We start from the raw sequence: 261,984 nt of genomic DNA, 5'->3' as shown, positions 1-261,984 counted from the left end.
TGATACTTTTTAGTCTGATATTTGTTTTGAATATAATCAATCCATCTTCTCCATTCCGATATATATCTTTCTTGTGAGTGATCTTTCAAATATGCTGAAATCTTCGCCATTTCTGCCAAATTCACTACTTTTAATGTCCATTCTTCAATAGTAGGCAAATCTTCCTTCTTCCAATATTGCGCCACTAAAAGTCAAGCTGCATTTATTACATTTAAAATCAATTTAGTCTCTATAACCGTACAATCTGTAATTATACCCAACAAAAACAATTGTGGAGTAAACTTTATCTTCTTTTTAAGAATATTTTGGATAATCCACCATATTTTAATCCAAAATGCTTTAACTTTTTTACAATGTATCCGAGAGGAGCGTCTGTCAGCGCCTGCGGTGCTGATTTGCGTTGTCTTGGCGGTTTTAACAAAATCGTGGGGCTGACGGTCCGAGAGGAGCGTCTGTCAGCGCATGTGGAAGTCCTTATCCAGTCTCTTCTTAAAAACGTCCAGTGATGAAACACCCACAATGTCTGGAGGAAAGCTGTTCCACTGGTTAATTGTCCTCACTGTAAGGAAGATTGTTAATTCCAGATTGCTTCTCTCCTCGATTAGTTCATATGCATTATTTTTTGTCCTGCCCTATGGTGCTTTGGGAAATAAATTTACCTCCTCCTCTTTGTACCTCCTCTCAAGTACTGGAATACTGCCATCACTCCTAATCTTCCTTTTCTCTTGTCTAGCCAAACCCAAATCCTGCAACAGTTCTTGTTTTAGTCTTCAGGCCTTTAATCATTTTAGCTGCTCTTCTTTGCAAAGTCTCAGCATCTTTTTTGTAACGTAATGACCAAATCTGGATGCAGTATTCTAAGTGTGGTCTGTTTATACAAACCAAGAATTGTATTAGATTTTTTGGCTGCTGCTACACACAAGTGACTCATGTTTAAATGACCATTCCTTCAGACTCCCAAGGTCCCTCTCAGTTACTGTTTTTGAACTAGGTTTCATGTAATCTGTTTCCCACCCAGGTGTAAAATCTTACTTTTCTCCACATTAAACTTCACTTTATTTTATTTATTTATTTATTTATTTATTTTTCATATTTGTATACCGCCCTACTCCCGAAGGACTCAGGGCGGTGAACAGCCATAATAAATACAAATACATATAGAAGTTAAAAACTATTAAGAAACAGATTAAGTAATTTAGGCTCAAAGATTAAAAACATCCAAATTTATCTAAAGAGGTTTAAAACCCAATTTAAAAGCCAGTTTAAAAGCCAATTAAAAAGGGAGAGTTAGGCCAGACCAGCTTGTTGGAATAGAAATGTTTTCAGGGCACAGCGGAATATGCGTAAGTCTTGGATGTTTTGTAACTCCGGGGGAAGCCCATTCCAGATGGTAGGTGCCCCCACAGAATAGGCTCTCCCCCTGGGGGCCGTCAGTCGACACTGTTTGGCCGACGGCACCCTGAGGAGTCCCTCTCTATGGGAGCGAACTGGTCGGTGAGAGGCTATTGGTGGCAGGAGGCGGTCTCGTAAGTACCCTGGTCCTGAGCCATAGAGCGCTCTAAAGATAGTAACCAAAACCTTGAAGCGCACCCGGAAGACCACTGGGAGCCAGTGCAGCTCGCGCAGGAGGGGGGTTACATGAGAGCGCCACATTGCTCCCATTACCACCCGCGCGGCCGCATTCTGGACCAGTTGGAGCCTTCGGGTGCTTCTCAAGGGGAGCCCCATGTAGAGAGCATTACAATAATCCAGGCGTGAGGTGACAAGGGCGTGAGTGACCGTGCATAACGAGTCCCGATCCAGAAAGGGATGCAACTGGCGAATCAGGCGAACCTGATAAAAAGTCCTCCTGGCTACGGCCGTCATATGCTCTTCAAAAGACAGCCGTGAGTCCAGGAGGATGCCCAAGTTGCGAACCCCATCTGTGGGGGCCAACGACTCGCCCCCAATAGTCAGAGATGGCGCCAACTGACTATATCGGGACGACGGAAACCACAACCACTCGGTCTTGGATGGGTTGAGTCTGAGTTTGTTCCTCCCCATCCAGATCCGTACGGCCTCCAGGCACCGGGACATCACCTCGAGGGCATCATTGGGGTGGTCTGGGGTGGAGATGTACAGCTGGGTGTCATCAGCGTACTGATGGTAATTCACCCCAAAACCACGGATGATCTCACCCAGCGGCTTCACATAAATGTTGAATAGAAGGGGCGAGAGGACCGATCCTTGTGGCACCCCACATATAAGGGGCCTCGGGGTCGACCTCTGCCCCCGTCAACACAGACTGCGACCGGTCAGAGAGAAAGGAGGAGAACCACTGTAGAACAGTGCCCCCCACCCCCAACCCTTCCAACCGGTGCAGCATGATATCATGATCGATGGTATCAAAAGCCGCTGAGAGGTCTAGTAGGACCAGGACAGAGGAGCAACCCCTGTCCCGAGCCCTCCAGAGATCATCAACCAATGCGACCAATGCTGTCTCTGTGCTGTACCCGGGCCTGAATCCCGACTGGAACGGATCTAGATAATTCGATTCATCCAGGTACTGAGGCAGTTGTTGTGCAACCACACTCTCAACAACCTTTGCAACAAAGCGAAGGTTGGAGACAGGACGATAATTTGCTAATACAGCTGGATCCAGGGAGGGCTTCTTGAGGAGGGGCCTCACCACCGCCTCTTTCAAGACGGTGGGAAAGACAACCTCACTCAAAGAGGCATTTATAATCTCCTGGAGCCAGCCTCGCGTCACCTCCCGGGAGGCCAGTACCAACCAGGATGGACACGGGTCCAATAAACATGTGGTCGCATTTAGTCTGTTCAGTATCCTGTCCACGCTTTCGGGAGTCACAGGATCAAACTCTTCCGAAATAATATTCTCAGGACCTGCCCCTGTCATCTCCTCTGGATCAATCCAGTCAGTCTAGCTGTTCACGAATCTGAGCAATTTTGTCATACAGATATTGTACAAAATCCTCAACTCTACCCTCCAAGGGGTCTTCCCGCGTCTCTTGATGGAGCAGAGAGCGGGTCACCCTAAACAGGGCGGCTGGGCAATTATCTGATGACGCAATAAGAGTAGAAAAGTAGTTACTCTTCTCTACTCTTATCGCCACTAGGTAATTCTTAATGTGGGATCTTACCAGTGTTCGGTCGGATTCAGAACGACTAGCCCTCCAACTGCTCTCTAGGCATCTTTTCCAGTGCTTCATCTCCCTCAGCTCCTCAGTATACCAAGGAGCCAGGTGAGACCGGCACCGGGTCAGAGGCCGCAAAGGCACGACTCGGTCTAAAGCATCAGACGCCGCCCTATCCCAGGCGGCCACTAAGTCCTCAGCCGAGTCGTGTGCTAGAACCTCAGGAAATGGCCCAAGCTCCATCTGGAATCTCTCAGGATCCATCAGGCGCCTGGGGCGGAACCACCTGGTCGGTTCTGCCTCCCTGCGGCGGGGTGTGGCGGTTCGAAGGTCCAGGCGAAGGAGGGAGTGATCTGACCATGACAAGGGTTCAATCACTATATCCCCTATCTCGAGATCACTCAACCACTGTCCAGAGACAAAAACAAGGTCCAGTGTGTGTCCCCCCATGTGAGTAGAGCCATAAATTAACTGGGTCAGGTCCATAGCCGTCATGGAAGCCATGAACTCCCGAGCCACCTCAGATGTCTCGCCAACTGATGACAGGTTAAAATCCCCCATGACCATAAGCCTGGGGGTGTCAACAGCCACCGCGGCTATAACATCAAGCAGCTCAGGCAGGGCTGCTGCCACATGGCAGGGAGCCAGGTACGTGACTAGCAAGCCCAACTGCACCCTATGACCCCACTTCACAAGAAGGGACTCACATCCAGCCGTCTGAGGAACAGTGGCCTCCCTTGGTCCAAGACCTTCGTTAATAACAACCGCCCCCCCCTCCGCCCCCCTCCCCGAGACCTTGGCTGATGGAAAGCACGGAAACCTGGTGGGCACATATCAACAAGGGGGGCTCCCCCTTCCTGGCCCAACCAGGTCTCCGTAATACCTGCCAGGTCCGCACCCCCCTCCTGAATAAGATCACAAATGAGGGGGGCTTTATTTACCACGGACCTGGCGTTGCACAGCATCAGCCGAAGGCCTGGGGCCCGAGGTTCCGTACAACCTGGGGAACGAGAAGAGCTTTGAGGGTCGGAGCACGCCACCGCTTGTAAACAGCGAGGACGCACTCCCGTAGGATGATGTGGCCCCCTGCTCCCGCCATATCTGCCCCTCCCACCTACAGTATCAATGTTATGGGCATCTGTATCGTAAGATCTAATCATCTCCTTGACCCCAGAGTTCACACCTCCCATGCCACGCCCTACGGCTGGCCCAGATACCCAGATACTTTGTTGGATTGAATCTGGAATCATTTGGATCAGAAAGGCACAATATCCGTACACATAAAAATCTATAGACATGGTGGATCAGAGGTTAGAATGCACTACTACAAGTTAATTGCCCACAGCCAGGAGTTTGGTCCTGACTGGCTCACTGTTGATTCAGTCTTTAATCTTTGTCAGGTCAGTAAAATGAGGACCCAGCTTCCTACGGACAATATGCTGACTTTGTAAACTGCTCAAAGACTGCTATAAAGCTTTGTGGAGTGGTAGAGAAGTCTAAAGTGGAATTGCTATTGCTATATACTTTACCCTTAGCGTGGATCGTTTTATGAGAAGTAAGATTACTATTCTGAGCAAAGGTCTTTCCACACTCCATGCATTTAAATGGTTTCTCTTCTGAGTGGATCTTTTTATGGGAAGCAAGGTAACTGCGTTGAGCAAAGGTCTTTCCACACTCCATGCATTTAAATGGTTTTTCCCCTGTGTGGATCATCTTATGGGAAGCAAGGTACCTGCGTCGAGCAAAGGTCTTTCCACAGTCCATGCATTTAAATGGCTTTGTCCCTGTGTGGATCATCTTATGGGAAATAAGATTACTTCTATGAGCAAAGGTCTTTCCACACTCCATGCATTTATATGGTTTCTCTCCTGTGTGGATTCTGTTATGAGAAGTAAGTTCATTGCTCTGACCAAAGGTCTTTCCACAGTCCATGCATTTATATGGTTTCTCTCTTGTGTGGATCATTTTGTGGCATCTAAGTCCATTGTTACAAATAAAGGTATTTCCACACTCTGTGCATTTATATGGTTTCTTCCCTGTGTTGATCATCTTATGGGAAATAAGATTACTTCTATGAGCAAACGTCTTTCCACACTCCATGCATTTAAATGGCTTTTCCCCTGTGTGGACAATCTTATGGTAAATAAGATTACTTCTATGAGCAAAGGTCTTTCCACACTCCATGCATTTATAGGGTTTCTCCCCTGTGTGGATCATCTTATGGGAAGCAAGATACCTGCGTTGAGCAAAGGTCTTTCCACACTCCAGGCATTTATAGGGTTTCTCTCCTGCTGCTTGGAGGGACTGGGCTACAGGGGATTCTGAACACAGTTTCTCCCCAGTGTGAATCCTTTCGTGGGAAGTAAATTGCCAGCTTGTTCTAAAATGTTTTCCAGATTCCAAATATTTATAAGGCTCCTTTTTTGTGTGAATCACTTTTTCAGATGTAAAGAAGTTATTTCCAAGAGAATAAATGAATGTCCCATTGTAATTTTCTCCATTGTATCCTATAGCATCTTTTCCTTTGTTTTGGGTTAAATAGTCTTCATTTACACTTTTCCCAATATATTTTTTCCTTATTTTGTCTTGTTGGGCAAGAAAGTCTTGCATTGGAGCATCAGTGGAATATGAGTTATCCTGATTCCAATTATTTGACTGGCTTCTCTCATGGCTTTCGAATTCCATTCGAAATCCAAACTTCTCTGTTTCATCTTTAGCATTGGTCACTTGGAACAGTTCACAGGAATCTTGATCCTCCTGCCCATTATTACCTTCAAAGGAAAAGAGAAATGAAAATGATAACACGGTTAGAGAAAAAGATCAAACTGTAGGAAGTCAGCGAATATTCTTCTGAATGTTTCCAAAATTCCATTATGTTGTATTTTGCATGCTTATAGTGGTGTGATATAGACATGATGATTTCTATATTCATGAGTCATGAAAGCTTTGAAAATATCTAGAAAATACCTTTCTTTACAATTATCTATATACAGGTGAAACTCAAAAAATTAGAATATCGTGCAAAAGTACATTTATTTCAGTAATGCAACTTAAAAGGTGAAACTAATATATGAGATAGACTCATTACATGCAAAGAGATAGTTCAAGCCTTGATTTGTCATAATTTTGATGATTATGGCTTATAGCTCATGAAAACCCCAAATTCACAATCTCAGAAAATTAGAATATTACGTGAAATCAATAAAACAAGGATTGTACATAGAACGATATCGGACCTCTGAAAAGTATAAGCATGCATATGTACTCAGTACTTGGTTTGGGCCCCTTTTGCATCAATTACTGCCTCAATGCAGTGTGGCATGGATGCTATCAGCCTGTGACACTGCTGAGGTGTTATGGAAGACCAGGATGCTTCACTAGCGGCCTTCAGCTCTTCTGCATTGTTCGATCTCATGTCTCTCATCTTTCTCTTGGCAATGCCCCATAGATTCTCTATGGGGTTCAGGTCAGGCGAGTTTGCTGGCCAATCAAGCACAGTAATCCCATGGTCATTGAACCAGGTTTTGGTACTTTTGGCAGTGTGGGCAGGTGCCAAGTCCTGCTGGAAAATGAAGTCAGCATCCCCATAAAGCTCATCTGTGGTAGGAAGCATGAAGTGCTCCAAAATCTCCTGGTAGACGTCTGCATTGACTCTGGACTTAATGAAGCAGTGGACCAACACCAGATGATGACATGGCTCCCCAAATCAACAGAGACTGTGGAAACTTCACATTGGACTTCAAGCATCTCTCCATTCTTCCTCCAGACTCTGGTCCTTGGTTTCCAAATGAGATGCAAAAGTTGCTCTCATCAGAAAAGAGGACTTTGGACCACTGAGCAACAGACCAGTTTTTTTTTTTCTTTAGCTCAGGTAAGACGCTTCTGACGTTGTTTGTTGTTCAGGAGTGGCTTGATGAAGAATACGACATTTGAAGCCCATGTCCAGGATCCGTCTGTGTGTGGTGGCTCTTGATGCACTGACTCCAGCCTCTGTCCATTCCTTGTGAAAGTCCCCAACATTTTTGAATGGCCTTTTCCTGACAATCCTCTCCAGGCTGCGGTCATTCCTGCTGCTTGTGCACCTTTTTCTTCCACACTTTTCCCTTCCACATAACTTTCTATTAATGTGCTTTGATACAGCACTTTGGGAACATCCAACTTCTTTTGCAATTATCTTTTGAGGCTTTCCCTCCTTATGGAGGGTGTCAATGATGGTTTTCTGCACAACTGTCAGGTCAGCAGTCTTTCCCATGATTGTGATTCCTACTGAACCAGACTGAGACCATTTAAAGGCTCAGGAACCCTTTGCAGGTGTTATGGCTTAATTAGCTGATTAGAGTGGGACACTTTGAGCCTAGAATATTGAACCTTTTCACAATATTCTAATTTTCTGAGATTGTGAATTTGAGGTTTTCATGAGCTGTAAGCCATAATCATCAAAAGTATGACAAATCAACGCTTGAACTATCTCGCTTTGCATGTAATGAGTTTATCTCATATATTGATTTCACCTTTTAAATTGCATTACTGAAATAAATAAACTTTTGCACAATATTCTAATTTTTTGAGTTTCACCTGTATATATATATATATATGCAAATCCCACTCAAAGTCAGTTTTGAGTTAAGAAATAATCTTGGCTTGTAAACGCTCTTCGCGCTGAGACTGGAAAGGTTGGGAGGCTCAAGAAAGGCTATTTCACTGCTCAAAAGTCTCATTGGCTTGCAAGGGTTCTTTGCGAAAGAAAGTTCGGTGGCAGTGAGCTCCAGGCAGAGGGTGAAAGGTGAGTGAGGATTCCCCCTCAGAACATTTTCCCACCACTGGAAAAAGTGCTGAGAGCTCACCCTGCCACAGCCTGCCACTTGGAGCTCCAAGTGGGGGAGGGGGGCCAGACGGCTTCGGGAAATGCTAGCCCAGTGGGGAGGGGGGGACAGCCCGGCAAGCTTCGCAGCAAAATGAAGCACCACCAGCAGGTGCGGAAAGGCCTTCCGGGACGCCCCGCCATCCCCGAGACTGCCTGGCCACAAAGCCACTCTGTGCCCAGAAGAGGAAGAGGCTTTCTGCCCCAGCCGCCTCCTCGGAAGCAGCCCCAGCACTCTGCGCTCCCCTGCTGAGGCCCATGGGAGTCGTGGTCGGCCTGGCGGCCCCATTCCCTGCCAACCCTCCCCGGTGGACACCGCTCACCTGGGTCAGCTGCTCCTATCAACAGATGGACTGAAAAGCTTGCCAGCCCCCCCCACACCTGGGCTAGAGTCTCCCGAAGCTGTCAGAGTTGCGCAGGTGAGGCGGGCCGAGAGTCGGCCGGGGTGAGCAACCAGCGACAGGGGGACCGGTTCAGGGGCGTGGCCAGTCGGCCATCGCTACCAGTATTCTGACCTCCAGGAAATGGCCACCACCGGTTCTGGCAAACCGGTGCAAACTGGCTGAATACTACCTCTGATTAAGAGTACTGGGCCTAAAACAGAGACTTGGGCTATCCCATTGCATACTTCCCTCCATGTAAATGAAGTTCCATTGACAACTACACATTGAGTGTGGTTGGTTTGTCAGTTACGAATCCATGTGGTGGTGATCGGGGGGGAAAAGTCTTTGAAAATGAAGAGGCCTTCCCTCTGTTTGCAAAGCCTTTTGCCCCGGATCTTGTGCAGGCCTCAGTTAGCAGAGAACAGAGGCCTAATGTACTATAGTACGAGATCACACAAGATCAGTAGTGCAAGGTTTCTCACCACTTTAGCCCTATATTTTTTGCAAATGTACCAAAGCAGGCAAAGGAACCGATGGCTCACTACATTGTCGCAGGCTAAGTCTTGGCAGGGTGGGGTGGGGGAATAAGTAGGGCGAATGTTGCAGCACCTCTATTGTCATTCGTAACTATGGACAGCTGTAGTGGTGCAACATTCGTAATTTCAGGACTGGGTCTAAAGTACTGAGAGGGGTAAATCATAATGTCCGCTAAGTAAACTGTGGTAACTCAGGGATTCCCTATACCCTAGGATACACTGAGTCACTGTGGTAACTCAGGGATTCCCTATACCCTAGGATACACTGAGTCACATTGCATGAGGCCTTCATTCTTGAATTGAGAGAATCCCTCTCACATGACCTCCAGAGGACACATAAGGGCACACCTCATTCAAAGAAAGAATTTAAACAAAGAGACATTGACTTCTTTCCTTTCTTGGAGTACGAGACGACCAGTTTGTTTCCTTTTCCCTCCAAGGAAATAATATTGGATTAGTGATTTTTTAAAATAAAAAAACTAAATATAATCTGTCTTCTTGAGTTCTCTGATTGGGGACTAGAGAACTCTTACCCAGAGAGACCACGTTCCTATGGTTTTCAAGCATGACTTCCGAATGCAGGGCTTTTTGGTCAGGATCCAGCTGAGACCACTCCTCCTCAGAGAAATACACAGCCACCTCCTCGAAGGACACAAGACTCTCCTGAAGACGGAAAAAAGAACAGAACAGGAGGATTTGCAGTATCTGATCATCTTAATCAATGATTTAGACAAGAGAATAGAAGGGGAAGTCCTCAAATTTGAAGACAAGACTAAATTGACAGGAATAACAATACTCCAGAAGATAAGCTCGAAATATAGAAGTATCGACAGATTGGGCCTCATCTAACAAAATGAAAATCAACGGTGTATAATGCTTTGGTAAGACAGCACTTGGCATCCAGTATTGGTTACCACGATGTAAAAAAGATCTTGAGACTCTAGAAAGAGCAACCAAAATGATTAGGGTCCTGGAGGCTAAAACATATAAAAAACGGTTGCTGGAATTGGGTATATCTAGTTCAATGAAAAGAAGAACGAGGAGTGAGATGGTAGCAGTGTGGCAATATCTAAGGGGCTGCCACAAAGAAGAGGAGGCCAATTTATTCTCCAAAGTACTTGAGAGCAGGACAAGAAGCAAAGGGCTTCCTGTCTGAGAAGGGGTTTGGACTAGGAGATCTCCAAGATCTCTACCAATTCTGCTCCATTGTTCCCAAACTCCCAAAGCAAAGATTTGCACCAAGTTAAATGGCTGTGAGTCACACAAGTCTTGAGCCTTGGTAGTACAGTGATCTAAAGCACCCTGTTATTAACACCAACTGCCTGCAATTACTCCAGGTTCAAATCTCACCAGGCTCAAGGTTGACTCAGCCTTCCATCCTTTCTAAGGTAGGTAAATTGAGGACCCAGTTGTGGGGGCAATAAGCTGACTTTGTATAAATATACAAAAGTACGAGGGCTGTTGCTTAGCGCATTGTAAGCCGCCCTGAGTCTCCGGAGAAGGGTGGCATATAAATCAAATTAAAAAAAAAAACAAAAAACCGAAACTTAATATGGACAATTCTCAAAATTTGTTTGACTGAAGAAATATTTGGGGCAACTTTTATCAAGCTGATTGATTCTGCAGACCTTTCAATGCCTTTCAGTAAAATAATCCCATTTCTGGATCAACTTATATATCATTTATTGATCTAGTAGTCTGAGCTATTAGTTGAATGGGAAAACCAAAGAAGAGAAAATTCTCTGCGAAGGCCATTTCTAAACCTTTGCAAAGTGGGAATGTTTGATCTCCTAATCCAGGCACAAATCAGAGGATTGGAAATTATTTTGTAGCCCAAAGTACTGTGATTACATGCTCTATGTGGCCATTCTCTTTGGATTTTAAAATTCTGCTTTATTTTTTAATATGATTTGCTTATTTTTTTGAATGACTGGTCATAAATAAGGCTTTTTAAAAATGGTAAAGTGGCAATATGAGTAATTAGTTATTTTTCATTAGCCTTGCACAACTCCAAGTCAAACAATTGCAAAAAGAATGGGTCTCTAGCAGTTACTACCACTGTGATACGTTTATTTCTACCTCTTGAACCACTTTTAAAAAATTACTTCTTGTAAACTCATAGTCTACAGAGGAAGCTATGTTGGTTGAAAGTAACTTGAACCTGCTATTATGGTGTCCATGTTGCACAGGAACATAAAAAGAATCCAGTCCAAACAAGGAAGGGAAATAGAAGGAGAGCGAACTCTGCATACCCGCTTCACTTCCTGAAGGAAAGGAGAATAGAAATCTAATAACTTTTCCCTTTCTTACTTGATTTGGAGGTTCAATCACAGTTTGAGCTGCATCGTAAAAACCCGAAAACTTCATGCTTTGTTTCTCTGTAAGGAATAAATAATTTCAAAATGCATATTTAACAAAATAAGAGGAGGTATACTACAGAAGAGAAGAAGGTAAGACAGATGGGATCTCTCTGGGAAATCAGAGGATCTTCGATTACCTCCTGAAGTGTCCTGACTTTGATCGTCCCAAGGGATCCCCCTGAAAAATAGCTTCTGAGGGGGATTTGATGGATTCTTCTTTCCCTCAGGATCTCTGATCTCCATAGTGCAGCACTTCAAATAGGAGGAAGGAAAAAAGAAGCAGAATTAATGTACATCACATGACATGAAGTGCATTCTTATATTCGGAATGCAACCTCAAAGTCCCCAATATCCATCAGTGACACTGAGGGAGAAAACAGTGGAACAATATACTATAAGAATTGGTGGGACATATTATGAATGTCAGAGAAGCTTGGGAGGGAGGGGTGAAGTATTCAAACACATTCTTTATTTCCTTTTGAGCTCCCTAAAGTGTCTCACCTGCAACTCGACCTGCTCCTTCTGCTCCTCCACCTGGCTCAGGAGGAAGCCTTCAGCCAGGGCCACCGCCTGGGAGCTGGTCTCTGCTCCACATTCCCGCACCCAGCCCTCCATCTCTGGGGGCAGAAGAAACAGGAGGTGCTCCAGAACCACCAGGTCCAGCATCTGGGCTTTGGTGTGCTTTTCTGGTTTCAGCCATCGCCTACAAAAGTCATGGAGTTGGCTGCAAATTCCTCGGGGACCCTCAGCCTCCTGGTATTGGATGAAGTTCCAGGGCTGAACTTCTGAAGGGAAGATGGTTTCCTCCTCCAGGATCTTCTGCCCAGTTCTTGTCCAGGTCTCCACACAACTCCCAGGCTGACCAGCTGAAGGGCCTTTTCTGGTTCCCTCCTTTCCAAAAGGTTGTGTCTCCATCCTTTCTCTGTCCTGCAGAGCAACTGCAAATGGCTCCAAGGACTCTGGTGGGTCTCCAGATGCCTTTTCCTTCACGGGACCATTTCTGGGGCTGCAGGACTGATCCCCCCAAGGGATTCCGCTCTTTTTTTTTCCCAGCAAGAGAAAATTTTGGTTAGCAAGGATTTCATAAGGTTTCGACTTTGTGTATCTGAGAGGGAAAGAAAAATAAATACCAAGAATTAGAAATTGAATTCAGCCACTGAACAACATTTACACAACCGCCCCGGAGCCCCAAGAGACTCAGCCCAGCGCAGGGCCTGGAAGGAGGCAGCTGGAGAGGCCGCCCCGCCTCTCTCCCCCTCCGGAGACAGGGAGCCTGGTGCGAATCCTGCCTCCTCGCCAGGCTTCTCTCCTCTCCTGCTGGGCCTCCGCAAGGCCGACCCTCCCCTCCCCCCACTCGGGCTCTCCCTGAACACGGGGAGGCTGGGGAGCATGGGACCCGGAGTTGAAGCCGGAGGAGGGCCGGGCGAGGGTCTCTCCCTCCTCCGCCTCCCTTTGCCCGGTAGGAGCCCCCAATTTACCCAGGGGAACGTCTGGATCTCCCCCCGCCAGACTCTCCCACAGGTCCTCCGCCTCCTGCGGAGCCCCAGGAATGAAGGAAAGCAAGCGCGGCCTCCTAGAGCAGCAAGGTTGTGTGACGTCATTTCCTTCCAAGCCTCCTCTACAAAGGCAGCCGTGTCTTTCGCCCTCCAGTGGCCCAATGGAGAAATGCCTGGTATTCCCTTCTCTTGGCAGAAGGCGCCCCCTAGTGGATTTTCTGTAAATTTACAGGATTCCCTGAAAAGGGCGGGAAAGAGGAGCGCATCTGAGGGAAGGGCAGGGATGATGGGCATGGGAGTAGGAGAAAAGGCCCCTTTCAATGCCTCCCTGCCCAAGAAAAGCTTTTTGGTCTCTAGAGGCAGCAATTCTGCCATCTTCCTCTCCTTCCTGTCCAGGAACCATCTGTGGAGGCCTCAAAACGGTCCAAATCCTGTCAGAAGAGAAGAACCAGGAGGCTCTCTGGGAAACACAGCTTGGGTCTTGCTAGCCTGAAGCGGAGAAAGATGGGACACAGGAAGGGAAGCCACAATGAGGAAAATTATTGTTTTCTATTTCTTTAATTCAATACATACAGATGCCCTTCCCAAATTATTTCCTCAGCCTCACAGCAAATTGGGGAAGCAGAAAAGGCAGAGACCCCTCCAGCTTCTTCTGATGAACACCCCGGGTGACCCCGTCTTTTGTGCTCGCGGAAAGACTGTGAAGGAAAACAAAAAAGAAAAAAAGTTCCAAAATGGAGGGAAAGCTGAAATCCATGGATATTCCAGAAATTTTACCTCATGATGAGGCCCGGCCGCTTGAGGTGGCTCTTCCCACTCGTGCGCATGCTCCCAGCCCCACCACAGCCAGCCAGGGTGTTGCGAGAGGAGGTGGAGGAGGATGCAAGTTGCCAAGAAGAACAAAAAGGAGTAGCGAAGAGCCCCAAGGAGAACTTGCTGGGTGCGCACGTGCTCGCAGACACAGATATACACACACACAGACAGACAGAAGGACATAGAGAGACAGATACAGAGAGAGGGAGAGGGAGGGAAAGATAGGGAGAGGGGGAGATAGAGAGACAGACACAGATAGAGGGGGAGAGAGATACAGAGAGGGGAGATAGAGAGGAGAGGAGGAGAGAGACATAGATACTGAGAGGGGAGAGGGCGTGAGAGATACAGAGGAAGAAGGGCGGAGAGAAACAAAGAGGGGGGAGATGGGGGAGAGAGACATAGAGAGGGGAGAGATGGATGGAGAGAGAGAAAGACAGATACAGAGGGGGGAGAGAGATACAGAGAGGGAAGATGGGGGGAGAGAGAGATACAGCGTGAGAGAGGGAGGGAGAGAGGTACAGGGTGGGGGGAGAGAGAGAGATACAGAGGGGGAGGAGAATGGGGAAGATAAAGGGAGGGGGCAGGGGGATTTGTTGTTCCCGGGGGTTGTTTATTAATAACTGGTTGTCTGCCCTAATGACCTGCTGGGTAGGCATGGCTAAAGGGTCATGAGATTGGGGGGAATGAGTGACATGGAGTTGGCCACGCCCACCCAGGTTTTGTGGCACCCAGTGGTTTTTTTCCTGTGGGAAACAGATCCAAATGGCTCTTTGGGTGTTTAAGGTTGCAGACCCCTGGTTTAGTGTGTTAGTAATTTTTAATGCAACAAAAAGAATTGCAGCAGAGTAGATGCGCAGGACAGTGCTCAGCAGCCTGAATGCAGTGGCAGGGGAAGTGGCATGGTTACACTGGCAGCCGCTGAGGAAGGGGCCCTGGCAGGCCGGTGGCAGAGGAGTGCTCCATAGATCTCGGCCTCCCCCCTCCCCTGTCAAGCAGGAGCAGCCCAGCAGGGCAGCCGAAGCAGTGCTGTCAGGAGGATGAAGAGCCCCCATAAGTCGCTCGTGCCAGTTGCGAGTGGTGAGTGTGTCAAAAGTGAAAAGCGGGACTCCCCTGTCATTCATATGTTTTGGAAGGGAGATATTAAAAAATCCTGCAGAACTTGCCAACCCCAGCACGGGCAATAGCAGCTGTGCCTTCCCCCTTCTAAAACATGCCAGGATGTGATCTAAATAAGACCTGGCTTGAACTGCTATTGAAACACCTCCTGACTCTTTCCCACAGGGACGGTGGCTGTTCTCTACATTTTGCCGCCTTCCGCAGTGCAAGGGGCAGCAGGTGAGTCCCACTTTTTGCTTTCAACTGCTGCAGGCGGCACTGGCAGCAGGCAGAGGCATGGGACAAGACACTCCGTATCCAGCAGCCGTTGCAAGCATTTTTCAGGCAGCTGCTGCAATAACACTTTGAGAAAGAGCTGGAAAGTGTTTCAATAGCAGGTCAAGCCATGTCTTATTCAGATCACATCCCGATGTGTTTAGGGAGAAGGCACAGCTGCTATTGTCCATGATGTGATCTGAATAATTGAAACACTTCCCTAAAAGAGGGCACCAAAGAAAAAGGGCACACGGACTTGCGATGCTTTTTGATTCAGGCGCCGCTGCTGCCTTGGAAGAAGCTTTTACATTTGCACAATGTGTGTCCCGAAAGGTCTCGTGGAGAGGCAGGTGAGCCCCTTGTCCTTAGCTTTTCACCTCGCTCTTTCTCCTCTGCTTCAGCCCAGCCTAGCCCTCCATCCAGCAGTTAAGGATAAGGGACTCACCTGTCTCTTCCCGAACAATCTCAGGAAACACAGCATGCAAATGAAAACATAGCGTCTTTCAACTTTCAATGCATTTATACAGCTTCAACCCTGTGTGGATCATCTTATGGGAAATAAGACTACCATTTTGAGTAAAGGGCTTCCCACACTCCATGCGTTAAAATGGCTTTTCCCCCGTATGGATCGTTTTGTGGATAGTAAGTTCATTGCTACAAGTAAATATTTACTTAGTGGATCCTTTTATGGGAAATAAGATTACTGTATCTTCTGAACCTGTTACCAGACTCTGCATTTGTATACCTTCTCCCCAGTGTGAATCCTTTCATGGGAAGTAAATTGTCTGCTTGTTCTAAAACATGCCCCACATTCCAAACATTTATAAGGCTTCTCTTTTGTGTCAATCACTTTTTGAGATGTAAGGAACTTATTATTTCCATGAGAAGGAATGAATATCCCATTGTAATTTTTTCCGTTGTATCTTCTTATAGCACCTTCTCCTTTGCTTTGGGTTACATAGTGTTCATTTACATAAAATTAGTTTCACACTTTTCCCAATACATTTTTTCTTTATTTTCTCTTGTTGGGCAAGAAATTCCATTATGTTCTATGTACCACATGCCTACAGTGGTGTGATATAGACATGATGATCTCATGAGAACTGAAACAATTTTGAAACAAGTTCATTCCCCGGTGTACCTTGGAACAGCTGCTCCACGACGTCGGTTTGGCAGGCAGGACTCCCGCTCAGCCCGTTCTTCGATCCCAGTGATGAGATTTGGGGGCGAAATTCTTTGCTTGAAGCCTCCCCTTGGCTTGTAAACACACTTCGCGTTGACATTGGAAAGGTTGGGAGGCTCAAGAAAGGCTATTTCACTGCCCCAAAGTCTCATCGGCCTGCAAGGGCAGAAAACAGAGGCCTAATGTACTATAGTGCGAGATCACATGAGATCAGTAGTGCGAGATTTGCTTACGGGGAATAGGTAGGGCGAATGTTGCAGGGCCCCTGCTGTCATTCGTAAGTATGGATGGCCGTAGTGCTGCAAAATTCATAATTTTGAGACTTCGTCTAAAGTATGGGGGGAGGGGGAATCATAACTTTGAATGGTCACTAAGTGAAGTGTCATAACTTGGGGATTACCTATACCATAGGATACTCTCAGTCACATTGCATTAGGCCTTCGTTCTTCAATTGGTTTGGGAGAATGTTCTTCCATGGTCTGTTCATGAAAGATCTGTTCTCACACAATTCTGGGAGGTTTCAGAGGACAAATGAGAACACGTTCCTCTCACATGACCTCCAGGGGACACATAAAAGCACACCTCATTCTTTTCAGCCTCCACAGATAAGTTCAAATAGAAATAAATTAGTGGACCAGAGGAATACTGTTCAGATAATTTTCTTGGCCTACAGTAAGGCATTGGATAAAGTAGACCATAACCTACTACTAGATAAAGTAGAAAAATGTGGGTTAGACAGCATCACCACCAGATGGATACGTAAGTGGCTGACCAACCGCACTCAACGTGTAGTCCTCAATGGAACTGTAGCTACATGGAGGAAAGTATGCAGTGGGGTAGCCCAAGGCTCTGTTTTAGGCCCAGGACTCTTCAACATCTTCATCAATGACTTGGACGAGGGGATAGATGGGGAAATCATCAAATTTGCAGATGACACCAAATTGGCAGGAATAGCCAACACTTCAGAAGATAAGCTTAAGATACAGAAGGATCTTGACAGACTTGAACATTGGGTGCTATCTAACAAAATGAAATTCAATGCTGAAAAAAGTAAGGCTCTATATTTAGGCAAGAAAAACAAAATGCACAGGTACAGTATATGTGGTACCTTTCTTAATAGTAACTGTGAGAGGGATCTTGGAGTCCTACATGACATGATAGCAGTGTTCCAATATCTCAGGCATTGTCACAAAGAGGGAGTGAAACTATTCTTCAAAGCACCTGAGGGTAAAATAAGAAGCAATGGGGGAAAACTAATCAAGAAGAGAAGCAACTTAGAACTAAGGAGAAATTTCCTCACAGTTAGAACAATCAGGGGAACAACTTGCCTCCAGAAGCTCTGAATGCTCCAACACTGGAAGTTTTTAAGAAGATGTTAGATAACCATTTATTTGAGGTGGTGTAGGATTGGACTAGAAGACTTCCAAGGTCCCTTCCAACTCTGTTATTCTATTCTATTCTAAATGGAAAAATACAGATAAGAAATGGCACAGAAAGGATCCAAGCAAAGAGACATTGACCTTTTTCCTTCCTTGGAGTACAAGAAGGCCTGATCCTTTCCTTCTCACTTTTTTAATTTAAAAAAAACTATAATCTGTCTTCTTGAACTCTCAGATTCAGGATAAGAAAACACTCTTACCCAGAGAGACCCACATTCCTATAGTTTTCAAGCATGACTTCTGAATGCAGCGCTTTTTCGTCAGGATCCAGCTTAGAGCATTCCTCCTCAGAGAAATACACAGCCACCTCCTCGAAGGACCACAGCTGTGATATAAGGATATCTGCAAGAGGGACCTAAAGGCCCTGGGAATGGACATTAACAACTGGGAAACCTTGACCTCCAACTGTTCAGCTTGGAGGCTAAAGACGCAGCATGGCCTTCTCCAATTAGAAGAGACACTTGTTCAGTAGGCTGAGGCAAAGAAACAGTCCCGGAACCAGTGAAATCTGCGGGCTGGGCGCAGGGGACAGAATGTATCTGCCCTCAGTGTGGAAAGAATTGCCACTCTTGAGTTGGCCTTTTTAGTCACACTAGATGCTGTTTTAGGACCTCTTTCCGGAGGTCCTAAATACCATAGTCTTTTGAGACTGAAAGATACCAATGTCATGTCAATGTCCTAGAAGGACACAATTATTTATTTATTATTTAAATTTTTATACCGCCCTTCTCCCGAGGGACTCAGGGCAGTGCACAGCCACAATAAAACATTCTCCTCATCCAGATCCGCATGGCCTCCAGGCACCGGGACATCGCATCAAGGGCATCATTGGGGTGGTCCGGGGTGGAAATGTACAGCTGAGTATCATCAGCGTACTGATGGAACTTCGTCCCAAAACCACAGATGATCTCACCCAGCGGTTTCACATAAGTGTTAAACAGGAGGGGTGAGAGGACTGACCCTTGCAGTGCCCCACAAACAGGGCGCCTCGAGGTCGACCTCTGTCCCCCTGCCAACACAGACTGTGTACAGTCAGAGAGGAAGGAGAACCACCTCAACACGGTGCCCCCCACTCCTAACCCCTCCAACTGACACAGCACGATACCATGGTCGATGGTATCAAAAGCCGCTGAGAGATCTAATAGGACCAGGACAGAGGAACAACCCCTGTCCCGAGCCCTCCAGAGATCATCAACCAATGCAACTAATGCCGTTTCCGTGCTGTAACCCGGCCTGAAGCCCGACTGGTACGGATCTAGATAGACAGCTTCATCTATGTACTGGGGAAGTTGTCACACCACCACACTCTCAACAACCTTTGCCACAAAGCGAAGATTGGAGACTAGATGGTAGTTCGCTAATACAGCCGGGTCCAGGGAAGGCTTCTTGAGGAGGGGCCTCACCACGCCTCTTTCAAGGCGGAGGGGAAGAAACCCTCACTCAAAGAAGTATTAATAATCTCGTGGAGCCAGCCTCGTTTGACAGCCCGCGAGGCCAGCACCAACCAAGAGGGACACGGATCCAATAAACATGTGGCAGCGCTAAGGCTACCCAGAACCCTGTCCATGTCCTCGGGAGTCACATGGTCAAACTCCTTCCAGATAACACACTCAGGACCCACCTCCATCACCCCATCTGAACCTACCCAATCGGAGTCCAAGCCTTCCCAAATGTGAGCGATTTTATCATGCAGGTATTGCACAAAAGCATCAGCCCTACCCTGTAAGGGGTCTTCCCGCGCTCCCAAATGAAATAGGGAGTGGGTCACCCTAAACAGGGCGGCTGGGTGGTTATCTGCAGACGCAACAAGAGTGGAAAAATAATTAGATTTTGCTGCTCTTATCGCCACTAGGTAGATCTTAATATGAGACCTCACCAGTGTCCGGTCAGATTTGGAACAGCTGGCCCTCCAATCGCTCTCCAGGCATCTTTTCCGGTGCTTAATCTCTCAGCTCCTTGGAAAACCAGGGAGCCAATTGGGATCGGCACCGGGTCAGAGGCTGCAAAGGCATGACGTGGTCTAAAACTCCAGCGGCCGCCCTATCCGAGGCGGCCACCAGTTCTTCAGTTGAGTCGTGAGCCAGAGCCTCAGGGAATGGCCCAAGCTCCGTCAGGAACCTATCCAGATGCATCAGGCACCTGGGACGGAACCAGCTAGTCGGTTCCATCTGCCTGCGGCGGAGGGTAGCGGCTCAAAAGTCTACCCTGAGCCCTCGGCTGATGGAATGCGCAGAAGCCTGGTGGGCACATTTCAACGAGGGGAACTGTTGAACATGGAAAAAAGAAGAGAACAGGAGGATTCGCAAGATCTGTTCAACTTCATCAATGATTTAGGCAAGGGAATAAAACAGGAACTCATTAAATTTGCAGACAAGACCAAACTGACAAGAATACCAACACTCCAGAAGATAGGCTCAAGATACAGAAGGATCAACAGATTGGACCCCATCTAAGAAAATGAAAAACAATATTTGAGAAATGTAAGGTTCTTTATTTAGGAAAGAAAAACTAAATACATAGGCATAAAATAGGTGATATCTGGCTCAACAGTAGAAAGTGCAACGGGGATCTTGGAGTCCTAGTGGACAATCATTAAACACAAGTCAGCAGTTGCCAAAAAACCCAACTCAATCATAGGCTGCATTAAGAGGGATAGAATCAAGACCATATTTATTTATTTATTTATTTATTTATTTATTTATTTATTGAATTTATATACCACACTTCTCCCCGAAGGGACTCAGGGCGGTGAACAGCCGAAAACTAAGATAACATACAATATAAAAGTTAAGATAACTAAAAATAAATTAAATTAATCGGCCTCCCAATTTAAAACCCCAAGCTATTCAATTAAAAACTAACCCATAAAACCTATTCAGGCCAGGCCGGCTTGCTGAAATAAAAACGTCTTCAGGGTCTTACGGAAAATATGGAGATCTGGAATCAGTCATATTACGGGAGGTAGCTCGTTCCAGAGGGCGGGTGCTCCCACACTCCCACATGAAGTGTTAGTACAGCTTTACAATGCCTTGTAAGACCGCACTTGGAATATTGTCAAAGTTGGCTCCTTATAGGTCTTCCGGCCGCTCCCGATCTGGTGTGAATGCCCCAGGCTGCCCAAGTTCAGCTTGTTGAATTTCTCAGGCAGCCGCTCCAAGATCTGGCTGCGGAGCACGCTCTGGTATTTCCACTCCACAGACTCGCTCAGGTCTATGGCTTCCATCTTTCCACACTCCATGCATTTATACAGCTTCTCGTGTGGATCATTTCATGGGAAGCAAGATAGCGGCGTTGAGCAAAACTCTTTCCACACTGCATGCATTTAAATGGCTTTTCCCCGCTGTGGATCTTTCTGTGGTTAGTCAGTCCACTGCTCTGAGCAAACGTGTTTCCACACTCCATGCATTTAAATGGCTTCTCCCCTGTGTGGATCATCTTATGAGAAGTAAGAGTACTACTCTTAGTAAACATCTTTCCACACTCCATGCATTTAAATGGTTTCTCTTCTGAGTGGATCTTTTTATGGGAAGTAAGATAACTGCGTTGACCAAAGGTCTTTCCACAGTCCATGCATTTATATGGCTTCTCCCCTGTGTGGATCATCTTATGGGAAATAAGATTACCTCTTCGAGGAAAGGTCTTTCCACACTCCATGCATTTGTATGGCTTCTCCCCTGTGTGGATAATCTTATGGGAATTAAGTTTACTTCTATGAGCAAAGGTCTTTCCACACTCCATGCATTTAAATGGTTTCTCTTCTGAGTGGATCATCTTATGGGAATTAAGATAACTGCGTTGACCAAAGGTCTTTCCACAGTCCATGCATTTATACGGCTTCTCCCCTGTGTGGATTATCTTATGAGAAGTAAGAGCCCTACTATCAGTAAACGTCTTTCCACACTCCATGCATTTAAATGGTTTCTCTTCTAAGTGGATATTTTTATGGGAAGCAAGATAACTGCGTTGAGCAAAGGTCTTTCCACACTCCATGCATTTGTATGGTTTCTCCCCCGTGTGGATCATCTTATGAGAAGTAAGAGCCCTACTATCAGTAAATGTCTTTCCACACTCCATACATTTAAATGGTTTCTCTTCTAAGTGGATATTTTTATGGGAAGCAAGATAACTGCGTTGAGCAAAGGTCTTTCCACACTCCATGCATTTGTATGGTTTCTCCCCCGTGTGGATCATCTTATGAGAAGTAAGAGCCCTACTATCAGTAAATGTCTTTCCACACTCCATGCATTTAAATGGTTTCTCTTCTAAGTGGATATTTTTATGGGAAGCAAGATAACTGCGTTGAGCAAAGGTCTTTCCACACTCCATGCATTTGTATGGTTTCTCCCCCGTGTGGATAATCTTATGAGAAGTAAGAGCACTGCGCTTAGTATACATCTTTCCACACTCCATGCATTTAAATGGTTTCTCTTCCAAGTGGATCTTTTTATGGGAAGCAAGATAACTGCGTTGAGCAAAGGTCTTTCCACACTCCATGCATTTAAATGGCTTTTCCCCTGTGTGGATCATCTTATGGGAAATAAGATGACCTCTTTGAGTAAAGGTCTTTCCACACTCCATGCATTTGTATGGCTTCTCCCCTGTGTGGATCATCTTATGGGAATTAAGTTTACTTCTATGAGCAAAGGTCTTTCCACACTCCATGCATTTATATGGTTTCTTCCCTGTGTGGATCATCTTATGAGAAATAAGATGACCTCTTTGAGTAAAGGTCTTTCCACACTCCATGCATTTAAATGGCTTCTCCCCTGTGTGGATCATCTTATGGGAAATAAGATGACCTCTTTGAGTAAAGGTCTTTCCACACTCCATGCATTTATATGGTTTCTTCCCTGTGTGGATCATCTTATGGGAAATAAGATTACGTCTTTGAGCAAAGGTCTTTCCACACTCCATGCATTTAAATGGTTTTTCCCCTGTGTGGATAATCTTATGGGAAGCAAGATACCTGCGTTGAGCAAAGGTCTTTCCACACTCCATGCATTTATAGGGTTTCTCTCCTGCTGCTTGGAGGGACTGGGCTACAGGGGATTCTGAACACAGTTTCTCCCCAGTGTGAATCCTTTCATGGAAAGTAAGTTGCCAGCATATTCCAAAATGTTTTCCAGATTCCAAACATTCATAAGGCTCCTTTTTTGTGTGAATCACTTTTTCAGATGTAAAGAAGTTATTTCCAAGAGAATCAATGAATATCCCATTGTAATTTTGTCCATGGTATCTTAAAGCATCTTTTCCTTTGTTTTGGGTTAAATAGTCTTCATTTACACTTTTCCCAATATATTTCTTCTCTTGTTGGGCAAGAAAGTCTTGCATTGGAGCATCAGTGGAATATGAGCTATCCTGATTCCAATTATTTGACTGGCTTCTCTCATGGCTTTCGAATTCCATTCGAAATCCAAACTTCTCTGTTTCATCTTTAGCATTGGTCATTTGGAACAGTTCACAGGAATCTTGATTCTCCTGACCATTATTACCTTCAAAGGAAAAGAGAAATGAAAATGATAACACAGTTAGAGAAAAAGATCAAACTGTAGGAAGTCAACGAATATTCTTCTGAATGTTTCCAAAATTCCATTATGTTGTATTTTGCATGCTTACAGTGGTGTGATATAGACATGATGATTTCTATATTCATGAGTCATGAAAGCTTTGAAAATATCTAGAAAATATCTTTCTTTACAATTATCTATCTATATATATATGCAAATCCCACTCAAAGTCAGTTTTGAGTTAAGGAATAATCTTGGCTCTTCGCGCCAAGACTGGAAAGGTTGGGAGGCTCAAGAAAGGTTATTTCACTGCTCAAAAGTCTCATTGGCTTGCAAGGGTTCTTTGGCCAGATGTGATCCTGGTGGGGCCTGCCAGTGGCAAGTGGAGCTGGCAACAGATTCGTACAGTGAAGAGGTTGGGGAGGAACATAGACCAGTCCTGGATTCTGGGGAGGGCTCTGCGTCGGAGGCAGAGAGGGGGCCAGGGCTGGATGCCAGTTATTAGCTGCCTTCAGAGTCAGACATCATTTAGGCAGACAAACAGCTGGAGCCTGTTCCCAATGTGCGCATGTGCAGAGTTGCCAGACAAAGAGAACAGCTAAAGAACAAGGGTCGACTTGGGAGTAAGGCCACAGGTGGACAATGAATAGCCCCTTCTAGAGGGAATAAAAGAGGAGCGAAAGGGGAGTGGAGTTTGCAGGAGACAGTTACCGTATTTTTCGGAGTATAAGATGCTCCGTACTATAAGACACACCTACCTTCTTTGGGGAGGAAAACAAGAAAATAATAATAATAATAATAATAATAATAATAATAATAATAATAATAATAATAATTTTATTTATATACTGCCCTTAAATAGTTTTGGGCGAATTTTAAAACCAAAAGTTAAAACCCAATTTAAAATCATTCAATTAGACAGCCCCGCCTGTCGGAACAGTAGGGTCTTGAGGGCACAGTGAAAGACCCGGAGATCAGAGATGTTACGAATATCCGGGGGCAATTCATTCCAAAGGGCAGGAGCTCCGACAGAGAAGGCTCTCCTCCTGGGTGTCGCCAGCCGGCACCACTTGGCCATCGGCACCCTGAGGAGTCTCTCTCTGTGGGAGCGAACTGGTCAGTGGGAGGGTGTTGGTGGCAGAAGGCGGTCCCGTAGATATCCTGGTCCTATGCCATGGAACGCTTTAAAGTTGATAACCAACACATTGAATTACACTCGGAAGACCACTGGGAGCCCGTGCAGCTTGCGCAGGAGAGGTGTTACATGGACGTAACGAGGTGCGCCCATAACCACCCGCACGGCCGCATTCTGGACCAGTTGGAGCCTCCGAGTGCATTTCAAGGGGAGCCCCATGTAGAGAGCATTACAATAGTCCAGACAGGAGGTGACGAGGGCGTGAGTGACTGTACGCAAGGCATCCCAGTCCAGAAAGGGACGCAACTGGCGGATCAGACGAACCTGATAAAACCCCCTCCTGGCTATGGCCGTCATGTACTCTTCTAAAGACAGCCGTGAGTCCAGAAGGACGCCCAGATTGCGAGCCCTCTCTGTGGGGGGCAGAGATTTACCCCCAATAGTCAGTGATGGCACCAGCTGACTATACCGGGACGCCGGAAGCCACAGCCACTCACTCTTGGAAGGGTTGAGTTTGAGCCTATTTCTCCCCATTCAGACCCGCACGGCCTCCAGACAGCGGGACATCACATCAAGGGCATCATTGGGGTGATTTGGGGTGGAGATGTACAAATCTACCTCTGCCTCCCAGCAATTTGTCTCTTTGCAGCAAACAGCCTGTTTCATTTTCATTTTGCAATGCTGCAATGCCCTCTATATGGGGCTCCCCTTGAGGAACACCCGGAGGCTCCAGCTGGTCCAGAATGCAGCTGCATGGGTGGTTATGGGAGCGACGTGGCGCTCCCATGTGACCCCCCTCCTGCGCGAGCTGCACTGGCTCCCAGTGGTCTTCCCTGTGTGCTTCAAGGTTTTGGTTACCACCTTTAGAGTGCTCCATGGCTTAGGACCGGGGTGTCTACGAGACCGCCTTCTGCCATCAGTAGCCTCTCACCAACCAGTACGCTCCCATAGAGAGGGGCTTCTTAGGGTGCCGTCCGTCAAACAGTGTCGACTGGCGGCCCCCAGGGGGAGAGCCTTCTCTGTGTGGGCACCCGCCATCTGGAACAAGCTCCCCCCGGAAATTCGGAGGAATCTGTGCGATTTCCGCCGTGCCTTCAAAACATTCCTATTCCAGCAGGCTGGCCTGGCCTATCCTCTCTTTTAAACTGTTTTTAAATTTTTTAAATTTTAAATTTGTCTTGTAAATGTGGGGTGTTTTAAATTTTGTTCTCTGGGCCAATTTATTTAATTGTATTTTAATGGTTTTTTAACATTTGTATTATATGTATTTTATCTTTTGGCTGTTCACCACTCTAAGTCCTTCGGGAGTAGGGCGGTATATAAATTCAATAAATAATAATAATAATAATAATAATAATAATAATAATAATAATAATAATAATAATAATAATAATAATAATAATAATAATAATAATAATTTTCATCACAGCCTGATTAGCACAAGCAACTGATTGTCAGTTGGATCGGCCTCACCTGTTTCAGGCTGCAGGGATTGCCATAGCCTATTGCTGCCTCCGTGCACCCCATTTTCTGGGGGGGGGGCGGTGGGTGGGCGGGGCTACATTCGGTGTATAAGACGCACCCAAATTTTCATCCTCTTTTAGGGGAGAAAAAAGTGAGTCTTATACTCCGAAAAATACGGTAGTTCCCCTAATTGGTTTGTGACTCTCGGAGACTCCTTGCCCAGTTTTGAAGATATCGGCCTGACAGCTCTCCAAGTCAGATAAGGTCTGTGACTGTAAATTCTCCCTTGAAAGACTTTGCTGAGTGTGAATGAGAGAAATTCACAGTAACTTAATAAAAGGGGATTTTTGTTGGGATAAGGAGTCTGCTTCGTGGTTTGGGAACACCTAGGCCAGAAAAGATACAGGCCTCAGTTAGCAGAGAACAGAGTAGTACGAGATCACACAAGATCAGTAGTGCAAGATTTCTCATCACTTTAGCCCTATGTTTTTTGAAAATGTACCAAAGCAGGCAAAGGAACCGATGGCTCGCTACATCGTCGCAGGGTGGGGTGGGAGAATAAGTAGGGCGAATGTTGCAGTGCCTCTATTGTCATTCGTAACTGTGGACATCCGTAGTGGTGCAACATTCGTAATTTTAGGACTGGGTCTAAAGTATTGAGGGGGGTAAATCATAACTTCAAATGGTCGCTAAGTGAACTGTCGTAACTCAAGGATTACCTATATCCTAGGATACTCTGAGTCACATTGCATGAGGCCTTCGTTCTTGAATTGGGAGAATGTACTTCCATGGCCTGACCATGGAAGTTCTGTTCTCATACAATTTTGGGAGGTTTCAGAGGACAAATGACAACACATTCCTCTCACATGACCTCCAGAGGACACATAAGGGCACACCTCATTCAAAGAAAGAGTTTAAACAAAGAGACATTGACCTCCTTCCTTCCTTGGAGTACGAGAAGGCCAGATCGTTTCCTTCTCCCTCCAAGGAAATAATATTGGATTAATGATTTTTTAAAACAAAAAAAACTAACTATAATCTGTCTTCTTGAGTTCTCTGATTGGGGACTAAAAACTCTTACCGAGAGAGACCACGTTCCTATGGTTTTCAAGCATGACTTCAGAATGCAGCGCTTTTTGGTCAGGATCCAGCTGAGACCATTCCTCTTCAGAGAAATACACAGCCACCTCCTCGAAGGACACAAGACTCTCCTGAACACGGAAAAAAGAACAGAACAGGAGGATTTGCAGTATCTGATCATCTTAATCAATGATTTAGACAAGAGGATAGAAGGGGAAGTCCTCAAATTTGAAGACAAGACTAAATTGACAGGAATAACAATACTCCAGAAGATGAGCTCGAAATATAGAAGTTTCGACAGATTGGGCCCCATCTAACAAAATGAAAATCAATGGTGTATAGTGCTTTGGTAAGACAGCACTTGGCATCCAGGTTTGGTTACCACGATGTAAAAAAGATCTTGAGACTCTAGAAAGAGCAACCAAAATTATTAGGGTCCTGGAGGCTAAAACATATAAAAAACAGTGCTGGAATTGGGTATATCTAGTTCAATGAAAAGAAGAACTAGGGGTGAGATGGTAGAAGTGTTGCAATATCTAAGGGGCTGCCACAAAGAAGAGGAGGCCAACTTATTCTCCAAAGCACCTGAGGGTGGGACAAGAAGCAATGGATTGAAACTAATCAAGGAGAGAACTAATGTGCAACTAAAGAGAAATTCACTGACAGTGAGAACAATTAATCACTGGAATGACTTGCTTCCAGAAGGTGTGGATGCTGCCATACTGGAGGACTTTAAGAAGAAATTGGACAGCCATTATAGGGCTTCCTCTCTGAGAAGGGGGTTGGACTAGGAGATCTCCAAGATCCCTACCAATTCTGTTAATCTGCTCCACTGTCCCCAAAGCAAAGATTTGCACCAAGTTAAATGGCTGTGAGTCACACAAGTCCTAAATTTATTTATTGATTGATTGATTGAATTTGTATACCGCCCTACTCCCGAAGGACTCAGGGCGGTGAACAGCCAAATAAAATACATATAATACAAATGTTAAAAAAGCATTAAAATACAATTAAATAATTGGCCCGGAAAACGAAATTTAAAACACCCCAAATTCATAAGACAAATTTAAAATTGAAGAATTTTAAAATTTTAAAAAGTTTAAAAGAGAGGTTAGGCCAGGCCGGCCTGCTGGAAAAGAAATATTTTGATGGCATGGGGAAAAGCACGCAGGTCCGGGATCCTCCGTATCTCCAGGGGGAGCTTGTTCCAGATGGCAGGTGCCCCCACAGAGAAGGCTCTCCCCCTGGGGGCCGCCAGTTGACATTGTTTGGCCGACGGCACCCTGAGGAGTCCCTCTCTATGGGAGCGTACTGGTCGGTGAGAGGCTACTGGTGGCAGAAGGCAGTCTCGTAAATACCCCGGTCCTAAGCCATGGAGCGCTCTAAAGGTGGTAACCAAAACCTTGAAGCCCACCTGGAAGACCACTGGGAGCCAGTGCAGCTCGAGGAGGGGGGTTCACATGGGAGCGCCCCGTCGCTCCCATAACCACCCGCGCAGCCGCATTCTGGACCAGCTGGAGCCTCCGGGTGCTCCTCAAGGGGAGCCCCATGTAGAGAGCATTGCAGTAGTCCAGGCAGGAAGTGACAAGGGCATGAGTGACCGTATTTAACGAGTCCCGATCCAGAAAGGGACGCAACTGTCGAATCAGGCGAACCTGATAAAACGCCCTCCCAGCCACAGCCGTCAAGTGCTCTTCTAAAGACAGCTGTGAGTCCAGGAGGACTCCCAAGTTGCGAGCCCTCTCCGTGGGGGCCAATGACTCGTCCCCAATAGTCAGTGATGGCACCAACTGACTATATAGGGATGTCGGAAACCACAACCACTTGGTCTTGGATGGGTTGAGCCTGAGTCTGTTCCTCCCCATCCAGATCCTTACAGCCTCCAGGCACCAGGACATCACTTCAAGGGCATCATTGGGGTGGTCCAGGTTGGAGATGTACAGCTGGGTGTCATCAGCGTACTGGTGGTACTTCACCCCGAAACCACGGATGATCTCACCCAGCGGCTTCACATAAATGTTGAACAGAAGGGGCGAGAGGACCAAACCTTGTGGCACCCCACATACAAGGGGCCTTGGGGTCGACCTCTGCCCCCCTGCCAACACTGACTGCGACCGGTCGGAGAGGAAGGAGGAGAACCACCGCAACACGGTGCCTCCCACCCCTAGCTCTTCCAGCCGGTGCAGCATGATACCATGGTCGATGGTATCAAAAGCCGCTGAGAGGTCTAATAGGACCAGGACAGAGGAGCAACCCCTGTCCCGAGCCCTCCAGAGATCATCAACCAATGCAACCAATGCCGTATCCGTGCTGTACCCAGGCCTGAAGCCCGACTGGAACGGATCCAGATAAGCCGATTCATCCAGGTACTGTGGGAGCTGTCGTGCTACCACACTCTCAACAACCTTCGCAACAAAGCGAAGGTTGGAGACTGGACAGTAATTCGCCAATATTGCCGGGTCCAGGGAAGGCTTCTTGAGGAGAGGTCTCACCACCGCCTCTTTCAAGGTGGCAGGAAAGACACCCTCACTCAGAGAAGCATTTATAATCCCCTGGAGCCAGCCTCATGTAACCTCCCAAGACGCCAGCACCAACCAGGAGGGACATGGGTCCAATAAACATGTGGCAGCATTCAGTCTACTCAGTATCCTGTCCACGTCTTCGGGAGTCACAGAATCGAACTCTTCCCAGATAATATTCTCAAGACCTGCCTCCATCCTCCCCCCTGAATCTACTCTGCCAGAATCCAGATGTTCCTGAATCTGAGCGATTTTATCATACAGATACTGTACAAGTTCCTCAGCTCTACCCTCCAAGGGGTCCTGCCGCGCTTCCTGAAGGAGCAGGGAGCGGGTCACCCTAAACAGGGCGGCCGGGCGGTTATCTGATGATGCAATAAGAGCGGAAAAATAGTTACATTTTGCCGCTTTTATCGCCATAAGGTAAGTCTTAATATGAGACTTTACCAGTGTTCGGTCAGATTCAGACCGGCTGGCCCTCCAACCGCTCTCCAGGCGTCTTTTCCGGCGCTTCATCTCCCTCAGCTCCTTGGTGAACCAAGGAGCCAAGCGAGATCGGCGCCGGGTCAGAGGCCACAAAGGCACGACCCGATCCAAAGCTCCAGCGGCCAACCTATCCCAGGCGGCCACCAGGTCTTCGGTCGAGCTGTGAGCCAGAGCCTCAGGAAACGGCCCAAGCTCCGTCTGGAACTGATCCAGGTCCATCAGGTGCCTGGGCTGGAACCACCTCATCGGTTCCGCCTCCCTGCAGCGGGGTGTAGCGGTTCGAAGGTCAAGGCGAAGGAGAGAATGATCCGACTAAATCCGACCATTTAGGTGAGAAAATGGACAATTCTCAAAATTTGTTTGACTGAAGAAATATTTGGGGCAACTTTTATCAAGCTGATTGATTCTGCAGAACTTTCAGTGAAGTAATCCCATTTCTGGATCAACTGATTTATCGCCCTATCATTTATTGATCTAGTAGTCTGAGCTATTGGCTGAATGGGAGAACCAAAGAAGAGAAAATTCTCTGCGAAGGCCATTTCTAAACCTTTGCAAAGTGGGAATGTTTGATCTCCTAATCCAGGCACAAATCAGAGGATTGGAAATTATTTTGTAGCCCAAAGTACTGTGATTGCATGCTCTGTGTGGCCATTCTCTTTGGATTTTAAAATTCTGCTTTATTTTTTAATATGATTTGCTTATCTTTTGAATGACTCGTCATAAATAAGGCTTTTTAAAAATGGTAAAGTGGCAATGTGAGTAATTAGTTATTTTTCATTAGCCTTGCACAACTCCAAATCAAATAATTGCAAAAAGAATGGGTCTCTAGCAGTTACTACCACTGTGATACGTTTATTCCTACCTCTTGAAGCACTTTTAAAAAATTACTTCTTGTAAACTCATAGTTGCAGGAGTACCAACCAGAACCAGTTAACTAGTAGTCTTTAAAAAACATTTCCTAACCAGAATCTGAGGACAGAAATGACAAACCATTGTGTCCCGGTAAGAGTCTACAGAGGAAGCTATGCTGGTTGAGAGCAACTTGAACCTGCAATCATGCTGTCCACGTCGCACAGGAACATAAAAAGAATCCAGTCCAAACAAGGGAGGGAAATAGAAAGACAGCCAACTCTGCACACCTGCTTCACTTCCTGAAGGAAAGGAGAATACAAATCTAATAATGTTTCCCTTTCTTACTTGATTTGGAAGTTCAACTAGTGTCTGAGCTCCATCGTAAAAACCCGAAAACTTCATGCTTTGTTTCTCTGTAAGAAATAAATAATTTCAAAATGCATATTTAACAAAATAAGAGGAGGTATACTACAGAAGAGAATAAGGTAAGACAGATGGGATCTCTCTGGGAAATCGAAGGAGCTTGGATTACCTCCTGAAGTGTCCTGATTTTGATCTTCCCAAGGGATCCTCCTGAAAAATAGGTCCTGAGGTGGATTTGATGGATTCTTCTTTCCCTCAGGATCTCTGATCTCCACAGTACAGCCCTTCAAATAGGAGGAAGGATGGAAGAAGCAGAATTAATGTACATCACATGACATGAAGTGCATTCTTATATTCGGAATGCAACCTCAAAGCCCCAATATCCATCAGTGACGTTGAGTAAGAAAACAATGGAACAATATTCTACAATAATTGTTGGGACATAGTCACATATTATGAATGTCAGAGAAGTTTGGGAAGGAGGGGTGAAGCATTCAAACACATTTTTTATTCCCTTCTGGGCACCCTAGTGTCTCACCTGCAACTCCACCTGCTCCTTCTGCTCCTCCACCTGGCTCAGGAGGAAGCCTTCCGCCAGGGCCACCGCCTGGGAGCTGGTCTCTGCTCCACACTCCCGCACCCAGCCCTCCATCTCTGGGGGCAGAAGGAACAGGAGCTGCTCCAGAACCACCAGGTCCAACATCTGGGCTTTGGTGTGCTTTTCTGGTCTCAGCCATCGCCTACTAAAATCATGGAGGCGGCTGCAAAGGCCTCGGGGACCCTCAGCCTCCTGGTATTGGATGAAGTTCCAGGGCTGAACTTGTGAAGGGAGGATGGTTTCCTCCTCCAGGATCTTCTGCCCAGTCCTTGTCCAGAGCTTCCCCCCCTTCCCAGGCCGAGCAGCTGAAGGGCCTTTTCCGCTTCCCTCCTTTCCAAAAGGTTGTGTCTCCATCCTTTCTCTGTCCTGCAGAGCAACTGCAAATGGCTCCAAGGACTCTGGTGGGTCTCCAGATGCCTTTTCCTTCACGGGACCATTTCTGGTGCTCCACGACTGATTCCTCCAAGGGATTCCGCTCTTTTTTCTTCCCCCAAGAGAAAATTTTGGTTTGCAAGGATTTCAAATGCTTTCGACTTTGTGTATCTGAGATGGAAAGAAAAATAAATACCAAGAATTAGAAATTGAATTCAGCCACTGAACTCAACCTGCCCTGAACCCCAAGAGACTCAGCCCAGCGCAGGGCCGAGAAGAAGGGAGCTGGAGAGGCCGCCCCACTTCTTTCCCCCTCCGGAGACAGGGAGCCTGGTGCGAATCCTGCCTCCTCCTCGCCAGACTTCTCTCCTCTCCTGCTGGGCCTCCGCAAGGCCGACCCTCCCCTCCCCCCACTCGGGCTCTCCCTGGACACGGGGCAGCTGGGGAGCATGGGACCCGGAGGTGAGCTGGAGGAGGGCCGGGTAAGGGTCTCTCCCTCCTCCGCCTCCCTTTTCCCACGGAAGAGCCCCCAACTCACCAGGGGCACGTCTGGATCTCCCCCCGCCAGACTCTCCCACAGGTCCTCCGCCTCCTGCGGAGCGCCAGGGGTTAAGGAAAGCAAGCGCGGCCTCCTAGAGCAGCAAGGTTGTGTGACGTCATTTCCTTCCAAGCCTCCTCTACAAAGGCAGCCGTGTCTTTCGCCCTCCAGTGGCCCAATGGGGAAGCGCCTGGTGTTCCCTTCTCTTGGCAGAAGGCGCCCCCTAGTGGATTTTCCCTAAATTTACAGGATTCCCTGAAAAGGGCGGGAAAGAGGAGCGCATCTGAGGGAAGGGCAGGGATGATGGGCATGGGAGTAGGAGAAAAGGCCCCTTTCAATGCCTCCCTGCACAAGAAAAGCTTTTTGGTCTCCAGAGGCAGCAATTCCACCATCTTCCTCTCCTTCCTGTCCAGGAACCGTCTGTGGAGGCTTCAAAAGGGTCCAAATCCTGTCAGAAGAGAAGAACCAGGAGGCTCTCTGGGAAACACAGCTTGGGTCTTGTTAGCCTGAAGTGGAGAAAGATGGGCCATAGGAAGGGAAGCCACAATGAGGAAAATTATTGTTTTCTATTTCTTTAATTCAATACATACAGATGCCCTTCCCAAATTATTCCCTCAGCCTCACAGCGAACGGGGGAAGCAGAAAAGGCAGAGACCCCTCCAGCCTCTTCTGATGAACACCCCGGGTGACCCCATCTCTTGTATCCGTGGAAAGACTGTGAAGGAAAACAAAAAAGAAAAAAAGTTCCAAAATGGAGGGAAAGCTGAAATCCATGGATATTCCAGAAATTTTACTTCATGATGAGGCCCGGCCGCTTGAGGTGGCTCTTCCCACTTGTGCGCATGCTCCCAGCCCCGCCACAGCCAGCCAGGGTGTTGCGAGAGGAAGTGGAGGAGGATGCAAGTTGCCAAGAAGAACAAAAAGGAGTAGCGAAGAGCCCCAAGGAGAACTTGCTGGGTGTGCAAGTGCTCGCACACACAGACATACACACACAGAGACAGACAGAGAGACAGAGAGAATCACATACAGAGAGAGAGGGAGAGGGAGAGGGAGGGAAAGACAGAGAGACAGATACAGATAGAGGGGGAGAGAGATACAGATAGGGGAGATAGAGAGGAGAGGAGGAGAGAGACATAGATACAGAGAGGGGAAAGGGGTCGAGAAATACAGAGGAAGAGAGGTGGAGAGGAGAGATACAAAGAGGGGGAAGATGGGGGAGAGAGACATAGAGTGGGGAGAGATAGATGGAGAGAGAGAGAGAAAGACAGATACAGAGGGGGAGAGAGAGACATAGATACAGAGAGGGGAGAGAGGGAAGATGGGGGGGATGAGAGATACAGAGTGAGGGAGGGAGAGAGAGACAGATACAGAGGGGGAGGAGAGAGGGGAAGGTAAAGGGAGGGGGGTTTGTTGTTCCCGGTGGGTTGTTTATTAATAACTGGTTGTCTGCCCTAATGACCTGCTGGTTAGGCATGGCTAAAGGGTCATGAGACTGGAGGGAATGAGTGACATGGAGTTGGCCACGCCCACCCAGGTTTTGTGGCACCCAGTGTTTTTTTTCCTATGGAAAACGGGTCCAAATGGCTCTTTGGGTGTTTAAGATTGCAGACCCCTGGTTTAGTGTGTTAGTAATTTTTAATGCAATGAAGAGAATTGCAGCAGAGTAGATGCGCAGGACAGTGCTCAGCAGCCTGAATGCAGTGGCGGGGGAAGCGGCGTGGTTACAGTGGCAGCCGCTGAGGAAGGGGCCCTGGCAGGCTGGTGGCAGAGGAGTGCTCCATAGATCTGGGCCTCCCCCCTCCCCTGTCAAGCAGGAGAAGCCCAACAGGGCAGCCGAAGCAGTGCTGTCAGGAGGATGAAGAGCCCCCATAAGTCGCTCATGTCAGTTGATGCGAGTGGTGAGTGTGTCAAAAGCGGGACTCCCCTGTCATCCATATGTTTTGGAAGGGAGATATTAAAAAATCCTGCAGAACTTGCCAACCCCAGCACGGGCAATAGCACCTGTGCCTTCCTCCTTCCAAAACATGCCAGGATGTGATCTAAATAAGACCTGGCTTGAACTGCTATTGAAACGCCTCCTGGCTCTTTCCCAAAGGGACGGTGGCTGTTCTCTACATTTTGCCGCCTTCCGCAGTGTAAGGGGCGGCAGGTGAGTCCCACTTTTTGCTTTCAACTGCTGCAGGTGGCACTGGCAGCAGGCAGAGGCATGGGACAAGACACTCCGTATCCAGCAGCCGTTGCAAGCATTTTTCAGGCAGCTGCTGCAATAACACTTTGAGAAAGAGCTGGAAAGTGTTTCAATAGCAGGTCAAGCCATGTCTTATTCAGTTCACATCCTGGCATGTTTTCGACAGGGGAAGGCACAGCTGCTATTGCCCGTGCTGGGGTTTGCCACTACATTTGCACAATGTGTGTCCCGAAAGGTCTTGGGAGAGGCAGGTGAGCCCCTTGTCCTTAGCTTTTCACCTCGCTTTTTCTCGTCTGCTTCAGCCCAGCCTAGCCCTAGAGCAACAAAGATGATTAGGGGACTGGAGGCTAAAACATACGAACAATGGTTGCAGGAACTGGGTATGTCTAGTTTAATGAAAAGGACTAGGGGGAGACCTGATAGCAGTGTTCCAATATCTCAGGCATTGCCACAAAGAATAGGGAGTGAAACTATTCTTCAAAACACCTGAGAGTAGAACAAGAAGCAATGGGGGGAAACTAATCAAGAAGAGAAGCAACTTAGAACTAAGGAGAAATTTCCTCAGTTAGAACAATCAGTGGAACAACTTGCCTCCAGAAGCTCTGAATGCTCCAACACTGGAAGTTTTTAAGAAGATGTTAGATAACCATTTATTTGAGGTGGTGTAGGATTGGACTAGGAGTCTTCCAAGATCCCTTCCAACTCTTATTCTATTTTTTTTTTTTTTAATTTGATTTATATGCCGCCCTTCTCCGGAGACTCAGGGCGGCTTACAATGCGTTAAGCAATAGCCTTCATACTTTTGTATATTTTATACAAAGTCAGCTTATTGCCCTGGGTCCTCATTTAACCTACCTTAGAAAGGATGGAAGGTTGAGTCAACCTTGAGCCTGGTAAGATTTGAACCTGCAGAAATTGCAGGCAGCTGTGTTATTAACAGGGTGCATTAAACCACTGTACTACCAAGGCTCTTTTTATTTTTATTCTATTTTATTCTATTCTAAATGGAAAAATACCGATAAGAAATGGCACAGAAAGAATCTAAGCAAAGAGACATTGACCTCTTTCCTTCCTTGGAGTACAAGACGGCCTGATCCTTTCTTTCTCCCTCCCAGGAGACGATATCTGATTATTGATTTTTTAATTTAAAAAAAACTATAATCTGTCTTCTTGAACTCTCAGATTCAGGATAAGAAAACACTCTTACCCAGAGAGACCACATTCCTATAGTTTTCAAGCATGACTTCCGAATGCAGCGCTTTTTCGTCAGGATCCAGTTTAGAGAATTCCTCCTCAGAGAAATACACAGCCACCTCCTCAAAGGACCACAGCTGTGATATAAGGATATCTGCAAGAGGGACCTAAAGGCCCTGGGAATGGACATTAACAACTGGGAAACCTTGACCTCCAACTGTTCAGCTTGGAGGCTAAAGACGCAGCATGGCCTTCTCCAATTAGAGGAGACACTTGTTCAGTAGGCTGAGGCAAAGAGACAGTCTCGGAACCAGGAAAATCTGGGGGCTGGGCAGGGGACAGAATGTATCTGTCCTCAGTGTGGAAGGGATTGCCACTCTCGACTTGGCCTTTTTAGTCACACTAGATGCTGTTTTAGGACCTCTTTCCAGAGGTCCTAAATAGCATAGTCTTTTGAGACTGAAGGATGCCAATGTCATGTCAATGTCCTAGAAGGACACAATTATTTATTTATTTATTATTTAAATTTTTATACCGCCCTTCTCCCGAGGGACTCAGGGCGGTGCACAGCCACAATAAAACATTCTCCTCATCCAGATCCGCACGGCCTCCAGGCACCGGGACATCGCATCAAGGGTATCATTGGGGTGGTCCGGGGTGGAAATGTACAGCTGAGTATCATCAGCGTACTGATGGAACTTTGTCCCAAAACCACAGATGATCTCACCCAGCGGTTTCACATAAGTGTTAAACAGGAGGGGTGAGAGGACTGACCCTTGCGGCGCCCACAAACAGGGCGCCTCGAGGTCGACCTCTGTCCCCCTGCCAACACAGACTGTGTACAGTCAGAGAGGAAGGAGAACCACCTCAACACGGTGCCCCCCCACTCCTAACCCCTCCAACTGGCACAGCACGATACCATGGTCGATGGTATCAAAAGCCGCTGAGAGATCTAATAGGACCAGGACAGAGGAACAACCCCTGTCCCGAGCCCTCCAGAGATCATCAACCAATGCAACTAATGCCGTTTCCGTGCTTTAACCCGGCCTGAAGCCCGACTGGTACGGATCTAGATAGACAGCTTCATCTATGTACTGGGGAAGTTGTCACACCACCACACTCTCAACAACCTTTGCCACAAAGCGAAGATTGGAGACTAGATGGTAGTTCGCTAATACAGCCGGGTCCAGGGAAGGCTTCTTGAGGAGGGGCCTCACCATGCCTCTTTCAAGGCGGAGGGGAAGAAACCCTCACTCAAAGAAGTATTAATAATCTCGTGGAGCCAGCCTCGTTTGACAGCCCGCGAGGCCAGCACCAACCAAGAGGGACACGGATCCAATAAACATGTGGCAGCGCTAAGGCTACCCAGAACCCTGTCCATGTCCTCGGGAGTCACATGGTCAAACTCCTTCCAGATAACACACTCAGGACCCACCTCCATCACCCCATCTGAACCTACCCAATCGGAGTCCAAGCCTTCCCGAATGTGAGCGATTTTATCATGCAGGTATTGCACAAAATCATCAGCCCTACCCTGCAAGGGGTCTTCCCGCGCTCCCAAATGAAATAGGGAGTGGGTCACCTTAAACAGGGCGGCTGGGCGGTTATCTGCAGACGCAACAAGAGTGGAAAAATAATTAGATTTTGCTGCTCTTATCGCCACTAGGTAGATCTTAATATGAGACCTCACCAGTGTTCGGTCAGATTCGGAACAGCTGGCCCTCCAATCGCTCTCCAGGCGTCTTTTCCGGCGCTTAATCTCTCAGCTCCTTGGAAAACCAGGGAGCCAATTGGGATCGGCACCGGGTCAGAGGCTGCAAAGGCATGACCTGGTCTAAAGCTCCAGTGGCCGCCCTATCCGAGGCGGCCACCAGTTCTTTAGTTGAGTCGTGAGCCAGAGCCTCAGGGAATGGCCCAAGCTCCATCAGGAACCTATCCAGATGCATCAGGCACCTGGGACGGAACCAGCTAGTTGGTTCCATCTGCCTGCGGCGGAGGGTAGCGGCTCGAAAGTCTACCCTGAGCCCTCGGCTGATGGAATGCGCAGAAGCCTGGTAGGCACATTTCAACGAGGGGAACTGTTGAACATGGAAAAAAGAAGAGAACAGGAGGATTCGCAAGATCTGTTCAACTTCATCAATGATTTAGGCAAGGGAATAAAACAGGAACTCATTAAATTTGCAGACAAGACCAAACTGACAAGAATACCAACACTCCAGAAGATAGGCTCAAGATACAGAAGGATCAACAGATTGGACCCCATCTAAGAAAATGAAAAACAATATTTGAGAAATGTAAGGTTCTTTATTTAGGAAAGAAAAACTAAATACATAGGCATAAAATAGGTGATACCTGGCTCAACAGTAGAAAGTGCAACGGGGATCTTGGAGGCCTAATGGACAATCACTTAAACACGAGTCAGCAGTTGCCAAAAAACCCAACTCAATCATAGCTTGCATTAAGAGGGATAGAATCAAGACCACATGAAGTGTTAATACAGCTTTACAATGCCTTGCAAGACCGCACTTGGAATATTGTCAAAGTTGGCTCCTTATGGGTCTTCCGCCTCTGTGAATGACCCAGGGTGCCCAAGTTCAGCTTGTTGAATTTCTCAGGCAGCCGCTCCAAGATCTGGTTGCGGAGCACGCTCTGGTATTTCCACTCCACAGATTCGCTCAGGTCTATGGCTTCCATCTTTCCACACTCCATGCATTTATACGGCTTCTCTTGTGTGGATCATTTCATGGGAAGCAAGATAGTGGCATTGAGCAAGTCTTTCCACGCTGCATGCATTTAAATGGCTTTTCCCCTGTGTGGATCTTTCTGTGGTTAGCCAGTCCACCGCTCTGAGCAAACCTGTTTCCACACTCCATGCATTTAAATGGTTTCTTCCCTGTGTGGATCATCTTATGAGAAGTAAGAGTACTACTCTGAGTAAACATCTTTCCACACTCCATGCATTTATAGGGCTTCTCCCCTGTGTGGATCATATTATGGGAAATAAGACTACTTCTTCGAGAAAAGGTCTTTCCACACTCCATGCATTTGTATGGCTTCTCCCCTGTGTGGATCATCTTATGGGAATTAAGTGTACTTTTATGAGCAAAGGTCTTTCCACACTCCATGCATTTAAATGGTTTCTCTTCAGAGTGGATCATCTTATGGTAAGAAAGATTACATCTTTTAGCAAAGGTCTTTCCACACTCCATGCATTTAAATGGCTTCTCCCCTGTGTGGATCATCTTATGGGAATTAAGTGTACTTCTATGAGCAAAGGTCTTTCCACACTCCATGCATTTAAATGGTTTCTCTTCTGAGTGGATCATCTTATGGTAAGCAAGATTACCTCTTTGAGCAAAGGTCTTTCCACACTCCATGCATTTAAATGGTTTCTCTTCTGAGTGAATAATCTTATGGGAAGCAAGATACCTGCGTTGAGCAAAGGTCTTTCCACACTCCATGCATTTATAGGGTTTCTCTCCTGCTGCTTGGAGGGACTGGGCTGCATAGGCTACAGGGGATTCTGAACACAGTTTCTCCCCAGTGTGAATCCTTTCTTGGGAAGTAAGTTGCCAGCTTGTTCCAAAATGTTTTCCAGATTCCAAACATTCATAAGGCTCCTTTTTTGTGTGAATCACTTTTTCAGATGTAAAGAAGTTATTTCCAAGAGAATAAATGAATGTCCCATTGTAATTTTGTCCATTGTATCCTATAGCATCTTTTCCTTTGTTTTGGGTTAAATAGTCTTCATTTACACTTTTCCCAATATATTTTTTCCTTATTTTCTCTTGTTGGGCAAGAAAGTCTTGCATTGGAGCATCAGTGGAATATGAGTTATCCTGATTCCAATTATTTGACTGGCTTCTCTCATGGCTTTCGAATTCCATTCGAAATCCAAACTTCTCTGTTTCATCTTTAGCATTGGTCACTTGGAACAGTTCACAGGAATCTTGATTCTCCTGCCCATTATTACCTTCAAAGGAAAAGAGAAATGAAAATGATAACACGGTTAGAGAAAAAGATCAAACTGTAGGAAGTCAGCGAATATTCTTCTGAATGTTTCCAAAATTCCATTATGTTGTATTTTGCATGCTTACAGTGGTGTGATATAGACATGATGATTTCTATATTCATGAGTCATGAAAGCTTTGAAAATATCTAGAAAATACCTTTCTTTACAATTATCTATCTATATATATATGCAAATCCCACTCAAAGTCAGTTTTGAGTTAAGGAATAAGCTTGGCTTGTAAACGCTCTTTGCGCCAAGACTGGAAAGGCTGGGAGGCTCAAGAAAGGCTATTTCACTGCTCAAAAGTCTCATTGGCTTACAAGGATTCTTTGGCCAGATGTGGTCCTGTTGAGGCCCGCCAGTGGCAAGTGGAGCTGACAGCAGATTCGTACAGTGAGGAGGTTGGGGAGGAACATGGACCAGTCCTGGATTCTAGGGAAGGCTCTGATGAAGGCTCTGCGTCGGAGGCAGAGAGGGGGCCAGGGCTGAATGCCAGTTATTAGCTGCCTTCAAAGTCAGACATCAGTTAGCCAGACGAACAGCTGGAGCCTGTTCCCACTGTGCACATGTGCAGAGTTGCCAGACAAAGGGAACAGCTAAAGAACAAGGGTTGACTTCGGAGTAAGGCCACAGGTGGACGATGACTAGCCCCTTCTAGAGGAAATAAAAGAGGAGCGAAAGGGGAGTGGAGTTTGCAGGAGACAGTTACTGTATTTTTCGGAGTATAAGATGCTCCGGACAATAAGACACGCCTACCTTTTTTGGGGAGGAAAACAAGAAAAGAAAAATCTATCTCTTCCTCCCAGCAATTTGCCTCTGCAGGAAACAGCCTGTTTCATTTTCATTTTCATCACAGCCTGATTAGCACAAGCAACTGATTGTCGGTTGGATCGGCCTCACCTGTTTCAAGCTGCAGGGATTGCCATAGCCTATTGCCGCCTCCGTGCACCTCATTTTCTGGGGTGCCGGAAGGTGGGCGGGACTACATTCGGTGTATAAGACGCACCCAAATTTTCATCCTCTTTTAGGGGGGGAAAAGTGAGTCTTATACTCCAAAAAATATGGTAGTTCCCCTAATTGGTTTGTGACTCTCAGAAACTCCTTGCCCGGTTTTGAAGATATCGGCCTGACATCTCTCCAAGCCAGATAAGGTCTGTTACTGTAAATTCTCCCTTGAAAGACTTTGTTGAGTGTGAATGAGAGAAATTCACAGTAACTTAATAAAAAGGGTTTTTTGTTGGGATAAGGAGTCTGCTTCGTGGTTTGGTAACGCCTAGGCCAGAAAAGGTACACGCCTCAGTTAGCAGAGAACAGAGGCCTAAACTACCTTAGTGCCAGATCACGCAGGTTCAGTAGTGCAAGGTCTCATTCTACTGGTCCCACACTATAGAACTTTAGGCCTGAGTTTTCTACGAACTGAGGACTGCACAACATAAAATAGAATAGAATAACAGAGTTAGAAGGGACCTTGGAGGTCTTCTATTCTAACCGCATGCTTAGGCAGGAAACCCTATACCATTTCAGACAAATGGTTATCCAATCTCTTCTTAAAAACTTCAAAAATCCAGAACACACACAGAATCATCCACATCATACACTGAAAGAAAGAGCGCCCAGCCGCAGCATCCATGTGTGCAGCCATCTCTTTGGGCGATTCTTTTCTCCTTGATTAGTTTCTACACATTGCTTCTTGTCCTACCCTCAAGTGCTTTGGAGAATAGCTTGATTCCCTCTTCTTCTTAATGGTAGCCTCTGAAATATTGGAACACTCTGAGTCATGGCGGGAGCAGCGGCAGCGAGCTCCCAGCACTTTTTCCAGTAGCAGAAAAAAGTTCTGAGGGGAAATCCTCGCTCACCTTTCGCCTGACGCTTTGATTCACCACCGCCCCACTGCCTCTTTGAGCTCCAGAGGTTGAAACGTGAGTGAGGATTCCCCCTCACAACGTTTTCCTGCCACTGGAAAAAGTGCTGAGAGCTCACCCCTGCTGCCGCCCGGAGCTCCAAGCGGGGGCGGGGGGGGCTGCAACGCCAGCAGCTTCGGGAGATGCTAGCCCGGTGAGAAGGGGGGGTCAGCTCAGCAAGCTTCGCAGCAGCATGAAGCGCTGCCAGCAGGCGTGGGAAGGCATTCTGGGACGCCCTGCAACCCCTGAGACCGCCTGGCTGCAAAAGCCACTCTGTGCCCAGAGGAGGAAGCCCCCCCCCAGTCGCCTCCTCAGCAACGGCCCCAGCACTCTGCGCTCCCCTGCCAAGGCCGATGGGAATCGTGGTTGGCCTGGCGGCCCCATTCCCTACCACCCCTCCCCGGTGGACACCGCTCACCTGGGTCAGCTGCTCCTCTCAGCAGACGGGCTGAAAAGCTTGCCAGGCTGCCCCCCCCAAGCTAGAGTCTCCCGAAGCCGCCAGAGTTGCGCAGGTGAGGCGGCGCAAGCATCGGGCGGGGTGAGCAACCGGCGACAGGGGGACCGGTACGGGGATGTGGCCAGTCAGCCATCGCTACCAGTTCTCTGACCTCCAGGAAATGGCCACCACCAGTACTAGCGAACAGTGCAAACCGGCTAAATACTACCTCTGATGAAGATGTTGAAGAGTACTGGGCCTAAGAGAGAGACTTGGGCAATCCCACTGCATACTTCCCTCCATGTAGATGCAGTTCCATTGAGAACTACATGTTGAGTGTGATTGGTTTGTCAGTTACAAATCCATGTGATGGTGATCGGGGGTAAAGTCTTTGAAAACGAAGAGGCCTTCCCTCTGTTTGCAAAGCCTTTTGCCCGGGATCTCATGCAGACCTCAGTTAGCAGAGAACAGAGGCCTAATGTACTATAGTACGAGATCACACAAGATCAGTAGTGCAAGATTTCTCATCACTTTAGCCCTATGTTTTTTGAAAATGTACCAAAGCAGGCAAAGGAACCGATGGCTCGCTACATCGTCGCAGGGTGGGGTGGGGGAATAAGTAGGGCGAATGTTGCAGTGCCTCTACTGTCATTCATAACTGTGGATGGCCGTAGTGGTGCAACATTCGTAATTTTAGGACTGGGTCTAAAGTATTGAGGGGAGCTAAATCATAACTTCAAATGGTCGCTAAGTGAACTGTCATAACTCCGGGATTACCTATGTCCTAGGATACACTGAGTCACATTGGCCTGACCATAAAAGTTCTGTTCTCACACAATTTTGGGAGGTTTCAGAGGACAAATGACAACACATTCCTCTCAGTTGACCTCCAGAGGACACATAAGGGCACACCTCATTCAAAGAAAGAATTTAAACAAAGAGACATTGACCTCTTCCCTTCATTGGAGTACGAGAAGGCCAGATCGTTTCCTTCTCCCTCCAAGGAAATAATATTGGATTAGTGATTTTTTAAAATAAAAAAACTAACTATAATCTGTCTTCTTGAGTTCTCTGATTGGGGACTAGAAAACTCTTACCCAGAGAGACCACGTTCCTATGGTTTTCAAGCATGACTTCAGAATGCAGCGCTTTTTGGTCAGGATCCAGCTGAGACCATTCCTCCTCAGAGAAATACACAGCCACCTCCTCGAAGGACACAAGACTCTCCTGAAGACGGAAAAAAGAACAGAACAGGAGGATTTGCAGTATCTGATCATCTTAATCAATGATTTAGACAAGAGAATAGAAGGGGAAGTCCTCAAATTTGAAGATAAGACTAAATTGACAGGAATAACAATACTCCAGAAGATAAGCTCAAAATATAGAAGAATCGACAGATTGGGCCTCATCTAACAAAATGAAAATCAATGGTGTATAATACTTTGGTAAGACAGGACTTGGCATCCAGTATTGGTTACTACGATGTAAAAAACATCTTGAGACTTTAGAAAGAGCAACCAAAATGATTAAGGTCCTGGAGGCTAAAACATAAAAAAAGGTTGCTGGAATTGGGTATATCTAGTTCAATGAAAAGAAGAACGAGGAGTGAGATGGTAGCAGTTTTGCAATATCTAAGGGGCTGCCACAAAGAAGAGGAGTCCAACTTATTCTCCAAGGCACCTGAAGGCCTTGGACAAGAAGCAATGGATTGAAACTAATCAAGGAGAGAACTAATGTGCAACTAAAGAGAAATTCACTGACAGTGAGAACAATTAATCAATGGAATGACTTGCTTCCAGAAGTTGTGGATACTCCCATACTGGAGGAGTTTAAGAAGAAATGGGACAGCCATTTATCTGAAATATTATAGGGCTTCCTGTCTGAGAAGATGGTTGGACTAGATCTCCAAGATCCCTACCAATTCTGTTATTCTGGTCCATCGTTCCCAAATTCCCAAAGCAAAGATTTGCACCAACTTAAATGGCTGTGTGTCACACAAGTCCTAAATTTAGGTGAGAAAATGGACAATTCACCAAATTTGTTTGACTGAAGAAATATTTGGGGCAACTTATATCAAGCTGATTGTTCTGCAGAACTTTCAGTGCCTTTCAGTACAGTAATCCCATCTCTGGTTCAATTTATCTATCACCCTATCATTTATTGATCTAGTAGTCTGAGCTATTGGCTGAATGGGAGAACCAAAGAAGAGAAAATTCTCTGCGAAGTCCATTTCTAAACCTTTGCAAAGTGGGAATGTTTGATCTCCTAATCCAGGCACAAATCAGAGGATTGGAAATTATTTTGTAGCCCAAAGTACTGTGATTGCATGCTCTGTGTGGCCATTCTCTTTGGATTTTAAAATTCTGCTTTATTTTTTAATATGATTTGCTTATCTTTTGAATGACTGGTCATAAATAAGGCTTTTTAAAAATGGTAAAGTGGCAGTGTGAGTAATTAGTTATTTTTCATTAGCCTTGCACAACTCCAAATCAAATAATTGCAAAAAGAATGGGTCTCTAGCAGTTACTACCACTGTGATACGTTTATTCCTACCACTTGAAGCACTTTTAAAAAATTACTTCTTGTAAATTCATAGTTGCAGGAGTACCTACCAGAACCAGTTAACTAGTGGTCTTTGAAAAACATTTCCTAACCAGAATCTGTGGACAGAAATGACAAACCATTGTGTCCCAGTAAGAGTCTACAGAGGAAGCTATGCTGGTTGAGAGCAACTTGAACCTGCAATCATGCTGTCCATGTCGCACAGGAACATAAAAAGAATCCAGTCCAAACAAGGGAGGGAAATAGAAGGAGAGCCAACTCTGCACACCCGCTTCACTTCTTGAAGGAAAGGAGAATGGAAATCTAATAATGTTTCCCTTTCTTACTTGATTTGGAAGTTCAACCAGTGTCTGATCTCCAACGTAAAAACCCGAAAACTTCATGCTTTGTTTCTCTGTAAGAAATAAATGATTTCAAAATGCATATTTAACAAATTAAGAGAAGGTATACTACAGAAGAGAATAAGGTAAGACAGATGGGATCTCTCTGGGAAATCAGAGAATGTTCGATTACCTCCCGAGGTGTCCTGACTTTGATCTTCCCAAGGGGTCCTCCTGAAAAATAGGTCCTGAGGGGAATTTGATGGATTCTTCTTTCTCTCAGGATCTTTGATCTCCACAGTACAGCCCTTCAAATAGGAGGAAGGATGGAAGAAGCAGAAGTAATATACATCACATGACATGAAGTGCATTCTTATATTCGGAATTCAACCTCAAAGCCCCAATATCCATCAGTGACGTTGAGTGAGAAAACAATGGAACAATATCCTACAAGAATTGATGGGATATAGTCACATATTATGAATGTCAGAGAAGTTTGGGAAGGAGGGGTGAAGCATTCGAACACATTTTTTATTCCCTTCTGGGCACCCTAGTGTCTCACCTGCAACTCCACCTGCTCCTTCTGCTCCTCCACCTGGCTCAGGAGGAAGCCTTCAGCCAGGGCCACCGCCTGGGAGCTGGTCTCTGCTCCACACTCCCGCACCCAACCCTCCATCTCTGGGGGTAGAAGGAACAGGAGCTGCTCCAGAACCACCAGATCCAACATCTGGGCTTTGGTGTGCTTTTCTGGTCTCAGCCATCGCCTACTAAAATCATGGAGTCGGCTGCAAAGTCCTCGGGGACCTTCAGCCTCCCAGTATTGGAGGAACTTCCAGGGCTGAACTTGTGAAGGGAGGATGGTTTCCTCCTCCAGGATCTCCTGCCCAGTCCTTGTCCAGAGCTTCCCCCCCTTCCCAGGCTGAGCAGCTGAAGGGCCTTTTCCGCTTCCCTCCTTTCCGAAAGGTTGTGTCTCCATCCTTTCTCTGTCCTGCAGAGCAACTGCAAATGGCTCCAAGGACTCTGGTGGGTCTCCAGATGCCTTTTCCTTCACGGGACCATTTCTGGTGCTCCACGACTGATCCCTCCAAGTTATTCCTCTCTTTTTTTTCCCCAGCAAGAGAAAATTTTGGTTAGCAAGGATTTCATAAGGTTTCGACTTTGTGTATCTGAGATGGAAAGAAAAATAAATACCAAGAATTAGAAATTGAATTCAGCCACTGAACTCAACCTGCCCTGAACCCCAAAAGACTCAGCCCAGCGCAGGGCCGAGAAGAAGGGAGCTGGAGAGGCCGCCCCACTTCTTTCCCCCTCCGGAGACAGGGAGCCTGGTGCGAATCCTGCCTCCTCCTCGCCAGACTTCTCTCCTCTCCTGCTGGGCCTCCGCAAGGCCGACCCTCCCCTCCCCCCACTCGGGCTCTCCCTGGACACGGGGCAGCTGGGGAGCATGGGACCCGGAGGTGAGCTGGAGGAGGGCCGGGTAAGGGTCTCTCCCTCCTCCGCCTCCCTTTTCCCACGGAAGAGCCCCCAACTCACCAGGGGCACGTCTGGATCTCCCCCCGCCAGACTCTCCCACAGGTCCTCCGCCTCCTGCGGAGCGCCAGGGGTTAAGGAAAGCAAGCGCGGCCTCCTAGAGCAGCAAGGTTGTGTGACGTCATTTCCTTCCAAGCCTCCTCTACAAAGGCAGCCGTGTCTTTCGCCCTCCAGTGGCCCAATGGGGAAGCGCCTGGTGTTCCCTTCTCTTGGCAGAAGGCGCCCCCTAGTGGATTTTCCCTAAATTTACAGGATTCCCTGAAAAGGGCGGGAAAGAGGAGCGCATCTGAGGGAAGGGCAGGGATGATGGGCATGGGAGTAGGAGAAAAGGCCCCTTTCAATGCCTCCCTGCACAAGAAAAGCTTTTTGGTCTCCAGAGGCAGCAATTCCGCCATTTCCTCTCCTTCCTGTCCAGGAACCGTCTGTGGAGGCTTCAAAAGGGTCCAAATCCTGTCAGAAGAGAAGAACCAGGAGGCTCTCTGGGAAACACAGCTTGGGTCTTGTTAGCCTGAAGTGGAGAAAGCTGGGACACAGGAAGGGAAGCCACCATAAGGAAAATTATTGTTTTCTATTTCTTTAATTCAATACATACAGATGCCCTTCCCAAATTATTCCCTCAGCCTCACAGCAAACGGGGGAAGCAGAAAAGGCAGAGACCCCTCCAGCCTCTTCGGATGAACACTCCGGGTCACCCCGTCTCTTGTACCCGCGGAAAGACTGTGAAGGAAAACAAAAAAGAAAAAAAGTTCCAAAATGGAGGGAAAGCTGAAATCCATGGATATTCCAGAAATTTTACCTCATGATGAGGCCCGGCCGCTTGAGGTGGCTCTTCCCACTTGTGCGCATGCTCCCAGCCCTGCCACAGCCAGCCAGGGTGTTGCGAGAGAAGGTGGAGGAGGATGCACTCGTTCCTCAGCCAGCTCGGATTATCAAAAACTTGCCAAGAACAACAAAAAGGAGTAGCGAAGAGCCCCAAGAAGAGTTTCCTGGGCGTGCACGTGCTCGCACACACAGACATACACACACAGAGACAGACAGAGAGACATAGAGAATCACATACAGAGAGAGAGGGAGAGGGAGAGGGAGAGGGAGGGAAAGACAGAGAGACAGATACAGATAGAGGGGGAGAGAGATACAGAGAGGGGAGATAGAGAGGAGAGGAGGAGAGAGACATAGATACAGAGAGGGGAAAGGGGTCGAGAGATACAGAGGAAGAGAGAGGCGGAGAGGAGAGATACAAAGAGTGGGGAGATGGGAGAGAGACAGAGAGGGGAGAGATAGATGGAGAGAGAGAAAGACAGATACAGAGCTGGGAGACAGAGACATAGATACAGAGAAGGGAGAGAGGGAAGATGGGGGAGAGAGAGATAAAGAGTGAGAGAGGGAGAGAGAGACAGAGATACAGAGGGGGAGGAGAGAGGAGAAGGTAAAGGGAGTGGGGGTTGTTCCCGGTGGGTTGTTTATTAATGACTGGTTGTCTGCCCTAATGAACTGCTAGGTAGGCATGGCTAAAGGGTCATGAGACTGGGGGGAATGAGTGACATGGAGTTGGCCACGCCCACCCAGGTTTTGTGGCACCCAGTGGTTTTTTTCCTATGGGAAATGGGTCCAAATGGCTCTTTGGGTGTTTAAGGTTGCAGACCCCAGGTTTACTGTGATAGTAATTTTTAGTGCAATGAAGAGAATTGCAGCAGAGTAGATGCGCAGGACAGTGCTCAGCAGCCTGAATGTAGTGGCGGGGGAAGTGGCGTGGTTACAGTGGCAGCCTCTGAGGAAGGAGCCCTGGCAGGCTGGTGGCAGAGGAGTGCTCCATAGATCTGGGCCTCCCCCCTCCCCTGTCAAGCAGGAGCAGACCAGCAGGGCAGCCGAAGCAGTGCTGTCAGGAGGATGAAGAGCCCCCATAAGTCACTCGTGCCAGTTGCTGCGAGTGGTGAGTGTGTCAAAAGCGGGATTCCCCTGTCATCCATATGTTTTGGAAGGGAGATATTTAAAAATCCTGCAGAACTTGCAAAACCCAGCACGGGCAATAGCAGCTGTGCCTTCCCCCTTCCAAAACATGCCAGGATGTGATCTAAATAAGACCTGGCTTGAACTGCTATTGAAACGCCTCCTGGCTCTTTCCCAAAGGGACGGTGGCTGTTCTCTACATTTTGCCGCCTTTCGCAGTGCAAGGGGCGGCAAGTGAGTCCCACTTTTTCCTTTCAACTGCTGCAGGCGGCATTGGCAGCAGGCAGAGGCATGGGACAAGACACTCCGTATCCAGCAGCCGTTGCAAGCATTTTTCAGGCAGCTGCTGCAGTAACACTTTGAGAAAGAGCTGGAAAGAGTTTCAATAGCAGGTCAAGCCAGGTCTTATTTAGATCACATCCTGGCATGTTTTGGAAGGGGGAAGGCACAGCTGCTATTGCTCGTGCTAGGGTTTGCAAGTACATTTGCACAATGTGTGTCCCGAAAGGTCTTGGGAGAGGCAGGTGAGCCCCTTGTCCTTAGCTTTTCACCTCGCTTTTTCTCGTCTGCTTCAGCCCAGCCTAGCCCTCCATCCAGCAGTTAAGGATAAGGGACTCATCTGTCTCTTCACGAACAATCTCAGGAAACACAGCATGCGAATGAAAAGATAGTGTGTTTCAACTTTCAACTTTCCATGCATTTATACAGCTTCACCCGTGTGGATCATCTTATGGGAAATAAGACTACCATTTTGAGTAAAGAGCTTCCCACACTCCATGCGTTAAAATGGCTTTTCCCCCGTACGGATCGTTTTGTGGATAGTAAGTTCATTGCTACGAGTAAATATTTACTTAGTGGATCCTTTTATGGGAAATAAGATTACTGTATCTTCTGAACCTGTTACCAGACTCTGCATTTGTATACCTTCTCTCCAGTGTGAATCCTTTCATGGGAAGTAAATTGTCTGCTTGTTCTAAAACATGCCCCACATTCCAAACATTTAAAAGGCTTCTCTTTGGTGTCAATCACTTTTTGAGATGTAAGGAACTTATTTCCATGAGAAGGAATGAATGTCCCATTGTAATTTTTTCCGTTGTATCTTCTTATAGCACCTTCTCCTTTGTTTTGGGTTACATAGTGTTCATTTACATATAATTAGTTTCACACTTTTCCCAATACATTTTTTCTTTATTTTCTCTTGTTGGGCAAGAAATTCCATTATGTTCTATGTACCACATGCCTACAGTGGTGTGATATAGACATGAGAACTGAAACAATTTTGAAACAAGTTCATTCCCCGGTGTACCTTGGAACAGCTGCTCCATGGCGTCTGTTTGGCAGGCAGGACTACCGCTCAGCCCGTTCTTCGATCCCAGTGATGAGATTTTGGGGTGAAATTCTTTGCTTGAAGCCTCCCCTTGGCTTGTAAACACATTTCGCGTCGACATTGGAAAGGTTGGGAGGCTCAAGAAAGGTTATTTCACTGCCCCAAAGTCTCATCGGCCTGCAAGGATTCTTTGGCCAGATCTAGTACAGGCCTCAGTTAGCAGAAAACAGATGTACTATAGCCTAATGTACTATAGTGCGAGATCACATGAGATCAGTAGTGCGAGATTTGCTTGCGGGGAATAGGTAGGGCAAATGTTGCAGTGCCCCTGCTGTCATTCGTAAGTATGGATGGCCGTAGTGCTGCAACATTCATAATTTCGAGACTTCGTCTAAAGTATGGGGGGAGGGGGAATCATAACTTTGAATGGTCACTAAGTGAACTGTCATAACTTGGGGATTACCTATACCATAGGATAGAGTCACATTGCATTAGGCCTTCGTTCTTCAATTGGTTTGGGAGAATGTTCTTCCATGGTCTGTTCATGAAAGATCTGTTCTCACACAATTCTGGGAGGTTTCAGAGGACAAATGACAACATGTTCCTCTCACATGACCTCTAGGGGACACATAAAAGCACACCTCATTCTTTTCAGCCTCCACAGATAAGTTCAAATAGAAATAAATTAGTGGACCAGAGGAATACTGTTGAGATAATTTTCTTGGCCTACAGTAAGGCATTGGATAAAGTAGACCATAACCTACTACTAGATAAAGTAGAAAAATGTGGGTTAGACAGCATCACCACCAGATGGATACATAAGTGGCTGACCAACCGCACTCAACGTTTAGTCCTCAATGGAACTGCAGCTACATGGAGGAAAGTATGCAGTGGGGTAGCCCAAGGCTGTTTTAGGCCCAGGACTCTTCAACATCTTCATCAATGACTTGGATGAGGGGATAGATGGGGAAATCATCAAATTTGCAGATGACACCAAACTGGCAGGAATAGCCAACACTTCAGAAGATAAGCTTAAGATACAGAAGGATCGTGACAGACTTGAACATTGGGCGCTATCTAACAAAATGAAATTCAATGCTGAAAAAAGTAAGGCTCTATATTTAGGCAAGAAAAACAAAATGCACAGGTACAGTATATGTGGTACCTTTCTCAATAGTAACTGTGAGAGGGATCTTGGATTCCTAGTGGACAACCATTTAAATATGAGCCAGCAGTGTGCAGCAGCTGCCAAAAAAGCCAACACAATTCTAGGCTGCATAAACAGAGGGATAGAATCAATATCACATGAAGTGTTAAGACCACTTTATAATGCCTTGGTTAGGCCACACTTGGAATAGTGCATTCAGTTTTGGTCGTCACGATGTAAAAAAAATGTTGAGACTCTAGAAAGAATGCAGAGAAGAGCAACAAAGATGATTAGGGGACTGGAGGCTAAAACTTATGAACAACGGTATGTATAGTTTAATGAAAAGGACCAGGGGGAGACATGATAGCAGTGTTCCAATATCTCAGGCATTGCCACAAAGAATAGGGAGTGAAACTATTCTTCAAAGCACCTGAGAGAGTAGAACAAGAAGCAATGGGGGAAAACTAATCAAGAAGAGAAGCAACTTAGAACTAAGGAGAAATTTCCTCAGTTAGAACAATCAGTGGAACAACTTGCCTCCAGAAGCTCTGAATGCTCCAACACTGGAAGTTTTTAAAAAGATGTTAGATAACCATTTATTTGAGGTGGTGTAGGATTGGACTAGAAGACTTCCAAGGTCCCTTCCAACTCTTATTCTATTCTATTCTAAATGGAAAAATACAGATAAGAAATGGCACAGAAAGAATCTAAGCAGAGACATTGACCTCTTTCCTTCCTTAGAGTACAAGAAGGCCTGATCCTTTCCTTCTCCCTCCCAGGAGACAATATCTGATTATTGATTTTTTAATTTAAAAAAAAATATAATCTGTCTTCTTGAACTCTTGGATTCAGGATAAGAACACTCTTACCGAGAGAGACCACATTCCTATAGTTTTCAAGCATGACTTCCGAATGCAGCGCTTTTTCGTCAGGATCCAGCTTAGAGAATTCCTCCTCAGAGAAATACACAGCCACCTCCTCAAAGGACCACAGCTGTGATATAAGGATATCTGCAAGAGGGACCTAAAGGCCCTGGGAATGGACATTAACAACTGGGAAACCTTGACCTCCAACTGTTCAGCTTGGAGGCTAAAGACGCAGCATGGCCTTCTCCAATTAGAGGCGACACTTGTTCAGTAGGCTGAGGCAAAGAGACAGTCCCGGAACCAGCAAAATCTGGGGGCTGGGCAGGGGACAGAATGTATCTGCCCTCAGTGTGGAAGGGATTGCCACTCTCGACTTGGTTGAATCTGAGCTTGTCGAGTCGTGAGCCAGAGCCTCAGGGAATGGCCCAAGCTCTGTCCGGAACCTATCCGGATCCATCAGGCACCTGGGACAGAACCACCTAGTCGGTTCCGTCTCCCTTCGGCGGAGGGTAGCGGCTCGAAAGTCTAGTCAAAGGAGTGATCTGACCATGATAAGGGATTGATGGCTATATCCTCTGTTTCTAGATCATTCAGCCACTGACCAGAGACAAAAATCAAGTCCAGAGTGTGTCCCCCGTGTGAGTAGGACCTTGAACTAACTGGGTCAGGTCCATGGCCGTCATGGAAGCCATGAACTCCCGAGCTGCCTCTGACATTTCACTGACAGATGGCAGGTTGAAATCCCCCATGACCATAAGTCTGGGGGTATCCACCGCCACCTCGGCTATTACATTGAGCAGCTCGGGCAGGGCTGCCGCTACGTGGCAGGGAGCCAGGTACGCAATCAGCAAGCCCACAAGGAGGGACTCACATCCGGCTATCTGAGGTACAGTGGCCTCCCTCGGACAAAGACTTTCCTTTATAATAGCCGCCACCCCCCCGCCCCTACCATGAGCCCTCGGCTGATGGAAAGCACGGAAGCCTGTTGGGCACATTTCAAGGAGGGGAACTGTTGAACACAGAAAAAAGAAGAGAACAGGAGGATTCGCAAGATCTATTCAACTTCATCAATGATTTAGGCAAGGGAATAAAACAGGAACTCATTAAATTTGCAGACAAGACCAAATTGACAGGAATACCAACACTCAAGATATTTGGTATTGATAGAAGATAGGCTCAAGATACAGAAGGCACAACAAATTGGACCCCATCTAGGAAAATGAGAAACAATATTTGAGAAATGTAAGGTTCTTTATTTGGGAAAGAAAAACTAAATACATAGGCATAGAATAGGTGATACTGGCTCAACAGTAGAAAGTGCAACCGGGATCTTGGAGTCCTGGTGGACAATCACTTAAACATGAGTCAGCAGTTGCCAAACAACCCAACTCAATCATAGGCTGCATTAAGATAGAATCAAGACCACATGAAGTGTTAGTACAGCTTTACAATGTCTTGTAAGACCGCACTTGGAATATTGTCAGTTGGCTCCTTATGGGTCTTCTAGCCGCTCCCGATCTGGTGTGAATGCCCCAGGCTGCCCAAGTTCAGCTTGTTGAATTTCTCAGGCAGCCGCTCCAAGATCTGGCTGTGGAGCACGCTCTGGTATTTCCACTCCACAGACTCGCTCAGGTCTATGGCTTCCATCTTTCCACACTCCATGCATTTATACGGCTTCTCTTGTGTGGATCATTTCATGGGAAGCAAGATAGCGGCGTTGAGCAAAACTCTTTCCACACTGCATGCATTTAAATGGCTTTTCCCCTGTGTGGATCTTTCTGTGGTTAGCCAGTCCACTGCTCTGAGCAAACCTGTTTCCACACTCCATGCATTTAAATGGTTTCTTCCCTGTGTGGATCATCTTATGAGAAGTAAGAGAACTACTCTTAGTAAACATCTTTCCACACTCCATGCATTTATACGGCGTCTCCCCTGTGTGGATCATCTTATGGGAAATAAGATTAATTCTTCGAGAAAAGGTCTTTCCACACTCCATGCATTTGTATGGCTTCTCCCCTGTGTGGATCATCTTATGGGAATTAAGTTTACTTCTATGAGCAAAGGTCTTTCCACACTCCATGCATGTAAATGGTTTCTCTTCTGAGTGGATCATCTTATGGTAAGCAAGATTACCTCTTTTAGCAAAGGTCTTTCCACACTCCATGCATTTAAATGGCTTTTCCCCTGTGTGGATCATCTTATGAGAAATAAGATTATCTTTTCGAGCAAAGGTCTTTCCACACTCCATACATTTAAATAGCTTTTCCCCTGTGTGGATCATCTTATGGGACGCAAGATAACTGTGCTGAGCAAAGGTCTTTCCGCACTCCATGCATGTATATGGTTTCTCTCCTGTGTGGATCATTTTGTGGTATCTAAGTCCATTGCTATAAATAAAGGTCTTTCCACACTCCATGCATTTATACGGCGTCTCCCCTGTGTGGATCATCTTATGGGAAATAAGATTACTTCTTCGAGAAAAGGTCTTTCCACACTCCATGCATTTGTATGGCTTCTCCCCTGCGTGGATAATCTTATGGGAATTAAGTTTACTTCTATGAGCAAAGGTCTTTCCACACTCCATGCATTTAAATGGTTTCTCTTCTGAGTGGATCATCTTATGGTAAGCAAGATTACCTCTTTGAGCAAAGGTCTTTCCACACTCCATGCATTTAAATGGCTTTTCCCCTGTGTGGATAATCTTATGGGAAGCAAGATACCTGCGCTGAGCAAAGGTCTTTCCACACTCCATGCATTTATAGGGTTTCTCTCCTGCTGCTTGGAGGGACTGGGCTTCAGGGGATTCTGAACACAGTTTCTCTCCAGTGTGAATCCTTTCGTGGGAAGTAAGTTGCCAGCTTGTTCCAAAATGTTTTCCAGATTCCAAACATTCATAAGGTTCCTTTTTTGTGTGAATCACTTTTTCAGATGTAAAGAAGTTATTTCCAAGAGAATAAATGAATGTCCCATTGTAATTTTGTCCATTGTATCCTATAGCATCTTTTCCTTTGTTTTGGGTTAAATAGTCTTCGTTTACACTTTTCCCAATATATTTTTTCCTTATTTTCTCTTGTTGGGCAAGAAAGTCTTGCATTGGAGCATCAGTGGAATATGAGCTATCCTGATTCCAATTATTTGACTGGCTTCTCTCATGGCTTTCGAATTCCATTCGAAATCCAAACTTCTCTGTTTCTTCTTTAGCATTGGTCACTTGGAACAGTTCACAGGAATCTTGATTCTCCTGCCCATTATTACCTTCAAAGGAAAAGAGAAATGAAAATGATAACACGGTTAGAGAAAAAGATCAAACGATAGAAAGTCAACGAATATTCTTCTAAATGTTTCCAAAATTCCATTATGTTGTATTTTGCATGCTTACAGTGGTGTGATATAGACATGATGATTTTTATATTCATGAGACATGAAAGCTTTGAAAATATCTAGAAAATACCTTTCTTTACAATTATCTATCTATCTATATGCAAATCCCACTCAAAGTCAGTTTTGAGTTAAGGAATAAGCTTGGCTTGTAAGCGCTCTTTAGAGGTGTGAAAGGGGAGTGGAGTTTGCAGGAGACAATTACTGTATTTTTTGGAGTATAAAATGCTCCAGACTATAAGACACGCCTACCTTTTTGGGGGAGGAAAACAAGAAAAGAAAAATCTACTTCTGCCTTCCAGCAATTTGCCTCTTTGCAGCAAAAAACCTGTTTCATTTTCATTTTCATCACAGCCTGATTAGCACAAGCAACTGATTGTCGGTTGGATCGGCCTCACCTGTTTCAGGCTGCAGGGATTGCCATAGCCTATTGCTGCCTCCGTGCACCCTGTTTTCTGGGGGGCCGGAGGATGGGCGGGGCTACATTCGGTGTATAAGATGCACCCAAATTTTCATCCTCTTTTAGGGGGGGGAAAGTGAGTCTTATACTCCGAAAAATACGGTACTTCCCCTAATTGGTTTGTGACTCTCGGAGACTCCTTGCCCGGTTTTGAAGATATTGGCTTGACAGCTTTCCAAGCCAGATAAGGTCTGTGACTGTAAATTCTCCCTTGAAAGACTTTGCTGAGTGTGAATGAGAGAAATTCACAGTAACTTAATAAAAAGGGATCTTTGTTGGGATAAGAAGTCTGCTTCGTGGTTTGGGAACAATTAGGCCAGAAAAGGTACAGGCCTCAGTTAGCAGAGAACAGAGGCCTAAACTACCCTAGTGCCAGATCACGCAGGTTCAGGAGTGCAAGCTCTCATTCTACTGGTCCCACACTATAGAACTTTAGGCCTGAGTTTTCTATGAACTGAGGACTGCACGAGATAAAATAGAATAGAATAACAGAGTTAGAAGGGACCTTGGAGGTCTTCTATTCTAACCGCATGCTTAGGCAGGAAACCCTATACCATTTCAGACAAATAGTTATCCAATCTCTTCTTAAAAACTTCAAAAATCCAGAACACACACAGAATCATCCACATCATACACTGAAAGAAAGAGCGCCCAGCCGCAGCATCCATGTGTGCAGCCAGCTCTTTGGGCGATTCTTCTCTCCTTGATTAGTTTCTACACATTGCTTCTTGTCCTACCCTCAAGTGCTTTGGAGAATAGCTTGACTCCCTCTTCTTCTTAACGGTAGCCTCTGAAATATTGGAACACTCTGAGTTATGGCGGGAGCAGCGGCAGTGAAAAAGTGCTGAGAGCTCACTCCTGCTGCTGTCCGCCGCTTGGAGCTCCAAGCGCGGGTGTGTGTGTGTGTGGCTGCAACGCCGGCGGCTTCAGGAGATGCTAGCCTGGTGGGGAGGGGGGGGTCAGCCCAGCAAGCTTCGCAGCAACATGAAGCGCCACCAGCAGGCGCAGGAAGGCATTCCGGGACGCCCTGCTACCCCTGAGACCGCCTGGCTGCAAAAGCCACTCTGTGCCCAGAGGAGGAGGAAGCCTACCACAAGTCGCCTCCTTAGCAACGGCCCCACCACTCTGCGCTCCCCTGCCGAGGCCCATGGGAATCGTGGTCGGCCTGGCGGCCCCATTCCCTTTCACCTTCCCCGGTGGACACCACCCACCTGGGTCAGCTGCTCCTCTCAGCAGATGGTCTGAAAAGCTTGCCAGGCCGCTCCCCCCACCCAGGCTAGAGTCTCCCAAAGCCGCCAGAGTTGCGCAGGTGAGGCGGGGCAAGCATCGGGCGGGGTGAGCAACCAGCGATGGGGGACTGGTTTGGGGACGTGGCCAGTCAGCCATCGCTACCAGTTCTCTGACCTCCAGGAAATGGCCACCACCAGTACTAGCGAACAGTGCAAACCGGCTAAATACTACCTCTGATGAAGATGTTGAAGAGTACTGGGCCTAAAACAGAGACTTGGGCTATCCCACTGCACACTTCACTGCATCTACACTATGTAGATGCAGTTCCATTGAGAACTACACGTTGAGTGTGATTGGTTTGTCAGTTACAAATCCATGTGGTGGTGATCGGGGGGAAAAGTCTTTGAAAATGAAGAGGCCTTCCCTCTGTTTGCAAAGCCTTTTGCCCGGGATCTCATGCAGACCTCAGTTAGCAGAGAACAGAGGCCTAATGTACTATAGTACGAGATCACACAAGATCAGTAGTGCAAGATTTCTCATCACTTTAGCCCTATGTTTTTTGAAAATGTACCAAAGCAGGCAAAGGAACCGATGGCTCGCTACATCGTCACAGGGTGGGGTGGGGGAATAAGTAGGGCGAATGTTGCAGTGCCTCTACTGTCATTCATAACTGTGGATGGCCGTAGTGGTGCAACATTCGTAATTTTAGGACTGGGTCTAAAGTATTGAGGGGGGTAAACCATAACTTCAAATGGTCGCTAAGTGAACTGTCATAACTCCGGGATTACCTATGTCCTAGGATACACTAAGTCACATTGCATGAGGCCTTTGTTCTTGAATTGGGAGAATGTATTCTATAGCCTGACCATGAAAGTTCTGTTCTCACACAATTTTGGGAGGTTTCAGAGGACAAATGACAACACATTCCTCTCACATGACCTCCAGAGGACACATAAGGGCACACCTCATTCAAAGAAAGAGTTTAAACAAAGAGACATTGACCTCCTTCCTTCCTTGGAGTACGAGAAGGCCAGATCGTTTCCTTCTCCCTCCAAGGAAATAATATTGGATTAATGATTTTTTAAAACAAAAAAACTAACTATAATCTGTCTTCTTGAGTTCTCTGATTGGGGACTAAAAACTCTTACCCAGAGAGACCACGTTCCTATGGTTTTCAAGCATGACTTCCGAATGCAGCGCTTTTTGGTCAGGATCCAACTGAGACCATTCCTCCTCAGAGAAATACACAGCCACCTCCTCGAAGGACACAAGACTCTCCTGAAGACGGAAAAAAGAACAGAACAGGAGGATTTGCAGTATCTGATCATCTTAATCAATGATTTAGACAAGAGGATAGAAGGGGAAGTCCTCAAATTTGAAGACAAGACTAAATTGACAGGAATAACAATACTCCAGAAGATAAGCTCGAAATATAGAAGTATCGACAGATTGGGCCTCATCTAACAAAATGAAAATCAACGGTGTATAATGCTTTGGTAAGACAGCACTTGGCATCTAGTATTGGTTACTACAATGTAAAAAAGATCTTGAGACTCTAGAAAGAGCAACCAAAATGATGAGGGTCCTGGAGGCTAAAACATATAAAAAACGGTGCTGGAATTGGGTATATCTAGTTCAATGAAAAGAAGAACTAGGAGTGAGATGGTAGAAGTGTTGCAATATCTAAGGGGCTGCCATAAGAAGAGGAGGCCAACTTATTCTCCAAAGCACCTCGGGGCGGGACAAGAAGCAATGGATGGAAACTAATCAAGGAGAGAACTAATCTGCAACTAAAGAGAAATTTACTGACAGTGAGAACAATTGATCACTGAATGACTTGCTTCCAGAAGTTGTGGATGCTGCAATACTGGAGGAGTTTAAGAAGAAATGGGACAGCCATTTATCTGAAATATTATAGGGCTTCCTGTCTGAGAAGATGGTTGGACTAGGAGATCTCCAAGATCCCTACCAATTCTGTTATTCTGCTCCACTGTCCCCAAAGCAAAGATTTGCACCAAGTTAAATGGCTGTACGTCATACAAGTCCTAAATTTAGGTGAGAAAATGGACAATTCTCCAAATTTGTTTGACTGAAGAAATATTTGGGGCAACTTTTATCAAGCTGATTATTCTGCAGAACTTTCAGTGCCTTTCAGTAAAGTAATCCCACTTCTGGATCAACTTATCTATCGTCCTATCATTTATTGATCTAGTAGTCTGAGCTATTGGCTGAATGGGAGAACCAAAGAAGAGAAAATTCTCTGCGAAGTCCATTTCTAAACCTTTGCAAAGTGGGAATGTTTGATCTCCTAATCCAGGCACAAATCAGAGGATTGGAAATTATTTTGTAGCCCAAAGTACTGTGATTGCATGCTCTGTGTGGCCATTCTCTTTGGATTTTAAAATTCTGCTTTATTTTTTAATATGATTTGCTTATCTTTTGAATGACTGGTCATAAATAAGGCTTTTTAAAAATGGTAAAGTGGCAATGTGAGTAATTAGTTATTTTTCATTAGCCTTGCACAACTCGAAGTCAAATAATTGCAAAAAGAATGGGTCTCTATCAGTTACTACCACTGTGATACGTTTATTCCTACCACTTGAAGCACTTTTAAAAAATTACTTCTTGTAAATTCATAGTTGCAGGAGTACCTACCAGAACCAGTTAACTAGTGGTCTTTAAAAAACATTTCCTAACCAGAATCTGAGGACAGAAATGACAAACCATTGTGTCCCAATAAGCGTCTACAGAGGAAGCTATGCTGGTTGAGAGCAACTTAAACCTGCAATCATGCTGTCCATGGTGCACAGGAACATAAAAAGAATCCAGTCCAAACAAGGGAGGGAAATAGAAGGAGAGCCAACTCTGCACACCCGCTTCACTTCCTGAAGGAAAGGAGAATGGAAATCTAATAATGTTTCCCTTTCTTACTTGATTTGGAAGTTCAACTAGTGTCTGATCTCCATCGTAAAAACCCGAAAACTTCATGCTTTGTTTCTCTGTAAGAAGTAAATAATTTCAAAATGCATATTTAACAAAATAAGAGGAGGTATACTACAGAAGAGAATAAGGTAAGACAGATGGGATCTCTCTGGGAAATCGGAGGAGCTTGGATTACCTCCTGAAGTGTCCTGATTTTGATCTTCCCAAGGGATCCTCCTGAAAAATAGGTCCTGAGGGGGATTTGATGGATTCTTCTTTCCCTCAGGATCTCTGATCTCCACAGTGCAGCACTTCAAATAGGAGGAAGGAAAAAAGAAGCAGAATTAATGTACATCACATGACATGAAGTGCATTCTTATATTCGGAATGCAACCTCAAAGCCCCCAATATCCATCGGTGACGTTGAGTGAGAAAACAATGGAACAATATCCTACAAGAATTGATGGGATATAGTCACATATTATGAATGTCAGAGAAGTTTGGGAAGGAGGGGTGAAGTATTCAAACGCATTTTTTATTTCTTTTTGAGCTCCCTAAAGTGTCTCACCTGCAACTTGACCTGCTCCTTCTGCTCCTCTGCCTGGTTCAGGAGGAAGCCTTCAGCCAAGGCCACCGCCTGGGAGCTGGTCTCTGCTCCACACTCCCGTACCCAACCCTCCATCTCTGGGGGTAGAAGGAACAGGAGCTGCTCCAGAACCACCAGGTCCAATATCTGGGCTTTGGTGTGCTTTTCTGGTCTCAGCCATCGCCTACTAAAATCATGAAGTCGGCTGCAAAGTCCTCGGGGACCCTCAGCCTCCCAGTATTGGAGGAACTTCCAGGGCTGAATTTCTGAAGGGAGGATGGTTTCCTCCTTCAGGATCTCCTGCCCAGTCCTCGTCCAGAGCTTCCCCCGCTTCCCAGGCTGAGCAGCTGAAGGGCCTTTTTCGCTTCCCTCCTTTCCAAAAGGTTGTGTCTCCATCCTTTCTCTGTCCTGCAGAGCAACTGCAAATGGCTCCAAGGACTCTGGTGGGTCTCCAGATGCCTTTTCCTTCACGGGACCATTTCTGGTGCTCCACAACTGATTCCTCCAAGGGATTCCGCTCTTTTTTCTTCCCCCAAGAGAAAATTTTGGTTAGCAAGGATTTCATAAGGTTTCGACTTTGTGTATCTGAGAGGGAAAGAAAAATAAAATACCAAGAATTAGAAATTGAATTCAGCCACTGAACAACATTTACACAACCTCCCCGGAGCCCCAAGAGACTCAGCCCAGCGCAGGGCCTGGAAGGAGGCAGCTGGAGAGGCCGCCCCGCCTCTCTCCCCCTCCGGAGACAGGGAGCCTGGTGCGAATCCTGCCTCCTCGCCAGGCTTCTCTCCTCTCCTGCTGGGACTCCGCAAGGCCGACCCTCCCCTCCCCCCACTCGGGCTCTCCCTGGACACGGGGCGGCTGGGGAGCATGGGACCCGGAGGTGAGCTGGAGGAGGGCCGGGCGAGGGTCTCTCCCTCCTCCGCCTCCCTTTTCCCACGGAAGAGCCCCCAACTCACCAGGGGCACGTCTGGATCTCCCCCCGCCAGACTCTCCCACAGGTCCTCCGCCTCCTGCGGAGCGCCAGGGGTTAAGGAAAGCAAGCGCGGCCTCCTAGAGCGTCAAGGTTGTGTGACGCCATTTCCTTCCAAGCCTCCTCTACAAAGGCAGCCGTGTCTTTCGCCCTCTAGTAGCCCAATGGGGAAGCGCCTGGAGTTCCCTTCTCTTGGCAGAATGCGCCCTCTAGTGGATTTTCCATAAATTTACAGGATTCCCTGAAAAGCGCGGGAAAGAGGAGCGCATCTGAGGGAAGATCAGGGATGATGGTCATGGGAGTAGGAGGAAAGGCCCCACTCAATGCCTCCCTGCCCAACAAAGGCTTCAAAATCTCCACAGGCAGCACTTTCTCCATCTTCCTCTCCTTCCTGTCAAGGAACCATCTGTGGAGATGGAGAATAATCTCTCTGGAGGATTTGAACTCGCTTCCTTCCAGAAGAGTTGCCCGGAAGGCTGGGCAGAGTTTGGAAGAGGCCTCAAAAGGATCCAAGTTCTGTCAGAAACAGACGGGCGGTCAGAAGACAAGGACCAGAGGCTGTCTGGGAAATACAGCTTGTTTTATTTAGTGTATGGCAAATACATGGATTTACTGGAATACCGCATCCAGTTTTGGTCTCTAGGATGTAAAAAAGATCATAAGACTCTAGAAAAAGTGCAGAGAAGAGCAACCAAGATGATTAGGGGACTGGAGGCTAAAACATAAAGAATGATTGCAGGAACTGGGTATGTCTAGTTTAATGAAAAGAAGGACTAGGAGTGACATGATAGCAGTATTTGTATCTCGGGGACTGCCGCAAAGAAGAGGAGCCCAACCTATTCTCCAAAGCACCTGAGGGTAGGACAAGAAGCAATAGGTGGAAACTAATCAAGGAAAGAAGCAACTGAGAAATAAGGATAAATTTCCTGACAGAACAATTAACCAATGGAACAACACGCCTCCAAAAGCTGTAAATGCTCCAACACTGGAAGTTCTAAAGAAGAGATTGGATAACCATTTGTCTGAAATGGCATAGGGTTTCCTGCATAAGCAGGGGGTCGGACTAGACCATCTCCACGGTCCCTTCCAACTGTTATTCTAAATTCTCTCCTGGTCCTTCTCTTCACTAGATTAGCCATGCCCAGTTTCTGCAACTGTTCATCATATGTTTTAGCCTCCAGTCCCCTAATCATCTTGGTTAGTCTTTTCTGCACTCTTTCTAGACATCTTTGGCTGATTGTCCACATTGTAAGGAAGATTCTTGTTAATTCCAGGTTGCTTCTCTCCTTGATTAGTTCACATGCATTTTTTCTTGTCCTGCCCTCTGATGCTTTGGAAAATAAATTGACCCCCTCCTCTTTGTGGAAGCCTCTCAAGTCCTGGAATACTGCTATTACGTCACTCCTAATCCTTCTTTTGTCTAGACTAGCCAAACCCAAATCCTACAACAATTCTTCATATGTTTTAGTGTTCAGGCCTTTAATCATCTTAGCTGCTCTTCTTTACACTTTTTCCAAAGACTAAACATCTTTTTTGTAATGTAATGTCCAAAACTGGACGCAGTATTCCAAGTGTGGTCTTACTAAGGCTTTAAAAAAAGTTCTAATACTTTATGTGATTTTGATTTTATGCCTCTGTTTATAGAACCAAAGATTGTATTAGCTTTTTTGGCTGCTGCTGCTGCACACAGGTGACTCATATTCAAGCGATCATCCATTCGGATTCCCAAGGTCCCTTCACACAGTTAGTTTTTGAGCCAGGTTTCATGTAATCTGTTTTTCCTGCCCAGGTATAAAACCTTACTTTTCTCAACATTAAATTTCACTTTGTTGGATTCAACCTTGTCTCATGTGGATCAGAAAGTCACAATGTGCATACACATAAAAATCTCTAGACATGGTGGGTCAGAGGTTAGAATGCAGTACCAGAAGATAATTGCCCACAGCCAGGAGTTCAATCTGACCGGCTCATGCATGATTGAGTCTTTAACCATTGTCAGGTTGGTAAAATGAGGACCCAGATTTCTGGGGACAATATGCTGACTTAGTAAACTGCTTAAAGACTCCTATAAAGCTTTGTGGAGTGGTAGATAAATTTAATACTTAATATTAAATGCTAAATTAAATATTTAATGCTATATACTTTCTCCTGAGCGTGGATCCTTTTATGAGAAGTTTACCATTCTGAGAAAAGGTTGTTCCACATTCCATGCATTGTTATCGGGTGAAATGCTCCCAGTTCGGATCGGATCACCCAATCCGGTAGCGATGGAGGCGGGTGGTTCGGAGAACCAGTAGCAAAAATCCCTGCCCCCACCCATGCCCAGCTGAGCTGCACAATCATCAAAGGCTTTTTTAAAAAAAATTTAAAAGCATTTCTTCTACAACCCCTTTGGGCAAAAAAATGCTTTTAAAAGTAAAAAAAAAAAGCCTCTAATGATCACACGGCTCAGCTGGGATCGTCAAAGGCTTTTAAAAGCTTTTTTCTACAACCTCTTCTGAGGTTTTGAAGCCTCTGGTGATCCCAGCTGAGTTGCCTGATCGGCAGAGGCTTTTATTCTTTTAAATGCCCCTGATGATCCAAGCTAAATTGCCTGATTGGCAGAGGCTTTTAGAAGAAAAAAAGCCTCTGCTGATCAGGCAACTCAGCTGGGATCATCAGAGCCTTTTGAAAGCATTTTTTTACAACCTCTTCGCCAAAGAGGTTGTGGGAAAAATGGTTTTAAAAGTAAAAAAAAAAAAAAAATTGCCCACTCAGTCACATTACACCCCCCCACACACACACACACAAAGCCATGCCCACAGAACCGGTAGTAACAAATTTTAGATTTCACCACTGATTGTTATGGTTTCTCTCCTGTGTGGATTCTGTTATGAGAAGTAAGAGCACTGCTTTTAGTATACGTCTTTCCACACTCCATGCATTTAAATGGTTTCTCTTCTGAGTGGATCTTTTTATGGCAAGAAAGATAACGGCGTTGAGCAAAGGTCTTTCCACACTCCATGCATTCAAATGGCTTCTCCCTTGTGTGGATCATCTTATGAGAAATAAGATTCCTACTTTGAGCAAAGGTCTTTCCACACTCCATGCATTTATACGGCTTCTCCCCCGTGTGGATCATCTTATGGGAAATAAGATGACAACGTTGAGCAAAGGTCTTTCCACACTCCATGCATTTAAATGGCTTTTCCCCTGTGTGGATCATTTTGTGGATAGTAAGTCTATTGCTCAGAGCAAAGGTCTTTCCACATTCCATGCATTTATACGGCTTCTCTGCAATGTGGATTCTTTTGTGGTTTCTAAGTACACTGCTGAGAGCAAAGGTCTTTCCACACTCCATGCATTTAAATGGCTTTTCCCCTGTATGGACCTTTTTATGCATAGTAAGTTCATAGATACGAGTAAAGGTTTTTCCACACTGCATGCATTTATATGGTTTCTCCCCTGTGTGGATCATCTTATGGGAAATAAGATGACCATGCTGAGCAAAGGTCTTTCCACACTCCATGCATTTATATGGTTTCTCTCCTGTGTGGATCATTTTGTGGATTCTAAGTCCATTGCTATGAATAAAGGTTTTCCCACACTCCATGCATTTATAGGGTTTCTCTCCTGTGTGGATCATATTGTGGATTCTAAGTCCATTGCTACGAGTAAAGGTTTTCCCACACTCCATGCATTTATATGGTTTCTCCCCTGTGTGGATCACCTCATGGGAAATAAGATTACCTCTGAGAGCGAAGGTCTTTCCACAATCCATGCATTTAAATGGCTTCTCCCCTGTGTGGCTCATCTTATGGGAAATAAGATGACCACGTTGAGTAAAGGTTTTCCCACAGTCCATGCATTTAAATGGCTTTTCCCCTGTGTGGATCTTTTTGTGCACAGTAAGTCTTTTGCTCAGAGCAAAGGTCTTTCCACACTCCATGCATTTATATGGTTTCTCTCCTGTGTGGATTGTTTTGTGGTTTCTAAGTCCATTGCTATGAATAAAGGTTTTCCCACACTCCATGCATTTATAGGGTTTCTCTCGTGCTGCCTGGAGGGATTGGGCTGCGTGGGCTACAGGTGCTTCTGAACTCTGTTTCTCCCCAGTGTGAATCCTTTCATGGGAAGTAAATTGCCCGCTCGTTCTAAAATGTTTTCCAGATTCAAAGCATTTATAAGGCTCCTTTTTTGTGTGAATCCCTTTTTGAGACGTAAGGAAGTTATTTTTAAGACAAAGAATGAATGTCCCATTGTAATTTTGTCCATTGTGTCTTATAGCATCTTCTCCTTTGTTTTGGGTTAAATGGTGTTCATTTACATGTAATTTATCTTTGATTAACTTCACACTTTTCCCAATATACTTTTTCCTTATTTTCTCTTGTTGAGCAAGAAAGTCTTGCATCGGAGCATCAGCAGAAAGTGATCTTTCCTGATTCCTATGGTTTGACTGTTTTTTCTCATGGCTTTCTAATTCCATTTGAATTCCAAATTTCTCTGTTCCATCATTACGATTGATCACTTGGAACAGTTCACAGGAATCTTGATTCTCCTGCTCACTATTACCTTCAAAGGAAAAGAGAAATGAAAATGATAAAAAGGTTAGAGAAAAAGATCAAAATGTAGAAAGTTAACATATTTTCTGAATTTTTTCAAAATTCCATTATGTTGTATTTTCCATGCCTACAGTGGTGTAATATAGACATGGTGATTTCTATATTCATGATGCATGAAAGCTTTGAAATTATTTAGAATATATTTGTCAGCCCTGGAAGCCATCTTTTTCTTTGGAGCTTCAGGGCTGCCATATTTAGTGCTTGGGAAAATGGGAGGGGGGATTACAAGGAGTCAGTGGAGAATTAGCCACAACAACAACCCCCTTTCTACAGGGGTCAAGGACACTTGGCCTGCACCTAGATGGGTTGACTGGGGGTTGTCTTCAGTTGGGATGGTGAAATGATTGGGCCATATGATGGACTTGTGGGTGGAGGGGATAGATCTTTGACTTTCTTTTGGGTGGGGGCAAACCAGAACTTTCAGATTCAGGTTTCCCCCAGATGTGCCAATATGACATCTCTAATAAAACGGAACTTTGAGGAATAACTAGCCTTGGAGTCTTCCTTCATTTGGGATATTACTTGAAACGCTGACATTAACCCAAATCTCCTTTAAAAACTTTAACCAGTTCCCCAAACACTGGGGTTCTGTCTGGGGTCCAGAGCCCCAAGCACCGACCTATCACTCAGGCAGTATGAAGACTCAGGGAAGATGCAGGAGATGGGTTCTGGCTCAGCCCACATTCACCTTCTGGAGCTCGCAAGTGTCCGGAATGTGACAACGGCATCTTTCCACTTGGCCCAGGATGAAGTACGATACCGCCTCCCCCAGTGGGCCCAATCCACCAGAGTGGCAGCTCCCACTGGAGCCAAGCTGCCACAGCAACCGGAACCAAGGGGCTTGCTGAGACCAGCCACCCCCACCGCCAGCTGGTCTTCATGCTGCACCAGCAGAACTGATTTCCCCCAGCTGGACTTTCCACCCCAGCCAGGAGTGGGTGCAATGCCAGTGGTTGCTGGTGCCGGCACCACAGCCGGTCCCTGCTCCACTGGCCGCACCCCCTGCAACTCTTGTCACTGGCTCCACCAGCCGCAACCCCTGTGGCACCGCCAAGGTTCAGGGTGACTTTTGAGCGAAATCTGGGGAAATTGGCATACTTCCTCAATCAGATCTAGGTGTCAAGCCTGAATTTGATTAGATTGTGGGTTTGGTTGTATCCTGGGTTATTCATATGAATTCAGTTTGACACACTTGGGAGCTGAAAGGGGGAGAGCTGAGGTGGATAGTTTCAGTTCAACATAGCTGGCCGATGAGTCAGCCACGTTCCAACAGCTGGCTGGCCAGAGGAAGGAGGAACAAAGTTGCCAAGCAACCAGTTCTCAGGCTATTTTGCTAATATGACATATTGTTTTGAAAAATTGAGAAAATCCTATTTATAGTGATGTGGAAATCCAGGGACTTTCAGTACTGGTTTTCCACTAGTTAGTGCCAAGATGGTGTATCTAAATAAATTTATTCTTTGAGGAAACAGAATGCCTCAGAATTTATTTTATGATAGATGTATTACTTGGAACTGGGCTTACATTGACCATTATGGAAACCAGTACCCAACTGACTTAAGACCTGATCTCAATCATCAGTGATGGGATGAACAAAGGGGAGCCTGCAGAATGGATAGCCCATCTAGACTATGAGGGTGCCGCCGAATTGAACGACGCTGATGAATTCATCCAATTGCTCCGGGTCAGATTTGAGGACATGGACCGTAGGTAGGAGACCGAGGCACAAATCAAGATCATGAAGCAGGCAGGCCGCTCCCCTAAAGAGTTCATCTGGAAATTCCAGAGAATAGCTGGAAAACTTAGGCCCTGGCCTGAATCACTCCTCGTTCACTATTTTAAGGAAGTCATGGACCCAGACCCAGCTTGTGGCATCAGGGGGGTACCAGACTGACTGCAGGACTGGTATACTATAGTCGTGGCAATGGATTGAGAAATCAACCCCCATCGGAAGCCCGCTTCAGAGAGACCAGCCTAGAAAGTCCTAGGTCACTGAAACCCAGCAAAGCCAGCAGAGCTGCCACCTTCCAAGCCAGTGGGAACAGTCAAGTGCTTCAGATGCAACCAACTGGGACACAAAGCATCTGAGTGCCTAGCTAGCTCCCACCCCCATTCCTCAGCCCAGCCTCCCTCAGCAACCCGAGGAAGGCGGACTCCCAGGAAGCTGCCGGATGCAGGTAGATTTGCCTGGGAAGCAGTAGAGGTTCCTCCTCCCCCAGATGAAGGCAAGGAACCTCTGGCCAGAGACCCCCTTCCTGGGACCACCAGCGGAAGCAGCAGTGAAGACGACCTGATGGTAAATAAAGCCATCCGTCTCTTTGCTGTCAAAATCAGACTAGTAGTGCCAGAAACCGGGGTACAGGGTGACATGGTGGCAATGATAAACACCAGTTGCACCAGGTGTCTGATCAGTCTACCCATTGTCGAGCAGCTAGGGATAAAGATGAGTCCTCTAGTTCGCCCCATATGCTTCGAGCAAGTAGATGGGACACTGATAGGTGGAGCCCCTGCTACAATAATCACTGAACTCATTAGGCTGGAAATGGGATGTCACCGAGACCTCATCTGATTCGTAGTAGCCCACAAGATGACTGAATTGATCATATTGGAACTCGCTTAGCTAGACCACCAAACGGCTGCCAACAGGCGAAAAGCCCCAGCGGCTCCTACCAGTTGGAAAAAGCGGCAGCCACTGCAGAAGCACCTCCCGGCTGCCCCAGAAATACATCGACGCTAACCTAGCCAGGGGTTTCACCCAACTTGTGAATTCCAAAGTAGCAGCCCCTGTGCTATTTAAAGAGAAGAAAGACAGGGGGATGAGGCTTTGCGTGGATTTTCGCCACATTAATGCTGTGTGCGTGAAGAACACCTACCCTCTCCCCCTTATGAAAGATATGCTGAACCATCTGTCAAAGGGTAGTGTTCACTAAGCTAGACTTGAGAGAAGCTTATTACCAAATACTCATTCAAGAGGGAGACGAATGGAAGACAGCTTTCAACTGCCCACTGGGTAGCTTCCAGTTCAGAGTCATGCCTTTTGGGCTCCAAGGAGCCCCCACGGTCTTCATGCAACTGATTAAAAAGGTGCTGCATGAGCACCTGTACAAGGGAGTCCTAGTCTATTTGGACGCTAGACTGTCAAAAAGTTTTCAAAAAATTGAAGCTGATGCTGCTGAAGCGTATAAAAAGCAAACCGATAAACACAGAAATCCTCAACCCCTTCAGGTGGGAGATCAAGTCTATCTATCAACAAAATACATTAGGCTGAAGTTGCCCAATAAGAAACTAGGACCTAAATTCTTAGGATCTTTCTCCATAGTGAAAGTAATTAACCCGGTAACAGTAGAGCTCAGCCTCCCCTGAATACTAGGTAAAGTGCATTTAGTATTCCACTGCAGTTTACTGAAGCCAGCTGTCAGTTCAAGGTTAAGACTGCAGCAAGTAACGCCTCCCAAACCAATTGTGATACAGGGTGAAACCCATTATGAAGTAAAAAAGATTTTGGATTCTAGACTACATAGTAGATTACAATATCTGATTCATTGGAAAGGATACCCTTTCTCAGAAGCTACATGGGTCAAGAGTTGGGATGCAAACACTGATGTTCTAGTGAAAGAGTTTCATGATATATTTCCCCACAAGCCAAAGGATCCTCCTGGAGTGGGGGGAGGTGGTTAACATGCTAACTGTATTAACCTCCTGATTTCCTCTCGTTCCAGGAAACAATTTTCAGCTAAGGGGGCACAGCCTGTCAGCCTGGAAGCCATCTTTTTCTTTGGAGCTTCAGGGTTGCCACATTTAGTGCCTAGGAAAACAGGAGGCGGAATTACAAGGAGTCAGTGGAGAATTAGCCATAACAACATTCCTTTCTCTGGGAGTCAAGGACACTCAGCCTGCACCTGGATGGAAGTGATTGGGGATTATCTCCAGTTCGGACAGAGAAATGACTGGGGCATGTGATGGACTTGTGGGTGCAGGGGATGAATCTTTGACTTTCTTTGGGTGGGGACAAACCCGGAACTTTCAGATTCGGGTTTACCCCAGATGTGCCAATATGACATCTCTAATAAAATGGAACTTTTGAGTCTTCCTTCATTGGGGGTGTTACTTGGAATGCTGACAATATCTTTCTTTCCTTCCATCCATCCATCTATCTATCTATCATCTATCTATCTATCTATCTATCTATCTATCTATCTATCTATCTATCTATCATCTATCTATCTATCTATCTTTTTTTTTTTTTTTTTTTTTTTTTTTTTAAATTTTTTATTGTAAACAAACATACACATATAGACATAAACATTAAAACAAACTAGACATAAACTAACTATACAATGAAATCAAGTCGCATGACTTGAACTTTGAAAGTAGAGCTACTTCGGTAATTATATATCAATATATCTATATATATTATCTTTCATCTTGTATCAATGTTTATATAACGATATTTCCTGTTATTTACTTATTTTTGTAGTATTGGGTGGTAATCTCTTATTTCGTGTCTTTTTTATCTAACCATTTGTACCATTCTTGCCAAATTAAGTAAAAGTCTGTATCTTCTTTTCCTTGTATTTCTTTGGTCAATTTGTCCATTTCTGCACATTCCATAATTTTTTGTATTATTTTTTCTTCTGGTGGCGTGTTTTCCAATTTCCACATTTGTGCGAAGACAATTCTAGCTGCAGTTAGGATATGTATTATCAAATGTTGTGTCTCTTTTTTATAGTCCTTTGTCAGTATACCTAATAGATAAGTTTCTGGTCTGAGGGGTACTTTTTGGGCGGTAATTTCTTCCAGCTGACTTTGAATTGTTTTCCAAAATTTTTTGACTTTGGGGCATGACCACCACATGTGGTAGTAGGTCCCCTTCTGTATTTTACACTTCCAACAGTTCTGATTAGTATTGGGAAACATCCTTGCCAACCGTGCAGGGGGGAGATGCCACCTATAAAACATCTTGTACGTATTTTCTTTGTAGGGCACGGACATTGTCAGCTTAGTATTTACTTTCCATATTTTTTCCCAATTCTCTAGGTTAATATTATATCCAAAATTTTTGGCCCAAATAATCATATTTTCCTTCACCACTTCTTCTTCCAATTTGTATTTTAATAGATAGTTATATATTTTAGCTATTAATTTGTCATCTGATTGCATTATAATTTTATCTAATTCATTTCTTTCTTTTTGGATTCCAAATTTTTCCATATCACTTTTATATCTTGATTTTATCTGTAAATACGGCCACCAATCAATATCCGTGCCTTGTTGTCTCAGTTCCTCTCTTGTTTTCATATCTCCCTCTGTGTTCAACAATTCGTCATAGGTTTTCATCCTGTCTGTGTCCATTGTGTTCGGGTAGATTTGGGCCTCCATGGTTGATAGCCATCTTGGGATTTTGTCGTAGTGTTTTCTCCTTATTTCAGTCCAAATTTTTGCCAGTGCTCCTCTGATATAATGTCTCCTGAAGTGTTCATGTTGTCTGGGCTTTTCTTCCCATAGAAATGCGTGCCAACCTTTTGACAGGTCAAATCCTTCTAGTGCTAGTGTTCTTTTATCTTTAAGTGTCATCCAATCCTTAATCCAAGTTAAAGCTGTTGCAGTGTAATAGGTTTGCCAATCTGGTAGTCCCAGACCACCCCTTTCTTTAGTGTCCTGCAAGTGTTTCAGTTTAATCCTGGCTCTTTTTCCATGCCATAAATACTTTAATATCATTTTGTCAAGGTCTTTGAAGTATGATTTTCCTGGGTTTATCGGTATTGTTCTAAATAGATATAGTATTTTTGGTAGAATTGTCATTTTAATTGAAGCAATTTTGCCTAGTAGTGATAATTTCAACTTACTCCATACCTCTAAGTCCTTCTGGATTTGTTTGGCCAATTTGATGTAATTGTCTTCTTTGAGGGATGATATCTTATTGGTGAGCCAGATTCCTAGATATTTTATTTTGGTTGTTGTTTGTATTCCTAATGTCTCTTCCAATTCTTTCTCCTGGGTTTTTGTCAAATTTTTGGTTAGTAGTTTAGTTTTTTGCCTATTAATTCTCAATCCTGCCACTTCGCCATATTGATCTATCTTCCTTAGTAAATTCAGTCCTGATTGTTTTGGTCGTTCTAAAATGAATACTACATCGTCTGCGAATGCCTGTAATTTATACTCCTGGTTTTTTGTTCTTAATCCTTTTATTTCATTGTCGTTCCTGATTTCATTCAACAGTGGTTCCAATGCTAATATATATAATATAGGAGAGAGGGGACATCCTTGTCTCACTCCCTTAGATATTTTAAATTGGTCTGTTGTCTCTCCGTTTATCCATATTTTTGCAATTTGGTCTGAGTATATTGTTTTAATCATATTTAAAAATTTGTCACCGGTTCCCATTTTTTCTAATTGTAGTATTAAGAATCCCCAGTTAAGATTGTCGAACGCCTTTTGTGCGTCAAGGAAGAGTAGAGCCATCTTTTCATTCGATTTTTGCTCATAATATTCCAGTATATTTATTATTGTTCTTGTGTTCTTGTTAATTTGCCTGTTTGGAATGAATCCATTTTGATCAGGATGGATGTAATTCACAATAATTTTCTTCATTCTCTGGGCCATGATTGATGTAAATAGTTTATAGTCTACGTTTAGAAGTGATATAGGTCTGTAGTTTTTGGTTTGGGTGAGATCTGAGTCTTCTTTGGGTATCAGAGTGATGATTGTTTCAATCCATGATTTGGGAATTTTGGCTTCTAAGATTGCTTCATTTAGGACTTGTAATAAAATATCATCTATTGGCTGGTATTCAATTTTGTAAAATTCCGTTGGGATGCCGTCTGGACCTGGTGTTTTATTGTTGTTCAGCTTCTTCTTTGCTTCCATTAATTCTGACATCGATATTGGTTTGTTCAAGAGTTCTCTTTGAGTTTCCTTTATTTCTTGAATGTTGGATTTATTTATATATTCTTTCACTTTTTCCAATTGAATTTCTTCCTGTGCATATAGTTCCTGATAAAAATTTCTTACGATTCGCTTTTTTTCTTCGTCCATGTGCTGTAATTGCCCTTGTTCGTCTTGTAGTTGGTGTATTATTTTTTTTTCCTTTTCTTTCTTTAGTTTATAAGCCAACCAACGTCCTGTTTTATTTGCGAATTCAAATTGGTTTTGTTTTGCCATTTTGATTTTCCTAGCTATTTCTGTTGTTGTTATTAAATTTATTTCATGTTTGATGAGATTTATTTTCCCCTTGATCTCTTTCTTGTCAGGTCTGTTCTGTAATTCTGCTTCCTGTTTTCTGAGCTCCATCAATAAATCGTTTCTTCTTTGCTGTTTCTCTCTGTTTTTCTTCGCCTTAAATGAGATTGTTAATCCTCTTATATATGCCTTTGTAGTGTCCCATAGGACTTGCAATGATGTTTGTTCCCTGTTATTTATTTGGAAAAATATCTCCATCTCTTTCTTTATCATCTCTATGTATTCTTTATCTTTAATGATCTCTCTATCCATCATCCATCGTCCCCTTTTTGGTTGGCCTTTCCAGACTATTGTTATAGGACTATGGTCCGCCCATATATTCGGTGTGATTTCAATTTCTTTTATATTTTCTCTTAATTCTGCGGTCATCCAGGCCATGTCTAGTCTGGACCAGGACTGATGGGGATTTGAATAATAAGTATACTGTTTTTTAGTTTTATTCAGTTCTCTCCAGGCATCTTTCAATTGTAACTCTTGAGTCATGTCCTTAAAAGAATCAGGTAGTGTCTTTTTCCTAGAGTTATTTTTTTTATTACTTTGGTAGTCATATTCCATATCAACGATTGCATTATAGTCCCCTATTATACATAGATGTTCGTAGTCTAATTCTTTAATTTTATCGTGTATCTTTTTAAAGTATTCTTTTTGGCTCCCATTCGGGGCATATATTGATATCAATAACATATTTCGGGTCTCCATCTTAATATCTATCATTAGTATCCTGCCATCTTCATCTGTGTAGATTTGTTTTGCCTGGATGTGGCTTTTAATGTATACTGCGATACCTCTTTTTTTTTGATCTGATAGTGAGGTGAATAGTGTTCCAAGTTTTCTGTTTTCTAGTAACTGTTGATGTTGTTTTTTGATATGTACTTCTTGTAGGTTGATAATATCTATGTCTAATTTTTGAAGTTTTCTGAAAGTGTGTGTTCTTTTGGTTGGTAGATTAAGGCCGTTTATATTAATTGAGATTAATTTCAACTCTCGTCCCATTTCCTTTAGTTTTTCTTTATTAGTTTAAGTTTACTTGTGTTTCTTGTTACCATATGCGTTTTCTCCCTAGCCCCTTCTCTCTCCATCTTCTCCCTTTCCCTAGGCTCCTTCTCTTCCTTCCCTTTTTTTGTTTCCCCCGTGGGGTATTCCTGGTTTACATTATCTGAATCACGTCTAGTTTCCTGTTCCTCTTCTATTATAAAGTGAGTATCAAAGAATTCTTGTGCCTTCTCTATCGTATCGATTTTATATTTTTTGTCGTCCCAGGATATTAAGATTCCCTCTGGCACCAGCCAGCGGAACATTATTTTGTGTTGAATCAGTAGGGTTGTCAAAAAGTTGTAGTTTTTTCTGTATTCTCTTATTCTTCTTGGAACTTGTTTTAAGGTTATTATTTCTTTCCCTTGGTAGCAGGGTTTTCCCTCTCTCATGGACGTGTAGATCTCTTCTTTTACAGTTTTACGTGCGAATCTAACATGTATTTCTTTAGGTAGTTTGTTCCTACGAGCATAGTTCGTATGGACTCTATATATTTCGTCAATTTCCCTACTAATTTCGGTTTTTTCCTTTTGGGTAGCCTCTACTAATATATCTGTCATCAGGTCTCTTAGATCTTCTCCTTTTGTTTCTGCAATATTTTGAAATCGTAAGAAGAATGATGCTTTTTCTAATTCTAAATGGGTAATTGACTCTTCGAGTTCTCTAGTTGACTCCATTTGATTTTGTTCGATATTGTCCATCTTTTTCTCCGTTAGAATCATTTTGGCTTCCATGTTTTGGATTCGTTCTTCGTTTTTAACTATGTTTTGTTGTATTCTCTCAATCTTATCGTCCATTTTTTTAATATTATCATTTATTTGTCCTACTTCTGATTTCAATTCCTCATGGTTCTTTTTTGTTTCTTCGTGGTTATTTGCAATTGTTTCTTGGGTTTTGTTCATCCCCTCCTGAATCATAGCTAGTATAGACTGTATATTCTGTATGCTGTGTGCACTAGCAGCTTTTTCTTTGTCTGTCGTTAACATCGTGTCTATAGTTTTTTGTTGTGCGGGTGAAGATTGTGTAGGTATTGGGTTTGTTGTTAATTTTTTCCCTGATTTAGTTATTGTTAGTGAAGATGTTGCCATCGTTGTCTTTTGTATTAATTTTCCCCAAATTTTCATATACTAATTGGTTGGGGGTGGGTGAAATATCGTTATATAAGGATCAGGATAATTAATTCGAAGGGGTTAGGGAGAAAAAACAATATTTTAACAATTCATTCTTCTATTCTTATCCCTAAACAATATAATGCAATTAATACTTAAATACTAAATAATCACAATACTTAAATTCACTTTAAAATTAAACAATCTCTATATAACCTTTCTATAATAGATCAATGGGATTAAAGTTCTCTGTAAATCATCTAAAGTATTCTATTGAGTTGTATCACCGTTACCAATATATGCTACCTATATTAATTATTACAATTATTATTCCTTAATGATATCTATAACAATCTCTATGCAATGTCTATATTAATATCTAACTTTCTAGTCAATATGCAATATAATTCCACTTAATCAATATATTATTTTGCAATCTATATAGTTGTTTCAATAGGGTAGGAAATAGTAAGACAATAAGAGAAAATAATAATAATAATAATAATAATAGTAATGTTAAATCAATTCCTTATTATGTATTATAATAATTTCAAATTGGATATTAATATTCTTTAAGCAAAGTTAAGTAAGTTTTAAAATAGATGAAATTTAGTAGTTTAATATTTAAAGTTCTCAAGTATATCACTCTCAAACCAATTGGGGTTGCTTCCTTCTCCTTTCCTTCTTCCTTCGTTCTTCAGTTCGCCCTCTTTTCACTCAGCTGTCCCAGTTCTGTTTCAATATCCTCTATTAAATCCATAAGTAACTCAAGTAAATCAATTGTTCCAATATTCCTGTGTAGCAGGTTGTATCTCCTTTGGCAACAGCGTCAATGTATCTAATGTCTCACTACACGTCTCGTGTCTGTAGTTGAATTTACTATTGTTGCTGGATACAAAGTGAAAGTTTCCTTCTCCAAATCCTCAGTCCGCCATTCGCTACTGTTCAGTTGGTTTCCTTCCGCTCACAACGATCTTAAAAAAGTCTCAGTTCTTTAGGTTTACTTTCTACAATCTTTCTCTTAAATAATCCTTTTTTCCTCTGTTAAGTCAAATTGTGTTATTTTAAAGTTATAATCCACCGCTTACTTATAATCCTCTTTGTCTGTCACTCGTTCCTTTTGCCTGTCAGATCTGCATTGTCATTGTGTGTATTGAGCTTCGCTCCAATCACTGTCTCTCGCCGCTTGCTTGACGATCTTGCCGCCGCTTTTTGGAGTCCTATTCTCGCCAATGTATTTAGGTCCTTATGATTATACCTTTATATCTCAATCTACTTAGTCTTTACCGATGTTTCTCTTGAATCTTCGCTTCCACACTTATCGGTTGACAGCGCTCCGGCCAGCCAAAGTGGCTGGTTTTTTTCCTGGCTGGAATTAGGAGGGTTTCCTCTGAACCTTCAGGGTGATTGCTGTCGCCCCCGAGGTCCTAGAGAGTCCTCCTTTTTCTGTCGACCTCTCCGTGGTCGATAGTGCCTATCTAGATAGATAGTATCTATCTATCTATCTATCTATCTATCATCCATCTATCCATCTATCTATCTATCTATCTATCTATCTATCTATCTATCTATCTATCATCTATCTATCTATCTATCTATCTATCTATCTATCTATCTATCTCTATATGCAAATCTTATTTAATACCGCCAGTTTTGAGTTAGGGAATAATCAGAGGAAACATCCAAGAAGGAATTAGGAGAAAATTTAAGATTTATTGGGGTGGATTAATTTCAGTAGAGACATGTGAGAACTGAAACAATTTTGAAACAAATTCCTTCTTCCCCAGTGTACCTTGGAGCAGCTTCTCTATGGTGTTTGTCTGGCGGGCGGGACACCCGCTCGGCCTGTTCCTTGATCCCAATGATGAGACTTTGGGGCAAATCCTTTGCTTGAAGCTTCCCATTGGTTTGTAACACTCTTTATGCCGAGACTGGAAAGGTTGGGAGGCTTAAGAATGGCTATTTCACTGCCCCAAAGTCTCATTGGCTTCCAAGGTCTCTTCGGCTAGATCTGGTACAGGCCTCAGTTAGCAGAGAACAGATGGCTAAACTACTTTAGTGCGAGATCATGCAAAATCAGTAGTTCAAGATCTCACACTACTGATCTCACACAATAGTACTATAGGCCTGTGTGTTAATCCTGAAGCCATGCTGGAGTGTCTTCAGGGCTGCCACAGCGAAGCTGGCTAGAGCCTCGCTGTGGGAATGGGAGTGGGGAATACAGATAGCTGGGGATTTGTAACCAAAATAAAATTCTTTCCCCTGTAAATCCACAACGTTCTCACCAGATACTGGGGAGGCATGGATGGAAACCAACTGGACTGGGGACTGTGACCTGACTGGACCATGTGATGGACATGTGGATTGGGGGAAAGAACTTTGGGTTTTAGAATTGAAGAGAATAGATTGTTAAGAGTTGGAAGGGACCTTGAGGTCTTCTAGTCCAACCCCCTGCTTAGGCAGGAAACCCTATACCTGTGATGGCGAACCTATGGCACGTGTGCCACAGGTGGCACGCGGAGCCATATCGGTGGGCACGCAAACTCAGCTCCGGCATGCATGTGCACGCTGGCCAGCTGATTTTCGGGCCCTTTTGGCCCACTGTAAGCCAGGAAAAAGGCTGTTTCCAGCCTCCGGAGGGCCTCCAGGGGAGTGGGGAAGGCCATTTTTGTCTTCCCCAGTCTCCTAGAAAGGCTCTGGAGCCTGGGGAGAGCGAAAAACAGGCCTACCTTGCCATCGCATGCCCAAAGTGGGGAGCGTGAGGGGGGGGTGGCACACACATGTGCGAGGGGCAGGGCGCATAGAATTATAGGTGTGGGCATGCACGTGAGTGACCCCCTGCACTCCCCCCACTTTTGGCACGCAATGGCAAAAATGTTAGCCATCACTGCATACCATTTCAGACAAATTATTATTCAATCTCTTCTTAAAAACTTCCTCATGTTGGAGGATTTACAAATTTTGGAGGCAAGTTGTTCCACTGATTACTTGTTCTGTCAGGAAATTTCTCCTTAGTTCTAAGTTGTTTTCTCTCCTTGATTAGTTTCCACCCATTGCTTCTTATCCTACCCTCAGGTGCTTTAGAGAATAGTTTGACTCCCTCTTCTTTGTGGCAGCCCCTGAGATATTGGAACACTGCTATCATGACACCCCTAATTCTTCTTTTCATCAGACTAGACATAACAACTTCCAGCAACCGTTTTTTATAAGTTTTAGTCTCCAGTACCCTAATCATCTTTGTTGGTCTTTCCTGCGCTCTTTGTAGTCTCAATATCTTTTTTACATCGAGGTGACCAAAACTGGATGCAGTATTCCAAGTGTGGCCTTACCAAGGCATTATAATGTGGTATTAATACTGTTAGGTTCAGCTTGCAGCGTACTCCTAACTTGTTGGTCAGGCAATATCTGTTTCTTTAAGAAACAACTGAGCCATGTAATCAGGGTTTGCTGAACCCTGTAATTAGGCTACAGTGCATAAATAAGCAGCACAGAGAAGCGTTCGTTCTTCCTGGTTCTTCCTGCTTCTTCCGGATTGATACCTGATTGTATCCTGTTGCTTACTGCGTATGGTACTGTATACCAAGAGTTACTAAAGTCTGTTTGCTTTGGTAAGGGAAGATACTTACTGGACTGATATTACTGTTTATGACCTTGGACTGTTTTACTTACACCGAGACTGTTATCTATAAAGTATTTTTCTCACAAGAGCTGGACGTTTATCTCCTTCCCTGTGTGTTTCTGCTCTGCTCGTTGCACAAGCAACAAATACTTTTTACACACACCCTAACATTGGTTATGGGCCCAGAACGTTCCAGGGCTCTTTAATTTGTTTTTGTGGAAGTGAGAAGTGCAGGCAGTGGGTGTAGTAGTCAAGATGATGGTTTTTGAGCAAGGTACAAGTTATTCTACTATAACCCGGTTGGATGGAACAAACTATGTTACCTGGTCCACAAAATGCTGTCTACTTTTGCGAAAAGAAGGACTGTGGGACATGGTTAATAATCCACCGGACATAACTGCACTGAATGCTGATGACGAAGAAGATGCCAAAAAGATAGCGAAGTTTCACAGGGACAACGAGCGTGCTTTATGCATTATTGGCCTGACACTGGGAGACCAGCAACTTGTCCATTTCCGGGGCGAAGAGTCTGCTGCGAGGTGTTGGTCAAAGCTAAAGAAGCTCTACGTTCGTGACTCTGTGGGTGTCCATATCTACCTGACACGGAAATTATTTCGCTTACATCTTCAGAAAGGAGGAGACATGATGGCTCACCTGGACTCCATGACAGGGCTTTTCCAGGAGCTACATGAGAAAGACCTTGTGTTTACTGAACTGCAGCAAGTTTATATTATTCTTTCATCGTTGGATGACAGTTATGACTCTTTTGTTTCATCATTAGAAGTATTGTCTAGAGATGAACTAACATTGGCCAGTATAACTGGTAGGTTACTGGATGAGGCCAAACGTAGGCAAGAACGAGACCAGTTAAGGATGCAACAGCAACCAACAGTGAAAGCTGTATATGAGAATGTCAATATTGTTAAACGCTGTTATGCATGTGGGGCTAAGGGGCACATTGCAAAATATTGTAATAATAAGAAAGTATCTACTAGAAACTCTGCTAAACCCAGGAAAGGGTGTAATTTAGCAACCAGTTCATCTAATAATATAAAAGATGATTGGTGGGTGATTGATAGCGGTGCCTCTCAATCAATAACAAAAAACAGAAAACTGTTTCTAAACATGAAGAAAAGTACTAAAAAGGTCAAATTAGCTAATGGCTGGAATGTGACTGTAGCTGGGGAGGGACTTGTTCAATGTTCTATTAGTAAGCACCCTTTACCCATGCTTTATATCCCTAGTTTGAAATATAACCTTTTATCTGTAAAGTCATTACTACATTCTGGGTTTACAGTAACTTTTAAAAACAACAAATGTTTGCTGGAATGTGAAGGCACTGTAGTTACTGCAGAATTAGAAGACGACTTATTTGTCATTAGGGATAAGTCATTACTGTTAGTTCAGTCAAAAGCTAAATTTGGAAATGTAAAGCCTCATGATGAATGCGTACATTTACTACATAGAAGGCTTGGTCATCTGAATTTCAGGTTGTTGAATTTGACTGTTAAGCAGTCTAAAGGCATAAAATTAAGGGCTTGCAGCAAATACCTGAACTGTAATACTTGTAACCAGCATAAAAGCAAAGTTACACCTGCAAACCGCTGCAATGGGTTTAAAACAACTAAACCTTTGGAGGTAGTCTTTTTAGACTTAATAGGGCCAAAGAAACCCAGTTTAGGGGGAGCATGCTATATTTTGAGTATAGTTGATCACTTTACTAGATATGGTTTTTGCTACCTTATGAAGTCCAAAAGTGATACGTTCCAATGTATCACAAATTGGCTTCGTTTTGTTGAAAGGAAGCAGAGGTTTAAGGTGAAATGCATTGTTACTGACAATGGAACTGAGTTTACTAACCATCAGTTGGCTAAGTTTTTGAAGGATGCTGGGATACAGCATAAACGTTCTGCTCCTTTTCGGCCGGAACATAATGCATATATTGAACGAAGAGGCCAGACCCTACAAGCTATGACTAGGACTATGCTGGCTGATGCTTGTTTACCTGATAAATTGTGGGGAGAAGCAATACTATGTGCCAATCATATTTTAAATAATGTGGTGCACTCCTCTACAGGAAAAATACCTTTTACTTTATGGCACGGGAGGAAGCCTGATTTAAGTTATATACATACTTTTGGTGCACCAGCCTGGGTGCATATACCAGTTAGTCAGAGAAGGAAGGACCAACAGAGAGCAAAGAAAATGATTTTTGTTGGCTATGAGGCTAACCATAGGTCCTATAGGTTCTGGGAAAAAGGAACAACAAAAGTTTTGTGTAGCACTAGTGCTAAATTCCTAGAACATGAAGGCTGGGACAGGTTAGAAAAAGCAGACTATGGTTTTACAGATGTAGATGTTAGGGTAGACCATATTCCTGATGATAGTTCATCTGAGATGGATGATAAACCATCTATTAAGGTGGAAGAACAGGAACAGGAATTAGGGTTAGGGGAGGATGAACCCAATATACCTGATGTTAGTCCTGTTATGCCTAGACGATCTTCCAGGGACCAGCATCCACCAGATCGCTATAAAGCCACAGTGGTTTGCCAAGTAGATATCGAACCATCCAGTTATCATGATATAAAATTATATCCAGAAAAGGAGCAAAAAGCCTGGCAAGAGGCAATGGATAGAGAAATTGATTCTTTGAAGAGGCTTGGTGTCTATGAAGTTGTAAGAATACCACCAAATGAGAAACTTATAGGCTGTAGGTGGGTCTATAAGGTAAAGAAAAGTGTAGATGGGGTAATAACCCATAAAGCTCGGCTTGTTGCACAAGGGTTCTCACAGACAGATAGAGACTATGATGAGGTTTTTGCTCCAAGTTTACGAGCGAGCACTTTGAGAACGATGCTTGTTTGGGCAGCTAGGAATAAATGCTCTATTACTCATTTAGATGTCGAAACAGCTTATTTGAACGCTCCGTTAAGGCATACAATATATATGAAGAAACCTCCTGGTTATGATACACAGGATAGAACTGAGTGTTGGAGGCTACAAAAAAGCCTATATGGTTTAAGGCAATCAGGTTACGAGTGGAACCAATGTATAGTGCAGGAATTGCATAACATTGGGTTCTATGAGGGCGTAGCAGATAAATGTCTGTTTAAAAAAGAACAGGATGGATGTGTTTCATTCTTGTTACTCTTTACAGACGACATTGCCATAATTACCAGAACTGACGCTGAGGCCAGAGAGATTATCGGTCAGTTGCAAACAAAATTTAAACTTAGAAATCTAGGACATATACGGCATTATCTAGGGCTGGATATCCTGAAAACATCTAGAGGATTTAAAATATCACAATCTAATAAGATCTGCAAATTGTTGAAAAAAATATGGGATGGAATTATGTAAACCTGCCAAGACTCCTATGGCACAGGAATTCCAGCAGGATAGTTTGCAGAGTCCACAGTTCAGTAAAGAACTGTATCAATCATTAATAGGCAGTTTGTCGTATTTGAGCAACTGGACACGGCCTGATATAGCTTTTAGTGTTAATCAACTAGCACAATATAGTTCAGAGCCTACTGATAGGCATTGGCAGGCTGCTAAACGTGTTCTTAGGTATCTTAAAAGAACATTGCATTTTGCTATGTATTTAGAACCAAATGCCAATATGATATTAAAGGCATATGCTGATGCCAGTTTTGCCAGAAAATCTACGTCTGGAATAGCAATCATGTTGGATAACTGCCTGATTGGATGGAAATCAATTCGCCAGAAACATATCAGTTTGTCTACCATGGAAGCGGAGTTTTCTTGTCTATCACTTACATGTACTGAACTGATTTATTATAAACAGTTGATGGAAGATATTGGATTCAAAATGGATTATCCTATTACGGTTTATGAGGACAACCAGGCAGCCATTAAAATGGCAACGAATCTTGCTGTAAAGACAAGGACTAAATACACTGATATACGTTATCTGAATGTTCGGCAATGTGTTAAGGATAACATGGTTACATTGGAATATTGTGCATCAGAGGACAATATTGCCGACAATTTTACCAAAGCGCAAGGTGCCATTAAACACACCAATTGTTGTGAAAGATTTGGATTAAGAATCTGAAATGTAACTGATACCACTGTACAATATATGATTTGGATGTGTATTTTTGTTTCTGTATCTATTGTGTATATTGGCCTGCCCAATGGGGAGAATGTTAGGTTCAGCTTGCAGCGTACTCCTAACTTGTTGGTCAGGCAATATCTGTTTCTTTAAGAAACAACTGAGCCATGTAATCAGGGTTTGCTGAACCCTGTAATTAGGCTACAGTGCATAAATAAGCAGCACAGAGAAGCGTTCGTTCTTCCTGGTTCTTCCTGCTTCTTCCGGATTGATACCTGATTGTATCCTGTTGCTTACTGCGTATGGTACTGTATACCAAGAGTTACTAAAGTCTGTTTGCTTTGGTAAGGGAAGATACTTACTGGACTGATATTACTGTTTATGACCTTGGACTGTTTTACTTACACCGAGACTGTTATCTATAAAGTATTTTTCTCACAAGAGCTGGACGTTTATCTCCTTCCCTGTGTGTTTCTGCTCTGCTCGTTGCACAAGCAACAAATACTTTTTACACACACCCTAACAAATACTTCTGGGCCTAAAACAGAGCCTTGGGCTTCCCACTGCATACTTACTGCACTGCATACCTCCATGTAGATGCAGTTCAATTGAGGACTACATGTTGAGTGCAGTTGATCAGCCAGTTACGAATCCATCTGGTGGTGATCCGGGCAAAAGTCTTTGAAAACGAAGAGGCCTTCCCTCTGTTTGCAAAGCATTTTGCCCCAGATCTTGTGCAGGGCTCAGTTAGCAGAGGACAAAGGCCGAACTTAATATAGTGTGAGATCACACGAGACCAGTAATGCGAGATTTCACGCTACTGATCTCATGTGATCTCTCACTACTTTAGCCCTATGTTTTCTGCAAATGCACCAAAGCAGACAAAGGAACTGATGCTTTCTACATTGTCGCAGGGTAAGTCTTGGCAGGGTGGGGTGGGGGAATAGGTAGGGCGAATGTTGTAGCACCTTTGCTGTAATTAGTAAAGTGTGGACGGCCATAGTGCTGCAACATTCATAATTTTGGGATTGGGTCTAAACTAGTGGGGGGGCAATCATAACTTTGAACGGTCGCTAAGTGAACTGTGGTAACTTTGTCATAGCCTATACCCTCAGATGCTCTGAGTCACATTTCATGAGGCCTTTGTTCTTGAATTGGATTGGGAGAATGCTCTTCCATGGCCTCAGAGTGAAAGTTCTGTTCTCACACAATTTTGGGAGGTTTCAGAGGACAAATGACAACACATTCCTCTCACGTGACCTCCAGAGGACACATAAGAACACACCTCATTCTTTTCGGCCTCAACAGATAAGTTCAAAGAGAAATTGAAAAATACACATAGGAAATGGCCCAAAAGCATTTCAGCAAAGAGACACTGACTCTTTCCTTCTTTGGGGTACTAGAAGGCCAGATACTTTCCTTTTCCTTTCCGGGAGATGATATCTGATTAGTGATTTTTTAATAAAAAGAAACTATAAACTGTCTTCTTGAACTCTCTGATTTGGGACAAGAAAACTCTTACCCAGAGAGACCACATTCCTATGGTTTTCAAGCATGACTTCCGAATGCAGGGCTTTTTGGTCAGAATCCAGCTGAGACCATTCCTCCTCAGAGAAAGACACAGCCACCTCCTCGAAGGACACAAGACTCTCCTGAACGCGAAAAAAAGAACAGAAAAGGAGGATTCACAAGATCTGTTCATCATCATTAATGATTTAGACTAGGGGATAAAAGGGGAAGTCATCAAATTTGCAGACAAGACCAACACTCCAGAAGATAAGCTCAAGATATAGAAGGATCCACAGATTGGGCCCCATCTAACAAAATGAAAAACAACGTTGAGAAATGTTAGGTTCTACATTTAGGAAAGAAAAACCAAATGCTTGGGCATAAGTCAGTGATGGTTAGCCTTTTTGGTGCCGAGTGCCTAAAGCATGTGCGCAACCCCCAAATGCAATGCGAGCTCCCCCACACATGCACCCCGCCCCCCATATACCCCTTGCATGCCCCCGACCCCTGTGCATGCCCTCGCCACACTCATGTGCCCCGCCCCTCCTCACCCATTTTTGGCTTCCAGGTTGATGCAGGCGGCTTTCCAGCAGTGGAGGGATTCAAAGTTCTCCACTACTGTTTCTGTGAGCATGGCTTGATGGGTGTGGCCTGGGGTACGGTCATGTGACTGAGTTGGTATGGCCAACTGATGTCACTCACGCCCACGCCCACTCAGTCACATGACACCCCCCACCAAGCCATGCCCATAGAACCCGATAGGAAAAAAAAAAATCTTTTTACCCATTTTCCCCTTCCTCTCATGGTAGCTGGTGGCAGAGGCGAAGGCAACCCAGGGCTGAGCCATCGCCGTTGGGCTCCCTGCCAGCCCGCATCTCGCCCCCCTTGTCGTGAGATGTCCTGCTTGCTCTCCCACAACCACCTCTTTCTTCGGGCTTACCTTCCTCCTGCAGCAGCTGATGACAGAGGGGAAGGAAAGCTCTCTTTTTCGATGCAACTGCAAGAAGCCTGGTTTGAGAAGCTGGCCACCGAAAACTACCAGAGGTCTCGAAAGCAATGCCATCACTGTCCTGTTGAAGAATAGGGCAGCGACGGCAGTCGCTTTTTTGGCATGTTCGAGACCTCCGGTAGTTTTCGGCAGTCTCTGGCCAGCTTCTCAATCCCAAAAAAAGACACGGCGGCTGCAGGCTTCTTGAAGCAAAAGTTACCAGCCTCCAGCTTCGCTCTGGGCAAGTATCTGTGGTGCAGCGGCAGCAGGAAATGGGGTGCTCGCAGGCAGCGGGCACATAGAACACAGCAGTGGCGGCATGATGGAGAAGTGGAACGGAGCCAGAGGTCGGTAATTTTCGCTGCAAGAAGCCTGCAGCCACCACGTCTTTTTTTCAGTGCATCTGGACTCCTTATCTCGCATCTATTCTTTTGTGTGGTGGCCAATATTTAAGTGGTGGAGATTCCTCCATCATTTCAAGAAACTCCCTCTGATGAGTATTTCCACTAGAGCAGAGTTGCAGGCAGAAATGCAATTAGTCCTGAATCCCTTACTATTGTTTCATCTTTTCTTCCTTTGCTGTCTTTCCACCCTGCTTCACATTATGTAATGCAAGTAATAACTGAGAAAGAAAACCATAAGGAGAATGGGGTTATAGTGATGCTGAATTAGAAAATGCAACTCATAGGCTCTTTGTCGTAATTTTGTGGTGACCTTTCCTTGCCTTCCCTCGTGTTGCCCATCTCTGTCTCACACAATCTTATCAATACCTTTTCTAAAGTGAGGTCTCCAGAACTGGACATAATATTCCAAATGGTGTCTCACTAAAGCCCTATGTGGAGGGATAGGAGCTCCTTTTTGCTGATGGAAATACCTCTGATGATGCATCCCAGAATGTTGTCTGCCGTCAAAGCTGCCTGGCCACACTGTTTACTTTTTTGGAGTTATCATTTTTTCAATGCCAGTGTAACTTTTTTCACATAGCTATTGATTGAATTCATTTATTAAAACACAGAATAGCGTTGTGGAAATACCTTTGTGTCTGTTCCAACGTTCTGCCACACAGGGAGCATTAAAGTAAGTAGTGTCAACTCTGAAAACAACTCTAAGGTAAAGGTTCCCCTCACACATATGTGCTAGTCGTTCCCGACTCTAGAGGGTGGTGCTCATCTCCGTTTCAAAGCTGAAGAGCCAGCGCTGTCCGAAGATGTCTCCGTGGTCATGTGGCCGGCATGACTAAATGTCAAAGACACATGGAATGCTGTTACCTTCCCACCAAAGGTGGTCCCTATTTTTCTACTTGCATTTTTTATGTGCTTTCAAACTTCTAGGTTGGCATAAGCTGGGACAAGTAACAGAAGCTCACCCCGTTATGCAGCACTAGAGATTCGAACCACTGAACTGCTAACATTTCTATCGACAAGCTCAGCGTCTTAGCCATTGAGCCACCGCGTCCTGCCAAAATGACTCTAGCTGAAGCCAGTGTTCTTGCTTCATTTTTTAGAATAGAATAGAATAGAATAGAATAGAATAGAATAGAATAGAATAGAATAGATTTTTTTTTCCTGATTGTGGCTTTCTTGCCTTTGTCCCATCTGCCTCCCCTTCAGGCAGGAGTTCCCAACAACTGCAAGACACAAGCTTCTGGCGGGAGGGATTAAAGCGTCCCGCCGCCCTGCTGGCTGCTCCAGCCACTGTGCAGCTTCATGCTCCTGGGGAGAGGGATTGAAGCCTCGGCCGGCTGCTCCTGGTGCTGCCGGGGAAGTGACAGTGTGAGAACCAACCCCCGGCAGTGCGAGAACGGCGAGCTGCACCAGGAGGACCAGAGGAGAGTGCAGATCCTCATTCATGGAGTGGCTGAGGTAAGCGGTAAGAGGCGCTGGCCGGAAAGTGGTCCTGCTCCCTTGTATTATGGGTGCTGGCACACGCATGCACACACTTTTGGCACACAACGACAAAAAGGTTCACCATCACTGACCTTGATGAACAAGATAACCAGAGCTGCTGTCAGCCAGCAACTTGAATCTCCTATTCTGCTGTCCATGTTGTGGAAGAACACAAATATAATCCAGGCCAAACAAGGGGGGGAATAGAAGAGAGAGTACTCTGCACACCTGCTTCACTTCCTGAAGGGAGAATACAAATTTAATAACGTTTCCCTTTCTTACTTGATTTGGAGGTTCAACCGCTGTTTGATTTCTGTCAGAAAAACCAGAAAACTTCATTCTTTGTTTCTCTGTAAAGATAAAATAATTTCAAAATGCATAATTAACAAAATAGGAGGAGGTATCCTATAGAAGAGAAGAGAGAGTGAAGGTAAGGCAGATGGGTAATTTGAAGATTACCACCTGAGATGTCCTGACTTTGATCTTCCCAAGAGATCCTCCTGAAATATAGCTCCTGAGGGGGATTTGATGGATTCGTCTTTCTCTCAGGATCTCTGATCTCCACAGTGCAGCCCTTCGGATAGGAGGAAGGAAAAAAGAAGCAGAATTAATGTACATCACATGAAGTAAAGTAGATTCTTATATTCGGAACACAACCTCAAAGCCCCCAATATCCATCCATATGGTTGAGTGAGAAAACAATGGAACAATATCCTACAAGAATTGGTGGGACATGGCCACATATTATGAGTATCAGAAGTTTAGAAAGAAGGGATGAAATATTCAAACACTTTCTCTATTCTCTTTTGAGCTCCCTAAAGTGTCTCACTTGCATCTCCATCTGCTCCTTCTGTTCTTCCACCTGGCTCAGGAGGAAGCCTTCCACCAGGGCCACCACCTGGGAGCTGGTCTCTGCTCCACACTCCCGCACCCAGCTCTTCATCGGCAGGGGCAGAAGGGCCAGGAGCTGCTTCAGAACCACCAGGTCCAGCATCTGGGCTTTGGTGTGCTTTTCTGGTCTCAGCCATCGCCTACAAAAGTCATGGAGTCGGCTGCAAAGTCCTCGGGGATCCTCAGCCTCCTGATTTTGGATGAACTTCCAGCGCTGAACTTGTGAAGGGAGGATGGTTTCCTCCTTCAGGATCTCCTGCCCAGTTCTTGTCCAGGTCTCCCCACAGCTCCCAGGCTGAGCAGCTGAAGGGCCTTTTCCGCTTCCCTCCTTTCCAAAAGGTTGTGTCTCCATCCTTTCTCTGTCCTGTAGAGCAACTCCAAATGGCTCCAAGGACTCTGGTGGGTCTCCAGATGCCTTTTCCTTCATGGGACCATTTCTGGTGCTGCAGGACTGAGCCCTGCAAGGGATTCCGCTCTTTTTCTTCCCCCAAGAAAAATTTTGCCTTGAAAAGATTTCAAATGGCTTCAAGTTTCTTTATCTGAGATGGAAGAAAAAATAAATACCAATAATTAGAAAGTATAATTCAGCCATTGAACAACCTTCACCCAACCTCCCCGGAGCCCCAAGCGGCTCATCCCAGCGCAGGACTGAGGTGTCCCCGAGCAGAGCTGTGAAAGAGGCAGCTGGAGAGGCCGCCCCGCTTCTCTCCCCCTCCGGAGACAGGGAGCCTGGTGCGAATCCTGCCTCCTCGCCAGGCTTCTCTCCTCTCATGCTGGGTCTCTGCAAGGCCGACCCGCTTCTCCCCCCACTCGGGCCCTCCCTGGACACGGGGAGGCTGGGGAGCATGGGACCCGGAGTTGAAGCCGGAGGAGGGCCGGGCGAATGTCTCTCCCTCCTCCGCCTCCCTTTGCCCGGGAAGAGCCCCCACCTCACCCGGGGCACGTCTGGATCTCCACCCGCCAGACTCTCCGCCTCCCGCGGAGCCCTAGGGGTTAAGGCGAGCGAGTGCGGCATCCTAGAGCGTCAAGCGGGTTCCTTCGCAGCCTCCTCTAGAAAGAAAGCTGTGACGTTCGCCCTGCGGTGGACCAATGGGGAAGCACCGGGAGTTCACTTGTTTTAGCAGAGGGGTCCCCCTGGCGGATTTGGTGCAAACTGGCAGGATTGTAGAAAGAGCGGGAAAGAGGAGCGTGTCTGAGGGGAAGGGAGAGGGTAGGGATGATGGGCTTGGGAGTAGGAGGAAAGGCCCCTCTCAAGGGCTCCCTGCCTGACAAAGGCTTCAACTTCTTCAGAGGTGGCACTTTCTCCATCTTCCTCTCTTTCCTGTCCAGGAACCATCTGTGGAGATGGAGAAAAATCTCTCTGAAGGATTTAAACTCGCTTCCCTCAAGAACAGCCACATTATGACTTGCATTACATAATATGAAGCAGGGTGAAAAGACAGATTTCGACAATATTAAGCAAATATTAAGCAAGTAAGAAAAGCTGAAACAATAGTAAGGTATTCAGGACTTTTGCATTTCTGCCTGCAACTCTGCTCTAGTGGATATACTCATCAGAAAGAGCTTCTTGAAATGATTAGGGAATCTCCACCACTTAAATATTGACAGCCACACATCACTTTCAGGCCAAACGATAACCTTCATCTCCACTGATGCTCATGTTTGCTTTCAAACCTCCAACTTAGCAAAAAGCACAAGAAAGGATTGAGGATTCAGAATCAGAATCAAGCTGGAAGGGAATTTGGAGCTCTTCTAGTCCAGCCCCCTGCTCAAGGAGGAGAACCTATACCAGTGATGACTAACCTTTTTGCCATCGTGTGCCAAAAGCGGGGCCATGAGGGAGTCGTGTGCGTGCATGCCCATACCCATTATTCATTGCCCCCTGCACCCCCACACACGTGCACGTGACTCCCCCACGCTCCCCGTGCTCCAGAGGCTTTATGGAGCCTGGGGAGGAAGAAAATGGCTTTCCCCACTCCCCCTGGAGGCCCTCCAGAGCCGGAAACATCCTGTTTCCCGGCTTCCCCTGGGCCCGGAAGGCCTGAAAATCAGATGGCCGGCATGCACATGCGAGCTGGAACTGAACTAGGGCAATGCTTGCGTGCCCACAGATATGGCTCTGTGTGCCACCTATGGCACGTGTGCCATAGGTTCGCCATCACGAACCTATACCATTTCAGACAAGTGACTATCGAGTCGCTTCTTAAAAACGTCCAGTGATAAAGCACCCACAATGTCTGGAGGAAAGCTGTCCCATTGGTTAATTGTCCTCACTGTAAGGAACATTGTTAATTCCATGTTGCTTCTCTCCTTGATTAGTTCACATGCATTGTTTTTTGTCCTGCCCTCCAGTGCTTTGGAAAATAAATTTACCTCCTCCTCTTTGTGGCAGCCTCTCAAGTACTGGAATACTGCCATCGCTCCTAATCCTCCTTTTCTCTTGTCTAGCCAAATCCAAATCCTGCAACAGTTCTTGTTTTAGTCTTCCGGCCTTTAATCATTTTAGCTGCTCTTCGTTGGAACGTCTCAGCATCTTTTTTTGTAATGTAATGACCAAATCTGGATACAGTATTCTAAGTGTGGTCTTACTAAGGCTTTATTAAACGGTACTAATACTGCATTTGATTTTGATTCTGTCTCCGTTTATACAAACCAAGGATTGTATTAGCTTTTTTGGCGGCTGCTGCACACAAATGACTCATGTTTAAGTGACCATTCCTTCGGGCTCCCAAGGTCCCTCTCACAGTTATTGTTTTTGAACTAGGTTTCATGTAATCTGTTTTTCCCACCCAGGTGTAAACCCTTACTTTTCTCCACATTAAACTTCACTTTGTTGGATTGAATCTTGAATCATTTGGATCAGAAAGGCACAGTATCCGTACACATAAAAATCTATAGACCTGGTGGATCAGAGGTTAGAATACAGTACTACAAATTAATTGCCCACAGCCAGGAGTTCGGTCCTGACTGGCTCATGATTGATTCAGTCTTTAATCTTTGTCAGGTCAGTAAAATGAGGATCCAGTTTCCTGCGGATAATATGCTGACTTTGTAAACTGCTCAAAGACTGCTATAAAGCTTTGTGGAGTGGTAGAGAAGTCTAAAGTGGAATTGCTATTGCTATATACTTTACCCTTAGCATGGATCATTTTATGATAAGTAAGATTACTATTATTAGCAAAGGTCTTTCCACATTCCATGCATTTATATGGCTTCTCTCCTGTGTGGGTTCTGTTATGAGAAGTAAGAGCATTGCTCTGAGCAAAGGTCTTTCCACACTCCATACATTTATATGGTTTCTCTTCTGAGTGGATCCTTTTATGGGAAGCAAGGTAACTGCGTTGAGCAAAGGACTTTCCACACTCCATGCATTTATATGGCTTTTCGCCTGTGTGGATTATTTTATGGGAAATAAGAGTACATCTTCGACCAAAGGTCTTTCCACATTCCATGCATTTAAATGGCTTTTCCCCTGTGTGGATCTTTTTGTGGATAGTAAGTCTATAGTTCAGAGTAAAGGATTTTCCACACTCCATGCATTTATATGGTTTCTCTCCTGTGTGGATTGTTTTGTGGTTTCTAAGTCCTTTGCTATGAGTAAAGGTTTTCCCACACTCCAGGCATTTATATGGTTTCTCTCCTGAGTTGATCCTTTTATGGGAAATAAGATTACTATAACTTCTGAACTTATTATCATACTCTCTACATTTGTTTTGGGTTAAATAGTGTTCATCTACATGTAATTTATCTTTGATTAGCTTCACACTTTTCCCAATATATTTTTTCCTTATTTTTTCTTGTTGGGCAAGAAAGTCTTGCATCGGAGCATCAGTGGAAGATGAGCTTTCCTGATTCCAATTATTTGACTGGTTTCTTTCATGGCTTTCAAATTCCATTCGAATTCCAGACTTCTCCCTTCCATCTTTAGCATTGATCACTTGGAGCAGTTCACAGGAATTTTGATTCTCCTGCCCATTATTACCTTCAAAGGAAAAGAGAAATGAAAATGATAACACAGTTAGAGAAAAAGATCAAACTGTAGAAAGTCAAGTGAATTTACTTCTGAATTTCTCTGAAATTCCATTAGGTGGTATGTTTGCATGCTTACAGTGGTGTGATATGGACATGATTTCTATATTTATGAGTCATGAAAGCTTTGAAAATATCTAGAAAATAGCTATTTCTTTATAATTATCTCATTATCTATATATATATGCAAATCTCACTCAGTTTTGAGTTAAGGAATAATCAGGGGAAACCTCCAAGGAGGAATTAGGAGAAAACTTAAGATTTATTGGGGTGGGTTAATTACAGCAGAGACTTGTGAGAAATCAAACAACTTTGAAACAATCTCCTTCTTCCCGGGGGTACCTTGGATCAGTTGCTCCACGGCATCTGTCTTCCAGGCGGGACTCCTGCTCAGCCCATTCCTTTATCTCAGCGATGAGACTTTGGAGCGAAATCCCTTGCTTGAAGCCTCCCATTGGCTTGTAAACACTCTTTGCGTGGCGACTGGAAAGGTTGGAAGGTTTCAAGAATGGCTATTTCGCTGTCCCAAAGTCTTATCGGCTTGCAAGGGTTCTTTGACTGGATCTGGTACAGGCTTCAGTTCATAGAAAACAGAGGCCTAAACTACTTTAGTATGAGATCAAACAAGACAAGTAGTGCAAGATCTCAGGCTACTGATCATGGGTGATCTCGCACTGCAGTATTTCTGGCCTGTGTTCTTTATGAAGTGAGGACTGCACAAGATCCAGGGGCAAAGTCTTTGAAAACAAAGAGGCCTTCCCTCTGTTTGCAAAGAATTTTGGCTTGGATATCATGCAGGCCTTGGATTAGCAGAGAACAGAGGCCTAAAGTACTGTAGTGCAAGATCACTTGAGATACTTAGCGTGAGATTTCGTGCTACTGATCTCATGCATCTCTCACTACTTTAGGCCTCTGTTTTCTGCAAATGCATCAAAGCAGGTAAAGGAACCAACGTCTCGCTACATCATTGCAATGTAAGTCTCAGCAGGGTGGGGTGGGGGTATAGATGGCGCGAACATTGCAGCGTCTCTGCTGTCATTTGTAAGTGTGAATGACAGCTGTAATGCTACAACATTTATAATTCCAAGACTGGGTCTTAAGTACTTGAGAGACGGCTAGGTCGTAACTTGGAACAGTCATGTAGTGCGTGTCAGGTTCCAATGTCATCTCAAATAAATTGCATTCCCAAACAATTAATCTTTGCTGAAATCTTCCATTTATTGAGTACGACAAATCTGGCCCCGACTTCGTCATAGCCGATACTAACCCTCTGACCCCAAACCCTTCCCTTTCCGTTCCCCAATTCTCAGCGTCTCATTGGCCATCTTCCAAGTCAGTCTCCCCAGCTCCTGACTTCAACCCACAGGAATGTCCCCCCTCCCATCCCATCTCCTAGGGGATATTATCTACAGATAAAATAAGTAGGTGAAAAGCCAAGCCTTGTCTTCTTCTCTTTATGGCAGCATTAGAATGCTGACAGTGGGATTACCTGTACCCTAGGATGCAGAGTCACACTGCATCAGGCCTTTGTTCATGAATTGGACTGGGAGAATGCTCTTCACAGAAAGCATCTAAGCAAAGAGATATTGACTCTTTCCTTCCTTGGAGTACGAGAAGGCCAGATAGTTTCCTTCTCCCTCCCAGGAAATAATATCGGATTAGTGATTTTTTAAATATATAATGAACTATAATCTGTCTTCTTGAATTCTCGGATTGGGGACTAGAGAACTCTTACCCAGAGAGACCACGTTCCTATGGTTTTCAAGCATGACTTCCGAATGCAGCGTTTTTTGGTCAGAATCCAGCTGAGACCATTCCTCCTCAGAGAAATACACAGCCACCTCCTTGAAGGACATAAGACTCTCCTGAACATGGAAAAAAGAACAGAACAGGAGGATTCGCAATATCTGTTCATCTTCATCAATGATTTAGATAAGGGGATAGAAGGGGAAGTCCTCAAATTTGCAGACAAGACCAAGTTGACAGACATAACAACACTCCAGAAGATAAGCTCAAGATATAGAAGTATCAACAGATTGGGCCCCATCTAACAAAATGAAAATCAACGGTGAGAAATAGAAGGTGCTACATTTAGGAAATAAAAACTAAATGCACTGGCATAGATTAGGTGATACCTGGCTCAATAGTACAAAGTGCAAAAGGAATCTTGGAGTCCTAGTGGACAATCGCTTAAACAAGAGTCAGCAGTATGCTACAGTTGCCAAAAAAAAACCAACTCAATCATAGGCTGCATTAAGAGAGGGGTAGAATCAAGATCACATGAAGTGTTAGTTCCACTTTATAATGGAACTGGGAATATTGCATCCAATTTTGGTTGCCAGATTGAAAAAAAGATCTTGAAACTCTGGGAAGAGTACAGAAAAGACCAACCAAAATGATTAGGGTCCTGGAGGCTAAAATATATAAAGAATGGTTGCCGGAAGAACTAGGGGTGAGATGGTAGCAGTGTTGCAATATCTAAGGAGCTGCCACAAAGAAGAGGAGGCCAACCTATTCTCCAAAGCACCTGAAAGCGGGACAAGAAGCAATGGATGGAAACTAATCAAGGAGAGAACTAATATGCAACTAATGAGAAATTTCCTGACAGAACAATTAATCGGGAATGTTTGATCTCGTAATCCAGGAACAAATCAGAGGATTGGAAATTATTTTATAGCCCGACATACTGGGATTAAATGCTCTATGTGGCCATTCTCTTTGGATTTTAAAATTCTGCTTTATTTTTTGATGTGATTTGCTTATTTTTTGAACTATAGGTTATGAACAAGGCTTTTTAAAAAAATGGTAATGTGGCAATGTGAGTATTAATTTTTCATTAGCCTTGCAAAACTCCAAGTCAAATAACTGCAAAAAGAACAGGTCTCTAGCAGTCACTACAACTGTGATACATTTATTCCTATTTCTTGAAGGACTTGTTAAAACATTAGTTCGTGTAAACTCATAGTTGGAAGAGTACCTAGGAGAACTAGTTAACCAGTGGTCTTTAAAAAACATTTCCTAAACAGAATCTGAGGGTAGAAATGACAAACCATTGTGTCTCAGTAAGAGTCTACAGAGGAAACTATGCTGGTTGAGAGCATCTTGAACCTGCTATTATGCTGTCCATGCTGTACAGGAAAACAAAAATAATTCAGTCCAAACAAGGGGGAAAATAGAAGGCGGGAGAACTTTGCACACCCGCTTCACTTCCTGAAGGAAAGGAGAATACAAATCTAATAACTTTTTTCTTTCTTACTTGATTTGGAGGTTCAACCACTGTTTGAGCTCCATCGTAAAAAGTAGAAAACTTCATTCTTTGTTTCTCTAAGGATAAAATAATTTCAAAATGTATATTTAACAAAGTAAGGAGAGGTATACTACAGAAGAGAAGAAAGGTAAGACAGATCGGATTTCTCTGGGTAATTGGAGGATCTTTAATTACCTCCTGAGGTGTTCTGACTTGGGTCTTCCCAAGGGATCCTCCTGAAAAATAGCTCCTGAGGGGGATTTGATGGATTCTTCTTTCCCTCAGGATCTCTGATCTCCTTAGTGCAGCAGTTCAAATAGGAGGAAGGATGGAAGAAGCAGAATTAATGTACATCACACAACATAAAGTGGAATCTTATGTTCAGAACACAACCTCAAAGCCCCCAATATCCACCAGTGAGGTTGAGTGAGAAAACAATGGAACAATATTCTACAAGAATTGATGGGACATAGTCACATATTATGAATGTCAGAGAGGTTTGGGAAGGAGGGATGAAGTATTCAAACACATTCTTTATTCCCTTTTGAGCTCCCTAAAGTGTCTCACCTGCAACTCAACCTGCTCCTTCTGCTCCTCCACCTGGCTCAGGAGGAAGCCTTCAGCCAGGGCCACTGCCTGGGAGCAGGTCTCTGCTCCACACTCCCGCACCCAGCCCTCCATCTCTGGGGGCAGAAGGAACAGGAGCTGCTCCAGAACCACCAGGTCCAGCATTTGGGCTTTGGTGTGCTTTTCTGGTCTCAGCCATCGCCTACTAAAATCATGGAGTCGGCCGCAAAGTCCTCGGGGACCCTCAGCCTCCTGGTATTGGATGAAGTTCCAGGGCTGAACTTCTGAAGGGAGGATGGTTTCCTCCTCCAGGATCTCCTGCCCAGTCCTTCTCCAGAGCTTCCCCCGCTTCCCAGGCTGAGCAGCTGAAGGGCCTTTTCCGCTTCCCTCCTTTCCAAAAGGTTGTGCCTCCATCCTTTCTCTCTCCTGCAGAACAACTGCAAATGGCTCCAAGGACTCTGGTGGGTCTCCAGATGCCTTTTCCTTCACGGGACCATTTCTGGGGCTGCAGGACTGATCCCCCCCAAGGGATTCCGCTCTTTTTTTGCCCCCAAGAGAAACTTTTGCCTGGCTTCGAGTTTCTGTATCTGAGATGGGAAGAAAAAACAAATATTAAGAATTAGAAAGTGGAATTCAGCCACTGAGCGACCTTCCCCCAACCTCCCCGGAGCCCCAAGAGGCTCATCCCAGCGCAGGACTGAGGTGCCCCCGAGCAGGGCCGGGAAGGAGGCAGCTGGAGAGGCCGCCCCGCTTCTCTCCCCTCCGGAGACAGGGAGCCTGGTGCGAATCCTGCCTCCTCCTCGCCCGGCTTCTCTCCGCTCCTGCTGGGCCTCCGCAAGGCCGACCCTCCCCTCCCCCCACTCGGCTCTTCCTCAGACAGGGGGCGGGAAGGATCCCCCTGCATGGAGAGGGCGGCTGGGGAGCATGGGACCCGGGGTGGAAGCCGGAGGAAGGCTGGGCGTGGGTCTCTCCCTCCTCCGCCTCCCTTTGCCCGGGAAGAGCCCCCAACTCACCCAGGGAACGTCTGGATCTCCTCCCCCGCCAGAGTCTCCCGCAGCCTCTCCGCCTCCTGTGGAGCCACAGAGGTTAAGGAGAGCGAGTGCGGAGTCCTAGAGCGGCAAGTGCTTGTGATGTCATTTCCTTCCCAGCCTCCTATGGAAAGGCAGCTGTGACGTTCGCCCTCCGCTGGACCAATGGGGAAGCGCATGACCCTACCGTCTCTTATCAGAAGGCTCCCCCTGGTGGATTAGGGGCAAAGTGCCAGGATTGTAGAAAGGGCGGGAAAGAGGAGTGCGTCTGAGGGGAAGGGAGAGGGGCATGGGAGTAGGAGAAAAGGCCCCTCTCAATGCCTCCCTGCCCAAGAAAAGCTTTGTGGTTTCCAAATACAGCACTCTCTCCCTCTCCCTCTCCTTACCTCTCTAGGAACCGTCTGTGGAGATGGAAAAAAAAAATCTCTCTGGAGGATTTAAACTTGCTTCCCTCAGGAAGAGCCACCCTCAAGGCTGGGCAGAGATTGGAGGAGGCCTCAAAAGGGTCCAAATCCTGTCAGAAACAGCGGGGCGGTCAGAAGAGGAGGACCAGGAGAATCTCTGGGAAACACAGCTTGTGTCTTGTGGTTGTTCAGAACTCTGGCCCCCTTTCAAGCAGGAGCAGCCCAGCTGTGCGGCCGAGAGCAGTGCTGTCAGGAGGACGAAGAACACCCCCCCCCAAAGATTCGCTTGTGTCAGTGGCTGCCAATATTGTGGTCGAAAGCGAAAACCAAGAATCAGCCATCGTCAGTATGTTTTGGAAGGGAGATAAACATGAATCTTGCAATATCTTGCTGCCACTGTGCAAACCTCAGCACAGGCAATATCAGCTGAGTCTTCCTCCTTCCAAAAAGAGCCTGGTGGCGCAGCAGACTAATAGCCTGTTATTATCATTCAGCTGCCTGCAATTACTGCTAGTTCGAATCTCCCCAGGCTCAAGGTTGACTCAGTCTTCCATCCTTTCTAAGGTAGGTAAATTGAGGACCCAGTTTGTGGGGGCAATAAGCTGATTTTGTATAAATATACAAAAAGTATGAAGGCTATTGCTTAACGCATTGTAAGCTGCCCTGAGTCTCCGGAGAAGGGCGGCATATAGATCAAATTTAAAAAAAAAAAACATGCCAGGATGTGATCTGAATAAGACCCAGCTTGACCTGCTATTGAAACGCCCCCTGGCTCTTTCCCAAAAGGAGGGTGGCTGTTTCTACGTTTTGCAGTGCAAGGGGCGGCAGGTGAGTCCCGCTTTTCACTTTTGAGATGCTCACTGCTCGCTTGCAGCAACTGGGACTGCTGCAGGTGGCACTGGCAGCAGGCAGAGGCACAGGACCGGCCACTCCGTATACAGCAGCCACTGCAAGCACATTTAAGGCAGCTGCTACAAGCACACTTTGGAAAAGAATCAGGAAGTGTTTCAGTAGCAGGTCAAGCTGTGTCTTATTCGGATCACATCCCGATGTGTTTAGGTGTTTAGCGAGAAAGCACAGCTCCTATTCTCTGTGATGTGATCTGAATAACACCCAATTTGACCTGGTATTGAAACACTTCCCGGAAAGAGGGCAACAAACACAAAGGACACCCAGACTTGTGGTGCTTTTTGATTCAGGTGCTGCTGCTTAATTTGGAAGGAGAGGCTTTTACATTTGCACAATGTGTCTCCTGAGAGGTAACAATAACAGAGTTGGAAGGGACCTTGGAGGTCATTTAGTCCAACCCTGCTCACGTAGGAGACCTATACTTGCCGGCTGGCGACCCCCAGGGGGAGAGCCTTCTCTGTGGCAGCACCTGCCCTCTGGAATGACCTGCCCCCTGAGATACGCACGATATTAGACCTCCGGACCTTTCTTCGGGCCCTGAAAACACACTTATTCCATCTAGCCAGGCTGGCTTGATCCCATCCTCTCAGTTTTTAATTGAATTCGGTTTTAATTGGGTTGTTTTAAACTTGGGCCAAAATTATTTAATTGTTTTTTAAATTATTTTTTTAAATTTTATATGCTATACACGCAGGAGAAGGGCGGTATAGAAATAAAATAAATAATTAATAATAATAATAATAATAATAATAATAATAATAATAATAATAATAGTAGGGATTCAAACCGCCGATCTTTCTGATCCACAAGCCACCTAGCCACCATCTTAGCCACTGAGCCACCTAGCCAGGACAGGCTTTTACTTTTGCACAATGTGTCTCCCGAGAGGTCTCGTGGACAGGCAGGTGGGCCTCTTGTCCTTAGCTTCTCACCCCGCTCTTTCTCCTCTCCTTCAGCCCAGCCTAACCCTCCATCCAGCAGTTAAGGATGAGGGGCTCACCCGTCTCTTCATGAAGAATCTCAGGAAACACAGTGTGCAAATCAAAACAAATCTGGGCTCCCTTTCCGTTTGTTCCCCCTCCCCACTCTCACACTCCTCTCTCTCTCCCTGGGAACTGGGTGGTGGGAGAAGAAGGGCCATCAAGGGGATGCTGGCAAGACAATCCTGAAGAAAGGACAAAATGACCCCACTGCCAGTGTCCAGGTACTGCCGCTGACTTGGAATGAATGGCTCTTTCATTTGGACACCATGTCTCTTTAGAGGTCTAATGGAAAGGCAGGAGAGCCCCTTGTCCTTAGCTACACAGCTTCTGCCCCCCCCCCCCCATCTTTCTCCTCTACTTCACCTCAGCCTAATCCTCCATCTCCCTCAGAGGTGGGAGGCCAGTTTCAAAGGGGATGGGAGAGTTGGGACAAATCTGCAAGAAAGAAGACTCTTTCTTCCGTGCCAGGTTCCCAAATCCACAACCGCTCTCCTTTCCTCCTTCCTCTTGCTTCTTAGGTGAGAGATGAAAAGTCCCATTGTTCCCAGCCGCTCTCCCACCGTCTGACTTTGCTTGTGGAGTGTGCAGTGGAGCTGGAGGACCATGTTCGACAGCGGACGCCGAATGGGCTGGGACTGTGACGTGGCACCACCCCCGCCCCACCACTCCTTGCAGCAGAAGCAGGAGCACCACCAACAGATGAAGGCACAAGGGGTGTGTGGGAGGCATGCAATATAGCCCGCTGGACACACCATACAGCTGCCTGCCCCGTTACTGCTGCGGGCAAAGATGGAGTGAGTGAGCAGGCAGCCACACATCCAGCACGTTAGATTGCATGCCTTCTCCATTCCCCAACGCCTCTACAGGTGCTGTGAAGTGAAGCAAGGGTGGCACCTCACCACGCCCCCTACACTCTCAACCCCACAATCCAAGCTCATTCTCCAGCTCTGCTACACACTCCGCAAGTGAAGACGGATGGTAGGAAATTCTCACCCCCCCGCACCTCTGCCTCCACTTGCTGCTTTGAGGCTCTGGGCTGCTTTTTGCACACACTCCACATTGACATCTGTCATTATTCCCTCAGAACAGGTCTCGGAGAGAAAAAAGTCGCCTGCTTTTGCATTCATACCGGTTGATTCATCTTAATTTGACACAGCAGACACAAGTTGGATGGAGGGTCCTTGGTGCACTGATGTTGTTCCCTAGTTTGGTTAATGAAATGTCTGCAACAAAACAATCAAGCTCAGGGAGCACCAAAGACCCCTCGTTTCAACAGTGAGCTACAAATTTTCTCCTATATTGGCAGGTTGATTATTTTTTGGTATCTTCATATCCCAGAGAAAGTTCCCATTCGCATTTCTGCATATTTCATCAGGAAGGATTGAAGTAGTTTTTTTCAAGTAATTCTTCTTAATTTCACATTATTGTGACCCCATTGATTTTCAAAGGTCTTTCTTCTTGATTGATCATTTGCAATGTTAGCACAGTGGAGTGATTTTGATTCTGATTCTCTGGAGTATCTCTAATTTGGGACAAGGAAGGAAGGTGGGGTGTATGGGGAGTCTGCAGGTGTTTGAGCAGAGAAGACTGAAGATGCCCAGCAATTGGACTATATGCTGATTAGACCATGTGGCTGGAGACTTTGGGGGAAGTGACAAACTTTTATTTTTAATTGGGTGGAAAACTAGCAGGAACCCAGAGCCAGTTTGCCACCAAGTTGTGCCAATAAGACATGTCCCAATAACGTTCTTTTTTTTTTAATAAAAATTTATAAATTTTATTAACAAATAGAAAAAGAAAAACGCATACAAAACATATATACAAAAACAAAACATACAATAAAAACAATTTGTATATTCAATCTTATGAAGCATCCGTTTCGAAGTGTTGTATCCAATTACACAATTCTATATATTCCCATAGATCTAAACTCCCTACTTCTTCTTTGTTTATTAACCCTTTATCTGTTCTGCATTCTATTCCATTATTCCCGAACACTTTATTCTCTTTTGTTCTTACTGCCTACGTAAGGATAAGTTAAACTGCTGTGTTTTAATCTATCCGATTTGTCCCTTTTGTCCATAACTAGTTTGCGCCAATGGTACCAATTGTTCCAAACTTTGTAGAATTCAGTGTCTTCTTTTTCCTTTAATTCCTTGGTCAACCTATCCATCTCTGCACATTGTGTTATTTTGTCTATAATTTCTTCTTCGGAAGGGATTTTCTCCAATTTCCAGTTTATTTATTTATTTATTCATTCATTTATTTATTATTCAAACTTCTATACCGCCCTTCTCCTTTCGGACTCAGGGTGGTGAACAGCCAAAATAAAAACATTTATACATAACATTGCAATTAAAAATAGATTTAAAATAATTAATAAATTTGGCCCATAATTTAAAATTTGTCAATTTAAAATCAGTATCAAAATTTTAAAACCAACCCTAAAATCAAGACAGACCGGCTAACTGAAAAAAGTAAGTTTTTAGGGCCCGACAAAAAGTCCGGAGGTCGGAGATCACTCGTATCTCTGGGGGTAGATTATTCCAAAGGATAGGTGCCACCACAGAGAAGGCTCTCCTCCTGGGGGTCGCCAGCCGGCATTGTCTGGCCGACGGCACCCTGAGGAGGCCCTCTGTGGGAGCGAACTGGCCGGTGGGAGGCTATTGGTGGCAGAAGGCAGTTCCATAAGTACCCCGGCCCTAAGCCATGGAGCGCTTTAAAGGTGATCACCAACACCTTGAAGCGCACCCGGAAGTCCACTGGAAGCCAATGCAGCTCGCGCAGGAGAGGAGTCACATGGGAGCGCCCCGTCGCTCCCATAATCCCCCGCGCGGCCGCATTCTGCACCAGTTGGAGCCTCCGGGTGTACCCCAGGGGGAGCCCCATGTAGAGAGCGTTACAATAGTCCAGACGAGAGGTGACGAGTGTTTGAGTGACCGTGCGTAGGGAGTCCCGGTCCAGAAAGGGGCGCAACTGGTTAGCATATGTTATCCTGGCCACTGTTAAGATGTGTGTTAACAGATATTTTATTTCTTTGGGATAGTTTCTGGTAAAGATTCCTAATAGGAAGGTTTCAGGTTTCTTGTATATTTGTACTGATGTAATTTGTTCAAACCAGTTTTTAATCATAGACCAAAATTTTTTTGCCGCTGGACAGGTCCACCATAGGTGGTAAAAGGTGCCTTGGGCTTTCTTACATTTACAACAGGTCGAGCTGTTTTTTGGATTTATCTTTGGCAGTCTTGTTGGGGACATATGCCACCTAGAGAACATCTTTAGTTGGTTTTCTTTGTATGCCACCGCCAGCATTGATTTTATATTCATCTTCCAGAGTTCTTCCCATTTAGCCAATTCTACTGAATATTTAAAATTCTGCATCCATTTGATCATATTATGTTTGACTAGTCAATAACATGTTCTTTGAGGAATATGCCTGCCTTGGAGTTCTTAGTTTTGGGAATGTATTACTTGGAACCTTGATGTTGGGATGGATGGATGGATGGATGGAAGGAAGGAAGGAAGGAAGGAAGGAAGGAAGGAAGGAAGGAAGGAAAGACCATCATTAATTCAGTGCTATTGTAACTTCGAATGGTTACTTTATTAATGATTGTAAATCAAAGTCTACCTGGGTTGGCCAGTAGGCTGGCTAGCAAGGGGAACTTAATACACATCCATATTTCCCTGCCGCTGCTTTCTCTTAATAAAACTACTTGCTTTAATGCTCCATGTGTGGACAAAGCTCGGAACAGCCCAATATTTCCAGAACGCTAGAATTATTGAGTTCAAGCAGCGCTTTTTTCACACAACTCTGTGAACAAAGTTACAATTGCACTGAAAAAAATGAAAACTGCAAAATGAGTAAATATTGTGGCCTGGCAGCTGTGAAGGCAAACAAAATACTGGGATACCTCACCAGTTGTATCACCATCAAGAAAAAGGAGGTCCTAACCCACTAGATAGGGCTTTAGTCAGTCCCCAATTTGGAATACTGTGTCCAGTTCTGGAGACCTCACTTAAAACAAGATATTGGTAAGATTGTGTGAGGGCAGAGATGGGCAACATGACGGAAAGCAAGGAAAGATCACCACAAAGTTAGGATAAAGAGCCTATGAGTTGCCTTTTCTAATTCAGCATCACTATAACCCCGTTCTCCTTATGGTTTTCTTTCTCAGTTATTACCTGCGTTACATAATGTGAAGCAGGGTGGAAAGTCAGTTTTTGGCAATATTAAGCAAAGTAAGAAAAGCTGAAACAATAGTAAGGGATTCAGGACTAACTGCATTTCTGCCTGCAACTCTGCTCTAGTGGAAATACTCATCAGAGGGGGTTTCTTGAAATGATTGGGGAATCTCCACCACTTAAATATTGGCAGCCACACATCACTTTCAGGCCAAATGATAACCTTCATCTCCACTGATGCTCATATTTGCTTGGCAAAAAAGCACAAGGATTGAGGAATCAGAATCAGAATTGAGCTGGAAGGGAACTTGGAGGTCTTCTAGTCCAGCCCCCTGATCAAGCAGGAGATCCTATACCATTTCAGACAAATGACTGTCCAGTCTTTTCTTAAAAACCTCTAGTGATGAAGCACCCACAATGTATGAAGGAAAGCTGTCCCACTGGTCAATTGTCCCCATTGTAAGGAAGATTCTTGTTAATTCCAGGTTGCTTCTCTCCTTGATTAGTTCACATGCATTGTTTCCTGTCCTACCCTCCGGTGCTTTGGAAAATAAATGGAGCTCCTCCTCTTTGTGGCAGCCTCTCAAGTACTGGAATCCTGATATCACTCCTAATCCTTTTCTCTAGACTAGCCAAACCCAAAGCCTGCAACATTTCTTCATGTGTTTTAGTCTTCAGGCCTTTGATCAACTTAGCTGTTCTTCTTTACACTTTTTTCCAAAGACTAAATATCTTTTTTGTAATGTAATGTCCAGAACTGGATGCAGTATTCCAAATGTGGTCTTACTAAGGCTTTCTAAAGTGGTACTAATACTTCATGCGATTTTGATTCTATGTCTCTGTTTATACAACCAAGGATTGTCTCAGCATTTTTGGCTGCTACTGCACACACAGGTGACTCATATTTAGTGATCATCCATTAGGACTCCCAAGGTCCCTCTCAGAGTTACTGTTTGAGCCAGGTTTCATGTAATCTGTTTTTCCCACCCAGGTGTAAAACCTTACTTTTCTCCAGATTAAATTTCACTTTGTTGCACTTGTCTCATTTGGATCAGAAAGGCACAATATGCATACATATAAAGATCTATAGACATGGTGGGTCAGAGGTTAGAATGTAGTACCAGAAGATAATTGCCCACAGCCAGGAGTTTGATCCTGACCGTCTCATGGTTGATTTAACCTTTTATCTTTTTGAGGTCGGTAAAAGGAGGACCCAGATTCCTGGGGACAATAGGCTGACTTTGTGAACTGCTCAGACAGTGCTGTAAAGCATTGTGGAGTGGTATATAAGTCTAAAGTGGAATTGCTATTGCTATATACTTTCTCCCGAGTGTGGATCCTTTTATGAGAAGTAAGATTACCATTCTGAGCAAAGCTCTTTCCACATTCCATGCATTTATATGGCTTCTCCCCTGTATGGATCTTTTTATGGGAACCAAGATAACTGCGTTGAGCAAAGGTCTTTCCACACTCCATGCATTTAAATGGCTTCTCCCCTGTGTGGATCATCTTATGGGAAATAAGATTACCTCTTCGAGAAAAGGTCTTTCCACACTCCATGCATTTAAATGGTTTATCTTCTGAGTGGATCCTTTTATGGGAAGCAAGATAACTGCGTTGAGCAAAGGTCTTTCCACACTCCATGCATTTATATGGCTTCTCCCCTGTGTGGATCATCTTATGGGAAATAAGATTACCTCTTTGAGGAAACGTCTTTCCACACTCCATGCATTTATATGGTTTCTCCCCTGTGTGGATCATCTTATGAGAAGTAAGAGCACTGCTCTTAGTAAAGGTCTTTCCACACTCTGTGCATTTAAATGGTTTTTCTTCTGAGTGGATCTTTTTATGGGAAGCAAGATAACTGCGTTGAGCAAAGCTCTTTCCACACTCCATGCATTTATATGGCTTCTCTCCTGTGTGGATCATCTTATGGGAAATAAGATGACCTCTTCGAGGAAAGGTCTTTCCACATTCCATGCATTTAAATGGCTTTTCCCCTGTGTGGATCATCTTATGGGACGCAAGATAACTGCGTTGAGCAAACGTCTTTCCACATTCCATGCATGTATATGGTTTCTCTCCTGTGTGGATCATTTTGTGGTTTCTAAGTCCATTGCTATAAATAAAGGTCTTTCCACACTCCATGCATTTAAATGGCTTTTCCCCTGTGTGGATCATCTTATGGGAAATAAGATTATCTCTTCGAGCAAAGGTCTTTCCACACTCCATGCATTTAAATGGCTTTTCCCCTGTGTGGATCATCTTATGGGACGCAAGATAACTGTGTTGAGCAAAGGTCTTTCCACACTCCATGCATTTATAGGGTTTCTCTCCTGTGTGGATCATTTTATGGTATCTAAGTCCATTGCTATAAATAAAGGTCTTTCCACACTCCATGCATTTAAATGGCTTTTCCCCTGTGTGGATCATCTTATGGGAAATAAGATTACCTCTTTGAGCAAAGGTCTTTCCACACTCCATGCATTTAAATGGTTTTTCCCCTGTGTGGATAATCTTATGGGAAGCAAGATACCTGCGTTGAGCAAAGGTCTTTCCACACTCCATGCATTTATAGGGTTTCTCTCCTACTGCTTGGAGGGACTGGGCTGCATAGGCTACAGGGGATTCTGAACACAGTTTCTCCCCAGTGTGAATCCTTTCGTGGGAAGTAAGCTGCCAGCTTGTTCCAAAATGTTTTCCAGATTCCAAACATTCATAAGGCTCCTTTTTTGTGTGAATCACTTTTTCAGATGTAAAGAAGTTATTTCCAAGAGAATAAATGAATGTCCCATTGTAATTTTGTCCATTGTATCTTATAGCATCTTTTCCTTTGTTTTGGGTTAAATAGTCTTCGTTTACGCTTTTCCCAATATATTTTTTCCTTATTTTGTCTTGTTGGGCAAGAAAGTCTTGCATTGGAGCATCAGTGGAACATGAGCTATCCTGATTCCAATTATTTGACTGGCTTCTCTCATGGCTTTCGAATTCCATTCGAAATCCAAACTTCTCTGTTTCATCTTTAGCATTGGTCACTTGGAACAGTTCACAGGAATCTTGATTCTCCTGCCCATTATTACCTTCAAAGGAAAAGAGAAATGAAAATGATAACACGGTTAGAGAAAAAGATCAAACTGTAACGAATATTCTTCTGAATGTTTCCAAAATTCCATTATGTTGTATTTTGCATGCTTACAGTAATATGATTTAGACATGATGATTTTTATATTCATGAGTCATGAAAGCTTTGAAAATATCTAGAAAATACCTTTCTTTACAATTATCTATTTATATATATATGCAAATCCCACTCAAAGTCAGTTTTGAGTTAAGGAATAAGCTTGGCTTGTAAACGCTCTTTGCGCCGAGACTGGAAAGGTTGGGTGGCTTAAGAAAGACTATTTCACTGCTCAAAAGTCTCTGGCTTAGAAGGGTTCTTTGGCCAGATGTGGTCCTGTTGGGGCCCTCCAACGGCATGTGTAGCTGGCAACAGATTCGTATAGTGAGGAGGTTGCGGAGGAACATAGACTAGGCCTGGATTCTGGGGAAGGCTCTGATGAGGGCTCTGCGTCAGAGGCAGAGAGAGGGCCAGGCCTGGATGCCAGTTATTAGCTGCCTTCAGAGTCAGACATCAGTTAGCCAGATGAACAGCTGGAGCCTGTTCCCAATTTGCGCATGTGTAGAGTTGCCAGATGAAGGGAACAGCTAAAGAACAAGGGTCGACTTGGGAGTAAGGCCACAGGTGGATAATGAATAGCCCCTTCTAGAGGGAATAAAAGAGGAGCAAAAGGGGAGTGGAGTTTGCAGGAGACAGTTACCGTATTTTTCAGAGTATAAGATGCTCCGGACTATAAGACACACCTACCTTTTTTGGGGAGGAAAACAAGAAAAGAAAAATCTACCTCTGCCTCCCAGCAATTTGCCTCTTTGCAGCAAACAGCAAACAGCCTGTTTTATTTTCATTTTCATCACAGCCTGATTAGCACAAGCAACTGATTGTCGGTTGGATCGGCCTCACCTGTTTCAGGCTGCAGGGATTGCCATAGCCTATTGCCACCTCCCTGCACCCCATTTTCTTGGGGGCCGGTGGGTGGGCAGGGCTACATTCGGTGTATAAGACGCACCCAAATTTTCATCCTCTTTTAGGGGGGGGAAAGTGAGTCTTATACTCCGAAAAATACGGTAGTTCCCCTAATTGGTTTGTGACTCTCGGAGACTCCTTGCCCAATTTTGAAGATATCAGCTTGACAGCTCTCCAAGCCAGATAAGGTCTGTAACTGTAAATTCTCTCTTGAAAGACTTTGTTGAGTGTGAATGAGAGAAATTCACAGTAACTTAATAAAAAGGGATTTTTGTTGGGATAAGGAGTCTGCTTCGTGGTTTGGTAACGCCTAGGCCAGAAAAGGTACAGGCCTCAGTTAGCAGAGAACAGAGGCCTAAACTACCTTAGTGCCAGATCACGCAGGTTCAGTAGTGCAAGCTCTCATTCTACTGATCCCACACTATAGTACTTTAAGCCTGAGTTTTCTACCAACTGAGGACTGCACAACATAAAATAGAATAGAATAACAGAGTTAGAAGGGACCTTGGAGGTCTTCTATTCTAATCGCATGCTTAGGCAGGAAACCCTATACCATTTCAGACAAATGGTTATCGAATCCCTTCTAAAAACTTCAAAAATCCAGAACACGCACAGAATTATCCACACCATACACTGAAAGAAAGAGCGCCCAGCTGCAGCATCCATGTGCGCAGCCATCTCTTTGGGCGATTCTTCTCTCCTTGATTAGTTTCTACACATTGCTTCATGTCCTACCCTCAAGTGCTTTGGAGAATAGCTTGACTCCCTCTTCTTCTTGATGGTAGCCTCTGAAATATTGGAACACACTCAGTAATGGCGGGAGCAGCGGCAGCGAACTCTCAGCACGTTTTCTAGTGGCGGAAGAAAGTTCTCAGGGGAAATCCTCGCTCACCTTTCGCCTGACGCTTTGATTCACCACCGCCCCAGGTGGCGGGTGGTGGTGGTGAGCTCCAGGCGGAGGGCAAAAGGTGAGTGAGGATTCCCCCTCAGAACGTTTTCCCGCCACTGGAAAAAGTCCTGAGAGCTCACCCGTTGCCGCCTTCCGCTTGGAGCTCCAAGTGGGGGGGGGGCTTCAATGCCGGCGGCTTCGGGAGATGCTAGCCCGGTGGGGAGGGGGGCAGCCCAGCAAGCTTCGCAGTCCCACCACCCCCGAGACCGCCTGGCCACAAAAACCACTCTGTGCCCAGAGAAGGAGGAGGTTCTCTGCCCCAGCCGCCTCCTCGGCAGCAGCCCCAGCACTCTGCGCTCCCCTGCCAAGGCCCATGGGAGTCGTGGTCGGTCTGGCGGCCCCATTCCCTGCCACCCCTCCCCAGTGGACACTGCTCATCTGGGTCAGCTGCTCCTCTTGGCAGACAGGCTGAAAAGCATGCCAGCCCCCCCCCTCCCCCGGGCTAGACTCTCCCGAAGCCGCCAGAGTTGCGCAGGTGAGGCGGGGCGAGTGTTGGCTGGGGTGAGCAAACAGCGACAGGGGAACAGTTCAGGTGCGTGGCCAGTTGGACCATCGCTGCCAGTTCTCTGACCTCCAGGAAATGGCCACCACTGGTTCTGGTGAACTGGTGCGAACCGGCTGAATACCACCTCTGATGAAGATGTTGAAGTGTACTGGGCCTAAAACAGATACTTGGGCTATCCCACTGCATACTTCCCTCCATGTAGATGAAGTTCCATTGAGAACTACATGTTGAGTGTGGTTGGTTTGTCTGTAACGAATCCATGTGGTGGTGATCGGGGGAAAAGTCTTTGAAAACAAAGAGGCCTTCCCTCTGTTTGAGAGACTTTTGCCCCGGATCTTGTGCAGGCCTCAGTTAGCAGAGAACAGAGGCCTAATGTACTGTAGTACGAGATCACACAAGATCAGTACTGCAAGATTTCTCACCACTTTAGCCCTATGTTTTTTGAAAATGTACCAAAGCAGGCAAAGGAACTGATGGCTCGCTACATCATCGCAGGCTAAGTCTTGGCAGGGTGGGGTGGGGGAATAAGTAGGGTGAATAAGTCACATTGCATGAGCAATAGTCGCCCTGGGTCTCTGGAGAAAGGCGGCATATAAATCGAACCAATAAATAAACAAATAAATAAATGAGGCCTTCGTTCTTGAATTGGGAGAATGTACTTCCATGGCCTGACCATGAAAGATCTGTTCTCACACAATTTTGGGAGGTTTCAGAGGACAAATGACAACACATTCCTCTCACATGACCTCCAGAGGACACATAAGGGCACACCTCATTCAAAGAAAGAATTTAAACAAAGAGACATTGACCTCTTTCCTTCCTTGGAGTACGTTTCCTTCTCCCGCCAAGGAAATAATATTGGATTAGTGATTTTTTAAAATAAAAAAACTAACTATAATCTGTCTTCTTGAGTTCTCTGATTGGGGACTAGAAAACTCTTACCCAGAGAAACCACATTCCTATGGTTTTCAAGCATGACTTCTGAATGCAGTGCTTTTTGGTCAGGATCCAGCTGAGACCATTCCTCCTCAGAGAAATACACAGCCACCTCCTCGAAGGACACAAGACTCTCCTGAACACGGAAAAAAGAACAGAACAGGAGGATTTGCAGTATCTGATCATCTTAATCAATGATTTAGACAAGAGAATAGAAGGGGAAGTCCTCAGATTTGAAGACAAGACTAAATTGACAGGAATACCAACACTCCAGAAGATGAGCTCGAAATATAGAAGTATCAACAGATTGGGCCCTATCTAACAAAATGAAAATCAAGGGTGTGTAATGCTTTGGTAAGACAGCACTTGGCATCCAGTATTGGTTACTACAATGTAAAAAAGATCTTGAAATCTTTTTCAAGAGAGTGGCAATGTGAGTAATTAGTTATTTTTCATTAGCCTTGCAAACTCCAAGTCAAATAATTGCAAAAGGAATGGGTCTCTAGCAGTTACTACCACTGTGATACGTTATTCCTGCCTCTTGAAGCACTTTTAAAAAATTACTTCTTCTAAACTCATAGTCTACAGAGGAAGCTATGCTGGTTGAGAGCAACCTGAATCTGCAACTATGCTGTCCATGTCGCACAGGAACATAAAAAGAATCCAGTCTAAACAAGGGAGGGAAATAGAAGGAGAGAGCACTCTGCACACCACTTCCTGAAAGAAAGGAGAATAGAAATCTAATAAAGTTTCTCTTTCTTACTTGATTTAGAGGTTCAATCACAGTTTGAGCTCCATCGTAAAAACCTGAAAACTTCATGCTTTGTTTCTCTGTAAAGAATAAATAATTTCGAAAGGTATAATTAACAAAATAAGAGGAGGTATACTACAGAAGAGAAGAAGGAAAGACAGATGGGATCTCTCTGGGAAATCAGAGGATCTTCGATTACCTCCTGAAGTGTCCTCACTTTGATCTTCCCAAGGGATCCCCCTGAAAAATAGCTTCTGAGGGAGATTTGATGGATTCTTCTTTCCCTCGGGATCTCTGATCTCCACAGTGCAGCCCTTCAAATAGGGGGAAGGAAAAAAGAAGCAGAATTAATGTACATCACATGACATGAAGTGCATTCTTATATTCGGAATGCAACCTCAAAGCCCCCAATATCCATCAGTGAAATTGAGTGAGAAAACAATGGAACAATATGCTACAAGAATTGGTGGGACCTAGTCACATATTATGAATGTCAGAGAAGTTTGGGAAGGAGGGGTGAAGCATTCAAATGCATTTTTTATTCCCTTCTGGGCACCCTAGTGTCTCACCTGCAACTCGACCTGCTCCTTCTGCTCTTCCGCCTGGTTCAGGAGGAAGCCTTCAGCCAGGGCCACCGCCTGGGAGCTGGTCTCTGCTCCACATTCCCGCACCCAACCCACCATCTCTGGAGGCAGAAGGAACAGGAGCTGCTCCAGAACCACCAGGTCCAGCATCTGGGCTTTGGTGTGCTTTTCTGGTCTCAGCCATTGCCTACAAAAGTCATGGAGTCGGCTGCAAAGTCCTCGGGGACCCTCAGCCTCCCGGTATTGGATGAACTTCCAGGGCTGAACTTCTGAAGGGAGGATGGTTTCCTCCTTCAGGATCTTCTGCCCAGTCCTCGTCCAGAGCTTCCCTCGGTTCCCAGGCTGAGCAGCTGAACGGCCTTTTCCGCTTCCCTCCTTTCCAAAAGGTTGTGTCTCCATCCTTTCTCTGTCCTGCAGAGCAACTGCAAATGGCTCCAAGGACTCTGGTGGGTCTCCAGATGCCTTTTCCTTCACGGGACCATTTCTGTTGCTGCAGGACTGATTCCTCCAAGTTATTCCGCTCTTTTTTTTTCCCAGCAAGAGAAAATTTTGGTTAGCAAGGATTTCATAAGGTTCCGACTTTGTGTATCTGAGATGGAAAGAAAAATAAATACCAAGAATTAGAAATTGAATTTAGCCACTGAACAACCTTCACTCAACCTGCCCTGAGCCCCAAGCGGCTCAGCCCAGCACAGGGCCAGGAAGAAGGGAGCGGGAGAGGCCGCCCTGCTTCTCTCCCCCTCCGGAGACAGAGAGACTGGTGCGAATCCTGCCTCCTCGCCAGGCTTCTCTCTTTTCCTGCTGGGCCTCCTCAAGGCCAACCTGCCTCTCCCCCCACTCGGGCTATCCCTGGACACGGGGCAGCTGGGGAGCATGGGACCCGGAGTTGAAGCCGGAGGAGGGCCGGGCAAGGGTCTCTCCCTCCTCCGCCTCCCTTTGCCCGGTAGGAGCCCCCAACTTACCCAGGGCATGTCTGGATCTCCCCCCGCCAGACTCTCCCGCAAGTCCTCCTCCCTCTGCGGAGCCCCAGGGGTTAAGTAAAGCAAGTGCGGCCTCTTAGAGCGGCAAGGTTGTGTGACGTCATTTCCCTCCAAGCCTCCTCTACAAAGGTAGCCGTGTCTTTTGCCCTCCAGTGGCCCAATGGGAAAGCGCCTGTTGTTCCCTTCTCTTGGCAGAAGGCGTCCCCTAGTGGATTTTCCATAAATTTACAGGATTCCCTGAAAAGGGCGGGAAAGAGGAGCGCATCTGAGGGAAGGGCATGGATGATGGGCATGGGAGTAGGAGAAAAGGCCCCTCTCAATGCCTCTCTGACCAAGAAAAGCTTTTTGGTCTCCAGAGGCAGCAATTCCACCATCTTCCTCTCCTTCCTGTCCAGGAACCGTCTGTGGAGGCCTTGCTTTGTGGCAAAGTTTGTTGAGAGTGTGGTGGTGCGACAACTTCCCCAGTACCTGGATGAAGCTGTCTATCTAGATCCATACCAGTCGGGCTTCAGGCCGGGGTACAGCATGGAAACAGCATTGGTCACATTGGTTGATGATCTCTAGAGGGCCCGGGACAGGGGTTGTTCAGACTCAACCCCTCCAAGACTGAGTGGCTGTGGTTTCTGGCGTCCCAATATAGCTAGGTGGTTCCATCGCTGACTATTGGGGGTTAGATCTTGGCCCCCTCAGAGAGGGCTCGCAACTTGAGTGTCCTCCTGGATACACAGCTGTCTCCATGGCTTAGGACCTGGGTACTTACAAGATCGCTTTCTGCTACCGATAGCCTCCCACCGACGAATACACTCCCACAGAGAAGGACTCCTCAGGGTGCCGTTGGTCAAACATTGTCGACTGGCGACCCCCCTCAGCCTCACAGGAGAGCCTTCTCTGTGGGGGCACCTCCCCTTTGGAATGAATTGCCCCCGGAGATATGGATGATCCCTGACCTACGCGCCTTTCACCCTTCTCTCAAGACGCTATTGTTCCAACAAGCTGGGCTGGCCTAAACATGAATTTTAATGGTTGTCTTAGTTTTTTTTAATAATATTGAGGCCAAATTATTTAATATATTTTAAATTGTTTTTAAATTTAATGTATTGGTGTGTTTTATTGTTGGCTGTGCACTCCCCTGAGTCCCTTGTAGAAGGGTGGTATAAAAATGTAAATAATAAATAAATAAATAAATAAATAGGTCCAAATCCTGTCAGAAGAGAAGAACCAGGAGGCTCTCTGGGAAACACAACTTGAGTCTTGCTAGCCTGAAGCGGAGAAAGATGGGCCACAGGAAGGGAAGCCACAATGAGGAAAATTATTGTTTTCTATTTCTTTAATTCAATACATACAGATGCCCTTCCCAAATTATTCCCTCAGCCTCACAGTGAACTGGGGAAGCAGAAAAGGCAGAGACTCCTCCAGCCTCTTCTGATGAACACCCCGGGTGACCACGTCTCTTGTACCCGCGGAAAGACTGTGAAAGAAAACAAAAAAGAAAAAAAGTTCCAAAATGGAGGGAAAGCTGAAATCCATGGATATTCCAGAAATTTTACCTCATGATAAGGCCTGGCCGCTTGAGGTGGCTCTTCCCGCTCGTGCACATGCTCCCAGCCCCGCCACAGCCAGCCAGGGTGTTGCGAGAGGAGGTGGAGGAGGATGCACTCATTCCTCAGCTAGCTTGGATTATCAAAAAGTTGCGAAGAAGAACAAAAAGGAGTAGTGAAGAGCCCCAATGAGAGCTTGCTGGGCGCGCGCATGCTTGCACACACACACAGACATACACACACACAGAGAGACAGAAGGACAAAGAGAGACACATACAGAGATAGAGAGAGAGAGTGAGAGTGAGGGAAAGATAGGAAGAGAGGGAGACAGAGAGACAGATACAGATAGCAGGGGAGAAAGATACAGAGGGGAGATAGAGAGGAGAGGAGGAGAGAGACATACAGTCAGGTCCAGAAATATTGGGACATCAACACAATTCTAACATCTTTGGCTCTATACACCACCACAATGGAGTTGGAATGAAACAAACACAATGTGCGTTAACTGCAGACTATCAGCTTTAATTTGAGGGTATGTACATCCAACTCAGATGAACGGTGTAGGACTTACAGCAGTTTGTATATGTGCCTCCCACTTGTTAAGGGACCAAAAGTAATGGGACAATTGGCTTCTCAGCTGTTCCATGGCCAGCTGTGTGATATTCCCTCATTACCCCAATTACAATGTGCAGATAAAAGGCCCAGAGTTCATTTCAAGTGTGCTATTTGCATTTGGAATCTGTTGCTGTCAACTCTCAAGATGAGATCCAAAGAGCTGTCACTATCAGTGAAGCAAGCCATCATTAGGCTGAAGAAACAAAACAAACCCATCAGAGAGATAGCAAGAACATTAGGTGTGGCCAAAACAACTGTTCGGAACATTCTCAAAAAGAAGGAACGCACCGGTGAGCTCAGCAACACCAAAAGACCCGGGAGACCACGGAAAACAACTGTGGTGGATGACCGAAGAATTCTTTCCCTGGTGAAGAAAACACCCTTCACAACAGTTGGCCAGATCAAGAACACTCTCCAGGAGGTAGGTATATGTGTGTCAAAGTCAACAATCAAGAGAAGACTTCACCAGAGTGAATACAGAGGGTTCACCACAAGTTATAAACCATTGGTGAGGCTCAAAAACAGGAAGGCCAGATTAGAGTTTGCCAAACAACATTTAACAAAGCCTTCACAGTTCTGGAACAAGATCCTATGGACAGATGAGACCAAGATCAACTTGTACCAGAGTGATGGGAAGAGAAGAGTATGGAGAAGGAAAGGAACTGCTCATGATCCTAAGCATACCACCTCATCAGTGAAGCATGGTGGTGGTAGTGTCATGGCGTGGGCATGTATGGCTGCCAATGGAACTGGTTCTCTTGTATTTATTGATGATGTGACTGCTGACAAAAGCAGCAGGATGAATTTTGAAGTGTTTTGGGCAATATTATCTGCTCACATTCAGCCAAATGCTGCAGAACTCATTGGACGGCGCTTCACAGTGCAGATGGACAATGACCCAAAGCATACTGCAAAAGCAACCAAAGAGTTTTTGAAGGGACAGAAGTGGAATGTTATGCAATGGCCAAGTCAATCACCTGACCTGAATCCCATTGAGCATGCATTTCACTTGCTGAAGACAAAACTGAAGGGAAAATGCCCCAAGAACAAGCAGGAACTGAAGACAGTTGCAGTAGAGGCCTGGCAGAGCATCACTAGGGATGAAACCCAGCGTCTGGTGATGTCTATGCGTTCCAGACTTCAGGCTGTGATTGACTACAAAGGATTTGCAACCAAGTATTAAGAAGGGAAAGTTTGATTTATGATTATTATTCTGTCCCATTACTTTTGGTCCCTTAACAAGTGGGAGGCACATATGCAAACTGCTGTAAGTCCTACACCGTTCACCTGAGTTGGATGTACATACCCTCAAATTAAAGCTGACAGTCTGCAGTTAAAGCACATTGTGTTTGTTTCATTCCAACTCCATTGTGGTGGTGTATAGAGCCAAAGATGTTAGAATTGTGTCGATGTCCCAATATTTCTGGACCTGACTGTAGATACAGAGAGGGGAGAGGGGGCGAGAGATACAGAGGAAGAGAGGGGCGGAGAGGAGAGATACAAAGAGAGGGGAGATGGGGGAGAGACATAGAGAGGGGAGAGATAGATGGAGAAAGACAGATACAGAGGGGGGAGACAGAGACATAGATACAGAGAGGGGAGAGAGGGAAGATGGGGGGAGAGAGAGATACAGAGTGAGAGAGGGAGGGAGGTATAGGGTGGGGGGAGAGAGAGGGAGACAGAGATACAGAGGGGGAGGAGGGAGGGGGGTGGTTGTTCCCGATGGGTTGTTTATTAATAACTGGTTGTCTGCCCTAATGACCTGCTGAGTAGGCATGGCTAAAGGGTCATGAGACGGGGGGGAATGAGTGACATGGAGTTGGACACGCCCATTCAGGTTTTGTGGCACCCAGTGGTTTTTTTCCTATGGGAAACGGGTCTAAATGGCTCTGGTTGCAGACCAGATGGTTTAGTGTGTTAGTAATTTTTAATGCAATGAAGAGAATTGCAGCAGAGTAGATGCGCAGGACAGTGCTCAGCAGCCTGAATGCAGTGGCGGGGGAAGTGGCGTGGTTACACTGGCAGCCGCTGAGGAAGGGGCCCTGGCAGGCCGGTGGCAGAGGAGTGCTCCATAGATCTGGGCCTCCCCCCTCCCCTGTCAAACAGGAGCAGCCCAACAGGGCAGCCGAAGCAGTGCTGTCAGGAGGATGAAGAGCCCCCATAAGTCACTCGTGCCAGTTGCTGCAAGTGGTGAGTGTGTCAAAAGTGAAAAGCGGGACTCCCCTGTCATCCATATGTTTTGGAAGGGAGATATTAAAAAATCCTGCAGAACTTGCAAACCCCAGCACGGGTAATAACAGCTGTGCCTTCCCCCTTCCAAAACATGCCAGGATGTGATCTAAATAAGACCTGGCTTGAACTGCTATTGAAACGCCTCCTGGCTCTTTCCCACAGGGACGGTGGCTGTTCTCTACATTTTGCCGCCTTCCACAGTGCAAGGGGCGGCAGGTGAGTCCCACTTTTTGCTTTCAACTGCTGCAGGCAGCACTGGCAGCAGGCAGAGGCATGGGACAAGACACTCCGTATCCAGCAGCCGTTGCATTTTTCAGGCAGCTGCTGCAATAACACTTTGAGAAAGAGCTGGAAAGTGTTTCAATAGCAGGTCAAGCCATGTCTTATTCAGATCACATCCCGATGTGTTTAGGGAGAAGGCACAGCTGCTATTGTCCGTGATGTGATCTGAATAATTGAAACACTTCCCTAAAAGAGGGCACCAAACAAAAAGGGCACACGGACTTGCGGTGCTTTTTGATTCAGGCACTGCTGCTGACTTGGAAGGAGAAGCTTTTACATTTGCACAATGTGTGTCCCGAAAGGTCTCGTGGAGAGGCAGGTGAGCCCCTTGTCCTTAGCTTTTCACCTCGCTCTTTCTCCTCTGCTTCAGCCCAGCCTAGCCCTCCATCCAGCAGTTAAGGATAAGGGACTCACCTGTCTCTTCCCGAACAATCTCAGGAAACACAGCATGCGAATGAAAACATAGCGTCTTTCAACTTCCAACTTTCCATGCATTTATACAGCTTCACCCCTGTGTGGATCATCTTATGGGAAATAAGACTACCATTTTGAGTAAAGGGCTTCCCACACTCCATGCGTTAAAATGGCTTTTCTCCCATACGGATCGTTTTGTGGATAGTAAGTTCATTGCTACGAGTAAATATTTACTTAGTGGATCCTTTTATGGGAAATAAGATTACTGTATCTTCTGAACCTGTTACCAGACTCCCTGCATTTGTATACCTTCTCTCCAGTGTGAATCCTTTCATGGGAAGTAAATTGTCTGCTTGTTCTAAAACATGCCCCACATTCCAAACATTTAAAAGGCTTCTCTTTGGTGTCAATCACTTTTTGAGATGTAAGGAACTTATTTACATGAGAAGGAATGAATGTCCCATTGTAATTTTTTCCGTTGTATCTTGTTATAGCACCTTCTCCTTTGTTTTGGGTTACATAGTGTTTTGTTTTGTTTTTTGCAAAATATTTTTTATTTTTTCCAAGATAACAAATAAAATATCTCTCTTTCGAGAGCGAAGTCTCGATCCGGTCATAGATAGGTAGAATCGCTTACTCCATTCACAATTTCCCATTATATCTTTTAAAATTAATAATCAAAATGTAGAGAAATTTTTAGTCATAAATTCTCAGGTAGCCGCTCCAAGATCTGGCTGCGGAGCACACTCTGGTATTTCCATTCCACAGACTCGCTTGGGTCTATGGCTTCCATCTTTCCACACTCCATGCATTTATATGGCTTCTCGTGTGGATCATTTTATGGGAAGCAAGATAGCGGCGTTGAGCAAACGTCTTCCCACACTGCATGCATTTAAATGGCTTTTCCCCTGTGTGGATCTTTCTGTGGTTAGCCAGTCCACTGCTCTGAGCAAACGTGTTTCCACACTCCATGCATTTAAATGGTTTCTCCCCTGTGTGGATCATCTTATGAGAAATAAGCGCACTACTCTTAGTAAACATCTTTCCACACTCCATGCATTTAAATGGTTTCTCTTCTGAGTGGATCTTTTTATGGGAAGCAAGATAACTGCGTTGAGCAAAGGTCTTTCCACACTCCATACATTTATACGGCTTCTCCCCTGTGTGGATCATCTTATGGGAAATAAGATTACCTCTTCGAGGAAAGGTCTTTCCACACTCCATGCATTTGTATGGCTTCTCCCCTGTGTGGATCATCTTATGGGAATTAAGTTTACTTTTATGAGCAAAGGTCTTTCCACACTCCATGCATTTATATGGTTTCTCCCCTGTGTGGATCATCTTATGGGAAATAAGATTACCTCTTTGAGGAAAGGTCTTTCCACACTCTATGCATTTATATGGTTTTTCCCCTGTGTGGATCATCTTATGAGAAGTAAGAGCCCTGCTATTAGTAAACGTCTTTCCACACTCAATGCATTTAAATGGTTTCTCTTCTAAGTGGATCTTTTTATGGGAAGCAAGATAACTGCGTTGAGCAAAGGTCTTTCCACACTCCATGCAGTTATACGGCTTCTCCCCTGTGTGGATCATCTTATGGGAAATAAGATTACCAATTCGAGGAAAGGTCTTTCCACAGTCCATGCATTTATACGGCTTCTCCCCTGTGTGGATCATCTTATGGGAAGCAAGATAACTGCGTTGAGCAAACATCTTTCCACACTCCATGCATTTAAATGGCTTTTCTACTGTGTGGATCTTTTTATGGGAAGCAAGATAACTGCGTTGAGCAAAGGTCTTTCCACACTCCAGGCATTTAAATGGCTTCTCCCCTGTGTGGATCGTTTTGTGCTTTCTAAGTCCATTGCTATGAATAAAGGTTTTTCCACATGCCATGCATTTATACAGCTTCTCCCCTGTGTGTATCATCTTATGGGATTTAAGATTACCTCTTTGAGCAAAGGTCTTTCCACACTCTGTGCATTTAAATGGCTTATCTCCTGTGTGGATCCTTTTATGGGAAGCAAGATAACTGCATTGAGCAAAGGTCTTTCCACACTGATTGCATTTATATGGTTTCTCTCCTGCTGCTTGGAGGGACTGGGCTACAGGGGATTCTGAACACAGTTTCTCCCCATTGTGAATCGTTTCATGGGAAGTAAGTTGCCTGCTTGTTCTAAAATGTTTTCTAGATTCCAAACATTCATAAGGCTCCTTTTTTGCGTGAATCAATTTTTGAGATGTAAGGAAGTTATTTCCAAGAGAATGAATGAATGTCCCATTGTAATTTTGTCCGCTGTGTCTTATAGCATCTTTTCCTTTTTTGGGGGTTAAATTGTGTTCATTTACACTTTTCATACTTTTCCCAACATATTTTTTCCTTATTTTGTCTTGTTCGGCAAGAAAGTCTTGCATCGGAGCATCAGTGGAATATGAGCTATCCTGATTCCAATTATTTGACTGGCTTCTCTCATGGCTTTCGAATTCCATTCGAATTCCAAAGTTCTCCGTTCCATCTTTAGCATTGATCACTTGGAACAGTTCACAGGAATCGTGATTCTCCTGCCCATTATTACCTTCAAAGGAAAAGAGAAATGAAAATGATAACACGGTTAGAAAAAAAGATCAAACTGTAGAAAGTCAACGAATATTCTTCTGAATGTTTCCAAAATTCCATTATGTTGTATTTTGCATGCTTACAGTGGTGTGATATAGACATGATGATTTCTATATTCATGAAAGCTTTGAAAATATCTAGAAAATATCTTCCTTTACAATTATCTATATATATGCAAATCTTACTCAAAGTCAGTTTTGAGTTAAGGCATAATCAGGGGAACGATTCAAGAAGGAATTAGGAGAAAATGTAAGATTTATTGAGGTGGATTAATTTCAGCAGAGATCTATGAGAACTGAAACAATTTTGAAACAAGTTCATTTCCCAGTGTACGTTGGACCAACTTCTCTGCAGTTTGTGTCTAGAGGGCTGGACCCCCGCTCAGCCCGTTCCTCGATCCCAGTGATGAGACTTTGGGGCAAAATCCTTTCCTTGAAGCCTCCCATTGGCTTTTAAATGCTCTTCGGGCCGAGACTGGAAAGGTTGGGAGGCTCAAGAAAAGCTACTTCACTGCCCCAAAGTCTCATCAGCTTGCAAGGCCTCTTTGCCCAGATCTGGTACTGGCTTCAAATAGCAGAGAACAGATGCCTAAACTACTTTAGTGCCAGATCAAGCAAGATCAGTAGTGCAAGCTCTCATTCCACAGATCCCACACTATAGTACTATAGGCCTGAGTTTTCTACGAACTGAGGACTGCACAAGATAGAATAGAATAGAATAACAGAGTTGGAAGGGACTTCGGAGGTCTTCTATTCCAACCCATGCTTAGGCAGAAAACCTTATAACATTTCATACAAATGGTTATCCAATCGCTTAAAAACTTCAAAAATCCATGAGGCATGGCCAGCGTTGCGGCGGTACGACAGACTCTTTGGGAGCTCCCAAAAATCCATCGATATCTCTGTTGCCCAGAGGTCTCAAGTGACCCAAGTCGTCCTGTAGGGATGACGAACAAGAGAAGCACCGACAGACCAACACAGGGGGATTGCAAACTTCCTGGTTGGTCTGGATAAGTACCTCAAACTGGGTGGTGGAGAAAGCTATCTTAGAAGTCACTAAGAAGCTGGGGCGGCCGCAGCGGAAGAAAGCATAAGAAGACAGCATGTGTCATTGAGGTGAGAAAATTTCTGTTTTCGAAAAAAACCCTTTCCCTTCAGTTCCACTTGCAAGTAAATAGAGTGGGAAAGAGGCTGAGAGAGAGGAGTGGGAGCGGGAGTGCATTTGGCTCTCACATCCGATATTGGGCGGCGAGGAAAGCAAAAGTACAAAGCTAAATGAAACTTTCTTTTTGGAGGGGAAATGGAAGAATTTGGGAATTCTTTTAAAAATTAGGACTAACCAATTTGAGAAGTCTGAAATTTTTTATGCAAAGAGATGAAATAGTTGTAAATAATTGTGAAATTAAAGTTTGAATAGAATTAATTAAAAGCGGAAAAGACTTTTGTTGAAAATCTTGGCCTGATTGACTGAACTAGCCTGCAGTGCTATCTAGTAAAAGAAGACAAGAAAATTTTTAAAAAAAGAGAGAAAAGGATTTTGAGTTAACTTTAGCTCTAAGGCTGTTCTTGATAATTTGGACTGAGAAGATAAGAAAACAGATGTGCAAGAGAGAAGGACTGGATTGTTGAGTTTGTTTCTACATTTTAAACCTTTTATCTTTTTAACCTATTCCCTTATTTACTGTTTCTGAACACTTTGAAGTACTTTGTTTGGATTTTGTTGTGGTGGAGAAGTACTGGATAGGGTTTTTTTCTGTCTCAGCTTTTTTTTGGACTTTTTATAAGTTAGTACAAGGAATAAGGAGCAGATATTCTTTTTTCCCCCTTGTTTACTGCTTTCTCTCTCTTCCTAATGGATTTGAAAAGAACTGGACTGTTGAGAAGGTGGATTAAGACAAGAAGAATCTGAAGAAAAGTTTTCTTTTTTTCCTTCTTTTTTCTTGTTTGGAATTAAATTTTTGTTTTTATTTTTTCTTTTGGTTGTTATATTTTTTGGTTGTTTTTTTTTCTTTTTCTCCCTTTTTTTACCATTGGAATATTTTTGAGGAGGTGATTGAACTCTTGTCCCTTTTTTGTTCTTTTTTTTTCTCTTTGCTCTCTTTTTATTTTTCTCTAATCCAACCATCGGGGAGGATTAGATATTTGGATTACAAATAAAACATAAGCGGATTATAGACTTATCTTTGACAACATCGAAATGAAGAAACTTACAGTACATCTACACCCAGCAGCAAGTCCCTCATCGACAGAGACAAAAACTTCAGAGACATTGGAACTAAAAAATCTCATACAGTCTCTTCATGATGATTTGAAACAAGACTTAAAAGAAATGAAAAAGATGATTGAGAAAAAGAAAGAACCCAAAAAGTAGAAGAAAAAACGGAAATGACAGAAAAGAGAGTTGAAGAATTAGAAGAAAAATTGATTTCAGTAGACAAAAACCAAGAAAAAACAATAATCTCATTGGAAATGGACCGTTTTATTATTATCTAAGATTTCAAAATATAGAGGAGGAAAAAGAAGAAAAATTACCAGAGGTGATTGCTGAGATGCTGGCAGAAGCTATAGAAGAACCTAAGGAGAAGATTTTAAATGAGATTGACGAGGTTTTTAGAGTTCATACAAGATATGCAATGAGAAACAAATTACCAAGAGAAGTACACGTAAGGTTTACAAAGAAAGCACTAAAAACAGAGATATAACAAATAACAAGAAGTACAGCATTGAAGTACAAAGACAACGAAATAATAGTACTGAGGCAAATACCTAAAAGAGTTAGAGATTTGAGGAGAGAATATCAATTCTTAACAAAATTTTTAATAACAAAAGGAGTGAGTTTCAGATGGTTAATACCAGAATGAATCTTGGTGACATGGGAAGAACAAAAGACATAGATTGCATTTAATTGAAAAAGCGAAGTTAATACAATAATACAATTTTGTGGACCATTAGAGGATGAATTGGGAACAGCAAGAGAAATTAAACATAAAGATGAAAAAAGGTACAGAAGAAAGCACAAAAGAATAGGAAGAAAGAGCACTAAGAGAAGGTGCAAGATCAAAGGATCCAAAGGAACAAAGAGAGACAAGAGTGATGAAACTCAAAACTAGTAACAAGTAAAGTAAAATATGGAAGAAGAAATAAAAGCAATATCAATAAATGTAAATGGACTGAATTCGGCGACAAAAAGAAACAGAATTTTCAACAGATTAAATAGACTAAAGACAGACATTATATGCTTACAAGAGGTCCATATTAGAAAACAACATACAAAATTATTAGAGCTGTATTGATACAACAAAGTAAGAAGGGAGTAGTTCTATATGTTAAAGAAAAACTACAGCCTAAATTAATATTTGAGGATGAAGAAGGCAGGATTTTAATGGTGAAAATAAAAATGAATTTTAAACAAATATTTTTGATAGTGTTATATGCTCCAAATGACAAACAAGAAGAATTTTATAAGAAGTTGCACAGGAAAATTATATAATTGGACTATGTATATATGTATATATATATATATATATATATATATATGTTTTCTCAGGTTTTCGCGGGTGTTTGTATGTAGGTCTTTGGTTATTCGGGTCTTCTCCCACGTAAAATTGGAAGTGTCTTGGCGACGTTTCGACGAAGTCTCATTCGTCATCTTCAGGCTGGTGTTCTCGGCTTCGTGCTTCCAGGAAGCACGAAGCCGAGAACACCAGCCTGAAGATGACGAATGAGACTTCGTCGAAACGTCGCCAAGACACTTCCAATTTTACGTGGGAGAAGACCCGAATAACCAAAGACCTACATATATATATATATATATATATATATATATATATATATATATATATATAATGGGTGATTTTAATGGTGTAATGGATGTGGAGTTGGACTATAAGACAACAAAGACAAATAAGAAACCCAGAAAAACTCTCCCAAAATCTTTTTTTACAATGATTGAAGAATTAAATATTCAAGATATTTGGAGACAAAGACATTTGAAAGAAAAACAATACACCTTTTATTCAATTAGACATTTGTCGTGGTCGAGGATAGATATAATATGGATTTCAACAGAACTTATAGATAACATACAAGAAGTAAACATTGAAACAAACATTTGGGCTGACCACAACCCAATAACAATAACTTGGAAAGGACAGAAGAAAAAGACAAGATGGACATTGAATCAAATAATATTAAATGAAAAAGAATTTCAACAGACAATGAAAAAGGAATTAAAGTAAATAAATAAAAGGAGGATACATCAATTCAGAATGTATGAGACACAACGAAAGTATATATAAGGGGCTTGGCAATAACATACCTGGGAAAGAAAAATAAGAAGAAAAGACAAATACAGAAGAAATTGGAAGAGGAGTATAAGAAACTAGAGAAAGATTTACAAAAGGACACACAAAATAACAAAATTAAGAAACAAATGGAAATGAAAAAACATGAAATAAACCTGAATGAGCAAGAATTTTAGGCAAATAAATTAAGAGCATCTAACCAATTTATTTTTAAAAATGCGAATAAACCGGGAAGATGGTTAGCATATAAAATAAAAAAAGAGAAAAAGAAGAAAGCAATAAAATATTTACAAGATGAAAAGGAAAAAATACATTATAGGAGTGAAGAAAATAAGAGAATAATTAAAAAGTATTATGAAAAGCTTTATTATCAAGAGAAGATATCTGAAGAGAAGATAATACAATTTTTAGAAAAATCAGACTTACCTAAAATACCCGAACAATACAAAGGGATGCTAGAAGAGAGAATAACAATGATGTAGCTAACAGAAGCGATTAAAAAAAAAAAAAAGGGAAAACACCAGGTCCGGATGGACTACCAGCGGAACTATATAAGACATTTCAAGAGGTGTTAAGCAATGTAATGCTGGAATTATTTAATGAACTTTTATTGAAAGCAAAAATGCCAGAATCGAGGATAGAGGCCTATGTAACACTTATACCTAAAGAAGATTCAGACTTGCAATTAATAAAAAACTATAGACCGATTTCATTGTTAAATGTGGACTATAAGATTTTCGCTTCAATAATGGTGAATAGACTAAAGAGACTATTAAATGAATTTATTCATATGGACCAAAATGGGTTTCTACCTAAAAGGCAAATTAGAGATAATATGAAGATAATTTTGAATACGTTGGAGTATTATGAGACACATCCAGAAAAACAAATGGCGATGATATTTCTAGATGCACAGAAAGCTTTTGATAATGTGAATTGGCAGTTTATGATAAAGCAACTACAGATAATGGATTTTGGGGTGATATTTATTAATACTATAAAAACAATATATGATAAACAATCAGCTAAGATAATGATGAATGGAAAGATAACAAAAGGAACAAGGCAAGGACGTCCATTATCCCCATTGTTATTTGTATTGACTCTAGAAGTGCTAAATAGAAATATAAGACAGAATGAAGAAATAAAAGGGACGAAAATTTAAAAAGAGGAATATAAACTACAAGCCTTTGCGGATGATTTAGTATTTATTTTGGAGGAACCCCAAAAACCAGGACCCAAATTATTACAACAAATAGAGGAATATGGAGAGGTAGCAGGTTTAAAAATAAAGAAAAAACAAAAATATTGGTAAAAAATATTACAGAAAAACAAAAAAGAGAATTAAGGGAGAAATTAGATATACAATTTATGAAAAAAGTGAGATACTTAGGAATACAACTAACTTCAAGATGTGTAACAATAAAAGAGGATAATTATTATAATTTAAAAAGACAAATTGAGAAAGACTTGAAAAATGGGAAACTTTGCAATTATCACTTATGGGAAAGATTGCAATAATCAAGATGAATATATTACCGAGATTATTGTTCTTATTCCAGACAATTCCTATAAAAATTGAAAAGACTTATTTTCAACACCTCAATAAAATAATGAAAAAGTTTATATGGCAGGGAAAAAAGAAGAATTAATATAAAGATGCTACAAGATGCAAGAATAAGGGAGGATTTGAACTGCTGAATTGAGAATTATATTACCAGGCAGCAGCATTGATGTGGATGATAGAATGGATCGAATTAAGAAATATAAGATTACTAACTTTGGAAGGACATGATTTGCAATTGGGATGGCATGCATTTTTATGGTATGGTAGAAGTAAGATACATACGTATTTTCATAGAAATTATGTAAGAAATGCATTGTTATTAGTGTGGGAGAAGGTTAGAGATAAATATTATTTGAAAATTCCAATATGATTATCAACAATGGAAGCATTGATACACCCAAATATGGTTAATTTTAGAAATATTTTTAGGTATAAAGACTTACTTACAGACAAGGGGGAATTGAAAGGGAAACAAGAAATGGAAGAATAAGGGATTGTGATGGACTGGTATAAGCATATGCAAATACAAGCAAGATATGAAAAAGATGCAAAATTATACGGTTTTTATTTAGAAAGGACAGATTTGGATAGGATACTCATGGGAACAGAGGATAAAATAATTTTAAAAATCTATAGTGTTCTGCTTAGTGTTGAATTAGAGGAAGAACAAGTAAAGGAAACAATGATTGCTTGGGCAAAAAATTGTAGATAATCAACTGAGCTCGATAGATGGCAACAGTTATGGGAAAGGAAGTATAAACTAACAATGTCCACTGCATATAAAGAGAATCAATCTAAAATGTTTTATAGATGGAATATGTCTCCAGAAAAATTGGCAAAAATGTTTAAAGACAAATCAGCTAAATGTTGGAAATGCCATAAAATACCAGGATCTTATCATATATGGTGGACATGCTCTGGAGCTAGAAACTATTGGAGCACATTTTTTTTTTATTATTATTATTATTATATTTCTATACCGCCCTTCTCCTGCGGGACTCAGGGCGGTGTACAGCCAGGATAAAACATAACATATAAAATTTAAAAACATTTTATAAAACAATTAAATAATTTTGGCCCGAATTTAAAACAACCCAATTAAAACCAAAATTCGATTAAAAAACTGAGAGGATGGGATCAAGCCAGTCTAGCTAGATGGAACAAGTGTGTCTTCAGGGCCGGCACCCTGAGGAGGCCCTCTCTGTGCGAACGAACCGGTCGGTGGGAGGCTATTGGCGGCAGAAGGCGGTCTCGCAAATACCCCGGTCCTAAGCCATGGAGCGCTTTAAAGGAGGTTACCAACACCTTGAAGCGCACCTGGAAGACCACAGGAAGCCAGTGCAGCTTGCGCAGGAGAGGTGTTATATGTGAGCGCCCCGTCGCTCCCATAATCCCCCGCGCCGCCGCATTCTGGACCAACTGCAGCCTCTGGGTGCACCCCAAGGGGAGCCCCATGTAGAGAGCATTGCAGTAGTCCAGGTGGGAAATGATGAGTGCTTGAGTGACTGTGCGTAGGGAGTCCCGATCCAGAAAGGGACGCAACTGGCGTATCAGGCGAACCTGATAAAAAGCCCCCCTGGCCACGGCCGTCATATGCTCTTCTAAAGACAGCCGTGCGTCCAGGAGGACGTCTAAGTTGCCCCCCTCATTTACGATCTTGTTCAGGAGGAGGGAGTTGACCTGGCGGGTATTACGGAGACCTGGTTGGGCTGGGGGGGGGGGGTTTCCCCTCGTTGAAATGTGCCCACCAAGCTTCTGTGCATTCCATCAGCCGAGGGCTCAGGGTAGGGGCGGGGTGGTGGTGGCTATTATAAAGGAAGATCTTTGTCCGAGGGAGGCCACTGTATCTCAGATAGCCGGATGTGAGTCCCTCCTTGTGAAGTGGGGTCGTGGGGTGCAGATGGGCTTGTTTATTGCGTACCTGGCTCCCTGCCACATAGCGGCAGCCCTGCCCGAACTGCTCAACGTAATAGCTGGGGTAGTGTGGATACCCCCAGGCTTATGGTCATGGGGGATTTCAACCTGCCATCTGTCCGTGAAACGTAGAGGCAGCTTGGGAGTTCATGGCTTCCATGACAGCCATGGACCTGACCCAGTTAGTCCAAGGCCCTACTCACACGGGGGAACACACTCTGGATTTGATTTTTGTCTCTGGTCAGTGGCTGAATGATCTAGAAAAAGGGGATATAGTCATCAAGCCCTTGTCATGGTCAGATCATTCACTCCTTCCACTAGACTTTCGAGCCGCTACCCTCCGCCGCAGGGAGACAGAACCAACTAGGTGGTTCTGTCCCAGGCGCCTGATGGATCCGGATAGGTTCCTGACGGAGCTTGGGCCATTCCCTGAGGCTCTGGCTCACGACTCGACTGAAGAACTGGGATAGGGCGGCCGCTGGAGCTTTGGACCGCGTCGTGCCTTTGCAGCCTCTGACCTGGTGCCAATCCCAATTGGCTCCCTGGTTTACTGAGGAGCTGAGGGAGATGAAGCACTGGAAAAGACACCTAGAGAGCGGTTGGAGGGCCAGCCGTTCCGAATCTGATTGAACACTGGTGAGGTCTCATATTAAGATCTACCTAGTGGCAATAAGAGCGGTAAAATCTAATTATTATTCTGCTCTTATTGCGTCTGCAGATAACCGCCCAGCCGCCCTGTTTAGGGTGACCCGCTCCCTTCTTCATTTGGGAGTGCGGGAAGACCCCTTGCAGGGTAGGGCTGAGGATTTTGTGCAATATCTGCATGACAAAATCGCTCAGATTCGGGAAGGCTTGGACTCCGACTGGGTAGGTTCAGATGGGGTGATGGAGGAGGATCTTGAGAGTGTTATCTGGGAGGAGTTATTTATTATTAGATTTCTATACCACCCTTCTCCCAAAGGACTCAGGGCGGTGTACAGCCATATTAAAACACATAGATTTATAAAATTTAAAACCAATTAAAATCAAATATAAAATTTGGCCGCAAATTAAAATATACATACATTTTAAAAATTCATACTATGCCAGTCCGGCTTGCTGAAACAGAAGGGTTTTAAGGGCATGGCGAAAAGTACGCAGGTCGGGGATAAGACGAAGCTCTAAGGGCGATGGAACCAGTCACAGTTTGACCCTGTGACTCCCGAGGATGTGGACAGTATTCTGGGTAGGCTTAGCGCTGCCACATGTTTATAGGACCCGTGCCCCTCCTGGTTGGTGCTGGCCTCCCGGACGGTCACACGAGGCTGGCTCCAGGAGATTATTAATGCTTCTTTGAGTGAGGGTTTCTTCCCCTTCGCCTTGAAAGAGGTGGTGGTGAGGCCCCTCCTCAAGAAGCTTTCCCTGGACCCGGCTGTATTAGCGAACTATCGTCCAGTCTCCAACCTTCGCTTTGTGGCAAAGGTTGTTGAGAGTGTGGTGGCGCGACAACTTCCCCAGTACTTGGATGAAGCTGTCTATCTAGATCCGTACCAGTTGGGCTTTAGGCCTGGGTACAGCACAGAAACGGCATTGGTCGCATTGGTTGATGATCTCTGGAGGGCCCGGGACAGGGGTTGTTCCTCTGTCCTGGTCCTATTAGACCTCTCAGCGGCTTTTGATACCGTCGACCATGGTATCATGCTGCGCCAGTTGGAGGGGTTAGGAGTGGGGGGCACCGTGTTGTGGTGGTTCTCTTCCTTACTCTCTGACTGCACGCAGTCTGTGTTGGCTGGGGGGCAGAGGTCGACCTCGAGGCACCTTGTTTGTGGGGTGCCACAAGGATCGGTCCTCTTGCCCCTCCTGTTCAACATTTATGTGAAGCCGCTGGGTGAGATCATCCGTGGTTTTGGGGTGAAGTTCCATCAGTACGCTGATGATACTCAGCTGTACATCTCTACCCCGAACCACCCCAATGATGCCCTTGACGTGATGTCCCGGTGCCTGGAGGCCGTGCGGATCTGGATGGGGAGAAACAGGCTCAGACTCAACCCCTCCAAGACCGAGTGGCTGTGGTTTCCGGCGTCCCGTTATAGCCAGCTGGTTCCATCGCTGACTATTGGGGATGAGATCTTGGCCCCTCAGAGAGGGCTCGCAATTTGAGTGTCCTCCTGGATGTGCGGCAATCTTTAGAAGATCATGTGATGGCTGTGGCCAGGGGGGGCTTTTTATCAGGTTCGCCTGATTCACCCGTTGCGTCCCTTTCTGGATCGGGAGTCCTTGCGCACCGTCACTCATGCCCTCGTCACTTCCCGTCTCGACTACTGTAATGCTCTCTACATGGGGCTCCCCTTGAAGAGCACCCGGAGGTTCCAACTGGTCCAGAATGCAGCCGCGTGGGTGATTATGGGAGCGACACGGTGCTCCCATATAACACCTCTCCTTTGCGAGCTGCACTGGCTCCCGGTGGTCTTCCGGGTGCGATTCAAGGTGTTGGTTATCATCTTTAGAGCGTTACATGCCTTAGGACCTGGGTACTTACGAGATCGTCTTCTGCTACCGACAGCCTCCCACCGGCCAGTACGCTCCCACAGAGAGGGACTCCTCAGGGTACCGTCGGTCAAACAATGCCGACTGCCGACCCCCAGGGGGAGAGCCTTCTCTGTGGGGGCACCCGCCCTCTGGAATGAATTGCCCGCGGAGATACGAATGATCCCTGACCTACGCACTTTTTGCCGTGCCCTCAAGACGTTATTGTTCCAACAAGCTGGACTGGCCTAAACATTAATTTTGATGGGTTGCTTTTGTTTTTAATGATGTTGGGGCCAAATTATTTAATATGTTTTTAAATTGGTTTTAAATTTTATATATGTGTTGTTTTATCTTTGGCTGTGATCCGCCCTGAGTCCTTCGGGAGAAGGGCAGTATAAAAATTAGAATGAATGAATGAATGAATGAATGAATGAATGAATGAATGAATGAATGAATGAATAAATAAATAAATAAATAAATAAATAAATAAATAAATAAATAAATAAATAACCTAACATAATTATAAATACAGTTAGAATCATTCTGTTATACTACTACTATTGCTATCAGTATATATGTTACTATTTCTTTTCTTTTTTTCCTTTTGTAAAATGTATGCCTGGAAAATACACTGTATAAAATAATGTTTATATATAAATTTAAAAAAAAACTTGACAAAAAAAAGCACACCACACTTTTCAGCCTCCTAAGTTCAAACAGAAATGGATGGCACAGAAAGAAGCTAAGCAAAGAAACATTGACTCATTCCTTCCTTGGAGTACCAGAAGGTCAGATCCTTTCCTTCTCCCTCCTATGAAATAATATTGGATTCGTGATTTTTTAATAACTATAATCTGTCTTCTTGAACTCTCCAATTGGGGTCTAGAAAACTCTTACCCAGAGAGACCACGTTCCTATGATTTTCAAGCATGACTTCCGAATGCAGCACTTTTTGGTCAGGATCCAGCTGAGACCATTCCTCCTCAGAGAAATACACAGCCACCTCCTCAAAGGACACAAAACTCTCCTAAACACGGAGAAAAGAACAGAACAGGAGGATTCACAATATCTGATCATCTTAATCAATGATTTAGACAGGAGCATAGAAGGGGAAGTCCTCAAATTTGAAGACAAGACTAAATTGACAGGAATACCAACACTCCAGAAGATAAGCTCGAGATATAGAACTATCGACATATTGGGCCCCATCTAACAAAATGAAAATCAACAGTGAGAAATGGAAGGTGCTACATTTAGGAAAGAAAAACTAAACGGAAAGGGATAGAATAGGTGATACCTGGTTCAACAGTAGAAAGTGCAACAGGGATCTTGGAGTCCTAGTGGACAATCACTTAAACATGAGCCAGCAGTATGTTACAGGTGCCAAAAAAAAACCCAACTCAATCATAGGTTGCATTAAGAGAGGGATAGAATCAAGACTACATGAAGTGTTAGTACCAGTTTATAATGCCTTGGTAAGACCACACTTGGAATATTGCATTCAATATTGGTTACTACAATGTAAAAAAGATCTTGAAACTCTAGAAAGAGCAACCAAAATGATTAGGATCCTGGAGGCTAAAACATATAAAAAAACGGTTGCTGGAATTGGGTATGTCTAGTTTAATGAAAAGAACTAGGGATGACATGGTAGCAGTGTTGCAATATCTCAGGGGCTGCCACAAAGAAGAAGAGGCCAGCCTATTCTCCAAAGCACCTGAAGGCGGGACAAGAAGCAATGGATGGAAACTAATCAAGGAGAGAACTAATCTACAACTAAAGAGAAATTTACTGACAGTGAGAACAATTAATCAGTGGAATGCCTTGCTTCCAGAAGTTGCGGATGCTGCAATACTGGAGGTGTTTAAGAAGAAATTGGACAGTCATTTAACTGAAATATTATAGGGCTTCCTGTCTGAGAAGGGGGTTGGAGTAAAAGATCTCCAAGATCCCTACCAATTCTGTTATTCTGCTCCATTGTTCCCAAAGCAAAGATTTGCACCAAGTTAAATGGCTGTGCATCACACAAGTCCTAAATATAGGTGAGAAAATGGACAATTCTACAAATTTGTTTGACTGAAGAAATATTTGGGCAAGTTTTATCAAGCTGCAGAACTTTCAGTGCCTTTCAGTAAAGTAATCCCACCTCTGGATCAATTTATCTATCGCCCTATCATTTATTGATCTAGTAGTCTGAGCTATTGGCTGAATGGGAGAACCAAAGAAGAGAAAATTCTCTGCGAAGGCCATTTCTAAACCTTTGCAAAGTGGGAATGTTTGATCTCCTAATCCAGGCACAAATCAGAGGATTGGAAATTGTTTTGTAGCCCAACGTACCACGATTACATGCTCTATGTGGCCGTTCTCTTTGGATTTTAAAATTCTGCTTTATTTTTTATTATGATTTGCTTACTTTTGAAACGACCGATTATGAACAAGGCTTTTTTTAAAAATGGTAAGGTGGCAATGTGAGAATTTAGTTATTTTTCATTAACTTTGCAGAATTCAAAGAATGACAAAAAGAATGCGTCTCTACCAATCAGTACTACAGTGATACGTTTATTCCTATTAGTTGAAGGACTTGAAATAATCCAGTCGATACAAGGGGGGAAATAGAAGGAGAGAACACTGACCCCCGTTTCTTTGTAAAGAACAATAGAACTCTAATAACTTTTATTTATTTATTTATTGGTTCGATTTATATGCCGCCCTTCTCCGGAGACTCAGGGCGGCTTACAATGCGTTAAGCAATAGCTTTCATACTTTTGTATATACCTGCTTAGTAGGGTTTAGTAGGGATTTTCCCTTTCTTACTTGATTTGGAGGTTCAATCACAGCTTGAGCTCCATCGTAAAAAGCAGAAAACTTCATTCTTTGTTTCTCTGTAAGGAATAAATAATTTCAAAATGCATATTTAACAAAATAAGAGGAGGTATACTACAGAAGAGAATAAGGTAAGACAGATGGGATCTCTCTGGGAAATCGGAGGAGCTTGGATTACCTCCTGAAGTGTCTTGACTTTGATCTTCCCAAGGGATCCTCCTGAAAAATAGCTCCTGAGGGGGATTTGATGGATTTGTCTTTCTCTCAGGATCTCTGATCTCCACAGTGCAGCACTTCAAATAGGAGGAAGGAAAAAAGAAGCAGAATTAATGTACATCACACGACATAAAGTGGATTCATATTCGGAACACAACCTGAAAGACCTCAATATCCATCTGTGTGGTTGAGTGAGAAAACAATGGAACAATGCTGTAAGATTGGTGGGACATCGCCACATATGAATGTCAGAGAAATTTAGGAAGGACGAATAAAATATTCAAACAGATTCTCTATTCTATTTTGAACTCTTACCCGCAATTCGACCTGCTCCTTCTGCTCCTCCGCCTGGTTCAGGAGGAAGCCTTCCGCCAGGGCCACCGCCTGGGAGCTGGTCTCTGCTCCACACTCCCGCACCCAGCCCTCCATCTCTGGGGGCAGAAGGAACAAGAGCTGCTCCAGAACAACCAGATCCAGCATCTGGGCTTTGGTGTGCTTATCTGGTCTCAGCCATCGTCTACAAAAGATATGAAGTCGGCTGCAAAGTCCTCGGGGACCTTCAGCCTCCCAGTATTGGAGGAACTTCCAGGGCTGAACTTGTGAAGGGAGGAGGGTTTCCTCCTCCAGGATCTCCTGCCCAGTCCTTGTCCAGATCTCCCCACAGTTCCCAGGATGAGCAGCTGAAGGGCCTTTTCTGCTTCCCTCCTTTCCAAAAGGTTGTCTCTCCATCCTTTCTCTGTCCTGCAGAGCAGCTCCAAATGGCTCCAAGGACTTGATAGTACAGGGGTTTAGTGCACCCTGTTATTAACACAGCTGCCTGCAATTTCTGCTGGTTCGAATCTCTCCAAGGCTCAAGGTTGACTCAGCCTTCCATCCTTTCTAAGGTAGGTGAAATGAGGACCCAGTTTGTGGGGGCAATAAGCTGACTTTGTATAAAAATATACAAAAGAATGAAGGCTATTGCTTAACGCATTGTAAGCCGCCCTGAGTCTCCGGAGAAGGGCGGCATATAAATCAAATTAAAAAAAAAAAAAGGACTCTGGTGGGTCTCCAGATGCCTTTTCCTTCACGGGACCATTTCTGGGGCTGCAGGACTGATCCCTCCAAGGGATTCCGCTCTTTTTTTGCCCCCAAGAGAAACTTTTGCCTGGCTTCGAGTTTCTGTATCTGAGATGGGAAGAAAAATAAATACCAAGAATTAGAAACTTAACCACTCAACAACCTTCCCCCAACCTGCCCGGAGTCCAAAGTGGCTCATCCCAGCGCAGGACCAAGGTCCTCATAGAAGGGCCGGGAAGGAGGCAGCTGGAGAGGCCGTCCCGCTTTTCTCCCCCTCCGGAGACAGGGAGCCTGGTGCGAATCCTGCCTCCTCCTCGCCCGGCTTCTCTCCCCTCCTGCTGGGCCTCCGCAAGGCCGACCCTCCCCTCCCCCCACTCGGGCTCTTCTTCAGAAAGGGGGCGGGAAGGGAACCCCGGATCCCCGAAGCCTTCCTGGCATCCCCGCTTCCCCCTGCATGGAGAGGGCGGCTGGGGAACATGGGACCCGGGGTTGCAGCCGGGGGAGGGCCGGGCGCGGGTCTCTCCCTCCTCCGCCTCCCTTTCCTCGGGAAGAGCCCCCAACTCACCCGGGACACGTTTGGATCTGCCCCCGCCAGACTCTCCCGCAACCTCCCCTCCCTCTTGCGGAGCCCCGGGGGTTAAGGAGAGCGATTGCGGAGTGCTAGAGAGGCAAGCGTGTGTGACGTCATTTCCTTCCAAGCCTCCTCTACAAAGGCAGCCGTGTCTTTCGCCCTCCAGTGGCCCAATGGGGAAGCGTCTGGAGTTCCCTTCTCTTGGCAGAAGGCGCCCCCTAGTGGATTCCGCGTAAATTTACGGGATTCCCTGAAAAGCGCGGGAAAGAGGAGCGTATCTGAGGGGAAGGGAGAGGGCAGGGATGATGGGCATGGGAGTAGGAGGAAAAGCCCCTCTCAATGCCTCCCTGCCCAAGAAAAGCTTTGTGGTTTCCAAATACAGCACTTTCTCCCTCTCTTTCCTGTCCAGGAGCCGTCTGTGTAGATGGAGAAAAATCTCTCTGGAGAATTTGAACTAGCTTCTCTCAAGGACAGCCGTCCTGGGCAGAGATTGGAGGAGATCTCCAAAGGGTCCAACTCCAAATCCTGTCAGAAAAAGCCGGGAGGTCAGAAGAGGAGGACCAGGAGAATCTCTGGGAAACACAGCTTGTGTCTTGTGGTTGTTGAGAACTCTGGGCCCTTGTCAATCAGGAGCCGCCCAGCTGGGTGGCTGAGAGCACTGCTGTCAGGAGGAGGAAGAGCCCCCAAGGGTCGCTCGTGCCAGTGGCTGGGAGTGGTGTGTCAAAAGTGAAAAAAGGATTCACCTGTTGTCCATATGTTTTGGAAGGGAGATAAACATAAATCCTGCAGTATCTTGCTGCCACTGTGCAAACCCCAGCACGGGCAATAGCAGCTGAGTTTTCCCCCATCCAAAACATGCCAGGATGTGATCTGAATAAGACCCAACTTCACCTGCTATTGAAACGCCTCCTGGCTCTTTCCCAAAGGGAGAGTGGCTGTTCTCTACGTTTCACAGCCTTCTGCAGTGCAAGGGGCAGCAGGCGAGTGCCACTTTTTGTTTCTGACATCCTAATTGCTTGCTTGCAGCAACTGTGTCTCCAGAGGTCTTGAGGAGAGGCAGGTGAGCCCCTTGTCCTTAGCTTCTCACTCCCCTCTTTCTCCTCTGGTTCAGCACAAGCTAGCCCTCCATCCAGCAGCTAATGGTGGGGCTCACTTGTCTCTCAAAGAATCTCAGGAGACACAGCGTGCAAAGCAAAACATAGCACTGTGAGGCCAAGCGCCCTTTCGGTTTGTCCCCCTCCCTCCTCTCTCTCTCTCTCTCCTCTCCCTGGGAACTGCAGGGAAGAGGAAGGTCCATTAAGGGGACACTGTGCCAAGACACTCCCGGCGGAAGGATGAAATGGGCCCACTACCAGAGCCCAGGCACTGCTGCTGACTTGGAATGAGTGGCTTTTTCATTTGTACACAATGTCTCCTCAGAGGTCTCATGGAAAAGCAGGAGAGCCCCACATCTTTAGCTGCACAGCATCCCCCCCACCCTTTCTCTTCTGCTTCAGCCCTCCATCTCCCTTCAAGGAGGAGGCCAGGTTCAAAGAGGATGGGAGTGTCAGGACAAATCTTCAAGAAACAGACCCTTGCTTCTGTGCCATGTTCTCAAAACCACAACTGCTCTCCTTTCCCTCTTCCTTCCCCTTGCTTCTGAGGTGAGGAATGAAAAGCTCCATTATTCCCAGCTGCTGTCCCACTGTCTCTCTTTGCTTGCGGAGTGTGTGCAACGAAGCTGGAGAACCAGGTTGGATGACGGGGGTCAAGCGGACAGTGGCCATGGCTTGGCACCACTCCTGTTCGACTACACCTTGTAGCAGCAGCACCATCAACAGATGGAGACAGAGGTGCAGGGTGATCTGTCCCCGTCCACACACACACACAAACACAGCCAGCCGAGGGTTAAGGAAGCACTTGGCACACACCCAGGTCTTTATCTCTAACTTGGCAGCAATATACACACCGTCTGCCAAGTGCTTTATTTTCACAGAAACAGAAAGATAATATACTCAGCGTACAAGAGTCCAACAAAAATAAATATTCCTCTCAGCAGTTTCGGACGAGGCTTTAGTGACTATCCAAGGTTTATTTTTGTTCGTCACAGGGATCATTGGCCACCACCCTCTATTATATAGTCTCTGGGGTGTGGTCCAGTGACTCAGTTCTAATCCCTAGCACGCCTCCTGAGCTGCTGCAATCGTTTATCACGCCTTCGGAGGCGTGCGTCCAGGAATGATGTCTCTCCTTCACTCTCATCCGAGACACCTGTCTCCCTGCTAATCTCCTCTCCCTCGGCCGGCACCTGAGACAGTGCCAGAGGGGAGGGGCCTGGAGAGGGAGGCCTGGCTGACTCCTCTTCCTCATGCTCGGAGCTTTCTTCCTCTGATGGGATAGGCTCAGAGGGCGGGGCCACAACACAGGGTTTGTGGAGACATGTGATCCATTCCTCTGGACACACCACCTGCCACATCACAGCTGCAGGCAACCAAAAGTGGACAGAGTAGGCAGGTGGCCCTGCACCTCTGTCCAGCAGACTGGATCACATGCCTCCTCCAAACCTGTGCTTTTGCTGGTGTCGTTGCCGGGAGGTGAGGCACACTCCACATGCAAAGATAGATGATGGGACAGATCGCCTGCCTCACTCCCACAACTCTGCCTTTATCTGCTGCTTGGAGGGACTGCGCTACGTGGGCTAAAGGTGCTTCTGAACACTGCTGGCCCCTGCAGGTGCGGTCACTGCCTCCTGTGCTGGCCATGCCCCTCCCCCCTCCACTGATGACGCTGTGAACTAAGGCTTATTTTGCAGATAGGGCTTAAGTTGCAAGCACCATGAAAAATCATGCTATGGTTTATTTTTGGGGTAGGTCTTATTTTGAGGAAAACACAGTAGTAAACACACCGTTAATTGTCTTTAAGTTACCTTTATCCTTTTTTCTAGCCTCTGGCACACCATAAAAAGATAAATATAAGATCCTAATGCTAGAAAAATATATTTTGCCCACGCATTTTGTCAGCTTCTATTCATTCTGCCTTTGGAAAATAAATTGACCTCCTCCTCTTTGTGGCAGCCTCTCAAATACTGGAACACTGCTATCATGCCATTCCTAATTCTTTTCTCTAGACTAGCCAACCCAAATCCTGCAACAGTTCTTCAAATGTTTTGGTCTTCAGGCCTTTTAACCATCTTAACTGCTCTTCTTCGCACTTTTTCCAAAGTCTAAAAATATTATTCATGGGATAATGACCAAAACTGGATGCAGTATTCCAAGTCTTACTAAGGCTTCATAAATGCTATTAATACTTCATCTGATTTTGATTCTATGCCTCTAATGTTTATGCAACCAAGGATTGTATTTGATTTTTTGGCTGCTGCCGCACACAAGTGACTCATATTTAAGTGATCATCCATTTGGACTCCCAAGGTCCCTCTCACGGTTACTGTTTTTTTTTATTGAAAAGTTTTTAAATGTTTTACAAACAAATTTCCCCCCCTCCTCCCCCCACCCATTCCCTTCTCCCTCCCCCCCCCCCCGACTTCCCAGAGCAAAATACAGGGTATCGCATTTAACAAACATAATCTAACATAAACAAACTAGCTATAAACTCTTAACTCCCCCTTACTCTTTAACTCCCCCATAGGTGCCAAAATGTCAGAATAAAAGGAAAAATCATCTAAATATTTCATTCATAAGCTATTTGCAACTTTTTAGTCCCATATTTGTTTTGTATATAGTCAATCCATCTTCTCCATTCCAGTACATATCTTTCATTCGAACGCTCCTTCAAGTATGCAGAGATTTTAGCCATCTCCGCCAAATTAGCTACTTTTAATGTCCATTCTTCAATAGTAGGTAGTTCTTCCTTCTTCCAATATTGCGCCACCAGAAGTCTGGCTGCAGTTATTAAGTTCAAAATCAAATTAGTCTCGATAACTGTACAGTCTAGTTATACCCAATAAAAACAACTGTGGAGTAAATTTTATCTTCCTTTTAAGAATATTTTGTATAATCCACTATATCTTAATCCAAAATACCTTAATTTTCTTACATGTCCACCATATATGAAAATACGTTGCATCATCACATTTACATCTCCAACACATAGATTGTAAACTTGGGTACATACAAGCTAACTTTTTGGGATCTAAATGCCATCTATAAAACATTTTATAAAAATTTTCTCTCAAGTTTTGGGCTTGAGTAAATTTTACATTTCTAACCCATATTTTCTCCCATACATCCATGGTTATTGATTCCCCAAAATTTTGTGCCCATTTTATCATACAATCCTTCACTAACTCAGTTTCTGAATCTATTTCTATCAATGCATTATACAGCCTTTTAATATGCATTGGACTTTGATCCCTGATTTGTTTTATTAAATTTTCTTCATTTTGCAAAATACCAATTTTCTGATCTTCTTTCCATCTAGTATACAACTGTCCATACTGAAACCAAGTTTGAATTTTCCTTTCTTCCTTTAATACCTCTAAAGACTTTAATTGCAATGTACCTCTTTCCAAAATAAGAAGCTCTTTATAAGTGATCACATCTTGTTTCTGTTCCACATTTATATTCTCTATCATATGTCTAGGTATTGTCCATATAGGTAATTTATTATTTAATTTATATTGATACTTTTTCCATACACGTAATAATGCATTTCTTAATATATGACTTTTAAAATTCTTATCCACCTTTTTATCATATAGTAAATATGCATGCCATCCATATAACAAATCATACCCTTCAATACAATATTCTCTCTTCTGTTGAATTAATCCAATCACTAATTACTGAGAGCACACCTGCCTTGTAATGCAATCTTAAATTAGGCATTTTGAGACCTCCTCTTTCACATGTATCTTGCATTATTTTCCGTTTTATTCTTGGTCTCTTTCCTGCCCACACAAAATTAGTAATACCCTTCTGCCATTCATTCAAGTTTCCATCTTTTTTCAGTATTGGTATCATTTGGAAAAGAAATAAGAACTTGGCAAAATATTCATTTTCACAGCAGCTATCCTTCCCAGCAATGATAATTGCAATTTTTTCCAATTTTCCATCTCTTTCTGTATTTTTTGCCACAACAATTCATAGTTATACTTATATAGTTTTGTATTTGATGTCGTGATATAAACCCCTAAGTACTTAACCTTCGTTACTGATTCAAATCCTGTTATTCTTTCTATTTCTTCTTTTTGACTTGTAACCATATTTTTAATTATTATCTTTATTTTCCCTGCATTTATTTTAAATCCAGATACTTGTCCATATTGACTAATTATATCCATTAAACCTATAACCGATTTTATTGGTTGGGTCAAGGTCACAACCAGGTCATCTGCAAATGCTCTTACCCTATAATCCTCATGCCTAATTTTAATTCCCTTTATTTTATCTGAACCACGTTATTTTATTCAACAAAAATTCCAAAGTCAAAATAAACAGTAATGGAGATAAAGGACATCCTTGTCTTGTTCCCTTTTCTATATTGAAAGATCCCGTTAAACTACTATTAATTATTACTTGTGCCGTTTGTTGCTGATCTATTGCCTTAATAGATTGTATAAAGTATTCTCCAAATTGCATCTTTTCAATTATTTTCAATAAAAAATTCCAGTTCAATCGATCAAACACTTTCTCCGCATCTAAGAATATAAGCACCACAGGGATCTGGTTGTTTTTTCCCAAATACTCCAATATATTAACTATTTGTCTTACATTACTCTTCATATATCGCCTATTAATGAAACCGGTTTGGTCATTGTGAATCATTTGTTGCATAACTGGCATCAACCTATTTGCCAATATTTTAGTAAAAATCTTATAATCTGTATTTAACAGTGAAATAGGCCTATAGTTTTTTGGCTGAGTGTGATCTTGATCCTCCTTTGGGATCAGGGAAATAAATGCTGTTCTCCAGGAAGGAGGCACTTGTCCTCCAGTTTGTATTTTATTAAATAATTCTTTAAGTGGTTCCACCATTTCTGCCTGCAAATTTTTATAATAAGCCGCTATCAGTCCATCCGTCCCAGGGGCTTTTCCCACCTTCAATTGCTTAATTGCTACAACAATTTCTTCAACAGTTATCAATTGATTCAAACCTTCCCTTTGCTCTTCTGAAACTATAGAAATATTCTCCCTCTGTAAATATTTGTCTATATCTGTACCTTGAATCTTATCACTAGTGTACAACTTCGTGTAGAATTCTGAAAATGCTTTTTTAATCATGTTTTGCTGGTACACCTCTTCACCCTTATATTCTATTTTCTCTATAGTACGTGACTTTTTTTTCCTAAGCAAATATGCCAACCATCTGCCTGGTTTGTTCGCATTACAAAACGAGTTATGTTTGGCATATTGCAAATTAGTTACCACCTGGTCTGCCATCAACATATTAAATTGCCCTAGCAAAAAATTAATTGCTTCTTTTGTTTTCTTATCAGTTGGATTTAAAACTAATACTTGCTCTTTATTTTTTATTTCTTCTTCTAGCTCCTTCCGTTTCCTTTCCTGTTTACGTCTATATTTATTATTCAAATATATTAAAATACCTCTCATATATACTTTACTTGCATCCCAAACCGTTTCTATAGGTGTACCTTTATGCATATTCATAACAAAAAATTCTTTCATAAATTGTTTACATTCTTTCACATTTCCCTCATATCTAAACAAATTTTCATTCAGCCTCCAAGACTTCCTGGGTCCCTTTTCATATTCTAATTCCATCCAAACCGGACTATGATCTGTTAATGTTCTTGGACATATTTTCGTTTTCTTCACCCTAGAAAGAAAATCATTAGAGATTAATATAAAGTCAATCCTAGAAAATGACTGATGTCTATCAGAAAAAAAGGTAAAATCTTTCTCTTCTCCATTCCTCTCACGCCAAATATCTCTAAGCTCCATGTCCTCCATCATATCAAAAAAGGATTTAGGCAATCTGGCATGTGCTTGGATATTTTGCAGAGATCCTTTTTTGTCCTTTTTAATATCCAAGACTCCAATCTCCCATCATTATATGTGTTTTGTAATCCCATTTGTTAATTTAGCATGTAAAGTCTTAAAGAAACTTTCTTGTTGCTGGTTTGGTGCATATATTCCAATCAATAGTGATTTTTTCCCTCATATTAAAATTTCAATTGCAATATATCTTCCTTGCGCATCTGCTTCAATTAATTTAGCTATTAAACCTTTTTTTAGGTATATAACTATACCATTTTTCTTTTCCGGTGCAGATGCTACAAAATGTGTCCCCAACCTTGCATTTATTAAATATTTTTGATCTTGCATTCTAATATGTGTCTCTTGTAAGCATATAATGTCATTTTTATACTGTTTCAGGTAATGAAATATTTTCCTCCTCTTTTGCGGTGAATTTAATCCATTGACATTCCAGGTTAAAAATTTACTTGCCATTTTTGGCAATTTGAAGCTTTTCAAGCATTAGCTGAAGATCATCTTTCACTTTGATCTTTGGCCTTGCCCCTCCCACTGCTTCTGATTTTGTGGTTTCTTGTGCTTTCAATCTGGGCTTGCTGCACCTTTAATTCCTCTTGGCATTTCGTTGCTGCTCGAGTCTGTCCCTTTGGTCCCTTGGTTCCTCTATTTTGCCAAATAATTCCAAATCTTGGGCAGAGCTCCTAAGTTGTAATAAATCTTCTTCAACAATCGAGGCCCCTCCTTGAGCCTGGGCCTGCGTAATTTCTTTCTTTCACTTTCTTGCTCCCTGTTTCCTTTCTTCTTCTGATTTCTGGGGAAAATGAACCTCCAGCCTTTAATACATTAAAATGAAAATCTCTTGCCTTCCATACTGTGTTAAGACGAAATCTCTGTCCTGAATAATCCACCACCAATCCGGTTGGAACCTCCCATCTGTACTGTATGTGATGCTTTCTAAGTTCATCCACCAAAAAAGCATAGTCCTTCCTTGCTCTCAACATTTTGGGAGGAATTTCTTTCAATGTTAGAACCTCCTGCCCTGCCACTTGAAGTTTATTTTTAAAAGAAGCCTGTAACGTCACATTTCTTAGCCTCCTTGTTGTAAAATAAATTACAAATTTAGACAATGTCTATATTTCTCTGCCTGGCCACCCATGAATTAACATGATAAATTTTATCAATTTGCCAATCCAGATCCTGCTTTCTTTCTTCAGTTATCTGTACAAAAGCTTCTGCAAAAATCTATCTCAAATTATCTTGGGTATTTTCTTTCAGACCTCTTACTCTTATGGCAAATTCCATCGATCTATATTGTATCATCATCACCTCTGAGTCTGCTTTTTCCATCTGTGTCTGAATCTCTCCCATTTTATTCTCCAAGTTCACATTTGATTGATTAATTTCCTCTAATCTTTCATCTAAGCCTTCAATGTGGCTTGCCAAACCTTGAAATGCAAAGATAATGTCTTCTCTAATTTCCTTATTTTGCGTTTGAATTACATCTTTGATTTCTGTCATTTCTCCAGTTACTTGGTTCATTTTATCAGTCACCTATTTCATTTTTTCATCAAAAGCAGAAGTAATTTTTTCTTCTAAAGTAAAGGCTTGCAGCTTTAAAGCTTGCTGCAAGGCTTCCAGAGTTAAGACTTGTGGTTCTACTGGAACTGTCAAAGATTGTGGTTTCGGTGGTGGAACAGGAGAACTCACAGTGATTTTGGCCCCAGCTGTTTTTATTTGCTTGAAAGCCATTTTCCAATTTTCAGTTCCAAATTAAAACTTTTACAACAGCCAGAACAAAGTCCCAGAAATTAGCTCAATTTCCAATTAGTTCCAGTCCTCAATGAGTTTGAATTTATCTATCTACAGTCCAATTTAATTCTCCTTTCTTTTAAAACAAATTCCGTTTATTGTCAGCAAAGACTGTCAGCGCAGAAGGGTACCTTCCCTGCCGCCTTGAAGGAGGCGGTGGTGAGGCCTCTCCTCAAGAAGCCTTCCCTGGACCCGGCAGTATTGGCTAATTATCGTCCAGTCTCCAACCTTCGCTTCGTTGCGAAGGTTGTTGAGAGTGTGGTTGCGCGACAGCTTCCCCAGTACCTGGATGAAACGTCGTATCTAGATCCATTCCAGTCAGGCTTCAGGCCTGGGTACAGCACGGAAACTGCATTGGTCGCGTTGGTTGATGATCTCTGGAGGGCTTGGGACAGGGGTTGCTCCTCTGTCTTGGTCCTGTTAGATCTCTCAGCGGCTTTTGATACCATCGACCACGGTATCATGCTGCACCGGATGGAAGAGTTGGGGGTGGGAGGCACCGTACTACGGTGGTTCTCCTCCTTTCTCTCCGACCAGTCGCAGTCTGTGTTGACAGGAGGGCAGAGGTCGACCCCGAGGCCCCTCATATGTGGGGTGCCGCAGGGATCGGTCCTCTCACCCCTTTTGTTCAACATTTAGGTAAAGCCGCTGGGCGAGATCATCCATGGTTTCGGGGTGAAGTACCATTAGTATGCTGACGACACCCAGCTGTACATCTCCACCCCGGACCACCCCAACAATGCCCTTGAAGTGATGTCCCAGTGCCTGGAGGCCGTACGGATCTGGATGGGGAGGAACAGGCTCAGGCTCAACCCATCCAAGACTGAGTGGCTGTGGTTTCCGATGTCCCGATATAGTCAGCTGGTGCCATGGCTGACTATTGGGGGTGAATCATTGGCCCCCACGGAAAGGGCTCGCAACTTGGGCGTCCTCCTGGATTCACGGCTGTCTTTAGAAGAGCACTTGACGGCCGTGACCGGGAGGATTTTTCATCAGGTTCGCCTGATCCGCCAGTTGCGTCCCTTTCTAGATCCGGACTCCCTACGCACAGTCACTCATGCCCTCGTCACCTCTCGTCTGGACTATTGTAACACTCTCTACATGGGGCTCCCCTTGAGGTGCACTCGGAGGCTCCAACTGGCGCAGAGTGCGGCCGCGCGGGTGGTTATGGGAGCAACGTGGAGCTCCCATGTAACACCTCTCCTGCGCGAGCTGCACTGGCTCCCGGTGGTCTTCCGAGTGCGCTTCAAGGTTTTGGTTACCACCTTTAAAGCGCTCCATGGCTTAGGACCTGGTTATCTACGGGACCGCCTGCTACCACCAATAGCCTCCCACCGGCCAGTACGCTCCCATAGAGAGAGACTCCTCCGGGTGCTGGCGGCCAAACAATGTCGACTGGCGGCCCCTAGGGGGAGAGCCTTCTCTGTGGGGGCACCTACGATCTGGAACGAGCTCCACCCGGAGATACGGATGATCCCGGATCTTCGCACCTTCCATCGCGCGCTTAAAACGTTTTTATTTCATCAAGCTGGCCTGGCCTAAATCTTCTTTTTTAAATTTAAATTTTAATCACAAATTTTAATCTGTTTAATTATGGGGTATTTTAAAATTCAGCCTAAATTATTTAATTCATTTTAATCTATTTTAAATTTTGTATCTCTGTGTTTTATCTTCTGGCTGTTCACCGCCCTGAGTTCTTCTGGAGAAGGGTGGTATAGAAATTTAATAAAATAAAATAAATAAATAATACTTTAAAGTTAACGTTCGTTACCACGCCCAATTAAGACTCGGCGCCGTTTCCTTTTGCTTTCTTCCCACAGCAATCAAGAAGTATTCAATACACAGGAGTTAAAGTTTAATACTTGCAGTTAGAGTCCCTCCTGACTTCGCTCTGCCTGCTTTTGTATCCAAAATATTGTTAAATTGTAGCAGGGATGGTCACGGCGTCTAGTTCCGTTTAAAACAGAAGCATCCCGGGTCCGGAACTTATGTCAGGCTTCCAAGGAGTTCTCACCCTTCAAGCCCCAAGAGTTATTCCTGGGACTCTTGGGGAGCTCTACCCAAGCCTGGCTGCTCTTCTTCCCCACTTTTCCCGAGGGGAAATTTTCAAGCCGCTAGACAGCTGATTTTCACTGTTCTAGCGGCTTTAACGAGACCGCAGGGCTAGCGCTCCAAGGGGAGCTGCCATCGACGTCTGCGGTGCCACCGGAAGTCCACAGTTACTGTTTTTGAGCCAGGTTTCATGTAATCTCTTTTTCTCGCCCAGGTGTAAAACCTTACATTCTCTACATTAAATTTCACTTTGTTGGATTCTACCTTGTCTCATTTGGATCAGAAAGGCACAATATGCATTTACATAAAAAGCTATAGACATGGTGGGTCAGAGGTTAGAATGCAGTACTATGGGGTGTGGCCAGCATTGCAGCGGTACAATGTGGATTGCGGGGCTCTGGGAAAACGCCAATATCCCAGCCACTTTTGGGGATCCCCAGGGATCATAGCTGTCCTGTAGGAACAGCGAAGAACAGAGGCACAGGCTGGCATAGACAGGAAAATCGCAAGTTCCCTGAAGTGCAAGCGATCAGCCTCCAACCCAGCGGTGAGGGAAGGCAACCATAGGAGCTGTCAAAAGCCAGGGCAGCCACAAGCAAAAAAAAGGAAGGAGGAGGTGATCATCTGGGTGAGAGAGTGAAGTCTTGGAAACAAGATTCCTTTTACATATTTTTCTCCTGAACTTTTAAAAACTATCTAATTTAAGAAATCTAATTATAGTATATACTTTTTTCATCTTTTTATTGCTTGGTTGGAACTTAAGTTTTTTTCTTTTCCCTTTTTGCTTTTGGCGTCTTTGTTGTTTTTGGGCTTCCTTTTTGGTTTTTCTGACACAGCCTTTCTACCTTTTTTTTTAAAATATGGATTATGGATTAAACCTATGTGGATTAGGGTATCATGAACCCGAAGAGTCTGATTGGGCAGTTTGAATATGAAGAAATCGATTACTTGGATTATAAATTGAGCAGTAAGACTTGGAAAAATAAGATGAAGAAAATAACACAACATCTATCATCACCATCAATATCAACAGCGACTGGTACCACAGGGCAAAAGACAACAAAACCCACACCACAGCAAGAGAAAATCAACACAGAATTTAAAAATATGCTACAGACTATATATGAAGACCTCAAGACAAGATTAGACAAAGTAGATGGGAGAATGGAAAAATAGAATTGAAAGAAGTTAAAAAGATGATAGGGAAAAATGAACAACAATTACAGGAAGTGGAAGAAAAAAACAGAAAAAACGGAGAAAAAAGTGGAAGAAAAGGATTATAGACTTACAATTACTGATAAAAATCAGGAAAAAAACAATTATAATTCTGGAAATGGATAAAGCTGATTATTATTTAAGATTCCAAAATATTGAAGAAGGGAGAAAATTTAGCAGAGAAAATTGCAGAGATATTAGCAGAAGCAATGGAAGAAAGCAAGGAAAGGATATTAAATGGGATCGATGAGATATTTTGAGTGTACACAAGATATGTGATGAGAAATAATCTGCCTAGAGAAATTCATGTCAGATTTATCAAGAAAACACTGAGAACAGAGATATTGCAACTGATGCGAAACACAACAATAAAGCACAAAGGGAGAGAAGTAGTGGCACTGAAACAAATTCCAAGAAGAGTGAGAGACCTGAGAAAAGAATATCAATTTCTCACAAAATGTTTGATAAAGAAAGGAATAAATTTTAGATGGTTCATTCCAGGAGGAATATTGGTGAATTGGCAAGAGCAAAACTATAGATTAGATTCAATAGAGAAAGCAGAGTTATTTTATAAACCGCACATAAATTTTCAAGAGGAAGAAAGATTGAGAGATAAAAAAGAAGATGGACGTCAGGAGGAGAAGAAAGAACAGCCAAGAGAGATAAGGAAAAAACAAGAAGAGAGAGTGATAAGAGAAGGAGCAAGAGCGAAAGAAGTTAAAGAACAAAGAGATAGACAAAACAAGTAAATAAATAAGAAATGGAAGAAGAAATTAAAATAATATCTTAACATAAATGGACTAAACTTACATGGATACTTCCAGAGACATTGTGTAAGGAATGGCTTGTTAGCAGTAGGGGACAGAGGAAAAGAAAAGCATTATATGGAAATATCAATGTGGCTTTCAACAATAGAAGCATTGACACATCTAAGTATTGACAATATTGTAAGATACAAGGACATTCTAACAGAGAAGGGAGAACTAACACAGAAGCAAGATTTAGAAAAACAAGGGATTGAGACTGATTAGTATACATGGCTGCAGATACAATCAAGACATGATAAAAATTTGAAACAATAGGGTTTTAATTTGGGGGAATCAGAGTTGGATCAGATAATTGGAAAGGATGAAAAAATGATTAAAAGATTGTATAATTACTTGTTGCAAATTAGATTAGAAGATGAAGAAGTAAAGGAAACAATTATGACATGGGCATGTTATTGGGTATTCTACCAGAGAGATACAGCAAAGAAGATGTGTATTTAATTATACATATAACAGCAGCAAGAATTATATTTACGCAAAATTGGAAGACAGAAAAAATCCCGTCAGAAAGTGAAGTAATAAAAAAGATTTTAAACTGGGCAGAAATGAATAGATTAACTCTAAGAATAAAAGATAAAGAGGAATCGGTGTATTTCAAAACATGGGAAAGATTTTATGTATGGTTAGAAAAGAAGTAGCCGCCCTGAGTCTTCGGAGAGACTTGAATTGAATTAATAAATAATAAATTAATAAATAATAAAGTATGAAAAGATTATAGGTAAATAATTTGGATAACAGAAAGTTAAAAGAGGGAGAGGACAAAAAAGAAATAGAAACCCAGATGACACCAGAGCAAATGGAAAAGCGGGTTGGGAGGGGGGGGAAAAGAAGTATAAATGTACAATTATGATGATAAAAGTGACAGATTGGGTAAAATGGGAAAGAAATTGAAAAGTATGTATTATTAGAACATTGGAGTTGCTCGGATACCAAACAGGGAATATATTCCACAACAAAGAAGAAAGGAGAGAGGAGTAGAGGGTAAGAAGAGAGTGAGAGAGAGGAATGGAAGAAAGGGGAAAGGAGAAGAAGAAAGGACAGGACAGGAGTAGGAGGGAAGGTGAGAAAGGGGAAAAAGAGGGGAGGAGTGGGGGAAAGGAAGGAGAAGTAGGTAAGAGGAAGGAGGTTTGTTAGGAAATGAGGGAAAAGGTAGAAGAGCAACCCGAAAAGGAATTAAAATGCCTTATTTTTATGCTTTCAAGAAAAATATGTCTATGTATGACCAATTATGTATAAGAGAATCTACATTTACATTATGTGTATAAGAAATAAAAACAAAAAACTTTTCGGGGGAAAAAATAATGCAGTACTATAAGCTAATTGCCCACAGCCAGAAGTTTGATCTGACCGGCTCATGGTTTATTCAACATTTAATCTTTCTCAGGTCCGTAAAATGAGCACCCAGACTACTGGGGACATTATGCTGACTTTGTAAACTGCTCAAAGGCTGCTATAAAGCTTTGTGGACTGGTATGTAAGTCTAAAGTAGAATTGCTATTACTATATACTTTCTCCCGAGTGTGGATCCTTTTGTGAGAAGTAAGATGACAGTTCTGAGTATAGCTCTCTCCAGATTCCATGCATTTATATAGCTTTTCCTCTGTATGCAACTTTTTGTGGCAACTAAGTTCACTGCTCTTAGTAAACGTCTTTCCACACTCCATGCATTTAAATGGTTTCTCTTCTGAGTGGATCTTTTTATGAGAAGCAAGATAAATGTGTTGAGCAAAGGTCTTTCCACAATCCATGCATTTAAATGGCTTCTCCCTTGTATGGATCATTTTATGGGAAATAAGATTAAATCTTCGAGGAAAAGTCTTTCCACACTCCATGCATTTATATGGTTTCTCCCCTGTGTGGATCATCTTATGAGCAGTAAGAGTACTGCTCTTAGTAAACGTCTTTCCACACACCATGCATTTAAATGGCTTCTCTTCTGAGTGGATCTTTTTATGGGAAGCAAGATAACTGCCTTGAGCAAACATCTTTCCACACTCCATGCATTTATACGGCTTCTCCCCTGTGTGGATCATCTTATGGGAAATAAGATTACCTCTTCGAGAAAAGGTCTTCCCACACTCCATGCATTTATATGGTTTCTCCCCTGTGTGGATCATCTTATGAGAAATAAGAGCACTGTTCTTAGTAAACATCTTTCCACACTCCATGCATTTAAATGGTTTCTCTTCCGAGTGGATCATTTTATGGGAAGCAAGATAACTGCGTTTAGCAAAGGTCTTTTCACACTCCATGCATTTAAATGGCTTCTCCCCTGTGTGGATCTTCTTATGGGAAATAAGATTAAATCTTCGAGGAAAGGTCTTTCCACACTCCATGCATTTATATGGTTTCTCCCCTGTGTGGATCATCTGATGGGAAATAAGATGACCTCTTTGAAGAAAGGTCTTTCCACATTCTATGCATTTAAATGGTTTTTCCCCTGTGTGGATCTTTTTGTGCACAGCAAGTCTTTTGCTCAGAGCAAAGGTCTTTCCACACTCCATGCATTTATATGGTTTCTCTCCTGTGTGGATTGTTTTGTGGTTTCTAAGTCCATTGCTATGAATAAAGGTTTTCCCACACTCCATGCATTTATACGGCTTCTCCCCTGTGTGGATCATCTTATGGGAAATAAGATTACCTCTTCGAGAAAAGGTCTTCCCACACTCCATGCATTTATATGGTTTCTCCCCTGTGTGGATCATCTTATGAGAAGTAAGAGCACTGTTCTTAGTAAACATCTTTCCACACTCCATGCATTTAAATGGTTTCTCTTCCGAGTGGATCATTTTATGGGAAGCAAGATAACTGCGTTTAGCAAAGGTCTTTCCACACTCCATGCATTTAAATGGCTTCTCCCCTGTGTGGATCATCTTATGGGAAATAAGATTAAATCTTCGAGGAAAGGTCTTTCCACACTCCATGCATTTATATGGTTTCTCCCCTGTGTGGATCATCTGATGGGAAATAAGATGACCTCTTTGAAGAAAGGTCTTTCCACATTCTATGCATTTAAATGGTTTTTCCCCTGTGTGGATCTTTTTGTGCACAGCAAGTCTTTTGCTCAGAGCAAAGGTCTTTCCACACTCCATGCATTTATATGGTTTCTCTCCTGTGTGGATTGTTTTGTGGTTTCTAAGTCCATTGCTATGAATAAAGGTTTTCCCACACTCCATGCATTTATACGGCTTCTTCCCTGTGTGGATCATCTTATGGGAAATCAAATCACCTCTTCGAGCAAAGGTCTTTCCACACTCCATGCATTTATACGGCTTCTCCCCTGTGTGGATTATTTTATGGGAAATAAAACAAGCACGATAAGTAAAGGTTTTCTCACACTCCATGCATTTAAATGATTTTTCTCTTGTGTGGATCTTTTTGTGCACATTAAGTCTTTTGTTCAGAACAAAGGTCTTTCCACACTCCATGCATTTATATGGTTTCTCTCCTGTATGGATCGCTTTGTGGTTTCTAAGTCCATTGCTATGAATAAAGGTTTTCCCACACTCCATGCATTTATATGGTTTCTCTCGTGCTGCCTGGAGGGATTGGGCTGCATGGGCTACAGGTGCTTCTGAACACCGTTTCTCCCCAGTGTGAATCTTTTCATGGGAAGTAAGTTGCCCACTTGTTCTAAAATGTTTTCCAGATTCCAAACGTTTATAAGGATCCGTTTTTCTGTGAATCACTTTTTGAGATGTAAGAAAGTTATTTCCAAGAGAATAAATGAATGTCCCATTGTAGTTTTGTCCGTTGTGTTTTATAGCATCTTCTCCTTTGTTTTGGGTTAAATGGTGTTCGTTTACATGTAATTTATCTTTGATTAGCTTCACACTTTTCCCAATATATTTTTTCCTTATTTTCTCTTGTTGGGCATCAGTGGAAGATGAACTTTCCTGATTCCAATTATTTGACTGGCTTCTCTCATGGCTTTCGAATTCCATTCGAATTCCAAAGTTCTCCGTTCCATCTTTAGCATTGATCACTTGGAACAGTCCACAGGAATCTTGATTCTCCTGCCCATTATTAGCTTCAAAGAAAAAGAGAAATGAAAATGATAACACGGTTAGAGAAAAAGATCAAACGGTAGAAAGTCAACGAATATCTTTCTTTACAATTATCTATATATGCAAATCTCATTCAAAGTCTGTTTTGAGTTAAGGAATAATTAGGGGAAACATCCAAAGAAGAATTACGAGCAAACCTAAGTTTTCTTGGGGTGGGTTAATTACAGCAGAGAGGTACAGACCTCAGTTAGCAGAGAACAGACGCCTAACATACTATAGTGTGAGATCACACGAGATCAGTACTGCGAGATTTTGCACTGATCTCATGTGATTTCTCACTACTTTAGCGCTATATTTTCTGCAAATGCACCAAAGAAGGCAAAGGAACCACTGGCTCGCTACATCATTGCAGAGAAAGTCTTGGCAGGGTGGAATGGGGGTGTAGGTAGGGCGTATGTTGCAGCATCTCTGCTGTCATTTGTAAGTGTGGACGGCTTTAGTGCTGCAACATTCATAGTTTTGGCAGTGGTTCTAAAGTATTCTGTCCCTAACTTTATATATAATATTTATCTTTCAAAGCATATTGAGGGGGGTGGATTGCGAGAGAGAGCAAATCAGTGCTTGTGTTTGTCTGCCTACAGATGATCTCAATGGGGTTTGTATAATTTGAAATCTGTTTTTTAAATAAAAGTAAGAAATGCAGATTAATATTGCTGGAAGTAGTAACAAAAGGTCATTTCATGAGTTAAATGCATCACAAATAAATTTACATGAAGATATATGGTGCATTCAGAGAAATGGTAATGGCTTTTAGAGTGGGCTTTTAGTTACAGTCTTAATTGGTGCAGTTCTGAGTCTGGTTTATTGTGCGGTCATCTGAAACATATGATCAGGAGTTATTTTGAAGGAAATCCTGTTTTTTTTTTCTTCTTTTGTTAATGGCCTATTTTAAGGAACCTAAAGCTGCTGTTCTAATGAAGTTAGGCAAGTGGCAAGAAGGGGGGGTGTCTTATTAAATAAATAGATGCCTTTGAGCAAGTACAGCTTAGGAAGGACAAAGGCAAAATGGACTGCTAAATTGGCCACGCCCACCCAGTCACATGACCACCTGGTCACACCCATCCAGCCGGTCATTAGGCAGATCAAGCTATAGTCCGGCCCCCCAACAGTCTGAGGGATCGTGAACTGCTCCCCTGTTTAAAAAGTTTGAGGGCCTCTGATGTAAGCAAAGAAACATTGACTCTTTTCTTTCTTGGAGTACGAGAAGGCCAGATCCTTTCCTTTTCCCTCCCAGGAGATGATATCTGATTAGTGATTTTTTAATAAAAAACAAACTATAATCTGTCTTCTTGAACTCTCGGACTGGGGACTAAAAAACTTACCCAGAGAGACCACGTTCCTATGGGTTTCAAGCATGACTTCCGAATGCAGCGCTTTTTGGTCAGAATCCAGCTGAGACCACTCCTCCTCAGAGAAATACACAGCCACCTCCTCGAAGGACACACGGCTCTCCTGAACACGGAAAAAAGAACAGAACAGGAAGATTTGCAAGATCTCTTTATCTTCATCAGTGCTTTAGACAAGTGGATAGAAGGGAAAGTCCTCAAATTTGAAGACAAGACTAAATTGACAGGAACACTCCAGAAGGTAAGCTAAAGAGATAGAAGGATCGACAGATTGGGCCCTATCTAACAAAATGAGAAAAATCAACGGTGAGAAATGTAAGGTTCTTTATTTAGGAAAGAAAAACTAACTGCACAGGCATGGAATAGGTGATACCTAGCTCAACAGTAGAAAATGCAATGGGGATCTTGGAGTCCTAGTGGACAATCACTTAAACATGAGCCAGAAATGTGCTACAGTTGACAAAAAAAACCCCAACTCAATCATAGGCTGCGTTAAGAGAAGGATAGAATCAAGACCACATGAAGTGTTAGTACCACTTTGTAATGCCTTGGTAAGGCAGCACTTGGCATCTAATATTGGTTGCATACTTGGAATATTGCATCCAGTTTTGTTTGCCAGATTTAAAAAGGATCTTGAGACTCTAGAAAGAGTGCAGAGAAGAGCAACCAAAATGTTGCTCTTATAAAGAATGGTTGCTGGAAGAATTGGAATAGATAATTGTGTAGACTGAATGGTGACTTGGTGATGTGGTGGATTTACAGGCTTTCTGGATGGATTAGAAGCAGAAAAAAAAAGGGCCTGGTGGCTCAGCAGACTGATAGCATTGTGATTAACACCAGCTGTCTGCAATTACTGTAAGTTCGAATCTTACCAGGCTCAAGGTTGACTCAGCCTCCCATCCTTTCTAAGGTAGGTAAATTGAGGACCCAGTTTGTGGGGGCAATAAGCTGACTTTGTATAAATATACAAAAGTATGAAGGCTATTGCTTAGCGCATTGTAAGCCGCCCTGAATCTCCAGAGAAGGGCGGCATATAAATCAAATTAAAAAAATAAATAAATAACGAAAAACCTCACTAAAAAACAGGAAAGTGAACTGGAAGATAGAATGGGCATTCAAACGACTAAAAAAGTAAAATATTTAGGAATTTGGCTATCAGCTAAATGTTCGTCGATCAAAGAGGATAATTACAACTAATATTACAGATAAAAAGGGATTTGGAAACCTGGAAAAAATTACAACTATCTCTCATAGGAAGGATAGCCTCGATCAAAATGAACATTCTATCACGAATATTGTTCCTCCTGCAAGCAGCACCAATAAAATTAGGGAAGAATTTCTTCAAAGACTTAAATAAATTAATAGCGAAATGTATTTGGCAAGGGAAAAAACCTAGAATTAAAATGAAATTACAGGACAACAGAGAAAGAAGTGGCTTTGGGCTCCCAGACTGGGAGACATATTACCAGGCAACAACACTCACTTGGATTAATTGAATTAAAAAATAAAAGGACTTTGACATTAGAAGGGCACGACTTACAGATAGGATGGCATGCCTTCTTATGGGATGGAAAAAACAGACTCCATAGCTACTTCCAGAGACATCTAATTAGAGATGCGCTGCTATAAACATGGCAAAGAGTAAAAAAGAACCATTACAATAAAATTCCAGATTGGCTATCAATGATGGAGGCATTAATTTACCCGAAGGTATTGGATATTGATAAAATAAAAAGATATAAATATCTACTAAATGGCCAGAGGGAACTGAAAACAAGACAAGAACTAAAAGAACAGGGCATAGACATCGATTGGTGGCCATATATGCAGATACAGTCTAGATACAGGAAAGATTTAGAACAATATGGATTTCAAAAAGAACCACGAGAAGTACTTAGACAAGATTCTACAAGGCACAAAGGACAAATTGATTAAGAAAATTTATAATTATTGAGATATAAAATGGAGGAGGAGTTAGTCAAAGAAACTATGATAATCTGGGCCAAAAATTTTGGTTATAACATTGAATTGGAGAAATGAGAGAAATTATGGAACAAAAACTATAAATTGACAATGTTTGTAGCCTACAAGGAAAACATGTATAAAATGTTTTATAAGTGGCACCTTCCACCAGCAAGACTGGCTAAAATGTTCCCCAATACCTCATCAACTTGTTGGAAATGTAAACAAAATGTAAACATATTACCACATGTGGTGGATGTGTCCCAAAGTAAAACAATATTGGAATAGAATAAGTGTGTGCCTGAAGCGAACTGGTGGTAACACCGGTTAGAACCCACCACTGATTTATTCCTATTAGTTGAAATTATTTCTTGTAAATTCATAGTTGGAGAAGTACCTAACAGAACCAGTTAACCTGTGGTCTTTTCAAAAATATATCCTAAACAGAATCTGAGGGTACAAATGATAAACCATTGTGTCCCAGTAATAGACTACAGAGGAAGTTATGCTGGCTGACAGCAACTTGAACCTGCTATTATGCTGTCCATGTCGCACAGGAACACAAAAATTACCCAGCCTAAACAAGGGGGGAAATAGAAGGAGAGAGAACTCTGCACAACCGCTTCACTTCTTGACGGAAAGGAGAATACAAATCTAATAACTTTTCTCTTTCTTACTTGATTTGGAGGTTCAATCACAGTTTGAGCTCCATTGTAAAAAGCAGAAAACTTCCTTCTTTGTTTCTCTGTAATGATAAAATAATTTCAAAATGCATATTTAACAAAATAAGAGGAGGTATACTACAAAAGAGAAGAAGGTAAGACAGATGGGATCTCTGGGTAATCGGAGGATCTTGGATTACCTCCTGACGTGTCCTGACTTTGATCTTCCCAAGGGATCCTCCTGAAAAATAGCTTCTGAGGGGGATTTGATGGATTCTTCTTTCCCTCAGGATCTCTCATCTCCACAGTGCAGCACTTCAAATAGGAGGAAGGAAAAAAGAAGCACAATTAATGTACCTCACACAACATAAAGTGAAATCTTATATTCCAAACATAATGAATGTCAGAGAAGTTTGGGAAGGATGGGTGACGTATTCAAACACATTCTTTATTCCCTTTTGAGCTCCCTAAAGTGTCTCACCTGCAACTCGACCTGCTCCTTCTGTTCCTCCACCTGGCTCAGAAGGAAGCCTTCAGTCAGGGCCACCGCCTGGGAGCTGGTCTCTGCTCCACACTCCCGCACCCAGCCCTCCATCTCTGGGGGCAGAAGAGCAAGGAGCTGCTCCAGAACCACCAGGTCCAGCATCTGGGCTTTGGTGTGCTTTTCGGGTCTCAGCCATTGCCTACAAAAGTCATGGAGTCGTCTGCAAAGTCCTCGGGGACCCTCAGCCTCCTGGTATTGGATGAAGTTCCAGGGCTGAACTTCTGAAGGGAGGATGGTTTCCTCCTCCAGGATCTCCTGCCCAGTCCTTGTCCAGAGCTTCATCCCCTTCCCAGGCTGAGCAGCTGAAGGGCCTTTTCCGGCTCCCTCCTTTCCAAAAGGTTGTGTCTCCATCCTTTCTCTGTCCTGCAGAGCAACTGCAAATGGCTCCAAGGACTCTGGTGGGTCTCCAGATGCCTTTTCCTTCACGGGACCATTTCTGGTGTTGCAGGATTGATTCCTCCAAGTTATTCCGCTCTTTTTTTTTCCCCAAGAGGAAAGTTTAGTTTGCAAAGATTTCAAATGGCTTCCAGTTTCTGTATCTGAGATGGAAAGAAAAATAAATATTAAGCATTACAAAGTGGAATTCAGGCACTGAACAACCCTCACCCAACCTTCCAGGAGTCCCAAGCGGCTCATCCCAGCGCAGGACCGAGGTCCCCCGAGCAGGGCCGGGAAGGAGGCAGCTGGAGAGGCCGCCCCGCTTCTCTCCCCCTCCAGAGTCAGGCCGGGCTGCAGAGGATGGAGCCCTCGGGGAGCCTGGTGCGAATCCTGCCTCCTCCTCGCCCGGCTTCTCTCCTCTCCTGCTGGGCCTCCGCAAGGCCGACCCTCCCCTCCCCCCACTCGGGCTCTTCCCCGGACACGGGTAAGGGAAGGGACCCTCGCCCATCCCCGCAGAGGGCGGCTGGGGAGCATGGGACCCGGGGTTGAAGCCGGAGGAGGGCCGGGAGCGGGTCTCTCCCTCCTCCGCCTCCTTTTGCCGCTAGAAGAGCCCCCACCTCACCCGGGGCACGTCTGGATCTCCCCCCGCCAGACTCTCCCGCAGCCTCTCCAAGAGTTAAGGAGAGCGAGCGCGGTGTCCTAGAGAGGCAAAGCTCTATGATGTCACTTCCTTCCCAGCCTCGTCTTCAAAGGCAGCTTTGACATTCGTCCTCCAGTGCCCAATGGGGAAGCGCCTCGAGTTCCGATCTCTTAGCAGAGCGCGCCCCCTGGTGGATTAGGGGCAAAGTGCCAGGATTGTAGAAAGGGCGGGAAACAGGAGCGCGCCTGAGGAGAACGGAGAGGGCAGGGATGATGGACATGGGAGTAGTGTGGAAAGCCCCTCACAATTCCTTCCTACCCAAAAAAAGCTCTGTGGTCTCCAGAGGCAGCAATTTCTCCATCTTCCTCTCTTTCCTGTTCAAGAACCGTCTGTGGAGTGGAGAAAAATCTCTGGAGGATTTAAACTCGCTTTCCTCAGGAAGAGCCATCCTGAAGGCTGGGCAGAGATCTCCAAAGGGTCCAAATCCTGTCAGAAACAGCCGGGCGGTCAGAAGAGGAGGACCAGGAGAATCTCTGGGAAACACAGCTTATGTCTTGTGGTTGTTGAGAACTCTGGCCCCCTGTCAAGCAGGAACAGCCCAGCTCGGCGGCCGAGAGTCGTCCTGTCAGGAGGACGAAGAGCCCCCAAGAGTCGCTTGGGTCAGTGGTTGCAAGTGTTGTGGTTGAAAGCAAGAACCAGGATTCACACATCTGTGTGTTTTGCAAGGGAGATAAATATAAATCCTGCAGTATCTTGCCACCAGCATGCAAAGCCCAACACGGCCAATAGCAGCTGCATCTTCCTCCTTCCAAAACATGCTATGATGTGATCAGAATAAGACCTGGCTTGACCTGCTCTTTCCCAAAGGGAGGGTGGCTGTTCTCTACGTTTCGCCACCAGGGGCGGCAGGTGAGTGCCACTTTTCGCTTTTGAGATGCTCACTGCTCGCTTGCAGCAACTGGGATTGCTTATTTATTTATGTATTTATTGTTTATATTTATATACCGCCCCTCTCCCGAAGGACTCGGGGCGGTGAACAGCCAACAGATAAAACACAAGAAATACAAAATTTAAAAACAGTATTAAAATCCAATTAAATTAATTTGGGCCACAATTAAAAGCACCCCTGTATTAAAACCCATAATTAAACAATTTAAAAATTAAAACAATTTAAAAGAGTTAAGCCAGCCTGGCTTGTTGGAATAAAAAAGTCTTAAGGGCACGGCGAAAGGTGCGTAGATCAGGGATTCACCGTATCTCCAGGGGCAGCTTATTCCAGAGGGTAAGTGCCCCCACAGAGAAGGCTCTCCCCCTGGGGGCCGCCAGTTGGCATTGTTTGACCAACAGCACCCTGAGGAGCCCCTCTGTGTGGGAGCGTACTGGTCGGTGGGAGTCTGTTGGTGGCAGAAGGTGGTCTCGTAAATACCCAGGTCCTGAGCCATGGAGCGCTCTAAAGGTGGTAACCAATACCTTGAAGCGCACCTGGTAGACCACTGGAAGCCAGTGCAGCTCGTGCAGGAGAGATGTTACATGGGAGCGCCGAGTTGCCCACATAACCACCCGCGCTGCCGCATTCTGGACCAGTTGGAGCCTCCGGGTGCTCTTCAAGGGGAGCCCCATGTAGAGAGCATTACAATAGTCCAGGCGGGACGTGACGAGAGCATGAGTGACCGTGCGTAAGGCATGAGTGACCGTGCATAAGGCATTGTTGCGCGTGGCACTGGCAGCAGGCAGAGGCACAGGACCAGCCACTCTGTATACAGCAGCCACTGCAGATGTCAGCATTCTGATGCTGCCATAAAAAGGAGGAGACGAGGCTTGACCTACTTATTTTCTCTGAAGATAATATCCCCTAGGAGATGGGATGGGAGGGGTACATTTCTGTGGGCTGAGGTCAGAAGCTGGGGAGACTGACTTGGAAGATGGCCAAAGAGAAGATGAGAATGGGGAACGGAAAGGGAAGGGTTTGGGGGTCAAAGGGTTAGTATCGGTTACGATGAAGTCGGGGCCAGATCTGCCGCAAACAGGTGACCCATATTTAAGTGATCATCCATTTGGACTCCCAAGGTTCCTCTCACAGTTAGTTTTTGAGCCACATTTCCTGTAATCTGTTTTTCCCACCCAGGTGTAAAATCTTACATTTCTCTGCATTAAATTTCACTTTGTTGGATTCAACCTTGTCTCATGTGGATCAGAAAGGCACAATAGGTGTACACATAAAAATCTATAGACATGGTGGGTCAGAGGTTAGAATGCAGTACTACAAGCTAATTGCCCACAGCCAGGAGTTTGATCTGACCGGCTCATGGTTGAGTCACCCTTTTATCCTTTTGAGGACGGTAAAATGAGGACCCAGATTCCTGGGGACAATATGCTGACTTTGTGAACTGCTCAAAGGCTGCTATAAAGCTTTGTGGACTGGTATGTAACTCTAAAGTAGAATTGCTACATACTTTCTCCTGAGTGTGGATCCTTTTATGAGAAGATAGATGACAATTCTGAGCAAAGGTCTTTCCACATTCCATGCATTTATATGGCTTCTCTCCTGTGTGGATTCTGCTATGAGACGTAAGAGTACTGCTCTTAGTAAACGTCTTTCCACACTCCATGCATTTATATGGTTTCTCTCCTGTGTGGATTCTGCTATGAGAATTAAGAGCACTGCTCGTAATAAATGTCTTTCCACACTCCATGCATTTATATGGTTTCTCTTCTGAGTGGATCTTTATATGGGAAGCAAGATAACGGCGTTGAGCAAAGGTCTTTCCACACCCCATACATTGAAATGGTTGCTCCCCTGTGTGGATCATCTTATGGGTAATAAGTCTACCTCTTTCAGCAAAAGTCTTTACACACACCATGCATTTAAATGGTTTCTCTTCTGAGTGGATCTTTTTATGAGAAGCAAGATAACTGTGTTGAGCAAAGGTCTTTCCACACTCCATGCATTTATATGGCTTCTCCCCTGTGTGGATCATCTTATGGGAAATAAGATTACCTCTTTGAGCAAAGGTCTTTCCACACTCCATGCATTTATATGGCTTCTCCCCTGTGTGGATCATCTTATGGGAAATAAGATTACCTCTTTGAGCAAAAGTCTTTCCACACTCCATGCATTTATATGGCTTCTCACCTGTGTGTATCATCTTGTGGGTAATAAGATTACCTCTTTTAGAAAATGTCTTTCCACACTCCATGCATTTATACGGCTTCTTCCCTGTGTGGATCATCTGATGGGAAATAAAATCACCTCTTCGAGCAAAGGTCTTTCCACACTCCATGCATTTATATGGCTTCTCCCCTGTGTGGATCATCTTATGGCAAATAAGATGACCACGATGAGTAAAGGTTTTCTCACAATCCATGCATTTAAATGGTTTTTCGCCCGTGTGGGTCTTTTCCATTCGAATTCCAAAGTTCTCCATTCCATCTTTGGCATTGATCACTTGGAACAGTCCACAGGAATCTTGATTCTCCTGCCCATTATTACCTTCAAAGGACAATAGAAATGAAAAGGATAACAAGGTTAGAGAGCTCAAACTATAGAAAGTCAACACATTTTCTTCCGAATTTTTCCAAAATTCCATCATGTTGTATTTTGCATGCCTACCCTGCTGTGATATAGACATGATGATTTCTATATCCGTGAGTCATGAAAGCTTTGAAAATATCTAGAAAATATATCTTTCTTTACAATTATCTATATATATGCAAATCTCATTCAAAGTCAATTTTGAGTGAAGGAATAATTAGGGGAAACATCCAAGGAGGAACAAGGTGAAAACTTAAGAATTATTGGGGCGGGTTAATTACAGCAGAGCTATAAGAACTGAAACTTTGGGGAAAAATCCTTTGCTTGAAGCCTTCCATTGGCTTGTAAATGCTCTTCACGCCGAGACTGAAAAGGTTGGAAGGCTTCAAGAAAGGCTATTTCACTGACCCAAAGGCTCATCAGCTTGCAAGGGCTCTTCGGCCAGATCTGGTACATGCCTCAGTTAGCAGAGAACAGATGCCTAACATACTGGCTCGCTACATCATTGCAGGGAAAGCCTCGGCAGGGTGGGATGGGGGAATAGGTAAGGCATACATTGCAGCATCTCTGCTGTCATTTGTAAGTGTGGACAGCTTTAGTGCTGCAACATTCATAGTTTCGGCAGTGGTTCTAAAGTATTCTGTCCCTAACTTTTCCTTTATATATAATGTTTACCTTTCAAAGCAGATTGTGGTGTGTGTGTGTGAGAGAGCAAATCAGGGTTTGTGTTTGTCTACCTACAGATGATCTCAATTTCTCAAAGAATTCCTGTTTCTTTTATTCTTATGTTAATGGCCTATTTTAAGGAACCTAAAGCTGCTGTTTTAATGAAGTTAGGCAAATGGCAAGAAAGTTTCCGTTCTTTTTCCTTTCAGGGAGGGGGGTCTTATTAAATAAATAGATGCCTTTGAGCAAGAACAGCGTAGGAAGGACAAGGGCAAAGTGGACTGCTAAATTGGCCACGCCCGCCAGTTACATCACCACCTGGCCACGCCCACCTAGCCGGTCATTAGGCAGTTCAAACTATAGTCCGCCCCCCGAACAGTCTGAGAGACCGTGAACTGCCCCACTTAAAAAGCTTGAGGACTTCTAATGTAAGCAAAGACACATTGACTCTTTCCTTCCTTTGAGTACAAGAAGGCCAGATCCTTTCCTTCTCCCTCCCAGGAGACGATATCTGATTAGTGATTTTTTAATAAAAAACAAACGATAATCTGTCTTCTTGACCTCTTGGATTGGGGACAAGAAAACTCTTACCGAGAGAGACCACGTTCCTATAGTTTTCAAGCATGACTTCCGAATGCAGCGCTTTCTGGTCAGGATCCAGCTGAGACCATTCCTCCTCAGAGAAATACACAGCCACCTCCTCGAAGGACACAAGACTCTCCTGAACACGGAAAAAAGAACAGAACAGGAGGATTTGCAAGATCTCTTCATCTTCATCAATGATTTAGACAAGAGGATAGAAAGGGAACTTATCAAATTTGCAGCCAAGGACTAATTGACAGGAATAACAACACTCCAGAAAGTAAGCTAAAGAAATAGAAGGATCGACAGATTGGGCCCCATCTAACAAAATGAAAATCAACTGTGAGAAATGCAAGGTTCTTTATTTAGGAAAGAAAAACTAACTATAGGTGATACCTAGCTCAACAGTAGAAAGTGCAACGGGGATCTTGGAGTCCTATATATACTACAGCTGCCAAAAAACCCAGCTCAATCATAGGCTGGGTTAAGAGAGGGATAGAATCAAGATCACATGAAGTGTTAGTACCACTCTGTAATGCCTTGGTAAGACAGCAGTTGGCATCCAATATTGGTTTCATACTTGGAATATTGCATCCAGTTTTGGTTGCCAGATGTAACGAAGATATTGAGACTCTAGAAAGAGTGCAGAGAAGAGCACCCAAAATGATTAGGGTCCTGAAGGCTAAAACATATAAAGAACAGTTGCTGGAAATGGGTACGTCTAGTTTAATGAAAAGAAGAACTAGGGGGTGACATGATAGCAGTGTTGCAAGATCTCTAGGGGCTGCCACAAAGAAGATGCAGCCAATCTATTCTCCAAACCACCTGAAGGCCAGACAACCACCTGAAGGCAGGACAGGAAGCAGTAGATGGAAACTAATCAAGGAGAGAACTAATCTACAACTACAGAGAAATCTGTCAGTGAGAACAATTAATCAGTGGAATGAGTTGCCTCCAGAAGTTGTGGATGTTTCAACACTGGAGCTGTTTAAGAAGAAATTGGACAGCCATTTATCTGAAATGTTATAGAGCTTTTTGTCTGAGCAGGGGGTTGGACTAGAACAGAGGTCCCCAACCTTTTGGACCTCAGGGACCACCAAGTTCATAATTTGAAATCCCGCAGACCACTAATACAAATCCAGCGCACCACTTGCTGAAGCACCAGCACTCCCAGTGACAGGATGGGGTCCTACAAGCACTCTCCCTCCTCTCTCTTTCTCTCTCTCTTTCTCTCTCTCCCACTCATTCCCTCTCATTGTCTCTGATTCCCTCTCTGTCTCTTTCTCTCTTTCATTCTGTCTTTTTCGTTCTCTTTCATTCTCTCTATCTCTAATTCTGTCGCTCATTCTGATTCTGTCTCTTTTTCTGTCTCTCATTCTTTTTCTTTCATTCTCTCTTTCATTCTCTTTTTCATTCTGATTCCCTGTCTTTCTCTCTCTCATTCTGATTCTCTTTCTCTCTCATTCTCTCTCTTTCTCTTTCTCTCTCATACTGATTCTCTCTGTCTCTTTCTATCCCTCATTCTCTTTCATTCTGTCTCTTTCTCTTTCATTCTCTTTCTCTCTTTCATTCTCTTCCTCTCTTCCCCTCTATCTCATCTCTTCTCTTTCTCTCTCTCATCTCTCTCCCCCTTTCTTTCTCTCCGACTCTTTCTCATTCTTTCTCTCTTTCATTCTTTCTGTCTCTTTCTTTCTCTCGCTCTCATTCTCTCTCTGATTCTCTCTCTCTCTCATTCTCTTTCTCTCTCTTATCTCATGGGCCAGCCAGTGTCTTGGGGTTGAGAGGAAGTCAAGCGTCTTCCTGAAAGACCGAGATGCGCAGAGCACCAACAAGGGCTGGAAGAAACGGCCGCGAGATCCAGCAAGAGACGAAGCTTCGCTCCCGCTCTGGAATATGGAGCGAACCTCCATCCCCGACTCCCTTTCCCTTGCCAGGCGAGGAGTGACTGAGAAGGGAGGGCCAGGACAGGGACAACCACGGGTGGGTTCAGCCGACAGAAAGCTACAGCAGGGGGAAGAAACAGGCCGCGGTTCCCACCACCTGTTGCTTTGGCCTGCCTGCACCGCCACCCCCGCCTTGCAGCATTACCTCATTCCGGCCAGCAAGGACTGCGCTGCAAAGTTGCAAGTTGCATGAACCTCCCCCTACAGTGGAGATTTACAGCCCCACCAAGAGCTGCCTGGCAAGTCCCATATTCCAGAGCTCTAGTCACAGGACTGGCCATCAGGGCCGGATTTAGATGAAAAGAGGCCCTAGGCTATTCCACTTATGAGGCCCTTTCACCTATAGTGAAAGTGTAATTTTAATTTTGCTAACAATTTGAATATAGGCCCCTCTTGATCTTGAGGCCCTAGGCTGAAGCCTAGTTAGCCTATAGGAAAATCCGGCCCTGCTGGCCATTGCTCATCCTGGAGCAGTTCCACCACCAGGGTGCGCCGCGGACCACTAGTTGGTGACTACTAGACTAGAAGACCTCTAAGATCCCTACCAACTCTGAATAACTCTGTTATTTTGCTCCATTGTTCCATGGGAAAGGTATCCACTAACTTACATAGCTGTCCTTCACACAAGTCCTATTTTTATGTGAGAAAATGGACAATTCTGAAAATTTCTTTGACTGAAGAAATATTTGGAGCAGGTTTTATCAAGTTGATTGATTCTGCAGAATTTACAGTGCTTCTCAGTGAAGTAATCCCACTTCTAGATCAACTGATTTATCATTTATTGATCAGTAGTCTGAGCCAATGGCTAAATGAGAGAAAACAAAGAAGAGATAATTCCCTGTGAAGGTAATTTCTCAGCCTTTGCAAAGTGGAAATGTTTGATCTTCTAATCCACGCACAAATCAGAGGATTAGATATTATTTTGTACCTAAGGTACTGCAATTACATGGTCTACGTGGCCATTCTGTTTGGATTTTAAAATTCTGTTTTATTTTTTAATATGATTTGATTATTTTTTGAATGACTGGTCTTGAACAAGGCTTTTCAAAAAGGGCAATGTGGCAATGTGAGTATTTAGTTATTTTTCAATAGCTTTGCAGAATTCCAAGTCAGAGAATGACAAAATGAATGGGTCTCTATCAGTCACTACTACAGTGATACATTTATTCCTATTTCTTGAAGGACTTGTTAAAAAATTACTTCTTATAAACTCATAGTTGGAGGAGTACTTAGCAGAATCAGTTAACAGCTGTTCTTTAAAAAACATTTCCTAAACATTCTGTTTCTCTGAGATTCTCTGAGGTTAGAAATGACAAATCATTGTGTCGCAGTAATAGTCTACAGAGGAAGTTAAGATGGCTGACAGCAACTTGAACCTGCTATTATGCTATACCTGAAGGAAAGGAGAATACAAATCTAATATTTTTTTCCTTTCTTACTTGATTTGGAGGTTCAACCACTGTTTGAGCGCCATCATAAAAACTAGAAAACTTCATTCTTTCTTTCTCTGTAATGATAAAATAATTTCAAAATGCATATTTAACAAAATAAGAGGAGGTATACTATAGAAGAGAATAAGGTAAGACAGATGGGATCTCTCTGGGAAATCAGAGGATCTTGGATTACCTCCTGAAATGTCCAGACTTTGATCTTCCCAAGGGATCCTCTTGAAAAATAGCTTCTGAGGGGGATTTGATGAATTCTTCTTTCTGTCAGGATCTCTGATCTCCACAGTGCAGCCCTTCAAATACGAGGAAGGAAGGAAGAAGCAGAATTAATGTACATCACACAACATAATATGAATTCTTATATTCGGAACATTATGAATGTCAGAGAGGTTTGGGAAGGAGGGGTGAAGTATTCCAACATATTCTCTATTCTCTATTGAACTCTTACCTGCAACTCGACCTGCTCCTCCACGTGGCTCAGGAGGAAGCCTTCAGTCAGGGCCACTGCCTGGGAACTGGTCTCTGCTCCACACTCCCGCACCCAGCCCTCCACCTCTGGGGGCAGAAGGAACAGGAGCTGCTCCAAAACCATCAGGTCCAGCATCTGGGCTTTGGTGTGCTTTTCTGGTCTCAGCCATTGCCTACAAAAGTCATGGAGTCGTCTGCAAAGGCCTCGGGGACCCTCAGCGTCCTGGTATTGGATGACATTCCAGGGCTGAATTTCTGAAGGGAGGATGGTTTCCTCCTCCAGGATCTCCTGCCCGGTCCTTGTCCAGAGATTCCCTCCCTTCCCAGGCTGAGCAGCTGAAGGGCCTTTTCCGCTTCCCTCCTTTCCAAAAGGTTGTGTCTCCATCCTTTCTCTGTCCTGCAGAGCAACTGCAAATGGCTCCAAGGACTCTGGTGGGTCTCCAGATGCCTTTTCCTTCACGGGACCATTTCTGGGGCTGCAGGACTGATCCCTCCAAGGGATTCCGCTCTTCTTCCCCCCCCCCCAAGAGAAACTTTTGCCTGGCTTCCAGTTTCTGTATCTGAGATTGAAGGAAAAATAAACGCCAAGAATTAGAAAGTAGAACTTAACCACTGAAAAACCTTCACCTAACCTTCCAGGAGTCCCAAACGGCTCATCCCAGAGCAGGGCTGGGAAGGAGGCAGCTGGAGAGGCCGTCCCGCTTCTCTCCCCCTCCGGAAACAGGGAGCCTGGTGCGAATCCTGCCTTCTCCTCGCCCGGCTTCTCTCCTCTCCTGCTGGGACTCCGCAAGGCCGACCCTCCCCTCCCCTCCCCTCCCTTGGGCTCTTTCCCGGATAAGGGTAAGGGAAGGGTGCCCCGGATCCCCCCGCCTTCCCGGCATCCCCGCTTCTCCCTGCATGGAGAGGGCGGCTGGGGATCATGGGACCAGGGAAGAGCCTCACCAGGGGCCCCGTCAGACTCTCCCGCAGCCTCTCCGCCTCCTGCGGAGCCCAAGGGGTTAAGGAGAACGAGTTCGGGGTCCTAGAGCGGCAAGCGTTTGTGATGTCCCTCCCGTCACAGTCCGCTCTGGAAAGGCAGCTGTGACGTTCGCCCTCCAGGGGACCAATGGGGAACCGCCTGACGCTCCCTTCTCTTAGCAGAGGGCGCCCCCTGGTGGATTAGGGGCAAAGTGCCAGGATTGTAGAAAGGGCGGGAAACAGGAGCGCGCCTGAGGAGAACGGACAATACAGGGATGATGAACATGGGAGTAGCGTGAAAAGCCCCTCACAATTCCTTCCTGTCCAAAAAAAGGTCCGTGGTCTCCAGAGGCAGCAATTTCTCCATCTTCCTCTCTTTCCTGTCCAGGAACCGTCTGTGGAGATGGAGAAAAATCTCTGGAGGATGTAAATTCGCTTCCCTCAGGAAGAACCACTCTCAAGGCTGGGCAGAGATCTCCAAAGGGTCCAAATCCTGTCAGAAACAGCCGGGTGGTTTGAAGACAGAGGTGCAGGGTTTGTGGAGACATGTGATCCTGCCCTCTGGACACACCACGCAGCCTTCTGCCCCATCAGAACTGCAGGCAATCAAAAGGGCAGAGTAGGCAAGCAGCTGCGCACTGTGTCCACCAGATTGGATCGCATGCCTCCTCCAAACTGGTGTCGTTGCCTTGAGGCAAGAGAAGTGGTGGCGCAGAAATAGCGCCTTGCCGCGATCCCTGTGCTCTCAACCCCATTATCCAACCTCATCCTCCAGTTCTACTGCACACTCTACATCCAAAGACAGCTGATGGGACAGATCGCGTGATTCATCCCACAACTCTGCCTCTTTGCTGCTTGAAGGGACTGGGCTAGGCGGGCTAAAGGTGCTTCTGAACACCGTTGGCCCCTGCAGGTGCGGTCACCGCCTCCTGTTCTGCCCATGCCCCTCCCTTACTCTCCGTTGATGATGCTGCAAAGTAGGGCTTACTTTGCAGATAGGGCTTAAGTTGCGAGCACCATGAAAAATCATGCTACGGCTTATTTTTAAGGTAGGTCTTATTTTGAGGAAAACACAGTAGTAAACACACCGTTAATTAATTTTCTTTAAGTTACCTTTACCCTTTTTTCTAGCCTCTGGCACACTATAAAAAGATAAATATAATGCTAGAATAAATATATCACTTTCAGGCCAAATGATAACCTTAATCTCCACTGATGCTCCTGTTTGTTTTAAAACCTCCTACTTAGCAAAAATGCACAAGAAAGGATTGAGGATTACAGAACTCGCTGTAAGGAGTATTCTTGTTAATTACAGGTTGCTTCCCTCCATTAGTTCACATGCATTGTTTCTTGTCCTGCCCTCTGGTGCTTTGGAAAATAAATTGACCCCCTCCTCTTTGTGGCAGCCTCTCAAGTAGTGGAACACTGCTATCATGCCACTCCTAATTCTTCTTTTCTCTAAACTAGCCGAACCCAAATCTTGCAACCAGGATGGATTTGATTTAAATCAAACTGATTTAAATCACGATTTAAATCACTAGTCAGTAAGGCTTGATTTAAATCACAGTTTTCTACATAAAGACTAATTCTTGCTGGTATAACTTTAGTACGCAAGTAGATGAAGATTTTTAGAATAACAACTTTTCATATTAGTTTTTTTATCCCGAGTTTAATAGGTTAATCATTCATATTTGGACAATTTTTCTGTTGTACTTAGGAAAGAGAAAAATAATCATTACGTTAATAATAACAATTTAAATAGATTTATTCAACTGAAACAATAACATTACAGCATATGTTATTTGCTTAAACAAACATCCATGTTTGTTAACCAATTTGTTAACATGGTGGGTCAGAGGTTAGAATGCAGTACCATAGGGCTAATTGCCCACAGCCAGGAGTTTGATCTGACCGGCTCATGGTTGAGTCAGCCTTTCATCCTTTTGAGGTCGGTAAAATGAGGACCCAGATTCCTGGGGACAATATGCTGACTTTGTGAACTGCTCAAAGGCTGCTATAAAGCTTTGTGGACTGGTATGTAACTCTAAAGTAGAATTGCTACATACGTTCTCCTGAGTGTGGATCCTTTTATGAGAAGATAGATGACGATTCTGAGCAAAGGTCTTTCCACATTCCATGCATTTATATGGCTTCTCACCTGTGTGTATCATCTTGTGGGTAATAAGATTACCTCTTTTAGTAAAGGTCTTTCCACACTCCATGCATTTATATGGCTTCTCCCCTGTGTGGATTATTTTATGGGAAATAAGATTACCACGATGAGTAAAGGTTTTCTCACAATCCATGCATTTAAATGGTTTTTCGCCCGTGTGGATTTTTTTGTGCACAGTAAGTCTTTTGCTCAGAGCAAAGGTCTTTCCACACTCTATGCATTTATATGGTTTCTCTCCTGTGTGGATCGTTTTGTGGTTTCTAAGTCCATTGCTATGAATAAAGGTTTTCCCACACTCCATGCATTTATATGGCTTCTTCCCTGTGTGGATCATCTGATGGGAAATAAAATCACCTCTTCGAGCAAAGGTCTTTCCACACTCCATGCATTTATATGGCTTCTCCCCTGTGTGGATTATCTTATGGGAAATAAGATGACTATGATGAGTAAAGGTTTTCTCACACTCCATGCATTTAAATGGTTTTTCCCCGGTGTGGATCTTTTTGTGCACCGTAAGTCTTTTGCTCAGAGCAAAGGTCTTTCCACACTCCATGCATTCATATGGTTTCTCTCCTGTGTGGATCGTTTTGTGGTTTCTAAGTCCATTGCTATGAATAAAGGTCTTTCCACACTCCATGCATTTATATGGTTTCTCTCGTGCTACCTGGAGGGATTGGGCTGCATGGGCTACAGGTGCTTCTGAACACTGTTTCTCCCTAGTGTGAATCCTTTCATGGGAAGTAAGTTGCCCACTCGTTCTAAAATGTTTTCCAGATTCCAAACATTTATAAGGCTCCTTTTTTGTGTGAATCACTTTTTGAGTTGTAAGGAAGGTATTTCCAAGACAAAGAATGAATATCTCATTGTAATTTTGTCTGTTGTGTCTTATACCACCTTCTCCTTTGTGTTCGTTTACATGTAATTTATCTTTGATTAGCTTCACACTTTTCCCAATATATTTTTTCCTTATTTTCTCTTGTTGGGCATCAGTGGAAGATGAACTTTCCTGATTCCAATTATTTGACTGGCTTCTCTCATGCCTTTTGAATTCCATTCGAATTCCAAAGTTCTCCGTTCCATCTTTAGCATTGATCACTTGGAACAGTCCACAGGAATCTTGATTCTCCTGCCCAATGTTACCTTCAAAAGAAAATAGAAATGAAAAGGATAACAAGGTTAGAGAGTCAAACTATAGAAAGTCAACACATTTTCTTCCGAATTTTTCCAAAATTCCATCATGTTGTATTTTGCATGCCTACCCTGCTGTGATATAGACATGGTGATTTCTATATCCGTGAGTCATGAAAGCTTTGAAAATATCTAGAAAATATATCTTTCTTTACAATTATCTATATATATGCAAATCTCATTCAAAGTCAGTTTTGAGTGAAGGAATAATTAGGGGAAACATCCAAGGAGGAACAAGGTGAAAACTTAAGAATTATTGGGGCGGGTTAATTACAGCAGAGCTATAAGAACTGAAACTTTGGGGAAAAATCCTTTGCTTGAAGCCTTCCATTGGCTTGTAAATGCTCTTCACGCCGAGACTGAAAAGGTTGGAAGGCTTCAAGAAAGGCTATTTCACTGACCCAAAGGCTCATCAGCTTGCAAGGGCTCTTCGGCCAGATCTGGTACATGCCTCAGTTAGCAGGGAACAGATGCCTAACATACTGGCTCGCTACATCATTGCAGGGAAAGCCTCGGCAGGGTGGGATGGGGGAATAGGTAAGGCATACATTGCAGCATCTCTGCTGTCATTTGTAAGTGTGGACGGCTTTAGTGCTGCAACATTCATAGTTTCGGCAGTGGTTCTAAAGTATTCTGTCCCTAACTTTTCCTTTATATATAATGTTTACCTTTCAAAGCAGATTGTGGTGTGTGTGTGTGAGAGAGCAAATCAGGGTTTGTGTTTGTCTACCTACAGATGATCTCAATTTCTCAAAGAATTCCTGTTTCTTTTATTCTTATGTTAATGGCCTATTTTAAGGAACCTAAAGCTGCTGTTTTAATGAAGTTAGGCAAATGGCAAGAAAGTTTCCGTTCTTTTTCCTTTCAGGGAGGGGGGTCTTATTAAATAAATAGATGCCTTTGAGCAAGAACAGCGTAGGAAGGACAAGGGCAAAGTGGACTGCTAAATTGGCCACGCCCGCCAGTTACATCACCACCTGGCCACGCCCACCTAGCCGGTCATTAGGCAGTTCAAACTATAGTCCGCCCCCCGAACAGTCTGAGAGACCGTGAACTGCCCCACTTAAAAAGCTTGAGGACTTCTAATGTAAGCAAAGACACATTGACTCTTTCCTTCCTTTGAGTACAAGAAGGCCAGATCCTTTCCTTCTCCCTCCCAGGAGACGATATCTGATTAGTGATTTTTTAATAAAAAACAAACGATAATCTGTCTTCTTGACCTCTTGGATTGGGGACAAGAAAACTCTTACCGAGAGAGACCACGTTCCTATAGTTTTCAAGCATGACTTCCGAATGCAGCGCTTTCTGGTCAGGATCCAGCTGAGACCATTCCTCCTCAGAGAAATACACAGCCACCTCCTCGAAGGACACAAGACTCTCCTGAACACGGAAAAAAGAACAGAACAGGAGGATTTGCAAGATCTCTTCATCTTCATCAATGATTTAGACAAGAGGATAGAAAGGGAACTTATCAAATTTGCAGCCAAGGACTAATTGACAGGAATAACAACACTCCAGAAAGTAAGCTAAAGAAATAGAAGGATCGACAGATTGGGCCCCATCTAACAAAATGAAAATCAACTGTGAGAAATGCAAGGTTCTTTATTTAGGAAAGAAAAACTAACTATAGGTGATACCTAGCTCAACAGTAGAAAGTGCAACGGGGATCTTGGAGTCCTATATATACTACAGCTGCCAAAAAACCCAGCTCAATCATAGGCTGGGTTAAGAGAGGGATAGAATCAAGATCACATGAAGTGTTAGTACCACTCTGTAATGCCTTGGTAAGACAGCAGTTGGCATCCAATATTGGTTTCATACTTGGAATATTGCATCCAGTTTTGGTTGCCAGATGTAACGAAGATATTGAGACTCTAGAAAGAGTGCAGAGAAGAGCACCCAAAATGATTAGGGTCCTGAAGGCTAAAACATATAAAGAACAGTTGCTGGAAATGGGTACGTCTAGTTTAATGAAAAGAAGAACTAGGGGGTGACATGATAGCAGTGTTGCAAGATCTCTAGGGGCTGCCACAAAGAAGATGCAGCCAATCTATTCTCCAAACCACCTGAAGGCCAGACAACCACCTGAAGGCAGGACAGGAAGCAGTAGATGGAAACTAATCAAGGAGAGAACTAATCTACAACTACAGAGAAATCTGTCAGTGAGAACAATTAATCAGTGGAATGAGTTGCCTCCAGAAGTTGTGGATGTTTCAACACTGGAGCTGTTTAAGAAGAAATTGGACAGCCATTTATCTGAAATGTTATAGAGCTTTTTGTCTGAGCAGGGGGTTGGACTAGAACAGAGGTCCCCAACCTTTTGGACCTCAGGGACCACCAAGTTCATAATTTGAAATCCCGCAGACCACTAATACAAATCCAGCACACCACTTGCTGAAGCACCAGCACTCCCAGTGACAGGATGGGGTCCTACAAGCACTCTCCCTCCTCTCTCTTTCTCTCTCTCTTTCTCTCTCTCCCACTCATTCCCTCTCATTGTCTCTGATTCCCTCTCTGTCTCTTTCTCTCTTTCATTCTGTCTTTTTCGTTCTCTTTCATTCTCTCTCTCTAATTCTGTCGCTCATTCTGATTCTGTCTCTTTTTCTGTCTCTCATTCTTTTTCTTTCATTCTCTCTTTCATTCTCTTTTTCATTCTGATTCCCTGTCTTTCTCTCTCATTCTGATTCTCTTTCTCTCTCATTCTCTCTTTCATTCTGTCTCTTTCTCTTTCTCTCTCATACTGATTCTCTCTGTCTCTTTCTATCCCTCATTCTCTTTCATTCTGTCTCTTTCTCTTTCATTCTCTTTCTCTCTTTCATTCTCTTCCTCTCTTCCCCTCTATCTCATCTCTTCTCTTTCTCTCTCTCATCTCTCTCCCCCTTTCTTTCTCTCCGACTCTTTCTCATTCTTTCTCTCTTTCATTCTTTCTGTCTCTTTCTTTCTCTCGCTCTCATTCTCTCTCTGATTCTCTCTCTCTCTCATTCTCTTTCTCTCTCTTATCTCATGGGCCAGCCAGTGTCTTGGGGTTGAGAGGAAGTCAAGCGTCTTCCTGAAAGACCGAGATGCGCAGAGCACCAACAAGGGCTGGAAGAAACGGCCACGAGATCCAGCAAGAGACGAAGCTTCGCTCCCGCTCTGGAATATGGAGCGAACCTCCATCCCCGACTCCCTTTCCCTTGCCAGGCGAGGAGTGACTGAGAAGGGAGGGCCAGGACAGGGACAACCACGGGTGGGTTCAGCCGACAGAAAGCTACAGCAGGGGGAAGAAACAGGCCGCGGTTCCCACCACCTGTTGCTTTGGCCTGCCTGCACCGCCACCCCGCCTTGCAGCATTACCTCATTCCGGCCAGCAAGGACTGCGCTGCAAAGTTGCAAGTTGCATGAACCTCCCCCTACAGTGGAGATTTACAGCCCCACCAAGAGCTGCCTGGCAAGTCCCATATTCCAGAGCTCTAGTCACAGGACTGGCCATCAGGGCCGGATTTAGATGAAAAGAGGCCCTAGGCTATTCCACTTATGAGGCCCTTTCACCTATAGTGAAAGTGTAATTTTAATTTTGCTAACAATTTGAATATAGGCCCCTCTTGATCTTGAGGCCCTAGGCTGAAGCCTAGTTAGCCTATAGGAAAATCCGGCCCTGCTGGCCATTGCTCATCCTGGAGCAGTTCCACCACCAGGGTGCGCCGCGGACCACTAGTTGGTGACTACTAGACTAGAAGACCTCTAAGATCCCTACCAACTCTGAATAACTCTGTTATTTTGCTCCATTGTTCCATGGGAAAGGTATCCACTAACTTACATAGCTGTCCTTCACACAAGTCCTATTTTTATGTGAGAAAATGGACAATTCTGAAAATTTCTTTGACTGAAGAAATATTTGGAGCAGGTTTTATCAAGTTGATTGATTCTGCAGAATTTACAGTGCTTCTCAGTGAAGTAATCCCACTTCTAGATCAACTGATTTATCATTTATTGATCAGTAGTCTGAGCCAATGGCTAAATGAGAGAAAACAAAGAAGAGATAATTCCCTGTGAAGGTAATTTCTCAGCCTTTGCAAAGTGGAAATGTTTGATCTTCTAATCCACGCACAAATCAGAGGATTAGATATTATTTTGTACCTAAGGTACTGCAATTACATGGTCTACGTGGCCATTCTGTTTGGATTTTAAAATTCTGTTTTATTTTTTAATATGATTTGATTATTTTTTGAATGACTGGTCTTGAACAAGGCTTTTCAAAAAGGGCAATGTGGCAATGTGAGTATTTAGTTATTTTTCAATAGCTTTGCAGAATTCCAAGTCAGAGAATGACAAAATGAATGGGTCTCTATCAGTCACTACTACAGTGATACATTTATTCCTATTTCTTGAAGGACTTGTTAAAAAATTACTTCTTATAAACTCATAGTTGGAGGAGTACTTAGCAGAATCAGTTAACAGCTGTTCTTTAAAAAACATTTCCTAAACATTCTGTTTCTCTGAGATTCTCTGAGGTTAGAAATGACAAATCATTGTGTCGCAGTAATAGTCTACAGAGGAAGTTAAGATGGCTGACAGCAACTTGAACCTGCTATTATGCTATACCTGAAGGAAAGGAGAATACAAATCTAATATTTTTTTCCTTTCTTACTTGATTTGGAGGTTCAACCACTGTTTGAGCGCCATCATAAAAACTAGAAAACTTCATTCTTTCTTTCTCTGTAATGATAAAATAATTTCAAAATGCATATTTAACAAAATAAGAGGAGGTATACTATAGAAGAGAATAAGGTAAGACAGATGGGATCTCTCTGGGAAATCAGAGGATCTTGGATTACCTCCTGAAATGTCCAGACTTTGATCTTCCCAAGGGATCCTCTTGAAAAATAGCTTCTGAGGGGGATTTGATGAATTCTTCTTTCTGTCAGGATCTCTGATCTCCACAGTGCAGCCCTTCAAATACGAGGAAGGAAGGAAGAAGCAGAATTAATGTACATCACACAACATAATATGAATTCTTATATTCGGAACATTATGAATGTCAGAGAGGTTTGGGAAGGAGGGGTGAAGTATTCCAACATATTCTCTATTCTCTATTGAACTCTTACCTGCAACTCGACCTGCTCCTCCACGTGGCTCAGGAGGAAGCCTTCAGTCAGGGCCACTGCCTGGGAACTGGTCTCTGCTCCACACTCCCGCACCCAGCCCTCCACCTCTGGGGGCAGAAGGAACAGGAGCTGCTCCAAAACCATCAGGTCCAGCATCTGGGCTTTGGTGTGCTTTTCTGGTCTCAGCCATTGCCTACAAAAGTCATGGAGTCGTCTGCAAAGGCCTCGGGGACCCTCAGCGTCCTGGTATTGGATGACATTCCAGGGCTGAATTTCTGAAGGGAGGATGGTTTCCTCCTCCAGGATCTCCTGCCCGGTCCTTGTCCAGAGATTCCCTCCCTTCCCAGGCTGAGCAGCTGAAGGGCCTTTTCCGCTTCCCTCCTTTCCAAAAGGTTGTGTCTCCATCCTTTCTCTGTCCTGCAGAGCAACTGCAAATGGCTCCAAGGACTCTGGTGGGTCTCCAGATGCTTTTTCCTTCACGGGACCATTTCTGGTGCTGCAGGACTGATCCCTCCAAGGGATTCCGCTCTTCTTCCCCCCCCCCAAGAGAAACTTTTGCCTGGCTTCCAGTTTCTGTATCTGAGATTGAAGGAAAAATAAACGCCAAGAATTAGAAAGTAGAACTTAACCACTGAACAACCTTCACCAACCTTCCAGGAGTCCCAAGCGGCTCATCCCAGAGCAGGGCTGGGAAGGAGGCAGCTGGAGAGGCCGTCCCGCTTCTCTCCCGCTCCAGAGACAGGGAGCCTGGTGCGAATCCTGCCTTCTCCTCGCCCGGCTTCTCTCCTCTCCTGCTGGGACTCCGCAAGGCAGACCCTCCCCTCCCCTCCCCTCCCTTGGGCTCTTTCCCGGATAAGGGTAAGGGAAGGGTGCCCCGGATCCCCCCGCCTTCCCGGCATCCCCGCTTCTCCCTGCATGGAGAGGGCGGCTGGGGATCATGGGACCAGGGAAGAGCCTCACCAGGGGCCCCGTCAGACTCTCCCGCAGCCTCTCCGCCTCCTGCGGAGCCCAAGGGGTTAAGGAGAACGAGTTCGGGGTCCTAGAGCGGCAAGCGTTTGTGATGTCCCTCCCGTCACAGTCCGCTCTGGAAAGGCAGCTGTGACGTTCGCCCTCCAGGGGACCAATGGGGAACCGCCTGACGCTCCCTTCTCTTAGCAGAGGGCGCCCCCTGGTGGATTAGGGGCAAAGTGCCAGGATTGTAGAAAGGGCGGGAAACAGGAGCGCGCCTGAGGAGAACGGACAATACAGGGATGATGAACATGGGAGTAGCGTGAAAAGCCCCTCACAATTCCTTCCTGTCCAAAAAAAGGTCCGTGGTCTCCAGAGGCAGCAATTTCTCCATCTTCCTCTCTTTCCTGTCCAGGAACCGTCTGTGGAGATGGAGAAAAATCTCTGGAGGATGTAAATTCGCTTCCCTCAGGAAGAACCACCCTCAAGGCTGGGCAGAGATCTCCAAAGGGTCCAAATCCTGTCAGAAACAGCCGGGTGGTTTGAAGACAGAGGTGCAGGGTTTGTGGAGACATGTGATCCTGCCCTCTGGACACACCACGCAGCCGCCTGCCCCATCAGAACTGCAGGCAATCAAAAGGGCAGAGTAGGCAAGCAGCTGCGCACTGTGTCCACCAGATTGGATCGCATGCCTCCTCCAAACTGGTGTCGTTGCCTTGAGGCAAGAGAAGTGGTGGCGCAGAAATAGTGCCTTGCCGCGATCCCTGTGCTCTCAACCCCATTATCCAACCTCATCCTCCAGTTCTACTGCACACTCTACATCCAAAGACAGCTGGTGGGACAGATCGCGTGATTCATCCCACAACTCTGCCTCTTTGCTGCTTGAAGGGACTGGGCTAGGCGGGCTAAAGGTGCTTCTGAACACTGTTGGCCCCTGCAGGTGCGGTCACCGCCTCCTGTTCTGCCCATGCCCCTCCCTTACTCTCCACTGATGATGCTGCAAAGTAGGGCTTACTTTGCAGATAGGGCTTAAGTTGCGAGCACCATGAAAAATCATGCTACGGCTTATTTTTAAGGTAGGTCTTATTTTGAGGAAAACACAGTAGTAAACACACTGTTAATTAATTTTCTTTAAGTTACCTTTACCCTTTTTTCTAGCCTCTGGCACACTATAAAAAGATAAATATAATGCTAGAATAAATATATCACTTTCAGGCCAAATGATAACCTTAATCTCCACTGATGCTCCTGTTTGCTTTAAAACCTTCTACTTAGCAAAAATGCACAAGAAAGGATTGAGGATTACAGAACTTGCTGTAAGGAGTATTCTTGTTAATTACAGGTTGCTTCCCTCCATTAGTTCACATGCATTGTTTCTTGTCCTGCCCTCTGGTGCTTTGGAAAATAAATTGACACCCTCCTCTTTGTGGCAGCCTCTCAAGTAGTGGAACACTGCTATCATGCCACTCCTAATTCTTCTTTTCTCTAAACTAGCCAAACCCAAATCTTGCAACCAGGATGGATTTGATTTAAATCAAACTGATTTAAATCACGATTTAAATCACTAGTCAGTAAGGCTTGATTTAAATCACAGTTTTCTACATAAAGGCTAATTCTTGCTGGTATAACTTTAGTACGCAAGTAGATGAAGATTTTTAGAATAACAACTTTTCATATTAGTTTTTTTATCCCGAGTTTAATAGGTTAATCATTCATATTTGGACAATTTTTCTGTTGTACTTAGGAAAGAGAAAAATAATCATTACCTTAAAAATAACAATTTAAATAGATTTATTCAACTGAAACAATAACATTACAGCATATGTTATTTGCTTAAACAAACATCCATGTTTGTTAACCAATTTGTTAACATGGTGGGTCAGAGGTTAGAATGCAGTACCATAGGGCTAATTGCCCACAGCCAGGAGTTTGATCTGACCGGCTCATGGTTGAGTCAGCCTTTCATCCTTTTGAGGTCGGCAAAATGAGGACCCAGATTCCTGGGGACAATATGCTGACTTTGTGAACTGCTCAAAGGCTGCTATAAAGCTTTGTGGACTGGTATGTAACTCTAAAGTAGAATTGCTACATACATTCTCCTGAGTGTGGATCCTTTTATGAGAAGATAGATGACGATTCTGAGCAAAGGTCTTTCCACATTCCATGCATTTATATGGCTTCTCACCTGTGTGTATCATCTTGTGGGTAATAAGATTACCTCTTTTAGCAAAGGTCTTTCCACACTCCATGCATTTATATGGCTTCTCCCCTGTGTGGATTATTTTATGGGAAATAAGATTACCACGATGAGTAAAGGTTTTCTCACAATCCATGCATTTAAATGGTTTTTCGCCCGTGTGGATTTTTTTGTGCACAGTTAGTCTTTTGCTCAGAGCAAAGGTCTTTCCACACTCTATGCATTTATATGGTTTCTCTCCTGTGTGGATCGTTTTGTGGTTTCTAAGTCCATTGCTATGAATAAAGGTCTTTCCACACTCCATGCATTTATATGGTTTCTCTCGTGCTACCTGGAAGGATTGGGCGGCATGGGCTACAGGTGCTTCTGAACACTGTTTCTCCCTAGTGTGAATCCTTTCATGGGAAGTAAGTTGCCCACTCGTTCTAAAATGTTTTCCAGATTCCAAACATTTATAAGGCTCCTTTTTTGTGTGAATCACTTTTTGAGTTGTAAGGAAGGTATTTCCAAGACAAAGAATGAATATCTCATTGTAATTTTGTCTGTTGTGTCTTATACCACCTTCTCCTTTGTGTTCGTTTACATGTAATTTATCTTTGATTAGCTTCACACTTTTCCCAATATATTTTTTCCTTATTTTCTCTTGTTGGGCATCAGTGGAAGATGAACTTTCCTGATTCCAATTATTTGACTGGCTTCTCTCATGGCTTTTGAATTCCATTCGAATTCCAAAGTTCTCCGTTCCATCTTTAGCATTGATCACTTGGAACAGTCCACAGGAATCTTGATTCTCCTGCCCAATGTTACCTTCAAAAGACAATAGAAATGAAAAGGATAACAAGGTTAGAGAGCTCAAACTATAGAAAGTCAACACATTTTCTTCCGAATTTTTCCAAAATTCCATCATGTTGTATTTTGCATGCCTACCCTGCTGTGATATAGACATGGTGATTTCTATATCCGTGAGTCATGAAAGCTTTGAAAATATCTAGAAAATATATCTTTCTTTACAATTATCTATATATATGCAAATCTCATTCAAAGTCAGTTTTGAGTGAAGGAATAATTAGGGGAAACATCCAAGGAGGAACAAGGTGAAAACTTAAGAATTATCGGGGCGGGTTAATTACAGCAGAGCTATAAGAACTGAAACTTTGGGGGAAAATCCTTTGCTTGAAGCCTTCCATTGGCTTGTAAATGCTCTTCACGCCGAGACTGAAAAGGTTGGAAGGCTTCAAGAAAGGCTATTTCACTGACCCAAAGGCTCATCAGCTTGCAAGGGCTCTTCGGCCAGATCTGGTACATGCCTCAGTTAGCAGGGAACAGATGCCTAACATACTGGCTCGCTACATCATTGCAGGGAAAGCCTCGGCAGGGTGGGATGGGGGAATAGGTAAGGCATACATTGCAGCATCTCTGCTGTCATTTGTAAGTGTGGACGGCTTTAGTGCGGCAACATTCATAGTTTCGGCAGTGGTTCTAAAGTATTCTGTCCCTAACTTTTCCTTTATATATAATGTTTACCTTTCAAAGCAGATTGTGGTGTGTGTGTGTGAGAGAGCAAATCAGGATTTGTGTTTGTCTACCTACAGATGATCTCAATTTCTCAAGGAATTCCTGTTTCTTTTATTCTTATGTTAATGGCCTATTTTAAGGAACCTAAAGCTGCTGTTTTAATGAAGTTAGGCAAATGGCAAGAAAGTTTCCGCCCTTTTTCCTTTCAGGGAGGGGGGTCTTATTAAATAAATAGATGCCTTTGAGCAAGTACAGCGTAGGAAGGACAAGGGCAAAGTGGACTGCTAAATTGACCACGGCCCCCAGTCACATCACCTGGCCACGCCCACCTAGCCGGTCATTAGGCAGTTCAAACTATAGTCCGCCCCCCGAACAGTCTGAGAGACCATGAACTGCCCCACTTAAAAAGCTTGAGGACTTCTAATGTAAGCAAAGACACATTGACTCTTTCCTTCCTTTGAGTACAAGAAGGCCAGATCCTTTCCTTCTCCCTCCCAGGAGACGATATCTGATTAGTGATTTTTTAATAAAAAACAAACGATAATCTGTCTTCTTGACCTCTTGGATTGGGGACAAGAAAACTCTTACCGAGAGAGACCACATTCCTATAGTTTTCAAGCATGACTTCCGAATGCAGCGCTTTTTGGTCAGGATCCAGCTGAGACCATTCCTCCTCAGAGAAATACACAGCCACCTCCTCAAAGGACACAAGACTCTCCTGAACACGGAAAAAAGAACAGAACAGGAGGATTCACAATATCTGATCATCTTCATCAATGATTTAGACAAGAGGATAGAAAGGGAACTTATCAAATTTGCAGCCAAGGACTAATTGACAGGAATAACAACACTCCAGAAGGTAAACTAAAGAGATAGAAGGATCGAGAGATTGGGCCCCATCTAACAAAATGAGAATCAACTGTGAGAAATGCAAGGTTCTTTATTTAGGAAAGAAAAACTAACTGCACAGGCACAGAATAGGTGATACCTGGCTCAACAGTAGAAAGTACAACGGGGATCTTTTTTTTCTTTTTTTTAAAATTTGATTTATATGCCGCCCTTCTCCGGAGACTCAGGGCGGCTTACAATGTGCTAAACAATAGCCTTCATTCTTTTGTATATTTATACAAAGTCAGCTTATTGCCCCCACAACTGGGTCCTCAATTTACCTACCTTAGAAAGGATGGAAGGCTGAGTCAACCTTGAGCCTTGGCGAGATTCGAACCTGCAGTAATTGCAGGCATCTGGTCTTAATAACCAGCTTAATAACAGGGTGCCTTAGACCACTGTACTACCAAGGCTCTTGGAGTCCTAGTGGACAATCACTTAAAGATGAGTCAGCAATATATTAAAGCTGCCAAAAAACCCAACTCAATCATAGGCTGCGTTAAGAGAGGGATAGAATCAAGATCACATGAAGTGTTAGTACCACTTTGTAATGCCTTGGTAAGACAGCAGTTGGCATCCAATATTGGTTTCATACTTGGAATATTGCATCCAGTTTTGGTTGCCAGATGTAACAAAGATATTGAGACTCTAGAAAGAGTGCAGAGAAGAGCACCCAAAATGGTTAGGGTCCTGAAGGCTAAAACATATAAAGAACAGTTGCTGGAAATGGGTACGTCTAGTTTAATGAAAAGAAGAACTAGGGGGTGACATGATAGCAGTGTTGCAAGATCTCTAGGGGCTGCCACAAAGAAGATGCAGCCAATCTATTCTCCAAACCACCTGAAGGCCAGACAACCACCTGAAGGCAGGACAGGAAGCAGTAGATGGAAACTAATCAAGGAGAGAACTAATCTACAACTACAGAGAAATCTCCTGTCAGTGAGAACAATTAATCAGTGGAATGAGTTGCCTCCAGAATGGAGGCATCCAGTGTAAATGCTTCAACACTGGAGCTGTTTAAGAAGAAATTGGACAGCCATTTATCTGAAATGTTATAGAGCTTCCTGTCTGAGCAGGAGGTTGGACTAGAACAGAGGTCCCCAACCTTTTGGACCTCAGGGACCACCAAGTTCATAATTTGAAATCCCGCGGACCACTAATACGAATCCAGCGCACCGCTTGCTGAAGCGCCTGGACTCCCAGTGACAGGATGGGGTCCTACAAGCACTCTTCCTCCTCTCTCTTTCTCTCTCTCTCCCTCTCTCTTCCACTCATTCCCTCTCATTGTCTCTGATTCCCTCTCTGTCTCTTTCTTTCTCTCTTTCATTCTGTCTCTTTCGTTCTCTTTCATTCTCTTTCTCTCTCATTCTCTAATTCTGTTGCTCATTCTGATTCTGTCTCTTTTTGTCTCTCATTCTCTTTCTTTCATTCTCTCTCTTTCATTCTTTTTCATTCTGATTCCCTTTTTCTCTCTCTCATTCTGTCTCTTTCTCTCTCATACTCTGATTCTGTCTCTTTCTATCTCTCATTCTCTTTCATTCTGTCTCTTTCTCTTTCATTCTCTTTCTCTCTTTCATTCTCTTCCTCTCTTTCCCTCTGTCTCATCTTTTCTCTTTCTCTCATCTCTCTCCCCCTTTCTTTCTCTCCGACTCTTTCTCATTCTTTCTCTCTTTCATTCTTTCTGTCTCTTTCTTTCTCTCGCTCTCATTCTCTCTCTGATTCTCTCTCTCATTCTCTTTCTCTCTCTTGTCTCATGGGCCAGCCAATGTCTTGGGGTTGAGAGGAAGTCAAGCGTCTCCCCGAAAGACCGAGGTGCGCGGAGCACCAACAAGGGCTGGAAGAAACGGCCGCAAGATCCAGCAAGAGACGAAGCTTCGCTCCCGCTCTGGAATATGGAGCGAACCTCCATCCCCGACTCCCTTTCCCTTGCCAGGCGAGGAGTGACTGAGAAGGGAGGGCCAGGGCAGGGACAGCCACGGGTGGGTTCAGCCGACAGAAAGCTACAGCAGGGGGAAGAAACAGGCCGCGGTTCCCACCACCTGTTGCTTTGGCCTGCCTGCACCGTCACCCCCCCTTGCAGCATTACCTCATTCCGGCCAGCAAGGACTGCGCTGCAAAGTTGCAAGTTGCATGAACCTCCCCCTACAGTGGAGATTTACAGCCCCACCAAGAGCTGCCTGTCAAGTCCCATATTCCAGAGCTCTAGTCACAGGACTGGCCATTGCTCATCGTGGAACAGCTCCTCCACCCGGGTGCACTGCAGACCACTAGTTGGTGGCTACTGGACTAGAAGACCTCTAAGATCCCTACCAACTCTGAATAACAACTCTGAATACTTTGCTCCATTGTTCCATGGCAAAGGTATGCACTAACTTACACGGCTGTCCTTCACACAAGTCCAATTTTTATGTGAGAACATGTACAATTCTGAAAATTTCTTTGACTGAAGAAATATTTGGAGCAGGTTTTATCAAGTTGATTGATTCTGCAGAATTTACAGTGCTTCTCATTGAAGTTATCCCACTTCTGGATCAACTGATTTATCATTTATTGATCAGTAGTCTGAGCCAATGGCTGAATGAGAGAAAACAAAGAGATAATTCCCTGTGAAGGTAATTTCTCAGCCTTTGCAAAGTGGAAATGTTTGATCTTCTAATCCACGCACAAATCAGAGGATTAGATATTATTTTGTACCTAAGGTACTGCAATTACATGGTCTACGTGGCCATTCTGTTTGGATTTTAAAATTCTGCTTTATTTTTCAATATGATTTGCTTATTTTTTGAACGACTGGTCATGAACAAGGCTTTTCAAAAAGGGCAATGTGGCAATGTGAGTATTTAGTTATTTTTCAATAGCTTTGCAGAATTCCAAGTCAGAGAATGACAAAAAGAATGGGTCTCTAGCAGTCACTACTACAGTGATACATTTATTCCTATTTCTTGAAGGACTTGTTAAAAAATTACTTCTTATAAACTCATAGTTGGAGGAGTACTTAGCAGAATCAGTTAACAGCTGTTCTTTAAAAAACATTTCCTAAACATTCTGTTTCTCTGAGATTCTCTGAGGTTAGAAATGACAAATCATTGTGTCGCAGTAATAGTTTACAGAGGAAGTTAAGATGGCTGACAGCAACTTGAACCTGCTATTATGCTGTCCATGTCCCACAGGAACACAAAAATAATCCACTTCAAACAAGGGGGGGGGAAAGAAAGAGAGAGAACTCTGCACACCCGCTTCACTTCCTGAAGGAAAGGAGAATACAAATCTAATATTTTTTTCCTTTCTTACTTGATTTGGAGGTTCAACCACTGTTTGATTTGATGAATTCTTCTTTCTTTCAGGATCTCTGATCTCCACAGTGCAGCCCTTCAAATAGGAGGAAGGAAGGAAGAAGCAGAATTAATGTACATCACACGACATAAAATGAATTCTTATATTCGGAACATTATGAATGTCAGAGAGGTTTGGGAAGGAGGGGTGAAGTATTCAAACACATTCTTTATCCCCTTTTGACCTCCCTAAAGTGTCTCACCTGCAACTCGACCTGCTCCTTCTGCTCCTCCATCTGGCTCAGGAGGAAGCCTTCCGCCAGGGACACCGCCTGGGAGCTGGTCTCTGCTCCACACTCCCGCACCCAGCCCTCCATCTCTGGGGGCAGAAGAGCCAGGAACTGCTCCAGAACAACCATGTCCAGCATCTGGGCTTTGGTGTGTTTTTCTGGCCTCAGCCATCGCCTACAAAAGTCATGGAGTCGTCTGCAAAGTCCTCGGGGACCCTCAGCCTCCCGGTATTGGATGAAGTTCCAGGGCTGAACTTCTGAAGGGAGGATGGTTTCCTCCTCCAGAATCTCCTTCCCAGTCCTTGTCCAGAGCTTCCCCCACTTCCAGGGCTGAGCAGCTGAAGGGCCTTTTCCGCTTCCCTCCTTTCCAAAAGGTTGTGTCTCCATCCTTTCTCTGTCTTGCAGAGCAACTGCAAATGGCTCCAAGGACTCTGGTGGGTCTCCAGATGCCTTTTCCTTCACGGGACCATTTCTGGGGCTGCAGGAGTGATCCCTGCAAGTTATTCCGCTCTTTTTCTTCTTCCCTCAAGAAATAAATTTTGGTTTGCAGAGATTTCAAATGGCTTCCAGTTTCTGTATCTGAGATGGAAAGAAAAATAAATATTAAGAATTATTAAGTGGAATTCAGGCGCTGAACAACCCTCATCCCAGCGCAGAACCGAGGTCCCCCCCCCCCCGAGCAGGGCCGGGAAGGAGGCAGCTGGAGAGGCCGCCCCACTTCTCTCCCCCTCAGGGGACAGGATGGAGCCCTCGGGGAGCCTGGTGCGAATCCTGCCTCCTCCTCGCCCGGCTTCTCTCCTCTCCTGCAGGGCTTCCGCAAGGCCGACCGTCCCCTCTCCACACTCGGGCTCTTCCCCGGACACGGGTAAGGGAAGGGACCCTCGCCCATCCCCGCAGAGGGCGGCTGGGGAGCATGGGACCCGGGGTTGAAGCCGGAGGAGGGCCGGGAGCGGGTCTCTCCCTCCTCCGCCTCTTTTTGCCGCTAGAAGAGCCCCCACCTCACCCGGGGCACGTCTAGATATCCCGCCAGCCAGACTCTCCCGCAGCCTCTCCAAGAGTTAAGGAGAGCGAGCGCAGCGTCCTAGAAAGGCAAAGTTCTATGATGTCACTTCCTTCCCAGCCTCCTCTTCAAAGGCAGCCTTGACATTCGTCCTCCAGTGGCCCAAAGGGGAAGTGCCTGGAGTTCCCTTCTCTTAGCAGAGGGCGCCCCCTGGTGGATTCTGCGTAAATTTACAGGATTCCCTGAAAAGCGCGGGAAAGAGGAGGACATCTGAGGGAAGGGCAGGGATGATGGGCATGGGAGTAGGAGAAAAGGCCCCTCTCAATGCCTCCCTGCCCAAGAAAAGCTTTTTCCTAAGAGGTCTGTAAGGGGCGTGCATAAGTGCCGTCCCTGTCCAAATATTGTGTCTCCTGAGAGATGACAGTAACAAAATTGGAAGGGACCTTTGAGGTCATCTAGTTCAACTCTGCTCACACAGGACACCTATATTAGGGATTTGAACCACTGAGTTGCTGACCTTTCTGATTGACAAGCTGTCTTAGCCACTGAGGCACCTAGTCAGGACAGGCTTTTACATTTGCACAATGTGTTTCCCGAGAAGTCTTATGGAGACGTAGGTGAGCCCTTTGTCCTTAGCTTCTCACCCCGCTCTTTCTCCTCTGCTTCAGCCCAGCCTAACCCTCCATCCAGCAATTAAGGATGAGGGGCTCACCAGTCTCAGGAAACGTCTCTTCAGGTCTTCTCTTCACGGAGAATCTCAGGAAACACAGGTTGCAAATGAAAACATAGTGTCCCAAATCTGGGCTCCCCCTCCGTTTGCTCCGCCTCCCCACTCTCGCGCTCCTCTCTCCCTGGAAACTGGGTGGTGGGAGAAGAAGGGTCATCAAGGGGATGCTGGCAAGACAATCCTGAGGAAAGGACAAAATAAATAGCCCCATTGCCAGGGCCAAGGTGCTGCTGCTGATTTGAAACAAGTGGCTCTTTCATTTGTACACCATGTCTCTTGAGAAGCTGGCTAGCTAGAGGGACTTAATAGGCATCCATATTTCCCTGCCACTGCTTTCTCTTAATAAAACTACTTGCTTTAATGCTCCGTGTGTGGACAAAGCTCGGAACAGACGCATATTTCCAGAATGCTAGAATAATTATGAACAGTTACCATTGCACTAAAAAACAAACAAACTGCAAAATGAATAAACATTGTGGCCCGGTAGGTTTGAAGGCAAACAAAATTCTGGGATACCTCACCAGATGTATCACCATCAAGAAAAAGGAGGTCCTAACCCACAGTATTTGGATACTGTGTCCAGTTCTGGAGACCTCACTTTAAAAAGATATTGGTAAGATTGTGTGAGGGCAGAGATGGGCAACATGAGGAAAGATCACCACAAAATTAGGACAAAGAGCCCATGAGTTGCCTTTTCTAATTCAGCATCACTATCACCCTTTTGGTTGATATCATCGTTATGGTTTTGTTTCTCATTTATTACTTTCATTACATAATATGAAGCAGGGTGGAAAGGCAGATTTTGACAATATTAAGTAAAATAAGAAAAGTTGAAACAATGGTAAGGGATTCAGGACTTCTACATTTCTGACTGCAACTCTGCTCTAGTGCCATCAGAGGGAGTTTCTTGAAATGATTGGGGAATCTCCACCACTTAAATATTGGCCCACACATCACTTTCAGGTCAAATGATAACCTTCATCTCCATTGATACTCATGTTTCCTTTCAAACCTCCTACTTAGCAAAAAAACACAAGAAAGGATTGAGGATTCAGAATCAGAATCAGAATCGAGCTGGAAGAGAACATATAGCTCTTCTAGTCCAGCCCCCTGCTCAAGCAGGAGATCCTATACCATTTCAGACAAGTGACTATCCAGTCTCTTCTTAAAAACCTCCAGTGATGCACCCACGATATATTATTATTATTGTTTATATTTATATACCGCCCTTCTCCCGAAAGATTCGGGGCGGTGAACAGCCAACAGATAAAACACAAGAAATACAAAATTTAAAAACAGTATTAAAATCCAATTAAATTAATTTGGCCCACAATTAAAAACACCCTTGTATTAAGACCGATAATTAAAAATTTAAAAATTAAAACAATTTAAAAGAGTTAGGCCAGCCCGGCTGGCTGGAATAAAAATGTCTTTAGGGAACGGCAAAAGGTGTGAAGATTCGGGATCTGCCATATATCCGGGGGCAGCTCATTCCAGAGGGTAGGTGCCCCCACAGAGAAGGCTCTCCCCCTGGGGGCCGCCGGTCAACATTGTTTGACCGACGGCACCCTGAGGAGCTCCTCTCTGTGGGAGCGTACTGGTCGGTGGGAGGCTATCGGTGGCAGAAGGCGGTCTCGTAAATACCCGGGTCCTAAGCCATGGAGCGCTCTAAAGGTGGTAACCAATACCTTGAAGTGCACCCAGAAGACCACTGGGAGCCAGTGCAGCTCGCAAGGAGAGGTGTTACATGGGAGCGCCGAGTCGCCCCCATAACCACCCGCACGGCCGCATTCTGGACCAGCTGGAGCCTCCGGGTGCTCCTCAAGGGGAGCCCAATGTAGAGAGCATTACAGTAGTCCAGGCAGGATGTGACGAGAGCATGAGTGACCGTGCATAAGGCATCCCGATCCAGAAAGGGACGCAACTAATGGATCAGGCGAACCTGATAAAAAGCCCCCCTTGCCACAGCAGTCATATGCTCTTCTAAAGACAGCCGTGTATCCAGGATGACACCCAAGTTGCGAGCCCTCTCTGTGGGGGCCAATGATTCATCCCCAATAGTCAGCGATGGCGCCAACTGACCATATCGGGATGCCGGAAGCCACAGCCACTCGATCTTGGATGGGTTGAGCCTGAGCCTGTTTCTCCCCATCCAGATCTGCACAGCCTCCAGGCACCGGGACATCACATCAAGGGCATCATTGGGGTGATCCGGGGTGGAGATGTACAGCTGGGTGTCATCAGCGTACAGATGGCACTTCACCCCGAAACCACGGATGATCTCACTCAGCGGCTTCACATAAATGTTGAACAAAAGGGGCGAGAGAACTGACCCTTGTGGCACCCCACACACAAGGCGCCTCGAGGTCGATCTCTGTCCCCCCCGTCAACACAAACTGCGACCAGTCAGGGAGGAAGGAGGAGAACCACCGCAGCACAGTGCCCCCTACCCTCAGCCCCTCCAATCGGCGCAGCATGATACCATGGTCGATGGTATCAAAAGCCGCTGAGAGATCTAATAGGACCAGGACAGAGGAACAACCCCTGTCCCGAGCCCTCCAGAGATCATCAACCAACGCAACCAATGCCATTTCCGTGCTGTACCCAGGCCTGAAGCCTGACTGGAACGGATCCAGATAGACCGTATGAAGGAAAGCTGTCCCAGTGGTTAATTGTCCTCACTGTAAGGCATATTCTTGTTAATTCCAAGTTGCTTCTCTCCTGGATTTTTTTTTTTTTTTATTTGATTTATATGCCGCCCTTCTCCGGAGACTCAGGGCGGCTTACAATGCGTTAAGCAATAGCCTTCATACTTTTGTATATTTATACAAAGTCAGCTTATTGCCCCCACAAACTGGGTTCACATGCATTGTTTCTTGCCCTGCCCTCTGGTGCTTGGGAAAATAAATGGACCTCTTTGTGGCAGCCTCTCAAGTACTGGAATACTTGAGGGCTTGGTGGCTCAGCAGACTAAAAGCATTGTGATTAACACCAGCTGTCTGCAATTACTGTAAGTTCGAATCTCACCAGGCTCAAGGTTGACTCAGCCTTCCATCCTTTCTAAGGTAGGTAAATTGAGGACCCAGTTTGTGGGGGCAATAAGCTGACTTTGTATAAATATACAAAAGTATGAAGGCTATTGCTTAACGCATTGTAAGCCGCCCTGAGTCTCCGGAGAAGAGTGGCATATAAATCAAATTAAAATAAATAAATAAATAAAAAATACTGCTATCACTCCTAATCCTTCTTTTCTTTAGACTAGCCAGACCCAAACCTGCAACTGTTCTTCATCTGTTTTAGTCTTCAGGCCTTCAATCAACTTAGCTGTTCTTCTTTACACTTTTTCCAAAGACTAAATATCTTTTTTGTAATGTAATGTCCAGAACTGGATGCAGTATTCCAAATGTGGTCTTACTAAGGCTTTATAAAGTGGTAGTAATACTTCATGTGATTTTGATTCTATGTCTCTGTTTATACAACCAAGGATTGTCTCAGCATTTTTGGCTGCCACCGCACATAAGTCATTCATATTCAAGTGATCATCCATTCGGATTCCCAAGGTCCCTTCATAGAGTTACTGTTTTTGAGCCAGGTTTCATGTAATCTGTTTTTTGCCGCCCAGGTGTAAAACTTTACTTTTCTCCACATTAAATTTCACTTTGTTGGATTCAACCTTGTCTCATTTGGATCAGAAAGGCAAACTATGCACACACATAAAAATCTCTAGACATGGTGGATCAGAGGTTAGAATGCAGTACCAGAAGCTAATTGCCCACACCCAGGAGTTTGATCCTGACCGGCTCATTGTTGAGTCAGCCTTTCATCCTTTTGAGGTCGGTAAAAGGAGGACCCAGATTCCTGGGGACAATATGCTGACTTTGTGAACTGATCAGACAGTGCTGTAAAGCATTGTGGAGTGGTATATAAGTCTAAAGTGGAATTGCTATTGCTATATACTTTCTCCTGAGTGTGGATCCTTTTATGAGAAGTAAGATTACCATTCTGAGCAAAGCTCTTTCCACATTCCATGCATTTAAACGGCTTTCTCTCTGTGTGGATCATCTTATGGGAAATAAGATTACCTCTTCGAGAAAAGGTCTTTCCACACTCCATGCATTTATATGGTTTCTCCCCTGCGTGGATCATCTTATGACAAGTAAGAGCACTGCTCTTAGTAAACGTCTTTCCGCATTCCATGCATTTAAATGGTTTTTCTTCTGAGTGGATCTTTTTATGGGAAGCAAGATAACTGCGTTGAGCAAAGGTCTTACCACATTCCATGCATTTATATGGCTTCTCCCCTGTGTGGATCATTTTATGGGAAATAAGATTACCTCTTCGAGGAAAGGTCTTTCCACACTCCATGCATTTATATGGTTTCTCCCCTGTGTGGATCATCTTATGAGAAGTAAGAGCACTGCTCTTAGTAAACATCTTTCCACACTCCATGCATTTAAATGGTTTCTCTTCTGAGTGGATCTTTTTATGGGAAGCAAGATAACTGCCTTGAGCAAAGGTCTTTCCACACTCCTTGCATTTATACGGCTTCTCCCCTGTGTGGATCATCTTATGGGAAATAAGATTACCTCTTCGAGGAAAGGACTTCCCACACTCCATGCATTTATATGGCTTCTCCCCCGTGTGGATCATCTCATGGGAAATAAGATTACCTCTTCGAGGAAAGGTCTTTCCACATTCTGTGCATTTATATGGTTTCTCGCCTGTGTGGATCTTTTTATGAGACGCAAGATAACTGCGTTGAGCAAAGGTCTTTCCACACTCCATGCATTTATATGGCTTCTCCCCTGTATGGATCATCATATGGGAAATAAGATGACCTCTTCGAGGAAAAGTCTTTTCACACTCCATGCATTTATATGGCTTCTCACCTGTGTGGATCTTTTTATGAGAAGCAAGATAACTACGTTGAGCAAAGGTCTTTCCACAGTCCATGCATTTGTATGGCTTCTCCCCTGTGTGGATCATCTTATGGGAAATAAGATGACTTCTTCGAGGAAAGGTCTTTCCACACTCCATGCATTTATACGGCTTCTCCCCTGTGTGGATCATTTTATGGGATTTCAGATTACCTCTCTGAGCAAAGGTCTTTCCACATTCCATGCATTTAAATGGCTTTTCCCCTGTGTGGATCATCTTATGAGAAGTAAGAGCACTACGTTGCGCAAATGTCTTTCCACACTCCATGCATTTATATGGTTTCTCTCCCGTTGCCTGGAGGGATTGGGCTGCATGGGCTACAGCTGCTTCTAAACACTGTTTCTCTACAGTGTGAATCCTTTCATGGGATGTAAGATTCCTGCTTGTTCTAAAATATTTTCCAGATTCCAAACATTTATAAGGCTCCTTCTTTGTGTGAATCACTTTTTGAGATTTAAGGAAGTTATTTCCAAGAGAAAATATCAATGTCCCATTGTAATTTTGCCTGTTGTGTCTTATTGCATCTTCTCCTTTGTTTTGTGTTAAATGTTGTTTGTTTACTTGTAATTTATCTTTGATTAGCTTCACACTTTCCCCAATATATTTTTTCCTTATTTTCTCTTGTTGGGCAAGAAAGTCTTGCATCGGAGCATTAGTGGGAGATGAGCTTTCCTGACTCCAATTATTTGACTGGTTTCTCTCATGGCTTTTGAATTCCATTCGAATTCCAAAGTTCTCCATTTCATCTTTAGCACTGATCACTTGGAACAGTCCACAGGAATCTTGATTCTCCTGCCCGTTATTACCTTCAAAGGAAAAGAGACATGAAAATGATAACATGGTCAGAGAAAAAGATCAAAATGTAGAAAGTCAACGAATATTCTTCTGAATTTTTCCAAAATTCCATTATGTTGTATTCTGTATTCTTACAGTGTTTGATATAGACAAGATAATTTCTATATTCATGAGTCACGAAAGCTTTGAAAATATCTAGAAAATATCTTTTTTTACAATCTATATATACTGTATATATAAAAGCAAAAACCACTCATGCATTAATCATGAAATCTCTAGAACCGTAAAGCCTACAAACTTGAAATTTTCCATGTATGTTCCTGTTGCCTTCTAGGTGCTCATTAAGAAAGGATTTTTTGAAATGACCATCAGAGCATTAGTATTTTCTATATTATTATAACACGCTCTGATGCTAATTAGACATTCTACTCCCCCTCCCAACTTGAAAATAACTCTGGAAAGAATGGGATAGTATAGGACAGGCTTTTGTGGGGCAAGCCTAATGGAGAGAAGGGGCTGAAAGCGTGAGGGAGAGGAGAGGGTCTATGGGGCCAGCCTGAGGGAGAGAAGGGGGTACGATAAGACAGGCTTCTGTGGAGCCAGCCTGAGGGAATGGAGAGGTTTTTGCGGGACTAGCCTGACGAAGAGAATGGGAGAGGAGAGGATCTATGGGGCAAGCCTGAGGGAGAGAAGGGGAGAGGGGAGGCATCTGTGGGGCTAGCCTGAGGGAGAGAAGGGGAGAGGAAAGGCCAATCGTAACTACTCATTAATTTTCAAACTCTTAAGTGTCGATTTATCAAGCCCAATCTCACTCAAAGTCAGTTTTCAATTAAGGAATAATAAGGGGAACCACCCAAGAAGGAATTAGGAAAAAACTTAAGATTTATTGGGGTGGGTTAATTTCAGCAGAGACCTGTGAGAACTGAAACAATTTTGAAACAAGCTTTCTTCCCCTGTGTAGCTTGGAGCATTCTTCTACAAGCATTCTTGTAGCCTAGAACTGTGTTGGCTTTTTTTGGCAGCTGCAGCACACTGCTGGCTCATATTTAAATGGTTGTCCACTAGGACTCCAAGATCCCTCTCACAGTTACCACTATTGAGCCAGGTACCACATATACAGTACCTGTGCGTTTTGTTTTTCTTGCCTAAATGTAGAACCTTACTTTTTTCACCATTGAATTTCATTTTGTTAGATAGCGCCCGATGTTCAAGTCTGTCAAGATCCTTCTGTATCCTAAGCCTATTTTCCAGAGTGTTGGCTATTCCTGCTAGTTTGGTGTCGTCTGCAAATTTGATGAATTCCCTATCTATCCCCTCGCCCAAATCATTGATGAAGATGTTGAAGAGTACTGGGCCTAAAACAGAGCCTTGGGCTACCCCACTGCATACTTCCCTCCATGTAGATGCAGTTCCATTGAGGACTACACGTTGCGTGTGGTTGGTTAGTCAGTTACGAATCCATCTGGTGGTGATCGGGGCAAAAGTCTTTGAAAAAAAAGAATCCTTTGGCCCCAGATCTTGCGCAGCCCTCAGTTAGCAGAGAACATAGGTCTTACGTACTATAGTGTAAGGTCACACGAGATCAGTAGTGCAAGATTTCTCACTAATTTAGCCCTATGTTTTCTGCAAATGTACCAAAGCAGGCAAAGGAACCGATGGCTCGCTACATCATCACAGGGTAAGTCTTGGCAGGGTGGGGTGGGAGAATAGGTAGGGCGAATGTTGCAGCAGCTCTGCTGTCATTCGTAAGTGTGGACAGCCGTAGTGATGCGACATTCGTAATTTTAGGACTGAGTCTAAAGTATTGAGGGAGGAAAATCATAATTTTGAATGATCGCTAAGTGAATTGTCGTAATTAGGGGATTACCTATACCCTAGGATACACTGAGTGACACTGCACAAGGCCTTTGTTCTTGAATTAGGAGAATGCTCTTCTATGGCCTGACCATGAAAATTCTGTTCTGACAAATGACAATTTGAAGAGGTTTTGGGAGTAACAATTTTGGGAGGTTTCAGAGGACAAATGACAACACATCCCTCTCACATGACCTCCAGGGGACAGATAAAAGCACACCCCACTTAATATGGAATAGGTTTTATCAATAGTTAGAGATAAGAGGTACAAATTAGATGAAGAAAGAGCATTGTTCTGTATAAATTAAGCATGAACATTGTTTATAACTGTAAGTATGCTAATATAATCAATAGGATTACAAATAAGCTAACAATTATAAATATGGTTAGTATCATTCTGTTGTACTACTACTATTGCTATCAGTATATATGTTACTATTTCTTTTCTTTTTTCTTTTTGTAAAACGTATGCCCAGAAAATACACTCTATTCAAAATGTTTATATATAAATTTTAAAAAAAACTTTACTCAAAAAAAAAAGCACACCCCATTCTTTTCTGCCTCGTAAATTCAAATAGAAATGGAAAAATACAGATAAGAAATGGCACAGAAAGAAGCTAAGCAAAGAAACATTGACTCTTTCCTTCCTTGGAGTACCAGAAGGCCAGATCCTTTCCTTCTCCCTCCCAGGAAATAATATTGGATTAGTGATTTTTTAATAAAAAAAACTAACGATAATCTGTCTTCTTGAACTCTCTGATTGGGGACTAGAAAACTTACCCAGAGAGACCACATTCCTATGATTTTCAAGCATGACTTCCAAATGCAGCGCTTTTTGGTCAGGATTCAGCTGACACCACTCCTCCTCAGAGAAATACACAGCCACCTCCTCGAAGGACACAAGACTGTCCTAAACATGGAAAAAAGAACAGAACAGGAGGAATTGCAACATCTGTTCATCTTAATCAATGATTTAGACAAGAGGATAGAAGGGGAATTCCTCAGATTTGAAGACAAGACTAAATTGACAGGAATACCAACACTCCAGAAGATAAGCTCGAGATATAGAAGTATCGACAGATTGGGCCCCATCTAACAAAATGAAAATCAATGGTGAGAAATAGAAGGTGCTACATTTAGGAAATAAAAACTAAACCCACAGGGATAGAATAGGTGATACCTGGCTCAGCAGTAGAAAGTGTAACAGAGATCTTGGAGTCCTAGTATTTAGTTATTTTTCATTAGTCTTGATACATTTATTCCTATTAGTTGAAGGACTTGTTAAAAAATTACTTCTTGTGAATTCATAGTTGGAAGAGTACCTAGCAGAACTAGTTAACCAGTGGTCTTTAAAAAACATTTCCTAAACAGAATCTGAGGGTAGAAATGACAAACCATTGTATCCAATAATACTCCACAGAAGAAGCTATGCTGGTTGACAGCAACTTGAACCTGCTATTATGCTGTCCATGTCACACAGGAACACAAAAATTACCCAGTCTAAACAAGGGAGAGAAATAGAAAGAGAGACAACTCTGCACACCCGCTTCACTTCCTGAAGGAAAGGAGAATAGAAATCTAATAACTTTTCTCTTTCTTACTTGATTTGGAAGTTCAATCACAGTTTGAGCTCCGTTGTAAAAAACAGAAAACTTCATTCTTTGTTTCTCTGCAAGGAATAAATAATTTCAAAATGCATATTCAACAAAATAAGAGGAGGTATACTACAGAAGAGAAGAAGGTAAGACAGACGGGATCTCTCTGGGAAATCGGAGGATATTTGATTACCTCCTGAAGTGTCCTGACTTTGATCTTCCCCAGGGATCCTCCTGAAAAATAGCTCCTGAGGGGGATTTGATGGATTCCTCTTTCGCTCAGGATCTCTAATCTCCACAGTGCAGCACTTCAAATAGGAGGAAGTAAAAATAAGCAGAATTAATGTACATCACATGAAGAAAAGTGAAATCTTATACAGTCATGGCCGTAAATGTTGGCACCCCTGAAATTTTTCCAGAAAATGAAGTATTTCTCACAGAAAAGTATTGCAGTAACACATGTTTTGCTATACACGTTTATTCCCTTTGTGTGTATTGGAACAAAACCAAAACAGGGTGGAAAAAAAGCAAATTGGACATAATGTCAGAGAATGTCAGAGAAGTTTGGGAAGGTGGGGTGTAATATTCAAACACATTCTTTATTCCCTTCTGGGCTCCCTAGATTAAAGTGTCTCACCTGCAACTTGACCTGCTCTTTCTTCTCCTCCACCTGGCTCAGAAGGAAGCCTTCCGCCAGGGCCACCGCCTGGGAGCTGGTCTCTGCTCCACACTCCCGCACCCAGCCCTCCATCTCTGCGGGCAGAAGAGCAAGGAGCTGCTCCAGAACCACCAGGTCCAGCATCTGGGCTTTGGTGTGCTCTTCTGGTCTCAGCCATCGCCTACAAAAGTCATGGAGTCGTCTGCAAAGTCCTCGGGGACCCTCAGCCTCCTGGTATTGGATGAAGTTCCAGGGCTGAACTTCTGAAGGGAGGATGGTTTCCTCCTCCAGGATCTCCTGCCCAGTCCTTGTCCAGAGCTTCCCCCTCTTCCCAGGCTGAGCAGCTGAAGGGCCTTTTCCGCTTCCCTCCTTTCCAAAAGGTTGTGTCTCCATCCCTTCTCTGGCTTGCAGAGCAACTGCAAATGGCTCCAAGGACTCTGGTGGGTCTCCAGATGCCTTTTCCTTCACGGGACCATTTCTGGTGCTGCAGGACTGATCCCTGCAAGGGATTCCGCTCTTCTTCCCCCCCCCCAAGAGAAATTTTTGCCTGGCTTCCAGTTTCTGTATCTGAGATTGAAGGAAAAATAAACGCCAAGAATTAGAAAGTAGAACTTAACCACTGAACAACCTTCACCCAACCTTCCAGGAGTCCCAAGCGGCTCATCCCAGAGCAGGGCTGGGAAGGAGGCAGCTGGAGAGGCCGTCCCGCTTCTCTCCCGCTCCAGAGACAGGGAGCCTGGTGCGAATCCTGCCTCCTCCTCGCCCGGCTTCTCTCCCCTCCTGCTGGGCCTCCGCAAGGCAGACCCTCCCCTCCCCTCCCCTCCCTTGGGCTCTTTCCCGGATAAGGGTAAGGGAAGGGTGCCCCGGATCCCCCCGCCTTCCCGGCATCCCCGCTTCCCCCTGCATGGAGAGGGCGGCTGGGGATCATGGGACCAGGGAAGAGCCTCACCAGGGGCCCCGTCAGACTCTCCCGCAGCCTCTCCGCCTCCTGCGGAGCCCAAGGGGTTAAGGAGAACGAGTTCGGGGTCCTAGAGCGGCAAGCGTTTGTGATGTCCCTCCCGTCGCAGTCCGCTCTGGAAAGGCAGCTGTGACGTTCGTCCTCCAGGGGACCAATGGGGAACCGCCTGGCGCTCCCTTCTCTTAGCAGAGGGCGCCCCCTGGTGGATTAGGGGCAAAGTGCCAGGATTGTAGAAAGGGCGGGAAACAGGAGCGCGCCTGAGGAGAACGGACAATACAGGGATGATGAACATGGGAGTAGTGTAAAAAGCCCCTCACAATTCCTTCCTGTCCAAAAAAAGCTCCGTGGTCTCCAGAGGCAGCATTTTCTCCATCTTCCTCTCTTTCCTGTCCAGGAACCGTCTGTGGAGATGGAGAAAAATCTCTGGAGGATTTAAACTCGCTTCTCTCAGGAACAGCCACCCTGAAGGCTGGGCAGAGATCTCCAAAGGGTCCAAATCCTGTCAGAAACAGCCGGGCGGTCAGAAGAGGAGGACCAGGAGAATCTCTGGGAAACACAGCTTGTGTCTTGTGGTTGTTGAGAACTCTGGCCCCCTGTCAAGCAGGAACAGCCCAGCTTGGCGGCCGAGAGCAGTCCTGTCAGGAGGACGAAGAGCCCCCAAGAGTTGCTTGTGTCAGTGGCTGCAAGTGTGGTTGAAAGCAAGAACCAGGATTCACCCATCATCTGTACATTTTGCAAGGGAGCTAAATATAAATCCTGCAGTATCTTGCCACCACCGTGCAAAACCCAACACGGGCAATAGCAGCTGCATCTTCCTCCTTCCAAAATGTGCTATGATGTGATCAGAATAAGACCTGGCTTGACCTGCTCTTTCCCAAAGGGAGGGTGGCTGTTCTCTACGTTTCGCCACCTTCTGCAGTGCAAGGGGCAGCAGGTGAGTGCCACTTTTCGTTTTTGGGATGCTCACTGCTCGGTTGCAGCAACTGGGATTTTTGCGGGTGGCACTGGCAGCAGGCAGAGGCAGAGGCACAGGACCAGCCACTCTGTATACAGCAGCCACTGCAAGCACATTTAAGGCAGCTACTGCAAGCACACTTTCGGAGAGTCAGGTAGTGATGGTCAAGCCATGTTTTATTCAGATCACATCCTGACATGTTTAGGGAGAAGGTGCAGCTGCTATTACCCAGGATGTGATTGGGGATGTGATCTGAATAGCACCCGGTGTTGAAACACTTCCTGAAAAGAGGGCAACAAACAAACAGGGCACCCAGACCTGCGGTGCTTTTTGATTCAGGCGCTACTGCTAATTTGGAAGGAGAGGTTTTTACATTTGCACAATGTGTCTCCCAAGAGGTCTCGTGAAGAGGCAGGCAAACCCCTTGTCCTTAGCTTCTCACCCTGCTCTTTCTCCTCTGGTTCAGAACAGCCTAGCCCTCCATCCGGCAACTAATGATGAGAGGTTCACTCGCCTCTCCATGATAATTTTCAGGAGACACAGCATGCAAATCAAAACATAGCACTGTTCCCCCCTCCTCTCTCTCTCTCTCCTCTCCCTCCCTGGGAATTGCGGGGAAGAGGAAGGGCCATCAAGGGGACGCTGTGCCAAGACAAATCTGCAAGAAACAGACCCTTGCTTCCGTACCGGGTTCTCAAATCCGCAACCACTCTCCTTCCTACTTCCCCTTGCTTCTGAGGTGAAGAATGAAAAGCCCCATTGTTCCCAGCCGCTGTTCCATCGTCTGTCTTTGCTTGCGGAGTGTGTGCAGTGAAGCTGGAGAACCAGGTTGGATGACATGGGTCGAGTGGGCAGTGGCCATGGCGTGGTGCCACCCCTGCTTGACTACACCTTGCAGCGGCGGTGGTACCACCAACGGATGAAGACAGAGGTGCAGGGTTGATGGAGACATGTGATCCGGCCCACTGCACACCATGCAGCCGCCTGCCCCATCAGAACTGCAGGCAATCAAAAGGGCAGAGTAGGCAAGCGGCTGCGCACTGTGTCCACCAGATTGGATTGCATGCCTCCTCCAAACTGGTGTCGTTGCCGTGAGGCAAAGTGGTGGCGTAGAGATAGTGCCTTGCACCGATCCCGGTGCTCTCAACCCCACTATCCAACCTCATCCTCCAGTTCTATTGCACACTCCACATCGAAAGACAGATGTTGGTTTGGATCATGTGATTCATCCCACAACTCTGCCTCTTTTTGCTGCTTGGAGGGATTGGGCTACATGGGCTAAAGGTGCTTCTTAACACCGTTGGCCCCTGCAGGTGCAGTCACTGCCTCCTGTTCTGCCCATGCCCCTCCCCTACTCTCCACTGATGATGATGCAAAGTAGGGCTTACTTTGCAGATAGGGCTTAAGTTGCGAGCACCTTGAAAAATCATGCTAAGGCTTATTTTTAAGGTAGGTCTTATTTTGAGGAAAACACAGTAGTAAACACACCGTTAATTAATTTTCTTTAAGTTACTTTTATCTTTTTATCTAGCCTCTGGCACACCATAAAAAGATAAATATAATGCTAGAAAAATATATTTTGCCCATGCATTTTCTCAGCTTCTGTTCATTCTGGCCCCTTGTTTCAAAGACCAATTGTTCAACCTGAAACTTTTTGCACACAATCTAAATTGACACCTGTCATTACTCCATCACAACAGGTCTTGAACCGAAAAAGGTTCCCTGCTTCTGCATTCATATTGGTTGACTCAGATCTTAATTTGACACAGCAGACAGAAGTTGGATTGAGGGGCCCTTGGTGCACTCTGAGGTTGATTGCTGCACTGATGATGTTCCCTAGTTTGGGTAATGAAATGTCTGCAACAAAACAATCAAGCTCAGAGAGCACCAAGGACCCCTCATTTCAACCATGAGATACAAAATTCCTCCTTTATTGGCAGATTATTTTTGGTATCTTCATATCCCAGAGAAAGTTCCCATTCACATTTCTGTGTGTTTCATCGAAAAGGACTGAAGTAGTTTCCTAAAGCAATTCTTAATTTCACGTTAATTTGACCCCAATGATTTTCAAAGGTCTTGATCTTTTGATTGATCATTTGTAATGTTACACAGTGATTACAGTGGTTTTCATTCTGATTCTCTAGAGTATCCCTAATTTGGGACAAGGAAGGCAAGGAGGGAGGACAGGAGGGAGGGAGGAAGAAAGGAAGAGAGGGAGGGAGGGAAGGAGTCAGAACCATCATTAATTCAATGCCATTGTAATGTCAAATGGTTACGTAATAAATATATTATTGTAAATCAAGGACTGAGTTGGCCAGTAGGCTGGCTAGCTAGGGGAACTTAATATACATCCATATTTCTCTACTGCTGCTTTCCCTTAATAAAACTACTTGCTTCAACGCTCCATGTGTGGACAAAGGTTGGAAGAGACACATAGCTATGCATATTTCCATCCAGAACGCTAGAACTATTTTGAGTTCAAGCAGCACTTTTTTCACACAACTGTGTGAACAAACTTTCCATGGCACTGTAAAAATGATACCTGCAAAATGAGTAAAGAGTGTGACCAGGCAGCTGTGAAGGCAAACAAAATTCTGGGATACCTCACCAGATGTATCACCATCAAGAAAAGGTCCTAACCCACTACATAAGGCTTCAATCGGTTCCTAATTTGAATACTGTGTCCGGTTCTGCAGACCTTACTTTATAAAGGCATTGATAAAATTGTGCGAGTTCACAGATGGGCAACACGAGAATGTTCCCTATTTTGGGTAAGATCATCACAAAATTAGGAGAAAGAGCCCATGAGTTGCATTTTCTAATTCAGCTGTCAACCCTGAAATGAACCTAGCCGAAACTATCTTGGAGGCTTCAGAGATGCCAGACCAACAGTGGGAGGAGGGAAATAGTTAGATGGGGTTTTGTAGTCAAAACAATAAAGTTTTCCTGTGGGAACCAAGGGCATTCTCACAGGTGGCTGGCTAGAGCAGGGGCAAGTAACCAGGAAACTGGACAGGACATGGATTGGACATGATGACCAGTGACTTGTGGGGGAAAGGAAAGCTTATTTTTAACTAGGTGAAAACTGGGAAAATTCAGTCGGCTTCCATCAGTTGTGCCAATATAAAGTATCCAATAATCTGTTCTTTGAGGAAGCTGCCTGCCTCGGAGTTCTGCATTCCTTGGAACGCTGACATCAGCATCACTATAACCCCGTTCTCCTTATGATTTTGTTTTTCATTTATTATTTGCATTACATAATATGAAGCAGGATGAAAAGGCAGATTTTGACAATATGAAGCAAAGTAAGAAAAACTGAAACACTACTAAGGGATTAAGGAGTAATGCATTTCTGATTGCCACTCTGCTCTAGTGGATATACTCATCAGTGGGAGTTTCTTGCAATGATTGGGGAATCTCCACCACTTAAATATTGGCAGGCACACATCACTTTCAGGCCAAATGATAACCTTAATCTCCACTGATGCTCCTGTTTGCTTTAAAACGTCCTACTTAGCAAAAATGCACAAGAAAGGATTGAGGATTACAGAACTCGCTGTAAGGAGTATTCTTGTTAATTACAGGTTCTTCCCTCCATTAGTTCACATGCATTGTTTCTTGTCCTGCCCTCTGGTGCTTTGAGAAATAAATTGACCCCCTCCTCTTTGTGGCAGCCTCTCAAGTACTGGAACTATCATGCCACTCCTAATTCTTCTTTTCTCTAGACTCTAGCCGAACCCAAATCTTGCAACAGTTCTTCATCTGATTTTGGTTCTATGCCTCTAATATTTATACAACCAAAGATTATATTTGATTTTTTGGCTGTTGCTGCACACAGGTGACTCATATTTAATCGTCCATTTGGACTCCAAAGGTTCCTCTCACAGTTACTGTTTTTGAGCCACGTTTCCTGTAATCTGTTTTTCCCACCTGTTACATTTGTTCCCGGAGGCTGAAGATGAGTGAAAGAAAAACATCCACGGATAGCAGAATCAACAGCAATTTTATCGAGCATCAGACTGCTCAGTTTCTTAGTTTCTCAGTTCTTACCTACTATACGTATTATTTCATTATTGGTTAACAAATCTCCAAGGTACAGTAATTGATTAGTAATTACATCATTGGTTTTCATGTGAATATGCACGTATGCAGAAACAATGAAAGCAGCAAATGTTACAGGTTATACTTTGTTTCATCCTGTGTCCTTGTACATGCTGGGAACACTGCTCACTGAGATTTGCTGAAGTTTGCAATTACGCGTAACCGCAGTTCCAGAAAACCATACAGATGAACAAAATAATAACCCTATACCACCCAGGTGTAAAATCTTACATTTCTCTGCATTAAATTTCACTTGATTGGATTCAACCATGTCTCATTGGATCAGAAAGGCACAATAGATGTACACATAAAAATCTATAGACATGGTGGGTCAGAGGTTAGAATGCAGTACTACAGGGCTAATTGCCCATAGCCGGGAGTTTGATCTGACCGGCTCATGGTTGAGTCAGCCTTTCATCCTTTTGAGGACGGTAAAATGAGGACCCAGATTCCTGGGGACAATATGCTGCCTTTGTGAACTGCTCAAAGGCCGCTATAAAGCTTTGTGGACTGGTATGTAATTCTAAAGTAGAATTGCTACAAACTTTCTCCTGAGTGTGGATCCTTTTATGAGAAGATAGATGATGATTCTGAGCAAAGGTCTTTCCACATTCCATGCATTTATATGGTTTCTCTCCTGTGTGGATTCTGCTATGAGACGTAAGAGCACTGCTCGTAATAAACGTCTTTCCACACTCCATGCATTTATATGGTTTCTCTCCTGTGTGGATTCTGCTATGAGAAGTAAGAGAACTGCTCTTAGTATACATCTTTCCACACTCCATGCATTTATATGGTTTCTCTCCTGTGTGGATTCCGCTATGAGAAGTAAGAGCACTGCTCGTAATAAACGTCTTTCCACACACCATGCATTTAAATGGCTTCTCCCCAGTGTGGATCATCTTATGGGAAATAAGATTACCTCTTTGAGCAAAGGTCTTTCCACACTCCATGCATTTATACGGCTTCTCCCCTGTGTGGATCATCTTATGGGAAATAAGATTACTTCTTTGAGCAAAAGTCTTTCCACACTCCATGCATTTATATGGTTTCTCCCCTGTGTGTATCATCATATGGGAAATAAGATGACCTCTTCGAGGAAAAGTCTTTTCACACACCATGCATTTATATGGTTTCTCCCCCGTGTGGGTCTTTTTATGAGAAGCAAGATAACTATGTTGACCAAAGGTCTTTCCACACTCCATGCATTTGTACGGCTTCTCCCCTGTGTGGATCATCTTATGGGAAATAAGATTACTTCTCTGAGCAAAAGTCTTTCCACACTCCATGCATTTATATGGCTTCTCACCTGTGTGTATCATCATATGGGAAATAAGATGACCTCTTCGAGGAAAAGTCTTTTCACACTCCATGCATTTATATGGTTTCTCCCCCGTATGGGTCTTTTTATGAGAAGCAAGATAACTATGTTGACCAAAGGTCTTTCCACACTCCATGCATTTGTACGGCTTCTCCCGTGTGTGGATCATCTTATGGGAAATAAGATTACTTCTTCGAGGAAAGGTCTTTCCACACTCCATGCATTTATACGGCTTCTCCCCTGTGTGGATCATTTTATGGGAAATAAGATTACCTATTTGAGCAAAAGTCTTTCCACACTCCATGCATTTATATGGCTTCTCACCTGTGTGTATCATCATATGGGAAATAAGATGACCTCTTCGAGGAAAAGTCTTTTCACACTCCATGCATTTATATGGCTTCTCCTCCGTGTGGATCTTTTTATGAGAAGCAAGATAACTACGTTGAGCAAAGGTCTTTCCACATTCCATGCATTTGTACGGCTTCTCCCCTGTGTGGATCATCTTATGGGAAATAAGATGACTTCTTTGAGGAAAAGTCTTTTCACACTCCATGCATTTATATGGTTTCTCCCCTGTGTGGATCTTTTTATGAGAAGCAAGATAACTACGTTGAGCAAAGGTCTTTCCACACTCCATGCATTTATATGGCTTCTCCCCTGTGTGGATCATTTTATGGGATTTCAGATTACCTCTTTGAGCAAAGGTCTTTCCACATTCCATGCATTTAAATGGCTTTTCCCCTGTGTGGATCATTTTATGAGAAGTAAGAGCACTGCGTTTCGCAAATGTCTTTCCACACTCCATGCATTTATATGGTTTCTCCCCCATGTGGGTCTTTTTATGAGAAGCAAGATAACTATGTTGAGCAAAGGTCTTTCCACACTCCATGCATTTGTACGGCTTCTCCTGTGTGTGGATCATCTTATGGGAAATAAGATGACTTCTTCGAGCAAAGGTCTTTCCACACTCCATGCATTTATACGGCTTCTCCCCTGTGTGGATCATCTTATGGGAAATAAGATTACCTATTTGAGCAAAAGTCTTTCCACACTCCATGCATTTATATGGCTTCTCACCTGTGTGTATCATCATATGGGAAATAAGATGACCTCTTTGAGGAAAAGTCTTTTCACACTCCATGCATTTATATGGTTTCTCTCCTGTGTGGATCTTTTTATGAGAAGCAAGATAACTACGTTGAGCAAAGGTCTTTCCACACTCCATACATTTATACAGCTTCTCCCCTGTGTGGATCATCTTATGGGATTTCAGATTACCTCTTTGAGCAAAGGTCTTTCCACATTCCATGCATTTAAATGGCTTTTCCCCTGTGTGGATCATCTTATGAGAAGTAAGAGCACTGCATTGCGCAAATGTCTTTCCACACTCCATGCATTTATATGGTTTCTCTCCTGTTGCCTGGAGGGATTGGGCTGCATGGGCTACAGCTGCTTCTAAACACTGTTTCTCTACAGTGTGAATCCTTTCATGGGATGTAAGATTCCTGCTTGTTCTAAAATATTTTCCGGATTCCAAACATTTATAAGGCTCCTTTTTTGTGTGAATCACTTTTTGAGATGTAAGGAAGTTATTTCCAAGAGAAAATATCAATGTCCCATTGTAATTTTGCCTGTTGTGTCTTATAGCATCTTTTCCTTTGTTTTGTGTTAAATGGTGTTCGTTTACTTGTAATTTATCTTTGATTAGCTTCACACTTTCCCCAATACATTTTTTCCTTATTTTCTCTTGTTGGGCAAGAAAGTCTTGCATCGGAGCATCAGTGGGAGATGAGCTTTCCTGATTCCAATTATTTGACTGGTTTCTCTCATGGCTTTCGAATTCCATTCGAATTCCAAAGTTCTCCATTTCATCTTTAGCACTGATCACTTGGAACAGTCCATAGGAATCTTGATTCTCCTGCCCACTATTACCTTCAAAGGAAAAGAGAAATGAAAATGATAACACGGTTAGAGAAAAAGATCAAAATGTAGAAAGTCAATGAATATTCTTCTGAATTTTTCCAAAATTCCATTATGTTGTATTCTGTATTCTTACAGTGGTTTGATATAGACAAGATAATTTCTATATTCATGGGTCACGAAAGTTTTGAAAATATCTAGAAAATATCTTTCTTTACAATCTATATATATATATAAAAGCAAAAACCACTCACGCATTAATCATGAAATCTCTAGAACCGTAATGCCTACAAACTTGAAATTTTCCTTGTATGCTCCTGTTGCCTTCTAGGTGCTCATTAAGAAAAGATTTTTTGAAATGACCATCAGAGCATTTGTATTTTCTATATTATGATAACACACTCTGATGCTAATTAGATATTCTATTCCCCCTCCCAACTTGAAAATAACTGAGGGAGAGAAGGGGAGAGGAGAGGCATCTGTGAGGCTAGCCTGAGGGAGGGAAGGGGAGAGGAAAGGCCAATCGTAACTACTCATTAATTTTCAAACTCTACGTGTTGATTTATCAAGCCCGATCTCACTCAAAGTCAGTTTTCAATTAAGGAATAATAAGGGGAACCACCCAAGAAGGAATTAGGAAAAAACTTAAGATTTATTGGGGTGGGTTAATTTCAGCAGAGACCTGTGAGAACTGAAACAATTTTGAAACAAGCTTTCTTCCCCTGTGTAGCTTGGAGCAGCTGCTCCATGGCGTCTGTCTGGCAGGCAAGACTCCCGCTTGGCCCATTCCTTGATCCCAGTGATGAGATTTGGGGCATAATCCTTTGCTTGAAGCCTCCCATTGTTTTGTAAATGCTCTTTGTGCCGAGACTGGAAAGGTTGGGAGGCTCAAAAAAGGCTATTCCACTCCTCAAAAGTCTCATTGGTTTGCAAGGGCTCTTTGGCCAGATCTGGTACAAGCCTTAGTTAGCAGAGAACAGAGGCCTAAACTACTTTAGTGCCAGATCACATAGGTTCAGTAGTGCAAGCTCTCATTCTACTGATCCCATGCTATAGTACTTTAGGCCTGAGTTTTCTACAAACTGAGGACTGCACAAGATAGAATAGAATAGAATAAGAGTTGGAAGGGACCTTGGAGGTCTTCTATTCCAAGCCCATGCTTAGGTAGGAAACCCTATACCATTTCAGACAAATGGTTATCCAATCTCTTCATAAAAACTTCAAACATCCAAAACAAACACAGAACCATCCAACCATACACCGAAAGAAAGAGAACCCAGCCACAGCATCCATGTGCGCAGCCATCTCTTTGAGTGATTCTTTTCTCCTTGATTAGTTTCTACCCATTGCTTCTTCTCCTACCCTCATGTGCTTTGGAGAATAACTAGACTCCCACTTCTTCTTGGTGGCAGCCTCTGAAATATTGGAACACTGTTATCACGTCATCCCTACTCCTTCTTTTCATCAAACTAGACATACCTGTTCCAGCAACCGTTCTTTATATGTTTTAGCCTCCAGTCCTCTAATCCTCTTGGTTGCTCTTCTCTGCGCTCTTTCTAGAGTCTCAACATCTTTTTTTACATTGTGGAGACCAAAACTGGATGCAGTATTACAAGTGTGGCCTAACCAAGGCATTATAAAGTGGTCTTAACACTTCAATTGATCTTGATTCTATTCTTCTGTTTATGTAGCCTAGAACTGTGTTGGCTTTTTTTGGCAGCTGCAGCACACTGCTGGCTCATATTTAAATGGTTGTCCACTAGGACTCCAAGATCCCTCTCACAGTTACCACTATTGAGCCAGGTACCACATATACAGTACCTGTGCGTTTTGTTTTTCTTACCTAAATGTAGAACCTTACTTTTTTCACCATTGAATTTCATTTTGTTAGATAGCGCCCAATGTTCAAGTCTGTCAAGATCCTTCTGTATCCTAAGCCTATTTTCCAGAGTGTTGGCTATTCCTGCTAGTTTGGTGTCATCTGCAAATTTGATGATTTCCCTATCTATCCCCTCGCCCAAATCATTGATGAAGATGTTGAAGAGTACTGGGCCTAAAACAGAGCCTTGGGCTACCCCACTGCATACTTCCCTCCATGTAGATGCAGTTCCATTGAGGACTACATGTTGCGTGTGGTTGGTTAGTCAGTTACGAATCCATCTGGTGGTGATCGGGGCAAAAGTCTTTGAAAAAAAAGAATCCTTTGGCCCCAGATCTTGCGCAGCCCTCAGTTAGCAGAGAACATAGGTCTTACGTACTATAGTGTAAGGTCACACGAGATCAGTAGTGCAAGATTTCTCACTACTTTAGCCCTATGTTTTCTGCAAATGTACCAAAGCAGGCAAAGGAACCGATGGCTCGCTACATCATCACAGGGTAAGTCTTGGCAGGGTGGGGTGGGAGAATAGGTAGGGCGAATGTTGCAGCACCTCTGCTGTCATTCGTAAGTGTGGACAGCCGTAGTGATGCGACATTCGTAATTTTAGGACTGAGTCTAAAGTATTGAGGGAGGAAAATCATAATTTTGAATGATCGCTAAGTGAATTGTCGTAATTAGGGGATTACCTATACCCTAGGATACACTGAGTGACACTGCACAAGGCCTTTGTTCTTGAATTAGGAGAATGCTCTTCTATGGCCTGACCATGAAAATTCTGTTCTGACAAATGACAATTTGAAGAGGTTTTGGGAGTAACAATTTTGGGAGGTTTCAGAGGACAAATGACAACACATCCCTCTCACATGACCTCCAGGGGACAGATAAAAGCACACCCCACTTAATATGGAATAGGTTTTATCAATAGTTAGAGATAAGAGGTACAAATTAGATGAAGAAAGAGCATTGTTCTGTATAAATTAAGCATGAACATTGTTTATAACTGTAAGTATGCTAATATAATCAATAGGATTACAAATAAGCTAACAATTATAAATATGGTTAGTATCATTCTGTTGTACTACTACTATTGCTATCAGTATATATGTTACTATTTTTCTTTTTTCTTTTTGTAAAATGTATGCCCAGAAAATACACTCTATTCAAAATGTTTATATATAAATTTTTAAAAAAACTTTACTCAAAAAAAAAAGCACACCCCATTCTTTTCTGCCTCGTAAATTCAAATAGAAATGGAAAAATACAGATAAGAAATGGCACAGAAAGAAGCTAAGCAAAGAAACGTTGACTCTTTCCTTCCTTGGAGTACCAGAAGGCCAGATCCTTTCCTTCTCCCTCCCAGGAAATAATATTGGATTAGTGATTTTTTAATAAAAAAAACTAACGATAATCTGTCTTCTTGAACCCTCTGATTGGGGACTAGAAAACTTACCCAGAGAGACCACATTCCTATGATTTTCAAGCATGACTTCCAAATGCAGCGCTTTTTGGTCAGGATTCAGCTGAGACCACTCCTCCTCAGAGAAATACACAGCCACCTCCTCGAAGGACACAAGACTGTCCTAAACATGGAAAAAAGAACAGAACAGGAGGAATTGCAATATCTGTTCATCTTAATCAATGATTTAGACAAGACGAAAGAAGGGGAATTCCTCAGATTTGAAGACAAGACTAAATTGACAGGAATACCAACACTCCAGAATGTAAGCTCGAGATATAGAAGTATCGACAGATTGGGCCCCATCTAACAAAATGAAAATCAATGGTGAGAAATAGAAGGTGCTACATTTAGGAAATAAAAACTAAACCCACAGGAATAGAATAGGTGATACCTGGCTCAACAGTAGAAAGTGCAACAGAGATCTTGGAGTCCTAGTATTTAGTTATTTTTCATTAGTCTTGATACATTTATTCCTATTAGTTGAAGGACTTGTTAAAAAATTACTTCTTGTGAATTCATAGTTGGAAGAGTACCTAGCAGAACTAGTTAACCAGTGGTCTTTAAAAAACATTTCCTAAACAGAATCTGAGGGTAGAAATGACAAACCATTGTATCCAATAATACTCCACAGAAGAAGCTATGCTGGTTGAGAGCAACTTGAACCTGCTATTATGCTGTCCATGTCACACAGGAACACAAAAATTACCCAGTCTAAACAAGGGAGAGAAATAGAAAGAGAGACAACTCTGCATACCTGCTTCACTTCCTGAAGGAAAGGAGAATAGAAATCTAATAACTTTTCTCTTTCTTACTTGATTTGGAAGTTCAATCACAGTTTGAGCTCCGTCGTAAAAAACAGAAAACTTCATTCTTTGTTTCTCTGCAAGGAATAAATAATTTCAAAATGCATATTCAACAAAATAAGAGGAGGTATACTACAGAAGAGAAGAAGGTAAGACAGACGGGATCTCTCTGGGAAATCGGAGGATATTTGATTACCTCCTGAAGTGTCCTGACTTTGATCTTCCCCAGGGATCCTCCTGAAAAATAGCTCCTGAGGGGGATTTGATGGATTCGTCTTTCGCTCAGGATCTCTAATCTCCACAGTGCAGCACTTCAAATAGGAGGAAGTAAAAATAAGCAGAATTAATGTACATCACATGAAGTAAAGTGAAATCTTATATTTGGAACACAATCTCAAAGCACTCAACATCCATCAGTGAGGTTGCATGAGAAAAAAATGGAACAATGTCTTACAAGAATTGTGGGACATCTCCACATATTATGAATGTCAGAGAAGTTTGGGAAGGTGGGGTGAAATATTCAAACACATTCTTTATTCCCTTCTGGGCTCCCTAGATTAAAATGTCTCACCTGCAACTTGATCTGCTCTTTCTTCTCCTCCACCTGGCTCAGAAGGAAGCCTTCCGCCAGGGCCACCGCCTGGGAGCTGGTCTCTGCTCCACATTCCCGCACCCAGCCCTCCATCTCTGGGGGCAGAAGGAACAGGAGCTGCTCCAGAACCACCAGGTCCAGCATCTGGGCTTTGGTGAGCTTTTCTGGTCTCAGCCATCGCCTACAAAAGTCATGGAGTCGGCTGCAAAGTCCTCGGGGACCCTCAGCCTCCTGGTATTGGATGAAGTTCCAGGGCTGAACTTCTGAAGAGAAGATGGTTTCCTCCTCCAGGATCTCCTGCCCAGTCCTTGTCCAGAGCTTCCCCCACTTCCCAGGCTGAGCAGCTGAAGGGCCTTTTCCGCTTCCCTCCTTTCCAAAAGGTTGTGTCTCCATCCTTTCTCTGTCCTGCAGAGCAACTCCAAATGGCTCCAAGGACTCTGGTGGGTCTCCAGATGCTTTTTCCTTCACGGGACCATTTCTGGGGCTGCAGGACTGATCCCCCCCAAGGGATTCCGCTCTTTTTTCCCCTCCAAGAGAAACTTTTGCCTGGCTTCGAGTTTCTGTATCTGAGATTGAAGGAAAAATAAACGCCAAGAATTAGAAAGTAGAACTTAACCACTGAACAACCTTCACCCAACCTTCCAGGAGTCCCAAGCGGCTCATCCAAGAGAAGGGCTGGGAAGGAGGCAGCTGGAGAGGCCGTCCCGCTTCTCTCCCCCTCCGGAGACAGGGAGCCTGGTGCGAATCCTGCCTTCTCCTCGCCCGGCTTCTCTCCTCTCCTGCTGGGCCTCCGCAAGGCCGACCCTCCCCTCCCCTCCCTTGGGCTCTTCTCCAGACAAGGGTAAGGGAAGAGCCACCCCAGATCCCCGCCGCCTTCCTGGCAGCTGCTCCGGAGCTCCATCCCCGCCTGTTGTTTCCATGGAGAGGGCAGCTGGGGAGCATGGGACCCGGGGTGGAAGCCGGAGGGGGGGGCCGGGCGTGGGTCTCTCCCTCCTCCGCCTCCCTTTGCCCGGGAAGAGCCCCCAACTCACCCGGGTCACGTCTGGATCTCCCCCCGCCAGACTCTCCCGCAGCCTGTCCGCCTCCTGCGGAGCCCCAGGGGTTAAGGAGAGCGAGTGCGGCATCCTAGAACGTCAAGCGTTTATGATGTCACTTCCTTCGCAACCTCCTCTGGAGAGTCTCCCTGGACGTTCGCCCATTGGGCAACCGCCTGAAATTACCTTCTCTTTGTCCGAGCGCGCCCCCTTGTGGATTTGGTGCGAAGTGCCAGGATCTTAGAAAGCGCGGGAAAGAGGAGCGCGTCTGAGAGGAAGGGAGAGGGCAGGGACGATGGTCATGGGAGTAGAGGGAAAGGCCACTCTCAGTGCCTCCCTGCCCAAGAAAAACTTTGTGTTTTCCAGTGGGAGCAATTTCTCCATCTCTTCCTGTCCAGGAACCGTCTGTGGAGATGGAGAAAAATCTCTCTGGATGATTTGAACTCATTTCCCTCAAGAACAGCCACCCTCAAGGCTGGGCAGAGATTGGAGGAGGCCTCAAAAAGGTCCAAATCCTGTCAGAAACAGACCTACTGTCAGAAGAGAAGGACCAGGAGAATCTCTAGGAAACAGAGCTTTTGTCTTGCGGTTGTTGAGGGTTCCTGCCCAAAGGGGAGGAAGATGGGACACAGGCAGGGAAGCCACAGTGAGGAAAATTGAGATTTATATTTCAGTATCTATGGAGATTCTCAGTCATTCAGGTCATGGTTGTCCCAAAGGTGCTTTTTCAAGAGACAACTGAACTTTCTGGGTTTTTTTAAAAGATGTTTCACTTCTCATCCAAGAAGTTTCTTCAGTTCTGATTGGATGGTGAGGAATGAAATTTATTTCAGTATATACAGATGCCCTTCTCAAATTCTTAGGTCTGGGTGCCTAAGAATAATAGGATACACCGAGTGGCAACTCCTAACAATAAGAATAATCTTGAATTATTATGATCTTTTTGAAGATCAACATAGAGAAAAAGTTTAAACTGGCCGACGTTTCAAAAATTTCACCTCAAAACAAGGCTCCTTGGTGGAGAAATGAAGGGAGAATAAATGGTGACACGCCTGTGACCAGAGAAAAGGTAGAATTTCCAAATGATGGAAGGAAAAAAGGGAAAATTGGATATAAAGTTCAAATATCATGAGTAAAAAAAAAAAAGTATGTTTTACTTAGGAACTGAATAAGGAATAATGTCAGGGAGTATGAGTAGGAAATTTAAGACCCTTGGAGAATTTAAGACAACTGGGGATACCTTTAGATCAGGGGTGTCAAAACTGGTGGCCTGCAGGTTGGATATGTCACACGCAGGCCACGCCCACCCCAGCTCTGTTAAGGCAAAAAAGGTCGTGATGCTTCAGGTGAGATCAATGTGATGCAGAAAGTTTGACATCCGTGCTATAGATCATTAATAAACAAAAACAGGACATATAAATTTTGTTATTGTTAAAAATATAAACTGTTCTTAAGAGATTTGTCTGCATTAGGGGTGTTATGCAAAAGAAAAATAAATTTAGCTACAATTACCAAAACACAAAATTTAGATGAAGGAAAATTAGTGGTTAAAAATCCATTTTTAAAGGAGTTAACTTTTTTATGTTTTTAACCCACTTATTATTCATTCTTCAGTTTAACCCAGAATCAGCCATCAGCAATTTTTGAATTAAGTTTCAAACCAGCATGAAACTTTGAAAACCTGAGATTTCCCCCTCTCCAAAATCCTTCCAAAAATTTTTGTTAAATAATTTTTAATACAAGCAGAATTTTATACATACAGTCAGGTCCATAAATATTGGGACATCGACACAATTCTAACATCTTTGGCTCTATACACCACCACAATGGAGTTGGAATGAAACAAACACAATGTGCTTTAACTGCAGACTGTCAGCTTTAATTTAAGGGTATGTACATCCAACTCAGGTGAACGGTGTAGGACTTACAGCAGTTTGCATATGTGCCTCCCACTTGTTAAGGGACCAAAAGTAATGGGACAGAATAATAATCATAAATCAAACTTTCCCTTCTTAATATTTGGTTGCAAATCCTTTGCAGTCAATCACAGCCTGAAGTCTGGAATGCATAGACATCACCAGACGCTGGGTTTCATCCCTGGTGATGCTCTGCCAGGCCTCTACTGCAACTGTCTTCAGTTCCTGCTTGTTCTTGGGGCATTTTCCCTTCAGTTTTGTCTTCAGCAAGTGAAATGCATGCTCAATGGGATTCAGGTCAGGTGATTGACTTGGCCATTGCATAACATTCCACTTCTGTCCATTCAAAAACTCTTTGGTTGTTTTTGCAGTATGCTTTGGGTCATTGTCCATCTGCACTGTGAAGCGCTATCCAATGAGTTCTGCAGCATTTGGCTGAATGTGAGCAGATAATATTGCCCGAAACACTTCAGAATTCATCCTGCTGCTTTTGTCAGCAGTCACATCATCAATAAATACAAGAGAACCAGTTCCATTGGCAGCCATACATGCCCACGCCATGACACTACCACCACCATGCTTCACTGATAAGGTGGTATGCTTAGGATCATGAGCAGTTCCTTTCCTTCTCCATACTCTTCTCTTCCCATCACTCTGGTTCAAGTTGATCTTGGTCTCATCTGTCCATAGGATCTTGTTCCAGAACTGTGAAGGCTTTGTTAGATGTTGTTTGGCAAACTCTAATCTGGCCTTCCTGTTTTTGAGGCTCACCAATGGTTTACATCTTGTGGTGAACCCTCTGTATTCACTCTGGTGAAGTCTTCTCTTGATTGTTGACTTTGACACACATACACCTACCTCCTGGAGAGTGTTCTTGATCTGGCCAACTGTTGTGAAGGGTGTTTTCTTCACCAGGGGAAGAATTCTTCGGTCATCCACCACACTTGTTTTCCGTGGTCTCTCGGGTCTTTTGGTGTTGCTGAGCTCACCGGTGCATTCCTTCTTTTTGAGAATGTTTCAAACAGTTGTTTTGGCCACGCCTAATGTTCTTGCTATCTCTCTGATGGGTTTGTTTTGTTTCTTCAGCCTAATGATGGCTTGCTTCACTGATAGTGACAGCTCTTTGGATCTCATTTTGAGAGTTGACAGCAACAGATTCCAAATGCAAATAGCACACTTGAAATGAACTCTGGGCCTTTTATCTGCACATTGTAATTGGGGTAATGAGGGAATATCACACACCTGGCCATGGAACAGCTGAGAAGCCAATTGTCCCATTACTTTTGGTCCCTTAACAAGAGGGAGGCACATATACAAACTGCTGTAAGTCCTACACCGTTCACCCGAGTTGGATGTACATACCCTCAAATTAAAGCTGACAGTCTGCAGTTAAAGCACATGGTGTTTGTTTCATTCCAACTCCATTGTGGTGGTGTATAGAGCCAAAGATGTTAGAATTGTGTCGATGTCCCAATATTTATGGACCTGACTGTATCTAGCAAGTAAATGCACCATTGATATTTAATTAATTTTATTTAAATTGTTAGCTTTCTTTAACCCTTGTCATATCATGGGAAGGGGGGAAAGGGGGCTCTAATACTTGAAATCTTGCCCATGCATTTGGGTTTTTTTCTCCGTTATCCTGGCTTTTTGTGAAAGAAATTCTTCACCCTGAAGTTTTTTATACATACATATATACATACGTACATATACTCTACATCATGAGAGGCCTTTTGACTGAAAAATGTTCCATTCATACTGGTTGACTGAGATATGATTTTTTCTCTCATCGCATGGATGCAAATTGGATTATTGGGGGGGGGGTTATCCTCATATTCTCTAGGTCTAGGGGGAGATCCTGTTGTCATTTCTGAGTAGTTTTTGTTACTGTCAGATTATTTTATTTTGGTTTCAACAGATTTCCAAAGAATTTCCTTCTTCCTTCATTGTTTGCAATGCCAGCACAATGGAGTCATTTTCATTTTCATTCTCCTGAATATCCCTAACTTGAGATGAAATAAAGAAAGAAAAAGGAGATAAATGTAAATTTAAAAAAAAATATTTTCTCTTATTTATATTAAATATTGTGTCAGGGTTCCAAGTAATACCCCCAACAAAAGAAAATTCTGAAGCTTAAGTTTCCTCAAAGTTACATTTTATTAGAAATGTCATATTGGCACATCTGGGAAAACCCAAATCTGAAAATGTCCAGGTTTTCCCCACCCAAAGAAAAGTTCAAGTCCCTGCCCAACACTCACACGTCTATCACATGGTCCAATCAAATATTGTTCCAACTGGCGATGCCTCCCAATTTCAGCCTTCCAGTACAGGGCAAGATGTCCTTGACCTCGAGAAAGGAATATTATGACTATATATCACCCACGCTCCATACAACCCCCACTTCCAATTTCCTACAGTAGTAAACGTGGCAGGTCTGAAGGCTAATACAAAAGATGGCTGACAGGCCACCACCCCTGGTCAGAAAAGCATGTCCTGAAATGAGAGTAGCATAGTAGTTAATAATGCAGTCTATTAACCACCTCTCTACCCCCAGGGGGGCCCTTTGGCTTATCAGGGATTTTATCATGGAATTGCTTTACTAGCCTATCTGCTTTGACATTCCAGCTCTTAATCCAGGTAGCTTTAGACAAAGGTAACCTTTCCAATGTATTAAATATTGTAATCTACCTCTATACAGTCTAGAGTCTTCTTTTTTTACTTCATAATGGGTTTCCCCTTGCACTACAATAGGCTTGGGGGGGGGAGAGGTGTGCCTGAACTTGAGGTCTTAACCAGGGGTGAAATCTAAAATTTTTTGCTACCGGTTCTGTGCGTGTGGCTTAATTAGTGGTAAGGTGACTGGGAGGGCATGGCTTGTTGGTCAGGTGGGCATGGCCTAGTCAATGTCACTTCTTTGCCCCTTTTTAACCTAAAAAACACAACACAACACAATTGGCTCACCTAGAATATAAAAGCAGCTGTGCTAGACCCAAAATGGCCCCTGCAACAAGCAGGAACCTCAAACAGCCACAAAAAGCCCAAAAAAACCAACTTTCACACTTTACACGCACAAAATTCCACATACAGCTTTGTGAGATTTTGTGTGTTTGTGTAGTTAGAGTGAAACACTACAGAAACACTAAATTTCAGAAAGCTGCACAAATATTATTTTATTTTATTTTTATATAAAAGCAGCTAAATTTAAAACTTCCTAAACTTTAAATGGCTAGGTCTAAAAAAAGAACAACTAAAAAAAACCCCAATTAAGTATTTTTTTAAAGCTCCCAAAGGGAAAAAAAACTTACCCAATAGAACAGGGGTCTCCAACCTTGGCAACTTTAAGACTTGTAGACTTCAACTCCCAGAATTTCTCAGCCAGCTTTGCTTTGGTGGCTGAGGAATTCTGGGAGTTGAAGTCCACAACTCCCTGCCTGCTTGATTGCAGGCAGGGAGATTCAGTTGCTTGCTGATGCAATGGATTGCAGGGACTACAGCAAGGCGTTGCGACCAGTAGCTAAGATAAGCAAGTTGAGGGGGGGAGGGGGAGGGATTTTTGCTACCGATTAGCAGGCAACTCAGCTGAGATTGTCAGAGCTTGGATCGTCAGAGCCATTTAAAAGAAAAAAAAGGCTCTGATGATTGCGCGGCTCAGCTGGGCCACCAAAACTGTCTCCTGGCCAAATGCAGGGTTTTTAAGAATCCGAAATGGCCAGCCAGCTTGGAGTCATATCTGTGCAGTACTACTTCCAGCTTCAAGCTGGCGGGGACATATAACCAACTGAATCAAGTTCAGAGAGCACCAAAGACCCATACATTACAATTGTTAAGCAAATCAATGGATTCCTATCATAGTTTTTCATTACCTCATGTGACCACAGGATATGTAATCTCCCCCATGTTACCATGAATGTTGCAGTTGGCTTATTGTGATGCAAAATATAACATAAATCACATCATGTGATTGTAGGGGTATGTACCACCACTGGAATACATGGGCTGGGTTATAAATAGCTTTTGGGGACTGCACAATAATTTTGAACAGTCTTTAAGTGAATGGTCATAAGATGAGGACTACCTCTATATGTAAATAGGAAATGCATACATTTAGACAATTAAATGTAGAATTTACATGAGTTCTCACCCAAATGGATCTGTCTTTTACAAATTAGAGCATTCCTCCTGAAGCTCCTTCTATGTGCCACACTTTTATATAGTTTCTCTTCTGTGTGGATCCTTTTATGGGAAGTAAGATCACTGCTAGTAGTAAAGGTCTTTCCACACTCCATGCACTTATATGGCTTCTCCCCTGTGTGGATCCTTTTATGGGAAGTAAGATGACTACTATTAGTAAAACTCTTTCCACATTCTACACATTTATATGGCTTCTCTCCAGTGTGGATCCTTTTGTGGGAAGTAAGATCACTACTAGTGGTAAAACTTTTTCCACATTCCATACATTTATAAGGCTTCTCCCCTGTGTGGATCCTTTTATGGGAAGTAAGGGAACCACTATGACTGAAGCTCTTTCCACACTCCACACATTTGTACGGCTTCTCCCCTGTATGGATCCTTTTATGTCTCATAAGGGATGCGTTTTCACTGAAGCTCTTTCCACATTGTCTGCAATTATATGGTTTCTCCCCTGTGTGGATCCTTTTATGGGAAGTAAGGTGGCTGCTAACAGTAAAACCCATTCCACACACCAAGCACTTATATGGTTTCTCTCCTGTATGGATCCTGTTATGATAAGTAAGGGAACCACTATGACTGAAGCTTTTTCCACACTCTCTGCATTTATACGGCTTCTCCCCTCTGTGCATCCTTTCATGGGAACTAAGGTTACCCTGTTGGGTGAAGCTCTTCCCACATTTTCCACATTTGTATGGCTTCTCCCCTGTGTGGATCCTTTTATGTCTCATAAGGGATACATTGTCATACAAGCCCTTTCCACATTCCATGCATTGATATGGCTTTTCCCCCGTGTGGATTCGTTTATGGGAAGTAAGTTGACTACTCTGAGTAAAAGTCTTTCCACAGTCCAAACATTTATAAGGTTTCTCCCCTGCGTGGATCCTGTTGTGGTAAGTAAGGGAGACACTGTGGCTGTAGCTCTTTCCACACTCTCTGCATTTGTATGGCTTCTCCCCTGTATGAATCCTTTTATGGGAAGTAAGATGACTGCTTTGAGTAAAAGATTTTCCACACTCCATGCATTTATATGGCTTCTCTCCTGCATGGATCCTTTCATGTTTCATAAGGGATGCATTTTCACAGAAGCTCTTCCCACATTCTTTGCACTTATACGGCCTCTCTCCCGTGTGGGTCCTTTTATGCGAAATAAGTTGACTGCTATGAGTAAAGGTCTTATCACACTCCTTGCATTTATATGGCTTCACTCCCGTGTGGGTCCTTTTATGAGGAATAAGTTGACTGCTATGAGGAAAGGTCTTCCCACACTCCAGGCATTTATATGGCTTCTCTCCTGTATGGATCCTTTTATGAGATGTAAAGGAACAGCTGTCACTGAAACTATTTCCACACTCCGTACATTTACATTGTTTCTTCCCTGTGTGGACCCTTTTATGAGAACTAAGATGACTGCTATTAGCAAAACTCTTTCCACATTCCACGCATTTATATGGTTTCTCCCCTGTATGGATCCTATTATGGTAAGTAAGGGAAACAATATGTCTGAAGCTCTTTCCACACTCCTTGCATGTATGTGGTTTCTCTCCTGTGTGAATCCTTTTATGGGAAGTAAGTTGACTGTTATTGGTAAAGTCCTTTCCACATTCCAGACATTTGTATGGCTTTTCCCCTGTATGAATCCTTTTATGTCTCATAAAGGATGTGTTTTCACAGAAGCTCTTTCCACACTCCATGCATTTATATGGCTTCTTCCCTGTGTGGATCCTTTTATGGATAGTAAGATTTCTGTGTTGACCGAATGCCTTTCCACGGTCCATGCATTTGTATGGTTTCTCTTCTGTGTGGGTGTTTTTATGAGATGTAAGGGACCCATTTAAATAAGAAAAAGTAAAAGTCCAATTGTCGTTTTTTCCAAGATCTCTGGATACATGATCTCCTTTGGTTTGGGTTGGATAATGTTGATTTACATCAAATTTATCTTGAATTAACTTCACACTTTTCCCAATGTAGCTTTTCTTTATTTTTCCTTGTTGGGCAACAAAGTCTTGTATGGGGACATCAATGGAAGATGTGCTTTCTTGATTCCAATCATTTGACTGGTTTCTCTCATGTCTTTCTTTTTTCATTTGAATTGGAAACGTTCTGTCTCCAGCATTGATCACTTGAAAAAGTTCACAGGAATCTTTATTCTCCTGCCCATTATTACCTTCAGAAGAAAAGAGAAATGAAAATGATAGCAAGGTTAGGGAAAGAGATCGATCTGTAGGAACTCATAAAAAATTCCTTCTGAAATTTTGCTCTGTGTCAATATTTTAAACGTTCAAATGTCATCTTCTCTTAGTTAAGGAAAAATCAGGAGAAACATCCATGGAGGTATCAGGAGAAAACCTAACATTTACTGGAGGGGGTTAATTCCAGCACAGACTGAGTAATAAATCTGTCGAAGGTCCTTTTCTTCCTACCCAAAACATGTTCCCTGTGTTATTCTATTTTTCTCTTGCCAAAAATCACATAGTTGCAGAGAAAAACATGTAGAGCTCTTGTATTAGCACCCAAATAACATGTCTGTAATGGGAAAATGGAACCATTTCACCTTTAAGCCCAAGGCTCAGAATAGAAATGAAACAGAACAAATGTCAGATGAAGAAATGACAGTCTTTCATAGCACAGATACAGAAGCATCTAAGCCAAAAAAGCTGAAATGTGATGGAGTTCAGCATCTCATCATAGCAAGCAGTTTATTTCTCACTGGTATATTGAAATAGAAATTGGGGGGGGGGGAAATCAGCAGATGCATCAAAGCAGAGATCCATTGGCCACTTTTCTTCTTCAGAGCAGGAGAAGGCCAAATCTTTTCCCTCCCAGGCCAGGAGATAACATCTGCATGGAGATTTTTAATGAAGAATTCTGATGGTGTTTACCTATAGAATGTCTTCCCAAATTCTCTGATTGGAGAGTAGCAAACTCTTACCCAAAGAGGCCACGTTCCTATGATTTTCCAGCATGACTTCCCAATGCAGTGCTTTTTGGTCAGCATCCAGCTGAGACCACTCCTCTTCGGAGAAATACACAGCCACCTCCTCAAAGGATACAAGGTGTTCCTGAACAATGAAAAGAAGAAAACAGGCCCAGCCGAATTCGCACAATATTTCCTAAATAATCCCAAGCAAAGATATGAATTAAGTTAAATGTTTGCTTGGGTGTATTCCAAACTTCAGGTGAGAAAATGGACAGACCCAAAACCTTTAATTAAACAAATATTGATTCTGCAGGGCTTTATTTACTTATTATGGAATTTATTTGCTGCCCATCTTGTGTCAAACAACTCAGGGCAGTTTACAGGAAAAATACAGCATAAATAAATGCAGTATTGCAAGGATAATGCTGCCGACTGCGAGCAGTTCGATTCACTGGCTCAAGATTGACTCAGCCTTCCATCCTTCTGAGGTCAGTAAAATGAGGACCTCAGATTGTTGGGGGCAATATGCTGACTCTGTAAACTCCTTAGAGAGGGCTGTGAAGCACTAAGCACTCCTTAGAGAGGGCTGTGAAGCAGTATATAGGTCTAAATGCTATTACTGCTATTGCTATAAAAAGATTCAAAAACATTTAAAAATGTTAATGATTTTATCTTATCTCCTTTGTCATTTTATATCTAACAAGAGGAGAAGGAGGAAGCCAATACACAAAGGGCGGGGAATGGGGTTTAGCTTTTAATTAGTCAACCATCTCCAGTATGAAACTCCCCCACTGGGACTCCAAACTGCTGGCAGAGACAGATCTTAAGCCTCTTATGAAAGTAAGGAAGGTGGGAGAGAATCTCACTTCAGAGGGTAAGAAGGACTTCAATGCCATTCAGTGAAAGGAATCTCGGTTTTCTTTTTGATTGCTTGATCTACCATATTTTTTGGAGTATAAAACGCTCTGGACTATAAGACGCAGCTACCTTTTTTGGGGAGGAAAACAAGAAGAAAAAAAATCTGCTTCTTCTTCTGCCTCTCAGCAATTTGCCTCCTTGCAGCAAACAGCCTATTTCAGTTTCATTTTCAGCACATCCTGATTAGCACAAGAAAAAAAAAATCTGTCTCTGCCTCCCAGCAATTTGCCTCCTTGCAACAAGCAGCAAACAGCCCATTTCAGCTTCAGCACAGCCTGATTAGCACAAGCAGCTGATTGTCGGTTGGATTGGCCTCCCGACCATCAGCTATTTCAGGCTGCAGGGATTGTCATAGCCTATTGCCACCTCCGTGCGCCCCATTTTCCACCCGTTTTGGGTGGCAGGGCAGAAAATGGGGTGCACAGAGGCGGCAATAGGCTATGGCAGTCCCTGCAGCCTGAAACAGCTAATGGTCGGGAGGCCAATTCAACCGACAATCAGCTGCTTGTGCTAATCAGGCTGTGCTGAAACTGAAACTGAAACAGGCTGTTTGCTGTTTGCTGCAAGGCGGCAAATTGCTGGGAGGTAGAGGCCAAAGGGTGGGGGTGGGTGGGGCTACATTTGGTGTATAAGACGCACCCACATTTTCACCCTCTTTTAGGGGGGAAAAAGTGTGTCTTATACTCCAAAAAATACGGTATGTCTGTCTGCCCACCTCCCTCCCGATCTCTTTCCCTCCCTCCCTCCCTCCCTCCCTTCCTTCCTCCCTCCCTCCATCATCAAAAGTCTCTCAGCAACTGACTCCAATACTTCCTGTCTATGCAGAAGAAAATTGGGGGAGGAGATTCTTTCTAGCATTCCAGCAAAAAGCTTATGGTGACCCAAAAGGAATAATCCTGTCCATTCTCAAAAGTGCTGGGAGAGACAGCTAGGGATTTGGGTGGATGCCATCAATATCTAGAGAAATACTGTTTCTGCTTCTACCCAGAATATAAGAAACCAATTGCAAGTAGTACAAGCCATTGGCTGAACTGGGGGTGTGGGGGGGGGAGAGAAATCTCCTGGGAATGACATTTCTTAGGCTTTGCAAAGCTGCTTTCTTTGGTTATAATATCCAGGCACAAATCAGAGGATTAGAAATTACTTTGCAAGCCAAAAGTATCTTGACTAGGTGCCAAAAAAGCCAACAGAGTTGCCAAAAAAGCAAACAGTTCTAGGCTGCATTAGCAGAGGGATAGAATCGAGATCACGTGAAATGTTAATACCACTTTATCATGCCTTGATAAGGCCACACTTGGAATGCTGCATCCAGTTTTGATCGCCGTGGTGTAAACAAGATGTTGAGACTCTAAAAAGAGTGCAGAGAAGAGCAACAAAGATGATTACGGGACTGGAAGCTAAAACATATAAAGAATGATTTCTGGAATTGGGTGTGTCTAGTTTGATGAAAAGAAGGACTAGGGGGTGACATGATAGCAGTGTTCCAATATCTCAGGGGCTGCCACAAAGAAGAGGGAGTCAAGCTATTCTCCAAAGCACCTGAGGGCAGGACAAGAAGCAATGGATGGAAACTATTCAAGGAAAGAAGCAACCTAGAACTAAGGAGAAATTTCCTGACAGTTAGACTTAGAGACTTCTCCATCTGGCCAACTTCATTGTGTTTTAATACTGTGCCTTATCTTTTAATTCGATGCCCTTATTTTTTAATCACTGGTTATAAATACGTTTTTTTAAAAAAACTGGAAACATGCAAAAGTGAATATTTATATTTCACAAGCAATTTCTCTTTCTTACTTGATTTGGAGATTCAACCTCTGTTTCAGCTCCACCATAAAGGCCAGAAAACGCCATCCTTTGTTTTCCTGTATGGGATACAGAATTTTAAAATACATAATTATTATTTTTTTTAAAAAATTGATTTATATGCCACCCTTCTCCGGAGACTCAGGGCGGCTTACAATGCGTTAAGCAATAGCCTTCATACTTTTGTATATTTATACAAAGTCAGCTTATTGCCCCCACAAACTGGGTCCTCAATTTACCTACCTTAGAAAGGATGGAAGGCTGAGTCAACCTTAAGCCTGGCAAGATTCGATCTTACTTTAATTGCAGACAGCTGGTGTTAAATTACAGAGCTCTGTCTGTTGAGCTATCCAGGCTCCTTGGATAATTATTCCCATAATTAAGGGAAAAGGAAGAATACACAGAGAAGATGAGACAGCTGGGATCTCTCTGGGGAATCGGAGGACCTTCAATTACCTCCTGAGGTGTCCTGACTTGGATCTTCCTGAGGGATCCTCCTGAAAAAAAGTTCCTGAGGATGATTTGATAGAATCCTCCTTCCTTCAGGATCTCTGATCCCCATAATGAAGGACTTGAAACAGGAGGAATAAGAAAAGAAGAATTAATGAACACACAACATGAAGTGGATTTTTTTTCTGTGAAGCCATCCCAGTGTCTGTCACTGAAAGTGGGTAAGAAAACCACAGTTGTCTCAAATCTATCTTATAGGAGGAATAATGGAAGACCATCTTACATGAATTAGTAAGACATCTTCACATATTATGAAAGGTAGAGGATGCTGGTAGAGAAGGGTGAAGAAATCCAGCACATTCTTTATTCCCTTCAAACCAGGGGTGAAATGCTCCCGGTTCGGACCAGATCGCCTGATCCGGTAGCGATGGTGGTGAGTAGTTCGGAGAACCGGTAGCAAAAATCCCTGCCCCCCCACCATGCCCAGCTGAGCCGCATGATCATCAGAGGCTTTTTTTTTACTTTTAAAAGCATTTTTCTCTACAACCTCGTCCGATGAAAAAATGCTTTTAAAAGTAAAAAAAAAAAAAAGCCTCTGATGATTGTGCGGCTCAGCTGGGATCATCAGAGGCTTTTCAAAGCATTTTTTTTTTCTGCAACCTCTTGGCCGAAGAGGTGGTTTAAAAAAATGCTTTGAAAAGCCTCTCTGATGATCCCAGCTGAGTTGCCTGATCGGCAGAGGCTTTTCAAAGCATTAGAAAAAATGCTTTGAAAAGTTTTTTTTAAAAAAAGTTGGCCACACCCACCCAATCACATTACCCCCCCACCAAGCCATGCCCACAGAACAGGTAGTAACAAATTTTACATTTCATCCCTGCTTCAAACCCCTTCTGGGCTCCCAAGTCAAAGGTCTCTCACCTGCAACTCGACCTGCTCCTTCTGCTCCTCTGCCTGGCTCAGGAGGAAGCCTTCTGCCAGGGCCACTGCCTGGGAGCTGGTCTCTACTCCACACTCCCGCATCCAGCTCTCCATCTGCAAGGGCAGAAGGGTCAGGAACTGCTCCAGAACCACTAGGTCCAGCATCTGGTCTTTGGTGTGCTTTTCCGGTCTCAGCCATCGCCTACAAAAATAATGGAGACGACTGCAAAGTCCCCGAGGACCCTCAGTCTCCTGGTATTGGATGAAGTTCCAGGACTGAACTTCTGAAGGGAGGATGGTTCCTTCCTCTAGGATCTTCTGCCCAGCTCTTGCCCACATTTCCCAACAACTCCCAGGCTGAATAACAGAAGAAGGGCCTTTTCTAGTCCCTTGATTTGCTGAAGGTTGTGTCTCCATTCTATCTCTGTTTTGTAACGCAACTCCAAATAGGTCCAAAGAATCTTGTGGATCTCCAAATGCCTTTTCATTCATAGGACCCTTCCTGCAGCTGCAGGTCTGACCGAAGAAGGTTATTCAGCCCTCTTTGCCCAAGAGATAATGTTGGATGACTTCCACTTTCACTTTGTGCATCTGAGATGAGAAAGAAAATAAATTCCAAGAATTAGAAAACGGAGAAGTTAACCATTGAACAACACTCATCCCCATGGAAAGAAATATTTTTCTGATGTAGGATTGAAGTGGCTTCCAGCAAATGAATTTTCTGTCTGTCTGCCTGTCTGTGTGTTTCTGGTGCAAAACATGGGACTGTCCATCAAGGACTCTCAAGACCCAATGAGTATATTTTCCCTTTCTATTCTCAAATGCCAGGAAACGATCCTGGTTGAGGATGCCCCATTTCCCTTCTTCAGGGTGGCCTTTAGAGAACCGAGTCTCCCTCTGACACGCAGGCAAATTCACACAACCTGCTCGGAACCCCAAGCGGGTCATCCAGCTCAGGGCCGAGGTCCCCCTGAGCAGGGGCAGGAAGAAGGCAGTTAGAGAAGCTTCCCCGCTACTCTCTCCCTCCGCCTGGGGAGCATGGGATCCAGGGTTGAAGGAGGGCCGGGCGTGGGTCTCTCCCTCCTCCACTTGCCTTTCCACGAGAAAAGCCCCCACCTCACCCGGGGCATGTCTGTATCCCCCCCCCCCCCCGCCAGACTCTCTGCCTCCTGCGGAGCTCAGAGGGTTAAGGGCAGCGAGTGCGACGTCCTAGAGCGGCAGGTGATGTAATCGCCCGGTGTTCCATTCTCTTGGCAGAGGGAGGGAGCCCCCTGGAGGAATATGCGCAAAGTGCCAGGATTCCCAGAAAGGGCGAGAAGGAGGAGAGCGTCTGAGGGGATGGCGAGGGCATGGGTGATGGCCCTGGGAGTAGGAGAAAGGCCTCTCTCAATGGTTCTCTGCCCGAGAAAAGCTTCGACGTCTCCAGAGGTGCCACTTTCTCCATCTTCCTCTCCTTCCTGTCCGGGAACGATCTGTGGAGATGGAGAAAAAAACCCACTCTGGAGGATCCGACCTCACTTCCTTCAAGAACAGCCGCTCTGAAGGCTCCGCAGAGATTGGAGGCGGTCTCAAAAAGGTCCAAATCCTGTCAGAAACGGCCGGGCGGTCAGAAGACAAGGACCAGGAGCCTCTGTTGGAAACACAACTTGTGTCTTACGGGTCTTTCAAACTCTAGCCTGAAAGAGGAGGAAGATGGGGCTGGAGGAGACACAGGCAGGGAAGCTGCAGTCAAGAAAATGGAGATTTTTACTTCTTTAATTCAATATATACAGATGCCCCGCTCAAATTGTTAGCTTTGAGCGCCTAAGAATCATTGGAAACACCGAGTCATAGCTTGTGACAAAGAAATTAATCCTGAAGAAAAAGAAAACCAGCTCCAAATTGAAGAAAAAGCTGAAACTGGTGGATGTTCTAGAAATTTTACCTCACAACAAGGCTCCTTGATGGAGAAATGAAGAAGGGAAAATGGTGTCTCGCCAGGACAAAAGATAGAATTTTAAAAATGAAGGAAAGCAAATACTGAAAAAGGAATGTAGAGCTCAAACACTATGAGGGACGAAACAAAATAAAATCTGTTTTACATGGGGGTTGAATAGGGAATTCACCTCAGGAAACTAGAAAGCTCAAGATCTTTGGAGATTTTAAGGCAATTGGAATACCTTTAGATGATGAATAAAAAAAAGAGAAAATGTTTAGTCAAAAAAGCTAAAAATTCTATCACCCTGAAGAGATTCCTTGCACGAAAAGAAATATGGCTACAATTAGGAAAACAAAGAATTGAAAAAGTGGGGGAAATGTGATTAAAAAGCTATTTCAAAGGAATTTTCTCTTCAGCCCATTTCTTTCCTTGTCCAGGTTCCCTCTACAGTAGTCCTTGACTACTTATTTATTTATTTATACAATTTATTTAGTGATGGTTTGAAGTTACAATAGCAAGTGACTTATGACTTATGCAGTGATGAAGCACCCACAATTTCTGAAGGCAAGCTGTTCTACTGGTTAATTGTTCTCACTTTCAGGAAATTGTTTAGTTCTAGGATGGCTCTTTTCTTGATAAGATTCCATCCATTGTTTCTTGTGTTATCTTCTGATGCTTTGAGAAATAGGTTGGCCCACTCTTTTTTGTGGCAGCCCGTCAAATATTAGAATACTTCTATCATGTCGCCCCAGTCCTTCTTTTCACTACATTAGATACTCAATTCCTCCAACTGTTCTTCATGTTTTAGCCTCCAATCCCTTAATCATCCCCTGATGCTCTTTTCGGTGCTCTTTCCAGAGTCTCAACATCTTTTTTATAATATAGTGACCAAAACTGGATGCAATATTCTAACTGTGGTTTTACTAAGGCTTTATAAAATGGTACTAATAGTTCACCCAATATTGATTCTATCCCTGTTAATGCAACCTAGGGTTGCATGGCTTTTTTGGCTGCTGGCCAAAAAATATAAGTGATTGTTTACTCAGACTTCAAGATCCCTCTCACAGTTACTGCTATTGAGCAAGGTTTCACCTAATCTGTACATACACATTTGTTTTTTCTTGAGTACTTATTTTTCTCTCCACTGAATTTCATTTTGTTAGATAGGGCCTAGTATTCAGCTCTGTCGAGATCCATTTGAATCTTGAGCCTATCTTCTGGGGTGTTGGCTATTCTTCCCAGTTTAGTGTCATCCTCAAATTTGTTGAGGTCCCCTTCTATTCCATCATCTAACTCATTTAAGACTAAATGTTTTCCTAGCCCTTGTCACACCATAGAAAGTCAAAATATGTCCCCAAAAAGGAATTATTTTGTACATGCAATTTGGGGGCTTCTTGTCATTTTGCCTTTTTTTACTAGATGAAATTTTCATCCTGAAGATTTTTTACCCTCTCCGTATTGATAGCTTATGTGATGATTCTCACATAATCAGAATCCTTTGACAGAAAGTTTCCATGCTCCTGCATTCATACTGGTTGATTTAAGTCTCATTCTACATAGTGAATACAAGTCAGAATATTTCTGAATGCCTTCTTGGGGTCCCTGGTTGTTCTGCTGCTGTTGCTCTGGAACTCTGCTTCCCCCTGCATGGAGAGGGCGGCTGGGAGTATGGGACCCAAGATTGAATGTGAAGGAGGGCTTCCTAGAGCAGCAAATGATGCCACTCCCCTTCTCTGCTGCAAAGCCAGCCATGACCTTAGCCCTCCAGTGGTGAACTGCCTGGTGTTCCCTTCTCTTGGCAGAGGGTGCCCCCTGGAGGAATCTGCACGCAACATCAGGATTCCCCAAAAGGGCAGGAAAGAAGCCTGCTTCTTTGTGGATGGGGAGGAAAGGGATGATGGGCATGAAAGTAGGTGGAAAGGACCCTCTGAATGGTAGCCTCTTAGAGAAAGATGGCAGCATCTTCTGAGAGAAGAAAATATTTCCTGTCAGGAAAACAGAGATTTCTATGAGTTTTTATTTCTTTAATTCAATATATACCACTGCCCTTCTCACATTCATGGCTCTGGGTGCCAAAGAAAAATTGGAAAGACGAAGTGGCAGCTTGTGACATCAGAAATAATGCTGAAAAAAAAAATATATCAAAAGAAAACCATTCCCAAAATGGAGAATAAGGTCAAACTGGTAGATCTTCCAGAATTTTACCTACAAGACACCTTGGTGGAGAAATGATGGGAAAATGGCTTCTCATCTGTGACCGGAGAAAATTTGGAATTGTAAAATGAAGGAAAATGGCGGAAAAGGAATATAAATCTCAGATATAATGAGGAAAAAAACATATTTTTTTACATAGGGATTAATAGGAAATCCATCTCAGGAAATGTGACTGGAAAGACCATTTGAAGAAATTAAGGCCACTAGAATGTTTACATTACGAATAAACAGAAAAAGTACCAATTTTGTGTTAGGTTTAAAGAACCAAAAACTCCAGTGATATGAAGAGATTCCTCTGCATCTGGAAGCGACAAGGCAAGCAGAAAAGAGCTTTAGCTACATTTAGTAAAACAAAAAATTTAAAATGAAAGATAAAAATGGTTAAAAAGAATGGATTTAACTTTTCCATCCATTTTTAGCTATCCAGGTTCTAATTGCTGTGTAATTTTGAATGACAATCTGATTTCCACTTCTCTAATTAAAAAAAGGACACCAAAATGGAATTAGTGACTTTTTCGTTAGTTTGACCCCAAACCATCCAAAAGCAACATTTGAATAAAGAGCTTCAAACCATCTCTGAAACCCTGAAATTTGTCTCCCACTCAAATCCTTCCAAAAAATTTCATGTGTAATTGTTAGGGTTTTTCTTATACAAAATCCAAACATATGGCACAAAGACAGCATTTATTTTTCCCACAAAAACTGCTGTATTGTACAAATTTAAACTATTTTAGTGTACAAAGTTAAAATTCTCCTTCTTACTGGATGCTGAGTAATACAGCCAAAAAGAATTTAATACATGCCTGAAAAGTAACCATGTCATTGATGTTTAATTAACTTTACTGAAATCAAATGTAGACATCTTTGTCCACATACAAAGGAAATAAGGCTCTAATGTTTTGTAGGAATCCGCAATCTGCATATGTGCAGGGATTTTCCTATCTTGGATGGCAAACCTCAGATAAGGAAGGTTACTTGCAGATAAGCGCCAGGAAATTACATTAGAAGATAAGACCCTAATTCTGTAAACAAGAGGAACAGGAGGAGAGGAAGTGGGATGTGTGTTAGATTTTAATTATAGCCAAATATTAGAAGTGCTTAAGCCAGCAGTAATGATTAACCTATGATTTAAGTTACCTGGAAGATTCTGTGAGCCAATGATATTCTGCCAAGTATGCTTTAACTTGAAAGTAACAAATTATATAATGTCACTATGTAAGACAATAAAGTTACCACATATATTCTCAACCTTTGTGTGTGTGGTCACTCAACAAGTGGTGCCTGAACAGGGACCCTTGCTTCATCCGGCAAGGACTTTGGTGCACCTACAGCCCTCGTGGCTTCTTCAACCTTTTAAAGGTTTCTGTAAGTAATGGGATCCTCGCTTTCTGAGGAACAACGAAAGCATGCTGAAGAATTAAGCTATTTACTTAAAAAAAATCACACTGATGTATCACAACGCAGTCTCTTAAGGCTGGTCCAGGAGATTTCAAATCAGTGTTTATGGTATCCTGAAAAGGGGTCTTTAAGATTATCTGATTGGGAAAAAATTGGGGAAGTTTTACATACTGAACCAAGAGCTAAGGTAGAGATTTTACATGTATGGCATTTATGTAGATATGCAGTGGAAAAATTTGGAAATACTGAACTGTCTCTTTTAACATGTTACTCCTATGCTGCTGTCTGTCCTCCTTCCTCCCTGGACTATCTGATTCTGCCTCCTTCAGCTCCTACTGACACAGGTCAGATTACTAAACTTTCTGACTCTGCTGTTCTATCCTCTTTTCAAAAAATGGTAGAATCCTGTAAACAGGATTCCTCCATGCCTGGGGCAGAACTTGCTGAATTATTGTCTGTATGTCCTGTACAATATCATCAGGGCCAGGGCCAATTGGCAGGACAGCAGATAGCAGAATGGGAAGGGTTACCTTATCAAATTTTAAGAGAACTAAAAAAAGGCTGTTACGGAGTATGGCATCGGTGGTAATTTTACTAGAGGCTTGGTAGAAGGAATAAAAAATGGATATAATATGATTCCTGAGGATTGGAAGCAAGTTTTCCGAATGATTTTGACTTCAATGCAATATGTTGTTTGGGAAAGTGAATTTATGAGACATGCTTAGGCTGCTGCTCTGGGGGGTGGAGGAGCATACACGGTGGAACAACTCTTTGGCTCAGGTCAATTTGCTACAATTCCTGCCCAAACTGGGCTTCCCCGGGCCACCTTAACTATTGTTTCTGAATGTGCATTTCGTCCCTTTTTAAAGGTACCTCAGGCTGGGGAACCATGAGCAAATTTTTCTAATATTAGACAGGGGGCTAGTGAGCCCTATGCTGATTTTGTAGAGAGATTGTCTAAAGCTATTCATCAACAATTTGACCATCAGGAAGCTGCAGGGGAACTTCTTCAGCAATTAGCTATTGAAAATGCCAATGCTGATTGTAAGCAAGCCTTGCAGCCCTTAAAAGCTATCAATCATTATACTTTGTCTGACATGCTGCAGGTTCGCCAGGATATTGGTTCTCAAACTTATAAAATGCACCTTTTAGCTGCTGCTATACAAAAAGGGCAACGTCCTGCTGGCAATTGCTTTAAATGTGGTAAACCTGGACATTTTCAAAAGGACTGTCGCTCGACTCCTGCAGCCTCTCAAAATCGCCCTTCTAAAAAATGCCCAATTTGTAAAAAAAGGATTCCATTGGGCTAATCAGTGCCATTTTCGGTTGGGAAACTTGCCAATGGGTGTGGCACCCACCCAGAGCCAAAAGAGTGCCTTTCCAGTAGTAATGCCTCCTCCCACAGCCTCTCTTCTGCAGTCCCAGCCACAGCAGGTAGTGCTGGGCTCGATTTAATAACTCAGGAATCTGTGGAATTTAAATTTCCCTTGGAGGTTAAATTGATTCCTTCTCAAATTAAAGGCCCTCTTCCCTCTGGTTTAGTGGGTCTTATCTTGCCTCGATCTTCAGCTCATAAAAAAGGGATGCTTTGTAGTCCCTGGTGTTATTGATTCTGATTACACTGGAACTCTTTTTATTCAGGCTTGGGTGAACCTTCATCAAACTCTTCCTGCTCTATGTTCTATTGCTCAATTACTTTTGCTCCCCTATCAAGTCCTATGTCCTGGCACAGGGGCATGTGGAGATGCTGGTTTTGGTTCTATCTCTCCTTCTGTGGCTTTACTTCAGTCTGTTACTTCCTTTCATCCTGTGTTAACTCTCTATTTGAATAAACAACCTTTTCAAGGGTTGCTTGATACAGGAGCCGATGTTACTGTTATTTCATCTTTACACTGGCCTGTACAATGGCCTAAGAAGTCAGTTTCTTCTTTATGGGGTGTAGGTAGGCCCACGGCAGCCTGGCAGAGTGTGTGCAATATTCAATTCTCCACAGCAGCTGGTAAGTCCTTTGCCCTGCAACCTTATATTTTGGATATTCATACTAATATTTGGGGTAGGGACCTCCTTTTTTGTTTACTCAATTGATTTTGGATGATGGCTCTTCCCCTTAAGTGGCTCTCTACTGCCCCCGTGTGGGTGGAGTAATGGCCTCTTTCAATGGAAAAATTATCTGCTTTACAGCAACTTGTTCAGGAACAAATAGCTGCTGGTCATATTGAACCCTCTACTAGTCCCTGGAATACTCCTGTTTTTGCTATTATTAACCTTTAAATCCTTTTTGCAGAGACCGCTGCAGCATGAGTCTGGTCCATACCATTTGCGAAAGATTCAACATTTACTATCTGTTGCTTTGTTTACCTGGAATTATTTAACTCTTGTAGATTCTTTTTCAGATGTTCCTGTTAATGTTCATTTTCGTGCAATAGAACCACTGACAAGACCGCTAGTGAAGTATTGTCTTGCTCCTGACCCTCAGTGGCAAGGACCTGCCCTCCAATCACGTGGGGGCAAGTGAAGGCCACAACATACCAAGCTCAACAGCAATTGGCTCAAGCTAATCTACCTCAAACTCCTGAAAATCTAGTTGCTTCTGTTTTTGCTATTATTACAGCTAATTCTGTCACAATTCTTTTTTGTATTCTCTTGTCTTCTTTTGGTTCTGCTACTGCTTTGAATGACACTCAGCCTATACAACTTAATCCTAATATCTGGGTTCGTCATGCTCAATATGTTTTTGGTTCACGGTACTAATGTCACCCTGTACTATGAGCCTCCTATGGCTTTTGGTCAAGTTGCTTTCATACCTGATTTAATATCTTCATCTTCCTTTATTGTTTCCCAATTGCAAACCATTCATTATTCTTGTTTTCTAAGCCACCAACGCAACTTAATTCTGTTCGTTGGCATTATCTTCGTACTAATCAATATACTAGAGACTCATGTTTTTGCTGTTATGCTCGCCATACTTGGCTTAACAATTGGAATGATTATGCTAAGACTCAACGCATTTTATTGAAAGTAGGAAATTATAGTTATTGTACTGACTATTATTGGCTCTGGGGAACCTTTAATTCTTCTTTATATGGGCCTAATATTGTGCCTGAAATGTGTCCTGATAATTTTCCTATTTTTAACGCTTCTGATATGACTAATACTGGAAACATTTGTGCCGGCTGGCAACTAAAGGACCCTAATATATGGTTCTTTTTTGACAAATATGCAACCAACATACACCCTCAGAACTATCAATGTGCTGCTATTGGCTACTTTTCCCTACCTGTACAAATTGGCATTTCTTCATCTTCTTCATGACAACAACGTTCTCCATTAGGTCCTACATGTAATGATGAAGTTATCATTGATACACAACTGTCCTCTTTAAATACCTTTGGTCATGCTGTGGCTGGAGCTATTACTGGGGTGATCACCTTAGGGGCTTAACCTGGAATAATAGCTCAAGAAAATAGACATTCTATCCTGGGCTTAACACGTCGCCTGGAGAAATCAATTAATGCCACTGCTGCTATTGGTCGTGATCTCCAACATGAAATTGAGGACCTGAATCAGGATGTGCTCCAACGTTTTGCTATTGACTATTTGTTAGCACGACAAGGAGGTTTTTGTAAACTTGTTGGCCGTCGTGGATGTGCTGTTCATTTTCACTCTTTGAACAAAACCATTGAAGATGAACTTGCTAAACTCCAATCATATTTTCAGAATAATGTTCATGCTATTTCATCTCCTTTTGACTGGTTGACCAATTGGCTTCCTGATTGGTCCTGGCTTAAGCAGTTGTTTTTTTATGCTGTGATTATTATTGTCATATTAGTTGCTGTTGTTTCATTCAGTGTATTCCCTCATTAATTGCTGTTTCGTCCTGCTCCTCTTTCTCTGTCTCCTCCTCAAATGTGTTATATTCAAAGATCTTTGTTCCCTCAAAATTAAATAAAAAAGGGGGATATGTAGGAATCTGCAATCTGCATATGTGCAGGGATTTTCCTATCCTGGATGGCAAACCTCAGATAAGGAAGGTTACTTGCACGTAAGCGCCAGGAAATTACATTAGAAGATAAGACCCTAATTCTGTAAACAAGAGGAACAGGAGGAGAGGAAGTGGGATGTGTGTTAGATTTTAATTATAGCCAAATATTAGAAGTGCTTAAGCCAGCAGTAATGATTAACCTATGATTTAAGTTACCTGGAAGATTCTGTGAGCCAATGATATTCTGCCAAGTATGCTGTAACTTGAAAGTAACAAACTATATAATGTCACTATGTAAGACAATAAAGTTACCACATATATTCTCAACCTTTGTGTGTGTGGTCACTCAACAATTCTGACACCTTTGTGAAAAGAATTCTTCATCCTGAAGCCCTTCACACTCTATTTATACATATGTGACAATATTCCCATATCATGTGAGACTTTTGACTGAAAAAGGTTTCATGCTTCTGCATTCATATTGTTGTTTCAGGTTTCAATATTCTACACCGTGGATTGGATTATTTTTTGGGCATCCCAGAGGAAGTTCCCATCCTTATTTCTGTCTGTTTGGTCAGGAGGAATTGAAACAGTTTTCTGTAATGTTTCTTAATTTCATGTTGTTTTGGTCCTCACTGATTTCCAAAGGCGCCCCTTCTTGCTTGATCATTTGCAATGTCCGCACACTGGGGTCGCTTTCATTCTCATTCCACTGAGTATCCCTAACTTGGGATGAGACAGAAGACACAGAGAAAATTATGCAAAAATTAAAAAACAAATCCTTAGTTGTCACTTTTAAATATCAGAATTATTCAGTGGGAAAATGCAATATCACATTCCATCCCACTCTGTATACCAATAACATTTGAATTCCCCTTGAATTATAGCATTGCTTCAGTTCCCAGAATCTCTGCTGCAACATTTCTAATATTTTCTGAGGACAGAGAAGTGTAGGGTCCTCTGATAAACTGTAAACATATTAAGGAATGAGAAAAAGAGGGAAAAACAAATGACTAAGGAAAAGAAGCAAAGTTTAAACTATGAGAAATGATAGTGGATCCCACCCAAAGCCATGATTAGATGGGAAGAACAAACTGGGGAGCAGGAAATTCATTTGTAAAAAAACCACAAGAAAAACATCTTCATAAAATTGCATAGAGTAGATCTGAAAAGATTAAAATGCCAATTTTCTTGTATTTTTATTTCCAATTGGAAACCAGAATGTACAAACTTAAGGAAAAAAAATGTATGGATAGGCAAGAGTAGCTACCTTAAAACAGCACATTCTCATTGCTTTTGTTTTATTTGTAAATTCATCTCCCTGGAGCTATGGGTTGTGATGGTCAGACTCCAAAACTTCTATAGCAGTGCGCATGTGTGCATACGTCTATGCCGAAGCTGCCCAGCGCGCATGCACGCCCAAAATACTGCACTTCCAGTTTCAACTACTGAACTTCCGCTTTCAGCCAGCTACTCTTCCGGGTTTCTGGCACACATGTGCATGCGACGATCAGCTGGCCAGCATACGTGCTCACGTAGGAAAATGGAAGACCAGCTCTTCTAGTTTCCGGCACTACCACATGCAAAGAGGCCAGCTGATCGTCACGTGCATATGCGTGTCAGAAATTCAGAAGAGGAATGGGCAACCCCGCACGTGCCAGGCAACATGGCTCCACATGCCACTTTATTTTATTTATTATTTTATTTTATTTTATTTTATCATATTTGTATACCGCCCTACTCCCGGAGGACTCAGGGCGGTGAACAGCCAAGATAAAAATACAAATAACATACAAAAGTTAAAAGCTATTAAAAATAGATTAAATAATTTGGGCTCAAAAAAACTTTGGGCACGCGTGCCATAGGTTCGCCATCACAGCTCTGTAGCTTCAGTATACAAAGAAGGAAATACATAGAATTTACCAATTAATTCTGGAATTTACATTGATTCTCACCCAAATGGATCTGTGTATGAGAAATTAGGTCATTGCTGATCCTGAAGCTCTTTCCAAGCTCCGTATACTTGTATGGCTTCTCTCCTGTGTGAATCCTTTTATGGGAATTAAGATTACCCCTCTGAGTAAAGCCTTTTCCACACTCCAGGCATTTATATGGCTTCTCCCCTGTGTGAGTTCTTTTATGGGAATTAAGATGACTGCTATTAGTAAAGCCCTTTCCACACTCCGGGCATTTATATGGCTTCTCCCCTGTGTGAGTTCTTTTATGGGAATTAAGATGACTGCTATTAGTAAAGCCCTTTCCACACTCCATGCATATATACGGCCTCTCTCCTGTGTGAATCCTTGAATGTCTCATAAGCGAAGCTTTTTGACAGAACCCCTTTCCACAATCTACACATTCATATGGCTTCTCCCCTGTGTGGATTCTTTTATGAACAGTAAGAGATCCACTTTCACAGAAACTCTTTCCACATTCCACACATTTGTACGGCTTCTCTCCTGTGTGGATCCTTTTATGAACGGTAAGAGACCCGCTTTCACAGAAGCTCTTTCCACATTCCAGACATTTATAAGGTTTCTCTCCTGTATGGGTCCTTTTATGGGAAGTAAGAGTACTATGGTAGCTGAAGCCCTTTCCACACTCCGTGCATTTATATGGCTTCTCTCCTGCATGGATCCTTTTGTGGGAATTAAAATGACTGCTTTGAATAAAGGTCTTTCCACACTCCAAGCATTTATATGGCTTCTCCTCTGAATGGATCCAATTATGGGAAATAAGGTCACTGCTGTTAGTAAATGCCCTTCCACACACTCTGCATTTATATGGCTTCTCCCCCGTGTGAATCCTTTTATGACAAGTAAGATTACTGCTCTGAATAAAGGTCTTTCCACATTCCATGCATTTATATGGTCTTTTTCCTGCATGGATCATTTTATGGAAAGTAAAAGAACTATTTTGACTGAAGACTTTTCCACACTCCACACATTTATATGGCTTTTCCCCTGTGTGGATCCTTTTATGTCTCAGAAGGGATGAATTTTCACAGAACGCCTTTCCACACTCTGAACATTTGTATGGCTTCTCTCCCATGTGGATCTTTTTATGGGAAGTAAGGTGGCTGCTATTTGTAAAGCACTTTCCACACTCCATGCATTTATATGGCTTCTCCCCTGTGTGGATCCTTTTATGGGAAGTAAGATGACTGCTCTGAATAAAAGTCTTCCCACACTCCACACATTTATACGGCTTCTCCCCTGTGTGGATTCTTTTATGGGAAGTAAAGTAACTCCTTCGACTAAAGCAGTTTCCACACTCCATGCATTTATATGGCTTCTTTGTTGTGTGGATCGTTTTAGGAGAGGTAAGGGATCCAGTTCCATGAGAAGGAGTGAAAGTCCAATTGTAATTTTTTCCATTGTCTCTACATATATAATCATCTCCTTTTGTTTTGGTTGGATAATGTTCATTTACATCTAATTTACCACAGAAAAGTCTTGTACTTTCCCCAAAATCTTTGTTCTTTATTTTTCCACATTCAGCAAGAAAGTCTTGCATTGGAGCATCAATGGAAGATGAACTTTCCTCGTTCCAATTATTTGACTGGCTTCTCTCCTGGGTTTCTAGTTCCATCTGTATTGCAGACTTCTCTGTTCTGTCTCCAGAGGTGTTCATTAGGAATGGTTCCCCACAATCCTCATTTTCCTTTCCATTATTACCTTCAAATGAAAATGATAGCAAAGTTAGAGAAAAGTTAGGGAAGTGCTATGAATTTTCTTAGGGGACTCTGCCAAATTCCACTATTCCAATATCTTGAACATCTTCATGCTTGCACAGACATGGGATAGATATAATTTCTATATTTACGACTCAGAAAAAAATTGAAAAGATCTAAAACATTCTGAAAAAACCTAAAACACCCTGAAAAATCTATAGCTGTGATGGCGAACCTATGGCACATCTGCCCGAAGTGACATGCGGAGTCATGTCACCTGGCACGCGTGGCATCACCCATTCCTCTTCTGGGTTTCTGGCATGCATGCATGCCCGATGATCAGCTGGCCTTCGTGCATGCGGCAGTGTTGGAAACTGGAAGAACTTCTGTTCTCCTGCATGAGCATGTGCGCCGGCCAGCTAATCGTCGCGCACGCATGCACGCCAGAAACCTGGAAGATTAGCTGGGCGGTGCACATGCACACGATGGAAACCAGAAGTTCATTTTCAGGCATGCGCATGTGCCCTGGGCAGCTCCTTTTCTGGGTTATGGCCCAGACGAGTATGCGTTCCCTTTTCAGCACTCGGTGCCGAAAAGGTTCGCCATCACTGATCTATAGCATCCTTTTTCTTGATAATTATTAATACATATTCAAATCTAATCCACAGTCATCTTGTATACTTTGAATATACAAAAGTATGAAGGCTATTGCTTAACGCATTGTAAGCCGCCCTGAGTCTCCGGAGAAGGGCGGCATATAAATCTAATTTAAAAAAAAAAAAAAAAGAGGAAGAATCATGAGAAACATTCAGGAAATCAAATCAAACTTTTATTACAATCACTGACCAGGATAAGGGTGAGATACACCAATTAGTAATTTCTTTAAAATGCTAAAAATATAAAATATGTATATAAAAACAAAAATACTGGATTAAATATTAAATTATTAATTGAAATTATCTAGTAATTAATGATTATGATTACACCATAAAAGATTTAGATGAGGGCATAGAAGGTAAACTTATCAAATTTGCAGACAACACCAAACTAGGAGGATAGTCAACAGGCTCAAAAGTCAAAAGGATCTAGACAAACTTGAACACTCGTCCCTCTTCAATAAAATGCAATTAAGTGGTGAGAAAAGTAAAGTTCTACACTTAGGCAAGAAAAAATAAATGCACAAGTATAGAATAAGTGGCACATGAATGGACAACAGTAACTGTGAGAAGGATTTAGGATTCCTAGGGGGCCACCACTTAAATATGAACCAACAGTGTATGAGCAACAGTGTGTTAAGCTACCAAAAAAGCCAACACAATCCTGGGCTGCATCAACAGAGGAATAGTATCAAGATCATATGAAGTAATAATACTGCTATATATTGCTTTAGTAAGACCACACTTTGAATATGCATCCAATTGTGGTCCCCATGATAAACGCAACAAAGATTATTAGGGGGTTGGAGGCTAAAACGTATGATGAATTTAAAATTCAGCAGATGAGAAATGGTACAGGAAGCATCAAAGCAGAGAGCCATGACCTCTTTCCTCCCAGAGGACATATATGATGAGAAATAGTTGATGCCATCTAATTACAGAATGTTTCCCAAATTCTCTGATTATGGAGTACCAAACCCTTACCCAGAGAGGCCATGTTCCTATAATTTTCCAGCATGACTTCCCAATGCAATGTTTTTTGGTGAGCATCCAGCTGAGCCCACTCCTCCTCGGAGAAATGCACAGCCACCTCCTCAAAGGACAGAGGACCTTTCTGAACAAAGAAAAAGAAGAACAAAACAGTCTGAGGAGGATTTGTAAGCTCTGTCCCATGGTCTAGAAATGCCCGAAGGAAAGCTATGGGCCAAGTTAAATGTCTGTGCTTGGTCGAATTCCAGGCTTTAGATGAGAAAATGGACAGAGCCTAAAGTCTTTGACTAAAGAAATATTTCAGGCAGGTTTTATCAACTTGATTGATTCTAATAAAGGAGAATATTAGCTCAAGGTTGAAATGAGGGGTTCTTGGGGCTCTCTGAGTTTGGTTGTTTTTTGTAGACATTTCATTACCCAAACTACTGTAAATAACATCATCAGTGCTGGTGAAGATGTTACCTAGTTTGGTAATTAAACATCTGCAAGAAAACAACCAAGCTCAGGGGCCACCAAGGACCCCTCACTGATTGATTCTGCAGCACTTTCAGGGCCATTCAGTGAAAGGTTTCCTTCCTTGACCCTTGGTAGTACAGTGGTCTAAAGCACCCTGTTATTAAGACCAGCTGCCTGCAATTACTGCAGGTTCGAATCTCGCCAGGCTCAAGGTCGATTCAGCCTTCCATCCTTTCTAAGATGGGTAAATTGAGGACCCAGTTTGTGGGGGCAATAAGCTGACTTTGTATAAATATACAAAAGTATGAAGGCTATTGCTTAGCACATTGTAAGCCGCCCTGAGTCTCCGGAGAAGGGCGGCATATAAATCAAATTAAAATAAAATAAAATAAAAAATTCCAGGAAACTGCTGGCTTAGGGTATCCCCAAAAGGATCAGTTCTATCCATATTCATATCATCTTCATGAAAATGCTGGAAGATCTGGCCTTTACTTTGCAAGTCTTATCTGGCCCACTTTCATTGGATTTTAACAGTCTGCATAATCATTTAATCAGATGGGCTTATATTTCTTATCACTCATTGTGAAAAAGGCATTTTAAAAATGTAAGTATTTAGTTACTTTTGAACATCGTTCAATTTCAAGTTAAAGAATAAGCAAAAGAATCGGGGTAAAATTCAGCAGATTCTGACAGGTTCTGGAGAACCAGTAGCGGAAATTTTGAGTAGTTCGGAGAACCGGCAAATACTACCTCTGGCTGGCCCCAGAGTGGGGTGGGAATGGAGATTTTGCAATATCCTTCCCCTGCCACGCCCACCAAGCCATGCCCACAGAACCGGTAGTAAAAAAAATTAAATTCCATCACTGAAAAGAACGGGTCTTTGTTTAGCAATTGTTATGTATGATAGCGCTGCTCTGATCCATTGAGGCATTTTTTAAAAAAATTAAATGTTATAAAGTAGGGAGGGTAGCTAGTGCAGAGAGATTCCTAATAAGAATCTCAAAAGTTGAAATAACAAAACAATGCATCTCAAACACAGACTTTAGAAGAAGCTAACCTGGCTGAATCTTGAATCCTGGCTGAATTCAAGATTGAATCTTGAAGATTCAATACTTGAATCTTCTATTCCCCTATCTGTTTTGCTCAGGAAAAAAAGAAAATATCCAAGTCAAAAGACATGGAAAAAAATAGGAGAAATTGTTATGTACTATCTGACTTCCCAAAGGAAAGAGAGAATACAAATCTAATATTGGTGGCACAGCAGACTAAAGTACTGTTAAAGTACTGTTAACTAGCACCAGCTGCCTGCAATTACTGCAAGTTCAAATCTCACCAGGCTCAAGGTTGACTCAGCCTTCCATCCTTTCGAGGTAGGTAAAATGAGGACCCGGATTGTGGGGACAATAAGCTGACTTTGTATTAAAAAAAAAGAACACTGCTTAGGGGGCCCCAAAAGCCCTACTAAGCAGGTATATACAAAAGTATGAAGGCTATTGCTTAACCCACTGTAAGCTGCCCTGAGTCTCCGGAGAAGGGCAGCATATAAATCGAATCAATCAATCAATCAATCAATCAAATAAAATAAATTTCCCGCTCTTACTTGAGTTTCAGCTGTTTCATCCACTGTTTCAGCATTACCATAAAGACCACACATCATTCTATGTTTCACTGTGAGGAAGACAGAATTTTAAAATGCATAATTGAAGGAACAGGTAGGAATATTCTATAGGACAAAACATAAAGAAGAAAAGAAAGAGAATTTCTCTGGGGAACGGGAGGACCTTAGTTTACCTTCTGAGGTGTCCTGACTTGGATCTTCCTGAAGGATCCTCCTGGAAAACAGCTCCTGAAAGGGATTTGATGGATTCCTCCTTCCCTCAGGATCTCTGATCTCCATATTGAAGGACTTAGGAGGCAGGAGAGAAAAAAAAGAATTAATGGAGATCAAACAACATGAAGTAGATTCTTTTTCTCCAAACATAACTTCAAAGCCCTCAATGACATCAATGATGCTGGACAGAAAGTAATAGTTATGCCAAATATAACTTCCAAAATGGATAAGGGCTGTAAAGCACTGTAAAGCAGTATATAAGTTTAAGTGCTATTGCTATAATGGAACAATAACTACAAAAATTAATGAAACAAATCCATGTATTATGAAAGCCAAGAAAAGTGTGGTATGGAAGATTGAAAAATTCAATCACATACTTTAGTCCCGTGATGGGCAACCTATGGCATGCGTGCCACTGGTGGCATCTAGAGCCTTCTCTGCCGGCACGCCAGCCATTGCCCCAGCCCAGCTCCACCGCAAATGCACACGTGCCTCCTGCTGGTCAGCTGGTCTTCAGTTCTCTGCCATGCATGCATGGGGCACATGCGTGGGGGACACTCGCATTGCATTTTGAGGGTTTGTGCGCATGCGCGAGCCCCCCCCACACGCCCCATTTTGGGCCTGGAAGTTCTCCTGCACTAACCTGGAAGCCAAAAACGGGTGAAGGGGGAGCGGGGCACATGCGCGGGAGGACACTCGCATTGCATTTTGTGGGAGCGCATGTGCGCTTTGGGCACTCAGCGCAAAAAAGGTTCACCATCACTGCTTTAGTCTCTTCAAACCCTTTCTGGCCTGCCTAGATGAAGGTCTCTCACCTGCAACTCTGCCTGCTCCTTCTGGTCTCCTTCCTGGCTCAGGAGGAAACCTTCCGCCAGGGCCACCGCCTGGGAGCTGGTCTCTGCTCCACACTCCCTCACCCAGCTCTCCATCTGCAGGGGCAAAAGGACCAGGAGCTGCTCCAGAACAACCAGGTCCAGTATCTGGGCTTTGGTGTGCTTTTCTGGTTTCAACCATCGCCTACAAAAGCCGTGGAGTCGGCTGCAAAGACCTCGGGGACCCTCAGCTTCCAGGTATTGGATGAAATTCCAGGGCTGAACTTCTGAAGGGAGGGTGGTTTCCTCCTCCATGATCTTCTGCCCAGTTCTTGTCCAGATCTCCCCACAGCTCCCAGGCTGAACAGCAAAAGGGCCTTTTCCAGTTCCCCGACTTGCTAAAAGTTGTGTCTGCATTTTTTCTCTTTCCTGAAACGCAACTCCAAATGGGTCCGACTCCAAAGAATCTTGCAGATCTCCAAATGCTTTTTCATTCATAGGACTGATCCTGTATCCACAGGAACGACAGCAGAAAGAGCTTTTCAGCTCATTTTCCCCAAGAGATAATAATTTTGTATGCCAAGAACTTCAAATGAGTCCAATGTGTGTATCTGAGATGGAAAACAAAATTAATTCCAAGAATTAGAAGGTGTAGATTTAACTATTGAACAACACTCATCCGCATGGAGTGAAATATTCTTTCTGATCTGTTGTAGGCTTGGAGTGAGGTTTTGTGTGTGTGAATTTCTTTCGCTGTGTGTGCATGTCTCTCTGTGTAGCAAAAATATGGTATTAATTTCCATCAAGCACTTGGATTGCCCAATAAATCCATTTTCTTACTTCTTCTAAGTCCTTTTTTAAAACCTAGATCTATATTTACCTCCAAGGCAGGTTCACACAACCTGCCAAACCCCAAAAAGGTGAACAAACCATGAAAGATCAGTTCACACCCAACGAAGTGTCAGGAGATGGAACCTGGCTGAGGATGCCCCGTTTCCCTTCTTCTGGGTGTCCTTTGGAGAAGAGCCAAGTCTCCCTCTGACACCCAGGCGGATTCACACAACCTTCCAGGAACCCCAAGCGGCTCATCCCAGCGCAGGGCCGAGGTCCCCCCCGAGTAGGGCCGGGAAGGAGGCAGCTGGAGGGGCCGCCCCGCTTCTCTCCCCCTCCGGAGACAGGGAGCCTGGTGCGAATCCTGCCTCCTCCTCGCCCGGCTTCTCTCCTCTCCTGCTGGGACCCTCCTCTCCCCCCACTCGGGCTCTTCCCCGGACACGGGGCGGCTGGGGAGCCCCGGTTCTTCTTCTGCTGCTGCTCCGGAGCTCCCTTTCCCGCCCTGCAGGGAGAGGGCAGCCGGGGAGCATGGGACCAGGGGTTGCAGCCGGAGGAGGGCCGGACGAGGGTCTCTCCCTCCTCCGCCTCCCTTTACACGGGAAGAGCCCCCACCTCACCCGGGGCACGTCTGGATCTCCCCCCCGCCAGACTCTCCCGCAGCCTCTCCGCCTCCCCAGGGGTTAAGGGGAGTGAGTGCGGAGTCCTAGAGCGGCAATCGTTTGTGACGTCACTTCCTTCCCAGCCTCCTCTGGAATGGCAGCTGTGACGTTCGCCCTCCAGAGGGCCAATGGGGAAGCTCCTGGTGTTACCTTCTCTTGGCAGAAGGCGCCCCCTGGAGGATGCTGGGCGAAGTGCCAGGATTCCCCCCCCCCCAAAGGGCGGGAAAGAGGCGCTGCACCATGAGGGGAGGGAAAGGGCAGGGATGATGGGCATGGGAGTAGGAGGAAAGGGGTTTCTCATTTTTAGCCTGTCTGAGAAAGGTGGCAACGCCTCCCGAGGGAGGAAAGATTTTCGGATGAGGAAAATAAAGAGATTTCTATCGGTTTTTATTTCTTTAGTTCGATATATGCAGTTGTCCTTCTCGAATTCTTGGCTCTGGGTGCCTAAGAATAATTGGCAAAACCAAATGGCTGCCTGAAACAAGGAAAATAATGCTGGGGGGGAAAAAAAAGAAATATCAAAAGAAAATCAATTCCAAAATGAAGAAAAAAACTGAGACTTTGACTCCTTGCTGTCACCAACATCTCCTTCCTTAGCAGCCCCATCTTCTCTCCTGCCTGGGCTGTGCAGCCTGTGCAGCAGGCCTTGACCCAGATCTACTGTTTTGGCTCCTCCAGCCAGCATCAGTCTTGAGTGCTGTAAAGCAAGTGGAAAGGATGGGAAGGGTTGCATGCTGTGTTTCCAAGAAAGTTCCATTTTTCTGATTTGGGCTTCCCTGCCTGTGTCCCGCCAGCCCCATCTTCCTCCATTTCAGGCCAGAGTTTGCAACAACCACAAGACACAAGCTATGGTTCCAAGAGAGGCTTCAGGTCCTCTTCTTCTGTCATTTCTGACAGGATTTGGCCCCTTTTGAGGCATCCTCCAATCTCTGCGGAGCCTTCAGGGTGGCTGTTCTTGAGGGAAGTGAGTTCGGATCCTCCAGAAAGATTTTTCTCCATCTTCACAGATGTTCCTGAACATGAAGGAGAGGAAGATTTATATTGACTGTTTCCTAAAATGATTTGATTGCTTATTTTTACCCTATGACTATCATTAAGTGTTGTACTTTATGATTCTTGACGAATGTATCTTTTCTTTTATGTGTCAGACTTCGATGCTATCTCAAAATAAATGAATTTCCAAACTGCCAATCTTTAAGGAAATCTTCTCTTTATTCGAGCACAGCAACCGGATCATGACTCGATGCGGACAAGACTGACCTTTTGCCCCCCAATCCCTCCCTTTCCGATCCCCAATTATCTGCTTCTCATTGGCTATCTTCCAAGTCATTCTCCTGACTTCTTGTCTTGTCATTTCACAGGAATGTCCCCCTCCCCCCCTTCATTTCCACGGAGACCGAGCTTCAAAGGGATTTAGCAGGCAAAATTCCAGGGCTTATCTTCCTTTCTATGTCAGCGGTGAGACGCTGACATCATGCACACCGAGAGCATATGCACCAAGACAAATTCCTTGTGTGTCCAATCACACTTGGCCAATAAAGAATTCAATTCAATTCAAAGACGGGGAAGCTGCCACCACTGGAGATGCTGCCGCCTTTCTCAGACAGGGAATCATTGTGAGTGGGCTTTCTTCTACTCCCATACCCATGATCCCTGCCCTCCCTTCAGCCAAGATGCGCTTCTCTCCCCCCCATCTCCATTCAGTCCTCTTTCCAACCCTTGCAGGGTCTCCTGGCATTGCAAAGAAAGTCCACCAGGGGGCACCCTCTGCCAAAAGAAGGGAACACCAAAGGCTTCCCCGATGGGTCACTGGAGGGCGAACGTCACGGTTGGCTTTCCAGAGGAGGCTGCGATGGGAGTGACGTCACAAACCCTTGCCGCTCTAGGACGGTGCACTCGCTCTCCTTAACCCCTGGGGCTCCGCAGGAGGCGGAGAGGCTGCGGGAGAGTCTGGCGGGGGGAGATCCAGACGTGACCCGGGTGAGTTGGGGGCTCTTCCCAGGCAAAGGGAGGCGGAGGAGGGAGAGACCCTCGCCCGGCCCTCCTTTGGCTTCAATCCCGGGTCCCATGCTCCCCAGCCGCCCTCTCCATGCAGGGGGAAGAGGAGCTCCAAAGGCAGCACCAGGAGAAGAACCGGGGATCCCAGGAAGGCGGCGGGGATCCGGGGCTCCCCAGTCGCCCCATGTCCGGGACAGAACCCGAGTGGTAGGAGAGGCGAGTCGGCCTTGTGGAGGCCCCGCAGGAGAGGAGAGAAGCCGGGCCAGGAGGAGGCAGGATTCACACTAGGCTCCCCGAGGGTCCGATCCTGTCTCCGGAGTGGGAGAGAAGCGGGGCGGCCTCTCCAGCTGCCTCCTTCCCGGCCCTGCGCTTAGATGGCCCGCTTGGGGCTCCGGATTGTGTGAACCTGCCTGCGTGTCAGTGGGAACCTCGGCTCTTCTCCAAAGGACATCCTCAACTAGGGTCATTTCCTGCCCTTTTATTGGATGTGAATTGAACTTTCATGGTTTGTTCACCTTTTTGGGTTTTGGCAGGTTGTGTGAACCCTGCTTGGAGGTAAATATAGATCTAGGTTTTAAAAAGGAAGCCCTTTCTTGTAAGGAAAAATATTGCACCACCCTCGCACAATTACACACATGTGTGCATGAAATAGGACCTGCTGAATGCCGCTGCAATCCTATTCCAGTTTACAAAAATACTTTCTTCCACAGGGACGACTGTTGCTCCATCGTTAAATTCTCCACTTTCTAATTCTTGGGATTTTTCCTTTGCATCTCAGGTACAGAAACTGGAAACCGTTTGGACTTCATCACTGGTAAAATGATCTCTTGGGGGGAAAAGACCTGAATGGCCACCTGTGATCATTGCGGTGACTGTAGGATCGGTCCTATAACCGAAAAGGCATTTGGAGCTCCACAACATCCTTTGGATCCAATTGGAGTTACATTAGAAGACAGAGACAGAATGGAGAGACAACTTTTAGCAAGTGAGAGAACTGGAAAAGGCTCTTCTGCTGTTCAGTTTGGGACCTGTGGGGAGATGTGGGCAAGAACTGGGCAGATCATCCTGGAGGAGGAAACCATAATCTCTTCAAAAATTCAGCCCTGGAACTTCAGAAGCCTCCAATACCAGGAGGCTGAGGGTCCCCGAGGACTTTGCAGCCGACTCCACAATTTTTGTAGGCAATGGCTGAGACCAGAAAAGCTCACCAAAGCCCAGATGCTGGACCTGGTTGTTCTGGAGCAGCTCCTGGCTCTTCTGCCCCCAGAGATGGAGAGCTGGCTGCGGGAATGCGGAGCAGAGACCAGCTCCCAAGCAGTGGCCCTCGCAGAAGGCCTCCTCCTGAGCCAGGCAGAGGAGGAGAAGGAGCAGGTCGAGTTGCAGGTGAGCAAACTTTGTCTCGGACTCCAGAAGGGAGTAAAGAATGGGTTTGAATTCTTCACCCCTCCCTTCCAGACATCTCTGGCATTCAGTTGGAGACATTTTACTAATTATTTTTTTTAATCTACTTTTATTAAAAAAAAGTTAAAATACGAAACACAATTTTTTTTAAAAAAAGAAAAAAGAACAAACATTAAAAAGAAAGAAGTACATTAAAAAAGACTAACACATATATACAGATATTGTCCTCCCTAGTTGAATGCTGATTGATCTATTATAACAATATTAATATTGATATTTTACTAATTTATGTAGGATATTGTTCCAATCACTTCTCCCTCAGCCTCACTGATGGATATTGGGAACTTAGATATTGTGTTCATAGAACAAGAATCCACTTCATGTTGTTTGATGTCAATTAATTCTTCTTTTCTTCTTCCTCCTATTTCAAGTCCTTCTCCGTGGAGATCAGAGATCCTGAGGGAAGAAGTAATCCATCAAATCCCCATCAGGAGCTGCTTTTCAGGAGGAACCCTCAGGAAGACCCAAGTCAGGTTACCTCAAAAGGTAATGACGGTCTCCCATTCCCCAGAGAGATCCCTGCTATCTTATCTTCTTTTTGTCTTCTCTTCTGTAGAATACCGACTCCTATTTTGTTAATTGTGTATTTTAATATCTGTCTTCCTCACAGAGAAACATAGAATGACATTTTCTGATCTTTACGGTGGAGCTGAAACAGTGGTTGAACCGCCAACTGAAGTAAGAGTAGGAAAACAATTTATTAAATTTGTATTCTCCCTTTCCTTTAGAAAGTCATACTAGTGTATACAGCACTGTCTCCTTCCATTATTCCCTCTTGTTTTGGCTTGGATATTTTCTTTTTCTTGAGCATAGAAGATTCAAGTTGACACCATAAGCCTTTTGCTGAAATGCTAGAAAGAATTCAGCCCCCCATCTCCCCCCCCCCCAGTTTCCTTCTGGAAACATAAGAAGGATTGGAGTCAGTGGTAGATAGGGTTTCCAAGGCCCATCTTCAAGTGTCTCTGGACCGTCAAAATCTTTGACAACATATTAGATGATATAGATAATAGATAGCTCCAGAAGGAAAGTGGTGTTATTCACTGAATGGCCTGAATGTGTACCAGAATCAATTAAATTGATAACACCTGCCCAAAATATTTCTTCAGTCACTGCCTTTTGGCTCTGTCCTCTTTCCCAACACTACTTTAGAATCCTACCAAGCACGTAGTGCATATCTTTGCTTTGGGAACTTGTGAACAACAGGACAGATGCTGCATATTCTCCTGGACCTATTCTGTTTTTTTTTTTCCTGTTCAAGGAGGGTCTTGTGTCCTTTGAGGAGGTGGCTGTGTATTTCTCCAAGGAGGAGTGGTCTCAGTTGGATCCTGACCAAAAAATGCTCCATTCGGAAGTCATGCTGGAAAATCATAGGAATGTAGCCTCTTTGGGTAAGAATATGCCAGAAATTTTATCAGAATAAAAACAAGACAAATTTTGAAGAGGAAATAAAGAAGATAGAGTAATGAACAGGGTAGATAAAAATCAATGATTTTTTTAAAAAAAATTTAAAAATCGGATTTTTTTTTTATTTAAATCGGATTTTTTTGATTTAAATCAGATTTTTTTTATTTTTATTGAATTTATTTTAATAAAAAACTTGGGGTAAAAATCTATCATAAGGTAGTTTTCTATTTAAGATACATAAATAATTTAGTTTATTCAGCATGAAATGGAGCTTAGTTATATAGCACAAGGCTGTATATTCTGCAACATTGGGACTATCAGTGAGTCAACAGCGGGTCAAAGGAGTAGCAGAGATGACAGTTGCTCTTTAAAAATTATGATTTAAATCGAGTTGATTTAAATCAAGTCTTTTTACTAGTGATTTAAATCATGATTTAAATCGACTCGATTTAAATCAAATCCACCCTGGTAATGAATAAGAAAAAGGTATGATAAAATTAAAAAATCATAGGAATGGCGCCTATGGGTAAGGGGTTTGCTTCTCCCCAATATAGTGTTTGGGAAGACATTTTGTAGTTAGATGCCATCAGCTACTTCTTTATTTTACTGATTTTATTAAAAATATCAGAATAAGAACAGTGCAAATACTGAAGCAGAAATAAAGAAGATAAAGTAAAGTGAATAAGAAAAAAAAATAAAGAAAGAAGGGAAAAGGAAAAAAAATATATGAAAAAATAATAAAAAAGTGGCTTCCAATCTTCTTCATAGCAGTTATAAGTGCAATTATATTATAGCCTTTATCGCTTAAGGTTACATCATCATTTCTTTTCCAAAATGTATCCTTTGTACTCTTCAAACCCATAAATCACAAACTGAGGTGTTTTTTTTTTCAGCAAAAAGCCCATCGGGCTTTTTAGTCACTAATAAATGTAGATATTATTCTTTCTCAGATCAAAGAACTCAATCTAACCATCTCTGTTAATTCTGTCATCTTCAACCATTCCTCCATTGTAGTTTTTTCAGAGTCCTTCCATGTATATACGCTAGTATATGAATATACTAGCGTTGCTGCAATTACCATAGTTAACACTCTTCTGTTTTCTAGCTGTTGGTTTATTAGTACCATCAAAGTGTTCTAATTTCAGTTCAGTATTGATCTTTAAAATTCTTGACATCAATCCGAAATTTTCTAGCTTTCCAGATTATTACGTAATGTAAACTTCACTCCTCTCAACCACATGTTTTCCCAGTGTTACACTTATATGTTATGACAAAACCTCTTTGCCCATTTTATCATACATTTTAACCTGCTTATAGGTTTTAGGATTACATGTTCATCCTTTCTTCACTATTATGATTCAAAGTATGAAGGCTATTGCTTAACGCATTGTAAGCCGCCCTGAGTCTCCGGAGTCTCCGGAGAAGGGCGGCATGTAAATCAAATTTTTTTTTAAAAAAATTCTCTCTTATGTTGTTTAATACCATAGGTACTTTTATCTACCTTGAATTTTTCTGATGATAATATGAAAACAACCGACAACTATATCCTTCTGCTGTCAGTTGCTCTCTTGATTTCATTTGGTATTTTCCTTGTTCAAGTTCTAACAGCTCTCGCCATATTATCCATTTGTCTTTGCCTATTGCTTTTCTTCTGTAAAATGTCTCTTGTGCCAAGAGCCATCAAGGTGTTTTCGGACAGAGTCTGGGTTTACATCTGTTCCATAGTCTCAAATTTTCTAACATCATGGTCTTTAAAATCTAGATTAATCCTGACTTTATTGTAACATAGATATCCATGCCATCCAAACCTTAGGTCATGCACTTCTACTTCTAAAATTATTTCTCAGCAATTCCCAATCTTTCATTCAAACCACACAACAGGCCGCAAAGTAGTTTCAAATCAGGCAGACCAAAATCCTCCTGTTTCCTCTGCATCTTGGAGTATTTGATATTCAATCTGTAGCTTTTCCCTTGCCGTACAAATCTAGACTTATCGTTCTACCATTGCTTAAATGCTACATCACTTGTCCAAATATGTATTGCTTGAAACAAAAGCATCATTCTAGGCCACACATTCATTTTTGTCACAGAAATATTCTCCAACAAGGACAACTTTAATTTCTCCTGTCTTAATATACCCTAACCCTAACCCTTAACATCAATTCTATTTGATTTTCTGTTTCATATTTTTGGTTAACATTTTCTTTTCATTTTAAAGGTAAAACTCACTAAAATACCAAGTTTCTTTAATTTGAACAAATAGTACAGCAACAAATAGTAAAAGAAAGATAGTTTGGGTGGGAAGAAAAAGTCTTGTTTCGAAATTGATTTAGTTCCTACAAGTCTCTGCTGGAATTGGCCTCTCCAATAATTATCAGATTTTTCCTAATAGTTCCTCAGATGCTTACATGATTCTTCCTTAACTCAAAGCTGACTCTGGGTGAAATATATATGGATAATTATAAACAAACAAACTATAATATATTGGAATCTGCCAAAATATCATAGGACTTATACACTGTGATCTTTTCCCCTAAATTAGTTAGCATTTTCATTTCTCTTTTCCTTTGAAGGTAATAATGGGCAAGAGAATAAAGATACTGAGGAACCATTTCAAGTATTCAATGCTGGAGATGAAACAGAGAAATCTGAAATTCAAATGGAAATAGAAAGTCATGAAAGAAACCAGACAAATAATTGGAATCTGGAAAGCTTATCTTCCATTGATGCTCAGATGCAAGACTTTCTTGTCCAACAAGGAAAAATAATGAAAAATGTAAACCTATTGAAAGACAAGTTAGATGTAAATGAACAGGATCCAACAGAAATCAAAAGAGAAGATTATATATCCAGAGACAACGGAAACAATTACAATTGGACTTTCACCCTTCCTCATGAAACAGGGTCCCTTATATCTTGTAAAAAGACCCATACAGAAGAGAAGCGATATAAATGCTTGGAATGTGGAAAGAGCTTCAGAAGAAGCAGTCAAGTTACTTCCCATAACTGGATCCACACTGGGGAAAAGCCATATAAGTGCATGGAATGTGGAAAAAGTTTCAGTGAGAGCCGTTCCCTTACATCTCATAAATGGATCCATACAGGGGAGAAGCCATATAAATGCAGACAGTGTGGAAAGGGGTTTGGTGAGAATGCATCCCTCGTGAAACATAAAAGGATCCACACAGGGGAGAAGCCATATAAATGTGTGGAGTGTGGAAAGAGTTTTATTCAGAGCAGTCATCTTTCTTCCCATAAAAGGATCCACACAGGGGAGAAGCCATATAAATGCAGAGAGTGCGGAAAGGGCTTTTCCAATAGCAGTCATCTTACTTCTCATAAAAGGATCCACACAGGAGAGAAGCCATACGAATGCACAGAGTGCGGAAAGAATTTTACAAACAGCAGCCAACTTATTTCCCACAACTGGATCCACACAGGGGAGAAGCCATATAAATGTTTGGAGTGTGGAAAGAGCTTTACTAATAGAAGTCAACATACTTCTCATAAAAAGATCCACACAGGAGAGAAGCCATATAAATGTGTGAAGTGTGGAAAATCCTTTACTAATAGCAGTCAACTAACTTCCCATAACTGGATCCACACAGGGGAGAAGCCATATAAATGTCTTGAATGTGGAAAAGGCTTCTGTCGAAGGAGTTCTTTTACTTCTCATAAAAGGATCCACACAGGGGAGAAGCCATATATGTGCAGAGAGTGTGGAAAGGGCTTTACTAACAGCAGTCACCTTACTTCCCATAAAAGGATCCATACAGGGGAGAAGCCGTATAAATGCATGGAGTGTGGAAAGAGCTTCTGTGAAAATGGGTCCCTTATGAGACATAAAAGGATCCATACAGGGGAAAAGCCGTATAAATGCATAGTGTGTGGAAAGGGTTTCTGTGAAAATGGGTCCCTTATGAGACATAAACGGATACACACAGGAGAGAAGCCGTATAAATGCATAGAGTGTGGAAAGGGTTTCTGTGAAAACGGGTCCCTTATGAGACATAAAAGGATCCACACAGGGGAAAAACCATATAAATGTGTGGAATGTGAAAAGGGCTTCAGCCAACAGAGTAAACTTATTTCCCACAAAAGGATTCACACAGGGGAGAAGCCATATAAATGTCTGGAGTGTGGCAAGATTTTTATTCAGAGCAGTCACCTTGCTTCCCATAAAAGGATCCACACAGGGGAGAAACCATATAAATGCAGAGAGTGTGGAAAGAGCTTTATTCATAGTGGTTCTCTTACATTCCATAAAAGGATCCATTTGGGGGAGAAGCCATATAAATGTGGGGAGTGTGGAAAAGGTTTCTGTGAAAATGCATCCCTTATGAAACATAAAAGAATCCACACAGGGGAGAAGCCATTTAAATGTATGGAGTGTGGAAAGGGCTTCTGTGAAAATGGGTCCCTGCTGAGACATAAAAGGATCCACACAGGTGAAAAACCATATAAATGCAGAGAGTGTGGAAAGAGCTTCCGTCATAGTGGTTCCCTTACTTTCCATAAAAGGATCCACACGGGGGAGAAACCATATAAATGTTTTGAATGTGGAAAGAGCTTCAGGCGGAGCAATGACCTAATTTGCCATACACAGATCCATTTGAAAGAGAATATATGTAAATTTTAGATTTAGTGTTAAAGCTACGGACATTCCTCTAGTTATAAACTTTTGAGTTACAAACTTTTAATTATACAAACAAACCTGCAACTCCAACATAAAAGGTCCCAGAAGGCTAGAGAAGGTGAGAAAAGGTTAGTTTAGGGTGCTGTCAAGTTTTGAGGTCTCAAATAAATTGCATTTCAAACAAAGTCTTTGAAGGAAAACTATTTATTAAGCACGACATTCTAGACCCGACTCCATCGAAGCCAACACTGACTTCCAGACCCAAAACCCTCCCTTTCCGTTCCCCACTCCCATGCACTCATTGGCCATCTACCAAGTCATTCTACCCCTAATCTACCGCTCCAGCTCAAAGGAATTTCCCCCCTCCCCTCCCATCTCCTAGGGGATATTATCTCCAGGGAAAATAAGTAGGTGAAAAGTCAAACGTCCCTTTCCAGACGCCTCCGCTTCTCCTTCTTATATCAGCACTAGAGTAAATGCAGCTTGAAGTGCTGACAGGTGCATTGCATATGTATGTGATGTGCTTTAAAGTAATCCTTTCCTGCCTCTTTTTGATTGCTTACTGTTCATTGTTTAGTAGTTTGGTGACTGTCTGGTGTGACCTGTAGGTTCTAAATGTGTGGAATTAAACTCGAGTGATAATGGGGAAGGGAGTAATGCAAACAGCTCCAATCCATGATGATCCAACTAAGATGGAGATGCTGAAGAAAATAGAGTGGGGGAAGATAAGGAATGTGGCATGTTCTTATTGTATGGATTACCGTAATGATCATTAAGAACACAGGGAAGATTGTAGAATATATAAAAGGTTCATGTGCCTATGCAATCCACAGTAATCAAAAGGAGTGGAAAAGTGACGGAAGAGATAGAGAAGCTACTCAGCATATGGAGTGACGATAGCATCAGTGATGTGTGCCTCTGAGCTTAATGCTGATCCAGGAGAAGGCTTAGAGCAGGGGTCTGCAACCTTAAACACTCAAAGCCATTTGGACCCGTTTCCCACAGAAAAGAAAACACTGGGGGCCACAAAACCTTTCCCATACCGAACTATTTCCTGAGAGGCCGCAAAACTAGCATATGTAGTTGAATTAAATGTTCTCTTTTCTTCTGAAACTTTTCTTTTCTTGGATTTATCCATGATTGGCCTACCGGGGGTCGAAAAGCTCAATAAATCACATGCCAGCGGGTATTGCACATTGGCAGTTGTAACACATATTTTGAGTAAGGGAGCTGCAGCAGAGGGATGAAAGAGTCACATGTGGCTCCAGAGCCAGGGGTCAGCAACCCGCGGCTTATTAGAGCTTATTTAGAGCTTATTTCATGACTTGCAACAGGAGATCTGCTGAAACACACACATTTTAAGGCTTGTGCATAATGTGAAAGCAAGTGGCGAGGTGGCAAGTGCGGATGAGAATGCAACCAAGGAGTTCCCAAAAGCCCTCAATGAAATTGAGGAAAATTGTTATTTGTCTGAGCAAATATTCAATGTGGATGAAATGGGGCTTTTATTAGAAAAAAAAGTGCCGGCAAAACTTATATCAACAAAGAGGAGATAATAATGGAAAGCTGCAAAAGACAGACTATGTTGCCAAGTGAGTAACACTTCCCGCGATCTAAAATTGTTGCTAGTCTTACCATTCTGAGAACCTGTGAAGTCTCAAGAAAATCTCACTTTGTTGTGTGGGAAGCTAAAAAGAAACCTTCGGTCATCCTCACCTTGATGTTTTTTCATCATTTCATCCTAGAAATATAGAGATAATTGCTATGAGAAAAACAAGATTCTCATTTTGGATAATGTCTTGGCTCATCCATCTCACTTGGACAATTTCCATTTGAACATGAAGGTTGGGTCTCTGCCTCCAAACACCAATTTCCTCCTACCACTGTGGATTATGGGTTATAGTAACTTTCCAAAATTATCTTTTCTGCATGTTCAGCAGGCAGTTCAGATGACCGCGTGTCAGTTTTGGATGTCCTATGACATCTACAAGGTTATCAAGAATGTTGATGCAGCCTGGCAACTTCTATTAATATGAATGGGATATGGAAACGTCTGTACCTTCAGTTTGTTCATGACTTTCAAAGGTTTGAAGTGGTGGACAGGAAGTCACACGGCATTGTTAGCAACTTAATTGCTTTCACCAAGGAGCTTTATCTTGACCTGGAGAAGGTCTTTAATGAATTGTTAGCCACGCATGTGGAATAACTCTTCAACAGCAACATGGAGTTGTAAAATCAGTGAAAGCAAGAGAAAATGATTAAACCTCTGGAGATTCCACATCAAGCTGATGGCAGAGGAATTCAGCTTGATCAAGAAAGCACTGTCACTGTTTGAAATGCAGGATTGTTTTGAGCATTTCACCAAGGTGTCTGTAGCTCTCCAGCGGTGTGATATAGTGCTATAGGGTCTATGAGGAAAATAGAAAAGATGAAGGCTATCATCAAAAATCCACTGGACCATTTCTTCAAGAAGGCGGAGAAATGTGCCATTTCAACTCTGAAGGATGAGCTTATATTGTAATGTTTTACCACAATCCTACTGCTTATGTAAGGTAAGAACTGGACTGTACATGTTTTTAATGTTTGTTTGGATTTATAAACAAAGCAGACTTAAGAACAGCTTGGAACATAACCTGTTCATAAATAGAGGAATATCTATGCATTTTCTATTGACATACCCTAAACTAGGAAAGGAAGGTATTTTTGAGTCTGATCCTCACAAATGGCAGCCCCAGAAAGATGAATTTACCAGTGAAAATAAAAATAACGGGCATATGCCGTTTTACTTATGAATACAGGTAATCTTCAACTTATGACCTCAATTGAACCCGAGATCTTAGTTGCTGATTGAGACTTTTTTTTTTTAATTTGATTTATATGCCGCCCTTCTCCGGAGACTCAGGGCGGCTTACAATGCGTTAAGCAATAGCCTTCATCCTTTTGTATATTTATACAAAGTCAGCTTATTGCCCCCACAAACTGGGTCCTCATTTAACCTTCCTTAGAAAGGATGGAAGGCTGAGTCAACCTTGAGCCTGGTAAGATTCGAACCTGCTGTAATTGCAGGCAGCTGTGTTAATAACAGGGTGCTTCAAACCACTGTACTACCAATGCTCCTTTGTTAAGTGATTTGTTAAGTGATTTTTACCCCACCAACGGAACACCGTTGTTAAGTGAATCTGGCTTCCCATTGACTTTGCTTGCCAGAAGGTTGCAATAGGGGATCATATTCGAGTTGACGGATCATTCCGTCAACTCAACTGATCCGTTTGGGGGTACAGTGTCATAATTTTAAACTGTTTTAATAGGGTTGCTGATTTTAATTTTATTTCATTGTGATTTGTATTGGAATTTGTCATTTTGTAAGCCGCCTTGAGTCCCCAGGGAGAAAGGCGGCATATAAATCGCAATAATAAATAAATAAATAAAATATGACCCCAGAATACTCCAACTGTCATAAATATGAGTTGGTTGCCAAGCATCTGAATTTTGATCACATAACCATGGGGATGCTGCAGCAAATGGTCATAAGGCATTGTCATCTGAAGGTTGTCAGTGCTATTGCACATTGTGAGGAAAACAAACTCTTATGAGAGTTGGTCTTGTTAGCAAAATGAAACAGAATGAAGAATTAACTTGGTTTGTTAATTATGAATATGCTTACATCTATTACTTATGCATATGTATGTCTGTATCATTTTATCATCTCTTCTGAAATATATAAATATGAGTGGATCCTTTTGCCTTTAGGAGTGCCGCTATTTTCCGAAAGGAATTTCTCCTTTGTGCATTATTAACAGCAATTACTGCAGCGAGCTTTGATTATTTGCTTTGGGTCCCGTGTATCAATTCCATGACATCAATAACTGATTTTTTTTGCTTAAATTTGTTTATATGTAGGTTCTCGTTGGAGGTCACTTCCAAGAAAATGGCTACTTTATGTATTTCAGATTGAGGGCCATGCAATTTTATGACGACGTTGCCTTTATTGTGTTTTTATAAGTGAATTTCCTTGTTCCTTTCCAATGCTCACTACAGTGTTTACTGTTGTTAGTTCTTCCTATTTGATCCTGGTTCTAAGAGGAATCCAAACAGGCAGTCATTTAACAGGTGCTGCCTTCCCAGGCAATAGAATAGAATAGAATAGAATAACAGAGTTGGAAGGGATCTTGGAGATCTTCTAGTCCAACCCTCTGCTTAAGAAGGAGCTACATCTCCCTGATGCAGCTGTTCAGAACAAAGCTTTACTATGTTTATTTCACTATAGCAGACAGGCAGACAGAAATTCAACAGACGCTTCCCACAATTTAAACTTTCCTTCTTTTGCCCAGTCTACTTACAATTGTTTCCACCTTCCTTAATATACTCAGTTTATCAGATGACCATAGACTTCTCTGTTCTCACAAGTTGGACATGGTGCAGGAGAAGGATAGTGGGGTCTGAAGGGATTTTATAATCCAAAGGGAACTCAAGTTCCATCAACATATACAGAGAAATGGAATGTGATAAGGTAGTCCTTGATTTATGACTATGGTTGTACATTATTTCATTTTAGTCATGTCATCACATGACAAAACTTTTTGGCATGTTTTCTGGTTGTCGTTAAGCAAACAATGATCATTTATGTGAATCCATTTTACCCACTAAGCATGTAGAAACCAGAAAAAAAGAAGCAAAAGTCACAATGGGAAGCTGCAAAGGGCCGTAAAGGTGAGCAGATTGCCAAGTGCCCAGAATGTGATAGCATGACTGGGGGGAGGGGGGGCAGCCATTGTAACTTGGTTGTGAGTAGCTTTGAGCGGAAGGGTTACAATGTAATTTCAAAAATTCACTAACAACCAGTCCTAAATCTAGGATTACTGGCATTGAACTGCCCATTGAATAATTGTGATACTGAATTAAAAGTGACAACAGGATTTGCGCTTTGAATGTCCTTTCTTCCCTTGGAAAAAATGAGATTTTGCTAAGAAAAATATTCCAGAGCAAAAATGAGGAGATAAAGGCATGAATTGCCTTCACAGTAAAGTAACCAGGCCAATAACTAACAAACGCAGATTCCCTAATCAGTTGAAGAAACTATCTGATTAATATACTGTATACCTGGTATGTTTCAATAAGACAAAACTTGATCAACATTTCTTCCACTAAAGCAGGAATTTGCAGGCAGAGATTCATTCGATCCTCTATGTATCCCCTCTGTAGATAAATCTTTTCTTCCTTTGCTTAATCTTGTTACAATTTGTTTTTTCCACCCTGATTTCTGGTTGATACTGATGATGTCATCCATTCAGTTGTGTCTGATTCTTGGTGAGGCCAGGTCTCTTTACATCTTCCAATCATGCACTTTTTTTGAGTTGATCTATACTCTGGCTGGTATTGATGGTGATCAGCCACCGTGTTCTTTGGTGGCCTGGCTTTCTTTTACTACTAACTCTTCCAAATATAACTGCTTTCTCCAGTTAACTGTCCCACATGTTATGGGCAAAATAAGTGGGGAAAGGAGCAAGGAGCTGAGTGGGGATGTAGGGAAAAGTCAGGGTGGGGTGCATAGGAAATATGTGGGATTGGGAAGATGTGTGGGTGAATGTGAGAGACACCATGTGAGTCAGGGTAAACAAGATGGCTGGTTTAGTGAGGATATGCAAGCGTGTGTGAGGCACTACGTGGTGTGGTGTGGATGTGTAGGGTTATGCAAGAAGAAATGTTTTGTTCAGAGAGGATAAGGACAGTGGTAAAATCCTACCAGTTCGGGAGAATCGGTACTGATAAAAAGTACCGGTTCCTCCGAACCGGTATTCCCGACAATGAGCTGTGCTGCACGATTTAAAATCACTAGAAAGCAGGAAATCCATGCATCCACAGTGCACACAAAACACACACTGCATACGCGTGTATGCAGTGTGTGTTTTGTGTGCACTGTGGATGCATGTGCAGCGCGCGTTTGGCGCGCACCACACATGTGCGGCCAACAAATCGGTGGCAAACCAATTCCTATTTCACCACTGGATAAGGATGCACAAATGGCACCACACTGAGGGTATGCTGGGTGGCATACCTACTCATGAGTTTCCTATGACTCACAACTTCCTGCTGGATTCTCCACTATTTTGCTTTAGGACCATCAGATTCAGTTAACAATGGCAACCAGGACTGTTGTTTCTAAAAGATGCAGTAATGCCTTGTGACCACATTGCTTAAAGATGGTCCCAATTGCTGTCATAGATGGTGGACTACCTGTAGTACATAATATAGTACATAATAATAAATATAGTACATATAGTACATAAAAATAAATATAGTACATAATATTATTTCAGATAGCTCTTATTGGATTTTTGCTGATTAATATGGAAACATAAATATTTAGAGATAGGGAATAAGGTGAGGTATGAAGAAGTGTTTAGCTATATTTTAAAAGTGTTAAGTCATTAGTATTGATTATACATATTGACTAGAAGAAGGAATTTTTTTTTCTTTTCTGCAGTTTTAATTTTTAAAAACATATTTCTGTACAATATACTTTTTATAATATAATTTTCAATAAAATTACTGGGGTAAAAGCTAATAATAAAGCCTAAAATTCTGTATGACACAAGTACACACAGGACCTGTCAGTTCAATACCATGGCAATCCTAATACCAGTTTAAAAAAAGCAAGATTATCTTCTTATCTGCTGAATACTATTTCCTGGCTCTTCCTTCCCTCTGTCTAAGCAGGGATGTTAACTTTTTCTATAAACTTTTTTAAAAATACTTTCTTGGAAACTGATCGAGGAGTGATTCAATCTAGAAATAAGGAGAAGTTTTCTGACAGTGAGAACAATCAACCAATGGAACAGCTTGCTTTCAATAGTTGTGGGAGTCTCATCACTGGAAGCTTTCAAGAAGGGACAGAACTGCCATTTGTCAGAAATGGTGTAGGTTTTCCTGCTTGGTGAGGGAGGGGGGCTTGGACTAGAAGGTCCTTTCCAACTCTGTTAAATCTGTTGGAGATGGATTTAAAGTTTAAAAAACGCAGTTATATTCAGAAGGCTTTCTGAACTGGGGGGACACGACAGTCACCTTCTTGCTGCACCCCATGGAAAATGCTCCCTTTCTCTGCATGAGGACCTGCATTGCATACAGCATCCTCCAGGAGGCGGGCTTGGCCAAGACAATGGAATATCAGATTCTTCAGGTTGCCTTAAATTCAATAATGTTCTTAAAGTTTCCAACTCTTATTTCCCCTATGAGGTGAATTCCCTACTATTAAGTAAAAGAGAGTCTTTTTAAAAATATTTTTCCCCTCCTGGTATTTGAGTTTTATATTCCCCTTTCCACTATTTTCATTCCATCATTTTGCAATTCCACTTTTTCTCCAGGTCACAGAGGAGACGCCATTTCCTCCTCTTCATTCCTCCACCAAGGAGCCTCCTTGTGAGGTAAAATTTCTCCAAAAATCACCAGTTTGAGTTTTTTCTTTAATTTGGAACTGGTTTTCCTTCGATATTTCTTTTTCTTCAGTATTATTTCCTTTGTCAGAAGGTGACAATTTCTCTATTCTTAGACACCCAGAGCTGAGAATTGGAAAAGGGCAGCTCTGCATATTGGACTAAAGAAACAAAAATCTATAAAAATCTCCACTTTCCTGACAGGAAAATTTTCTCTCCCTCAGGAGATGCCGCTGCTTTTCTCTGACAGACAACCAATGAGAAGTCCCTTTGATACTACTCTCATGCCCATCATCCCTCCCCTCAAGCACAGCTCCTCCTTCCCGCCCTTGGCAGGGTCCCTGTCACATTGCGCAGAATCCACCAGGGGGCGCTCTCTGCAAAAGGAAGGTAACATCAGGCGCTTCCCCATTGGTCCACTGGAGGGCGAACGTTGGTTGGCTTTTCAGAGGAGGCGTGACATCACAAACGCTTGAAGCTCTATGACGACACACTTTCTCCCTTTAATCGCTGGGGCTCCGCAGGAGGCGGAGAGGCTGCGGGAGAGTCTGGCGGGGGGGGGGGAAGGGGGGAGATCCAGATGTGCCCCGGGTGAAGGAGGGGCTCTTCCAGTGGAAAAGGAGGCGGAGGAGGGAGAGACCCGCGGCCGGCCCACCTGCGGGTTCAACCCGGGGCCCCATCCTCCCCAGCCGCCCTCTCCATGCAGGGGGAAGTGGAAGAAGCGGGGCTGCCAGGAAGGCTCCGGGGATCCCTTCCCGCGCCGTGTCCGGGGAAGAGCCCGAGTGGGGGGAGGGGAGGGTCGGCCTTGCGGAGGCCCAGCAGGACAGGAGAGAAGCCGGGCGAGGACGAGGCAGGATTCGCACCAGGCTCCCTGTCTCCAGAGGGGGAGAGAAACGGGGCGGCCTCTCCAGCTGCCTCCTTCCCGGCCCTGATGGGGTGGACCTCAGTCCTGCGCTGGGATGAGCCTCTTGGGGCTCCGGGCAGGTTGGGTGAAGGTCGCTCAGTGGCTGAATTCTACTTTCTAATTCTTGGCGTTGATTTTTTCTTTCCATCTCACACACGAAGCTATTTGAAATCTTTGCAAGCCAACATTTTCTCTTGGGGAAAAAAAAAAAGAACGGAAT

At 43.7% G+C, this 261,984-nt stretch overlaps 8 protein-coding genes and 3 pseudogenes across 14 annotated transcripts; 1 reads left to right on the top strand and 10 right to left on the bottom strand.

Annotated features, from left to right (window-relative positions):
• Positions 1 to 4,099: 4,099 nt before the first annotated feature.
• On the bottom strand, positions 4,100 to 32,576 carry LOC139311655 (zinc finger protein 107-like; annotated as a pseudogene).
• Positions 32,577 to 38,508: 5,932 nt separating this feature from the next.
• On the bottom strand, positions 38,509 to 61,887 carry LOC139311669 (zinc finger protein 493-like). The gene is made up of 8 exons (XM_070936146.1): positions 61,456 to 61,887; positions 60,479 to 61,081; positions 60,107 to 60,221; positions 59,920 to 59,987; positions 58,137 to 58,266; positions 53,596 to 55,175; positions 49,505 to 49,591; positions 38,509 to 39,348 (listed from the first exon to the last, which is right to left on the bottom strand). Exons 2-8 carry the CDS (start codon positions 60,890 to 60,892, stop codon positions 38,614 to 38,616), a joined length of 3,129 nt encoding a protein of 1,042 aa, XP_070792247.1. The 5' UTR covers positions 60,893 to 61,081; positions 61,456 to 61,887; the 3' UTR covers positions 38,509 to 38,613.
• Positions 61,888 to 64,244: 2,357 nt separating this feature from the next.
• On the bottom strand, positions 64,245 to 112,066 carry LOC139311592 (zinc finger protein 721-like; annotated as a pseudogene).
• On the bottom strand, positions 65,935 to 89,396 carry LOC139311641 (zinc finger protein 202-like). Of its 3 annotated transcripts, none has more exons than XM_070936127.1 (6): positions 88,363 to 89,078; positions 87,996 to 88,107; positions 87,816 to 87,883; positions 84,673 to 84,802; positions 69,767 to 69,875; positions 65,935 to 66,020 (listed from the first exon to the last, which is right to left on the bottom strand). In XM_070936127.1, exons 1-6 carry the CDS (start codon positions 88,849 to 88,851, stop codon positions 66,017 to 66,019), a joined length of 912 nt encoding a protein of 303 aa, XP_070792228.1. In that variant the 5' UTR covers positions 88,852 to 89,078; the 3' UTR covers positions 65,935 to 66,016. The 3 variants fall into 3 exon arrangements, with proteins under 3 accessions (XP_070792228.1, XP_070792227.1, XP_070792226.1); XM_070936126.1 differs by lacking the exon at positions 65,935 to 66,020 and adding an exon at positions 89,354 to 89,396 and having other exon boundaries at positions 69,653 to 69,875; positions 88,363 to 88,963; XM_070936125.1 differs by lacking the exon at positions 65,935 to 66,020 and having other exon boundaries at positions 69,653 to 69,875.
• Positions 112,067 to 118,252: 6,186 nt separating the features above from the next.
• Positions 118,253 to 156,985, bottom strand: LOC139309252 (zinc finger protein 729-like). The gene is made up of 11 exons (XM_070933311.1): positions 156,572 to 156,985; positions 156,291 to 156,405; positions 156,106 to 156,173; positions 153,443 to 153,572; positions 149,482 to 152,083; positions 135,357 to 135,468; positions 133,904 to 134,374; positions 133,551 to 133,665; positions 133,364 to 133,431; positions 131,447 to 131,576; positions 118,253 to 120,216 (listed from the first exon to the last, which is right to left on the bottom strand). The coding sequence occupies exons 1-11, from the start codon at positions 156,983 to 156,985 to the stop codon at positions 118,421 to 118,423; spliced, it is 6,021 nt and encodes a 2,006-aa protein (XP_070789412.1). The 3' UTR covers positions 118,253 to 118,420.
• A 2,480-nt stretch (positions 156,986 to 159,465) lies between these two features.
• LOC139311635 (zinc finger protein 85-like) lies at positions 159,466 to 161,128 on the bottom strand. The gene has a single exon (XM_070936118.1). It carries the CDS (start codon positions 161,075 to 161,077, stop codon positions 159,956 to 159,958), a length of 1,122 nt encoding a protein of 373 aa, XP_070792219.1. The 5' UTR covers positions 161,078 to 161,128; the 3' UTR covers positions 159,466 to 159,955.
• Positions 161,129 to 161,584: 456 nt separating this feature from the next.
• Positions 161,585 to 168,016, bottom strand: LOC139309251 (zinc finger protein 202-like). The gene is made up of 6 exons (XM_070933310.1): positions 167,937 to 168,016; positions 166,272 to 166,851; positions 166,002 to 166,116; positions 165,815 to 165,882; positions 162,442 to 162,571; positions 161,585 to 161,631 (listed from the first exon to the last, which is right to left on the bottom strand). The coding sequence occupies exons 1-6, from the start codon at positions 168,014 to 168,016 to the stop codon at positions 161,585 to 161,587; spliced, it is 1,020 nt and encodes a 339-aa protein (XP_070789411.1).
• A 979-nt stretch (positions 168,017 to 168,995) lies between these two features.
• LOC139311670 (zinc finger protein 208-like) lies at positions 168,996 to 210,796 on the bottom strand (annotated as a pseudogene).
• On the bottom strand, positions 179,601 to 185,285 carry LOC139313415 (zinc finger and SCAN domain-containing protein 31-like). The gene is made up of 3 exons (XM_070939028.1): positions 184,780 to 185,285; positions 184,536 to 184,613; positions 179,601 to 179,648 (listed from the first exon to the last, which is right to left on the bottom strand). Exons 1-3 carry the CDS (start codon positions 185,191 to 185,193, stop codon positions 179,601 to 179,603), a joined length of 540 nt encoding a protein of 179 aa, XP_070795129.1. The 5' UTR covers positions 185,194 to 185,285.
• Positions 210,797 to 215,462: 4,666 nt separating the features above from the next.
• Positions 215,463 to 243,940, bottom strand: LOC139311597 (zinc finger protein 420-like). Of its 5 annotated transcripts, XM_070936064.1 has the most exons (8): positions 243,890 to 243,940; positions 242,445 to 243,052; positions 241,590 to 241,704; positions 241,399 to 241,466; positions 239,337 to 239,466; positions 235,979 to 237,700; positions 217,456 to 219,300; positions 215,463 to 215,807 (listed from the first exon to the last, which is right to left on the bottom strand). In XM_070936064.1, the coding sequence occupies exons 2-8, from the start codon at positions 242,937 to 242,939 to the stop codon at positions 215,683 to 215,685; spliced, it is 4,500 nt and encodes a 1,499-aa protein (XP_070792165.1). In that variant the 5' UTR covers positions 242,940 to 243,052; positions 243,890 to 243,940; the 3' UTR covers positions 215,463 to 215,682. The 5 variants fall into 5 exon arrangements, with proteins under 5 accessions (XP_070792165.1, XP_070792164.1, XP_070792161.1 ...); XM_070936061.1 differs by lacking the exons at positions 215,463 to 215,807; positions 217,456 to 219,300 and adding an exon at positions 234,400 to 234,749; XM_070936062.1 differs by lacking the exons at positions 215,463 to 215,807; positions 217,456 to 219,300 and adding an exon at positions 234,608 to 234,745.
• A 1,925-nt stretch (positions 243,941 to 245,865) lies between these two features.
• Positions 245,866 to 253,761, top strand: LOC139311600 (zinc finger protein 420-like). Its single transcript, XM_070936069.1, has 6 exons — positions 245,866 to 245,911; positions 246,708 to 247,312; positions 247,762 to 247,876; positions 248,001 to 248,068; positions 248,649 to 248,778; positions 251,368 to 253,761. The coding sequence occupies exons 2-6, from the start codon at positions 246,776 to 246,778 to the stop codon at positions 253,431 to 253,433; spliced, it is 2,916 nt and encodes a 971-aa protein (XP_070792170.1). The 5' UTR covers positions 245,866 to 245,911; positions 246,708 to 246,775; the 3' UTR covers positions 253,434 to 253,761.
• The last annotated feature ends 8,223 nt before the right edge of the window (positions 253,762 to 261,984 follow it).

This window comes from Pituophis catenifer, unplaced genomic scaffold (assembly GCF_029215685.1).
Source record: "Pituophis catenifer annectens isolate HBS135680 unplaced genomic scaffold, rPitCat1.0.hap2 SCAF_2, whole genome shotgun sequence".
Taxonomy (NCBI): Eukaryota; Metazoa; Chordata; class Lepidosauria; order Squamata; family Colubridae; genus Pituophis; species Pituophis catenifer.
Note: the sequence above shows the minus strand (reverse complement) of the source record. Positions and strands in the feature narration are given on the sequence as shown.

Excerpts from the sequence above, each read along its gene's own strand:
- LOC139313415 (XM_070939028.1), bottom strand. The coding sequence starts at position 185,193 with ATGGAGACACAACCTTTTGGAAAGGAGGGAAGCGGAAAAGGCCCTTCA. Across the intron at positions 184,614-184,779 it reads AGGAGCAGGTCGAGTTGCAG|GGCTGCACTGTGGAGATCAG; the intron begins GTGAGACACTTT and ends TCCTATTTGAAG. Across the intron at positions 179,649-184,535 it reads TGGTTGAACCTCCAAATCAA|GTAACATTGGGCAGGAGAAT; the intron begins GTAAGAAAGGAA and ends TGTCTTTTGAAG.
- LOC139311597 (XM_070936064.1), bottom strand. The coding sequence starts at position 242,939 with ATGAATGAAAAAGCATTTGGAGATCTGCAAGATTCTTTGGAGTCGGAC. Across the intron at positions 241,467-241,589 it reads AAGTCAGGACACCTCAGAAG|TGAAACATAGAATGATGTGT; the intron begins GTAAACTAAGGT and ends TCTTCCTCACAG. Across the intron at positions 237,701-239,336 it reads TAGGAACATGGCCTCTCTGG|GTAATAATGGAAAGGAAAAT; the intron begins GTAAGGGTTTGG and ends TTTCATTTGAAG.
- LOC139311669 (XM_070936146.1), bottom strand. The coding sequence starts at position 60,892 with ATGGAGACACAACCTTTTGGAAAGGAGGGAAGCGAAAAAGGCCCTTCA. Across the intron at positions 55,176-58,136 it reads TAGGAACGTGGTCTCTCTGG|GTAATAATGGGCAGGAGAAT; the intron begins GTAAGAGTTTTT and ends TTTCCTTTGAAG. Across the intron at positions 49,592-53,595 it reads AAATGATCCACACAAGAGAA|AAGCCTTTTAAATGTTTGGA; the intron begins GCCGTATAAATG and ends GACACCAAAGAG.
- LOC139311641 (XM_070936126.1), bottom strand. The coding sequence starts at position 88,851 with ATGAAGGAAAAGGCATCTGGAGACCCACCAGAGTCCTTGGAGCCATTT. Across the intron at positions 88,108-88,362 it reads AGGAGCAGATGGAGATGCAA|GGCTGCACTGTGGAGATCAG; the intron begins GTGAGACACTTT and ends TCCTATCCGAAG. Across the intron at positions 87,884-87,995 it reads TCAAAGTCAGGACATCTCAG|AGAAACAAAGAATGAAGTTT; the intron begins GTGGTAATCTTC and ends TTATCTTTACAG.
- LOC139309252 (XM_070933311.1), bottom strand. The coding sequence starts at position 156,985 with ATGGAGACACAACCTTTTGGAAAGGAGGGAGCCGGAAAAGGCCCTTCA. Across the intron at positions 153,573-156,105 it reads TGATTGAACCTCCAAATCAA|GAGAGCCGTGTGTCCTTCGA; the intron begins GTAAGAAAGAGA and ends TTCCGTGTTCAG. Across the intron at positions 152,084-153,442 it reads TAGGAACGTGGTCTCTCTGG|CTAATAATGGGCAGGAGAAT; the intron begins GTAAGTTTTTTA and ends TTTTCTTTGAAG.
- LOC139311600 (XM_070936069.1), top strand. The coding sequence starts at position 246,776 with ATGGCCACCTGTGATCATTGCGGTGACTGTAGGATCGGTCCTATAACC. Across the intron at positions 247,877-248,000 it reads AAGTCAGGTTACCTCAAAAG|AGAAACATAGAATGACATTT; the intron begins GTAATGACGGTC and ends TCTTCCTCACAG. Across the intron at positions 248,779-251,367 it reads TAGGAATGTAGCCTCTTTGG|GTAATAATGGGCAAGAGAAT; the intron begins GTAAGAATATGC and ends TTTCCTTTGAAG.
- LOC139311635 (XM_070936118.1), bottom strand. The coding sequence starts at position 161,077 with ATGGAGAACTTTGGAATTCGAATGGAAAAGACCCACACGGGCGAAAAA.
- LOC139309251 (XM_070933310.1), bottom strand. The coding sequence starts at position 168,016 with ATGAGGTTGGATAATGGGGTTGAGAGCACAGGGATCGCGGCAAGGCGC. Across the intron at positions 165,883-166,001 it reads AAGTCTGGACATTTCAGGAG|AGAAAGAAAGAATGAAGTTT; the intron begins GTAATCCAAGAT and ends TTATCATTACAG. Across the intron at positions 162,572-165,814 it reads TGGTTGAACCTCCAAATCAA|GAGAGTCTTGTGTCCTTCGA; the intron begins GTAAGAAAGGAA and ends TTCCGTGTTCAG.